We start from the raw sequence: 247,646 nt of genomic DNA on the forward strand, positions 1-247,646 counted from the left end.
GTCAACAAAGCTCAGGAGCTGCTGGGGACCAGGTTTCCCACTGGGTCGGCGCAAGCCCCGGGGCTGGAGGTTTCCCTGGAGAAAACCTCGGGGAACTGAGTCGTTGCTGCCCAGGAAAAGCACATACGATGTCAAAGTGCCCCTGGGACAGAAGAAGTGACGTCTCTCTTCTATACTGTTGGGTTTACAGAGAACAATTCCGGGGGGTGACTCCCAGGGCTTTGTTTATCTGCCCCACTCAGTGCAGTAAAGTCTCCCAACTCCGGGCTGGGGGTGCAGGTGAGATTTCACGGAGGTCTTATCGTTCTGCGGATCCTGCGGATGGGAAGGGTTTTCAGGTGGTGATCTTTTTTTAAGTTTATTTATCTTGAGAGAGACTGAGACGGCACAAGTGGGGGAGGAACAGAGAGACAGGGAGAGAGAGAATCCCAAGCAGGCTCCCTGCTGTCAGCACAGAGCCCAACGCCAGGCTCAAACCCGGGAACCATGAGATCATGACCTGAGCCGAAACCAAGAGTCGGCTACTTAAGCGACCAAGCCACCCAGGTGCCCCAGGTGCTGATTTTTTTTTTTTTTTTTTAACTAAAAGTAGTTCAATTTTTGGAGAACCAAAAAAGGTCTGAGTCCGAGATCCACGTGCAGAGCATCATTTTCTGTGTTTGGTGTTTTCCTCTGCCGAACTGAATCAAACATTCACTTAGTTAGCTTGAATCTTGTGTGGAAATTAATAAACTAGTAAACACTAGAAATTACAGGGGTCATGGACAGGCTTCTGGGGCCACTCGGTGCCTTTTACAGAAATAATTTTTGTAAGCGAATCTAACTCTTCCTTTTAATACTAGTGGAGGGGCACCTGGGTGGCTCAGTCGGTTGGTTAAGCATCGGACTCTTGGTTTCGGCTCAGTTCATGATCTCCCAGGTTCACGGGATCGAGCCCCAACGTGGGCTCAGCACCAATGGTGTGAAGACTGCTTGGGAGTCTCTCTCTCTGCCCGTCCGTTCACTTGCATGCTCTCTCTCTCTCTCTAGATAAATAAACGTTAAAAAAAAAAATGTAGGGCCACCTAGTGGCTCAGGGGGTTGAGCATCCAGCTTCAGCTCAGGTCATGATCTCACAGTTTGTGAGTTCGAGACCCGCATCAGGCTCGCTGCTGTCAGCCTGTCAGCACGGAGCCCACTTCTGATCCTCTGCTCACCTCTCTCTCTGCCCTTCCCCACTCACGCTCTCTCTCAAAATTTCTTTAAAAAAAAAAAAGAAATTTAATATTAGTGGAACTTTCCAGATTAATCCACGCCAATGCTACACATTAGCACAAATCCACATTGCGGGGCCCCAACTTGCAGACCCCCTGGGCCTGCTAGGTGTTCCGTCCCAGCAAGGAGATACGGGGTTTCCCCTTCTTAGCTTGCTGCACACCTGACACAGGAAGAAGACCGGGGTGGTTTTCTGAGGTTGACCTTACGGCAAAGTCTAGTACAGAGCGGCCGTCACTGTATTTTATGGTCCAGGCATTTTGTGACCTTGAGTCCTCCCCACAGCTGCTGAGGGGTTTGCTGAGCTGGGATTTCGTCTAAAGATTTAGTTTTCTTTTTGCCGAGACACTGACAATTTGCCATGAACTTGCAGCTTCCACACCCACTGTGGTCGGGCTTGAGGAACAGCCTTCTCTGTTTTGACTTTATAAATAGTAAAGAGGGGAAGCTGAATTAATATTTCATTTTTATGTGGCCCCTTCACTCAAACCGGCCAAACTGCCGACTGCATTCGCTGATGACTTGACAAAAAGGCTCATATAAATGTCCCCAGGTGACCCCTGGCACGATCGAGCAGTCTAGAAAGAGACCAAATTAGCAGGTCCCCTGTTCTGCCTTAATGCTGAGTAAGCAGTAGGCTTAAGTTGCATTTATTTATTTGTTTGTTTATTTATTTATACTTATTTTAGAAAGAGAGCAGGAGAGGAGCAGAGAGAGAGAGAGAGAGAGAGAGAGAGAGAATCCCAAGCAGGCTCCACACTCAGCACAGAGCCCGACGCAGGGTTCAATCCCACGACCCTGGAATCACGACCTGAGCCGAAATCAAGAGTCAGACGTTCAAACAGCTGAGCCACCCAAGTGCCGCAGGCTTATGTTGCTTCTAAACACATTTTGTCGGGGTGCCTGCGTGGCTCAGTCGGTTGGGCGACCGACTTCGGCTCAGGTCACGATCTCAAGGTTCGTGGGTTCGAGCCCCGCCTCGGGCTCTGTGCTGACAGCTCAGGGCCTGGAGCCTGCTTCCGATTCTGTGTCCCCCTCTCTCTGCCCCTCCCCTGCTTGCGCTCTCTCAAAATAAGTAAACCATTTAAAAACAATAACAACAAGACAAGCCCCCCCCCCCCCCGCCCCCCAGAGCTGCTGCCTGAGCTCAGCTCCCTGCCCCAAGTCAATCCCTGAGAGTGGACCACACTCTCCCCGCCTCCCCCCTGGACCGTCACCACCTCAGCAGCCCCTCCATTGCTGCTCCCAGCCCCCACCGAGGGCCCTCGGTCCTCTCTCGCCCTCCTCCTTCACATGCTCCTGGGCCAGAGACCCCAAGCAGCCCTGAGGCCTGACAGCCCCTCTCTCCCAGGGAGGGTGACTTCGGGGCTGGCCACCCCCCTCAGCTGAAGTTTGATGATGTGAAATCGGGCCTCTGTGCCAACTGGTTTCCTTTGTCCTCAATAAACATCAGGTTTTGTAATTAAAAAACAAAAACCCCCCAAAACCTTGGGGGCCCCGGGTGGCCCAGTCGGTTGGGCATCTGACTCTTGATTTCTGCTCAGGTCACGATCTTGCGGGTCATGGGTTCTAGCCCTGCGTTGGGCTCTGCACTTTCAGATTCTCTCCCTCTCTCTTCTCTGACCCTCCTTCACTGTCTCTCTCTCTCTCTCTCCCTCTCTCTCTCTCAAAATAAATAAACTTTAAAAAAGCCAAATATTAAAAAAATAAAATAAAAAAACAGATCAGTCGTCACATGAGACTGGTACTAAGAGGCCCACAGAATCTTTTCAGGAATGACGGGAATGTTCTTTATCCTGATAGAGGCCATGTTTCAGGTTGAGTACATTTGTCAAAACTCAGCCAATGCAGTTTACAGTTCTTAAGTTGTGACTCCAAAAGGTTTATTTTAGTATTAGTTTTTATTTGAGAGAGAGAGAGAGAGTGGGAGAGGGGCAGAGATAGAAGGAGAGAGAGAATCTCCAGCAGGCTCCTTGCTCAGCACAGAGCCCCACGTGGAGCTGTATCTCACGACCCTGGGATCATGACCTGAGCTGAAATCAAGAGTCGGAGGCTCGACTGTGCCACTCAGGTGCCCCCAAAAGGTTTATTTTTAAGTCTTTATTTTTTTTAATTTTTTTAATGTTTTATTTATTTTTGAGACAGAGAGAGACAGAGACAGAGTGCAAGCAGGGGAGGGGCAGAGAGAGAGCGAGACACAGAATCTGAAGCGGGCTCCAGGCTCTGAGCCGTCAGCACAGAGCCCAACGCGGGGCTCGAACCTATGAACCGTGAGACCATGACCTGAGCCAAAGTCGGATGTTTAAACCGACTGAGCCACCCAGGCACCGCCACACTCCTTTTCTGTTTTATTTGTTTGAGTCATCTCTACACCCGCCAAGGGGCTCACACTCACGACCCCAAGATCAGGAGTCACGTGTCCTCTGAAACAAGCACCCCCCCCTTTTGTTTTGTTTTGTTTTGTTTTGTTTTGTTTTCAACGTTTATTTATTTTTGGGACAGAGAGAGACAGAGCATGAACGGGGGAGGGGCAGAGAGAGAGGGAGACACAGAATCGGAAACAGGCTCCAGGCTCTGAGCCATCAGCCCAGAGCCTGACGCGGGGCTCGAACTCACGGACCGTGAGATCGTGACCTGGCTGAAGTCGGACGCTTAACCGACTGCGCCACCCAGACGCCCCAGCACCCCCCCTTTTTAAGTTTCTTTCTTTCTTTAAGTAATCTCTCCACCCAGTGGGGCTCGAATGGACCCTCCACACTCTCGTCCTCGGCCTGGCTGTTCCATGCCAAGTGTTTCCCCTGGCACGGCCCTCTCATTTTCCTGACGACCACACATTCAGGAGGTTCATGTACGAGTGAAGGCCTGCACGTATTTATGAGTGTATTTAAGACGCAAACCAGACGGCAGAGCTGGCTTCAGGGGCATGAGACCCACGCAGCGACACAGCCCCCTCCCCCCACCCCGTGTTCACAAAGGCCCCACGTGCCACTTAATGCTCTGCCTGCACCACCTTGAAACTCTTAATATTTTTTTTAAGTTTATTTACTTTGAGAGAGAGAGAGAGAGAGAGAGAGAGAGAGAGCAGGGGAGGCACCGGGAGAGAGGGAGAGAGAGAATCCCAAGGAGGCTCTGTGCTGACTCGAGGCTCAACCCCACGAACCGCGAGATCGTGACCTGAGCCGAAATCGAGAGTCTGACACTTAACCGACCGAGCCACCCAGGCGCCGCCCCGATTCTTAATAATTTTTGAACCTGGGGCCCCACATTTTCATCTTGCATCAGGCCCCCCAATTATGTGGCCCGTCCTGACTGGTGGCAACACCCAACCCTGGGGAAGAATGAGAGCAGGAAGATTCTCTCGTAACCTTCTGTCTGCAAGCCTTCGAACGTGGGTAACTTATGTGTGTATATCCAGCGCGTGAGGGGAGATGTTTAGGGAGAATCCAGGCACCCAGTGGAGAGGGTGTGGGCTGGGAACGGGCAGAGCTGGGTGGATTTCTTGTTTCTAGCAAGTGAGTTACCTCTCCACTCACCTTGGGTAAATTAATTACTCTGCCAAGAGTCTCTCCTCCTGGAAAAACAAATAAGCACACAAACTGGGAATTGTTTCCTACCTTCTAGAGCTGCCCGAATGGAACGAGTCCGCGGGGTGAAGGTGCTTGGTCGGGAACACGGGTAACAAACCGCTGCTTGTTACTGGGTGAGCATGAGGGGGGACAGGCGGGGCAGAAGTGCCCTGGAGGACCCACTAGTGACTAGAGACAAGAGGCTGGGGTCAGAAGTCTCGGCTGAAACATTCTGGGCGACAAAGTGGGAGAAACCAACTCCGATCAGCTTCAGCCGGCAGAGACCCTGGGCAGGGGGAGAGAGGATCCAGCTTGGTTGTGCCAGGATGGGAAGCCCCCCCCCCCCACCCCTGCAGGACCTCGCAGCAACACTTGTCTCTGTACTTAGCGCCCAGCGGGGAGGCCTCGGTTACCGCCTCTCTCCGCTGAGCCCAGACCCCTGTTGCTAGGGGACCGGTAACTGGGCTGGGTGCTCCTTGGGTGAGGGCAGGTGGGTGGGGGCAGCAGCCCAAGGCGGCAGCAAGAGGAGATGGAGGGGACAGGGCAGGTGCACACCCACTCGGACCAAAGACCAAAGTGAGGGGGAAGAGCTGCCAGGCGGTTGGCTCTCACTTTAGCTGCATGACCACAAAACCTCGAGGGGCCTTCTGCAGCCCCGAAGTCCCACCCCTGGGGGGTCCTGGGGGGCCCCTGGGGGGACTTTCCACACCCTCACTTCCCGCCCCTATTCTCAACATCTCCTCCCCTCTCCTCTGTCAGCCAACGAGCTCGCTTCCTACTTCACAGAACAAAAACCCACAAAACCCAGGAGAGAAGTCCACCCACTCGCGCGATGCAGCCACCAGCCTACGGACAGCTGCGCCTGCCCCTGCGCCCCCTGCCTGTCGCTGGACTGTCCAGACACCCGGGGCCCCGCCCCTCTGCGGGGCACCCGCTCCCGCTCCCTGCTGCTCCGCGACCCCATCCAGCGGTAGCGCCCCCTGCAGGCGCTGTTTTCTCTTCCCTCCCTTATTCCCACCAGGCTGCTCTTCTCCTACCGGAAAACACCTTTCTTCAGAGGGTATGGGGTTCGCTGAGCTACTCTTTCTGCTTTTTGGAGGGTTTGGATTTTTTTTTTTTAATATCCCGTTCAGGGGCCGCCCTCTCTGCCTGTTCCCCTTCTGTTCCTTGCCTTTCCCTCCTTTACAATTCAGTCCAAAGGGCACGAGGGGGGGGGGGGGTAGCGGGGCGGTGGAGGGGGGAGAGGCAGCTGTCCTGGGTGGCCGGGTGGGGTGTCCGACTCACAGTCTGGTGAGGGGGGAGTCCACACGGGAGGGTGGCCTGGTGGGAGGTATCAGAGCCTGGGGGAGGAATGGGGGGGGGGGAATCCTTGCATGGGGTCATCGCCCAGAGTGAGGAAGGCAATGTGTGTGGTGAGGGCAGCAGCTGCGTGATGTGGGGGGGGGGGGGGGGTGCAGCCCAAGCAGGGTGAGGAGGGCACCCCCCTGCTTCGTTCTCCAGAGCACCAACTGCCACGGGAGGTATTACAGATGCGTTTGTTTGTTTCTTGTTTATTTCCGAATCTGCCCCGCCCCCCACCTGAATGTCCCGCAGGCAGAGTCGTTGTCACCGCAGTATCCTCAGGGCACAGGACCGTGTCTGGTGACATTTGACAACGTGTGTTGAATGGATGAGTGAAACTTGGAGCCTCATCCCTTGGTGGTGGCACAGACCGCGAGGCTTGGTGACACCTGCAAGGGGCAGCGGGGGAGAGGGGAGAGGTGAACCGTGAGGCGGGTTTCTGCTTTGGCCAGGGTGTCAAGAGGGACCGCTCTCACGGCGGCAGGAAGGAAGGGAAGGACCGGGCTAGGTTGGGCAGGAAATTGGGCCGGGGTCAGATTCCGTTGAGGGGACTGCCAGCGTCCAGGTGGAGATGCAGGGCTGCTGGGGAGGAGCTGGGGAGCTGGGAGGGAAGCGCTGGAGGGCTCCCCTCTCTGGGCACAGGAGCTGCTGGGAGGGTTAGAAGCTAGAGGCCGGGCTGAGCGGCCCAGCACCGAGCTCAGCCAGAGAGCGGCTCTGGAACAATCTGCCTCTTGCGTGAAGGAATTGAGAAGGGAATAGGAAGTCTGAACGTACAATATATTCTCAGCAAAATGAGCTTCGCTGCTGCAGTACGTGCCCCCAAATCACCAGCAGCCCAAGCACGGCAACCCCGGGGTGGAGGCGCACGTCCCTACCCCCGGAGGACCCTGGGCAAGGAGGAAAGGGAATTGCCTGCGCGCGGGCTCATCGGCGCCTTCGCCCAACGCGCCGCCGGGAGCGCTTGCGGGACGTCGCTGAGCGCCGACGGGACGGTGGTGGCGTTGACCTCCTGCCGCCACCAGATGGCGCCCATGCCTTCCTGGAGCCCGAGCGGGAGGCCCCGAGCAGAGCGCCCCGCGGGAGGACTGGTGGGTGGCCCCGCTCCGGACCCACCTCTGCGTCTTTGTCGGGAGCAGCCTCGCATCCCACCCTGCGCTCCTTTGGGGGTGGGGGTGGGGGTGGGGTACACCCAAAGCTGGCTTCCGGACCAGAGGGCACTGGCAGCCCGAGCCCCCAGCAGACTTAGCCTTCTATCCATACTCAGCCACTTAATACTGCCTGAACGGAGGCATGTGGCTTCACGTCTGCCTTAGTTTCCTCGTCTGCAAATAGCAGCGTAATCCCCACCTCGCAGGGATGTTGCAGAGATTAAATCACGTGGTGATGGTGATATATATATATTGAGCTTTTTTTTTTTTTAAGTTTATTTATTTTGAGAGAGAGAGAGAGAGCATGGAGGGGCAGAGAGAGGGGGGGGAGAGAGAATCCCAAGCAGGCTCTGCATTGTCAATACGGAGCCCGGTGTGGGGCTCAAATCCACCAACGGTGAGATCATGAGCTGGGTGAAACCAAGAGCCGGATGCTTAACGGACTGAGCCCCCCAGGTGCCCTGTCTTGAGCTCTTACTAAGGGCCGGGCATTGTTCTAACCGCTTTACATAGAACACCTCACGTTATTTATTTAATTTATTTCTTAATTTATTTATTTTTTTTTTAATTTTTTTTTCAACGTTTATTTATTTTTGGGACAGAGAGAGACAGAGCATGAACGGGGGAGGGGCAGAGAGAGAGGGAGACACAGAATCGGAAACAGGCTCCAGGCTCTGAGCCATCAGCCCAGAGCCCGACGCGGGGCTCGAACTCACGGACCGCGAGATCGTGACCTGGCTGAAGTCGGACGCTTAACCGACTGCGCCACCCAGGCGCCCCTCTTAATTTATTTTAAGTGGGCTCCACACCCAATGTGGGGCTTGAGCTCACAGCCCTGAGGTCAAGAGTTGCAGGCTCCAGCCAGGTGCCCCCATAACACCTCATGTTAATAGTTCCCTTCTACGTGGAGCGGCTTGTGACCCGAGGCTGGGTCTCCTCTGCAAAGGGAAGGAGGCGTCCCGCTGGCCCCGGGGTGCTGCTCGGTACTGGGGGGGGGGCTGCCATCCAAAGAGGGCAGAAAGGGGTGGGCACGCCTTTGAGGCTAGAGGCCGGAGGGCCTCTCTCGTTTGCAGTCTGCAACCCAGCAGCCCGGCCTACGGGGAGCGGAGGCAGCGGTGGTGGGGGGGGGGGTGTGCAGAGCCCACCCACGGCCCAGAGAGCAGCAGAGGGACCGGTGACGCAGACGGTGCCTCCGGGCCTGTCCATACCTGGCTTCTGCTGTGGTCTGGCAGCCCCCAGAGGCTTCTGGGAAAGGGACCCCTGTCGTGACGGGTGAGTGAAGGCCACAGCACGACATTGTGGTTTCGACCTCAGAGATGGGGGGTGGGGGGCCGCGGTGCCTTCCGTACGGTGGCCAGGTTCCGTGGGCCTGGGGGGCTCCATCTGCGACTCTGTGGGATGACGGGGACCTGGGCGTCGTGTCCCGGGGCCGGGAGAGCTGGGGTCCAAGTGAGGGCTCCGGTGGGGGGGGCCTTCGGGGCGTTGTCTCCCCGCTCCTTGACCTCACCCCTGCCTGGGTACCTTTTCTCCTTGCTCTCATTCTGACGATGCCTGTCAGGTGTGAAGCTAGAGGACTGGGGCTACCCCGAGTCCCCGGCTTGAAAGGGAAAGAGGGTTCTGGACTCATCTGGAGTTCTGAGTCCTTTGGGCTGTCAGCCGGCTGAACCCCCTCCCTGGTACCACCACCCCCGTCTCTAACAAAGGAACCAGGGCACTTGGACCTTCCGCTCACACATTGCAGGAAACAGGCTCTCAAGGGATGAGCCGTCGGTCGGCAGCCTTTTCTTACCACCCATTCCGATGTGCTCAGACCAAGGAGCCAGAAACAGTGCTCCCCCTCCGCCCTCCCCCCGCCCCCCTGTCCGCTCACAGGCCCAGAACAAAAACACACCACAAATAGAAATCAAAGTCTGAGAAAGGATCAAGGAGCCATGACCCGGCCGTGGGAAAGGCTGTGTGGCCTTGGCCGAGTCGCTTAACTTCTCTGAGTCTGTTGGCCCGTCTGTAAACGGGGGTGGGCGTACTAACCTTGAGGAGCCGCTGTGAACAGGTGAGAGGAGATGTCAAGTGCAGGACACAGATGTGGCGTTTGCTCTACAAGACACAGCCCCTAAAAATACAGCGGAAGGGTCTTTCCTGGACTCTCCCACCAGCACCCTCACCCCACGCCCCCACAGCCCGGGCTGGGGCTGCCCCCTCGCCACTTTCCTGTAAGGCTGCGGGTGGAAGGGCGGCCAACGCCCGGGGAGCGTTTCTGCAGCCTTGCTCTCAGGCTCCACTTCCTGTTTTTCTCCCCAACGAATTTTGCACCATTGCCCTTTCATCAGCGCACGCTGGGGGGTGGAGAGGTGAAGGTGAAGGTGAAGGCCGAAGCCCGCTGGGGGAAGGAACCCTGGGGGGCGGAGGATCCCAGGGGTGGGGGCCTCAGGAAGCTGGGGAGAGCAGTGTATTCCATGCGTTGCGCCATCCAGCTGCCAGGCTCTGGGCTCTGTGGTCTCCAGCTCGGAGCACAGGCAGCAGCGGAGGTTGGGAGGCTGGTGGGGGAAGCCGGGGTGGGGGGGGGGTGTGGGGGGGTGCGGCTGCCAGATGGGAGGAGCAGAGGCGCCCTCCTTCCCATCCTCATTCTGGAAGCAGTGGTTTTTCCTAGACGTGGGAGCAGAACCTACAGATGGACCGATCCAGGCTGAACCCCCATGTCTGGCGACATGAGGGGTGGAGGGGCCGCTCTGGAAGGTGAGTCTGGACTCCCTGAGGCTGTCAAGCCTCTGAGCATCTGGCTCCCAGTCCCTGGGTGTTGGGCGCCTGCTGGAAGGAAAGGAAGGAGCTGTTCCCACGCTGGCAGGACCAGGACCTTTGTCCTTCCTCTCCCTTGGCTGCAGACCCCTGACCCTTCTGCTGGGCAAAGCCTGTCCAGCCATGACTGGGTCATTCATTCATTCATCCCACACTTCTACAGACTCTCTTGTAACACTCTGGGTGCCGACACCGAGCTCACGCCGGGATGCCAGCCCGATCCACGCGGAGGCCCCGCTCTGAGGAGCAGCCAGCACCCTGGCAGTCGGAACTGAGCAGACCGAGTGCTACAGTGGGGGATGCTGCAGCCTGGAACAAAGACCCTTCTAGACAGGGGCCACGTGGGCGATATCTGTGCCAACCGGCCAGGCAAGGAAAGAGGTGGAGAGGGCAAGAGGAACAGTTGGGAAGGGCAGTCCAGGCAAAGGGAACAGCATGAGCAAAGGCCCAGAGTCAGGGAGCTTGGGGTGGTCCGGAGCCACAAGTCGCAGCCCTTGGTGCAGCATGAAGGGCGGGGGGAGGTGGTGGGAGATAACCCCAGGGGGCTAGTCCAGTTGGCTCTCTTGATTATTAGATGTCTTAAGTTTGTTCTCCAGCTGCAGCTGAGCCCGTGCCCCAGGGTAGGTCGCTGTCCCAGCAAATGAGTGACCCCAAGAATCAGAAATCAGTCGCTGACCGCTCAAGCAGGAAAGGAGACTTTATAGCAAAGGCACAGGATGTTCTCATGGAGCCCGGACACGCAGCCCAGTTTGGAGCACGGGCACTCAGAGCTCTTGGATTCTTTCTCAGCACCGCTTGCTTGCCTGTCCCATTTGCCCGCCTGCGTCCCACCTGCCACGCTGATGTGGCCTGGATCCCTTCTCCCAGAGAGAACTATGTCCGGGTCCCAAACCCCGGGAAGCAGGAATCGGTTATGGCCAGTGGTCAAGTTTATATGCTACATTTCTGTCATGACAAAGCAAGGAAGGGCTATGAGAAGAGGGGGCCAGATGGACAGCCAAGAGCATCCACTCTCCATCACACACACACACACACACACACACTCACACGCTAATTCCTTCGGCTTTCCCCAGATATCTCCATTCTGATTGGTCTTGCTTAATCGTTATACCACAAAGTCCACCGCAAATATCTCGTCCCCCCTGCCAAATGGGAGGCGATCCAAGTCAGGTCCAACTATTGCGTCCAGGGCTCCGTTCTCAGAGCTGGGATCTTCAGCTGACACCCGGTCCTGCCTATTTCTACGGAGTCTCATCTAAGGTGGCTCCTTGGATCTGTCTCAATCTATAGGCTAAGCGATCAGTTTAACCTCTCCTTCCGTGCTTGATCTCTAGAGCAGAAAAGGGAAGGAAGATACAGAGAACACACCCTGGTCTTCTAGCCAGGAGGAGTAAATTAAACCTCAGGAACAAGATATTCACGGGGTTTGCTTTACTGGTTACCTTCCTCAGCTTCTTCGTCGGCAAACATGGCTGCCCCCGGTCCTGCCCACTGGGAAGGGATCCCTTCTCTGGGGTCTTGCAGACCTGCCCTTGAGAGATTCTTGGGACACCTTGTTCTAGGAGGGGACACAGCTACCCGGGAACCTGCTTCACATTGGTGCTGGGACGTGGGCTTAGGAATCACCCAGAGGGTAAGCCGACACAAGCCCCAGTTTGCCAGGCTTTAGGGTTTCCTGGAGTTTCAATTCCCACAGAAGCTTAGCTAGTTGGCTGTCAGTTTTGTTTTGGGTCATGTCATTGACCCAACAACCACTGCCATGAACTCCTGTCCAGTAGAATATTCAGCCACAGACTGGGCCATCCCCCAGGGCTGGGGTTTCTCAACAGCAAGCATGGTGGCTGGTTTTCTTCTTTCAGCCTAAAGGTGAGGAGAGGAAATCATCATCTAACCTGGGCGGAAAGCAGGCTTTTTATCTAATTTCTCTTCTTTTTTTTTTTTTTTTTAATTTTAATGCTTATTTATTTTTGAGAGACAGAGAGACACAGCGTGTGAGCAGGGAAAGGGCAGAGACAGAGAGAGAGACACACACACACACACAGAATCCAAAGCAGGCTCCAGGGTCCGAGCTGTCAGCACAGAGCCTGATGCAGGGCTCAAACCCATGAACTGTGAGATCATGGCCTGAGCCGAAGTGGGACGCTTAACCGACTGAGCCACCCAGGCGCCCCTAATTTCTCTTGAAATGCTACCCCTACCTGCCTTCATGACACTTGACAATGAGAGGCTAAAGGGCCAGAGGTTGAGAGTTATTCACTCCCGTGGCTCTTCCCAAATATCCCTGTTCCACTTGCTAAGCTCACAGACTTTTGTGTTTGGTGCGTTAACCTTAGGGTCACGCACAATGTGCCTCCTGCTATGTGGCAGGTTCATGACTATTTGATGCGTGGTTGTCACTGGCTATAGAAAAAAGGACTTCCCCCAACATAGTTAAATATTTGCCCCGCCCTTCCCCCCCCACCCTGATCTTGAGCAGAATTGAACAAAAGCTCATGTTGTGGCACCTTCTGAAGGCTGCTAGAAGGAATCCACATACTAATATGCCGGACAAGTTTCTTAAAGCGTCCCCCTTGGTTGGCACATGTTCTGAGTCCCGTGAGATCACTGAAGACAGATGAACTGATCTGTTACCACCGGCGAGAACTGCTGATGTTCGTCCAGGGAGTGGGAATCTGCATCACCCTTCTCTCTCAAGTCTCTCTCAAGTCACCCAAGTTTCAATACCTTCTTTAAAAAGCGGCTTCTTGGGGGCGCCTGGGTGGCTCGGTCCGTTAAGCGTCTGACTTCAGCTCAGGTCATGATCTTGCGGCTCGTGGGTTCGAGCCCCGTGTCAGGCTCTGTGCAGACAGCTGGGAGCCTGGAGCCTGCTTCGGATTCTGTGTCTCCCTCTCTCTCTCTCTGCCCCTCCCCCGTTCATGCTCTGTCTCTCTCTGTCTCAAAAATAAATAAACGTTAAAAAAATTTTTTAAATCAATAAATAAACATTTAAAAAAACGAGAAAAAATAAAAAGCTGTTTCTTTCCATTCCATTTCCGATACCCATTTCTGTATTAATTCTGGTTGTTGTTGTTGTTGTTTTGTTTTTTTTCCAAAAAACAGAAATCAGGGAGCGTGGCTGGCTCAGTCAGTAGAACACGTGACTCTTGATCTCAGGGTTGTGAGTTCGAGCCCCATGTTAGGTGTGGAGATTACTTGAAAAACGAAAACAGAAACCAACTCAAGAGGGTTTGTACTGGGTTGAATATTATCCGCCCCCCCCCCCAGATTCATGCTCACATGGAAACTCAGAATGTGACCTTAATTGAAAATAGAGTCTTTGCAGATGAAATAAGATGAGGTCATCCTGGATTAGGGTATCTTTATAAGAAGAGGGACATTTGAACACAAACACAGACACGTGGGGAGAATGCCAGTGAAGACGGAGGGAGAGATCAGAGTGTTGCATCAACAAGGCATTGAACGCCAAGAAGGCAGCACCAGAAGATAAGAGAGAGGCCTAGAACAGATTCTCCCTAGAGCCTCTGAAAGGAGCCAGCCCTGCCAACATCTCAATTTCAGACTTCTGGCCACTAGAACGATAAGAGAATAACTTCCCGTTGTTTTAAGCCACCCAGATTGTGCTAAGTTGACACAGCGGTCCTGGGAAATGGATACAGATTTTAAGCAAAATAAGGGAATAAAGCCTAAGGGTGTGAGTGACTTTCAGAAGAACCCAAGGGCAGGGGCACCTGGGTAGCTCAGTCGGTTGAGTGTCTGACTTTAGCTCAGGTCACGATCTCACGGTTCGTGAGTTCGAGCCCCGTGTCGGGCTCTGTGCTGACAGCTCAGAGCCTGGAGCCTGCTTCGGATTCTGTGTCGCCCTCTCTCTCTGCTCTTACTCTGTTCGTGCTCTCTTTCTGTCTCTCAAAAAAATAAATAAACGTTAAAAATTTTTTGAAAAGCTTATTTTATTTTTGAGAGAGAGAGACAGAGTGTGATCAGGGGAGGGGCAGAGAGAGAGGGGGACACGGAATCTGAGGCAGACTCCAGGCTCTGAGCTGTCAGCCCAGAGCCCGACACGGGGCTTGAACTCACGAACCGCGAGATCGTGACCTGAGCCCAAGTCGGATGCTTAACCAGCGGAGCCACCGGGGCACCCCTATGATCGGCCTTAAAAAAAAAAAAGAACCCAAGGGCAAGAATGCAGTGGAACCTCAGCAAGATACACGGAAAGGAGCTGAAAAGTTGCCTGAAATCGTATCTCTCACCTGTGACTGTCTCTTCCTCTCTGTACATCTGCTTTCCTGATTTTCTCTCAGTCTCTGTCTCTGCACAGCAGCTTCTCTGATGGCTTCAGTCTTTTTGAGCAGCATAAGCGACCCACAGCTCCCTCGCGTGAGTGCACAGCACCCAAGCTCCAGGCACCCGAGGAATCACTACTCTGTATTCCTGAGGGAACCGCTGGCTGGCGAACCTGGGGCCAGGTGACCAGCCCCGGGCCATCAACTTGGGCATGCTTAAAGGCAAGGACATCTGACCAGAGACGGTGTGGAGAGCCACGTGGCTCAAGAGTCCCCTCCTGCTACACCCATGTGCACATGTCACCCTGCCAGGGGGGGCGACCCTGCACAGAGGCAGTTCTGCAGGGACCGTTGTTCGCTTGGCGACGTCATCCTTTCCCATGATGCTACAGGCTTCAGAAGGCCGTCTTCGATGGATGCACACCATTCCGTCAGGTGGGCGTGCCATGGCTTCCTCTGGACAATTCTGGCCCAGGGGAGAAGGCGGGCCCTTCACAGGGTTAAGGTGACACGCTTTCGTCCTCCCGTTTTTGGTTCAGTGCCCAACCTCCTGCTGCTGCTCGGCCAATAGACCTCATGCTCTTCCCGTCACCTGACTTCGGGGGCCTAGGAAGGCTGCCACTTAGGGCACTCCCACCTGCCCGCCGGTGACCTTGGCGAGTTACCTACAGCATTGCCTTAGTTTGTTTGCCTGTGAAGTCAGGATAATAACAGCATGTGCTCCACAGGGGGCTCCAAGGGGAGGAAACAGGACAGCCTGAAAAGCATGATAATGCTGACCGCTCATCATCGTTCTGCTTCGGTTCAGTTGCCGTGTAGCCAGATTTACTGGTTCCGTGATAATCCCCCAAAGAAACGAGTGTGCATTAGTTTCCTGTGGCTGCTGTAACAAAGCACCACAAACCCTGTGGTTTAAAAAACAAAAACCACACAGAAATTTGGGGTGCCTGGCTGGCTCTGTCAGGAGAGCACGTGGCACTTTTTTTTGTTTTTTTTAATGTTTATTTTGAGAGAGAGAGAGAGAGCGCGCCTGCGTGCGAGCTCACGAGCGGGGGAAGGGCAGAGGGTGGGGGGGGACAGAGGCTCCAAAGTGGGCTCTGAGCTGACAGCACAGAGCCCGACGCAGGCCCCGAACTCGTGAACTGTGAGATCATGACCTGAGCCGAAGTTGGAGGCTCAACCGACTGAGCCACCCCGGCGCCCCAGGCATGTGACGCTCGACCTCAGGGTTGTGAGTTCAAGCCCCAAGTTGGGTGTAGAGATTATAAATAAATACACAAACAAATAAATAAATTAACTAACTAAAAAAAAAAAAAAAAAAAAAAAAAAGCCCACCAGATATTTATTCTCTCGCAGTTCAGGGAGAGTTCAGAAGTTCAAAACCAAGGGCCATTCCCTCCAGAGACTCTAGGGGGGAATTCTTCCTGGCCTCTTCCAACTTCTGGTGGCTCCCAATGTTCCTCGGTTGGTGGCCGCTTTGCCCCAGCCTCTGCCTCCAAGTGCACATGGCCTTCTCCTCTGTCTCCACTTTCCCTCTGTCTTCCTCTCGTACGGATGCTTGTCACCGGATTTAGGACCCACTCAGATAATCCGGGATGACCTCATCCCCAGATCCCTCACTTAATTACGTCTGCAGAGACCCTATTTCCAAATAAGGTCGCATTCCTAGGTCTCAGGGAGTGGGGTTTGGACATACCTTTTCGGAGGCCACCATTCAGCCCCGTCCAGGAAGAACATGGCTGTCCTCCTTCTAACTCCTCTCTCTCTCCTTCAGCATTTATGCTCTTTGCGTCTCATTCTCCTGTCTGGGGAAAAAAGTCACCAGACGTGTGCCTTCTCATTTGAGGTTTTTGGGGTTTCACCTGGGGGTGCTCCTCAGACACAATGCCTTTAATGATCGATACCTATCTAGAGGGATACTTATCTAGACAGAACAGGTCTAGATGCATAATGCAGGTGGCATTATGGCCGGGCTCAGCTCGCGAGCAAAACCCAGCTCCATCCAGCACCGCTCGTCTGCACCCTGTTTGCAAAGCTGCGTCTGTCTCCAAACCACTTTCACCGAAACATCTCTTGTCGGTCTTACGAACTCTCTGAAGCTGGGGTAATAAACCCCATCTTCAGGAGGAGGGGACAGGCTGGGGGTGGGGTGGGGCAGGGCTGGGTCTCAGGGTCCCCAGGGAAGGTTCAAAAATACTCTCTCCGCCCCAACAGGCTCCAGGGCCACGCCTTCTCACTTTCGGCAACCGCCCCCCCCCCGGGGACTCTGACCCCCGCCCCAAACCATCATATTCCACCCTGTAACACAACGCCTTCTCCTCCCACACCTCCCTGTTCCATTATTTTTTTCTTTAAATAAATGTTTAATTTGAGAAGAGTTTCAGATGTACAGGGAAGCTGCTCAGAGGATAGAGAGTTCTCACATACCCCACACCTAGTGTCTTCTCTTGCTACTATCTTATGTGACCACGGCACATTTGTCACAACTAATGAACCAACATCGAGACGTTATTATTAACTCAACCCGTCCTACCTTAGTTCTTACCTCCTGTCCTCTCTCTGTGCCAGGAGCCCAGCCAGGGCACCACGTGACATTGCCATGACACATGACTCCTTAGGTTCTTCTGGGCTCTGATAGCTGCATCAGTTTCCCTGGTCTTTGATGACCTTGACAGTCTCGAGGACTGGGCAGGTATCTTTGTAGACCCCGCCGTCTCTCCGGCACGCCTCTGGCCTGCAGGGCACCTCTCTCTCCCCTCCTCCCCTGCCTCCTATTTCTTCGCAGGGCTTTACTACTTTAAGACACTGTAGCTTAGTTTTATTCTTCATAGTTTCTCTTCCCGCGGAAGATAAGCCCGGGGAGGGCGGGTCTTTGGCTTGTACAATGCTCTATCCCAGGGCCCAGACTGTAGCAGGCATGCATGCGGGCCAAATGAGTCAGTGTTACAAAACCTGGGTCATCCCCAGTTTATGGAGGCAGGAGGTCGGATCCGGCCTCATGACCCCACACCCTGGTGCCCTTCTTTCCCCAATCCCTCCACAGCATCAGAAGATATGTTGAAAAGCCAACTGCTCTTTCTGGAACACTGACTTTGTACCAGGGGCAGGACCCTCCCCCAGCCCCAGGTCAGCAGGGCTGGAGTGGTCCTCCCAGCCTTTGCACAGCTGGTAGGTGGTTGAGCTGGGATTCGAACCCGAGGCATCCTGGGTTTAGAGTTGTTTGTGTTTTCCAAAAAGGATAACTCGATTTCTGTTTGGAGCCCGTATTTAGTTGGGCCCAGACACTCAACCTCCATCAGTTCAACCCGGGCCCCAGAAAAGCCTGGTTCACCTGGGCCACCTCTGAGCTAATCTGGGTCTTTCTGGATCATTCAGTCCAGCTGTGAGTCATCGTCCACAAGGCACAGCCCGGGGATGGGGGCTGCAAGGACCCCTGCCTTCTTTTCCTCAGGCTCCTCCAAGCCCGAGTCCTCAGAAGTCAGCCTTTCCAGGAATCAGTTCTGACCTTGACCTCGTTCTCTCACGGTCTGCAGGGCCCTTCCATCGCCACCACTGTGACCTTGTCCAAGGGGCCTGCGGTGAGAAATGCATTTCACATCTTGACGAATGCACACTCACACATACCTAAAATCTGACCGTTTCTATCCTGTTCCGTTTTTTTAACCTTGACCCACCGAACGGGTTTCCAGTACACGAATGTGTTAATAGGTCACAACCTGCGGCTGCTACGGGGAAATACTGTTGGAGAGCCAAGCACAGAGACTGTGTTCTAGGATAGCTCAGTAACGTTTTGGGGGGGGGGGGTGGGGCTGGCTCACTCTGCTCCGTACTGTTGGAAGCACTTTACATGTAGTACCTCGGGCGCTTCTCCGAACAGTTCTAAATGCTGAAAGCCAAGATCGGCATCCCTGTGTTTCAGATGAGGAACTGGAGGCACAGAAAAGGTAAATCACTTGCCTGAGGTCACACAGCTCCACGGCTGAGTTTGGCTCCAGGACAGGGACTCCGAGAAGCTTCCCCACACGTTTCTCCAAGGCAAAAGGGCAAGGGTTCGAGCTGGATAACGCCTGCCCTGCTTGGAAGGAAAGGCGCCGCAGCCAAGCGGGCAGGATGGGGCAGGGAGGCAGATGCCCGGAGCCCTTTGCAGAGGGGCTGAGGAAGTGGGCTCCCCATCCTTGCACCCCTGCACCCAGGGTTCTCAGCTTGGCTCTGGCTGCCCTGAGATAACCCTGCTTGTGGGCATGTGTGGGTGTCAGCGGTGAAGCCACTCGAGGTCGCACACCGATGCTTACTGCATCCGTGGGAGGCCGCGGAGGCTGGAAGGCTTTGGAGGGGGGAAGTTCTGCAGGAAAGGAGGTAGAAAGAAGCAGGCCCCAAGAGTTCCGTGTGTTCCTCTGGCCTGCAGGGCACCTCTGTCTGCCCGAGCCTGCTCCCCGCTGACCAGCACCCCTTTAATAACCGAGACCTCTTTTTCCTTCCATAAAACGAGGCCAAAGGACTTCCCCGTCAGGAGGTCACCTGAGGAGTAAGGCACGGACTTCGTTGCAGCTAAGAGGCTTCTTTTCTCCCAGGACTGTGATGAATCCCCCACTACGGCTGGGGCTCTTTTGTTTACGGTTCAAAGGGACCGTCAAGTAGCTTCCTCCAAATGCACCGGACAATAGTTAAAAATAAAATAAGAAAAGAGAGATCAGAAACCATAGAGAGGAAGGCGGGAGGCAAGTCTATCTAGCGATGACTGTGCTTGGGGTTACAGTCGGCCTGAATCTCCCGGCACTACAGGCACAGAAGGAGAGAAGTCCTACGGTGTGGTCTCTAAAGGGAAATGTGCCGGGTTTTCAGGAAAGCGAAGCTTCTTTTTTTTAATTCTTTTTTCTTTTTTTTTTTTAATTAAAACAAATTCATTTTTGAGAGAGAGAGAGAGAGCACGAGCAGGGGAGGGGACAGAGAGAGAAGGAGACCCCAAATCCACAGCAGGCCCCACGCGTCGGCTTCTTACACCGACCTCTGGAAAGCAGGGAGCAAAATTGTTTAATTTTTTTTTTTTCAACGTTTTATTTTATTTTTGGGACAGAGAGAGACAGAGCATGAACAGGGGAGGGGCAGAGAGAGAGGGAGACACAGAATCGGAAACAGGCTCCAGGCTCTGAGCCATCAGCCCGGAGCCCGACGCGGGGCTCGAACTCACGGACCGCGAGATCGTGACCTGGCTGAAGTCGGACGCTTAACCGACTGCGCCACCCAGGCGCCCCGGGAGCAAAATTGTTTAAATTGCCGACTGGTAAAAGCAGGGCTCGGACAGGTGTTTGGAAACCTCAGAAAACGGGAAGCCTTCAGTAACCTACGCTTGCCCTTTCTTGGCTGGAAACCGAGGGCTCTGCTCCTTCCTTTGCTGCAGCCAGAGCTGGGCCCGCGCTGGCGCTGGGAGGCCGGCGGATCGCTTGGGTAGAAACAGCCCCTCTCCAGGCCTCAGTTTCCGCATCTCTCCAAGGGGACCAAACAGGGGCTTTAGCTCCCAGACCAGAGTGGGGAGGGTCCTTTAAGTCATTGTTTGTGTAAGCAATTGACTTGACTCTTCCCCCACCGCGCCCTAGAAGGATTTCTAAGCCACTTTTGTAATCTGGCGACTCCCACCCCACCCCCCCTCCATGGTCTTGACTCCCCCAAGCGAGGAGACCACAGCTTTCCCCCCAGGGCCGAGCCCGTGGAACTCTGCGCTCCAGTCTCGTCTCCCAGGCCTCATGTACCCTCCCTGGCGCCCAGCTACTGCGCTCTCGGCGGGCGGCGGGGCGGGGTGGGATGGGGAGACTCCCCGGGCGCCCAGAGCTGCAGCCGCCGCCTCCGTCTCCCGCCCTCCAGCCTTCCTCTGGCCACCGGGGAAATTCTTTGGTGTGTGAATGTGAAGGCGTGGGCTTTAGGACCTTTATTTAGTTGTTTTCCTTTGTATAAAAAGAACGCTTGTTTTGAAGACGGGCAAGATGCAGCTTTACAGACACACCTGGGATGATGCCCCTCCAGCCGCAGACGGGGTGCGGATTTGGGGGAGGGGGGGGAGGGCGGGGTGTGCAGACAGGCGGCAGGAGGACCTGTTGTTTTTCCTGTTGCAAGTAAAAAGGAAACAAAGTGGGAAGTGGAGTGTGCGGGCTATCAGCAGGCGGGGCGCCCCCACCGCGCCCCGCCTCCCTCCCTCGAGGCTCACTCGCGCCCAGCGCGCTGGCTCCTAGCGGCCGCCGGGCCGAGCCGCCCAGCCCCTGCCGGCCGCGCCGGGACCGGTAAGCGCTCGCCTCCGGCTGCGTCTGGGGAGGTGGGGGAGAGGGCGCTGGCACCGGGGGGCTGCGGGGGCTTCGGGGACCCCGGGGACCTGCTCGCGGGCGTCTCCCGGCGCGCACCACCGGTGCGCCTCCCGCGTCCGGCGAGCCCGGCGAGGCGCGCCCCCCACCGGGGCCGGCCGCCGGGACCCGGGAGCGCACAGCTTCCCTGCGCCGCTGCTGCGCGCCCCGCGGAGCCCGACGGGGACTTCCCGGGAGCGGCGGGCGCTCAGCCGCGTGCGCCCTGCCCCGAGCGCTGGCCCGCCGGCCGAGGGGGCGTCCCGGCCGGCCGCGCTCCCACCGGCGGTGCGGCCCGGTGCCCCGGCCCGGGCGCGGGGAGAGGGGCGCGCACGCTCCGCGGCGCCCTGGCCCTGCGCGCCCTCCCCGGCGCGGACGAGCAAGGTCCCCGGGGAAGGGGGAGCAACCGGAGTCGAGTCCGCCGGGCGCCCCCCCCTCCGCTCCGGCCCCGCCCGTCGGGCCTGGGGGCCCCGGGCCTAGGGCGCCGCTTGCCTCGTGTTTACTGCAGTCGCCGGCGGAGACCAGCCCCCGGATCTGCGGCTGAGCCCGGGTTACGGCGGCAAAACCGCCTCCAGCTTTGCATTTCCGGACTCTTTTTTCCCCCCCGCTTCTTTTTAATACTCTTACCCGTAATTCAGCCAGAATGAGGCTTCTTCTTTTTTAAAATCGGGTTTCCTGTTTTTATTTAGGCTTCCTTCTCTGCACTTCCCTTGAAATCTAGGAGAGGGGAACAGGGAGAACTTTCGTGGCGACCAGGATGCGGGGTGGGGATGGGGGGGCACGTAGCCGGTGATGCTCTGCCCTGGTGGGGAGATGGGGTCCGGAGAGTAAGGACTGATGTGAGACCCCGCACTGTGCTCTCCCGGAGGGGGCGAGGGCGGGGATGCGATTTCCCGGGCTGGGGTGGGGGCGCCTGGGGCGGCCCAGGCTGGCGGTCCAGTATCAGGTCGTCCCGAGGCACCCTTGCACCTGCCCCGTTTGCGGATGGAGCGCTCTGGAGCTCTCGAATGACCGAGCGGCTTTCACTTGGATCAGGTCCCCCGGAAGGAGGGTCTCGAACCCCAACAGACTGTCGGGGGGGGGGGTGCTTCTGCACCTGGGCTCCCGCAGAAAGCCCCGTTGCGCGCCACCCTCAGAGATGTCCTACACCGTCGCGCGTGTATGTGGGGCAGGAGTGCCTTCCGGGGGCGGGGGTCCTCTTTCGGGGGCTTCGAGGAGACAGTTCCCTGCTCCAAAGGGACTTTGAAACCGATTCATCCCACTGCTGGCTTCCAGGACAGAGGACGCCGCTGGAGTGCCTGGCAGTACCTTGGTATTGCCCTCGAGTGAATGGTACCCTTGGGACTCTTTCCAGCCCTCCCAAAGAACCGATCGTTTTTCCAGATGTTTTCAGTTAAACAATCGTAGGACCTGAATGATGTCGTCTCCACTTTCCAGTGGAGGGAACTGAGGCCCAGAAAAGTTAAACTTGCCCACCCACGCAATTTCCAAGTAGCTGATCCAAACCCCCAGTCAGTACCTTCCACCACCGAAGTGTTTAGTCGCCTGTAGGTGCTGTGGCTTGCAGATTAACGAAAATATTCCCTAAATGTTCTCTTGATGTAGGGATGGGGACTCTTGGGGTGCCCTTTCAAAGACGCAGCCTCTAAGGTACCCACCCTGATAACCCCTGTAAAAGCTTCTGCTGCTGTCAGCCGCAGGGTTTGACTGGCCTAAGTGGGGGTAAGGAGTCTGCTAATTAAGGAGGCTGCCGCCAAACACGAGGAGATTGGACTAGAACTTTCTCTTCTGCTCTCTAGAGCAGAAATTGCCAACCCTTTAGCATTTACACGCCTTGCTGTGGATTGATTTCTTGACTTCAGGATTCCATCCATCCTGCCTCCTGAGAGCACTGTCTTGCACACGCAGAGATTGCTTCTTTCGGGGATTTGACGAGGTCTTACAAGTAATGGAGGACCCTCTGGGGTGCGGGGAACCGTGTTCTTGAAAACGAGTTCACGGCAGCCCGTTCTAAGCCATCCAAGCGTGCCTCTTTCTGAGCCCCACTCCCCCCACCTCCTCTGCCCACGTTTAGAAACAGTGCTGGCCACTCTGCAAATACCGATGCTTCTGGAATTGGGGCAAGTGCCCCAGAGACGCCCCTGGCCACGCAGATGGTCCCCTTCCAGCAGGACTTTTCTCTTTCTTTACTGTGTCTAATAGGTATTTCTTGAGATCCCCCCTCACAGGGGCTATGTTAAGAACAAGGCAGGCAGGGAGGGTACCAGCCCTGTGGGTGGGGGGCTTACAAGACACGAACGATCCACGCATACTTAGAGACCAACCTCAGGCCTGGTTAGCCAGTACTGCCAGTGCTGCTGTGTCCAGAGAGTTCAAGGGGATGTGAATGTGGGGTCAGTTCCTGCTTCACCTTGTTTTTTCTTCAACTGCACAGTTAAAGGGAGAAGTGAATGTGTAACTCATGAAGCAGTTCCCCTTTGGCTGGCTTATTTTTCAAAACCATTTTTGTTTAGAGAGCAGTTCCCTCCCTCCCAGAAGCCAGCTGCTTCTGTGGGTCTGGTGATGGGGCGTGGGGCCTCACCAAATGTTTCCTTACCGTGGGACCTTAGTAAAGCTCTTTCAGCCACTCCCCAGGGGACAGACACGTTTCCCGGCAGAGCTGTTGTCGGGCAGGTCCAGGGGGAAGCGCTCCAGGAGGATCAGGGAGTGCCCACCGGTCTGATGGTGGAGGGATGCAGTAATCGACCACCACCCTGTCTGATGGCAGAGGCGTGTGGTAATTGACCACCAGCTGCAGGATGGCAGGAGCCTGAATCGTTGGGAGGGAGGCAGACATTCTCTCTGTGCCACTGCCAGTATTTCATAAATGACAAAGGTTGCAAAACTCCTCTCTCCTTGCAGCTAATGCTAAAACTGAATTTTCTTTAATTTGGTTGGTGGAAATCCCCCGCAATCATATCAGAAATGCTGCCAGTTTCAAGATGGAAAAAAAAAAAAATTAAAAACCCGGGAACCTCCCTCCCCGCTCTTTCCTTGCAGACAAACACTGTGACTTTCTGTGGGTTGTACCAAAATATGGCCCACTCTCCGCTCCCTGGGGGCCAGCCCAGTCCCCGGGGCCTGAGGTCGGGCGCGGCAAAAGCTCCAGCTGCTGTGGCCTGTGTGTGTATGAGAACCCCCCCTCCCTCCCCAGGAGCGATAACCTAGCTTCCCCTCAGATAAGGGTCAGGGCTTCTCCTAGAAATGGGTGCTCCCCAAGGCCTCCTACTTCCTGGGCCAAGAGGGAGAGTGATCGTAGTAATGGGTGTGGCATTTCTAGAGTGGTATTTCAGTTAGCTTCTGTTTCACTTGCTTTGGGGGAAATGCTTTCCACTTAGAGAAAATGCCAGAAGAGTGGGGCACGGGTTGGGGGGGGAGGAACAGCGACAGAAAGGGAGCAAAGTTGGATTTATGTCCTGGAATGATGCTGTATTTGTTTCCTGTGGCCGCTGTAACAAATTACCCCACATTTTGTGCCTTAAAGCAGCAGGAATCTCTTTTCTCACAGTTCTGGAGCTCAGAAGTTCAGAGGCAAGGTGTCGCCAAGGCCTTACTCCCTCCAGGGGCCCAGGGAAGAATCCTTCCGGCCTCTCCCAGCTCCTGGTGGCTCCAGGCTGTCCTTGGCTGGTGGCAACCTCACTCCACTCTCTGTGCCCTCTTCACGTGGCCTTCTCCTCTGGGTCTGTGTCTTTCTGTTGTCTCTTAAAGGACGCTTGTCATTGGATTTGGGGCCCATCCTTAAGTTAATTACATCGGCAGAGACCCTTTCTCTGCATAATGATTTTCCCAAAGAATCCACAGGTTCCGAGCATTGAGACACGGACATATCTTTTTAGGGCCACCCTTCAGCCCACTGCAGATGGACAGGATCTTCTGGGAAGGTGCTGGACAGGGTTATTTTGTCCCTGCTTCCAGGCCCCCTGCGGCTGCTTCCCAGTCTCCCCTCTCCCTCGCCTGTCTCCAGCTTCCCTTTCCCCCAGCTTTGTGAACTGGCTCCCACCACAGCCCCCTCCCCAGGGACAAGAAAAGACAACTCCCAGGCTTGAAGGAGCTGACTAAGTTCTAAGTCCTCCTGTCTCCCTCCTGACCTTCCCTCTTTCTCTTCAAAAACAACTCCTTCTCTGCTCAGGGCCCCTCCCGGCCAGGGCTCCCCCCCACCCTCTGTCTGGGGCCACACAGCCCCAGACGTTTTGGAGTTTCCTCTGTTGAACAGCCCCCAGGAGAGGTGGGGGCAGGGCTCGGTTTTGCTGCTGGGTCTGCCGGTCCTGCTGAGGGGCCCGGGCTGTGGGATGGGGTGGTGGCCGAAAGGGATTGGGAGCCCCCCCCCCCACCCAATCCCGGTCAGTGAAGCTTGTAGGAGGTTAAGGATGAGGACCAGGGAGTGCTCCAGGACTTCCGGGTCTCTGGAGGGCAGGGCCACACTCCTGCCTCCCTCCCTGGGGCAGGAGGGGAGCACACGTGCATTGCGACTCTTTGCTTTGGTTGTGAAATCCCGGGAGAAGTATGTTCTTATCAACAGGGAGGCAAGATCATAGCCCTGTTATTGAAACTTTGAAAAGTCACTTAAGTATGGTGGGGTGGGGTGGGGTACAGACCGGGTGGAGGGATTGCCGCGGTGGAAGAAAAAATTCTATCTTTGGAGCCAGCCAGACTGGGTCTTAATCTCAACTTCTTTTTATCTGCTAAGTGACCTTCGGCAAATCACTTAACCCTTCTGAGCCTCAGAATCCCCAATGGTCACGCTAGTGTGACCCTCAGTCTGTAGGATTTCATGTGCCATCACGTGTGAAGGGCCAGGCGCACGGCCACACGGCAAAACACACAAATGCCTGTGAAGGAGACGGTGGGTGGATTCATAACGATCCTTATCCCACTAACCCCAACACAGACACTGCCGATCCGAGTTCCTTTACCCGCTTGGGGGGTGCATTTTTAATATCGTTGTCCCTAGTAAGCACGTGCTTTTTTATATATATATTTTTAAAGTTTATTTTTATTGATTTTGAGGGGGGGGGCACGTGCACAAGCAGGGGAGGGGCAGAGAGAGAGAATCCCAAGTAGGCTCCGCACCGTCAGCGCGTGGGCCCAAACCCACGAACTGCGAGATCATGACCTGAGCTGAAACGAGGAGTCGGATGCCCAACTGAGCCTCGGAGGCGCCCCTGTATATTAATTTTTATGCCTCAATTGTAAAACAGACACAAGAAAACTTACCCTTTGGACCATATACGGTTCCGCGGCATTTAGCACATTCATATCGTTGTGCAACCCGGATTGCCTTCTCCAAGTTTTCATCTTGCAAAATTGAAACCGTGTCCCCATTAAGCAATAACGCCCCATTCTTCCCTCTCCCCGCCACCCCCCTCCGCCACCCCCCACCCCCCCACCCCCCCACCGCATCTGGCAACCACCATTCTGCTTTCTGTCTCTATGAATGTGACTGCCTTCCGCACCTTCTGTGAGTGGAGTCACACAATGTTTGTCCTTTTGTGACTGGCTCATTTCACTTAGCAGAATGTCCTCGCGGCTCATCCCTGTTGCCGCGCGTGTTAGAACCTCCTCTTGAAGGCAGAATAACCCTCCGTCGTAAGTCGATGCCATTGTGTTTATCCACTCGTCCGTCCTTGGATACCTGGGTTGCTTCTGTCTTTTGACGCCTGTGAACGTGGATCTACAGATATCTGTTCAGATCCTTGCTTTGAATTCTTTTGGGTATGTGCCCAGAAGTGGAATTTGCTGGATCATATGGTTGGTAATCCTGTGCTTAAGGTTTTGAGGAGCTGGGCATGTGCTTTTGTGGTTTGCTTTTTTCACTTAATGTGGGCTCATTAGCATTTTTCCGCTTTGCTTCGTAACAAGCCATCCTTTTCAGTGGCGCGGTGAGCGTCCTGAGGGGCACCATCATTTTCTCAAGAATCCTCCGTTGGGGCACATTTATGTTGCTTCCAGACACACACACACGCGCGTGCACACACGCGCATGCCTCCACACACACACGCACACGAGACTCTCAAAATACCGTCATTGACATTTTCAGGTATATGACTTTTCCCACATGCAAGAATTATGTTATTAACGCCATTGAGTGTTTTTGTGGTTCTTCCTGCGAAATGGTTTTCCAAGAAAGACTGGAGCCATTTATCCTAGCGATACATACAGGTTTCACAACTCGCTCACTAGTGTTGAAGAATACTAGGCAGAAACGTTTTACTCCTAGGTAATGTGTTTCTCTTATTGCTAATGAGGTTAAATAGCTTCCTTTTTGGCTCTAGGTGTACGTATGACATGAAGTTTGCTGCAGCGTAATGCCGCGGTTAAATAAACCCTTGATCTCTGGAATTGGGTGGATTCCGATTCAAAACCTTAGCATCCCCACTTCCCGGCTGCGTGACCTTGAACAGATGACTTACCTTCTCTGATCCTCAGTTTCCTCCTCTGTGAAATGAAGCTAACACGGCCTATGTGTAAGGATGTCTCAAGGATTAAATGAGACAAATTAGATAACGAACGTTACGAATCACATAGTCGATACTCAGTAAATAGTAGCTGTTGCTGCCTTCAGCGTTATTCTCATTTAACAACTCTTCATTCACCCTCAAGATTCATCTTGTTTCAACAAGGGGAGACGGTTTACACTCACGCCAAAGGGATTTAGGTTAACCACAAGGATCAGTTTTTCGCTACAAACGTAGACAGTCCTAGAAGGAAGCTGAGCTGACCGCCGTCCTCTTGATCAAGTGGACGGTGTCCGTGGCTGTCTGCTTGGATTTGGGTGTGAGCCTCCCTAACGCAAGCAGATGAACCTGTGCCAGGTGGATACTTAACGTCCCTGGGCTGCAACCAGCTGCCCAGAATCAGGAGGCCCCCACAGGGCTGCTTCTCCAGGACCCCGTTCCCCTGGGGTCCTGCAGCCCCCGTGGCCCGCAGATGGCGCATAAAGCCTCGCTAATGGTTGAGTCCAGAGTTCACCTTGGTGGCTGTTCCCCTCTTGACATCCAGGTGCTTCTTCGAACAGTTTAGGAGACCGAGGCAGGCATTTCAAGGGCAGGACCCCTGGGTTTGGGCACCAGTATGGGCTGCTGCCCGTGAAGCCCGCTTTTGAAGCCCCCTGGGGGAAGGTGGGAGTCACTCTCCTCTCAGGTGGACCTCAGGTAGCCCCCGATGAGGGCGGATGTCGGTGGGCACCCAGAGTTTACGCATGCTTAAATGCACGCGTTTTCCTCTGCTGCTGACCTGGGTCTGAGGAGGAAGTTAATGAAACCGAGATCTGGGTCTCAACCTCTTCTCGACAAGTTTCTTTTAGGGGGAAAACACCCAGAACCCTCAACTTCCCCCTCCCCAGTCTCTGCTTCTGGGTCCAAGAGCCGGATCACTGGGTCCTGAATCTTTGTTCCCTTCCCCGTTGTGTGATGCCGCGAATATTTGAATAACACAGCCCATCTGCTGTCATTTGGAAACCAGTGATGAATTGTGGTCTTTTTTTTTTTTTTTTAATTAAATGCAGCAGCCCGTCAAATATGTGGGGGGGGGGGTTATGTTTATTCATTTATTTGGGGGGAGGACAGAGAGGGAGATTCCCAAGCAGATTTCACACCGTCAGCACAGACCCGATGCGGTGCTCGAACTCAGGAACTGTGAGATCATGACCTGAGCCGAAATCAAGAGTCGGACGCCCAACCGACTGAGCCCCCCGGGCACCCCTGCAGTAGTTTCTTGAGACATGTGTGGCTTCATATTCCCAGTGGGCAACACGGTGCAAGGGCACAGAGTTGCACGAATGAGTAGAAAGGAACTTAAGGTCAACAGTCAGAACTTGAGATGACAGTCAAGGTCCTGGCTTTGGGTGTGGACACACGGATGACCTGGCGAGGTACTTTCCCTCTCCGAGCCTCCAGGTTTTCTCCTGAAAATTGGGAACAAGTACCTCTTTTCCTGGGTTGTCATGAAGATTAGAAATGAGGAAAAACCTGTAACAAGTAACAGGCTCGCAAAAAAATTGCCGTTTTTGCCATCGGATGAATGAATCTTTGCAGCCTACGTTATGGGCAGGAGTGGATTTTAAAGGACTGGCGTCTCTGTCACAGATCATTAAGGTTTGCTTGTGGGGTAAAGTCAATCCACCCATTACCTTATTTGGCCCTCCCGGGACTGACCCATATGGAATGCCCAGAGCATGTGGCAATAAATGCCACCATTTTATTTATTTATTTTGAAGTGTATTTATTTTGAGAGAGAGAGAGAGAGAGAGAGAGAGTGCACCCAGAAGTCGGGGAGGGGCAAAGAGAGAGAGAGACAGAGACAGAGGGACAGAGAGAATCCCAAGCAGGCTCCGTGCCATCAGCACAGAACGCGATGCATGGCTCGATCCCACGAACTGTGAGTTCATGACCTGAAGTCATGACCTAAAGTCAAGAGTGGGACCCAACCCACTGAGCCACCCACCCAGGCGCCCCAATACCACCATTTTAGAGGTACAGGTTGGGATGGCTTTGTCCTTTGATAGCAGCCTGCTCCTCTGAGGTGGGTCAAAGCCCAAAGGTTTGTTTTTTCCAGCTTGTTCTAACCCTTTAGGGTCTAAAGGAGCTTGGGCAACAAGAGCAGGGATCTTTCCAGACCGTTTCTTGCTTCCCGCGGGGAGGGGAGTTGCAGGAGGGGTCCCTGGACTAGCCCACCTGACCTGGACTGAGAGCGGATGAGAGCGGCCTGCCATCCAATGCCCTTGGCTATGGCAGGGGACTCTGGCTGGCCCTGACATCTCTGAGCAGCAGCAGCGAGATGGGGGCTACAGAGTGGGTGAGGTCCTGGGGGCAGCCATCCCGGGAGCCCTGCTGCTGCAGGTTTGTGGGAAAGTGGTTGGGAGACAGTCTGGTGGCTGGCAATGACCTTGGCCCTCGTGGACCATGCTTCTCCAGCTAGAGGGATGCGATGTGCCTCCCTGGCCTTGTGCAGCCTACTGCAGCCATGACCTTGCTTTGAAGCTTCCAGTGTTATTTTTTTTTTTTAATTTTTTTTTTAACGTTTATTTATTTTTGAGACAGAGAGAGACAGAGCATGAACGGGGGAGGGGCAGAGAGATAGAGGGAGACACAGAATCCGAAACAGGCTCCAGGCTCTGAGCTGTCAGCACAGAGCCCAACGCAGGGCTCGAACTCACGGACCGCGAGATCGTGACCTGAGCCGAAGTCGGCCGCTTAACCGACTGAGCCACCCAGGCGCCCCATTCCAGTTTTATTTTTAACGCAAACGTTAATTTTACATTCTATTCCCTGATAAGCCCGTGTTTATTATACCATGAGGAATATTTCTCCCTAAACGTTGAGTCAGATGGACGCTCCGGGAAGACGCTTGTGTTTCTCCTGTGGCCTCCGTTACTCCCAGGACAGTGTCTCCCACTGTAGTTTAAAAGCGCGGGTTAGGGCAACACGACGCGAAGGATGGTTGGCCGCAATTGCGACAAGAAATGCACGGTTTAATAGGAGTCCTTTTCTCCTATGTGATTCGTTGGTTGAGTAGCTGAAACTCTGGCTCCTGTAGAGAGTCTTAAAATGCTACCCTTCAAGGGCGCCTGCGTGGCTCAGTCGGATAAGCATCCGACTTTGACTCAGGTCACGATCTCATGATCTCACGGTTTGTGAGTTCGAACCCCGCATCTGGGTCTCTGCTGTCAGCGCAGAGCCCGCCTTGGAACTTCTGTCCCCCTCGCTCTCTGCCCCTCCCCCACTCACACTCTCTGTCTCAACATAAGTAAGTAAATAACTTAAAAAAAAACGCTCCCTTTGGAATCTAGGCATTTTAATTTAACACATATACACGTACGTCGGTCCATGGATGTACTAATGCAAGGCCAAGGGCTTCATTCTGAGCAGGGACCCACTGCAGGGGATGGTCCCTGTAAACTTTGATCATTGATCAAACTTTTCTCTGCCTTGCGCATTCTAACGAGATGGAGAGTTTGTTTCAGTGGCTCCTCATGGGGTTTCTAAAACGTTCTGCTTCACTGTCATAGAAACAGCTCTATCTGTACACACCTGATTTCATCCGACTTCTTCTCTTCTAACCGCCAGCTCTGGCCATTGGCCGGCAAGCGTCAAAGAGGGACTGGAGAGCCCAATTCGCCCCTGATTCTGTTCGGTCGAGGTGGAGACTGACGGAGGAACGTAGGAATCCCAGAACAGGTGCCAGAGGCGGGTTAGAGCTCCCGTCCGAACCCCACCAGCCCCTCCCTCCGAGAACAGGCACCATGGGCTCTAGAAGGGAGGCACTGCAGACCAGTTTCTTTTTCTGTGGATCCAGGCAGCGAGCATTCGAACTTGCAAGTTTCCCCGTCAGCCAGCTCAGAATTGCCACCTGTTGTTTCTCCTGCCATTTCCTTGTCTCATAGTAACGGTGACACTTTTGTTGTACCTGCTCTGTGCTAGGTGGTTCGTGGGCACTTTGAAAGTACACATTTATTCTTTTTGTTTTTAAGTCTTTACATTTATTTTAAGAGGAAGAATGCGTGAGCAGGGGAGGGGCAAAGAGTGAGAATCCCAAGCAGGCTTCTGTCAGCACGGAGCCCCCCCCCCCCCCCCCAAATCCATGCGGGGACCCATCCCACAAACGCGAGATCATGACCTGAACCGAAATCTGGAGTCTGATGCTTAACCGACTGAGCTGCCCTGGTGCCCCTACGAATTTATTCTTATAAGTTCTATTGTGATCCCTGCTTTATCGATGGGGAAACTGAGTCACAGAAAGCCTTAGCAACTTACTTAGGTATCGCCCAGCGAGGAAGTGGCAGGGTGTGTTCCTAACGCCTGTGCTGTGTTGTCTCCGAATGTGGCTGCATTCGGGAGGGAGCATTTGGTTGGGGCCGGGGGATCTAGACCCCAGGCAGGAGTGGGGGGCGGGCAGGCCTCCGGGAGTCAGTGGCTCTGCAGAGGGGTTTCCCTGCCCATTCTCACCCTTCCCCTCCGCCCCCAGGACTTAGCTGGGCTCCAGGCAGCCTATTCTTGCTGGTCCTTCGTCTCTGGTGGAGTTGGCATCCTGGGCTCTGGTCCTCCGCAGGGACAGAGGCCAAGAGAATGCAGCTTCTGCACCCAGCCCCGCCCCCGTCTGCCCAGTGGTGCCCATTCTGCCCCTCGGTCCCGAAGAAGCCGGGCCTGGCGTCTGAAATCTCAATCCCTTCCTCGCCCAACTCTTGAACCTTTTGCGGGAAGTCCATGGGAGAGTCCTCAAGCTGGTGGGTGACATGGGGCAGCGGGACTCAGGTGTCTTTTCCTTGCGCTGATCCAGGTGGCGCATCACCTCGGTAAGAGAGGCCGCCCGAGTCGACCCGGATCCAGATCCGCCTCTCCCGTTCGTTAGCGGTGCAGCCGTAAGCTGCTTGAGCCCCGCTTTCCTCTTTTACAAAACACACGGCCTGCCTGAGGGGCTTGGCGGGGCGATGGAAGGAGAGAACAGACATAAGGCACCTACAGTTGCCGGCTGATGGCGGGGGCCCGGTGATGGATGCTGCTGCCTGATAAATGACGCTAGGCTGTTGTTCTGGAGAGTTCGGACTTACCCCAGAAGCTCCCAGGGGCAGAAGTGGCCCGGAGCCCTGCTCTGGGAGGGGGCACTTGCCAAGGAGAGACTGACCAGACGATGGGTAATGGAAGGAGGTGTTCAGGGGCACTGTGTATTGTCCTCAACACTCTGCAGGTTGGGGGTCTCGTGGGAACAGGAGAGGAGGCGGTCACATAAGCCCATGGCCAGCTGGGGAACCGGAGTATTGAGTGACCGGGCAGGCAGCCAGCTGCAGAGCAGATGCTAGGAGAATGGGGTAGGTTGCCACTTAGCTTGAGACCCTCAAGGAGGGAGCCCATCTCCACTGCCACCGTCTGTGTGTGTGTGTGTGTGTGTGTGTGTGTGTAGGCGACTAGTTTAGGGGTCAGGACAGAAAAGGAAAGTGGAATTTGCACTTTTAAAAGATTTATGTATGCATGCATTTATTTATTTTAATGTTTATTTCTTTTTGAGAGAGAGAGAGACAGACAGAGTGGGAGAGGGGAAGAGACAGAGGGAGGAGAACCCAAAGCAGGCTCCAGGCTCTGAGCTGTCAGCACAGAGCCCGACTCGGGGCTCAATCTCACGAGCCATGAGATCATGACCTGAGCTAAATTTGGACGCTTAACCGACTCAGCTACCCAGGTGCCCCAAAGATATATTTTTAATGTTCATTTATTTTTGAGAGAGGGAGGGAGGGAGCACGAGCAGGAGAGGGGTGGAGAGAGAGGGTGACAGAGGAGCCGAAGCAGGCTCTGGGCTGACAGCAGGCAGCTCAGTGTGGGGCTCGAACTCACAAGCTGTAAGATCATGACCCGAGCAGAAGTCGGATGCTTAACTGACTGAGCCACCCAGGCGCCCCAGTTTTAAAAGATATTAATTGGAATATTACACGGTGATCCAAAAAAATGAAGTCTTGCCATTTGCAACAATGTGGATGGAGCTACAGTCTATTATGCACGAAGTGAAATAAGTCAGAGAAAGATAAATATCATATGATTTCATTCATCTGTGGAATTTAAGAAACAAAACAAATGAACACAGGGGAAGGGAAGGAAAAATAAAATCAGGGAGGCAGGCAAACCATAAGAGACTCTTAAACACAGAGAACAAACTGAGGGTCGCTGGAGGGTGCTGGTGGGGGGATGGGCTAAAAGGAGGACACTTGGGATGCACACTGAGTGTCATATGTAAGTGATGAATCACTGAATTCTACTCCTGAAACCAGTATTGCACTATGTTAACTAACTCAGATTCAAATTAAAAAAGAAACAAAATCGAAAGAAAAATAAATAAAAGGTACTATTTGAGGGTCTTGATATTAGGGGAATCGAGATCTTCTGGGTGTTATAGGCTGGGATATTGCATGTGGGTGTTTGTTTGTTTTTTTAATATGTGCTATGTTTTAGAAATGTGTGTATATATGTATACTATACATACATATTTCCAACTTTTTTTTTTTCAACGTTTATTTATTTTTGGGACAGAGAGAGACAGAGCATGAACGGGGGAGGGGCAGAGAGAGAGGGAGACACAGAATCGGAAACAGGCTCCAGGCTCTGAGCCATCAGCCCAGAGCCTGATGCGGGGCTCGAACTCACGGACCGCGAGATCGTGACCTGGCTGAAGTCGGACGCTTAACCGACTGCGCCACCCAGGCGCCCCTTTTTTTTTAATTTTTTAATTTATTTATTTTTTATTTATTTATTTATTTTTTAATTTTTTTTCCAACTTTTTGGTGTTTATTCAATTTTGAGAGAGAGAGAGAGACAAAGCATGAGTGGAGGAGGGGCAGAGAGAGAGGCAGACACAGAATCCGAAGCAGGCTCCAGGCTCTGAGCCATCAGCACAGAGCCCAAGGTGGGGCTCGAACTCATGAACTGTGAGATGGTGACCTAAGCTGAAATCGGAAGCTTAACCGACTGAGCCACCCAGGCGACCCTATATATTGTTTAATCGTATAGAATCAATACAAGTTAGTTATGAAATGTTTGTAAAGTCCAGATTTGCCAAAGGAAGAGAAAAAAATCCACCATCTACCTATCCTAGAAGATCCCACCACCCGGGGGTTCCTAATCTTTCTCAGATTTTAAATCCTTTTGAAAATCTGCTGAAAGATCATGGACTTCTCCCCCAGAAAAAGGCTCCTACAGGATAAGGTCACGGGGCTCCTGGGTGTTCCCCAAGTTCATCCTAGATTCACTAGGGTGCACTAAAGGACGGTTTGGGTCCAACTGTTGGCTTCTCTGCAGTATGGGATGCTGATTTCAAAACCAACGTCAAAGGCCAGAGCGGGTCAGAAGATTCCAAGTACCCCTGAGGTCTCTGTGAGACGTGCTTGCCCGACAACTCGTTCCAAGTCTGCTTTGAAGCTGCTTCTGTTTTCGGCCTTGACCGCCTCCTAGGTACTGCGTGCAAGTCTACTCTGTGATCTTTAAATCCTTTCTTTTGTCTTAAATTCTCGGCTCCTTCGGGGTGGGGGTGGGGGTGGGGGCTTTCAGCAGGCATCGACTTCCCTGGATCATTTGGTGACTCTGTCCCGTAGGTTCAGCTCCTTAATGGGGCCAGCCGACCTTCGGGACAGTTGCAGCCTGCGGTGCTGTGGCCCTCCTTCTGCCTGAAGGGCCTTGGCTGGGGCAGGTAGAAGGGTCTCTGTGGTCTGGGTGCACACTATGGGCAGGTGGCATCATCTCTGGAGGACAGGAGTGCAGGGCCGTGTCCGGGCTCGGCACATCGGGCTCCAGGCAGCTTGAGACCAGGCACGGTCTCCCTGTGAGAGCAGCAGGGAAACGTCTTCTTGCCAAGTTGGGGGGAGGGGGGTGGTGGCCCTGAGCATCCCCCACCACGACACCGAGGCATCGGTCAGCTACCCTTAGACCTTAGCACCCTGGTCTCTGCCCCAGGCATGGGGAGACCCCTCGGATGCAAGTTTCTCCAGCCTTGCTGGTGGCCGGCCTCCCAGGGTGCCACTCCGTCCTCGGGACCGGTGACCTTGCCTGAGCTCCTTCCTCCTCCTCCTTTCTCCATAAAACAATCTCTATATTTCACTTAAGGTGCACGTCACGGTGGTCTTCACATATTCCCAGAGTCACGCGACTGTCACGCTAATCGATTCTAGAACATTTTCGTCACTCCGGAAAGAAGCCTCCTCACTCCCATTAGCAGCCACTCCCATTTCTCCACGGTCTCCCTGGCCCTCGGCGACCACGAATCTATTTTCTGTGTCTGTGGACTTGCCTGTTCTGGACATTTCATGTAAATGAAATCATACAGGATGTGGTCTTTCGTGGCCGGTTTCTTTCACTCAGCCTGTTGCCTCTTCTTCAGAAACATGTCTGACTCATACAGTTACAGTAGAGGGGTTGTTTGTACTGATCGTTTACTCAGTCGTGAGTGTTGAGGGAGCCTCTGTTGTACTAAGCCTGGAGCAGGTGCTGGGCCACACAGCAAGGAACACAGCCGCCACGGGTGGTATAGGAGTTATCTATTGCTGTGTGACAAATCACCCCCAATACTTAGCAGCGTAAACAACAAACACCAATTATCATCTCACAGTTTCCGTAGGGTCCAGAATCTGGAACCAGCTGGGGCTGAAGGTGTCTGAAGCTGGTCTGTTGGCAGGCCTCAGTGGCTCTCCTGCTGATGGCCAGGTATCTCCATCCCCACCCCCCATATGGGCTTCTTCGAGGAGCAGCTTGAGTATCCTTACAACATGGCGGCCGGCTTATCTCATAGACAAAGAGGGACAAAGAGCACAAGACTGAGGCCCCACAGTTTCTGTGAACGTAATCTTGAAGGTGACCCGCCTCACTCTGCCATATTCTTTTGGTCCCATAGACCAACGCTGCTGTAATATGGGGGACGGCTGCAGAGACGTGTGAATATCAGGAGGGGCAAATAAGTGGGTGTGGTTTCATATGGAGAATGGCCCTTTTGTGAATGGCTGGCACCCGGCCAGCTTGTTCATGCAGGGCCCACAGGGCTGCCTCTGGATGAGCCTTGGGTCGACTGTGAGTTGTCTGGTCTCCACGCTCCGTTTAGGCCTCTTCTGTCTTTCCCCACTCTGTATTTGTAACCGGGGAATTGAGCATGTAAGTCTATTCATCACACTTGGCCAGATTTACCCACTTCCCATAGAATCATTCTTACAGATGATCTCTCCAGGTGTTTGTGAATTCTATATGCATATCCATCAAATCGATGTGCCGGGTTTTGGATTTCCTTTCATTCTTGTCGAGAACGGTCCTCAAGACCCATCGCAGTGGGTCCGACACTTCCCGGCAAGGCACTGGGTCACGCCATCGAATGGAAGTCGCTAGAGACAACTTCTTTTCCCAGATGGCCCATGAGACCGTCCGGAGGGGCAGAATCAGGGCTTGTTTAACTGGGCATATATCATGCATTAAAAAACCAGGCCTCATCCCCTAACGAGTAGGATGAGCTGTCGTGAGGAGTTTTAGGTGGTGGTTAAAGGCGGGTCTGATCCATAGTTCTGTCACTTACTGTGTAGCTTTGGGGAAGTCTTAGACCTTAGTTTCTTCATGGAGATGATGAGAACTCTTTCATGGGGTTGTTTTGAGTATTTAAGGAGATAATCGAAGTTCTAGGTATCTGCTGCTGCCTAAGAAACCACACGAAACTTAGAGGTACAAAGCCGTAACTTTTGTTATGTTCACCTATTGCGTGGGTCAGAAGCTCAGAAAGGGCTCAGAAGGATGGCTTGGGTCAGCTCCAGGATGCCCAGGGTCAGCTGGGAAGACTCTCAGGAGGCTGCCAATAACTCGAACAGCTTGGGAGCTGGAATCCTCTGGAAGTTTCTTCCCTCATGTCTAGTTGCTTGGTTGGAGATGACTCAAAGCTTGGGCTCAGATGGGACTGTTACCCGAGTGCCTACACACGGCTACTCTTTCTGGCTTGGGCTTCATTGGGGGGCATGGCGACTTGGGGCAGCCACACTTCCTTCTTAATGCACAGAGCTCCAAGGGCAAGCGTTGGAGTTCGGTTCACGACCAAGGCGAATGCTGCGTGGCCTTTTACGACCTAACCTCTCAAGTCACTTAGCATCACTCATGCTCTGCTCTCTTGGTTAAAGGAAGTCACAAGCTCACCCAGATTTAAGGGCAGGGGACAGAGAAGCCACCTCTCAACGGGAGGAGTGCTCAAGAATTTGCCTCCTTAAATTTTCCACAATAAATGTAAGGTATTTAACACAATGAGTGCCATGGGGTATGAGCCAGAAAATGTTAGCTGCTGCTGTCCATATTGTTATTAGATTTTTTATGATTTTTTTAAATGTTTATTTATTTTTGAGAAACAGAGAGAGAGAGAGAGAGAGAGAGAGACAGTACGAGCAGGGAAGGGGTTGAGAGAGAGGGAGACACAGAATCCGAAGCAGGCTCCAGGCTCTGAGCTGTCAACACAGGGCCCGACCTGGGGCTTGAACCCATGAATAGTGAGATCATGACCTGAGCTGAAGTCAGACACTTAACCGACTGAGCCACCCGGGTGCCCCTATGATGTGTGTTATTTTTTTGTTTTAAAGGTTGTTTATTTATTTATTGTTTGAGAGAGACAGAGACAGTGCAAGTGGGGGAGGAACAGAGAGAGAGGGAGAGAGAGAGAGAAGCCCAAGCAGGTTCCGCACAGTCTCTTGAGGGGCTCCAACCCAGGAAGCCCTGAGATCATGACCTGAGCTGAAACCAAGAGTCGGACACTTAACAGACCGAGCCACCCAGGCGCCTCTTGTAGTTTTCGTGTGTTTGCTTTAATTTTATTTTAGGTGGAGTGAGAGAGAGCATGCAGTGGGGAGGGGCAGAGGAAGAGAGAGAATCTCTAGCAGACCCCACACCCAGCTCAGAGCTGGAGGCGGAGCTCGATCCCCTGACCCGGGGATCGTGACCTGAGCTGAAATCAAGAGTCGGATGCTCAGCCAACTGAGCCACCCAGGCGCCCTCACGTTGTTAGTAGCTTTGTATCTCAGGTTAGCACACGGGGACCTGACCGCGGTGGATCTAATCCAGTGACCCGGACAAGCCCCCGCCCTCTGTCTTAACTGAGCCATATATATTTTTTTTAACGTTTATTTATTTTTGAGACAGAGAGAGACAGAGCATGAACGGGGGAGGGACAGAGAGAGAGGGAGACACAGAATCGGAAGCAGCCTCCAGGCTCCGAGCCGGCAGCCAGAGCCTGTCGCGGGGCTCAAACTCACGGACCGCGAGATCGTGACCTGAGCTGAAGTCGGACGCTTAACCGACTGAGCCGCCCGGGCGCCCCGTTAACTGAGCCATCTTTACGGTGCATCTGTGATCAGGTTTATTTTCATGCTACCAGATTCGTGTTTCTACCTCCTTCAAATGGGGCCCAGCTTAAAAAAATTTCCTAGCCCTTCGTTTGATTTTCGTGCCCTCAGTGGCTTCTCAAACACATTTAGAAGCTTCACAAGGAGCGTCTAGATCAGTTTCGTGAGTCCCCAGGGTATGTCTTTCCTGAGCCTTGATGTGTGACTCACACAATGAACGCCCTGTTGTGCCCTTTATCCCCTGCCCCTAATTTCGCCCAATACGTATTCACACAGTTGATCTTCTCCACAAACAAGGAATAGCTTTTCTTCCATAAAAGATACAAAGAGGTCTCAGACACGGTGTCCTCCCATGAGGATCGCATTCAGGAACTGCAAACCTCAGACTCCAGGAAAGGGTGGTGGGAGGCGGCGGATTGCCGGATCTCCCGCTGCGAGGTCCTGGCCAGCGGCCCCCTCCGCGTGCTGTCCCACTGCTCCTCGCCTCCGCTGGCCGAGCTGGGCACTGTGTGCCGGCACCCGCTTTCACCGATGAGGAGACCGCTCTGGAGTGGTTAGGAAACTCCCCCAAATCCGGATCTAACGCCAGGGACTCCTGTTCCTACGTCTCGCAGGAGAGCCTCTGCAGCTACGAGTGCTTTTGGTGTATGCTTGCGTGAGCCCCGCGAACATGACCCCCCCGTTTCTCCCCTCTGCTTCCCGCCCCCTCCACCCAAGGTCACAAACTCAGAAAGTGCCCAGTAAGGCAGACTTTTGCTTTAAGCTTGGGGAATTGGCCACAGGAAAAAAGAAAGATGCTCCAGATGCTAATTAGCTTCGCTTTTTAACTACAAATGAGCCACTTTTTGAATTAACTGGTGGTGAGAGTCTCAGAGATGAATGGAAATATGTGAAGATGGCCGGGGAACCGGGGCCAGACGCTCCTGTAATTAGGCTCCCTGATCTGTGTGCCTGGAGAGTGAAACATCAGGGGAACAAAAAGCCACGGGGGGATTATGTGAATAACTGTGGAAACTGTCCTCCCTTTCCAGGAGGATTATTTTCCAGAGCCCTCCTGTTTTTCCTAAAAGAATTAAAACAAACACGTAGCTGGGTTTTGTTTTTTTTTTTCCTGTGAGTTGCATCGTATTGTTTCTGACTGTAACATTCCTATTCCCGTCTCCACTCAGCATCTTATCTGATCACACCTAAAAATGCTGTAGGGCAGGAAAAATAAATTCCCCTCTACCCTTCTAGATTCTTGACTGAGCACCCCCACCCTCACCCCATGATAAAAAGATTAACAGGAGAAAAACAAATGTAATCACTAAAGTGTAGGAGCCCCGCAAAGACAGGAGATTCAAAGAAGCCGCCAGAGCTGGAATCTCTTCTCCTTGGACAAGAAACAATAAGTGTATGAAGGATTGACAAGACAAAGGGGTCTGGGTGGGGATAGTAAACTAGTGAAGAAGTAACAAGGCTTGTTTATACGGACTTCTTGGCCCTAAATTCCCTGTCTCTGGTGATCAGGACGCCTTCTGCCCTTCTGGTGCGGGGAGGGATACCTTTCAAATGTGAGGTGTAGCTTCTGCTTTCCGTGGGACAAAGGAGGTTCACAGTGTCCTTCATTCATTCACGTCTGTTTCTTGAATCCCCTTAATTGAAAATAATCAGGGGGCTCCTGGGTGGCTCAGTCGGTTGGGCGACCGACTCCGGCTCAGGTCATGATCTCGCGGTTCGTGGGTTCGAGCCCCGCCTCGGGCTCTGTGCTGACAGCTCAGAGCCTGGAGCCTGCTTCGGATTCTGTGTCTCTTCCTCTCTCTGCTCCTCCCCTGCTCTCTCTCTCTCTCTCTCAAAAATAAATAAGTGTTAAAAAAAATGTTTGATTCAAAATAATCAGTATGCCAAAGTGGCATATTTGGGGACAACATAGGCTAAACCCCTACAATGCTGAGTGCCAAATTTGAGTAGGAAGAGCCCCCCGGAATCCCAGGGAGGTTGGTGGGTGGGATATCGGTGGGCAGCTGGGGGAAGGGGACATTTTATCACAGTGAGGTTACCTGGCAGCTGCAGGAGTGAAGAGTGGCTCAGGGAGCAAATAATCTTACGGAGCCTGTTGAGCCGAGCAAGGGTTCTCACGGGTGGGAACAGAAGTTCATCTGGTTTCCTGCCTTGGGAACTTACAAAGAGGGTCTCATCCTTTTCGCCTTAGCAAGCAGAAGGGCCAGCATCTAATCCCTCTGTTTACTCTGATTTCCTAAGAGTGGCGTGGTGAAACCAATTTATTTATTCACTAAACTAATTTCTTTATACCCTTGTCTGGATTCCAGAAAGGACCTAACATATCTGAGCCCTGAACGAGGAATCAGGACACGGTGTTTTTCCTTTCCTCTCTGCCACTGACTGTGTGACGTTGAGCAAGTCACTGCCTCTCTCTGCATGTTTCCCGTCCCGTCCACGAGAGCAAACACTGAGCAATTACTGCATGCACCGGGCACTGTGCTAGAGGCTTGTCTTGTATCTGTATTAATTCACTTCATTCTCTCCCAAACAAATCATTATGTTATGTATCTTTCTGGATTTGTTGGTGCGGTGCCGGTCCATCGTTGTAATATGGGCAGGATGAGTTTTTGTCGCTTTTGCTGTTTCAAAGAATGCTGGATTTTCCTCTGGCTCCTTAGGAACCAGTGCCTGATGCCCCCAATTTGAAACCCAAGCTATGCCATTGGGTTCCATTGCTGATAGGACCTTGTCTTTGCATGCTGGGAAGAAAGGGAAGTCTGCAGGACTGGGCCCCTAGGGAGAAGGGCACCTCCCTGAAGATGGGGGAGAGGAACTACGGAAGCCTGTCTGCCCTTGGAAAATCTCCAGGCCTTGGCCCCCTCGGGTCATTATCTTTTCCTGGTTGGGGGTTGTTGGGGATACTACCTATTCCCAGCCAGGATGGCTGTCAGAGAACTCAGAGCAGTCAGCCCATCCAAGGTCGGTCTGTGACTTCTGGCGGCTTCTCATTCTGGTACTCCAACCCTCCCCCCCATCCCACCGCACCCCACCCGCTTGCAGCTCCCCCCTCTCCCAGGAGTCAAGTGTGGCCCTGCAGGAGGCCGCCCTCCTCCACCCAGACCTCCTTCAGACTGCCTCCTGCTGCTCAGCCCCCCTTCCCAGGCTGGAGGTGGGAGGAGGGAAGGGCAAAGTGGAAGCAACCAGCGGGCACAGCCCTGGGGTGGACCCGGTGGCCGGCTGGGCGGTCCCCATCCAGTGGCCCAGGCTCCGCCTTCGCCAGACGTGATCTGCCAAGGGCACCACCAGCGCATGGGTGGCTGGGGGAGGTTCGGTGTGTGGACACGATGGGTGTGAGTGTGTCTGGTCACCGTGTCCACAGCGTGTGTCAGCTTACATTATTGAGTGTGTGGGCGTGTGTCTTTGTGAAAGTGCATCTGTGTGTGTCTTTGATCTCTGTGTCTGAGTGCGTGTGAGGGGGTATGTGACTTACTGTGTGTCAGTTTACATAATTGTGTCTGAGTGTGTAAGTGAATGATGTGTATGGGAGTGTTTGTGAGTGCAAGTCTGTGACATTCGGGGCTGGGTTGCCTCCTCTGGCCCTGAGATGCTAGGGACAGGGACACCAACGTCATCGAGGGTTCCGCCCCCCCCCCCCCCCCCCCCCCCCCCCGCAACTCGGCCGCCTGGCCCTCTCATCCCGGGTTTCTTCAAGATTCCCGGAGCTCAGGGCCCTTTTTCTCCTTTCTGTCCTAGCGTGCACTCGGCGAGCTGGGGCCCGAGGGAGGCTCAAGGGGCTCGGCTGAAACACTGGATGCAGTGGGAGACGACCACCAAAGAGTGGGCCTCAAGCCCCTTTCCTCCACCCCATGCCCTCCGCGTCCGCTGGGACACCCGTGGGTGATTCTGAGCCTCACACGCCCCTCCTAATGTTGAGCTCCGCGGTGGCAAAGCTTGAAGTCTCGTGTGGCCCCAAAAGCACATTCTGAGGGACGTGGAACATTGCAGGGCAAGAAGCGTAGCAGCCCGGCACCCAACCAAGCTGGTTCCGAAGCTCGCTCTGCCGCTGCGTGGGGACGTGTGTGCCCGTGAGGGCCTCCTTGCCCTCGGAGCTTCGTTTTTCTCCTTCACACCCCGAGGGGAAACAGCACCCCCCTCGCAGGGCGATGCGCGGATAAATCGGAGCGAAGTGCAGGGGGCGGTTACCGCGTTCCTGCACGAACGCCCTGCCAGCGCGCACACAGTTCATTGTAGTGAATGGATGTCCTAGGGAAGGTCCCTGGCAAACCCATGTAGCTCCCGAATCCGACACGTAAGGGGAACCCCGATGGAAAGGAAGGCCCAGCGGCCGGGGAACAGCCTGCACCCTGGATGGGAGCCCAGAGCCCGGGATGGCCGGCGAGGCGGGTGACCCCGGCTCCCGATCTGTGACGGAGGTGCGGTGCCCCGCCCGTTCTGGTGACTCCCGGGGAACCCCGGAGCGGAAAGCGGTCCGGCGGACCACCAGCCCTCTCTCTCCCTTTGCAAATGGCACTTTCTATCCTCTGGCTACCAGGCAGGAGCGGGGCCGGGGCCAGCGAGCGCACGCCGCCCGGGGTCCCGCCGGGGGGGGGGGGGGCTCCCGGCTCCAGGTGCACGCGCTACCCGCCCGGCCGGAGCAGCGGGGGGGTCCGGGGAGGATTTGCAGCGGCGTCCGCTCCGCTCCCCGTAGCCGCTGGCTCTCCGACACTCCGCCTGGCTGGGGCTGCCAGAATTTGCCGACGGTGCCCGCGGCGCGGCGGCCCCTGGCCCCGCCCCCGGCCGGCGCCCCGCCCCCGGCCCCGCCCACGCCGGCCCGCTGTCCGGGCCCCGCCCCGGGCCGCGCCCCTCCGCCGCTGCCCCGCTAGCCCGCTCCGCGCCGCGGGCCTGCCCTCAGGCCCCCGCGGGCTCGGCGCCGCCGCCGGGAGGCTCGAGTAGCTCCGGGACCCGCCCGCCGCGTCCCCTGGGCAACCGTCTCCCGGGAGCTCGGGCCCCGCCCCCGGCACCCACACCCGGTACGGAGCCCACCTGTGCGGGCGTCTGCGGGGTCCCAGTGCCCCCCTGCACACCCAGCCCCGCCCAGCGCTGGGCTTTGTCCGCCTGGGGCGATCGGGGTCCAGGGGCGTGGGGGCTGGGGGAGGCGCGCGCGTCCCGGGGCGGACCGGACCCCGCTGGGGAGGCCGAGGCAGGGGGCCGCGCTCGCGTTGTGATTCTCTGGTGCGGGCTGGTTCACGCTCTCCTGCTCTCCCGATCTCCACGCATCCCTTTTGTGCCTCCGGGGCGGGGGCGGGGATGCGGGGTATCCCGCTGCCGTCCTTGATGGGTTGAGCGGGGGCCCTGAGCCGGGCTCCGGACGCGGACGCGCCTGTTCTGGGCGAGCTGTTTACTTGTCAGGGGCCCAGCAGTGGCCGTGCGCATCTTCCCCTCCCCCTGTCCCCGATTCGGGACGGAGCATCCTGCGCCGTGTCGGTTCCTGGCGTTGCCTCGCAAGCTTTGCCCTTGAACCCAGAGGGCTGGAGGGCGGCGGACCCAGATCCCGAGGTCCTGGGCAGCGTTGAGGGCCAGAGCAGAAGACGCACCTTCCTCCGGGAAGAGCCTCCTCCTTGGCCGCCCTCTTGTGAATTCTGCCCCAGCTCCCTGTTTCCTGACCTGAATTCCTGAGGACTAATTCCTTCTTGCCTCCCCTAACTCTCCCTTCTCGCGGCTCCGTCATGCGTTCTGCTTTGTCTTTGCTCGTTTTGAAAGTGCTTTCTCTATAATCATGTTTCATTTCCCTGTGACGGAGCTGCTGAGTTTTTGTCCTCCTGTTAACTCCATTGGTCAGCAATGGAAGTTATTTCTTCCTTGGCTCTTGGCGCTGACTTCTCATTTCTCTTGGGAAGCCCTTGCCACCTTCCCCTGGATGCTGAGCGGAGAGACCATTCAAGTCCGCGTTCCAAGCAGGGTCCACGGGGTATCCTTCCAGGAATTAGGCTCTCAGCAGTGAGAATGCCAGCTTGGTCCTGGGAAATACGTTCCTGGAACAGACACCTTTTCCAGCGGCTTCTCAGCACTGGGCTTTTTGCCTGTGGAGAAGCAAGTGGTTTCAGTTTCCTGCTCCTTAAGAGTCGTCCCTAGCCGTGCCCGGTGGGCTGCAGGCAGGAGTCGCCCCGCCCCGTGGAGGTAGCTGTGCCCTGGGTTGGAGGAAGGGGCGTGTCCGACTCTTAAAATCCAGCCGGCTCGCTTCCGGAGCTCAGGTGTCTTCCAGTCTTTGGGGTTAGATTATTCCCGGGAGTGGCCCACGGAGGGAGGAGAGGGGAAGAAATACCGCAGATGCGGTGACTGGGCCGCCGTCTTCCCTGCACGCTCACTCTCTTCATCTCCAGGAAGCAGGGATGAGTCTTCCTGTATGATGCAATGTAGGACTTTATTGGGACCTCAAGTTCAGGAGTCTGCTTTTTGCAGCCATTGAGTGGAGCTTGAACCCAGGCTCGGCTCAGATCACTTACTTTGCTTTCAAAACCAAACAAAAGCAACAAATAACTCGGAAAACCGATCTGAGTCATCTGTGTGTGTGTGTGTGTATATATGTATTCCTGCCTCAGGCACTGGAGGTGCTCCTGTGGTTTGCTTCAGCAGCACCCAAAGGAAGGAGCTGGGGGAGGGGGGCGTCGGCACAGGTGGTTCTCAAGGCTCATCGAGCAGGATGTGATTGGTTTGCAAAACGGAAGCCTAGGTGAGACAGCTGAAGTCCTGTAAGGGAATGCAGAGGCTTGTGAGACTTCCTCTTTCAAAAATTTCATTCATTCATTCTTTCTCTCTCTCTCTCTCTCTCTCCTTTTTCTCCCCCCACCCCCACCCCAGACAGATAAAGGAACGGAGAGTCAGGTGGGGGCGGAATGGTGCTCAATGATTCCAAAGCATCTTTGATCTGCCAGACCGAGGGGCCTTTGCTGCTGGCCATTCTTGGACCATTCCAGAGAGGTAGGTTGGGTGATGAAGCCAAGTGTGTGGGCAAAAAGGAGATGCGATTTTGCCGAGAGCTTAGGAAGGTGAACAGAATCCTCCCTCCCTGACTATCCAGTCAAAAGGAGAACCTCTCGGCAGGACTAGAACGCCGAAAGGAACAGAACAACTCAGACGTGTGCTAGGAACCAACACGAGGAATCGGACTAGACCTTGGCCAGCTCCCCAAAAGAGGGATGTTGCTGCCTGCATAAGGAAGGGGGGGAGGGGGGCGCCTGTGCTCCGAGCCCATTATTAAGCTGCAGCATTTGGGATTTGACTTGCTTCAGTCGTGGTAGAGTTGGGCTGGCCTGTCCGGGGAGAGAAAAATGAAAACGCTTTTCCAAAGGAAGCGTGTGGAATTGTGAGAACTCAGCATTGCTTCTCAAGGCGTCTTTAAGGTAGGGGCACTTCTGTTGCTCCAGAGAGTTGACAGTCACTCTGTCAGTAAGACAGTAGTCCTTGGAGCCTCTCGGATGTTTGCTGGGATATGAATGTAATCCTTTCATCGTGCAAATGAAGATACTGAGGCCAGAGATGGACACTGGCTGAGTATTAGCTGAACACACACCCCCTGCTTTGGGACCTGGGGCTAGCTGGGTATGGTTAGCTCCCCGATCGGTAGTCACAGTCCCTTCTGCAAGCCCTGGGAGTGCATATGTACTCCCCGTCTGCAGAGCACATTCCTCCTTACCTGGTGCTTGCACAGCTACTGTCGTTTCTGATGGGAAGGTGCACAGGGTTACAGCATATGGTGTCATCCTTGGAAGATTCCCCCCGGCCCCACACCAACCTCATTTTCTCTCTATCTTCATCAGTACTCTCCAGGCTTCTTTGTTTAGTGTGGAGATCTTTAAAAAGATCAGAATACTGGGTCAGCTGGGAGGCTCAGTCGGCGAAGCGTCGGACCTCGGCTCAGGTCATGATCTCGCAGTTCGTGCGTTCGAGCCCCGCGTCAGGCTCTGTGCTGACGGCTCGGTGTCTCCCCGTCTCTCAGCCCATCCCCCGTTGGCACGCTTTCTCTCCTTCTCAAAAATAAATAAACCTTAAAAAAAAAGATCAAAATATAAGCAGAATTTTGACCTATAAAGTAGATAAAAACAGAGCGCCCTGTGGTACAAGTAGAGACTGGCCTAGGATGTCCACTCAGCCCCCTATCCCCCTTCTGACACCCTCTGAAGGTCTTGGGGTTGCCTCTGTGGAACTCGCTGGAACGTGGTCAAAAACCACGGACTGTGTAAACCTCCATTGGGGGATCCTCTTCTACACACCTGTTTACACCCCTGTTTTCAATAGCTTGATTCTTGTTTCAGAAGATGCCTTTTAATAATTGTTAACGCTCACGCTTTTTTATTAATTGAAAAATACCTGTTATCTGTTGAAAGTTTGCAAAAAAAAAAAAAAAAAAATTAGCATAACTCTTTTATAACCCTGCCCTCCCCATCCCCCGGAGAACCATTGTCTCCTGGATGGAGTATCCTCCCACAAACCCCCCAGAAAGCCTTCTATGTGCCTCTCTTTGGACACTTGATTTTTATGTATTGTTAAATATTATTGTGAACTTCCACGAAAACGTAGCTGACTGCGTGCGTATGTTTATCCTGGCCCTGTTTCAAAAGCCCACTAAAATGAGATTAAAGGAATAAAAAAGGAATAAATCCTTAAGGAAACAGAGCAGGAGATAGGATTGAGGAGGAGGATGTGAGTAAACACTTTCAGAGACAGAAAGCAGGCCAGTGAAAGAGGTGGAAGGCTTGGAATGTTGAATGTCCTGGGCTGTGGGGGGAGGAAGGCCCGTGGGTCCAAGGACCCACCAAAGGCCCAAGAGTGGGGCTACAGTGTTCCCGATGATGGGGTGCAGGGTGGGCTGGAAGAAGGAAGATTGACTGAAGGTGTCACAGCAACAGACCCCTCCCTCAGCCCACATGGCCAGGTGGCTCCCTCCTCCGCCCCAGCAGGAGACTCTCATTTTCCCCCAGGTCTGCTGAACTAGGGCAGCTCAGGCCTAGCCTGGGGTGGAAGGAGGCTGTGTGGAGAGCAGTTGGGGGCGGGGCGGGGGGGGGGGGGACAGGAGGAAGCACTGTACTGAGAACAGGAAAATTCGGTGAAAGTCTGTGTACTGAACAGTGAGACCGTCTCCTGGCGGGCTCCCAGGACATGTCAGCCTAGTTTCTACTCTTCTTCAGTCAGGGCCTTGAAGAACTTCTCTCCGAAGAAACTGACCTCACAAGACAAAAGGACCCTCAAATACTGACTCCGGGGGAAAGCTAGCTTGCTATTTTGTCATTTCACAGCAACGCCTGCCAGGCAGCTGGCCTTACCCGTGCACAAATAGCTTTTGGTGCCTCTCTCTTAAATTTGAGTGGGCAGCTCTGGATTATCCCACATAGGATAAAGCCTCTAGCATGAAAGACAGAGACCGAAACAAACAGAAAAAAGGGAGTCAGAAGTCATTAAACATGGTTGTTTAAAAATAGGAATGCTCCGGGGCGCCTGGGTGGCTCAGTCGGTTGAGCATCTGACTTCAGCTCGGGTCATGATCTCACAGTCCGTGAGTTCGAGCCCCACGTCGGGCTCCGTGCTGACAGCTCGGAGCCTGGAGCCTGCTGCAGATTCTGGGTCTCCCTCTCTCTCTCTGCCCCTCCCCTGCTCTCTCTCTGTTTCTCTCTCTCAAAAATAAACATTCAAATAAAATGTTAAAAAACTATGAGAGTAGAAGCAAAATTTTCAACAGAATAGAGTTGGAGATTGAAAGATAGAGTTCTAGAAAGTAGAACAAAAAGACTTGAGAGATGGGAAACAGGGAAGAAAATGAAAGAAAACCGGAGAATCCATTCAGAATGCCCAATATCCAACTCATAGGAGGTCAAGACAATGAAGGGAGAAAAATGAAGACGAGGAAGTTATCAAACTACAGGAAAAAGTTCTAGAACTGAAGAAGCTTCTACATGAAGAGTCTCTGAGTAGTACTCAACAATGAATAATAAAAGACATACAAATAAAAGCAAAGTACGTACTACTGGACATCATCATGAACTTTCGAAACTCCAGAGATAGAAATTACCAGAAGCCAACAAAAAGAGGCCACAGATAACAGAATGACACTGGACCTTGCAAAATCAACACCAGAAGCTACAAGACCATGGGGCAACTCTTTCAAATTTCTAGGGAAGTTAATTCCCTAGCAAGAATTATGTAATTGTCATTCAAGCAAAATAATGGAATAAGGGCATTTTTTAAGATGAGAATTTTCCATAAAAAAGCTCTCTGCGTGCACACGCACTTTTGTATCCCTATGCAAGGAGACTACTGGAGATTATGCTCTACGAAAATAGAGTAAACTGAAAAAGAGGAACAAGTGATACAATGTGTGATTATCTCTTGTTCTCATTTGGCTCAGCTTCCAAATGGCTCTCTGTGTTTCAGCTTTGAGTTTTGTGAGTACAGAGAAAAATACCTAACACCTATCACACCATGGGAACTGAAAAGGACTCATTTCCAAGCTTTCCCTGTAGCCAGCACCTGCGACCTAGACTTCACTGATAACCTGCACCTATGCGGTATTTTGAGAGAGGCGAGGGATGAATCATGAGCTGTATCCGTGGTTATGCTGGTGGCAGCAATGATGGGCTGCGAGGTCAAATTCTTGGCACAGAAGTGGCAGAGGTCCAAACTGGCATTCAGTACTCGGTAAATAGGCAATAGAGGCAGTTTTGCCATCAGACATGCATCATGGAATCCAGTGTACTAAGTTTTCTTTCTTTTTTTTTTTTTTGCTCGACCTTTTGGTTTTCCTGGAGTTGGTAAGCACCTCATGTTTTTATTTACTATGTTTTCCATGTACTAGTCACCAGTTGTTCCTCAAACTCTCCAACAGAACTATGAAAATTCCTCGTAATGAAGCAAATAAGTCAGGCAATCTGTCAGCTCCTTTCCTGCTTAATCAGTGGGAGTTAGCCTCTTTACTTGCAACCAAGAACTTTGACTGGTGGAGAGACTGGTGAAGAGAGTTCCCTAATAATGGTGAAGCAAAGTTCCAATGCTACCGCCGTGCAGCTCATCTAGAGAGCAGGCAGGCCAGTTTGGAGCAGGATGGCTGAGGACCGTAGGGGGACTGTCTCCAAGAAGAAAAAAAATGAAGATGATGGATTATCTGACATATTTACCATATTATGGAGTTTTATAGTTCTGTTGGAAAGTTTAGGGAAGAATTATGAATTTGGGTTTTTATAATGTTTATTTATTTTGAGAGAGAGTGTGTGCATGTGTGACTGGGAGAGAGGCAAAGAGAGAGAGAGAGAGAATCCCAAGCAGGCTGTGCACTGTCAGCACAGAGCCTGACTCAGGGCTCAATGTCATGAATGACAAGTTCATGACCTGACCCCAAACCAAGAGTTGGACACTTAACTGACTGAGCCACCCAGGCGCCCCTAGTTTTGTTTCGTTTTAAGAGAGAGAGAGAGAGAGAGAGAGACCTGGGGAGTGAGGCAAAGGGGGGTGGGGAGAGAGACAGAGAAAGAGAGAGAATCCTAAGCAGGCTCCAAGCTCAGCGTGGAGCCCGACGACGTGAGGCTGGATCCCATGACCCTGGGATCGTGACCAGAGCCAACGGGAGTCAGACGTTCAACCGACTGAGCCACCCTGTGGTTTAGTTTTGAACAGTGTTTATGTGGTCATAATAATGTAAGCACTGACGTTGATTAACAAAAAATTATCACACAGCTATGTTCAGAACATGGAGGAGAGGGGCGCCTGGGTGGCGCAGTCGGTTAAGCGTCCGACTTCAGCCAGGTCACGACTCGCAGTCTGTGAGTCCGAGCCCTGCGTCAGGCGCTGGGCTGATGGCTCAGAGCCTGGAGCCTGTTTCTGATTCTGTGTCTCCCTCTCTCTCAGCCCCTCCCCCATTCATGCTCTGTCTCTCTCTGTCCCCAAAATAAATAAACGTTGAAAAAAAAAATTAAAAAAGAACATGGAGGAGAGGACATGTGCGTGTGTGCAGGAAAGCACAAACTCATCTTCTAAGGAAGAAGTTAGAAGTTGAAAAGCCCATCGCTTCTCAGCCTTTTGGCTAAGATCAAGTGTAAAAGTTGAAAACGCATATAAATCTATTAATTGGAAACACAGAGATAAATACTCAAAGAAGCAACCACAATCAGGGGTGATAGGTTTGGATGCTCAGGGCTGGGGGCTGTTCCTTTTTTGCTGCAAACATTTTAGTTTTTGTTTTGTTTTTTTATTTTTTTAATGTTTATTTATTTTAGAGAGAGAGAGAGACAGAGCATGAGCGAGGGAAGGGCAGAAAGAGAGAGAGAGAGGGAGACACAGAATCCGAAGCAGGCTCCAGGCTCTGAGCTGTCAGCACAGAGCGCGAAGCGGGGCTCGAACCCACAAACCGCAAGATCATGACCAGAGCCAAAGTCAGACGCTTAATCGACCGAGCCACCCAGGCGCCCCACAAACGTTTTAGTTTTAATTAATTTTTAAAATCATGCTTGTATAACTTTCAGAGATAACGAGCTTCTGGAATAATTATTATGATGTTCAAACCCACTCATATTATAGCTGTTTTCATTTTCGGCGTGCTTTCTGAAATGTTTTGTCCACAAATAGGTGTTGCCATGGTAAATGGATGCGCATTTTTTGTTTCAGTGAACGTGGGGGATATTTGCAGTGCTGTGTAGCATACACAGGTGTCATCTTAGTGACTATATTTTCTCCTAGTAAGTTAATTATGATAGTTTCCCTATTAGTTTTGGTTTTCCACTTTCGCAAACAGTCCCACAAATGAATGTCTTTGTATATATCGCCTTGTTTGGCTCTTGACTTACTTCCTTAGGACGGTTCCCGAATTTCCCAAATTGCCAGATTTGAGACCGTGGATCTTTCATTTGATTTTGGCGTGTAGTGGCAGGGGATTCCATTTGGGTGCAGGCCCGTGGCCTTGATGGGTGGGCCGTGAGCTGAACGTGATAAGCGATGGTTGGGATAGAATTTTTTGTGTAGGATAGTTGGTTCATTTTTCTGATGACAGCAGAAGAAGTCAGGAGTCTGTCTCTTGCTTGTTTGTAAATTTTTTAAGTTAATTTATTTATTTTGTGTGCGAGAAAGAGCAAGAGCTGGGGAAGGACAGAGAGAGACGGAGAGAGAGAATCCCAAGCAGGCTCCGAGCTGTCAGTGCAGAGCCCTATACAGAGCTCGAACTCACGAGCCATGAGATCACGACCTGAGCTGAAATCAAGAGTTGGACACTTAACCACCTGAGCCACCCAAGCACCCCTCTCTACTTTTTTTTTAATTTTTTTTTTAATTTTTTAAAATTTACATCCAAATTAGTTAGCATATAGTGCAACAGTGATTTCAGGAGTAGATTCCTTATGCCCCTTACCCATTTAGCCCATCCCCCCCTCCCACACCCCCTCCAGTAACCCTCTGTTTGTTCTCTATATTTATGAGTTTCTTATGCTTTGTCCCCCTCCCTGTTTTTATATTATTTTTGTTTCCCTTCTCTTATGTTCATCCTTTTTGTCTCTTAAAGTCTTCATATGAGTGAAGTCATATGATATTTGTCTTTCTCTGACTGACTCATTTCACTTAGCATAATACCTTCCAGTTCCATCCACGTAGTTGCAAATGGCAGGATTTCATTCTTTTTGATTGCCGAGTAATACTCCGTTGTGTATATATACCAGGTCTTCTTTTTTTAATTTTTTTTTTAACATTTATTTATTTTTGAGACTGAGAGAGACAGAGCATGAACGGGGGAAGGGCAGAGAGAGAGGGAGACACAGAATCTGAAACAGGCTCCAGGCTCTGAGCCATCAGCCCAGAGCCCGACGCGGGGCTCAAACTCAAGACTGCGAGATCATGACCTGAGTTGAAGTCAGACACTTAACTGAGCCACCCAAGTGCCCCGATATACCAGGTCTTCTTTATCCATTCATCCATCGATGGACATTTGGGCTCTTTCCAACCTTTGGCTATTGTTGATAGTGCTGCTATAAACATGGGGGTGCATGTGTTCCTTCGAAACAGCACCCCCGTATCCCTTGGATAAATGCCTCATAGTGCAATGGCTGGGTCATAGGGTAGTTCTAGTTTTAGTTTTTTGAGGAACCTCCATACTGTTTTCCAGAGTGGCTGCACCAGCTTGCATTCCCATCACCCCTCTCTTTTTTTTAATAGAACAGAATTTCCAGAGGACTTTGCCTCTCATTCTTCAATGTCGGTTTGGTCTTCCTCCTTTGGGATTTTTTTTTTTCAGTTTTAAATATCAAAATTAAAAGTAACCGTTCTAATTTTTTAAAGTTTATTTATTTTGGTAGAAAGAGAGCATATGCAGGAGGGGCAGAGAGAGAGAGAGGATGCCAAGCAGGCTCCGCACTGTCAGCACACAGCCCAACGTGGGGCTTGGACTCACGAACTGTGAGATCATGAGCCAAAGTCAAGAGTCGGATGCTCAACCAACTGAGCCACTCAGGTGCCCCAAAAGTTACTGTTCTATTAAATCATATGGCTTCAAGGGAGACACATTTAAAATGGGAGAGAGTAAAAAGAAGAAGAAGAAAACAAAGAAGGAACTGAGGGAGGCAGAAGCGGATAGACAAGGAGGCAAGTTCCTGTCCTTGGCTTATCTGCCAAGCAGACGTGGGGAAGCCTTTTGCACGATTTCACGTAACTTGTCACATCCATCTCGGCCTTCACCCCTCCCATCCCGTTTTCTTCTGTGACAGGGACTCACGGTATCAGACAACCCTCCAGACAAGCCCTTCCTTCCTAGTCTTGGGCATGGTTCTGGGGATGTCTGACTTGGCTGGCCTCCGGCTTCTGGAGACTTCCCTCCCATCCCTTCTTTGGATACATGTTCCTCCTCCAACTGACCACCACTGGACAGTGGCTTCGCAATAGAGGGCAGAGGACAGCAGAGGCACCGCCCGCGTGGCAAAGGCCTCCCGTTTGCTGTGGCTGACGTCCCTTTCCTGGGGTGCGGAGACCCTTTCTGCCCTCAAGACCGTGGTGGCCTCTGGGGGTGGAGGATGTCTGCTGGTCTGGGGCCTCCCAGGGAGACGCATTGAAGTGGTTTTCCCGAAAGATTCTGTATTTTGGGAGATCTGCACATCTGTCCTAAAACTGCACCTGTTGGGGGACGCCGGGCTGCTCAGCTTTCCTTCTGGTCTATAGCTTCCGTTCTTTCTCAAGAAGATTCTTAAGGACAGGAAATTTCAAGGCTGGGTTTCTGGGATGCCTGTTCCTCGGTTGTTAAGGGCAGAGGATCGGGGTGTTTTGTGGCAGGTAGGGCCCAGGCTTTCCTTCGCGAGTCTAGCCCCGCCAGCTCTTGCCTGGGGCCCTGGCCTAATTGCTTTCCCACCTCCATTCTTGGCTCCCTCCCTTCCATTTTCCTCACGGCAGCCAAAGCAATTTTTGTAAAGCATCACGTCAGGCCATATCAGTCTCCTGCCTGAAACCCGCTGGTGGCTTCCCACTGCGGTGACAAGAAAACCTGGCTCCTCACGGTGGCCACAGGGCGCTGCAGGCCTCCCTGCCTCTCCAGTCATCTCCCCTCCTGGTCCTGGCCTCCAGTTGCCTGGCCTCCTGCCTCAGGGCCTTTGCACTTCCTGTTCCAGCTGCCTCAACCCTACGTCCTGGATCTCTGCCTGATCTCTCTCATCCTGTGGGCCTCAATTCTGACATGATCTCATTCGAGCACCCTTCCCTGACCCGCCATCCAGAGGAGACCCCCCCCCCCGACAAGCCCCTTTTATTACCTTCCACCTCTTCTCTGAAATCATCTTGGTATTCATTTTTCTTTTTATTTCCTCATTCATTTTTGTTTTCTCCTGTTAAACTAAAAACTCTAAGATCAGGGACGGTACCTGTCCCGTTCATTCCCTGATGGGCACAGTCCCTGATGCTCAAAGACATATTTGCTGAATGAATGAATGAATGAACAGGACCCGCAGCCTGCACGCCCCTGGGCCGAAAAGGTCCCCCCACGTTCTTCTTCCTCGAGGGTCCCCAGGAAGATGTGGTTATTGAATCATCTCTGGGCTTTCCCTGGCTGCCAGAGCAGCGGGTGGATTCTAGAAAGCTCTTTTAAGACAAACACCCAGGAGCTCCACTGGGAAGCGGGGCCTCTGGGTAAAGCCCCTTTGGCGTTTGCCTCTGAAGTGTCCTCTCTCCACATAAGTTAGGCAGCAGGAGAAACAGCCATTTCCTTCTCCACAGGAGAGAGTCTGGGAACCAGAACACTTATTAGAAGGACTATTTAGAGGCTGAAAAGTACCTGAAAATAAGCCCGGGTCAGGAGGCACAACCAGACTCTGCTCTGTTCAGCTTGATGCAGAAGGCCAGCCCCCGTGGCTCCCTGTCCCTTGTCAGGGTGACTGCTGGTCTCCTTACCTCCCAGCCGGGGTTGATGGTAGGCATCGGACAATGTGTGTAACCACCTTCTAGACGTTTCTGAGACGCCTCTTGAGCTCTTTGGCTTGTAACCTTCCTAGAGTTAAATGTTTTGTCCCAGAGTTAAAAGAAAGGAGCACCTCTCTCTCCGGACAGAATCCTAGCAATGACCCCGGGGGACTCGTAGACACTCACTCTAGCGCAGCATGCGAAGGAAAGGAAGGTACTCGGGGGCGGGTCTTGGCCCAGGCGGCCTCAGGGAGGAGGGCGTTTATTTCTCGGATAAAGCAGGATACAACTTCCCTTCTCCCTGCGGCTGGTCCCCTGCCCAGAGCCTGCTGAGAGTGACTCATGTGTTCCCTGGGGAAGCAGCTCCCGGGGGCATGTGACACGGGCACCAAAAAGCCTGGCTTTACGTTGACCAGGGCTGGGCAGCGCCACCTGCTCTGAGCGGCGGGCACATTTGCCACGACTGCCGGAAAGACGGAAAGACGCGGAGCCCTGCCACACCCGGGAGGCACAGGGCGGCTCACAGCCGTAACTAACATGCAATTTCAAACGTGCAACTCCAAAGGAAAGGAGCGGGAGTCCGGGGCTCGGCACGAGCCACCGGCCAGCAGGTCTGCCGGCCCAGGAGGGGGGGCTAGGAGGTGGGCCACCACCCCGTTCCCAGTCTGGAGGAAGCACCATGACCCTGGCACACTGCCTCCCCTGCTCGCCCTCCTCTCTTAGAAATAAGTGGGGGCCCTCGTAGCACGCCCTGCTGCGGGCTGGGAAGGACGGTGGCGCTTTTATGCAATCTTGGGGGAAACTCCCTTGGTGTCCGCTCAGGACGCAGAAGGTCAGACCCCTCAGACCTTTGCAGCGGGAGAGACGGCTTCAACCTTGGGCCGCGGAGGGTGCGTCTGTCTAGCTGGGCACGTCTCAGAACTGCCGGTGGGGGGGATGGTGCGCTGCTGTGGCTGAGACCCTCCGCCTTCCACAGCCGTTCTGGGCACTGTGCTGGCCGGAAGCGGGAAGGTGAAAGGGACTGAGCGCCCTGTTGGACGTTTTTCTTTGATCTTTTTTTAATGAGTCAGATGTGCACCGAGAAGTCGGCCACAAGAGTCTGGCTGACTGATTACTCACGGCTCATCTTTGGTGGAAGCCACTCTAGTGCCTTGAAGGCGGGCCCGGCCCTCGCCTACCCGCTGTCTCCCGGCCGTCTCATACGCCTCGGTGTGTAGCCCGCTGACCCCAAATTATGCCTTGAGAGCCCCAAAGACCTCTCCCCTAAGCTCCACACCGGGGCGTGCTCCTTGGCTGTCTCCTTGGGGGTTTTCACCGCCAAGAGTCCATATGTCTGAAATGGACATCTCACCGTTTCATTGCCCCCAAATCTGTTTCTCCCCCACGCTTGCCCATCCAGTGTATTTCCACCACCCCTCCAGTGTCCCAAGCCCGCACCTGGCTGTCATCCTTGCTCCTTCCCCCGCGACCCCATCTCATCGGCCCGAGCTCCTACATAGATCTTGAGGGGCACCCGGCGGGCTCAGTCAGTTGCGCGTCTGCCTCTTGATTTCAGCTCGGGTCATGATCTCATGGTTCGTGTGTTCGAGCCCCACACTGGGGTCTGTGCCGATAGTGTGGAGCCTGCTTGGGATTCTCTCTCTCCTTCTCTCTCTGCCCCTCCCCTGCTCATTTTCTCTCTCTCTCTCTCTCCAAATAAGTTAACTTTCAACAGTAGTTGAAAAAATAGATCTTGATGCCCTGCCTTTCTCATCACCGGGGTACGAACCTCCCTACCTCCCCATGCACACACTTGCTTCTTTCCAGTTCTTTCACCCTGGGGCTGAGGCATCATTTTGGATGCGAATTGGATCCCCTGGCTCCTTTGCTGAGACCGCCCATCACTCTTTGCGTGACACCCAGGCATCTCCCCTGTAAAGGCTCCACAGGACTTGGTCCCTCCTGACCTCTTCAACCTGTCTTATCCCGTGGCCTCCCCTCCCTGCCCCACTCATGTGCTCCAGCGGCAGTGGCCTGCCTCCCATCCTCCCTGGACGCAGTCTGGTTCTCTGCTCTGGGGTCCTCTCCTCGGAGGGGCTTTTCCTGGCCTCCCTACAGAGTTCTCCATCACATCGCCATTTGGAGCACTGCCTTCACTGTGTTGGTATAGCGTGTGGTCATTCTTCCTACCTACGATGTGCTTGGGTATTAATGTCTCCCCAGCTGGAGTGTAAGCTTCTCCACCACCATCTTCCAGCACCTCGCACGACTCCTGGAACTTAATAGATACTCCTTGAGACTCATAACATCTCAGACTGAGCCATATGTACAAAATAGCAAATCCAGTAATCCACGAGTGCCAATTATTTCCATGAGATGAAGTGACCAACGATAATTGAGAACTCCTGCATTCAGATCCAGGAAATTAGCTGGGAGAACCCGGCTTACTGTGGGAAGTATCTAGAACTTACTGTGGGAAGGATCATTGGCAGCCAATGAGCTCAGCGATACGACCGCTGAAGGACTTCCTTGGGGGGAAGGGCTGAGAGGCTCTTAGACTAAACAATGGGAGTCTGGTACCCAGAAAATTCTTCGGCAGTTGGCCCGTCAGGCCCCACCCGCAGCATCTTGTTTTCTCAGAGTACCAAAGTTTGGCAAGAGTCTAAAAACTGTGTCATAGGGAGAACAGTCAGAGGTCCTGAGGCCACCATCCAGCAGCAATAGCCATCAGATGACAACCCCGTGTGCCTCTAGATGGCACTACAAAGATCAGGGTTGGCTCTTAGAGGCAGGCCAGTTTCCAAGGAAAGAACTTGCTAAACACCAGACACTTCCTAAAATGGAACACGCAGCTGCAAGTGACAAAAAAAAAGAGAAAGAAACACAAAAACAAAAAAACTCAAACTGCTCTAAGTTAAAAACAAAAACAAAACCAAAAAAAGCAGGTAGGGGACAGGGGGAGTTTTTGGCTGAGAGAACTGAAAAGTCCAGGGATGGAGTCTGGCTTCAGGCATGTCTCCATGCAGGAACCCAAGGGCGCCTTCAGGACCTGTTTGTACTCTCTCTTCACGCCGAGCTCTGCTCTCCTCCACGGTCGTCTTTTCTCAGACCGCCCCCACCAAGGGCAGCGAGAGGTGGTCACCAGCAGCCCTAGATGGATATTCTTTCCTGCTACCCCAGGTGGAAATACCCAAAGAAGTCCAACGTCAAAACCCACTGGGCTGACTTGACATTCACATGCTCATCCTGGAATCACTGTAGACAGTGATTGGCTGGGCCTGAGCCCCCTTCCTGGTTCTAGTCCAACCCCTGTGGCCAGGTGGGTCTCAGGCCACGGGAGCGGCCAGGAATGAAGTCAAGCCATCTGAACCACTGGGACTGAGGGTGTGTGGGGTTTGTGAAAGTCCCCAGCTCCCAGGTGAAGAAACTGAAAACTGCCAGTACCCAGAAGCCCCTCGAACCCCTTTCTCCTGGGGCACCTGCCCTCCTTCTGGGGGTAACCCCTGTCTCTTCTTCTGCCAATGTAGATTAGTTCTGCCTGTGTTTGTTCTCCGTGGAGTTGGAACCATGAGCACATATTCTTTTGTGCCTGACTTCTTTTGTTCAGCTTTACGTTTATGAGATTCACTTATACTGTTGTATTTGTAGACCGTGCATTCTCATTGCTCTGGAACATGCCGTTGGGAGAAGATACCGTAATTGATTTTTCCATTATACTGCTGATACGCACTTGGGAACGTTCCAGTTTGGGGCCATTACAAAGAGCAATGCTGTAGACACTCTCGTTCGTGTCTCTTGGTGCGCGTGTACTCGTGTTTCTGGCGAGCGAACACCTACGGTGCAATTAATTGCTGGCCCACAAGGCACACGGGTGCTCAGCCTTAGTAGACACTGCCAAGAGTAGAGACTTCGCCAAAGTGGTTGTACCAACTTGCGTTCTTGGAGCAGCGCGAAAGCCCCTGGATTAGTCGGTATCTTTGTCGCGTCCGTTTGCAGAGAGAGGAGTCAGCTTCATAGAGAGTTCGGGCTTGTTAGCAGCTGCATGTGGGTCCTGGGCCCACAAAGGGAGGATTCCTGCTGCCTCCCGTCCCATCTCTGGCATTTGATTATGCCCCGCCCGCACCCTCCTGTTCTTCCTTTCTCAGGGATGAGCTTTTTAAGGGCGAGTTTTCCCTCGCATCCCGCACGGGTGCGGGTAGTCGAAGCCTTCATTTCCATAGTGCTAAGGGGCAGAGGAGCGGGGGCGCCTTGGTCTCCGAGCACCCTCCCTTTGGCTGGAGTCCCAAGGAGCTCAGGCCACATGTGCTCATCTTGACCTCAGGATCGAGTGGCCACGGGTTCCCCTGGCTTCCTGAGCGTGGCCACAGGACAGTTAGCATTGTTAAGTGGATTCTCCAGGATTTTTGACTGTCCCCCACATTTTGAATCAAAAAGAAAGCCTTTGGCCTGGTCATTCTCAGAAAGAGGAACCCAAGTAGGATGTGGTTTTACAATCAGAGGAAGTGGATCCCAGCAGTGGTTACAGGGTGATGTGCCCACGTGCTGCAGCTCTGAGCAGATTCAGCACCAGCCGTTCTGGGAGGGGGAGTCCTGGGCCCAAATGGCAGAGCCCAAAAGAATCTCTCTCTTAAACTAAATTCCTTTCAATTATTTTTTTGAATGTTTATTTATTTTTGAGCGAGAGCGACAGAGCACGAACGGGGAAGGGGCAGAGAGAGAGGGAGACACAGAATCCGAAGCAGGCTCCAGGCTCCGAGCTGTCTGCGTGGAGCCCGATGTGGGGCTCGAACCCACAAACCGCGAGATCATGACCCGAGCTGAAGTCGGACGCTTAACTGACTGAGCCACCCAGGAACCCCATTTTTCAATTATTTTTAAATTCATCGAAATCTAGGAGGATGTGACCTTCGGGTAGGGAAATATTTTTCTTTTTTTTTTTTTTTTCTTTTTTTTTTTTTTTTTTTCTTTTTTTTTTTCAACGTTTATTTATTTTTGGGACAGAGAGAGACAGAGCATGAACGGGGGAGGGGCAGAGAGAGAGGGAGACACAGAATCGGAAACAGGCTCCAGGCTCCGAGCCATCAGCCCAGAGCCTGACGCGGGGCTCGAACTCACGGACCGCGAGATCGTGACCTGGCTGAAGTCGGACGCTCAACCGACTGCGCCAGCCAGGCGCCCCGGGAAATATTTTTCTAAAGAATAAAAATCATAGGGGCGCCTGGGTGGCTCAGTCGGTTGAGCGGCCGACTTCGGCTCAGGTCATGATCTCGCGGACCATGAGTTCGAGCCCCGCGTCGGGCTCTGTGCAGATGGCTCAGAGCCTGGAGCCTGTTTCAGATTCTGTGTCTCCCTCTCTCTGACCCTCCCCCGTTCATGCTCTGTCTCTCTCTGTCTCAAAAATAAATAAACGTTAAAAAAAAATTAAAAAAAAAAAGTTAAAAAAAAAATAAAAATCATAAAACACAAAGGAAAATATTTGACCACGTCAACACTGCAAACTTTTGCTCACCAAAAAGACACTAAAAACGGAGTGAAAAGATGACCTGGACCAAAAGAAGACATTTTCCAACTCCTTTAATCAACAAAGGAACTGAATCCAGAGTATATAAAAGAAACCCTGTCAACCAATAAGAAAAAGACAACCCCACAGAAAAAACAGGCAAAAGTTAAAAGCAGGCTATTTGCAGAGGATACAGGGAAATGCAAATTAAAACAACCAAAGAGCATTCTGTGACCATCAGGTTGGCGGAAATCAGTAAATGTGATGACCCCAAGGGCTGATGAAGGAATGGAAGTAAGCAGCAGACCGTGGTGGTGGTGCCATTGCCAACGGGCCCCACGTTAGTAAAGTTCAAGGTGTTTGGCTCTCTAGGTTATTGTCATGATGTGACAGTTCCACTCTTAGGTGTATATATATATATATATATATATATGCACACATATCCTGGACCTGTGCTGTCCAGCGAGGCAGCCCCCAGCTGCATGTAGCCCTGGAGCACTTGAAATGTGAAGAGTGATGGGGCACCTGGGTGGCTCAGTCCGTTAAGCATCCGACTTCGGCTCAGGTCATGATCTCGCAGTTTGTGAGTTCGAGCCCCGCATCGGGCTCTGCACCGACAGCTCGGAGCCTGGAGCCTGCTTCGGATCCTGTGTCTCCCTCTCTGTCTGCCCCTTCCCCGCTTGTGCTCTCTCTCTCTCTCTCTCTCTCTCTCTCAAAAATAAATAAGCATTAAAAAAATGTGAAGGGTGATGGAGGAACGGAATTTCTAAACAATTCGTTTAATTTTAATTCATTCAGATCTAAGAAATGGATACTCCACTCATTTCTTGGAAAACTTTTAAGTATATCTGCAACAACTTGAGTCTCTGAACCTACTTTTTTAGCTGTAAATGGCATGAAATCTACATATAGATGAGGTATTTCTGATGGAAATCTAGTGCCCAAATTGCAATGTGCTGTAAGTGTAAAATATACCAGATTTCAAAGACTTAATACCAAAAAAAAAAAAAAAAAGTGTAAAATATCTCATTAGTAATTCTTTTTTTTGTGATGACGTCTTGAAGTGACTATACTTTGGATATATTGGGTTACATAAAACATATCACTAAGCTTAACTTTATCTTTTTACTTAAAAATTTTTTTTTAATTTTTAAAAAATATTTATTTATTTTTGAGAGAGAGAGAGAGAGAGTGAGCGAGCAAGCAGGAGACAGGCAGAGAGAGACACGGAATCCAAAGCAGGCTCCAGGCTCTGAGCCATCAGCACAGAGCCTGACACGGGGCTTGAACTCACAAACTGCAAGATCATGACCTGAGCTGAAGTCGGACGCTTAACCAACTGAGCCACCCAAGCACCCCTTTAATTTTTTAAATATGTATTTATTTTTGACACAGAGAGACAGAGCATGAGCAGGGGAGGGGCAGAGAGAGATTGAGAGAGAGACACAGAATCTGGAAGCAGGCTCCAGGCTCCGAGCTGTCTGCGTGGAGCCCGACGCGGGGCTCGAACCCACGAACCGCGAGATCATGACCCGAGCCGAAGTCGGACGCTTCACCGACTGAGCCACCCAGGCGCCCCTCTTTTTGCTTTTTTTAAATGTGGCTGCTGGCAACTTTGACATTGCCCGTGTGGTTCCCATTGTATTTCTCTTGGACAGCACTCACCCAGACTCTACATATACACAAAGTGAGGTGTATAACGATATGCATTGTAGCATTGTTTGTAATAACCAAAAAGACTAGAAACAAACCCTGAGGTTCATCAACAGGAGAAGGGGTAAATAAATTGTGGTTTATATACACAGTGAATACCACAGGGGTTCCGGTGAATGAACTTGAGCTACATGTATCAGTGTGGATAAACCTAACTAACAGAATGCTGACTGGCAGAGAGATTGCAGAAGACCCGCCATTCATAGAAAGTTCGAAAGCACGCACTGATATTAGCAATTTTTCATGGATACATACTAATGTAATAAGAGTATAAAAACATGCACGGAAATTATAACCAACCAGAATGCAGGTAGTGACAACCTGGAGCAGGGGAGATACAAGATCTTTAACTGTGTCTACAGCATTTTGTTACTGAAGAGTGGGTATGACTGGGGGCGTTTGGTATGACTGAGATATTTCAACAAATTGTTTGATGGCCAAAGCCATTTTTAAACCACTTGGTTTCTGGTTAGAAAGTCTCAAAGAACTGCAGCCCCTGGTCCTTCTTGAGTCCTGGGTTGTCTGACCAGGGACCCTGCCATCCCCCGTTTCTGCCAGCTGGTGGCTGTGGCCGGGTCTCCCACTTGTGCATGTGTTCCTGAGAAAAAATGATTTGGAACGGGTCTGTTGGTGTCTTGAGTTTGGGCCACTGCGGTGAGGGATGCAGACAGAGTGAGTGCCCACCTGTGATGATGGATGAGATGGGGTCTGGGGACAGTAGGAGCCACAAGCCACCCCAGGCAGGACGAAGTCCAGAGGGAGGCGAGCTTTGGGCACCCACGGGAGGGACTCCTTCCTGAACATCCCACTGCCAAAGGTCCTGACAATCTGTTTTCCAAAGGATCCCTTCAAAGGATTCATCCAGCACCCTTAGGGTGCCTCATTTTGCCTTCTCTTCCTTTTCAGGACAGCCGGTGTCTTTGGAGTGAAAGAACAGGATGCCCCCTGGGGTTGACTGCCCCATGGAATTCTGGACCAAGGAGGAGAATCAGAGTGTGGCAGTTGACTTCCTGCTGCCCACGGGGGTCTATCTGAACTTCCCTGTGTCCCGGAATGCCAACCTCAGCACCATCAAGAAGGTACGATCCTGGGCGCCTTGGGTGGCTCAGTTGGTTGAGCATCTGACTTCGGCTCAGGTCATGATCTCATGGTTTGGGAGTTCGAGCCCCGCATCAGGCTCTGTGCTGACAGCTCGGAGCCTGGAGCCTGCTTCAGATTCTGTGTCTCCCTCTCTCTCTGCCCCTCCCCCGCTCCCACTCTGTCTGTCTCTCTCATAAAATGAATAAACATTAAAAAATAATAATAAACGCTTACAGTTAGTGCCCAGCTAGCATTTTGAGTTCAGCTTCCCCCTTTATCAGTGCACGATTACACTCACCAGATTCCAGTGAGAGCTTCAGGGTGTGGTTCCCATGGTGGCCTTTCCTTCTGTCCATGACTGTGCCATCATTTTTCGGAACCACACCCCATCCAAGGCCACTTAAAAGAGTCTTATCTGTCTTCTCTCTTTAGAGCTGTCATCTCAGTAAACATCATCTTTGGAAATAGTTTTTAGTTTTTGTTGAATAATTGTCCGGGTGGATTACTGAGTCAAAGGGTTAGACATCTGGAAAGTATTTGGTAGATGTTGTCTTGTGATCTTTCAAAGGGCTTATCCCACTTACCAAGTGTGGGATTTAATGGGTCACGCCACAGAGCAAGACCTCAGCTCAGAATTTTAAAAGCTATACTTGGGAGTTGAACACACACAAAAAAGGGAGAGAAGCAAGGGACCATCTTGGAATTTTTGTTTGGTTTTTGTTTCTCAATCTCCCCTTCCTGGGAGGTTCCTTTAAAAATTTAAAAAAAAAAAAAATTTGTTTTCCATTTCAAAAGTAATATGGACGCATTGATTTAGGAAAACGGGAAAAAAACAGAAAAAGGAAAAAAGTCACCTGTGATCCAGCCCTTGTGAGACAACCACAGTTAACAGTTTGGCTGCTTACTGTTTTCTTTTCTGCGGAGTGTTGCTTTTTGTGATAATTCTGATTACGGACTTTGAGATCTCTTTTTTTTTCTCAGTTAACATTATAACATCTTTTTCATGTGAGTTAACTTTATGTAAATTTCACTTGAAGGGTAGTCTTATCTTTCTGAACCAGGCATGCGAGCTACTACAATTCCCACACTGCAGAAATGCAAAACACGTGGGGCGCTGCACACACCCCGATTTGACTTCAGTTCCTTCATACTTTTATTTATACCAGACGCCAGAGAGTAAATATTCTAGGCTTTGCTGGCCATCTGATATTTGTCGCAAGCACTCAACTCTGCCAACGGAGGCCCAGAGCAGCCCCAGGCAATATGTAAATGAGTGGGCGTGGCTGTCTTCTAATAACTTGGGAGCAGACCAGGTTTTGCCTGCAAACCAGTCACTTTTGTCGAATCCTGGCCTATACTAATTACTCTGTTTATTAGAGTTGTGGTTTTTGTTTTTTTTTTAAGAGAGGGAGGGAGAGAGAGAGAGAGAGCACAAGCTCAGGAGAGGGACAGAGGGAGAGAGAGAGAATCTTAAGTAGGCTCCATACCCAGCACAGAGCCCAACTTGGGACTCGAAATTACTACTGTGAGATCAAGACCTGAGCGGAAATCTGGAGCCGACGCTTAACTGACTGAGCCACCCAGGTGCCCCTATTAGAGTTGTTTTTATGGACATGGGCTTGAATTAGATCTGCTGCTCTATACCTTGGGGTTTTTTGTTTTTTGTTTTTTGTTTTTCCCACTCACCGTGTGTCTTGTGTCCCTAGATTCTGGGTCATGTCCCTGTACCAATCCCTTTGTGCTGATGGACCATAATTATCCGTCCCCCGTGGAAGAAAAATAGGGCTCCTTTCCCATCTTCTCTGTGACTCAGTGGTGAACAGTTTTGCAGTAAAGCTTGACTATTAGATGGCTCTCTCAGGGGACCCTGGGGACACCTTGCCCTGAGGCCACACACTGACCACCTTAGCTGAACACAGCCCATGGAGGGTTTTATGGCTCTCTCAGTTGTTTGCCTTTTCTGAATTAGTTGCCAACATTTAGAAATCAGGGTGATGAACCCCAGGACTATTAGCTGGAGGTCATGTCTGGCTGGCCGTCTCTCAAGGGTAACATACAGGGGGGACTGTGGACAGGACTTTAGCGAATACCAGGCACCTTCCACAGAAGGGCAGGGATGGTGACCCATGCGGTGCTCTAGGGGTCTGGGGAGGGCAGGGTCGTGCAGGGGAGGGACACCCAGACTGAGGTCAGCCTCCAGCCACCTCCCGGCTCCCCGTGGCCCCGCTCACTTTGGTCGGAGGGGCTGACCGGCCACTGTCCCCTCAGGTGTTGTGGCACCGCGCCCAGTATGAGCCACTCTTCCACATGCTCAGCGACCCTGAGGCCTACGTGTTCACCTGCGTCAACCAGACCGCGGAGCAGCAGGAGCTGGAGGACGAGCAGCGGCGACTGTGTGACATCCAGCCCTTCCTGCCGGTGCTGCGCCTGGTGGCCCGAGAGGGTGACAGGGTGAAGAAGCTTGTCAACTCACAGATCAGCCTCCTCATCGGCAAAGGTGCCCCGCGTGCGGGTGGGCCCTCCCCTCCCTGCCCGGCCCCGCCCCCCGTTTGCGTTGGGCCCTCCTGGCCCCGCCCCGCCCCCCGTGTGCGATGGGTCCTCCTGGTCCCGCCCCGCCCCACCGTGTCCCTGCCCCACCTCCTCTCCCGCCCACCTCGTGCACTGCTCCCTTCCCGCCCTGTCCCGCCCCGCCGTGTGCGACAGGCCCTCCTGGCCCCGCCCCTGCCCCGCCCCGCGACGGGCTCTCCCGGCCCTGCCCCTGCCCTGCCCCCGTGAGTGGTGGGCCCTTCCCGCCCCGCCCCCGTGTGCGGTGGGCCCTCTCGGCCCCGCCCCTCCCCGTCTCCTGGCTGACCCAGCCTCCCCACCTCTCAGGCCTCCACGAGTTCGACTCCTTGCGGGACCCCGAGGTGAATGACTTCCGCACCAAGATGCGCCAGTTCTGCGAGGAGGCGGCCGCCCGCCGGCAGCAGCTGGGCTGGGAGGCCTGGCTGCAGTACAGCTTCCCCCTGCAGCTGGAGCCCTCGGCCCGGAGCTGGGGGGCCGGCACCCTGCGGGTCCCCAACCGGGCCCTCCTCGTCAACGTCAAGTTTGAGGGCAGCGAGGTGAGCCCGCGGTTCCTGCCGGGGACGCCGGGGCCCGTTTGCTGCGTCCAGGCTGCTGTGTCCAAGTGGGGGGTGCTTCCCCGTGACACTTCCCAGTCCTCCGCCCACCGCCCCAAATCCACTCTCCTCCCAGTGGCGCCCGGTGGTACTTGTGGGCATCCATGCATGCGAGGATCTCGGCCAAATGTCCCACCCGGCAAGTCGGATGAGAGGCAGAATGACCAAATGGCCCTGGTCACTGGTCCACTCATTCGTTCAATAAGTATTTCTTGGGTGTCAGCCACGTGCCTGCATCAGACTCTGCCCTCGGAGCTCGCGCTGGGGGGAGGGGGCACCTAGTACAAATAGGCAACCACACCCTCTGTGTCCCAGAGTCCATGCGCCACCCCCTCTGCCCCCCCCCCAAGGGTGGAGGGCTGACCCTCCCTCCCCTCCCCCCCCAGGAGAGCTTCACCTTCCAGGTGTCCAGCAAGGATGTGCCCCTGGCACTGATGGCCTGTGCCCTCCGGAAGAAGGCCACGGTGTTCCGGCAGCCGCTGCTGGAGCGGCCTGAGGACTACACCCTGCAGGTGAACGGGAAGCAGGAGTACCTCTACGGCAGCTACCCCCTCTGCCAGTTCCAGGTGAGGGCGATGGCTGGGAAGGGCCCTGGGCCCCCCTTGAACATGAGGAGCCAGGCCTCTGGGGGTCCTGGCGAGAGCGTCCCCTTGCTGGGCTTGCCCGCCTCATGAGCACAAGGAGGGCTCTGTCTTCAGGAAGCGGGTGGGGGCAGGAGAGTCCTCAGGAGGGGCCTGGAAGGCCTGGGGTAGGCGGTGGTCAGCATCGGGGAGCCCCCCGGGTCGGGGAATGCTTGGGGCTGCCCCGTCGGCCGCTCACTCTGTGCCCCCGTCTCAGTACATCTGCAGCTGCTTGCACAGCGGGCTGACCCCCCACCTGACCATGGTGCACTCTTCTTCCATCCTCGCCATGCGGGATGAGCAGAGCAACCCTGCCCCCCAAGTCCAAAAACCACGCACCAAACCGCCCCCCATTCCCATGAAGAAGGTGAGCCGGTGCCTTCCGCTTCCCCTCCCCTCCATCCCTTCCTCCCACCTGTTGTCCGGCCCCGGAGCCTCGTGGCCACACCGCGGGCTGGCGGCCGGCCCAGGACGCCTCATCTCAGGCTCCTTGGTTGGTCAGTGGCGACAGCTGGGCCTTGAGCTTGGCCGGCCAAAACTACACCAGTGTGCTGGGTGGGGGCGGGGGGCCGCCCGAGCTTTCCTCTGGGGCAGGGCTCAGGGGTCCCGGCGCACCTGCACGGCAGGTTTTCTGGTAAAGAAAGGCAAGTGGGTACTTGAGCCTTGCCACAAACCGGCGACACTCTCAGCCCACCTCCGAGTGGCCACGGGCCTCGCCAGGGGTCAGGGGCGCTAGCCACCAGAGCCTCCCCTGGATTCCTCTGCTTTGACAGCCCTGCTTCTCCCCCCCACCCTCCACCCCGCCCCAGCCTTCTTCCTTGTCCCTGTGGTCCCTGGAGCAGCCTTTCTGCGTGGAGCTGATCCAGGGTAGCAAAGTGAATGCGGATGAGCGGATGAAGGTAGGGGGCTTCTGGGGGGAGGGGGGATGTTTTCTGCACAAACAAGGTGGCTGTGGTCTAGAGGGGTGGTGGAGGAAGAAGGCGGGGGGGGGGTCACATGAAAGCCACCTGACCACATTACCCAGCATCCCTGCCTAGGGTGGTTGTGAGCCGCTTCAAAACAGGAAGAGGGGAGGGGAGCAGGCCGGCCGGCCAGAGAGGCTAATTCGTAGAAACCAGGCCCAGTGAGTTCTGGGTATTTGACTCTGGTAGAAGTGGTGGGCCCAGGCCCGGCCCAGGGATGTGGGAAGCACAGAGTCTGGGAGGTGACAGGTGCCGAAGAGGAGCGGCTCCAGCTGGGCCCTGGGGCCTTGAGACTCCCTGGGGACACTTGGGAGGTGTGTGGAGCACGGGCGGGGACCCCTGGGGGCCACGCCCACTTCTGGGCCGTTCACACACCCCATCTCCCTCAGTCCTCAGGATAGGATAGCCTGCCAGGTGTCTGTTTTACTGTCCCATTTGCTGGACATTACAGCTGGGTCCGCAGAGGTCGAGTCTCTTTGTGGAACACTTTTTGTTGGGGTAATTTCGCAAACAGGGCAGGTCTGGGGTTCCCGGATGGAACCCTGGAGCATCGGAGGGAAGCAGCTTTCTGGCTGGGCCGGAGGGCTGTCAGGGTAGAGCTGGAGGAGCCAGGGTCGGCGTGTTCAGGTGGCATTAAACATTCCCCTCCTCCTGGGGCTCGCACAATTCTGAGCCGTGGAGGTAGGCTTGGGCATTAGAACTGGAAGGGCCCCTGGAGTTCCCAAGCCCCAGTGGGGAAACTGAGGCCCAGAGCAGGGCAGTGCCATGACTTGGGGTCCCACAGAGGCATGGGGAGCCCATCCCTTCACCCTGTGGCCCCTTGAACCTCTCAGGCATTCGGCCGCCCCTCTTCTGTGCCACTTTCTTCCACATGGAAAGTGGGATTCAGACCCATGTGAAATGTGGACATTTCGGGAGCCCTGAGCCTTAGGTGGTGGGGGGAGAACCTGGGAGTGGGGAGAGGCTGGGTCTCTGCCACCTGAAACCTGCACCTGCACCTTCCCCAGCTGGTGGTGCAGGCCGGGCTCTTCCATGGCAACGAGACGCTGTGCAAGACGGTGTCCAGCTCGGAGGTGAGCGTGTGCTCAGAGCCCGTGTGGAAGCAGCGGCTAGAGTTTGACATCAACGTCTGCGACCTGCCTCGCATGGCTCGTCTCTGCTTTGCACTTTACGCCGTGATCGAGAAGGCCAAGAAGGCTCGGTCCACCAAGAAGAAGTCCAAGAAGGCGGTGGGTGGGGCTGGCTGGGAGGCTGGGGCCAGGCCTCTGGGAGCCAGCCCACTGTGGGTCACTCCCCCTTATCCACTCAGAGCAGGAACGCACCTTGGGGATGGGGGGGTGGGGGGAGTCCCGGGAGGGCTGGCGGACCCAACCTCCCTGCCCCTCCCGCACTGGCCGCCACCCCTGCTACGTGAGGGCTCTGGGTTCCAGGGCTCATGAGCATGGTGACTCGGAATATCTGGGCCTAAGCCTTCGGTCCTGGTGGGAACCTGGAGGCGGCTCCCTGGGGTAGGAGGACGGACGCACTGTCCTCACCGGGAGCAAGAGTGGCCTGAGTCAGCAGCCAGCAGGGAAGGCACGGTGGTTGAGCACTGAGTCACCAGGGCCCGGGATGTGACTGGCCACTGAGCCATGCTGACTTACCCATAGCTGAGCTGTGCCAGCCTTCTGGGGCCGGTGTGGTTCGTTTGGGGGTTTCTCAAGAAGCCAGGAGCAGGGATGCGACTGGAAGTGGAAGGGAGCCAGGAGGTGGCTGACCTTGCTGGCTTCCTCACGGGGAGTCTGGGTGAGGGCGGGGAAGGCGGCCTGGAGGCTACACCCATCCTGCAGATGAACAAATGGCCCTGACCTGCCCGTGGTCTTTCCCAGGACTGCCCCATCGCCTGGGCCAACCTCATGCTGTTTGACTACAAGGACCAGCTCAAGACCGGTGAATGCTGCCTGTACATGTGGCCTTCCGCACCAGGTCTGCCCCGGCGGGAGGGAGGGGCCCGGGGGCGTGGGCTCCCGGCCGGTGGCGTTCCTCGTGCAACTCCCATCCACCCTGTGTCCAGACGAGAAAGGGGAGCTGCTGAACCCCGCGGGAACAGTGCGGAGTAACCCCAACACGGAGAGTGCTGCTGCCCTAGTCATCTGCCTCCCTGAGGTGTCCCCCTACCCTGTGTACTACCCAGCCCTGGACAAGGTCAGCCCCCTCGCCAACCTGGCCTGGCGGGACCCGCCCTCCCCAGAGGCTGTGGGGCTAAAGATGACCTTTCCTGACCCTGCCTCTGGGGATCCCCAGAGCATGGTGCCCCCCCCCGGCCCCCCCACCCCCCGCCATCCCCTAAGTGGCTCAGGGCCAGGGCTTGGTCACCACACACATTTGGGGACCTGCTTGACTCTCTAGAATCCTAACCCGCTAAAGCAGGTGGGGAGCAGTGGTTCTCAGTCAGGGCCGCTTTGTTCCCCAGGGGGGTTGGGGCCATGTCCAAAGACACGTTTGGTTGTCACAGCTACTGGGAGAGATGCTCGTGGCATCCGGGGGGCGGAGGCCGGGGGTGCTGTGCACAGGACAGGTCCCAGTGCCCAGGCGTTGACGCTCCCCTTCCCCAGAGCACCCCTCCCCGCCCAGGGCTGGCCCGGGCCCGGGGGCTCCGCTGAGACGGGACGCTCATTGCAGATTCTGGAGCTGGGGCGGCATGGGGAGCACGGGCGCTTCAGCGAGGAGGAGGTGAGCTGGGGGCCGCGGGCGGTGGGGCGCCTGGCCTGGGCCGCAGCTCACCCGGCCTGCACCCCTCAGCAGCTGCAGCTGCGGGAAATCCTGGAGCGGCGGGGGTCCGGGGAGCTGTATGAGCACGAGAAAGACCTGGTGTGGAAGATGCGGCACGAGGTCCAGGAGCGCTTCCCGGAGGCGCTGGCCCGCCTGCTGCTGGTCACCAAGTGGAACAAGCACGAGGATGTGGCCCAGGTGGGCGGGGGGGCGGGGCCGGGGGCGGGGCCTCCGCCGCGGGCCCCCCCCACTTGACCTCCTGCCCAGCCGCACCTTGACCACCCGCACCCCCAGATGCTCTACCTGCTGTGCTCCTGGCCGGACCTGCCCGTCCTGAGCGCCCTGGAGCTGCTGGACTTCAGCTTCCCCGACCGCCACGTGGGCTCCTTCGCCATCAAGTCTCTGCGGAAACTGACGTGAGTCCCGCGGGCTCCCCGCCCGCCCCTGGGAAGCGCGGTTTTGTCCCCGCCGCCTGGCGGCGGAGCCGGGGCCCCGAGGAGGACCGAGCCCTGCCTGGGGTCTGCTCAGGTGTGGCCGGCCTCCCTCCTCTGCAGGGACGACGAGCTTTTCCAGTACCTGCTGCAGCTGGTGCAGGTCCTCAAGTACGAGTCCTACCTGGACTGCGAGCTGACCAAGTTCCTGCTGGACCGGGCCCTGTCCAACCGCAAGATCGGCCACTTCCTTTTCTGGCACCTCCGGTACTGGACCCGCCGGGCCTGGGGAGGCGGGGCCCCTGGCCGTTCCCACCTTGCCCGCCCCGCGCGGCTCAGCCGTCCCCTCCTTCCTCCAGCTCCGAGATGCACGTGCCCTCCGTGGCGCTGCGCTTCGGCCTCATCATGGAAGCCTACTGCAGGGGCAGCACCCACCACATGAAGGTGCTGATGAGGCAGGTGAGGCTCCGCCGGGAGTCCCTGCCCTGGGTGGGGCCCTGTGTCTGGGCAGGCTCGGCCCCTTCAGAGCCCCCTGGGCCGGGCTGAGGCTCGGAGCCTGTCCCGCTGGCCTTCCCACGCTGCCCTCCTCTTGTGTCTCCCCGCCAGGGCGAGGCGCTGAGCAAACTGAAGGCCCTGAACGACTTTGTCAAGGTGAGCTCCCAGAAGACCACCCGGCCCCAGACCAAGGAGCTGATGCACCTGTGCATGCGCCAGGAGACCTACCTGGAGGCCCTCTCCAACCTGCAGTCCCCGCTGGACCCCAGCACCCTGCTGGCCGAAGTCTGGTGAGCCCCGAGCCCCTTCCACGGCCTCCTCCCCCTGCCCCGCCGGGCGCCCCGCGGAGGGGCCCGTGCCGACTGCTTTCTGGCCCGCAGCGTGGAACAGTGCACCTTCATGGACTCCAAGATGAAGCCCCTGTGGGTCATGTACAGCAACGAGGAGGCGGGCAGTGACAGCAGTGTGGGCATCATCTTTAAGAACGGGGACGGTGAGCGGGGCGGGCCCCGGACACGCGCTGCGCGGCCCTCACAGGGAAGGGGGGGGCGGGCTGAGGGGACGGGGGGGGGGGGCCTGGGGCTGGGCGCGGCTGGGAGTGGGGAGCCCACCAGAAGCTCGTGCTTTTCCTTCCGGGGACGGCCGCACAGACCTCCGCCAGGACATGCTGACTCTGCAGATGATCCAGCTCATGGACGTTCTGTGGAAGCAGGAGGGATTGGACCTGAGGTGAGAGGCCCTCCTGGCGTCCGTCTTCGGACTTGCCCCACGCCTAGGACCCTGTCCCTTTGGAGGAGTCCTCTGTCAAAGCCGACGCCGACACGGATGCGGGCAAAGGGGCCGTTCTCAGAGCAGAGACCAGTTTGAAGTCAGGGCCGAGGGAGGCGGGAGGCGATGAGGCCGCAGAGTGAGGGCGCAGAAGGCCCGGCCGGGCGCTCGGCGTCTGTCTTACTCCATTGTTTCCTTTGCTCCACGCTCCCTGGCTTCCTGCCCCGTCTTGGGAAGCAGTGACATCTTCTTCTAAACCATCTGGATTTCTCTCTGAGCAAACACGAGCTCAGCTGAGGCGCTGACTTTTCCTCTCTGCATCTTGAGGGCTGGCGTTGACCTCTCCAAGGAGCCCTCCCCTGGAGTTCCAGGCGTCAAGGACGCCTCCCTGCACCTTTCTCCTCCCTTTCAGCAACCCCGCTGGCGTCTCCTGTGGCGGTTTTTGCTGTCTTGAGCTCCTCGGGCTGGAGGGGGGCGGTTCACACTGCCCCAGGGACAGCCCTTGACCATGGCATTTCCCTGCCCCTCCTCCCTCCTGGCTAGGATGACCCCCTATGGCTGCCTCTCCACGGGGGACCGCACAGGCCTCATCGAGGTGGTGCTTCACTCAGACACCATCGCCAACATCCAGCTGAACAAAAGCAACATGGCAGCCACGGCTGCCTTCAACAAGGATGCCCTGCTCAACTGGCTCAAGTCCAAGAACCCTGGGTAGGTTCTGGGCCCTGGGGACAGACACCCTTTCCAAGAGGAGTTTGGGAGTCAAAGGTGAGGAGAAGGGCCCGTGACAGTCTCCATGACTTCTTGGCTCGGCCGAGGACCAGGTCTGCTCTGTGTCGGGGTGGGTCAGGTCTCTGTTCCCGCAAGGATCAGTTAACTATTGTCCTGTAACGACCACGCTCATCTTAGGCATGTAAAACCACCACGGGTTAGGGGCGCCTGGGTGGCGGTCGGTTAAGCATCCAACTTCAGCCAGGTCACGATCTCGCGGTCTGTGAGTTCAAGCCCCGCGTCGGGCTCTGGGCTGATGGCTCAGAGCCTGGAGCCTGTTTCCGATTCTGTGTCTCCCTCTCTCTCTGCCCCTCCCCCGTTCATGCTCTGTCTCTCTCTGTCCCAAATAAATAAATAAACGTTGAAAAAAAAAATTTTTTTTTAAAAAACCATCACGGGTTATTACGGGCCCACAAATTGCAGCTGGACCTGGCCGAGCTGAGTCGTTCTTGGGCCAGAATCATTCATGTAACCGTTACCCTCTGGTCGCTTGACCGGCCTGGATGGCCCCAGTCACGTACGTGTCTCCACGTGCTCTCCTCTCAGTGAGTAGACCAGCCTGGGCTTCCTTCCATGGCAATAGGTAGGTTCAAGCGCTACAAGGTGTCTGAAGGCCGAGGCTCTGGGACGAGTCCAACAGGGCCTCCTCCGTGTCCCATTGGTCCAAGCAAGTCGTAAGGCCAGATTCAAGGAGAGGGGACGCAGACCCGACCTCTTGGTAGAAGCTGTTGCAAAATGGCACGGCCATGGGTTTCAACACCCCTCCCCACCAACACATGCACAGGGAAGCCTTGGATCGAGCCATTGAGGAGTTTACCCTCTCCTGCGCGGGTTACTGTGTGGCCACTTACGTGTTGGGCATCGGTGATCGGCACAGTGACAACATCATGATCCGCGAGAATGGGCAGGTAGGGGCCACGTGGGCAGCACCTGTCACCCCCCCAGCCTACCCCTCAACCCCCTCCCCCCCCCCCCACCCCGACCCTGCAACCCGACACCAAGGCACTCTCCTCTCTGACGATGGCTTCTCCTTCCCTTTTCTTAGCTGTTCCACATTGATTTTGGCCACTTTCTGGGGAATTTCAAGACCAAGTTTGGAATCAACCGTGAGCGCGTCCCATTCATCCTCACGTACGACTTTGTGCACGTGATCCAGCAGGGGAAAACGAATAACAGTGAGAAATTTGAAAGGTAAGGGTGCTCGGGGTCCCAGGCCGGCCGGGTGCAGGGCCGGGTCCTGTAGGAAGAGGCCGGGGTGTCGGGCTCAGAGGGAGCGGGGGCTGTTTCCAGGGCGAGAGCAACGTGGGAACGGCCGTGAGGACCCAGAGCCCTGCCTCCCCCCTCCCTCTGCTCCCCCCCCCCCCCCCCAGGTTCCGTGGCTACTGTGAGCGAGCCTATACCATCCTGCGGCGCCACGGGCCTCTGTTCCTTCACCTCTTCGCCCTGATGCGGGCCGCCGGCCTGCCTGAGCTCAGCTGCTCCAAAGACATCCAGTATCTCAAGGTAAATGCCAGGGCAGGGCCCTGCCAGGCAGAGCGGGTGGCCCCCAACTCCCCAAGGCCTCTGCCTCTTCTGAGCATTGCGGCCTGGGGGGCCCTGAGCTCAGTGGACCCCGCAGGGCACTCCCGGTGTGGGTCCTTCACGCCACCCACGAGCCAGCAGCAGGGGGGCCGGTGGGGTCAGCCCCGTTCCGTTGCAGGAGCGTCGGGACCTCCCTGGGTCCACCGTCTGGTCCTTCACAGGCTGTAGTGGTTCCGCTTGTACCAGACGGCTGAAGTAGATTCCTTCCTTCCCTCGACGATGAAAAATGCCTTTCCTTCCCGCGTCTTTTCAGTTTGGGAGAAGCTGGGGGTCAGAGGGGGGCCGGCCTCAAGCGCCTCTTTGGTGCCTAGTTCATGCAGAATGAAGCTGCATGGGGCAAGTCCTCCTTTCCTCCTCCTGGGGTTAATTCCCACCGCAGAAGGCGAGCCTACCTGTCCACCCCAGAGGCTTTTGGGAGGGCGGGGGATGCGGCGGGTCACAGCTTCCTGGCTGCAGCTGGCATCCTACTTTGAGGGTGGGTCAGGAGGCCCGTCTCGGCTTGGGATCAGAACAGAGTCCTTCCCAAGGGGGACGTCGGCCTCTGTCTCGGATTCCCCTCCCGCAGGTCTTTCAGGAGGGAATTTACAACGTTCAGGGTGGCGGGGTCTGCCTGCCGTAACAGCCCCCCTAATGGCTGGAGCTCACTGCTCTGATGATCTTCCCTCAGGACTCTCTGGCCTTGGGAAAGACAGAGGAGGAGGCTCTAAAGCACTTCCGAGTGAAGTTCAACGAAGCCCTCCGGGAGAGCTGGAAGACCAAAGTGAACTGGCTGGCCCACAACGTGTCCAAAGACAACAGGCAGTAGTAGCAAGCTTCTGGAAGCCCCTGGGCCTGGAGGGAGCAGACTGCCAGCCTGGGGAACCAGGCACCCTCAGCCATCCTCTGGGGCCCCGAGAGCCTGAACTGCACCCCACAGGAAGGAACCTACATGATTGCCTTTTGTTTACACTGGTTATTTATTTATGACTTGAAACATTTCAGGAACTCGACAGCCATAAACGGAAATGCATCCTTCGTGCGGGGGAGGGGCGTCCTCAGCCAGAGGCCCCGGGCTTTGGTGAGAAGACCGAGTCGGGCACTTCAGAGGCCGCACCTCACTAAGGACTGTAACCCCGAGTCTTCCAGCTGGTGAATCGGGACCCGGCAGAGACTGCTCTCCCCTCCGGGAAGCCTGCCTTCCTCCCAGGCTCCCGCCGGGCTGCCCGGGGCTTGGCCCCTGGCAGTTACCTGGTGCCCACTTCTCCGTTCACCCCCTCCACCTTCGTGCTCTCCACGGGCTGAGCGCGGGGCAGCTCCCAGAGGAAGTCTGGGTACCCTCTAGAATCAGGGATGCTTGCTTTCCACTTTTAAAGTGACTCTTGGGTACGGGAAATCCTCTCCTCTGCTGTAAAGCGGTTTTGTTTGCGGGTAAGGAAAAAAAAAAACAAAAAACACCCCAACTACTTACGGACCCTCTGTGGCTCAGAACAGCCTCTGCCCCCATAAAGTATAATATATGCTGGTCCTCAAGACATTAAAAAGATCTAAGCTTGATTTAGCTCAACCTGTCATGGATCGAGGCAAAAGCAGGTCAGAGTACTTCGCCCTGACCTGCCTCGCAAAGCAGGTTTTAAGGCCGGACCTGATCTCTAGAACTCTCTGCTTTGGGAACCTGCTTTGAGGAATCAGGTACCAGAAACCTGAGGTCTTTGGTGGAATCTTTTTCTACTTAGCTCGAAGCAGTTCAGGCTTAGCCTTAGGGGGATCCGAGGAGCTCCTAGAAACACCAGGTTCCCGGGCCTCTCCCCAGCCGTCTGAAGACATCTCTGGAGAGGGGACTAGAAATCCGGGCTTCTAGAAGCCCACGGGTGAGCTTTATGTGTTGGGAGGCCTCGCGAGGCCAGGCAGAGTCAGGCGCAGCTGCCCTGTGGACAGGTACGGGAGCTTCAAGAAAAAGCCCACCGCTTTCTTCGGTCAGTTAGCAGAAGCCACGCGGTGTGGTCCATATGCAGAACACCACCGACCACACTCTCGTTCCCAACTAAGTGTGGAGGTCATCTGGTCCACCTTGCCAGTCCAGAAATAGGAACAGCCGAGTGTACGTCTATATGTTATTTATTGAAACGCGTCTGTGTGCTTCCTGGTGTTCTGGTTCCGGTACACAGCCTGGGTGCTTGGCGAGGAGAGTATTTTCTATTTTTGTTTTGTTTTGTGTGTGTGTGTGTTTTAGTCTTTTCATGTTTCTGTATGGGGAAGGGGAGTTCAACACAACTGATGGGGGGTGAAGACCACCGCTCTGTGAAGCCTTCACGTGAGAGGTAACAGCTTACGGAAAGAAATAAAAGCTTTTTTATGTTGTGTTCTCAGGTCAAAAACCAAGCCAGAGAATGCAGGGTTAGAACAAAACCAGGACGAGACCTGAACGCGCGCTCCTACTGGAGTTAGAACCAGCACTTTATTGTAGCGGGTACACTTTCTGACCTCATCAATATACACATCTACAAAGTGACACCACGCGGAGTCCGCATTAGCATCTACCATTGTCTACACACAGCAGCTACAGCGACAGGACGTGAGGGGCGGCCACACACGACGCAGGACGGCCGCAGTGTCCTTGCAACTAGCAGTTATAATCACAGAACAGTATTCAAAATTATTTTCCCCCAGGTTTAGAAATCTAAAATTTTACATGTAAATTAAAAACAAAGTGCTGTTGGGGTTTGAGCTCATGACTTGTCCTCTCCTTTTCCATCCCCCACGGGCCCCAGAAGCAGGGCCCCTCACTCCCGGGGAGCGGAGTTTGCCTCCGGAGCCGTCGGGGGGAAAGCTAGCGCTCGGCCTTCGGGCCAGAGTGCGTCTGTCCTTGGACGTTCTGAGTCCGGACCACTCAGGCCTGTTCTGTCTCCGCACCAAGTGGCCAGACGCTTTGTGCCATCGGCGTGCACACTCCCCGGCAGGGCAACAGACATCTAGTAGGCGTGAACCCAAGGCTGCACACGAGGAGTCCAGCTTCCTGTGCAAGGAGCTGCCGGTCCTCAGAGGAGTGTGTGAAAGAGGCCAGGGACCCCAGCTCCCCACCCCTCTGCCGGATCAGAAATGGGTAGAATCCCAAAGGAAAGACCTGGCCATTTCCAGCCTCCGGAGAGGGGTCTCCGATCCGGTCCCCTGCCGCTGAGCAGTGCTGGGAAGTCCGTGCCCCTTAACTGCCTGGCCGCCCGCCGAGGGTGTGCACTGAGCGGGGCCCGAGCGGGGCAGGCCCGCTCTCCTCCGGGGTGGGGATGGGGCCGGAGCCCACAGGGTCTCTCCCGTGTTTCAAGCTTCACTTTGCATGCCAGTCCTGGGTCATACTAGCACGGAGGACACGAGGAATCCCAATTTATTTACAAAATATTAAAAAGTCAGTTCATCATCTACATATTAACCCCCATTCTGCCATTTTATACATGCACTAGTTTGGAAAAAATAAAGACTTTAAAAAAAAAAAAAAGATTACGAGGTGGGAGGGGGCAATTTTAACCCTTTGTCAACGAGTCCAGCGATCGCAGCTTTTCTGGAGGCGCAAGGTGGGGGGGGCCGCACAGAGCGAGCCGCGGGGAGCCCAGAGCGATCTGGGCGGAGGGCGGGGCGACAGCGAGCACAGGCGGGTGGTCAGCGATGGAGAGGGTCTGCAGACCTACTGGCCGGAATGACTTTGTACACCGTGGACCCTTGGGGCTGGGGCAGCAGAGTCTCCTGAAGCGGAAGGAGGGGCGGCGGGGGCGGCCCAGGGCTCAGTAGCTCAGGGTGGAGTCGTCCCACTCCAGCTGCTGCTGCCGGTTCGCGCTCTGCTGGTCCCCGTGCTCCCCCTCCTCCTCCTCGCTGCTTTCTGACTCGGCGCTGGTGATGTCATCCTCCTCCTCCCCGGCTTCGCTCTCCTCCTCCTCTTCCTCCTCCTCCTCCTCCTCGCTGCTGTGCTGGTCCTCGTACGTCTGACAGAGAGACAGCACGTGAGCCCCTGCGCACGACCCCAGCGTCCAGTGCCGCTCACCCTCTGGGAGTCACGGACGAAGGGGACGCCCGACGGGTCACCTCACCCGAGACCAAAGGGGAAACACGGCTCTGGTCACCACCCACGGCTGTCACGGGCAGGGAGCGCGTTTCTACCCTCGCTGGGCGGCACGAGCTTGAATGAGGCCTCTCTGTACCTCAGTTTACCCACCTGCACCTCACTGAGTTGTCAGGTGGATCACGTGACATTCAAGCCACAGAAACGTGGAGATGCCACGGCCACGCTGCCTCTCTGGGGTGAGCCCAGCTTTGGCCCCGGCCGGTGGTGGTGTTCGGTTGCAGGGGCCACCGGCCCGCACCTACCTCCATGGGGTTCACGGTGATGGTCAGAGCGGAGTCATCCCAATCCATCTCGTTCTCCTTCCCGGTGTCCTGGTCCCGCATGGTTCGCTGATGAGCAGCCCGGATCCGGAAGACTCCCAGGATAATCATGAAAACCAAGAAGCTGACACACACCACAATGACAACAGTGGCCGTGCTGGGGACAACTGTGGAGGGAGGAGAGGGAACAGGGCTGTGGTGGTGTGACCCGCCCCAGAAGGCGGTAGTGCCCTTGGCCCTCATCCTCCGCAGACAGACGCACACACACACTGACGCAGCATCTGACCCGGAAGAACTCGAAGAAACATGAGGAGTCGCGGCACAGGTTTCAAGCCCAGGGCCGGCCACTTCCTGCCCTGTGGGGCTCCAGTCCCTCCCGGGCAGCGCAGAGTAAGAGAGGCAGGCCGGCCGTGGCTGTTCGGACCCAGGGCCGGGCTCTCGGCGGGAGGCGGGAGGGTGTCCCCCCGCCCCCCCGGACCTGACCCAGCCGGCCCTGCTTCTTGCCCACGGCCCTACCTGCGAACGGGTGGGGGCTGGCCAGGTTGTGACCCGAGAGATCGACGAAGGCATGGCGCTCCGGGTGGACGAACTGCGGCTGGGCGGCCATGTGGCTGGCATGCTCCATGGGGCCGGCCGTGTGAATGACGTTCACCTGCAGGGAGAAACACAGGCGACCTGAACGGGTCCGACAGGCGGAAACGCGGTTCAGAAGCTAACAGGAGCAGCGCTACGCGGAGGGGTCCCTGGACCAGCCCTGGTGGGCAGAGGAGAAAAGAACAGAAAAAAATCAAAAATCGAGGGTCGGCCCCTGGACGCCGTTGTAACTACCTGATATTTGTGCACATCCAAGAAACGTGGCACTGTTCTAATTCCTTTTTACTGTATTTCATAAAGGAATCTGTCCACAAAAGAACAGAAAAACCCCCACCACTGTCCCTCACCATAGGCCCATCTCCCTGCTTTTCCCCCAAACCACAGCGCATCAAAGAGCACAAATCCTAGCCATTTATTTCCCTTCAAATCCGCTACCCTTTGGCTCAAACAAAAGACTCATCGATTTCTCAGCACCGTGACTTCAGCGTTCTGCTGCTCTGAGGCCACCGTGCAGACACGCCAATTGCTGAGAATAACTTTGGGCCCATTTCTCCAGACCACAGAAGCCGTGAGGGACGACGGGGCTGCAGTCCGGGGCTGTGGAAGACTTCAGAGCAGGGGGAGCGCCCTGTGACCACCGTGCCCTGAGTCACCACTACCGGGCTCTGCAGACGGCACAGCAACCCCCCACCCCTGCCCCACGGCCAGCACTGCGTCTAGACCCCTCCCCCGGGGCCGGCAGTCTGCAAAGACTCTCTGGGTCCCTGGGAATTGCCCTTTGCAAAACTGCCAAATCTCAGCAAACAACCGTGCCCTACTCATGAGGTATTAACTGCCTCTAGCTCTTGACCACCTCCTTCCGAAGGCCCCTCAGGCCTCCGTGAAAGGGATGCACCGGACGCACCCTGGCCCACCCAAACCTGCGCGGGTCAGACCTGCAGCGGCCCCCAGGCCGGGAAAGGCTGGCGCACCTGGGTTGTGGCCGAGCAGCTACCCCACCACCCACCGCCGGCCCTTCTCAGCGTGGGCCCTGCACGCACCTCCACCTGAAACTCGTTGCTGATGTAGCGGCCATTGAGCTCTGAGCAGACGAGCCTGAACTTCCGGTCAAGCAGGGACCTGGTGTGCCAGTTCCGATAGCGGAGGAGGCGCAGAACCTCCTCGTAGCTGGCCATGGTGTCCACGCCTGAGGGGAGGAGGTGAGAACATTGCCTGGTGGCTGGGGTCAAGGCCAGGGTCAGAGCAGGCTGGGGTCAGGCACAGGGGCAGCTGGACCACACGTGTGTGCACTCCGGCTTTCCAGTTGTGGGGAGAAATGCAAGCGTGTGGGCACATCTGTCCCTCTCCGGGGTGTGTGCCATCGTGCGCCTGACTTCCGCCCCCCTGTAAGGACGGGAAGTAAGGCAGTGCCTGACTTCCCTTCCTGCCGGGACAGCATCGATCCTAGTGAGCCTCTTCTGTCCCGTGGCCTCCAGGACCCTCAGGGCCCGGAGATGACAGGAGGCGGGGCTGAGGCTCGCGCTCACCTGTGAAGACCATGCCCAGGTCGGAGGCGCTCACCGCGATGCCCTTCTGCTGCAGGCGGGCCATGTCTACCTCCAGGCTCTCCTGTGCTGGGTTCAGTTCCTCCCCGTCCACGGTGACCTCGCAGGTATCCAGGTCATGCACGATCTCCTCGGACACGAGCGACTCTTGAACTGCAAGAACAGAACCGCAAATAGCAGAGGCCACGGAGCCCAGGGGGGCTGGTCACGCCGGTGGGCTGCTGGCGCTCCTCAAGCTCACAGATCCCTTTGAAAAATCGATGACAGAGGCACAGGAGAGTCCCTTTCAAGAAACGGGGTGCTGGTCCCCAGACAGGCCCAGAACAGGGGGCCACCCAGCAGGAGTAGCAGGTGCCCTGCAATCACCTCAAATCTTCTCAGCCTCCCCTCAAGGGCATCTCAGATTCGGATGTCATGCCGGAGGAGGAGGAAAGTACTCTCCAGGTGGGTTTCCAAAGAGCATAATGAGCTCTAGCCCATGGGTGAGATTCCAGAAGCTGACCCAAGAATAGCATTAAAACATCCAAATCTCTCAAAATCCCAGAAAAAAAGAATTCAGTAAGAAAGCAGCAGCAGTGGGGTTTCAGCCGCGCCCCCCCCCCCCCCCCAACTGGGTTTGAGCCAAGGCGAGGGCGACCATCGCAGGCAGAAGTGCCGTTACCTGTGGGGTCCTCGTCCCCGTCCCCTTCGGGCTCCACTTCTCTCGTGATGGTGCTGATGATCCGAAGCTCAGGGAAAAGGAAAACCCCCTCTGGGCTTTCAAATTCAGAAGCCGCTCGAGCAAAATGGTGGACCCCACTCAGGCTGATCTTGGGCTCCTCTGGCTGCAACACCATCACGTAACCATCCACCGGGGGCACCGAGATGCAAGGAGCTTCATTAAAACACCTGCCGACAAGGGACGGAGAAGGCGAGGGTCAGAGCTTCGAGAAGCGGTTTTGTAAGCTACACGCAATGGCACGTGGAGGTTCCAACAGGCAGGAATCCACAGCCCCTGGGGGGACAGAGGCCGCGGCCGTCTGGGAACGGGCCTCCAACACACCGATAAACACCATTCAAACCCTCTGGTAACCAGCGATGGCTCACCGGTCTTTACAGATGGGAGGCTGGGTTGTCTTAAAAACCTAAACACACACATTTTCTTCTCAAGAGTCACGACCAAAGGCAGATTTATAGTTAAAAATCAGCACGTACTTGACTGTGCTGGTGAGTTTGAGTCTCCGGATCCCAGGTGTGGGGAACTGCCGTGAGTTCAGGTAGGCGATGTGCTGCATGGCTTTATCCAGCTCCCCAACATCATCTCCCTCCAAGGTCAACGCCAACTGACTGGGGTTGGTATGGATCTGAAATCATACCAGACAGGGGCGAGAAAAACGGCTCTAATTGCAAGAAGCTGAAACCACAAACACGCTGGCAAAGAGGGCTAGCTGGGGATCGATCTGACTCGGTGACCTGGAGGGGAAAGGCGCACAGAATTGGCAGCGATGAGATCTTCTTCGGGGGTAAATTCCCAAGGAGCAAATGTACCTGTGATGTAAGAGATACAGGGGCCTGGCTGGCTTGGTTGGTGAAACGTGCAACTCTTCACCTTGGGGTCCTGAGTTTGAACCCCACGAATGGGTATAGCGATACTTAAGAAACTTAAATCTTAGGGGCTCCTGGGTGGCTCAGTCGGTTGAGCGGTCTGACTCTTGATTTCAGCTCAGGTCATGATCTCACAGTTACTGAGTTTGAGCCCTGCACTGGGCTCTGCGCTGACAGTGTGGAGCCTGCTTGGGATTCTCTCTCTTTCTCTCTCTCTCTCTGCCCCTCTCCTGTTCATGCATGTGCTAAAACAAATAAACTTTAAATAAATAAATGAATAAATAAATAAATAAAATCTTAAAAAATATATATATATCTTTCGTCTCTGTCCCCAGTTTCTGGCACAGAGCCCCCTAAAATCCTGGAAATTTCCTGAGTGACAGAAGTATCTTTTCTCATGCGTAACAAGCCCTTTCCAAGCACACGAGCATCTATGTTATCCAACAGGCTCTGGGTGGCTGAGAGGGTTTCAGGATGGAGCCAGCTGCCACAGGAACCAGCTGTGTGACTACAGGGCTGGCACTTTCAGACCTGACCCTGACCCCTAGCCAATGACTTAACCAGCTGTGCCTAACGTAACAGAAGCTCCGGAAACACCCCTGAAGGACCCGGTGTGGGAGCTTCCAGTGTGGGGAGGGAGGCGCTCCTGGAGAGGATGGGGAAGCCCCATTCCCCCCTCCCCTGCCTTCTGCATCAACTCCATCTGGTTGTTCCGGAGCTGTATTTTTTAAAACAAACCAGCAGCGGTAAGTGAAGTGTTTTCTGGAGTTTTCCGAGTAGTTTAAGCAAATTACTGAAATCGAAAAGAGGGGGGATTATGGGGACCCCCGACTTCGTAGCCAAGTTGGACAGAAGCGTGCGTAACCCGAGAGCCTGACACCTCCAACTGGCCTCCGCAGCGGGGGCAGCCTCGCGGGCCTGAGCCTCACGCGTGGGGTCTGCGCGAAACTCCAGGCAGTCAGTGTCAGAAGCGAACTGAACTGTGGGACAACTGCAGGTGCCTGGAGAGCTGGGAGACCAGTGGGTGGAAAACCCCCACACATCCGCTGTCAGAGGTGTTGTGAGCAGAAGCAGGTCTGGACCGATCGCGGGTGGAGCCTCTGCCAACAGCCTGCACCCTTGTGCTCTAGGAGGCGGCGAGCGCCGCGCACGCGCACGCCCACGTTACCTTCACGCCTCTGCCGTCCTCGGGGGCCTGCAGGTCCAGCCCTTCTTTGCAGGTGTACAGACAGTCAATCACCTTCTTATCTGCGAGTTTCCCAGAACGGACAGTCAGGCCAGCCAGATTACCCCGGAAAAACTGGGTCATGTGCAGGTCGCCACCTTAGGAACACGGGGGGACAAAGCAGGCAGTTACGCGTGCACCCCAGGGCCTCCTGCTTCGCTTCTCAATGCAGTGTTACCGGTGGTGGCGGCTTGATGGAGGGACATGCGGGTTAGTTCGTACCGAATCCTGTTAGCCTTGCCATCTACATGGAAGCGCAATGGAGAAATTAAGTCGTTTATGATCATGCATATGGCCTGGAGAAAAGAGGTGTTGGGGGGGGTCCCTCACCCGAAGCCCAGAAGCAAGAGGTCCCACGAGTGTCCCCACACAACTGGCCGCTCCCTGGAAAGGGCGGCCTACGCTGCACCCATCAGCCTGGTGCACGGGTGACATTTTCCAGCAATGCCAGCCTTTTGGACCACTCCCTTCTCAATCAGCTGGGTCACGCTCTGGGTTGCCTTTTCTAACAGCACACTTGGGAATACACACAAACTTGGGACTGAGCCCACAAGAATAGGCCTAGAAAGATAAAAGGGGTGCTTACTACCCTAGCCTGCACCTAAGAGGCCTCACATGCTATCTGGTTGAGCTCCACGGTGCCTGCCCCCAGGATAGCTGGGAACTGATGGTGTTATAAGGAAAAGAGAAACCCAGAAAGTGGTCCTCGTCACACTGTGGCCAAGAGCCAAAAAGCATGTGAAAAGAAGCTTACTCTCAGGGCACCTGGGTGGCTCGGTCAGTTAAATGTCTGACTCTTGATTTTGTCTTGGGTCATGGTCTCAAGGTTGGTGCATGGGTTCAAGCCCCATGTTGGGCTCTGCGCTGGCAGCCTGGAGCCTGCTTGGGATTCTCTCCCCAACCCCCCCCCCCCTCCGCCTCCTCTCTGCCCTTCCTCGCTCACGCCTACCTCCCTCCCAAAATGGAGTTAAAAAAAAAAAAAAAAGCAGCAGCTTATTCTCGCAAAAGGACAGAGACCGATGCCCAGAGCATGTCTCATTCCTGATAAGGACGTCAGACACTGAGCCACCACCAGGGACTGCGATTTCTAAGAAACCTGCGTTTAAAATTTAGTATTGGTCAGGACAGAGTATCTAGAAACGAGCCTCTTCCTGTCTCATGGTTCAGCCACATGGGAACCAGGCGGTGGCCTCCCTGATGTGGCCTATGAGATTTTGGCAGGGAGCCTCATGCGGTGGGATCAGGGTAAAATTTGAGGCGGGCGGGGGGGGGGGTGTCCCCATCAGTGCAGAACATTAATGAGTCATCTGCCCTCACTTCAACTGGAGTCAGAATGGGCAGAAAAGGGTAAATCCTGTGAAGCAGTGGTGGGGGGAGGGAGGGGCGCATAATGCAAAGCAGCAGCTCAGAAGGTGTCTGGGACCAAAATGCAACTCGGGCATTTCATGCGAAATGTGGAATGAATTGATGTCTTGTCTTTAAATGAAACACAAGAGTGAACCGTAGGGAAAGATCCAGCAACCTGCAGGGGCCATAGGCACAGGCTCGGTTTCATTGTCATTTTCAAATGCTGGATACTCTGCAGGAAAGCAAGACAAAGACAATAGAAAAGGACCAAGAGGTTAGGCTCTTCACATTGGAATTTGAAAATTAGTCTTGAAAAGCTGCCAAATATAAAACACAAAGGGAAGAATTCCCACCTTGTCCCTCTCGGGGACATCTTCCCCCCAGAAGCAAGCTCGTACTGGATTACCTTTTCGGAAGCCCCCCCCGCCCCCCGCTTCTCTTCATTCCTCCCTTGTCCCATCTTCCACGTCCACCTTGCCAGGACACAGACCAAATTCAAAATAAGGTGAACAAAAGCTTGTCCGTCGAACTCATGATCTCGGGCTGGTGCTACTGGGTGGGGCAGCGACATGCCAGCCACCAATGATACCAAACCCCGGGCCCACGCACTTTTCTCCCAGAGAGGACATTTGTGCAGACGAACTGGGACAGCACAAGTATGCATCCAAAGCCTGGTATGGATACGGTATACACGTGAAAGTATGTAGTTTTTGAAAGCTCAAAATGAGTCCACTTTGGTCTAGATGTTAACCCCTAAGTAACAGAGATATAAAGGTGTTTTTATCCACTTTTTCTAAATAGGAAGGGAGAGTCAGAGGTTAAGAAACTCACCCAGATTGATAGATAATCGGCAGTGGGTCTGGGGCCTCTAACCACTGACCTTCTCACAGGCCCCCGGCTGGTGTCCTCACAGTAATGCCAGGTCAGGGAGGCACACAACCAGCGACTGAACACAGAATCTCTACTTTCTAGATCACATTGTGGGAGCACTACATAACCCACGGCACGTCCCATGCTACAGCAGCGTGGGGGCACTGGGGGCCGGCCGGGCACGTGTGGCTGCGCTCCCACGATGCCCCCAGTTGCCTCCAGAACACCGTTAGGAATGACATTCCAGGGGTGCCTGGGTGGCTCAGTCAGTTAAGCGTCCAACTTCTGCTCAGCTCATGATCTCAGGGTTCGTGAGTTCAAGCCCCACGTCGGGCTCTGGGCTGACAGTTCAGAGCCTGGAGACTGCTTCGGTTCTGTGTGTCTGTCTGTCTCTCTCTGCCCCTCCCCTGCTTGTTCTCAGTCTCTCAAAAATGAATACACATTGAAAAAAAAAAGGGAATGACATTTCAGCCAGTGGGGGTGAGGCTGCTGCCCACAGTACGGGCTCTCCACCGTGAATTTGTATGAACCGTGGTTCCTCATCTGCTGAAGGAAGGAAGGAGACCTTCTTCCAGGTTAACGATATTTTACAAACCCTGTGTCTGGTTTGGGAATTTAGGCATGTTTTTCTGGCCGAGGATCTTGAGAAGCTGAGGTAGAAAGACGCTGTGGCACCAATAGGAACTGGGAGTCAGTGCAGAACATGGGGCTTTAATTTAATTCAACAAGCAAAGCTCTCAGGTTTGCACTTGTAATTTTATTCTTATTTTTAAAACAACTCAAATTACTGTTTAATTTGGGAAGCAGCTCTGGACTAAAACATTAAGACTTCACAGCTAAAAAAATTCCTATTTCCCTGGTAATTTGCTCCTCATTCCTTGGTTTCAAGTTCCACTTTCTCATGGATGAACTGTCCCCAAAATTAAATCCGGGAATCAGCTGAAGAAATTCACTCTAAAATGCTACCTTAATCTTGTTAATTTACAAGGATCGGCAGAAAATTATGAAATTCAAATTCTCTAAAATTAAAGCAATGTTATTGTGGGCATTAGTCTATTTTGTATCTTTCTCACCTACCCCAAGATCAAATGTTTCCATTGGGAGAAAAAAATATTCAAAAGGTCTGTTTAGCAGCGATGGCGACCCAGCCAAGTGTGACGGTTCACGTGAGGGCAGACTGAGGGGTCCGTGATCTTGGACAGGAAAAATTATGTGCTTATTATTACTCCACTAACTTGTGAAGTTCAGCTTTTTCTTTGGGCCTAAACGTTGGCTCCAAAACACAGCGGCATCAGCCATCACGGCTATTTTCCCAGCATGCTGTGTTGCTGCAAATATCATAAAGCTCGTCACTATTTTCACATTATAGCAGTTACTGAGCTTGCTGCTAAAGCTTTCTCTCCATCCGTCAATAAAGCAGCACAGATATTACCATTTCAAAAGATTCACCTTTTAGTACTATGATAACTTTCTTCCAATTTAATTGGCTGCCTTTGAAATCCTATGCGTTGTATTTCACAGATTAAGAAGAATTATCCCGGGAAGGGGTCCACATCAGACCACAGGCCCTAAATGCACCAACTTTATGGTTTCAAATCCAGAGGCCATGATTAACCAGGCGGGGTGACCCTGGGCTCTGAGCCTCAGTTCCTTTGGCTATAAAAGGGGATAAAAACTGCTCCTTCCCCACAGACTTACTGTTAAGGAAAGTAATGGACACGTGGCCCACCACTTAGAAAGTACAAATAAATGGTACTGTTGCTTCAGTGGTTGTTGTCTACCCCATCCCACTTCCGAGGACTCCCGTGGAGTCCTTTCAAGCACGGCCCTGTGGAGGGTGCTCCTGCCGAGTTATCCAGCACTAAACATTCTGGAAGAGTCCTCCGGGTCAAAGAACATTCCCAGTTTCGTGCCTGATGGTCCGCTGCGGCCTCTTTGTCTTTATGAACTTTTCAGCGAACAGATTAATTTACAACAGTCCCTCAATGGCCCTCTCCCTCCAAGTAATGCTTCCTCCCAGGTTCCCCGGGAAGGTGCCGGCTGCTGCAGTCCTGTAACAAACCGTAAGTGAGCGTCCCAGAGCATGGCATCAGCAGATGCCCAGAACGGCCACACCCAGGAGAACGGAAAGACGAAGGCAACGAGGGTAAGGGGGTAAGACCCTGAGAGGAGCCTGCTTCCACCACCAAGGCCATGAGGCAGCAGGACTGAATTCCTGATGGCGAGCAGAGGGCGCCAATGGCCATTACCTTGCCAGCAAGCCCCAACCACGAGCTGGGTTTCAATCCTGGATGGATGAAGCGGGTAATCTTCGGTCACAGAGAAGGGCTCGTGAGAAACACCGTCCACATAGAGAGTCACGCTCGGGAGCTCCACGTTGAGGACGTAGTGATGCCACTCCTCATCACAGACCTGTGAGAGGCCAAGGGAAAAACCAGGGCATGAAAGGTCTACCTTCCCTCACATCCAGAGACAATGAAGGCAATGCGACTGGGGACAGAGACCAAGTCACCCATACGGAATAATGGCTTCTGAAAAAGGAAAGGAATTTCTTAAAACTCTGACGATAAAATACATCTCACTCAACCACATCCCACCCAAAAGGGCCAAGGCAACACTATCACCTCTAGGACGTTCCAGACCAGGGGGAGGTGCCCATTCCTCATGTGACAGGGCCCAGTTCTCTTCTGCCAATAGTCTGACACTGGGAGATTCTTGTATCCGCAGGCTGGACAGCCCCCCACTGAGCGGGCTTAGCCTGTCAAGATCACGCCTTTTCTGGATCAAAATGAAAATCACCTCCCATCTCAGAATAAGCCATGCCGTAACTCATGTATTTTCTTTTTCAATTCAAAGGTGATGATCTAAATATAGGTGAGCATACAGCTCGGAGGGCGTGATAACTCAAACTGTGTTCCTTCCCCATCATGAATGAGCACCCTCGACCTCCACCTCCCCCCCCCCCCCCCCCCCCACTGCCGAGGGAAAGTGCTGTTGGCAGCCTCCAAGGTCCGTTTGGTCTGGCACTCTCTGATCTTTGGCTTCAGAGGAAGAGGCAAGTACTTGAGAACAGAGACAGGCAGAGAAAGAGATGGAGTGGGATAATGTTTTTGTTTCTTAAAACATTTTTTTAAATGTTTATTCATTTTTGAGAGGAAGTGCGCAAGCACGCGCACACACACAAAACACGAATGAGAGAGGGGCAGAGAGAGAGAGAGAAAGAGAAAAGAACCCAAAACAGGCTCCAGGCTCTGAGCTGTCAGCACAGAGCCCAATGCAGGCTCGAACTCATGAACCGTGAGATCAATGACCTGAGCCAAAGTTGGGATGCTCAACTGACTGGGTCACCCAGGCTCCCCGTGTTTTTAAAACTGTATTTCTAAATAAGCTTAACCAATTTACACATTCTAAAAAACTGAACCCATTAAAGTTAAACAGACAGGAAACATCACAATAAATGAAGAAATTACCAAAGAATATCCGGCAGAGAAAAGCGGCTGCTCCTGAGTTTATTACAGAAAAAATCCAAACCTCTAACACTCAGCATACGCCTACTGCATATGCACGATATTTTTGTATGTATGTATATATTACATGAAACCTTTTTAAATGAAGGAATTGCATGGCAAATCACTTTTGAGGCTGGTAATATCTTAATTTTAGCTTCTCTATTTAAGACAAGTTCTATAATAAAAGCTCCTTCAGAAAGCAAATTATATTTCATATATTTCACCTAGCTCTCAAAGTATGGCAGGTTTCTGGGAGATTAGCAGAGTAACACCGTATTGAAAGTCCATTTGGACTTTAGTCAAAAGTCCCTGAGAATATTGAGAAGACAGTAGTAGAATTGGCATAATTTTCTAATTTCCCTGAAAACTGGGTGATCAGGAGAGCAAAGCCCAAAGCTGTAGACAACACCCACAACACTCCTCAGTTCGGTGCCCGTGTGCACCCTGAGATGCACGTAGTGGAGAAAAGCAATGGGGCTTCCGATCCAGAGGATATCATAGAGTGGTGAGGCCATACTTACCGGTTGAGATGCCTTACAACAGTAACAGAAGAGGGAGGCAGAGCCCTAAAACTAGAAAAAGGGTCATGCTATCCAACTCTCTCCTTTGAGAATGCAAAAAAAGTAACTGTATATAAAAATAAGGAGGAGGAAAAAGGATCACAGTTCAATCCCATATGAACTTTTCCAGAGAAAGAAAGCAAATGGACGGAATACTATCCCTTCAGACCCTGAAAGCATTACCTGAAAGATATTCCCGCAACAGACATGAAAAGGATCATGTATTATTTCAGAACACTCCAATGATGTCAGGAAAGTGACACAAAACACAAAGGCACATAGATCAGGACCAGAGCAACTCAGACAAGAGCTGACGAATCAGGAATGACTTGGGTAAAAAGTGACAGGTAGAGAATACAGATAAAGAATACGAAGGGTCCCCAGAAAAGAAAGAGCAAAGCAATGACGGGAGAGGGCTAAGAACTATAACACCAAAAACTTGCCTGAAGTACCAAACTGCTTTAAACTATATACTAACAAAGGGCATACCACATATCTGGGAAAACAGACCCAACAATCAAGACGTGCATAAAATTAATTAGCTTTAAAAAAGAAAAAAGACACATCCTTTGGTCACCCAAACAAAAGAACCAAGTATCTTATAAGGGAAAGAAGATCAGATTGCCATCAGACTTCAGTAGCAATATCTTATGTCTGAAGACAATGGACAGAGAAATTTTCTGTTCTTGTCAATCTTTTTTTTTTTTAATGTTTATTTTTGAGAGAGACAGAGAGAGAGAGAGGGAAAGGGCAAGCGGGGGAGAGTCAGAGAGAGAGAGGGAGACACAGAATCTGAAGCAGGATCAAGCCTCTGGGCTGTCAGCAGAGTATGATGTGGGGCTCAAACCCACGGATCGTGGATCATGACCTGAGCCAAAGTCGAAAGCTTAACCGAATGAGCCACCCAGGTGCCCCTGTTCTTATAAATCTTAAATATGAGCCAGAGATTTCATATCCAGCCAAACTGACTTCCACTATAAAAGCCACAGACAAACTATTAAACAAACATGAAAGAACTGAGGTTGTTCCCATGAATCTCTCCTCAGGACACATTCCCTACAACGCAGATGACAGAGACAGAGTGCCACAGAACTTAAACATACCAGGAACATCCAAACCCAAGTCCAATAAAGCCTTTAGACCACACTACCAATTTACAGGCTCTAAAGAAGACAGTGGCATGTATGTTAGATGGAGTACAACAATGCAATCAGCCAAATCTAAACTATGGGAAACTCTGGGACAAAAAGCCTGATTTCTGTCATCAAATAAATTTCAGGAGAGAAGAGAAAAATCTACAGATTATAAAATAAACTCAAAAGGTATAGCAACCAATCACAGTCCCTTATTTGGATCCTGATTCAAATACAGGCTGTAAACATAAAAATACAGGGGTACCCGGGTGGCTCAGTCCATTAAGTGTCTGACTCTTGACTTCAGCTCAGGAGGACACCAGAGAATCCCTCTCTGTAGAGATAAAAAAACCTAAAATCTAGGTAGGCCAAAATCAATAACGTTATAACTGAGATGTAATCTCGAATGGATGCTGTGACAGTGAGGATGGATGAAGCAGAGCAGTGAATCAGTGACATAGAAGATAAAATTACAAAAAATAATGAAGCTGAAAAGAAGAAGGATACAAAGTCCAAAGATCACAATACAAGACTTAGAGAACTCAGCAACTCAAAGAGGAATAACATTCATAACCTAGGAGTCACAGAAAATGAAGGGAGAGAAAAAGGGGCAGATGGTTTATGTGAGCAAATTATAGCTGAAAACTTCCCTAATTTGGGGAAGGACACAGACGTCCAGAAGCACAGAGAACTCCCATTAAATTCAACAAAAGCCAGCCATCACCAAAGCATATCATAGTCAGATTCACAAAATACACAGACAAGGAAAGAACCATGACAGCAGCAAGGGAAAAAAAGTCCTTAACCTACAAGGGAAGACAAATAAGGCTGGCAGCCAATCTGTCCACAAAAACTTGGCAGACCAGAAAGGAGTGGCAGAGTATATTCAACATGCTGAATGGAAAAAATATACAGCCAAGAATTCCTTATCCAGCAAGGCTGTCACTCAGAATAGAAGGAAAGATAAAGAGCTTCCCAGACCAAAAATAAATAAATAAAGGAGTTTGTGACCACTAAACCAGCCCTGCAAGAAATTTTAAGGGGGACTATTTGGAGAAAAAAACAAAACAAAAAAGACCAAAAGCAACAAAGACTAGAAAGGACCAGAGAACATCACCAGAAACCCCAACTCTACAGGCAACACAATGGTGCTAAATTCATATCTTTCAATAATCACTCTGAATGTAAATGGACTAAATGCCCCAATCAAAAGACACAGGGTATCAGAATGAATAAAAACACAAGATCCATCTATATGCCGCCTGTAAGAGACTCATTTTAGACCTAAAGACATCTGCAAATTGAAAATGAGGGGATGGAGAGGTGCCTGGGTGGCTCAGTTGGTTAAGCGTCCAACTTTGGCTTAGGTCATGATCTCAGTTTGTGAGTTTGAGCCCCGCATTGGGCTCTCTGCTGTCAGCACAGAGCCTACTTCAGATCCTCTGTCCCCCCTCTCTCTGCCCCTCCCTGCTTGTTCCCTCTCTCTCTCTCTCTCAAAATAAATAAACTTAAAAAAAAAAAATTATGAAAGTGAGGGGATGGAGAACCATCTATCATGCTAATGGATGTCAAAAGAAACCCGGAATAGCCATACTTATATCAGACAAATTAAACTTTATTTTATTTATTGAGAAAAAATTTTTAAATGTTTATTTTTAAGAGAGAGAGAGAGAGAGAGCGCGCACGCCTGCGTGAGTTGGGGAGAGGCAGGGAGAGAGGGAGACACAGAATCTGAAGCAGGCTCTACGCTCTGAGCTGTCAGCGGGGCTTGAACACATGGACTGTGAGATCACGACCTGAGTTGAAGCCGGGCACTTAACCAACTGAGCCACCTGAGCGCCCCCAGACAAATTAAACTTTAAAACAAAGACTGTAACGAGAGAAGGGCATTATATCATAATTAAGGGGCCTATCCACAAACAAGACCTAACAACTGTAAATATTTATGCCCTCCACTTGAGAACACCCAAATATATAAATCAATAACAAACATAAAGAACCACATTGATAATAATACAATAACAGTAGGGAACTTTAATACCCCACTTACAGCAGCAGACAGATCACCTAAGCAGAAAATCAAGGAAACAACAGCTTTGAATGACACACTGGACCAGATGGACTTAACTGATATTTTCAGAACATTTCATCCTAAAGCAGCAGAATGCACATTCTTCTCGAGTGCACATGGAACATTCTCCAGAACAGATCACATACTGGGTCACAAATCAATCCTCAACAAGTATAAAAAGATCGAGATCATACCATGCATATTTTCAGACCACAATGCTATGAGCCTTGAAATCAACCACAAGAAAAAATTTGGAAAGACCACAAATACTTGGAGGTTAAAGAACATCCTACTTAAGAATGAATGGGTTAACCAGGAAACTAAAGAACTTAAAAAGTATATGGAAGCCAATGAAAATGAAAATACAACAGTCTAAAACCCCTGGGATGCAGCAAAGGCAGTCCTAAGAGGGAAGTATGTTGCAATTCAGGTCTTTCTAAAGAAGGAAGAAATGTCTCAAATACACAGCCTAAACTTATACCTAAAGGAGCTGGAAAAAGAACTGCAAATAAAGACCAAAACCAGCAGAAGAAGGGAATAATAAAGATTAGAGCAGAAATCAATGATATTGAGGGGCGCCTGGGTGTCCCAGTCAGTTAAGCGTCCACCTTTGGCTCAGTTCATGATCTCACAGTTTGTAAGTTCAATCCCCACGTCGGGCTCTGTGTTAACAGCTCGGAGCCTGGAGCCTGCTTCTGATTCTGTGTCTCCCTCTCTCTCCCCCTCCCCAACTCAAATTCTGTTTGTCTCTCTCTCTCAAAAATAAACATTAAAAAAAAAAAAAAATCAGTGACATCGAAAAACAAAACAAAACAGGAGAACAGAGCAACAAAACCAGGAGCTGGTCCTTTGAGAGAATTAACAAAGTCAATAAATCCCTGGCAAGATTTATAAAAAAGAAAAAGGACCCAAATAAATAAAATCACAAATGAAAGAGGAGATATCACAACCAACACCACAGAAATACAAACAATAATAAGAGAATATTATGAGTAATTATATGTCAACAAACTGGGCAATTGAGAAGAAATGGATAAATTCCTAGAAACATATAAACTACCAAAACCGAAATGCGAAGAAATAAAAATTTTGAACAGACCCATAACCAGTAAGAGAATTGAATCACTAGTCAAAAATCTCTCAATGAACAAGAGTCCAGGGCTGGATGGCTTCCCAGGGAAATTCAAACATTTAAAGAAGAGTTAATACCTATTCTTTTGAAACTGTTCCAAAAAAGTAGAAATGGAAGAAAAACTTCCAAACTCATTCTAGGAGGCCAGTATTACATTGATTCCAAAACCAAAGACCCCACTAAAAAGGAGAATTATCAAACCAATTTCCCTCATGGATGCAAAAATTCTCAACAAGATACTAGCAAATCGAATCCAACAAAACATCAAAAGGATTATTCACCAAGATCAAGGGGGATTTATTCCTGGGCTGCAGGGGTGGTTCAATATCCCCAAATAAATCAACGTGATACACACATTAATGAAAGAAAGGATAAGAACCACATGGTCCTCTCAATAGATGCAGAAAATGCATTTGACAAAATACAGCATCCTTTCTTGATAAAAACCCTCAAGGAAGTAGGGATAGAAGTAACATACCTCAATATCATAAAGGCCATACACAGAAGACCCACAGCTAATATCCTCCTCAATGGGGAAAAACTGAGAGCTTTCCTCCTAAGGTCAGGAACAGGACAGGGATGGCCGCTGTCACCACTGTTGTTCAACACAATACTGGGAGTCCTGGCCTCAGCAATCAGACAACACAAAGAAATAAAAGGCATCCCAACTGGCAAGGAAGAAGTCAAACTTTCATTCTTCACAAACAACATGATACTCTACGTAGAAAACCCGAAAGATACCCCACCCTTGCAAAAAAACCCGGTAGAACCGATGCATGAATTTGGCAAAGTCGCAGGATATAAAATCAACATACAGAAATCTGTTGCATTTCTATACACCAATAAATGAAGCAGCAGAAAGAGAAATCAAGGAATCAAGCCCATTTACAACTGCACAAAAAACCGTAAGATACTTAGGAATAAACCTAACCAAAGAGATAAAAGATCTGTACTCTAAAAACTATAAAAGGCTGGGGTGCCTGGGTGGCTCAGTCGGTTAAATGTCCGACTTCGGCACGGGTCATGATCTCATGGTTTGTGAGTTTGAGCCCCACATCGGGCTCTGTGTTGACAGTTCAGAGATTGGAGCCTTCTTCGGATTCTGTGTGTGTGTGTGTGTGTGTGTGTGTGTGTGTGTGTGTGTCTAAAAAATAAATAGATAGATAGATAAAAGATTCTCTCTCTCCCTCTGCCCCTCTCCCCTGCTCACGCTCCCTCTCTAAAAGAAAAAAGCAAAAAACAACTACAGAATGCTTATGAAACAAACTGGCGAAGATACAAAGAAATGGGAAAACAATCCATGCTCATGGATTAGAAGAACAAATGTTCTTAAGATGTCTATACTACCCAAAGCAATCTATACATTCGGTACAATCCCTATCAAAATAATACCAGCATTCTTCACAGAGCTAGAACAAAGAATCCTAAAATTTGTATGGAACCAGAAAAGACCCTGAATAGCCCAAGTAATGTTGAAAAAAAAACCCGAAACTGGAGGCATCACAATTCCAGACTTTAAACTACATTACAAAGCTGTAATTAAGAGAGTATGGTACTGGCACAAAAACAGAGATCAGTGGAATAGACTAGAGAACCCAGACATGGATCCACAAATGTATGGCCAACTAATTTTCAATAAAGCAGGAGAGAATATCCAATGGAATAAAGACAGTCTCTTCAGCAAATGGTGTTGGGAAAACTGGACAGCGACATGCAGAAGAATGAACCTGGACCACTTCCTTACACCATACACAGAAATAAACTCAAAATGGATCAAAGACCTAAATGTAAGATAGGAAACCATCAAAATCCTAGAGGAGTAAACATTTAAAAAAAAAAAAAGTTAAAAAAATTTGGGAGGAGGGCTGGGTGGCTCGGTGGGTTAAGCATCTAACTCTTGGTTTTGCCTCAGGTCACGATCTCTAGATTCATGAGATTGAGCCCCATGTCAGGCTCTGTGCTGCTGGAACAGAGTCTGCTTGGGGTTCTCTTTCTCTTTCTCTCTCTCTCTCTCCCCTTCTGCCCCTCTCCCACCCACCTGTTTTCTCTGTCTCAAAATAAATAAATAAACACTTTTTTTTAAAGTTTAAAAAGAAATAGGCAGCAACCTCTTTGACCTAGGCCACAGCAACTTCTTACTAGACATGTCTCTAGAAGCAAGGGAAACAAAAGCAAAAATGAACTACTGGGACCTCATCAAGATAAAAAGCTGCACAGTGAAGGAAACAACAAACCTGAGTGACACAACCTACAGAATGAGGGAAGATCTTTGCAAATGACATATCAGATAAAGGGCTACTATCTAAAATCTATAAAGAACTTATCAAACTCAACACCCAAAAAACAAATAATCCATTGAAGAAATGGGCAGAAAACATGAAAAGACACTTTTCCAAAGAAGACACCCAAATAGTTAATACACACATGAAAAGATGCTCAACATCACTCATCACCAGGGAAATACAAATCAAAACCATAATGAGATACCACCTCACACCTGTAAGAATGGCTAAAATTAACAACTCAGGAAAGATGTTGACGAGGATGTGGAGAAAAGAGAACACTTTTGCACTGTTGGCGGGAACGCAAACTGGGGCCGCCACTCTGGAAAACAGTACGGAGGTTCCCCCAAAAATTAAAAATAGAATTACCCTACGACCCAGCAATTGCCACTACTGGGTATTTATCCAAAGGATACAAAAACACTGATTCAAAGGTACACATGCATCCCAATGTTTATAGCAGCACTATCAACAATAGGCAAATTATGGAGAGAGCCCAAATGTCCCTCAACCGATGAATGGATGAAGAAAGGTGGTTTATATACACAATGGAATATCACTCAGCAATCAAAAAGAAAGAAGTCAGAGAAAGTCAGTTATGTGAAAGAAGTCAGAGAAAGACAAGTATCATAGGATTTCACTCGTATTTGGAATTTAAAGAACAGGACAGATGAACATAGGGGAAAGGAAGGAAAAGTAAGATAAAAACAGAGAGGGAGTCAAACCATAAGAGACTTAAAGACAGAGAACAAACTGAGGGTTGCTGGAGGGGAGGAGGGTGGGGCGATGGGCATTACGGAGGGCACTTGTTGGGATGAGCACTGGTGTTCTATGTAAGTGACGGATCACTAAATCCTACTCCTGAAACCATTATTACATTATATGTTAACTAATGTGAATTAAAAAAAAAAAAAGATTCTCTCCCTCTCCCTCCGCCCCTTGTGCACCCGCTCTCTTGCTTTCTAATATAAAAAAAGAAAAGAAACGATCTGCTGTGATTTTAAAGGAAAGGTTTCCTCAGTTTACAGCGCCCCCTTGTTTCCTGAAATGCACCAATTGTTTTTCACGTGATACTTGCTTTTTATCACAGAAACTATTGGGAAAGCAGCTTTGCAAAAGATATGCTATCATCAAAAGGGATGTAACGTGACCTAATGGTGACACTGTAAATTCCCTCAAGCTAGTAGTTTGTGTGGTTTCTGAAAGATGTCAAGATTGCTGGCTCTCTGGCAGTCTAAAATATCCCACGGCACCCCTAAATCTGCTGAAGCAACCCGGGGGCTCCTTGGCACAATTTGGGAGGCAAGGCTTTAAATAATGAGTAAACAAATACAAGGGTCTCAATCCCAATTTTTCATCAAGTGCTGCAAATTTCAATAAACTACAACACAGTATTTTGAATTTAAAGCATATAATTTCTTTATATTAATACTGGATGTGTCAAATACGTATAAAATGAAAAACGTAGGCTTTCAGAGGAAAGGAGTTCGAAGGATTTATTTGCTATCCTATAACCCACAAGTAATATAATAAGGTTGTTTTTAAACGTCATCAGAAGAAACTAAATATGTACATTAAGACTATAGGTACTCGGGGTGCCTGGGTGGCTCAATCGGTTAAGCGTCCGACTTCGGCTCAGGTCATGATCTCGCGGTCCGTGAGTTCAAACCCCGTGTCAGGCTCTGTGCTGACAGCTCAGAGCCTGGAGCCTATTTCGGATTCTGTGTCTCCCTCTCACTGTGACCCTCCCCCGTTCATGCTCTGTCTCTCTCTGTCTCAAATATAAATGTTTAAAAAATAAAAAAAGAAAAAGAAAAAAGACTATAGTTACTGTAACAGAACTGTGCCCAAAGTGTCTACATACATTGCAAAAATTTTTTTATATTTTTATATTTATTCATAAATATAAATATACACTGCCCATAAATAATAGCTGGCCCTGTATGAAGCTGCAATACCTAGTTATACTCTCTGAAAGGTCATAAACCCGTGAGTTTTCCAGGCACTCACCTGATTCAATTTCCAGTGGAATTCTGCAGGTTTGTATTTCTTCTCTTCTGAAGGATCCTGACGGAGGAGGAAAGTGAGGCGGCAGCCGTGGACGTAGAGTGAATAATGGTGCCGGTTCATGTCTGCCGAGAGAAATCCTCCTGGTAAGCTGCCAACTTAATACCCAAAGGAGAAATAAAAGCTATTTCCTTAATGGATTTTGAAGACACGGTTCTATCATTTATCCGCATAAATGAACTCTCCAGTCGGGCCAAGGCAGGGTTTGGAAACAGATACACTTGGGTTTTACTGAGAAGTGGGGCCCAACTCACAGAGTAAAACTAACCACCAAACGGCAGTACAGTATCTTGAGGACGGAGAGCCCTAGCACAGAACACAGAAAAATGTGTGTCACCAGGAGCCTTTCGGGGAAGAATAAGGGGTCTTGCTTCCAGCGACCAACGCGGCAGCCACTCAAATACGACGCCCTGACTGCAAGATTAACCTACCTGTTTTGTCTGAACTACAGAGAATGGTCTCCTTCTTCCTGCCAAAAGGCCCATGCCTCATCCACACAGAAATCATAAAAGGTTCTTTCGGGTTGACAGAAACGACACCATCTGGGATCCTCACTGCTTGGGTGCCGTTGAACTCGAAGACCTGGTCACTGTCGTGGCCGTTGTCAGTGGGGAGGCCGACAGTCCAGTTCAAGGACCCACTTGGGGACGGGAGCAGCTCGGTGGTGCCAGACGCAGCGCCTAAGCCGACACGGTAACACTTAATACGCACAACGTGAAGGACTCGGAAGGTAGAAGAGTCTCGAGGCCACACTAAGGGCAACATCCTATCTTCCGGTGATACAATTTGCTAGCTACTGCTTATGTTCCGTAAAAATAAGGGTTTTTATATTTTTTTAATCATAAATAATAACTGTGGATATTTTTGCTTAAAGGAAAAAAGGGCATGCCTGCGTGGCTCAGTTGGTTGAGCATCCAGCTCTTGATTTCAGTTCAGGTCATGATCCCATGGTTCATGAGATCGAGCCCTGCACTGGGCTCTGCACGGAGAGCATTGGCCTGCTTGGAATTCTCTCTCTCCCTCTCTCTGCCCTTCCCCCTCTTGTTCTCTCTGCCTCGAAAAAAAAAAAAAAAAACTTTAAAGAAAGGATAAAAGGAAGAAAGCATTACTTGTAATCCCACCCAAATATATCCACTATTTAAAAAAAAATTTTTTTTAAGTTGGCTTTGTACCCAGCGTGGAGCCCAACATGGGGCTTGAACTCACAACCCTGAGATCGAGACCTGAACAGACATCAAGAGTAGGATGCTCAACCAACTGAGGCATCCAGGCACCTCCCAAATATATCCACTATTAACATCTGGGTGCAAACACTTCCAGTCTTTTCTCTACGAATATACACATTATAAAAAATAGAGTCCTACGATGTATAAAGGTACACACATTCCCATTAATATTTTTCTATAGCATATTTTTAAATGTCTGAGCATTTCACTGCACCGATATACTGTGACTTATTTAACTGATCTCCTTGGCAAACACTGAGACTGTCCCCACTCTTTTCTGTGACAAACCCTGCCTTCACGAGGACCTCCGTGTGATCCACGATTATTCCCTTAGCATCAATTCCTAGAAATGGAATCAGTGAACCAAAGAATATGAAAAAAATCTCCAGCTGTCGTTACACACTGCCAAGCTCATTTTTCTTTTAAATGTGTCCAAGGAAGATGACTTTGGGAGCTCTCCCCGTCACCTGGTCCTCTGTTCCTAGGAGCAGCATGACCTCACATACGACCTCGGTCAAATGCCAGTGCCTGCCCCTTTCTTCCTAAAAGTGTGAACTTCTCCCCCTCCTCTCCCAACTGAATTCCTCAGTAAAAATGAGGTCAACACCACCTCCTTGGTGGGCCTGATGGGCACACTGAATGAAGGAAACATACAGAAATGTAGAATGTGCAGGAAGCACTCATGGGGGAAATTCTTTCCATTCTTCCTTCCTAACTGTAAACTGTTCTGCTGATAAAATGTTCACTTAATGCCATAAAAAATCATGGCACTGGAGAGAGAAAATAAATTTTAAACATTACACTTAAATGTACATAGTTGAAAATATGTCCCAGACCTCCTTCCATGTAGATTTCAGTACGTGACTATTTGGACCCAGAGTCAGGCAACACGGAGAATATTAACCATTAAGATAAGCCAGCAGAGGATAAACTCTTTCGTTTTGCATATTCCAGTTATGTAAGAAATCTAGGTGCTCAATCCTACAGGCTGTCTCAGGCCGGTGGAAAGACGGGGACATGGGAAAACGCCGCCTGCAGAGCTGACACCAAGTAGCTCCTGAGGCACAAAATACCCTCTGAGCACGGACAGCTCATTTCAGTTACGGGGGTTTCGTTGCTGGCCAAGCGGCACACTCTTCCTCGGCATTTTCCACGACAGGCATCCATACCTCACCTCTACCTCATTCAGATAAACCAGAAAAATACCCACAACTATGTGAAGACGGAGGGCAAGGCTTTGATGGGATTCGTAACCACGGGGTCTCTGGATCTCACCTAATGTTTGTGGTAAACAATCTGCTGAGACTCAGAATTAGACGTGAGTGTCCGTAGTTTCGGCTTTCTACTTCACATTTGCCGAAAGCTATTGCTTTATCTGTATTTTTTTCTTCAGTTCTTAGGCGCAAGGACATCCACTGAGCATTTCGCTCATTTCAAACTCACTCCACTTACACAATCCCTCTCTTTTGATTATCCTCAACGTATGTTAGAGAAACACTTTCCTCGCATCACCGGCTCCTAAAATGCACACGCATGTAACACTCTGAACAGGCTGTAAGGGGTTTATGTACCTCCTGAAGCCCATCCAGCATGACAATTAGCCAAGGCAGTAACAGCCGTGTCAGAAAGTCAGGGTCTGTTCCGGTTTAGGGTTATAAACAACCCCCCCCCACCCCCGCCAACACACGCACTCTCTTCCATCTGAAAGGGTGTCTCTCGCCCTCACCGAAGACCACCAGGCCCCCTTACCACACAGCCGGTGAAGAGACTGCTCAGAGTAGGTGTCACGGTCACAGCCTTTCCCGATGTGGCCGGTCTCCAGCTCTACCGTTGCCTGCACTGAGGCCACGGGTTCGTCGCACGTCTCCAGGTGGACATTTGGGAAGAGGGCCAAAGAGCCCGTGCCAGGCTCATATTCGATCCTCTTGTTCCATCCTGTGTGGGTCCACAAATCCGGGAAGGAGGGAAGGAGGGAAGGAGGGAAGGAGGGACGGAAGGAGGGAAGGAAGGAGGAAGACTCACACTTTAGGGCCCTCTGGTATGTGACGTGTCAGAACAGGTGTGAGAGCAAAAAGGAGAATGAAGCTCACCTTGCCACCCGGGGGTGCAGGTGGGCTTGACGCTGACCTTCACCAAGACGTCTTCCGCTGCCCTTCTCTTCCCGCAATCGTAGGCGGTGATGGTCAGCTTGTACTGGTGTTCTTTCCCATAGTTTAGCTTCTCTGTGTTTTTTATGTAACCTTCCAGAGGGGAAACAAACAACAGTGAGAAGGCGAAGTTGTCCGGAAACACAAAGCACACCTGCTCAGGGGCACCTGGGTGGCTCAGTCAGTTAAGCATCCGACTTTGGCTCAGGTCATGATCTCATGGTTCATGAGTTCGAGCCCCGCATCGGGCTCTGTGCTGAAAGCTCAGAGCCTGGAGCCTGCTTGCGATTCTGTGTCTCCCTCTCTCTCTGCCCCTTCCCCAGTCACAGTCTGTCTCTCTCTCTCTCTCAAAAATAAATAAACATTAAAATATTTTTTTTAAATAAAAACACAAAAAACAAAGTACATGTGTTCTAAGTGTTATAAACACGGACACGGAAATCAAAGTGATGCTCGAGATAATTAATGCTCGGTCTTGCTTTCCTGCACTTGAACGCACACTAAATCCATCTTTAAGGGCTGTTGAAACAGAAGGAATGAATCTATACAATTCAACCTCCATTTATTCTTACAGTTTTTCTTCTTTGGTTTTATATGTGCTTTAAGATTAAGTAGTTAACATATGAGAGAATAAAGAAAAGTAATTCCAGTACTTCAAATACTAAATACTAGATGAAGCTTCATTAAATATTTCTTGCTCAAAGATTTACTGTGTGTGTGTGTGTGTGTGTGTGTGTGTGTGTGTGTGTGTGTGTCACAGAGACAGGAAGAGACAGAGATTCCCTACCCCCACCTACTAGAACAGAAGCCTGCTTCTGAATATGGGTACAGACGTCTGCAAAGTGTTTGCAATGTCCGTAATTTCATCAAAGATTCTGGACTGTGCATTAACAACAGAGACACTGCATCACCATCAAGAGGCCATAACCTAATAAAAAAAAGCTGAGCTCCAGCATGAGTTCATTCTGCTCAATTACAAAGGACTGGAGCACCTGGCAGTAAGGCAGAAACCTTTGTCTTCAAGATGAGACAGAAGATCCAAATCTAATGGAGAGCAGAAGACAGACCAACTAAAGGTCAGTCTTTTCAGATGCACTTTGATAGAGAAGTGAGAAGGTACAGATTAAAAACATGTTAGGTGGGGGGTTTTTTATTAGACCTTGGTGGAAGAAGCAAAAATAGGGCACCCAAAAAAAGAACCCATGACTTCAGGTGCCAACAAAAAGGCTTTCAGGGGACAGAGTGAAAAAATATTTATCTGAAACTCATACACCATTAGGTCTCTGCTATGAAATGAATACTTGTCCCCTCCAAATCTGAATGCTGAAGTCCTAACCCCCAATGTGATATCAGGAGGTGGTGCCTAGGGGAGGAACTGAGGGTTAGATGAAGTCGTGAGTGTGGGGCCCCCATACCGGGATCGCAGAGGGCTCTCTCCCCGCTATGTGAGGACGCAGAGAGAAGATGGCCACCTGGGAACCGGGACTCGGGTCCTCATCAGACACTGAATCTGCCAGCACCTTGATCCCGGTCTCCCAGCCTCTGGAACAGCGCAAACTGTTTACTGTTTGAGCCCCCAGCTCATGGTACTTTGTTACAGCATCCTAAAGGGATGGATGAAGCCGGTCTCCAATCTGAGTTTCGCCGACGTGCAGAACTGCCAATGGACCGTCACCTTGGTGAGGAAGGCCTGTTCCTCTGACTCACCATCTTTGTCGATAGCAAACGGCACATCTGGAGTGACGACTTCATAGCTGCATATCTGGCTGAACTGGGGGGAGCAGTCAGCGTCCACGGCCTCCACCCTCAGGATGCTGTCATACTGCTTCCCCTCGATGACGGTCGCTTTGTAGGACTTCTCCTTGAACACAGGTGCATATTCGTTCACATCGTTCACCTGAATATGGACAGTTGCTCTGGAAGAAGAAGAAAAAAAGCTGTGTGTTCGGTTTGTTTTTTTTAACCCAAAGTACACCAGTTCTGCCCCGCTTTTATGTTTCCTTTTGCTAATATCTTATTTCATGAAGTTTGTATGATGGAGAAAAAAATTACACTAGTCACTGTTGTTATTTTAGCATGGAGAGGACTTCAGAAAGCTAAAATAGGAATTTAAGTTGATTCTTCCAGGTCCTAGGAGTAAGACGGCTGGTAAAAAAAAAAAAAAAAAAAAAAAAAAAAAAAAAAAAAAAGGCAGTAAAATAAGAGACTTGGAGACTTGGGGTTTTCTTGACAATACGGGACAGGGCATGCAGAAGGGAGATAAACTAGATCAGACAAAATTAGACCCAAAGGAGGAAGGAGTAAGACACAGAAGATGGGAAACGTGGATGGGGAGTCTGATCAGGAGCATGGAAACCAATCCCGTCCTGCTTCTAGGGAATGGAGACGGCTCGCAGCCCACTGTTGCCCATGACCCACTAACTGATCCAACAAACGAAGGTCCTCCAAGCGACCTCAGTGCTCCCTCCCTGGCTGACCCCGTGCTGCCCTTCCACCTCCCCGTCTTGGGCATGAGAAAACTGAGGCACCACAGACTTGGCTACAAAGAGAGGAAAGGGTCAGTCTCAGGGCTATTGATCCGGGCGTGTTTCTGACTCAGACAGGATCTCTGACCCACAGAAGGCTTTTTCAAGGACAACAGTAATATTGCACGGTGTGAAAAGGATGAGGAGTAGTTCTCTGGCACTCAGCACCCCCAGTGTGCACCAAGACCCTCCACACCCAACGCCGCGCATCCTCCTGACCCTCACGATGGGTCTCGTGGCAGCGTGCCCCTCTCTCCCTAGCCCAGGAGCCAAGTAGAAACCGAGACTCAACAAGACGAAACTTGCCCCATGCCGAAGGGACAGAAAGTGGCGGAGAAAAGACTGGAATTCTAAATCCAGGTCTAGTTCAGAGTCCTGTCTGTTCCACGAGCAGTTCTCAAAGGATATGGATATGAACACGTCCAGGATGGGGCGCCAAAGTCAGCCCGCTCCCACCAGCGTGAACGAATGCCCTGCCCTTTGAATTTGCAGGAAAAAGAAACCTAACAACAAAATATCCTCCTGGAAGAAAAAATGGGCTTTCCCAATTTTCAGTGTAGAGCTCTAGTTTCTGTCATTAGAGTGCTGGGTGGGATAAAACTGCCCATTCATTTGCTTATTCGACAACTAATGCTGCAGGGTAATAAACAGACAGGATTCCTATCCTCAAGGAGCTTACAATTTCAGTGGAGAGCCAGAAATACCTTCTGCCTCATCTCTAAGAACACAGAAAGTCTCGGGGACACAGAAAGAAAGCAAGGGTCAGTACTGCTTTCTTCGCACGCGCTCTCTCTGATCAGCTTACTTACTTATGAGACTTTTTCGCGTTGGCGCCATCCGGCCCCTGGCCGCAGTCATAGGCCTGGATGGTGAATGTGTAGTCTTTCTGTAGTTCACAGTCCAGTTTCTCTTTTGAGCGAATTATTCCCTCGCCAGTGGACTTATCCACTACCACTGCATCAAAGGGGACATTCTGCCCATGAATTTTAAATCCACAAATCTCACCTAGGGAGTCAAAGCAGCGCAGGTTAGAATTTCTGCCGCCCGGAGTCTGCGTGCTCCCCTCCCCCTTCCCGTACCCCCCCCCCCCCAGAAAAGAAATGACAACAGTTCGGCAGCCAGGGGTTTAGAGGGTCTGTGGACAAAGCAAGGGCACTGTGCTTGGACAGGGATAAGTTCTGGGGCTTTAGTAAAAAGAAGCATGTTCTCGCTTTCCAAGCAACTTGCTTAACTTTGCATCCATTCATGCAGGAATACAAAAGAGAAAAAGAGAAAACATAGACAGGCATTTCACAGGAGTACTTAGGATGGCTCCAGGGTAAAAGTGGTCTCGTTAGCAAACAGCCATGGCCTGGTAACGCAGAGAAACTGTCCCCAGCTACTGGGGACAGCCGGGCAGCGATTTTGGTTTGGACCAGAGAGAAGGCTAAAATGCAGTTAAGTGTTGAGAGAGGAAGGAGGGTAACATAAAAGGTTCAGCACCGTAATTACAGAAAGTCTGTCAAAAAAAAAAAAAAAAAGTCAAAAGAAACAAGTCTTCCTGTGCAATGAGCCTGGCTAAAATTAGGGAATCAAAACAAACTACTAAATGAGAAAGGTAGAAATACCAACTTTTCAGGCATCCATTTCAACAGCTATGGTTTACTATGAAGATCGGTTCCATCACAGGGAGGGATTTGCCAGACTTGCCTTGGTTTCCAAAGCTAGCCTATCAGACCTGCGAAACAAGCCTGCCTGGGGACGTCAGGACATCAGCACCTGGAAGTTGGCTCACAAGCTTAATGAGGGGTGAAATCTAGGTTTCCATTCTTGTCGGTGGGAGAACATTAAGTCTTTTGATGTATACGTAGATGTTAAAAAAAAAAATGTATTTCATGTAAAAATAAGGCTGCACTCTTCCAAAATTACAACTCTTAGAAAATGGTTACAAAGTGAATCTCTCAAGTTCAATTAAGAAACAAATGTACAGTATTATCCGTACAGTTCAAATGGATGTCTGATTTCTAGATATTTCTAACCAAGGGTTTGGTTACATACAATTTCCATCAATATATTTAAAAATAGAAACAAAGTAGGAGAATAAATCAGGGTAAAATAGCATGACAGTTTCTTCTGTTTAAGGGCTGATTCCCAATTTTATAAACAAAGTTAGTGGGTTAATATTCATAGGAGGGATAGAAAGAACCCTTTATCACCTTCTTTGGTGACTGTCACCTCAAAACTCTCTAAAGGGAGAAAAGATAAACCCATGTCAGTAATGCAGGAAAGAATAAAGACGGAACAATAAGGAAAAAAGTCAAAGATGCACATATTACACAGAAAAGCTTGACATAAATTCAACCATCAGCTCCGGGCCACTCGTAGACTCCCAACAGCAAAACCGGACCCTCGGCAGCAGAATGTCTCTGAACGCAACTTACCACAAACCGCTATGTAATTTTGAAATTACCCCGACCTATAGATGAAATCTGCTACAAAGATTGATTCGTAACGCCCTCAAGTGTCGTTTGGACTTTTCTTCTAACCAACACTTTCACGATAATGGTTCATAAGTAAACATATTTGTTATTTTACAATTTTCAGATTTTTCATTTTCAAACTAAGTTCTTGCGGCTCGATTCTGGTAACACTCAACTCAGCATGAGACAAGAGGAAACAAAAAACAAACATTTGGAGCAAAGGGTTTGGCTAAATAACAAGGGCTTAAGGAACCCGACCAAGGCAACTAACGTAAGCCACCCCCTCCTGTAACCAAACACGTGCTTCACCGCGAACTGAAACCAGATTCATTGCTAGCTTTGGTGACACCACAATGATCACGGCTTCTAGTGAAAACGCTGTCCTAACAAGTCCACACAAGTGGTGCCTGCTCACCCCAGGGCGGCTGCAGACGAGTTGTGACAATGTGCAGAGGCCAGGAGGTCAGGAGGGGACAGAGTCGGCTCATTGGGGCATCTTCTCTCCACAAAAAGCATCGTAGCCTGAATTCTCTTGCCTTTTAATGGCTTTACCATGTATCTGTATACCCACGAACAGTGTTTCATTTTGCTTGTTTTTAAGGTTTGAAAAATGCTATCACATGGTAGGCAACTTTTGTGACTTGCTTTTCCCCTCAGCCTTGTGCTTCTAGGATTCATTCACCCCTGTTGGCGGAAGGCTATGGCGTATTTCTTTCCACTACTATGTTCAGCAAGAATCCAAGGAGTTCTGGCAGGTCAAGTGCTTGAGACACCGCCTGGCTTAAAGAAAGCACCCAACAAATAAATGTTTGCTCATACTGTAATTATTTTCCATCCTGTGACTATACAGTAATTCCAGTTTCCTGCTACTGAACTTTCTGTGGTAGAGATTTCTAACCACGCTTCCTGCTGTCGCGGTGGGTCTTGTGCTGCCCAAAACAGGAGCCACTAGGCACGTGGGTTAAAATTAAATTTAAATCCATATTAAAATTGAATAATATTAAAAAAAAATCAGTTTCTCGGGGCACGTGGGTGGCTCAGTCGGTTAGGCATCCGACTCCTGATTTCGTTCAGCTCACGTCACGGCCTCATGGTTTGTGGGTTTGAGCCCTGCATCGGGCTCCATGCTAACAGCAAAGAGCCTGCTTGGGATTCTCTCTCTCTGTGCCCCTCTTCCACTCACTCTCACTTGTATGCATGCGCTCTCTCAAAATAAACAAACATTAAGAGAGAGAGAGAGAGAGAAACTGGTGATCCAGATCCACATAATCTGAGTTGGCATAACTGACTGACTTGAGGGTGCCTTCCCGACAAAGGCCGCTGCACAGGTTAGTGCAGATTTAAGACCCCAGGATGAGGTATCTGACTTGGAAAAGGCTACCTACATAGTGCGTTGCTTAATAAAAGTATAAAGACACTCATTCAAGCAATGTCCTTGGGACTGTTTCTGATCATGAGATTATCATGAGAAGTGGAACTGTTTGCCAAAAGATGTACACTCCCTAAATCTCTCCTTCGAGATACGAGGCTGGGAGGAGGGAGGAGAACTCAGAGAGTAGGAAGGCGATGGGGTGTTTTAATTTTTTTCTTAATTTTTTTTTTTTACATTAATTTATTTCTGAGAGACAGAGAGAGACAGAGCACTCCTTGGGGAGGGATAGAGAGAGAGGGAGACACAGAATCCGAAGCAGGATCCAGGCTCCGAGCTGTCAGCACAGAGCTTGACGTGGGGCTCAAACCCACGAACTGTGAGATCATGACCTGAGCTTAACCCACTGAGCCACCCAGGAGCCCCTGGGGTGTTTTATACTTCAGTTGTCCGGGGGAGGTTTTGCTGATAATGTCTGAGTAGAAACCAGAGGGAGCTAAGGAAGCAAGCCACATGCTTATCTAGGGAAGAATTTCAAACAAAGGGGACAGCAAGTGCAAAGGCCCTGAGGCAGGCCTGGGCCTGGCCTGGCTTAGGCACTACTGCAGGGGAGAGAAGGTGAAGCCAGACAAAGATGAGTAATGTGAAGCCATGGCGGCTGCTACAAGAAGTGAAGTTTGTCCTCCAAGTGAGAAGGAATGACTGGAAAGTTTTATGCAGAGAAAAAAATCAATACGGTTTATATTTTAAAGAACCCAACTGGCTGCCATGGTGAAAATAAATCAAATATAAGCAGGCAAAGGGGCTGTGCTGGCTGGCTCGGTTAGTAGAGCATGGGCTTTTGATCTCGGCGTTGCAAGTTCAAGCCCCATGTTGGGTGTAGAGATTAGTTAAAAATACAATCTTTAAGAAAAAGATATGTGTTATCTATATGGCAAAAATGGTTACTGGAGTAACACAGGCACGAGAAGCTGAAAGCCAGAACCAGAGGTGTGCAGGGTGGTGAGAAACAGTCAGATGCAGGGTGTGTTTTGAAAGTACGGACAATACTGTGGGATTATGAGCGAGAAACCCAAGGATTAATAAATTGCCTTCGGCCAACATGGAAGAGAAGGTCCGGATGGGGGAATGGGAATCCAAGATTCCGTTGTGAACATGCACGGGTATTACAATTTGTTACAGAACCACATCTCAAAGGTAGGAATATCCAATAAAAGAATATACATTGTTTCGAAACTCACATGTGTCTGGGCTGCTTTCTGAAAGACTGGATCTATTAATAATGAGCACAAGAGTGTGTACTTGTCCTTTCTACAAATCCGTGCCTGTCTGCAGTATTAACGGAGCTACTTGAATAACGGGCTATACCAAAAGTACGTGGCGCCTCAAGTCCACGGGTGCTTATTAAATTGCTGGCAGGCCGGATCCTTCTGCCTAGAATGACTTGAAAAACCATCTGGCCAGAGGGCAGCATGGGCCTCACACTCGGGCGGACATGGGCTTTCTCTACCGTGTGACGCTGCACATTGTAAGCCTGCCACGCTGTCACCTGCAGACCTGGCGGTATACCCACTTGGCGGGCCCACCTCTTTCTTCCACCCACAACCTCGGTTTCAATGAGGGAGACAGGCCCGAGGGCAGCAAGGTGAGGGGCAAGTAAACAAAGGGAAAATACGGCAGTCTTTCAGACGAGATGTGGTAAGGGCCAAACACAGGCAGTCTCAGGAGGAAACGTGGGGGATTTTCAGGACAGGCAGGGCTTGGAAACCAGCTGGACAGAGAGAGGGGTCTGGGGTCACTCCCTGGGTTTTGGCTGATGGTACCAGTTAAGGAACTAAGGCCCAGAGGTCTGCTCCACTTATTCTCACCAACTCCCTGCTTGTTTCTTTGCTTAAGTGTTTAAAAACATTTTTTTAATGTTTATTTATTTTCGAGACAGAGCACGAGCCGGGGAGGGGCAGAGAGAGAGGGGGGAGACACAGCATCCGAAGCGGGCTCCAGGCTCCGAGCTGTCGGCACAGAGCCCGACACGGGGTTTGAACCCGTGAACCGTGAGATCATGACCTGAGCTGAAGTCAGATGCTTAACTGACTGAGCCACCCAGGCGCCCTTTGCTGGAATATTTTAAGGCCAGACTTTAATGCATACGATATTCATTAGACAGACTTTCGTTAACAGAACTACAGCAACGTGGCTCAGCCAACAAAATTAACAATTCCTGACATATTTTCACAGTATCCAACTACACTCAGTTTACGATCTTCCTCTCCCCAGCCAGGGACCAGGTTGTTACGTTCTGTCCCCATTCTTTTAGGAGCTGATGTTTCAAGTTGTCATAACCCATTCGTCCCTCTTTCCTTGTGCCTACAGCTCTATTAGTTACATACACATGACAGCTACCTACGTGTATTACACATGTCCCATGGCATCACACCCCGGGGACTCTGCCCCTCTGTGTTCCCAGGGCTTCTCCCCTGGACTCAGCCTTCCTCAGCCTTTGCAAGGAAGGACCTCTCAAAGCCACGTCTCCCACTCTATTCTTCCTGCCCTGCCCCTTCCCACCCAATTCAGACCACCTACTACCAATGCTCTGCCAGGTAAGCCCGCAGAAGCCCTGCTCTCTTCTTGTGCGCAGGGCCCCACCAGCATTCCCGATGACGTCTTCAGGTGTGCTGGCCTCTGAATACACAGACCTCTCTTCCCTGTCATTCCCCAAGAGCATTCGAAATAGTCAAAAGAAGTTTACTGAAGCACTTTTTTTTTTTTTTTAAAGCAAACCATAAAAACAGAATGACAGATAAACCCAAGAAAGTATACATTTGACTTCTCCATGTCCAAAGTCATGTCCAGGGTTCCTGGCTCACAGTGGTAGCCCTCCCTTTCCCATTGAGAAACCTCGGTTTCAGGCTGGCCCTGCCTTCTCTCCACATCTTCTTCCAAACTGGAGTATGGCCCCGCGCTACGCGCGACACTGGAAGGGTGTCTCTAGCCCATCCCACGGTCTCCCAGATCCCAGGGAACTCTGCCCTCATATACACTCCTTATGTAAGTCACTAGTGCCGGCTCGGACAGTTAGGGTTCCAAGAGAAAGGGGACTCCGATGAAAAGCCATCAGCAGCAGCTCGTGGAATTGACTGCACGCCAGGGAAAAGGACTTGGAAACAGCCAGAAGCCAAGGCGGGGACAGAGACAGGACTCCCAGAGCAAAACAGCCTGGGTGGCTGGGATACGACAGCAAACGGCGTTAGTGTCTTGGACCCTCTGCTCAGTGTTCTCGTCCAAGAGGGAAGCATCTGGTCGGCCCAGCCTGGGCTTGTATGCGCTTGGCTGGAAAAGTCGGGGTCATGGACTGTGGGTCCACCAACCTGGACTCGGTGGGAAAGAGGTCAGGGGCCGTTAAGAAGTTGAAAATGGACATGTGCTGAGCAGCAAGTGTCCACCACGATGTCCCTGCTAATCCCACTCTTGTCCCTAACCCACTTCTCTCTATGCGGCCCTGGTACCCATGCTCCCAGCTGGAAGTCCAGGCTGACCCTGATTTTCAGTGACTACTGACTTCTTTGCTTACTGGTCCAGGCTAATTTCTGGCACAAGCTCACATGTTGCTCAGATCAGAGCAGTTTTCCAAGACGCCTTAAACGTGCCGCTTAGCAACAACCACCACACCCCCAAGGGTCACCCTGCACAACCCGAGGACACCGCCCTGGTGGCTCCTCACTGGCTACAGTAAGGCTCTCAAACGTCAGCGTGCCAAGAACAGCCTGAGGAGCTTGTTAAAAATGTGGTTTGTCAAGCTCCGGCCCCAGAAACTCTGACTCAGTAGCAGCTCTGGGGTGGAGCCCAATAATCTGCATTTTTAACGAGTGCCATCTGATGGTTCCAATGCAGGCAGGCCGTAGTCTACACTTGAGAGATGGGCCTGTCCGTGGCTTCCGAACCTCGCTGTCTGGTTACAGATTTCTCAGGCTCTCCTGGAGGCACAGACTCAGCCACGAGGACACCTGCACTGGACGCACGGCCTGGGCGATCCGGACATGGTGTAAACCCACATGCGCAGCACGTCCCGTCTACTCAGCCTGGCAGCAGAGATCTCGTGGCCCCGAGCGGACTTCAATCCTCCGCTCCTGTGCAGGGCGCTCACCCCGCCCACTGACTACTCATCCCTCCCTTTGGAAGCCCCTCTGGTTCCCAGCCTTGCTCCTATTTTCCCCCTACCTGCCCCGTGTTCATAAGCTCCGCCCACCCTAACGCCCACTTACTCCTGTACCCTCTTTAACCAACCTCCTGTTGCCTTTTGAGGACGCCAGTCCAGACTGGGTGTTGCCTCTCTCACTGGGTATCTCCACTTAACTCTTTGTCAGTGCTGGTTCTGCTTTCTCATCAAGATTACCGGCTGCTTTGGGAACAAGAACGCACTTTTATGCTTTTTTATATTCTCTAGGAGATCTGGCACGGCTACCTAATATTTACCGATTACTATTCCAGACCTCTCCTGGAGGCATCCAGAATGAATTCACTCTAGTCCATAACTTAACATGGAGTTTCTGTCCTAATGTCCAGATACTTAAAACCATTAACTCAACGGGGGCACCTGGGTGGCTCAGTCGGTTGAGCGTCCAGCTTCGGCTCAGGTCACGATCTCACGGTTCGTGAGTTCAATCCCCACGTCAAGCTAGCTGCTGTCAGCACAGAGCCTGCTTCGGATCCTCTGCCCCCCTCTCTCTGCCCCTCCCCCACTTGCACTCTTTCAAAAATAAATAAGACACTAAACAAAAACCGCTAACTCCATGGAGTACTGCCTTATTTTGGGCTGAACCACATGAGATTTCTGGCACTCCATTTTTTCAAATATTTGCTATTTTCAATATACAAAAATGGTGATTTCATTTGGCTTAACTGAATACATCCAACTGACTGCAGCAAAAACGTCTGCCTAGTTGCACATGTTAAAAAAGCTAAAGTGGGTGGTCATGTGCCACAGTCAACCCCACAGGCCTCATCAGGACACATGAGTCACACGAACTGCACAGAATACAGAGAAAAGAATCACAGATCTGTGTTGGTTCTAATTAAATATCAACAAAGATAAAGTTCCCATTCTTGCCCTGAAACTTCTTTCGGATTCTCTTCGTATCATGATTGTTTCATCTTATAGGTTACCCGAACTCCGTCTGGGAAGACAGGAAAAGAATGCTGAGATGGAACCGGCTTGTACAGGGAAGAGCCTGAAAACAAGGGGCAGGGGCGGAGAGGGAAGCCTGGGCTTGTCATACAGGCAGTGAGGCGGGAGGATGGTCAAAACAGCAGCAGCAGGGCCTACACGGTATGGGCTCTTAACTCAAATATATCAAATATACAATGTATGTATATCTGTGTGTATATATACAACAAATGTATCAACTACACAATATATTTTCATACCCACGTCTACTCAGGATATTAGCAGATTAAGGAAAAGGGGTGAGTAAGGACCTGACTCATCTTAATTTCCTAAAATAGCTGCCAAGTACCGAGACTTTAGCCTCTTGATTTCCCCCATGAAAACAATCTGGCTAGACAGACCCCGTCATCGTTCAACACGAATGCCTGATTGGCGACAGTTTACAACGCACTCTAGAGACTAAGCTTCCGATGTTACACATGTATTTATTTGGGGGCTTTGACGAGTTACTTCTGGTGGTTATGTTACTCACACTCACATCCCGTGATGGGACACGACTGTGAACCGGGACGTCTCCAGAGTTTTCAAGGTAACGTCAGGGAAGTGCACAGGGTGAATGTGTGAACCCACACTGGAGTCAGACCGTCTGGCTGGAAGGCAGCCCTGTCGCTTACGAGCTGTGCCATCGTGGGCAAAGCCGTTCGTGCCTCCTACGGATTCTGTGGGGCACAACCACCCCACCCCCCATGCTGGCCCGGGGGGATGGGGATTAAATGAAGAACAAGGCTGCCATGCCGCTGACGGACACGCTCCGTCCTCCCCTGCCTCATCAGGGAAGCCGGGAGTAGCCAGAGTGCCTCCTGTAGGGGACTGTTGAGAAGAATCCGAAGAAGTAACCCACGTAAAGCCCTTAAAACAGGCTCCGCCACACTGTTAAGAGCTCAGCAAGTGTTGGATGCCACCGCCACCCCCCGCCCAGCACCCCACGGGGATAAATCAAATTCAATGTCATTACCAAAATCAATCTAAGATCAAAATAAGCCTCCAGATCTGGCCTCTGCCTTACCCAAAAGACTACCTAAGAAAGTTAGTGAGAAAATAGAACACTATGAAGACTATCACAGAAAAACGCAAACATATCTCTCACAGAATGTTAAACACAAATGTATTTTTTTAAGATTCTATTACTAATAACAATAGCAGCAAACACTGTATGTATGGAGCACTTATTATGTATCAGGCATTGTTTCAAGCTTTTCACATTCATCAATAAATAAGCTAATAATCCCAGCATCCCATGAGGTACGTGACATTGCTATCCTTGTTTTTTTTACAAACGATCAAACTGAGACACAGAGACGGTGAGCAATTTGCCCAAGGCCATCCAGCCAGGAGTGGCAAAGGCAGGACTCAAGTCTGGGCCAGCAGGGTCTGTTCCTGATGCATCTGTCGGCTCCGGCCTCATGGGGGCAGTGTTGTGTGCTGCAGCTGGACAGGTACCAGGGCAACAGAGGAGGCACACAGCTGCTCACCCTGGGGCAGAGGGACAAGGGCTACGCTTTAGTGGGAGTACAGACTCCACGCCCAGGTGCACACCCAAGCGCAAGGAAGACCTACGTCCACGCAAAAACTGGTGTGCTAATGCTCAGAGCAGCAAGATTCGTGATGTCCAGAAAGTGGGAACCGTCCTAATGTGTGTCGGCTGATGAACGTATAAGTGGGAAATGTGGTCTGTCCATACGATGGAATATTATTTGGCAATAAAAAGGAACAAAGGCCGGATGCGTGCTATTCCTGAAGCACGGGTGAAGCTTCAGACTACCATGCTAAGTGAAAGACACTAGGCACAAAAAAATCCAGAATAGGCAAATCCACAGACACAAACTAGATTAGTGGTTGCCAAGGGGATGGGGAGATGGGGAGCAGCTGCCACTAGGTGCAAGGGTTTCTTTTCGGGGTGAGGAAAATGTTCTGGAATTAAATAGTGGTCGGGGTGCCTGGGTGGCTTAGTCAGTTAATCATCCAACTTCGGCTCAGATCATGATCTCATGGTTCGTGGGTTCAAGCCCCATGTTGGGCTCTGTGCTGACAGTTCGGAGCCTGGAGCCTGCTTCAGATTCTGTGTCTCCCTCTCTCTCTGCCCCTCCCTTGCTCGAGCTCTGTCTCTCTCTCTTTCTCAAAAATAAATAAACAGTAAAAAAATTATCTTAAATAGTGGCTGATGGTCGCACACTCCTGTGAATATACTAAACCCCTGGGAACTGTATACTTTAAAAGGGCTGCTTTTTAATATGTGGACTATATTTTTTAAAAAGAATATAAGAATAACTGCTTCCCCATAAAAATCTCCAGAAGGAAAGAACTGATTTACCTAACTATGGCAAATGCAATCCAATTAGCACTATGACTTGACTCTACGTTGCTTCTCTTTATAGTTTTTTAAAATCTCAATATGTAACTTTTGCACATCAATAAAAAACAGCTGGGAATCTCGTAAAAACATAAAACTTTGTAAGTATTATTTCATTCATGATAATACATTAGGTTTTGATAAATGATACAACAGCATTAAATCAAATGAGAAAGAAAAAAATAAACGGCATTTTATTAACAGGACTTTTTCCTTCAAAGTTAGTACTCAAGGTCTATTTCACTTCCTGCATCCCTTGCAGCATCCTGCGGTGCCTCCCAGGGCCTCCTTGCAGCAAAGAGCCACTTGCCGGGCTCAGAATCCTGCCTCTCACACGCGCTGACAGATAAGGTCACCGCTCTGTGTCCCAGCTTCCTCTCCTGAAAACAAGGATGGCAGTCAGCCCCTGCGTTCGCTTTTGTTCTGTTTGTTGACAACGACTTGTGCAAGAGCACAAATAAGTCCTCTCTTGCAAGCCAGAACTCACTGTGCAGTTGCTACAGGGGAGAAGGAACAAGGTACCGAAAACAGGTACAGTGATGGTGGGGGTGCCCGACGAACGCGAAGGGTGGGTCCGGGACTGCAGAATCACTAAAGGCAGGGGATAAAGGGAAATCTCAGCTACACTGAATTAGTATTCTAATTTTAATGTTGGCATGAAACAAAGATGCCTTCTTTTCTCAGGTTTTTCACCGGAGAATACAATGTCTGCACTTAAATGTACCGGAACATCCCCAAAATCTGTACAAGTCTAGGGGGTGAGAGTCCAGGAGTGAACATGGTTTGAATGTCTTCGTGTTAAGAGGGTGTCTGAAACTGAGAACAAGGCAAGATCCATCTACTCTGACCCAAAATGTGGGGGGATGTTTGAAGGATCCCCATCTTCAAGCGGAGATCAAAGGAGCCCGACCGGACAAACCGTGGGCAGACGGTGACAACAGTGGACCGAGCAAAAGTTCTTTTTAAAAGGGCTATTTTGAAGATTATGATTCTGACTTCAGAGGAACTAAGCTGATCGGCAGTGGAAGGAATCACATGTAAAATTCCTTAAATATAAAAACGTATTGACTTTAAGAATAAATCAATAAATAAAACAGGGATGGCAGGAAGCATTCTTACGTCCTAAGATTGTTGCAGATTAAACAGAAATTTGTAGAGCACTTAGAACAGTGCCTGGAACATCGCAAAGGCTTTATTTATTTATTTATTTATTTATTTATTTATTTTTATGTTTATTTTTGAGAGAGACACACACACACACACACACACACACACACACACACACACACACACACACAGCACTAGCTGGGGAGGGGCAGAGAGAGCGGGAGACACAGAATCTGAAGCAGCTCCAGGCTCCGAGCTGTCAGCACAGAGCCCGACGCGGGGCTCGAACTCACAAACCGTGAGACCGTGACCTGAGCCAAAGTCGGGCACTTACCCGACCGAGCCACCGGGGCGCCCCTGCAAAGGCTTTAGAAACGTCCCCTATTCTCAGTAACACGGCAGGAGGGAGCTCTGGACACAGCGGGTGAACGGCTGGTACTTCACTGCGAGGCCTCAGGGAGTGAATCTAGCACCCCGGGCTGCAGTCCTCTCAGCATTTATGAAATGTCAGGAACGGGTAAGTCCACTCAAAAGCGTAAGCCAGGGCATCCGATAAGGTTATTCACACAGCGCTAAACGTCACACCCCCAAGGAGGCACCGTGCATACTAACTTCGTAGCTCACATGGGTCGCCCGTGTGTACGTGTATACACACAGACACCCCGAAACCCAGGCAGTTCCGGGGAAAGCGACAGGCGATGCTAACATGGTCTTAAATCTAGGAGCAAACAAAACCAACCACCTCCGTGGACAAACACTGCGCGTGCTCACAGCACAGAGCGCTTCCTCGGAGTCCTGTCCGTCTCACTGGGTTTCTCTGGAAAAACCAATAAACAAGTAAAACTAACCGGCCTCAGGTTACGTCCCTGAAAATGGGACACGGCACTCGAACAGAATGAAGAACAAATTCATTTTTAAAATAGCTCTTCAGAGGGCACCTGGATGGCTCAGTCGGTAGAGCATCCGACTCTTGATCCCAGGGTCGTGAGTTCAAGCTCCATGTTGGGTGTGGAGCCCGTGTAAAAAAAAAAAAAAAAAAGCTCTTCAGAAATGACCTCACATTCATTTCCCTCAATTTACCACAGAAAAATTAACGTATGATAGAATGTGTGCGAGTTAATTGAATTTTCCTTATCTGTCCGTAGGCAAAGAGAACAAACACCCTCTTTCGTGTGAGAAACTGTGCTCTGGAGAAGTATCAGGCAAACACTAGTCTTTAAAAATTAACATCACAACGTCAGTTTTGATCCTGAGACAGAGGGTGAAGTAACCCTTTTTCCCCACCAGCTAAGGAAGCTACTAAGGTCACTGCGTAAAAGCAAGAGCATTCTGACTTGGAAAGTGCTATTTAATGTCACAAAGCAGACAACCTCCAAAGCAATCCTAGAGATCTCTTATGAACACCCAGGTTACAATCTTACGAGGCGACTCAAATTAAAAATTTACTGAAAGTAAAACCTGAGCCAGAAAGATTCTTCTATGAACACGGCTCCAACTTTTCAGCTTAGCCTCTTCCGGTACCCAAAATCCAAGCAATGCAAGGACAGTCCAGGGCGTAGTTTATCTAGGTCCTTGCCGCTCACGACCCAGCAGCACTAGCGGCCCCAGGTCAGAAAGGCAGATTCTCAGGTCCCCCCCCAGACCCACTGTAGCCAAATCCGCATTTTTGTGTGTGTGATGCCAGGAATTACGGGGCTTTTAGGAAGTAAAGAGGACACTCAACGTTACAGAGATTCAGGCGGACCCGAATCCGCATTTTTAACACAATCCTCAGGTGCTCTGTGCGCACACTAGTCTGAGGTGCACTGGCCTAAGTGTTCCCGTTTCCGGTCACACCCAGGAATTATACAAGGATGCAATGAACGTTTTGCCTTCCAAGAAGTACAGGCTTTTTTTTCAGCTGCGCCAACTATTAGAATTAAAAGGGGAAAATGCAGCACGCAGGAGCCACAAACACCTCTTAGCTATCAAGACATTTTCAGGGAGGCTCAGAAACGGTCCGAGTGGGGTGTGTGAAATGCTTCGCATCCAGTCGGGACTTTCGGGGAGAGAAAAGCCACGTTCGTACCTGCGAACCGCAGAGGTGCATCTTTATCCAGGGCGATCAGCGGAGGGTCGAGGAGCACCGCGTTGTCGTTTTCTGTGACGATGCCATGATAGGTGGGCTCGAGCCACGGCTTGTGCTTGTTAACTGGGTTTAGAAAGAGAAGAAGAAGAAAGGAAATAGACCAGGTCAGAATTATTACTTTAAACTCAACTGCTTTTATTTTATTTTTTTTTTTCAACGTTTATTTATTTTTGGGACAGAGAGAGACAGAGCATGAACGGGGGAGGGGCAGAGAGAGAGGGAGACACAGAATCGGAAACAGGCTCCAGGCTCCGAGCCATCAGCCCAGAGCCTGACGCGGGGCTCGAACTCACGGACCGCAAGATCGTGACCTGGCTGAAGTCGGACGCTTAACCGACTGCGCCACCCAGGCGCCCCTCAACTGCTTTTAAAGACATACGTCTATTACTAAAATAATTAAACCTCTCACTAGCCTGGAAGGCAACACTTGTATCTGTTGTTGCAAAGTTTCGTATCAAGACGCTGAAGGGGTCAAACTGTGAATTCCAGAGTCAGTGACGTAGAAACTGAGTCTATGGAGCAACCAGAAGTAAGAAATAAATTGCTCTAGGGGCACCTGGGTGGCTCAGTCGGTTGAGTGTCCGACTTCAGCTGTGGTCATGATCTCATGGTTCGTGGTTCGAGCCCCGCGTCGGGCTCTGTGCTGACAGCTCCGAGCCTGGAGCCTGCTTTGGATTCTGTGTCGCCCTCTCTCTCCGCCCCTCCCCCACTCGTGCTCTGTGTGTGTCTCTCTCTCTTTCTGTCAAAATAAATAAACTTAAAAAAAAAAATAAATTGCTCTAGAAATAAAAAGAAAAAAGACTAATAACTATTACACACAATCTACTTCTGTTATCAGCCTGTCACAGGAAAGTTACAAAGAAAGATATACTATCATTTCTTTATAGCAATAGTAATATAAGATTATTTATTTAAAATTAACATTACAAACAAAAACATAAAAGATTTATGAAAATAAAATTACAGAGCATAAATAAAACTAAATGCAAAACCTCTGAAAAACTTGACTGGAAACAGTGTTTACAAATATGTCACTTTTTTTTTTTTAATGTTTTAATTTTTGAGAGAGACAGAGTGGGAGTGGGGGAGGGGCATAGAGAGAGGGAGACACAGAACTGGAAGCAGGTTCCAGGCTCTGAGCTGTCAGCACAGAGCCCAACGTGGGGTTCAAACTCAGGGACCGTGAGATCGTGACCTGAGCTGAAGTCGGATGCTTAACCGACTGAGCCACCCAGGCGCCCCCTACAAGTAAGCCACTTTGAGGTCAGGCTGACTTGGGGTCAGAGTCCAGCTCCCCTCTATCATTTGCTGCATGACCTTGAGCACCAAACTGACCTCTTACTGTCAATTTCCTCATCTGTACACCAGGGACATCCTCACAATCCACAAAGACAGGCAGATCACCGGAGAAGTGACCTCTTTGCTCCTTGGTTGGGCACTAGAGCGGCTACTTTCGTTCTAAGGGTTAAGAACTGCCATCCTGGCCGTCAGCTCCCCGGACAAATCGGAGTGTAATTCCCATCCATCTGTTCTGCCTGGGGCGGGGCTCCCAGGGGGCCCGTGTGAGACCTTCTCCCTGTAGGGCCTGGTCCCTCTCTGAATCCGTTTCCCCCAGCACGTTCTGGGCATTTCTTTTTACTTCCCCCTCACGCGTGCCCACATTCTAAACCTGCGGCGTGGTTCTCCACCTCTGCTCTCAGAGCCCACTGACACCAAATGTTACTGAGGACCCTAAGCAGCTTTTGTTTACGTGGGATCTATCCTCTCGATCCCTACCGGCATTTACTGCACTGGAAATTAAAATCAAGAAAAATTTGATTACTGGGGCATCTGGGTGGCTGAGTCAGTTAAGGGTCCGACTTCGGCTCAGGTCACGATCCCAGAGTTTGTCGGTTCGAGCCCCGTATCAGGCTCTGTGCTGACAGTGCAGAGCCTACCTGGGGTTCTCTCTCTCTCTGCCCCTCCCCCACTCACACTTTCTCAAAAATAAGCTCTCAAAAAAAGAAAAATTTTATCGATTCATTTTTTTTTTTTAATTTTTTTTTCAACGTTTATTTATTTTTGGGACAGAGAGAGACAGAGCATGAACGGGGGAGGGGCAGAGAGAGAGGGAGACACAGAATCGGAAACAGGCTCCAGGCTCTGAGCCATCAGCCCAGAGCCCGACGCGGGGCTCGAACTCACGGACCGCGAGATCGTGACCTGGCTGAAGTCGGACGCCCAACCGACTGCGCCACCCAGGCGCCCTATCGATTCATTTTTAAAAACAAACCTATTTTATGTTAACATAAATAACATTTTTATGAAAATAACTATTTTTGAAAACAGAGTTAAAAGAGTGGTAACATTTTACAGTTTTGCAAATCTTTCTACCGTCTGGCTTCAGACCTAGACGGCTGGGTCCTCACTTCTACCGCGGCCAGTATGCCACGCTGTCACATGTCACCCAGCCCCTAGAGAGCACCCACCGTGCAAGTGTGAGAGGAGGAGGAGGAAGGGAGGTAACATCGGGATGTTATTAAAACCGCTCTGACCTCCAGGGGCGCCTGGGTGGCTCAGTCGGTTAAGCGTCCGACTTCGGCTCAGGTCACGATCTCATGGTTCATGGGTTCGAGCCCCACATCAGGCTCTGTGCTGACAGCTCAGAGCCTGGAGCCTGTTTCTGATTCTGTGTCTCCCTCTCTCTGACCCTCCCCCGTTCATACTCTGTCTCTCTCTGTCTCTCTCTGTCTCAAAAATAAATAAACGTCAGAAAAAAAAAAATTAAAAAAAAAAAAAAAAACCGCTCTGACCTCTGAAGTCCCCTGGCAGGGTCTCAGGGGACTCATCCCCTCGGGTCTCTGCTAAACGTTCCCTCCTCCAGCAACTCTGCCCCCACTTGCCCTCGTCCTTTTCTTCTGCTACTCATGGCCACACTGCTGGACAGAGGGCAGGGCGGGGGGTGCAGCCTGGGACGTTGGGGCAGGTTACCCGGCTTCCCCCACGGGTCTCAGTTTCCTCATCTGTACTAGTGGGTACAGCACTGGTACCCACCTGATAGGCTGCTGTGTGATCAAACCAGTCACGTGTGAAACGCTCAGGACAGAGCCTGGCGCCCGGTAGAATGCCACTGAGGTGTTGCTGTTACTTCTCCTAAACACGTATGTGAACAAAAACACGGATTCTGGGAGAGTGAGACCCCTTGTTCCCTGTTAATCCCCAGCACCCAGCACTGCACCTTTACTTGGGAACTATTTGGTAAATGGATGCGTATATAAACAATTTCACGTACAGTACAAATAAACCCAGTGTTTGGTTTGTAAATTCTTAGAGAAGATAGTTTTGGTGTTGAGAACAGAAAACCAGGTATGGCTTGGCGTTTTAACACTGGGAAGGTGCTTTTCGTGTTTTGTTTCTGGCAGGTGGGTGTTACAATTCCAGGAGGCTAGAGAATCTGGAGGAACAGAACACGCTGAAATACTGCGGGATCTGTCTGGAGAGGTAGGCTGGGATTCGGTTACGGGGAGACGTGACGTGAGATCAAACCCAGATCATGAAGACCCAACATTTAAAGGGCTTTCGGAAAGGATCTCCTCCACTCACAAAAGCTGCTGCCGGGACAGGAGATTTGGCAAAGAAGAGAATTAGATGGGTAGGCTGCACCTGCCCTTCTTCAGAAATACCCTCTAGGACAGTGGCGAGTACCTGGGGGCGTGCCTGGCACGGGCCCCAGTTTGCTGCGGCCTCTGGTCTGAGAGGGTCCCACTGGGCACACGAAATAACCTTGCTCTGCCGTCAGGCTGAGTGTTTACCTGTGGCTGAGACTCCCGTCCTCCCCAGGTGCCTTGTTAACCTGTCCTGGGACACAGGTGGACGGGTGCCTGGAGTCACAGGCCTAGTACCGAGAAACGGCGGGTCTTGAAGGAAGCGGAGCAAAGCCTCCACTGTCTGTCACTGATCTCATTTTAAAACACAGAAGATGTGAGTTCAACTTACTATTGACAACGGACCTTTCACAGCAGTATTTGACTCCCACCTGTTTTCATATTAAGGTGGTATTAATGAAGTTATAAGCACAGCGAATAAAGCTGCAGACTATTCCCACGGGTGAGTCCATGAAAGTGCTGACACTTAAGCCGAGTGAGCGTATTCAGTCCAGAAGGAATGTGGAAATGCCAGGTGGAGCAAACTGCATAAAACCGGCGATGGTCACAAGAACGACGCACGTACTTCTGCCCTGGCGGAAAGGCCCGCGGCTGAAAATGGCTGACGGTTCGAGGCAAAAAGAATTGTACAGCTCCGCTCCCAGGATCCTCGTTTTGTAATTCACAATTTATAAACCGCTCCTTTCAGCGGGCTGCAGAATGGAGAGATTCGGCCGGTTCCAAGAACTGAACTTTTAAATATTTAATAAATGGTATTTTTAATATTTCATCACATTCAATTGGCCTTATCAAATATTTATAGAAACAAGTGAGTGATATTTCTGTAATCTTCCCCAAAAAATCACAGATAAAGGAACACGTCACCCATGTTGACAGCCTTTACCTGATTCACTTTACCACATTCTAGATCATTAAAAAGCCCACTAAATTTTGAGTGGCACAGTCTTAACGGAAGTCCTGGCACAGTAAGGCTGGCAGCTGACCTTCCGTACGTAGGTCACATCTGGGGGACACGCCTATGATCTGGGGACACGGCTGGTTTTTGAGGCTGCGGCAGATCTTAATCACCAGAACTTGCCACCGATTTAAAAAACCAAGATGAAAACAACACAACGGCCAACTCCAGGGCTAAGTTTAAATATAAAACGTACGCCTCCGTAGGACAGCCCAGCTCTGTGGGCCAAGGAGGGCTGACTCCTTGTCCAGGGCACACCAGTCACCCCCCCCCCCCCCCCGGTGAGGTGGTTTCCAAGCCTGAGTGCTGTGGCCCTGACACCCACCCAGCACCAAACAGCTCCCTTCTGATTGCTTTCTTCATCTATAAAGAGAATTACACTGCTTTCAAAAAGATCACTTGATGTGTGCCCCTTCTCATTCCAGAAACCTGGGCTGGTCGTACTAGGCCAATAAGGACATAATAAGTAACAGCTGAATGTCCTGAGAGATTGCCAGCACGTCAGCAGCAAATCCTAGACGATGTTATGTTTTGTTTGCAGATTCAATTTTGAAGCTTGGGCCATCAAAAGAGTCTGCAATTAAGGAATGCTGCCACTAGGTGGCGTCTGGTCCCTGGGATTACAGGGTGCAAACCACCAGACTTGGATGAAAAAAATCCAGCCCTTTCCTCCCTGAAGGAGCGGAATGTGATCTGTTAGCGGGCCCTTTGTTAAAGATGGTCTGCACAGAAAAGTGGCCTAAACTATGTAAGTATAAAATCTCCAGCTGATCCTTCTTTTCCTCAAAGACATTCAGAATAAGCAAAATATTCATATAGTTCCAAAATCAAAATACAAAAAGGCACAGGTTCTCGCAGACTCTCCGAAGCCCTGCCCTCAGTCATAAATTCTCATTTAAATCAGACTATCCCTGGTCTTTCGAACCAGCCTAATGTCAAAGGTCCTTTCAGCTTCACAGCCCACTGACTTTGAGTTTGTTCCAAGAAATCTTTCCTGAATGTCTACTATATGTTAAGCACACTGCTTACGCATGCTTGGGCACTGGGCTCTGGGGAATCAAGTCCCATTCTCTCGGAGAACACAAACATATCAACGACCATCTACATTCCAAAATGGTGTGGCTATAATTAAAGGGTTATACAATGTGGTAAAAACAAAAACAAAACTATAAAAGGGGACTCACTCAGTCTTGGGAACTTTATGAGTCAGCAGAGACCAATGTGGCCAAGTAGCCACCATCTCAAATGTGGCCATGCCCTGTGCCAGAGGGCAAGGGTGGGCACGTGGAAGGGTCTTCTTGTGGGACCTAACCTTCCACGAAGAGGGGAGACATGGCTCCTAACTCACTGAAACAGAACTAGTCACCTGGCCCCACCCAAACCCTCCAGGGTGGAGGGTGGCCACCCCACCACGTGTCTGGAAGAGGGGCTGGAAATGCTAGATCGGCTCTAGGATCCATCGGAGAACAAGCGGAGACCTCCCAAGGACATCTTTGAAGAGATCAGCGAGGGCTCTTGGATGGGAGGGAGTATTGTGAGCAGTGTGTGTGTATCAGGTACAAAGGAAGTAGGCACAGGGCACATCCTGGAACTCGCAAGACTGGCAAATGCACGGCTCTGAGACTGGAAGGAGGTGCAGCTGGAGAGGGGCCTGAGTTACCATTTACGGTGAGCATCTCCCTTCAGTGCCACACCGAGGAGCGCTCTCGATTCCCTAAGGCGGCAAGATGCTGCTAAAAGTTGTAAATGGTGCAGTCTGGTCGAAAAGGCAGGAACCTTGGGACCGGACAGAACTTAGTAAATTAATGAACTCTGTTTCTGACCTACTCTGTAACTAGGTACAGATTAGTTCACCACCCCCTGCCTATTTCCGCATCGTCAGATCAGGAATGGGGACAACCTTCCACAACCTCGCTTTGAGGATTAGAAACAACATCAGCGAAGGGCCCACGCTGTGCCTCCCACACAGACTCTCAACAAATATTTATTGATAGACTAATTACAAGCAGGAGCTGTCAGCGCAGAGCCCGACGCGAGGCTCGATCCCACAAACAGTGAGACCATGACCTGAGCCAAAATCGAGACGTGGTTGCTTAAGCGACTGAGCCACCCGGGTGCCCTGAAGAGGAAACTTTTTACTTAACCAAAGGAACACTGCATGGGATTTATGAACAGTAGCTCCCCTTTTCGGCTGACGGTGTTCCTAGTGATGCTTTTGGCTAATACCGCATCAGTTTTTCTCTGACTTTGTAAAATACATTTTGTAATCACTCTTAACTTTTTTTCTAAAATGAGACACTTCCGGAGCATCTCTAGACAAAATATGTTAAGTGGAGGTTTAAGGGCGTCCTCACAATTCCAAATAAATTTAATAAGAAGGTGTTTGGAAAATCTCTGTATATTAGATACCATTTAGCTCAGGGATGCCCAACCTCAGCGGGACTGCCGTTCTGCGCCAGAAGATTCTTTGCTGTGGGGCCGTCCTGAGTGTTGTGAGACGTTCAGCCGCATCCCTGGCCTCCGTCCACTAGGTGCCAGTAGCACCCTCCCCAGTGGTGACAACCCAAACCGTCTCCAGACATTACCAGGTGTCCCCTGGGGGCAAACGTCCTCCCGGAAACCCTGGAGAACCACTGACATCTCCGTTTCCTTAAGGAAAACCATGGACTTCCACTTTAAAACCATTTGCAGACTTCAAAATAGCCAACTTCATAATTTATGTGCATTACATTACGGTGAAGCTCATTTTTAAAATAAAACCACGTTTCCGTGTGAAATGAAGCCTGAAATTAACCAAACAAGCCATTAATCTCGGCGCGGTTTGTTCACTCGTCACGTGACAAGCGTCCCGCGCACTGTGCACTGACACCCGGAACGCGCGCGGGGAGCACGGTCATCTTACAGCAGGTGGGGATGGTGACCTGCCAGGAGACACCGGCCGGTCCCTCAAGTCTGCCCCGGGTGAGGGCGGGCACTGCGGGTCTGCGCTGGGCGCGGGCTCCCCATCAGCCACACTGGAAGACCAAAGGGCTCCCCGCGGTTCCACGTGGCCAGGAACACGGCCCGCAGGAGATGCCACGAGGTAAGACAGAGAGGAAGCGGGAGCGGAACGGGAGGAGCCTCGATGTGGTTTCCCAAGTTCAGATCTCACAGGATGCGCAAAGTGGGGAGGCACCGAAGGAGGCAGCGGGGTGAGACCTGACGCCGCCCCCGAGGAAGGCCGTCTGCCTCAGAGTGGAAGTGACAGGAGGGGCAAGCGTGGAATCACGGAGTCAGACGTCAGCTACAGGGGCAAGACGAGAAACGGTAAGGGGCCGAACCCAGGCTGTGGTTTAGTGTCTAGACATCTGCGACACATGATGATGGGGCGGCTGGTCCCATCTGGGGATGAAAGGTTAAGAGGGACAACAGGACTGGGGAGAATCCAGGGAAAGGGCTTCTTTTTCCTTTCTTTTATCCAGCGGTCCATCCATCCGTCCGTCCTTCCTTCCTTCCATCCATCCACCCATCCACCCACCCACCTGCCCGCCCATCCATCCGTCTGTCTATCTGTCCACCCACTCATCCATCCCTTCACCCACCCATCTTTACCAAGCCCCAAGTTGTCTCCTAAGTGCTGAGGAGACAATGGTGAATTAATGGGTCCCTGCCCTTATAGCTTAGGTTATGGTTAATTAAAATAGTAATTTTAACCATATTCTGGAAAAGAATTCTTAGGGAGCAAAATCACACTTTCTATAAAACCAACTTTTCAGGGATTAAAGGGGACTTCTAATCATTCTTTCAAAATCCAAACAAAAATTTTTTTAATTGTGGAGTAAAATACAACATAAAACTTACCATCTTAACAATTTTTATTTTTTTAATGTTTATTTATTTATTTTTGAAACAGAGAGAGAGAGGAAGGGGCAGAGAGAGGGAGACAGAGAATCCCAAGCAGGCTCCCTACTGTCAGCACAGAGCCTGATGCGGGGCTCAAACCCACGAATCATGAGATCACGACCTGAGCCAAAACCAAGAGACGCTTAACCAACTGAACCACCCAGGGGTCCCCATCACCTTAACCATTTTTAGGTGCGCCTTTCAATGGTACAAGGTACATTCACACCGTCGTGTAGCCATTACCACCTTCCATCTTCAGAACTCTTTTCCCGCAAAACTGAAACTCTGTCCCCATTAAACAATAATTCTCCATTCCCCTTTCCCACAGCCCCTGGCCATTATTCTCCTTTCTGTCTCCATGAATTTGACTCTGCTAGGTGTCTCAAATAAGTAGGTATTTGTCTTATGACTGATTTATTTCAGTTAGCGTAATATCCTCAAGGTTCGTTCATACTAGAGCACGTATCAGAATCTCCTTCTCAAGGCTGAATCATTCCACTGTGTGGAAAGGCCACACCTTGTCTATCCTCATCCATCAATGGACACTTGGGTTACTGCTCCCTTTGGCTACTGTGAGAAATGCTGTCATGAATAGGACAGGTCTTCTTAAGACCCTCCTTTCAACACTTTTGGGTACGTACCCACAAGTGGAACTGCTGAACCATACAGTACTTCTATTCTTAATTTTTTGAAGAGCGGCCATACCATTTTCCATAGCGGCCACACCATTTTACATTCCCACCATCAGCGCACAATTTCCTCACCAACACCTGTTATTTTCTGGTTTTTGATAGTAGCCATTATATGGGCGTAAAACCAAACAAGTTTTATGTCAAGTAATTTTATCTTTGTATATTACCTAATATACAAAAGTAGACAGAACAGAGTAACGAACCCAGTGTGCCCATGACTCACCCACTACAATTATCAACACAGGGCCAATCTCGTTTGATTTAAACACCATGCCCACCACCAATTTCAAATAGTTTGAAACAAATCCCAAACTTCCTATCACTTCACCCCTCAATATTTCAACATACATTTCTAAAAGATGACGACTCTTTTTAAAACCATAATGACATTATTATCTTAAAAGTTCACAAAATAACATCAAATTTAATAGTATCAAATATCCAGTCAGGACTCATACTTATCTGATTATATCGCTAGAGCAAATGATTTAACTCAATACATTTCTCTGCAACATTTCATCATAAAGTCTACTTGCTATGAAAGAAAAAACTTTAAATAATAATGCGTTCATGGTTTCCACAACTTCCCTAACTTTTTTCACCATTAAGTATGTCTACTAATTAGGTTTTTGGTTTTTTTTTTTTAATCACAAATGGGTATTAGATTTTGTCAAATGTTATTTCTGCTTTAATCGACATGATCAGGTGATTTTTCTTCTTTAACCTGTTGATATGGCAAATTACTGGTTTTTTAAACACTGGAACAGCCTTGTGTTCTTGCAACAGATCCCACTGCAAGAACACCATTGTCTTGGTGTATAATTCTTTTCATACACTGTTGGACTTGCTCTGCTAATGTTTTACTGAGGATTTTTTTTTTCTAACAGCTTTCTTGAGACTGTCATTTTTAAACGTCTTTCAGTAATATGTTTCAATTCATTTCTATGTTGACCTGAAAATTCTACTAGCTTGAGGAGCACCTGGCTGTCTTGGTCAGTGGGGCGTGTGACTCTTGATCTAAGGGGTTCTAAGTTCAACCCCCAGGTTGGGTGTAAAGATTTAATAAAATCTTAAAAAAAACAAAAACAAAAACCTACTGGCTTGAATATATCCAGTTTTGTATGTTCAACACCAAATACAACATGTATTCATGGATCATCAACTATGTTCCAGGCACTCTGTTTGCTCAATCTTGCTTACCATTAAGGCTAATTTTCTAAAAAAGATCCAGCTACACAATTAGGCAAGAGACAGCAACAGTCACGACGCTATTTTTGAGAAATCAGAGTGTGATGACTTCAAATGTGCTTTTAAAAATCAGGATACAAAGAAAAGCCAAGCGGAATGAATGTTTCTGATATTAAGTCTGGCTTAAATAGAGCACCCCCAAGCTCAAAGGCAAATAACTGGAGAACTGTTAGGGAAGTAGCCTGACCTCCTAAAGCCAAGTTCTAACTTTTTCAGACCACAGACTTTTCTGAGAACCTACCGAAAGCCACAAAACCCCTCCCAAGGAAAAAATGCAAACATACAAAACACTTGGCAGAAGGTTTTCGGGGCTTCAGACTCTGGCTGAAACCAGTCCAGGTTAAGAATCACTATTGTAGGGGCGCCTGGGTGGCGCAGTCGGTTAAGCCTCCGACTTCAGCCAGGTCACGATCTTGCGGTCTGTGAGTTCGAGCCCCGCGTCAGGCTCTGAGCTGATGGCCCAGAGCCTGGAGCCTGTTTCCGATTCTGTGTCTCCCTCTCTCTCTGCCCCTCCCCCATTCATGCTCTGTCTCTCTCTGTCCCAAAAATAAATAAACGTTGAAAAAAAAAAAAAATTTAAAAAAAAAAAAAATAAATAAAAAAAAAAAGAATCACTATTGTAGGGGAGCCTGGGTGGGTCAGTCAGTTGAGCATCTGACTTCGGCTCAGGTCATCATCATCTCATGGTCTGTGTGTTTGAGCCCTGCATTGGGCTCTCTGCTGTCTGCTCTCAGCACGGAGCCAGCTTTGGATCCTGTGTTTCCGTCCCCTCCCCCCCCCCCCCCCCCCCCCCCGGCTGCCACCACCACTGCCCCTCCCCTGCTCAGGCATGCTCTTTCTCTCAAAAATAAATAAATAAACATTTTTTAAAAATCACTATTCTAAGACATAGTGAAATCTCTTAATGATCTTCAGAAATCGAGCGTCTTCATCTAGCGCCTCACTGTAACTAGAGATCAAATTGTAACACTAGGTCTCTTATGCCCGTGGTTCTCAAGTTGCACTTGTCTTGTCGTCAGCAGCATTATCTTAACAGTTCGAGGGCGACTTCCCCAAGTGCTACCCGGAGGAAACAGACCAGGGAGGAAATACAAATCAAGTGTTGACACTGGTGTCGTATTTCTAGAGGACTTAAAGGCTAGTGACACAGAAGGGTAGAAAGCAACAAAGAAGTTAATTTGCAGCTGAAATGACAGTCTACCTTGAATAATGGTGAGAAGGAATAAAGACAGAAACACGGGGCACCTGGCTGGCTCAGTCAGTTAAGCATCCAACTCTTGATCTCAGCTCAGGAGTTGGGCTGGATATCGGGGTCGGGAGTTCAAGCCTCATGTTGGGCTCCACACTGGGCCTAAAGCCTACTTAAAAATAAATAAATAGGTGGGGTGCCTGGGTGGTTCAGTCGGTTAAGCGTCCGACTTCAGCTCAGATCATGATCTCAGTCTGTGCGTACGAACCCCGCATTGGGCTCTGTGCTGACAGCTCGGGGCCTGGAGCCTGCTTCGGATTCTGTGTCTCCCTCTCTCTCTGCCCCTCCCCCGCTCATGCTCTGTCTCTCTCACTCTGAAAAATGAATAAAGGTTAAAAAAAAATTTTTTAATAAATAAATAAATAGGGACGCCGGGGTCGCTCAGTCAGTTGAGCATCCGACTCTTGATATCGGCTGCGGTCACCTCATGGTTCCTGGGATTGAGCCCTGCATCGGGCTCTGCACTGACATCGCGGAGCCTGCTTGGGATTCTCTCCCTCTCCCTCTCTCTCCGCCCCTCCCCTGCTTGTGAGTGCACTCTCTCTCAAAGTAAATATACATTTTAAAAAATAAATAAAAATACAGAAACACTGTGCTTTTATTGAGAATAACAAAACAAAACAAAACAGTAACTTCCAAGAGGGTTGATTCCCTTCTTGTTCCCTAATTAACTGCAGAGATGCACATCTTTGGGACACTAGTCAGCAGGTTACCTAATCAAACACTCTCCCTCCACTGTGATGAGAAAGATGAAACATAAACTAGACAGATGGGTGGGTAAATGGATGGACGGAGAGATGGACAGACAGACGATACAAGGATTTCTTTCTTTAAAACAAGTTCTCTGGGTGATGGCTATTGAGAAGGGCACCTTTTGGGATGAACACGGGGTGTTGTGTGGAAACCATTTTGACAATAAATTTCATATTAAAAAAAAAAAAGTTCTGTATGTTCCACAGAGGGGTCTGTGAAGCTCTACTCTGTGGATGCAGAGAATAAGTGGTCCTAAGGCATCAAGGATACTTGGTATATTTTACTCACTGTCATCAGCAAAACGCATAGACTTTAAAAAAGTCTTTAACAGATTTTTTTTTTTGAAGATTTTATCTTTAAGTAATCTCTACACCCAATGTGGGGCTTGGACCTACAACCCCGAGATCGAGTCACATGTTTCACCGACTGAGCCAGCCAGGTGCCCCTTCAATGATCTTTTGTTAGTGTTTACATTCAAAGAGGCTACACCTCAGTTACTCATCCTCTCATTTTTCTATCACCCAGACTTTCATAAAAAGTTGCATTTCAGGGGCGCCTGGGTGGCGCAGTCGGTTAAGCGTCCGACTTCAGCCAGGTCGCGATCTCGCGGTCCGTGAGTTCGAGCCCCGCGTCGGGCTCTGGGCTGATGGCTCGGAGCCTGGAGCCTGTTTCCGATTCTGTGTCTCCCTCTCTCTCTCTGCCCCTCCCCCGTTCATGCTCTGTCTCTCTCTGTCCCAAAAATAAATAAACGTTGAAAAAAAAAAATTAAAAAAAAAAAGTTGCATTTCATTTTCCAAAGCAACTCAGTGTCATATTCACAAACTTTTCTGGCAATCGAATCAAAACACTTCACTGGCACCAAGTGCAGAAGTCAATTACTTTTCTCATCAAGTGTTGTTTTACTCAACATGAAGATTTACCACGTAAAATTAACAGGCCAGGCACCAACCCAAAACAAAACCAGCAAGTCGAACAGTAATTTGACGTGTGTGTTCCACTCTTAGTCTCCCGAGCTTCAAGAACAACTATCTCTCGTATTAACGGAGAGCCTCCCTTTAATGTCACAAACGTCACGTGGCAGGCAGCCACTCCACTATGGGAACCTTGTGTCCAGCTATACGGCAAGATTTCCAAAGGCAAAAACTCTTGCATAACCCTTCCAGAAGCTCCAAAGATGACGGGCAATGCGGACAGGGAAGATAATCCTTGGACTTTTAGGAAAGAAGGGGTCTCCCTCGGGCTGTGGCTATAAGGGCAGGAGGGCACCTTCGTCGCAGGATCCCGCTCAGGCCCCAGTAATTAACACCCTGCGGCCATCCTTGCTGCCCTGGAGCCAGAGGCCCTGCCCTTAGCTACAGTATCCCTGGCAACAGAGGAGGCACTTGGCCTGACTCCCACAATACCCCAGAAGTGACGCATAAAGATGGGTGCCTGAAAGAAAAGCACTGTTTGGCTGGTCTACATCCCCAGGGAACTTGGGGATCTTCTTTGATCAACATGGGAGGGGGCTGGGTTAGGTCCAGAGGGTCCTGTGAGTTTTTCTCAAGCTCTGTTATCTCAGGTGGTGGATGTTCATGGAGGAATACTGAGTGGTTGAATTTCAGAACTAAGTTTTCTGAGCAGGAGTGAAAAGGGAGGAAGAGCCAGAGGTGGAGAATGTGTCTTCCTCCCCCAGATGTTTCTCTCTGCAGCAAGTAGAGGTAGGAAACTGGAGACACTATATTGATTAACATGAGGACCCTAACGGAGGAAGGGAGTCCAAACCAGAGAGTAAGGAATGGGCCTCAGTTTATCGGCCACAGCAGTGCTCCCTGGCCGGGTGGGAGGCCGAATCCCCTAGACTTCTTCCATCAACTATACCTCCTGGGCCCCCACCCTGGAGTCTGAGTCAGTCAGGCTGACCTGGGGCCAGGCAGGTTTGTAATAGAACATTCTCTAGGAGATTCTGACGCACTCCCCAACAAAGAACAAACGTATCACAGAAGGCTCATGAATAGAGGCATTCAGAGAGTTTCCTCGTTAGAGAAACTGGGTAATTTTCACTTTTGCTCTCTTAAATGCCTGCTCGCCCTGTGTACTCCCCCCCACACCTCCCCCACTTCCGAACTATTTCGGTACAGACCTGTCTTTGGCTTCGCTTTTCTAGGACACTTACTCATAACTGGTTCCAACTATGGCCACTGGCCCCTTGCTTATTTTAGTGCAAGAGCCCCCCCCCCCCACCGCCTGAAGCAAAATCATCTCATGCATGACTGTTAATTCTCACAAATGTAATGTAGAGCATTTCTCAAAGCAAAGCAACGCAAAATCGTGAAGTTTCTCTCCAGTATCAATCCACTGCCTTCCTACATGTGCTACTAACAGGTTCCCAGAACTTCCCCTCGCAGGCCAGTTTCCAATGTGTACAGACGCCCCCACCCCCATCAGTATATGCCTCCAGATTTTCCTAACTGCTGCATTTTTTTCGTTTTAATTTTTTTAAGTTGGGGCACCTGAGTGGCTCAGTCAGTTAAGCGTCTGACTTTGGCTCAGATCATGATCTCACGGTTCGTGAGTTCGAGTCCTACGTCAGGCTCTTTGCTGACAGCTCGGAGCCTGGAGCTGCTTCGGATTCTGTGTCTCCCTCAAAAAATAAAACATTAAAAAAAAAAAACAATTAAAAATAAATAAAGTAAGTAAGTGAATAAAATAAGGGGCACCAGGGTGACTCAGTTGGTTAAACGTCTTACTTCAGCTCAGGTCATGACCTCACAGTTCAAGGGTTTGAGCTCCGCGTCGGGCTCTGTGCTGACAGCTCAGAGCCTAGAGCCTGGAGCTGCTTTGCATTCAATGTCTCTCTCTCTCTCTCTCTCTATCTGCCCCTCCCCTCCCCTGCTTGCTCTCTCTTTCTCGAAAATAAACATTCTTTTAAAAAACCACTTGATTAAATAAATAAAACTTTTAAAAGTTTATATATTTTGAGACAGCATGAGTGGGGGAGGGGCAAAGAGAGAGGGAGAGAGAATCTCAAACAGGCTCTCCACGCTGTCAGTGTAGAGCCTGACTCGGAGCTCGATCTCACGAACCGTGAGATCATGACCTGAACTGAAATCAACAGTTGGACGCTCAATCAACTGAGCCACCCAGGCGCCCCCAGATATTCCTGACCTCCTCATCTGCGCCAAATCAAAACTTACCCGCTGCAACTTTCCACGTCTCACAGTCCTGCTAAGACTGGGTGGCCGGTCTGAGAACTGAATAGTTGGGTGCTAATCAATGACAATGACTTAAGGTGCCCACACTTGCGTTTTGCAAAGATCTTCAATGCCTTCATACAAAAGCGGAAATGGAGGCAAACTGCAAGCCGCTGGAGGACGGTATTTTTGGAACAGAGCCCTTTCACGCCTCTCAGTTCATAGCTTATGTGCATGAAGATGATTCAGAGCACATATATTTTTATGCAGTTTTCGACAGAATTAAATATATAACATGACAGCAACAAATTCACTGCCCAGACACGATCAGAACATTTCAAGTTGTTGGTTTGTACTCATCCATTTATCAATTAACCCTCAGACTGCCAGTCAATCAGAAATCTAGTTACACAACCCAGGGGAGGCCACGAGTTCCTTAAATTTCCTATTTTGCAATGTTATCAGAAAACACAGGCCAAGTCTGCCCTCTGCTTTCTTCTTTATCATTCTCACATTTGTCTCGAATTCAAATAGGACAGGGCGCTGTCCCGAATCGGAACATAATAGTCTGGTGGTAATTTCCAAGTTCTGTGTGGTTTTTTCAGTCTCCTGACCTTCATCTACAATGGAAAACTTTATCATATATAGTTCAGAAAATGCCACCTAGTATTAAAGACCTGCTGACATTTGTTACCAATGCGGAGTTAATGGGCGGTTACCCAGCCCCAAAATACCATCGAGAGTTGACTAGAATCGCCTAATAAATCCAGGACAACTGGTCAGAAAAGTGAAGATTCTGTCCTTGCCCCCTTTTTTTTTGCTCATTGCTTACGTTCTTACACTACTCACAGCAAGATAAATGTTTTTGCACAAAGTTCTTACGTTACATAAAAACCAATGTAACATTTTTATGATGATAAACACAGAAAATAAAACCGCTCGATCTTATCCTGCCACCGTGTTTCTCAAGAAGCACGTTTAGAGTAGAAAGAGCAGAGTCGATACAACCATGAGAGAACTCAAGGCCAAGACTGGGGAGGACACACAGACAAAGAACAGCACATGCTTCTCCTAAGCTACATGGGGGGTTAAGGGACGCTGAGAAAACTCATGAACAGAACTGCTAACCTACAGTACAGTTTAAGAAATGTGCAAAGTACATCATATCTGAATTTTCAGAATGGGACGAAGCTGGACAGTTTAAAACTCTTTCAGCGAGTTGGTGATCATGAACAAAATTCTAGATCGGTCTGGTAATATTATTCACAAGTACGAGTGACCCACACCTTTTCTCTTGTGAGAAGGTTATTGGGAAAGCCATGGGGATGCTGGAAAGAGTAACATCAGGCACAATTTATGAAGTCCCAAGCACCTCCATACAAACTCTGCTTACCACCACTCAATGGAAACTCTAGAAAAAGTGAATTAAACTGGGACAAGGCATCTGGCGAAGACTTTCATTTCTTTGTGACTAAGAACAAGACAGCAAAATGGAAAATGGATGGACATAAAGATGGGCGGACTTACAATGGGTTTAATCACACCCCAAAAGGACTGCGTAATGAACCTGAGAAAACCTAGAACGGTCTCTCATAGCCTTTCAAAGGTTCATCCTTAGTTGGCTCTTTCCAGCCTTTACATCAAATTTGAGAATGAACAGATGGAATGTGGAGTCAAGATTAAAAAATCACTTGACAGAATGGGGTGGTGAGTCACACACAGCAAAATGAAATGTAATGGAAAGGAATGGAAAGATGTGCACTAAAACAAAGCCTCAAGCTAGAAGATGAGAAGCATGGTTCAACACCAACATGGGGGAAGAACTCGGTTAAATAAAGTCGGTGTGACAAGGTACGTGACAAGCACAGACAAGGGGAGCTAACCCCACGCCACCCCAACTCTGATCCTATGCGCAGAACTCTATTAAACCCTCTGCCTCCTCTGAAAGGTAGTATCTATGCCATGGAGCACTCAAGGAGAAAGAAACCAGACAGACTGGCAGAGATTTTAGAAATAAAGTCACAGGTCCTACAAAGAACAGCTGAAGGACTAAAGGATGCTTCACTTTCAAATGTAAACAGTCGATGTATGGCGGGGGGGGGGGGGGGGGGGGGGGGGGGGGAGGGAGGGGGGAGGGGCCGTAACTCTCTGCAGACAAGAACGTAAAATAGTTCAGGCATGTTTGGTGATTCCTCAATAAATCAAAGAATTACCCTATGATCCAATAATTCCACTCCTCAGTATATGCCCCCAAAACTGTTCCAGGTACTCAAATACTCATACATTAATATTCAGGGGGCGCCTGGGTGGCTGGGTGGTTTAAATGTCTGACTTGAGCTCAGGTCATGATCTCACCGTTCGTAAGTTCAAGCCCCACGTCGGGCTCTGTGCTAACAGCTCAGAGCCTGGTGCCTGCTTTGGATTCTGTGTCTCCCTCTCTCTCTCTCTGCCCCTCCCAAAAATAAATAAACTTTTAAAAAATGTGGTGGAATATTATTTAGCCATTAAAAAGAGATGGGGTACTAACACATGCTACAATGTGGACGAAGCCTGATGTAATAAAAGGTCACATATGGTACAGTTCTATTTACATGAAATATTCAGAAAAGCTAAATCCAGAGATGGAAAGTAACTTAGTGGTTACCAAGGACTCAGGGGAGAAGGGAATAGGAAGAAACCATCTAATGGGTATAAATTTTCCTCTGGGGTAATGAAAACATTTTGGAAGTAGACAGAAGCGGTGGTTACACCACACTGCAAATGTACTAAATGCCACTGGACTGTATACTTTAAATTGTGACACTGAGAACTTCTGGCTTCTGGTCCAGCATGTAATGAGTTTACAAGTCACCATTTTGTCCTAACAAGTAAAAACCTGAGCAAACTGAAGTATCAGCAACTATTCTTACACCATCAGAGATGTGATGTCCCAGGGCAGACCACTGCCCCCTGAACTGCAGTGACCAGATAGATACAGAGAGAATTAACAACCCATCTGAGCAGAACCCTAGGCAGGAGCCAGCGCCCAGGGAGGAGAACCTGAACTGCTACCTGATGAAGAGCTGGGGGCTCAGCGTGGGTGAGTCTAAAAGGTAAAAACTCCAGGAGGGCCCCATCACCGGGGGGTCCCCACGCTTGTGAGTTCTATCTCCAGGAGCCCTAGGAGATACTACACAGTGAATATCAGAGAAAAATCCCCCCATGCTCCCAAGGGAGGATAAGGAGAATAACCATTATGAAATATACCAGGGCATTCTTTACAAGGTCTGCCCACAGGAGGAACTATTTTATCAGACCCTGACCTACCTGGAGGAAAGGAGATACCCAACTCCAACCCACCCTCGCCATCCAGTCCCACTGAAGTGGGGAGAGGGATGACTGAGAGGCACTGGTGAGGCTCACGGTCCCAGGGCGCAGGTTACTAAAAGACTGAGACCTAACAGAGCACTGGGAGGCACCCTTATACACCTCACCACCACCTCACTGAAGGTCTGCTCACTGCAGTTCCTTTCACCCAGCATATCCTGTCCACTCTTCAACAAAAAACTACAAGACATAAACGACAACACAGTTTGAAGAGACTGCACAAACATCAGAAGCGCTCACATACGGCAGGAGTGTTGGGATTATGAGACCAGGAGTTTTTTTTAAACTATGATTAATATGCTAAGAGCTTTAATGGAAAAAGTAGACAACATGCAAGAACAGATGGGAACATAAGGAGAGAGATGAAAATTCTATGCAAGAATAAAAAAGAAATGCCAGAGATCAAAACCTACAGTGTAATGGAAATGAAGAATATCCCTCAAGGTTTCAATCAGACCAGACTGGACACAGCCAACGAAATGCTCTTGAACTTGAGGATATAACAACAGAAACTTCTGAAACTGACAGGCAAAGAGAAAAAGACTGAAATAACAAAAGAACAGAATATCCAAGAACTGCAAGATAACCACAAAAGGTGCAGTATGTGCATAATGGAAACACCTGAAGGAGACAGGTTGGAAGTAATACTTGAAACAATGACAGAATCTTCCCCAAAGACAGCAAACCACAGCAGCTCAGAGAACACCAATCAGGATAAATGAAAACAAAACAAAACTATACCTAGGCATATCATAATCAAACTGCAGATAATCAAAGATAAAGAAAAAACCTTGAAAGAAGTCAGAGGAGAAAACATTTTTCCTATATGAAAGCAAAAAATAACCTTCAATTTTGCAGAATTCATGCAAACAAGAAGAGAGTAGAGTGAAATATTTACTGCTAAGAGAAAAAAGCCCACCAACCTAGAATCTGAATTATCCTTCAGAAATGAAGGGAAAATGAAGACTTTCTCAGACAAAAATTGAGAGGATTTGTTGCCAGCAGACCTGCCTTGTAAAAAATGCTAAAAGTTCTTCAGAGATAAGGAAAATTATGTAAATCAGAAACTCATATATAAAAGAAAGGAAGAGCAATGGAATATGAATAAATGGAGATAAAATAAAAACTTTTATTTTGGGGGGTGCCTGAGTGGCTCAGTCGGTTAAGCATCGACTTCGGCTCAGGTCATGATCTCGAGGTTTGTGAGTTCGAGCCCCGCGTCGGGCTCTGTGCTGACAGCTCAGAGCCTGGAGCCTGCTTCGGATTCTGTGTCTCCCTCGCTCGGCCCCTTTCCTGTTTGTGTTCTCCTTCTCTCTCTCTCTCAAAAATGAATAAACATTTTTATTAAAAAAAAAAAACAACTTATTTTTCTTACTCTTATTTGATCTATTAACAGTCTTTCAAAATAATAGCAACAATGTATTTAATAGTGTGTGGTGTGTGTGTGTGTGTGTGTGTGTGTGTGTGTGTGTGAGCTTTTATATGCTTACGTGTAAAGTGAATGACTATAATAATGCAAGTGACAGGAGGGAAGAATCAGGAATACGTTGTTTTTATAAGTACATGCACTATCTACGGAGTGGTATAGTGATATCTGAAAGTGGACTTGGGTTTTACCTGTAAGAGTACAGTGGAAACTCTAGGACAATCACTTCAAAAAGTGAAAGAGGGAGGCACCTGGCTGGCTTAGTCAGTTAAGCATCTGACTCTTCACATCGGCTCAGGTCATGACCTCACGGTTCAGGAGTCGGGCTCTGCATTCACACCACGGAGCCTGCTTGGGATTCTCTCTCTCCCTCTCTTTCTGCTCCTCCCCTGCTTGCGTGCACACACGCGCACGCTCTCTCTCTCTGTCTCAAAATAAATAAACTTTAAAAAACCAAAAACCTGGTCTGTCATTTAAAAATAAATAAAATAAAAATTAAAAAGTTAAAATAAAAAGTAAAAGAGGAAGTATAATTGGTGTGCTAACAAAAGGAAGAAAATGGAATCATATAAAATGTTCAATTAGAAGCACAAAGGCAGAAAAAGTATGGAAGACAAAAAGAGGAACAAAGAACAAGACAACAAAAAACAGCAATGAATACAACAGATATTAAACCAACTAAATCAAACAGTCACTGTAAACATTATCGGTTTAAATCCACCAATTAAGAGACAGAGATTGTCAGAATGGATCAAAAATGAGACCTAACTATGTGTTACCTACAGGAAAGCCACTTCGAATGTAAAGAAAATACAGATTAAACGGGGGTCGCCTGATGGCTCAGTTGGTTAAGAGTCTGACTTCAGGTCTGGTCATGATCTCGCGATTCATGACTTCGAGTCCCGTGTTGGGCTCACTGCTGTCAGAGTGGAGCCGCTTCAGATCCTCTGCCCCCCCCCCCTTTCTGCCCCTCCCTGACTCACACGGGCTTGTGCTCTCTCTCCCATTAAAAAATAATAATAATAGATTAAAAGGGAAGGGATGGAGAAAGATATACCATATTAACACTATCAAAAGAAAGCAAGTGTAATTTTATTTAATTAATTTCAAGGCCAAGTTCAGAGCAAGGATAATTATTGGGAATAAAGAGGAATTGATGACAAACAAGTCAATTCTGCAGGAAGACTAAACAATCCTTAAATATTCAATGTTAGGCACCTCGGACCCACACCTGAGCCAACAGCACATGCCATTTCTCAGGTGCAGATGTTGGGTCGGGAGGGACATCTAGACTAATTCTGCCCAGAGACACATAATGTATCCTTTCGTACCGGGGCCTCTACGAAAGCTTCTCACTCTTCTGGAAGAGCCACCAAAAGGACACTCTCCCCTCTATGGGCAGGAAAGCTGGGTTTGTGGATTCTTTTTGCCCCTGAGAGAAGTCAGGTTTGAAACAATGCTGACAAGGCTGAAGGCAGGAGCAGCGAAGCAATAGGGGGTCTTCAACGAGGAGGCAGAACCGCATCAAACCACCCGGAAGCCTATCTTACCCTGGACTTTCTAGTTCTAACAGCCAGTAAGTCACTTGCATTGCTTAAAAAAAAAAAAAAAAAAAAAAAATGTCAGGCAGGGAGGGATGCCTGGGTGGCTCAGCTTGTTAAGCATCTGACTTCAGCTCAGGTCATGGTCTCAGGGTTTGTGGGTTCAAGCCCCGCACTGGCTCTGTGCTGACATCTGGAGCCTGGAGCCTGCTTTGGATTCTGTCTTCCTCTCTGCTCCGCCCCCAGTCACGCTCTGTCTCTCTCTCAAAATTAACATTAAAAAATTTGAAAAAAAAATAATATTAACCGAATCAATAATGAATAACCTTTCAAAACAAAGTACCAGGCCCATATGGGTTCACCAGTAAATTCTACCAAACACTTAAAAAAATTCTCAGTCCTCCATAATCCCTTCCAGACAACAGGCAAGCAGAAGGAATACTTCCTAATTTCATTCCATGAGGCCAGCATTACTCTAATACCAAAACCAAACAAAGTTATTGTGAGAAAACTACAGACCAATATCTCTCATAGAAAAATCCTCAATAGGGGCGCCTGGGTGGCTCAGTCGGTTAAGTGTCTGACTCTTGATTTCGGGTCAGGTCATGATCTCACAGTTTCGTGAGTTCGAGCCCCACGTCGGGCTCTGTGCTGACAGTGAGGAGCCTGCTTGAGATTCTGTGTCTCCCTCTCTCTCTGCCCCTTCCCCACGTGTGCTGTCTCTATCTCTCTCAAAATAAATAAACTTAAAAAAATTAAAAAAAAAAAAAAAAGAAAAATCCTCAACAAAAAACATTAGCAAATCAAAACCAATAAGGTACAAAAAGAATTATACAACATGACTGATTCAGATTTATCCTAAGTATGTAAGCAAGCCTGGCTCAACATTTAAAAATCAATTAATGTAAACAAGCCATCACATCAACATGCAAAAGAAAAAACTGCATGATCCTATCAAAAACTGCAGAGAAAGCATTTGACAAAATACAAGACTCGATTAAAAAAAACAAAAACAGAAACAAGCACCCGGGTGGCTCATTCAGTTAAGCAGTTAAGCATCCAACTCTTGGTTGCAGCTCAAGTCATGATTTCATGGTTTGTGGGATTGAGCCCTGCGTCCAGCTCTGTGCTGACAGCGCAGAGCTTGCTTGGGATTCTCTCTCACCCTCTCTCAGCCCCTCCTCCACTTATGTGCACACCACACACTTTCCCTCTCAAAATAAATAAATATTTAAAAAAAACAAACAAAACAAACAAAAAAACACCTCACAGCAAGCTAGGAACAGAAAGGAACTTCCTGGAGCACCCGGCCAGCTCGGTCAGCAGAGCATGTGATTCTTCAGCTCAGGGTCATGAGTTCAAGCCCCATGTTGGGCACAGAGCTTACTTAAAAAATATCATTAAAAATTAAAATTAAAAAAAAAAAAGGAATTTCCTCAACTTGGTAAAGCACACCTACAAAAACCCTACAGCTAATGTCATACTGATGTTAGAGAAACCTGAAACTTAAAATACATCCCTTATCACCACAGCTCAAGATTGTGCTGGAAATTCTAGCTAATGAAGTAAGAAAAAAAACAAAAGGAAATACAAAGGTCTACAGCTTGGGATGGGAGAAATAAAACTGTCTTCTGTTCTCAGATGATATATGACCATCTATGTGGAAAATCTGAAAGAATTAACCAAAGAAAACAAAAACTTCTGGAAATAATAAGTGATTATAGGAAGGCTACAGGAATAGAAGGTTTCTATGCAAAAATCAAAGCACTTTCCTACATACTAGCAGTAAACAAATAGGACAAAATTTTAAACACATTACCATTTACATTAGCACCCCAAAAATTGAAATGCTTGAGTATAAAGCTAACAAATTTATGCACAAGATCTATGTGAGGAAAACTCCGGTCAAAGATATTAAGAACAACCAAAACACAAAGACAGTCCATGTTCATGGATACGAAGACTCAATATTGTCAAGATGGCAGTTCTTCCCAACATAATTCCAATCTAAATCCCAGCAGGTTGTTTTGTAGATGTCAATAAACTGATTGTAAAATTCACAGAGAGAGGGAAAAGACCCAAAATAGCCAATTCAGTATTGAAGAAGAACGAAGCTTTATCTAAAGCTACAGTAATCAACACAGCCTGGTAATGGTGAAAAGAACAAATAGATCAATGAACAGAATGGAGAGCTTAGAAACAGACCCATATAAATATAGCAACTGATTTTTGACAAAGGGGCAAAAGCGATACAACGGAACCCAATCTCTTCAACAGATGGTGCAGAAGTAGCTGGACATCCACAAGCAAAAAGACGAATCTAAACACAGACCTTACACCCGTCATAAATAAAATCCAAATGGATGTAGACCCGAAGGTGAAATGCAAAACTATAAAACTCCTGGAAGATAATGTAAGAGAAAAGAGACAACCTCAGGCATGGTCATGACATAATCCATGAAATGACAAACTGGACTACATTAAAATTAAAAACCTCTGCTCTGTAAAAAGTAATGTCAAGAGAATGAGAAGACAAGCCACAAACTGGAGAAGATATCTGCAAATGACACGTCTGATAGAGGACTACTGTCCAAAATATACAAAGAACAATAAGAAAACAATATGATTTTTTTTAATGGGCAAAAGACCTGAACAGACACCAAACAGACAGACAACGTATCATCAAAGACACACAGATGGAAAGTAAGCATATAAAAAACATGTTCAAGGGGCGCCTGGGTGACTGACTCAGTTGAGCGTCTGACTCATGATTTCGGCTTAGGTCATGATCTCGGGTTCGTGGGATCGAGAACCAGCTGGGCTCTGTGCTGACAGGGCAGAGCCTGCCTGGAATTCTCTCTCTCCCTCTGCTGCTCCCCCCACATGCAGCATGCATGCACGTGCCCTCTCTTGCTCTCTCAAAATAAACATAAAACAAAAAAAAATTAAGAAATAAAAATACGTTCAACATCAAATGTCATTAGGGAATTGCAAATGAAAACAACACACCTATTAGAATGGCCAAAGTACAAAATACTGAGAACACCAAATGCTGGAGAGAGTGTGGAGCATAAGGAACTCTCATTCACTGCTGCCGGAAATACAAAATGGTGCAGCCACTTTGAAAGACAGTTTGGCAAGTTTCTTACAAAACTAATCATACTCTTAACATATGATCCAGCAATCACACCCCTTGGTATTTACCCAAACAAGTAGAAAACGTATGTCCACACAAAAACCTGCACATGGATGTTGATAGCAGTTTTATTCGTAATTGGACGCAACCAAGCTGTCCTTCAGTAGGTGAATGGATAAACTGTAGTCCGTCCAGACAAGGGTTATTTAGCACTAAAAAGAAATGAGCTATCGGGGCGCCTGGGTGGCTCACTCGACTGAGTATCTGACTCTGGAGTCCGGCTCAGGTCATGATCTCACGGTTCGTGGATTCAAGCCCCATGTTGGACTCCACGCTGTGACAGTGTGGAGGCTGCTTGGGATTCTCCCTCTCTCTCTCTGCCCCACATGTGCTCTCTCTCTCCCAAAATAAACTTTAAAAAAAAAAAAAAAAAAAAGAGGAGCGCCTGGGTGGCTCAGTTAGTCCGACTCCGGCTCAGGTCATGATCTCTTGGGCTCTGTGCTGACAGCTCAGAGCCTGCTTTGGATTCTGTGTCTCCCTCTCCCTCTGCCCCTTCCCCACTCATGCTCTGTCTCTCAAAACTGAATAAACATTAAAAAAAAAAAAAAAAAAAAGGAAAGAAATGAGCTATCAAGCTATGAAAAAGCATGGAGGAACCTTAAATGCATCTAATTGAGAAAAGCCAATCTGAAAAGGCTACATGCTGTAGGATTTCAACTGTATGACATTCTAGAAAATATAACACTATGGAGATAGTAAAAAAAATCAGTGGCTGGCAGGCTGGGGAGGGAGGGATGAACAGGTGGGGCACAGAGGATTGGTTAGGGCAGTAAAACTATGCTCTATGATTCTACGGTGGTAGAGATGTGTCATCATATGTTTGCCAAAACCTACAGAACGTACAACACCAGGAGTGAACCTTAATGTAAACTATGGACTCTGGGTGACAATGACATGTCAACGTAGGTTCTTTGATTGTAACACATGTGACACTATGGTGCAGGGTGTCAATAGTGAGGGAAGCTGTACATGTGTGGGGAACGGGGTATATAAAAACTCTGTATTTTCCAGGGGCGCCTGGGTAGCTGAGTCGGTTAAACATCTGACTTTGGTTCAGGATAAGATCTCACGGTTCGTGAGTTCGAGTTGTGTGTCTGGCTCTGTGCTGACAGCTCACAGCCTGCAGCCTGCTTCGGATTCTGTCTCCCTCTTTCTCTGCCCCTCCCCTGCTCATACTCTGTCCCTCTCTGTCTCTCAAAAATGAATAAACGTTAAAAAAAAAAAAAAGTTCATGGGGGCACGTGAGTGGCTGAGTTTATGAGATCAAACCTTGCATCGGGCTCTGCACTGACAGCACAGAGCCTGCTTGGGATTGTCTCTTCCTCTCCCTCTCTCTGTGCCTCCCCTGCTCTAGTTCTCTCTCTCCCTCTGTTCTCTGTCATTTTTTTGTTATGTGAATTTCACCTCAATTTTTTTAGGGAAGGAGAGTTCTCTGGAATTGAACTAATAAAACAGCAAACACATGCTTACTCAGTAGAATAAATATGCCTGAAATTTATATAGTCATCTTAACAACCCTGTGATAGGCTATATCCCTTTTATAGATGAAGAAACTGAGGTACAGAGAGATTACGTAGTCTGCTCAAGGGCACAAAGCAAGTTAACAGCAAAGCTGGATTCGAACCCCAACAGGTGAGCTCCAGAGTCCATGTCCTTAACCATACAACCACACTCCTGCAGTGCCCACATGTGCTCTGCCAGGGTCCAGACGTGGAACTAAGACCAAGGACTTTCTGCCAGTGAAGGTTGCCTCCCAACATGAGAGGAGCTCCTTGATAGATGAATTCGAGCAGAGATTAGCTGACTGATGCCAGTCCTTACTGTAGACAAGAATCCCACGTAAACAGTCGCTGTCAACTCTGACGCCGATTTGGGCATAGTGTGCAAACTTCTGGGATGTATGCATCAGCCAAGTGCACAACGTTAACTTTATTAATGTAACTTTAACACAACGTACTCTTCCTCCAGAATTTTTTTCTTAATGTTTTTTAATGTTTATTTATTTTTGAGAAAGGGAGACAGAGCATGAGCTAGGAGGGGCAGAGAGAGACACAGAATCCGAAGCAGGCTCCAGGCTCCGAGCTGTCAGTACAGAGCCTGACGTGGGGCTCAAACTCACGGACCTCGAGATCATGACCTGAGCTGAAGTCGCTCAACTGAGCCACCCAGGCACTCCCCGCCAGAATTTTTTTTTTTTTTTTACTTTTGATAGTTTATTTTTATTTTTTTAAATTTACATCGAAGTTAGTCAGCATATAGTGTGCAACAATGATTTCAGGAGTAGATTCCTTAGTGCCCCTTACCCATTTAGCCCATCCCCCCCTCCCACACCCCCTCCAGTAACCCTGTTTGTTCTCCATATTTGAGTCTCTTCTGTTTTGTCCCCCTCCCTGTTTTTATATTTTTTGCTTCCCTTCCCTTGTGTTCATCTGTTCGGTGTCTTAAAGTCCTTATATGAGTGAACTCATGATATCTGTCCATCTCTAATTTCACTTAGCATAATACCCTCCAGTTCCATCCACATAGCTGCAAATGGCAAGATTTCATTCTTTTTGATTGCCGAGTAATACTCCATTACACACACACACACACACACACACACACACACACACACATACATACACACACACACACACACACACACACACACACACACACACACACCCCACATCTTCTTTATCCATTCATCCGTCAATGGACATTTGGGCTCTTTCCATACTTTGGCTATTGTCGACAGCACTGCTATAAACATGGGGGTGCATGTGTCCCTTCGAAAGAGCACACCTGTATCCCTTGGATAAATACTTAGTGTGATTGCTGGGTCGTAGGGTAGTTCTATTTTTAATTTTTTGAGCAACCTCCATACTGTTTCCCAGAATGGCTGCACCAGTTTGCATTCCCACCAACAGTGCAAAAGAGATCCTCTCTCTCTGCATCCTCGCCAACATCTGTTGTTGCCTGAGTTGTTAACGTTAGCCATTCTGACAGGGGTGAGGTGGTATCTCACTGTGGCTTTGATTTGTCTTTCCCTGATGATGAGTGATGTTGAACATTTTTTCATGTGTCGGTTGGCCATCTGGATATCTTCTTTGGAGAAGTGTCTATTCACATCTGTTGCCCATTTCTTCACTGGATTATTTGGTTTTCCGGTGTTGAGTTTGATAAGTTCTTTATAGATTTTGGATACTAACCCTTTATCTGATATGTCATTTGCAAGTATCTTCTCCCATTCCGTCGGCTGCCTTTTAGTTTTGCTGACTGCTTCCTTCGCTGTGCAGAAGGTTTTTATTTTTTTTTTTTAATTTTTTTTTTCAACGTTTATTTATTTTTGGGACAGAGAGAGACAGAGCATGAACGGGGGAGGGGCAGAGAGAGAGGGAGACACAGAATCGGAAACAGGCTCCAGGCTCTGAGCCGTCAGCCCAGAGCCTGACGCGGGGCTCGAACTCACGGACCGCGAGATCGTGACCTGAGCTGAAGTCGGACGCTTAACCGACTGCGCCACCCAGGCGCCCCGAGAAGGTTTTTATTTTGATGAGGTCCCAGTAGTTCATTTTTGCTTTTGTTTCCCTTGCCTCTGGAGACATGTTGAGTAAGAAGTTGCTGCGGCCAAGAGGTTTTTGCCTGCTTTCTCCTCGAGGATTTTGATGGCCTCCTGTCTTACATTTAGGTGTTTCATCCATTTTGAGTTTATTTTGTGTATGGTGTAAGAAAGTGGTCCAGGTTCATTCTTCTGCATGTCGCTGTCCAGTTTTCCCAGCACCACTTGCTGAAGAGACTGTCCTTATTCCATTGGATATTCTTTCCTGCTTTGTCAGAGATTAGATAGCTATACATTTGTGGGTCCATTTCTGGGCTCTCTATTCTGTTCCGTTGATCTGAGTGTCTGTTTTTGTGCCAGTACCATACATTTTTTTTTTTATGTTTTTTTTATTTATTTTTGAGACAGAGACAGAGCATGAGCAGGAGAGGGACAGAGAGAGACAGGGAGACACAGAATCCGAAGCAGGCTCCAGGCTCTGAGTTGTCAGCACAGAGCCCAACATGGGGCCTGAACTCACAGACTGTGAGATCATGACCTGAGCTGAAGTTGGACGCTTAACTGACTGAGCCACCCAGGCGCCCCAGTACCATACTGTCTTGATGATTACAGCTTTGTAATGCAGCTTGAAGTCTGTCCCCTCCAGAATTTTTAAAACTTACTTCAATTGGGGCACCTGGGTGGCTCAGTCGGTTGAACAGCTGACTCTGGCTCAGGTCATGATCTCACAGTTCAGGAGTTCCAGCCCAACATCAGGCTCTGCACTGTCAGCACAGGTCCTGCTTCAGATCCTCTGTCCTTCTCTCTCTGCCCCTCCCCTGCTCACACTCTCTCAAAAATAAATAAACTTTAAAAAAAAAAAAAACAAAAAAACCCACTCCAGGGCACCTGGGTGGCTCAGTAGGCTTGGGCATCTGACTTCAGCTCAGGTCAAGATCTCACTGTTCACGAGTTCAAGCCCCCCCATCGGGCTCTGTGCTGACAGCTCAGAGGCTGGAGTCTGCTTCAGATTCTGCGCCTCCTTCTCTCTCTGCCCCTCCCCCACTCATGCTCTATCTCTCTCTCTCAAAAATAAACATTAAAAATTTTTTTTAAATCCACTCCAATTTCATAATCACTCCTGACTCAACTGCACATGAAAGGTTCCTACCAAGCCACTCAAGTTTATGCTTTCTGAATATTCTTTATTACAGAGAGAAAGGGGGTTAAAGACACTCTAGAAGGGGCTCCACATATTCCTGCTTTTCATATTCTGAGCTATAAAAATACACTGACAACAATAACCACTTCAGTTGTTTCCTCTTTGGTAAAATGGACTGAATGGGTCAAGTTAATTCTAAAATCCTTTCCATTTCTAGAATTCTAGCCATGTAATCCAGAACCTGTTTCCTTTTTTTCAAATTAGCATATTTTTAGGTTTCCAGGTTTAAAAAAGTACCTAATGTCCTAGTGCAATAATATACAAGTGTAACCAGAGATTATTTAAGAGGGAAGATAAGTTGTCAGGTTTTAAAAATAAGAGGACTGGGCCGCCTGGCTGGCTCTAGTCGGTGGAGCGTGCGACTCTTGATCTCGGGGTTGTGAGTTTGAGCCCTGAGTTGGGTGCAGAGATTACTTACACATAGTATCTTTTAGAAAAACAAAAAATAAACTAGAAGTAAAGGACTTACCGTAAAGGGGGAAAAGGAATTAGATGACCTTTCAAGAGGAAGGTGGATTTATGGAACGTAGTCCAAGCAAGAACGAGATCAAAAGTATCGCCAACCCAACTAACCAGCCATTCCCATGAAGACAAACCGGACAGGCACTTATGCATAACTTACTCCAGATTCGGAGAGAACTCCAAAACGACTTCCTTTATTTATTGTGATAGTTATAAAAATCACTTTTACAATGAAATCAGCCATTTAAAGATCTCAAAAGGGCCATCTCATGAGGAAACACAAAGATGGTCATCTTTCCTTTTTTTTAGTACTGAATTTAAAAAAAAAAAAAAAAGCTTGATTTTTTTTTTCCAGATCTCATTCTAGAAATACTAATCAACTGAGTAAGTGCACACCCCCCAAGAAACAGCCCCAAAAATCTGACTGTAACATCTTCTTCTACTTTTTCATGTATTCTGGCCTTTTCCCTCATTAAAAACATGTCCTCTGGTAAAATTTAAACAAAAACCACAGTAATAAACCACAGGCACACAGATCCTGATTCCTCACACGCAGGATACCGACTGCCTACCGAGCTGTAAAGGCCCCTCATCGGGCGGCAGCAAAATGTGACGTTACAGGCAAGTCCAGCCGGGGCCAGACTACACTCGTGTCTCCTACGCTCAAGAAAGCAAGTGACAACGTAACTAGAGAGAGACAGGATTATAGGAATCGGTTGAATCAACTCTAGTTTCTCTCTCTCTCTCTTTAAATAAATCCTTTGCGAGCTGTGCCTTCTACTTCGTCTATGATTTAGAAGCAAATTACAGGCAACATATCCCTCAACTGGATTGTGACCATCAACCACTGTCCTAAAGCAGCAGTTATCAGAATGTGGGCTGAGAACTCCTGGGGGCCCCCAAGACCCTTTTAGGAAGTCCTTCGCAGAGCCCTCCCTTCAGCTACGTATTTGTGTGAGGCTAAACGTTCTTCATCTGCTTCAACCAAACGACAGATAGCAAGGGGTTGAATACAGAATCCGGCGGACTTCTCTTACCCTCACGTTAGAGAGATTAGCAATAATGGAAAACAATGCCAGTCTTCTTACTGAGAAGACCTACTTCTACCGGTTTTTGTTTTGGAAAATACAGTTATGTTTCATTAAAAATATGTTACCCAACTACATTTCAATTTCAATATATGTATATCATGTTATCATTTAATGGGTTTATTGTTGCTCTTTTAAATAAATTCAGAAATATTTTAATAGGTTCTCAGTTTAATTTCTAAGAGTAAATATGGATAGATAAAATCCACATAAACACAACCTCTTCAAAGTCTTCAATAATTTGAGAGCACGGGGTTCCTGTGACCACACAGTCTGGGAGCCCTACAGGATTAAACAGGTCCTACTACATCCTTCTAATGAACATACCCACCACACCCAGGACAAATGTGTAACGAACGACACCGAGAGAGTTACAAAACAACTTGTATAAAATTTTATTTTGTTTCAAACTTTGACTATGATTATAAATTTTTACAAGGCAAAAGAATCTAGAGATATACACAAAAGGATTAAGACTACTGATCCCACAGACGCAGTATTTTTAGGTCATGTTAACCTATTCTTTTTTGTACTCAATCGTATTTTTCTTTTTCTACCACATGGAGGTAACAGCATTTCCCAAACTGCTCTATGGCACAGTGGGGTCATGAAAAGAGCCCACGGTAAAGTGACTTGGATGAATGTGGGTTATTATCCCCCACCACACGCCCCGGCAACTCTTCAACACAGTCTGCTAAAGGTTCTGGGAAGTCCTACAGCAAGGAAACCCGCCTGACAGCATTTCCCAAACGGAGGCAACTGATAGACCCCTCTTAGCAAGCGACACCTACCCATGTAACATCCTTAGGCAAACACCGCGTGAGAGATCATCCGATACAACAATGTGAAGAGGGGCCTGCAGCCATCCTTTACCGTGACGGTTAGAAGTCACCACGTCACTGGGGTGCCTGGGTGGCTCAGTTGGTTAAGCGTCCGACTGCGGCTCGGGTTGTGGTCTCGCGGTTCGCGGGTTCGAGCCCCACATCGGGTTCTGTGCTGACAGCTTGGGAGCCTGCTTTGGATTCTGTGTCTCCCTCTCTCACGAGCGCATGCTCTCTCTCTGCCCCTCCCCTGCTCACACACTGTCTCTCTCTCTCTCAAAAATAAAGGTAACAAAAAAAAAGTCACATCACCATTATTTAGAATGGATGACCTCTAGGACACAAGACGTACAAATCCAATCAAGAATATTTGAGGGCCGGGGTGCCTGGGTGGCGCAGTCGGTTAAGCGTCCGACTTCAGCCAGGTCACGATCTCGCGGTCCGTGAGTTCGAGCCCCGCGTCGGGCTCTGGGCTGATGGCTCAGAGCCTGGAGCCTGTTTCCGATTCTGTGTCTCCCTCTCTCTCTGCCCCTCCCCCATTCATGCTCTGTCTCTCTCTCTGTCCCAAAAATAAATAAATGTTGAAAAAAAAAATTAAAAAAAAAAAAAAAAAAAAAAAGAATATTTGAGGGCCATTAAAAAAAAATTTTTTTTTAAAACCCAGGGGCTCCTGGGTGCCTCAGTCGGTTGAGCGTCGGACCTCGGCTCAGGTCATGACCTCACAGTCTTGGGAGTTCGAGCCCTGAGTCAGGCTCTGCACTGGCTGCTTGGGATTCTCTCCCTCTCTCTCTCCCCACCCCCACTCACATTCTGTCTCTGTCAAAATAAATATATAAACTTAAAAAAAAAAAAGAATATCTGGGGTTATGGAAACCACCTTTTTTACATTTGCTTCAGCAAAATACCTCTACAAGGAGTAAATTTAATTTGTATACATTTTAGAACCTGGACAATTCAAGGAATGGTTTTATTTTATTTTTTTAAGTTTATTTATTTATTTTGAGAGAGAGACAGAGCAAGCATGAGCGGCGGAGGGATAGAGGGAAGCCCAAGCATGTTCTGCCCCATCCGCACGGAGCCCGACACAGGCTCAAAATCATGGACCGTTGAGATCATAACCCGGGACAAAATCAAGAGTTGGACACTCAACCCACTGAGCCGCCCAGACGCCCCCCCTAAATGGCAATTCTTAAGTACAATTTTCTTTGATGAAAAACATAAAGCGTTATTTGAACACAAGTCATTCCTTTAAATGATGCACGTTATCAGTTAGTTTCTCTGAACGGGGTGACCGGCACACACGGGCAGTTCTTGGTGTGGCGGACACACAGCTGCTGGCAGAAGGCTCACCGCGCGGGTCGTGCCTCTCTGCCCCCCCCCCCCCCGCAACCCCCTCCGCCCCCCCAACTCCCGCCCCCGCCCCCCCTGCAGTGCTGACACCCGGCCACCAGGGGGCCTTGCTGGCCCACGTCTCCGCTCTTCTGCTCCCTTCCTTTCCAAGATCACAATGAACAGGCCGCATTCCCTCTTGTCCCTCTCACACAGGTCAGATCACTTCCAAGTCAAGTCACCCTCTTCAGTCCAGCTGCGAACCAGGAGTGACTGATCACAGCTGATACTCCCCACAAAATCGTCTCAAGTTACTGTACTACTTCAAGACCTACTCACCACCACATCTTAAGTAGCACTTCATCAGCGGTTTATAAAATTATTAACACTGTAATGGTGTGTGTGCTGTGTTTTACTCTAAATTTGCCTGGTTTTCACGTGGGTTATGGGTTAGACAGGTTTCTGGCGATCACTTTCAGAGCTTAAACAGTTTAAAACAAAGTTTCTGGGGGAAATGCAATGTGAGTTCTAACTTCAATTCCTAACAGACGGATATGAATTGCCTTTTCAAGTCATCTGGGCATCAGAAATGGGTCCCAGGAAACAATGTGTCAAGTCAAAGCTAGGACAGGGCGCCTGGGCAGCTCGGTCGGTTAAGCATCTTGACTTCGGCTCAAGTCACGATCTCGCAGTTCGTGAGTTCGAGCCCCGCGTCGGGCTCTGTGCTGACAGCTCCGAGCCTGGGGCCTGCTTCGAATTCTGTGTCTCCCTCTCTGCCCCTCCCCTGCTCATGCTCTTTCTCCCTCTCACTCTCAAAAATAAACATTTTTAAAAAAAAATTTTTTTTAAGTCAAAGCTAGGTTAATGCAGTTGACAAACGGTCACTAGAAGTCAGTACAGAGCTGAGGTGGTCAAGAAGCTTCAGCTCAGAGGGACTTCACTGTACCCAGGCAATTGAACATGAGAATAAAGAAATAAAATGTGCCTGAACATTCAGGAGATAAGATCTCCATCTGACTGGATCTGAACATGGACTAACTTTTGTTAGCCACTGCTGAGGGCTTCTCTGTTGCTGGGGCTCCATCGCTGCCCAGTGCACCAGCCTGCCTCAATTTGCCTGCCTATACTTGGATTTCCAAAAGATAAGAAGGTACAGGCAGGACTGGGGCGCCTGGGTGGCTCCATCAGTTAAGCGTCCAACTTCGGCTCACAGTTCATGAGTTCGAGCCCTGCATCAGACTCCGTGCTGACAGCTCAGAGCCTGGAGCCTGCTTTGGATTCTATGTCTCCCTCTCTCTGCCCCTCCCCCACTCGCTCTCTGTCTCTCAAAAAAAAAGGTACAGTCAGGACTGCTCTGTTCCAAGTCAAGGATTTTACCCCAAATCCCTATCTGCTCTCCTATACCAATGAGCTGAGTTACCAGATAAAAAAAAGAAACTTCAGGAAACCCTTCTAGCCTTCATCCTTCAGTCCTAAATCACCAAAGCCTGGCCAAAGTGGCCCATATTTGCTTTCTCACTGCCCCTGGCTTCATTCTGTCCATCAGCACTGAAAACCATGTAAACACACACTTAATAGGAAAAGAAAAAAATGCAACAAAGACATACTTGCCTTATGCATTACTTTTTCAGAGTAAATATATGCTAATAATCACCTATCTAAAACATGTCCTCAAACAAATATTAATGTTGTGGTTGTTACTAATTAAAGTCACCATCAAGGGGAAAGGGAAGAGGTTGTGATATTATCCACTGGTACATGTTCCTCCAGTGAGAAAAGGTTTAAAAATGACCAAGTTCATATAAAAAAAAAAGCATTTGAATCACTTTCTATTCTGGGTTTTGTATGTTTAGATGCTTATTAGTTGCACCTCTTAATTAAACAAGAAAATGTTTCTTACGCTTGGGCATGGGCTTTTTAAAACTCCTGTCAAATGCAAATGCTTCATTCAAGAACCTTGAGCAGGCATTAAAGGATATCTTACAAACAACTCAGAAGCAAGATCAAAAACGTTGCCAATTCAGGGCTTTATAACACACACTGGGGATTATCGAGGTACCCTGCCATTATCACAGCGCTAGTGACTGAGGTGTTCCTGTACCAGAATGGCTGCTGCCCACCTTTTAATCCCGCCCTGTCCCTTTAATAACTGCAGCCCCAGTGAGTCCAGCCTAGGAAAGAAAATTCAATTCAGGCTAGTGCATTTTGTTACTTATTAGCCACTCTGATAAACGTTTGGAAAGCGTAGCAAAAAAAAAAAAAAAAAAAAAAAGATTAGGGATTATCCAAGAATTTTAATTATTTCTGTAGTCCTCATTACTGATTCCCTAAGTAATAGGAAACTGGCATGAATTAGTCAAGGCGTTTTAAAAGTAAACGTAATCTGCTGACGCCAAGGCTTTAATCCCCCAAAACAAAATTGACCCGATTCCTCAATTAGCTTCTACCTCTGATCTGTGGACACTATTGTAATTCAAGTATACTCGGCTTCTACCAGGTGATCAGGAGAGAAGAGGGTAACCCCCCACGCTGAGGCCACCAGAGAACACAAGTCTTGCCTTGAGGAGGTGGGGGGTGGCGGTGCTGGGAAGGACAGGGGTTGGGAGTGGGGGGGAGGGGGAGTGCTGCTGAGGAGAGCAGGGCATCAGCTGGTTCATCTGAGAATGTCCAGAGGACCAAGGGCTCTGGTGAAAACCTCAGGGCCAGGCCCACGTTCTGAATATTAATACCCTGCCCTGTAAGTCTATCAATATTCAAGACAGTGTCCTGGGTTTGCTGGGCCCCATGTTGGTTTAATGCTCTTTGTCATCTTGAAATTATTAGTAAGTTTTGAGCAAAGGGACCCACACTTTGATTTTGCACTTGGCCCCACGTATCACGCAGCTGGTCCTCTCCGTATTCATCACTAACTACATCCGAAAATATGCAACATCAAATGTGACAGAATTCTGCATTTCAGAGGGAATAAATTATGTCCTTTAAAAGTCACTTAACAGACAACTTCACACAAATCATTCTCGAGTTTTACATATCTTCAATTTAAGTTTATGACACTCAATTTTTTTCTTGGTGATCCTTAACATCAAACTACTGTATAATCTGAGAAGAAAAAATTCCAGGATTATGAAGAGCTCAGAACAAATGTGTGTTACACTCTGGTCTTCAACAGAGATGCCAATCTTATTTACTAAGTTTTAAAATTCACTTTGAATCTAAAGACAGAGATTTCTAAGTGCTTCATACCATTAAAGACTGGATAAATAACAAAAAGTTACTTAAATAAAACCAAAGGACCAGACAAAGTAATTTACTTCAACAAAGCCTTTTTTTTTTTTTCTTCAACGTTTATTTATTTTGGGGACAGAGAGAGACAGAGCATGAACGGGGGAGGGGCCGAGAGAGAGGGAGACACAGAATCAGAAACAGGCTCCAGGCTCTGAGCCATCAGCCCAGAGCCCGACGCGGGGCTCGAACTCACGGACCGCGAGATCGTGACCTGGCTGAAGTCGGACGCTTAACCGACTGCGCCACCCAGGCGCCCCCAACAAAGCCTATTTTTAAGCCAATGAGAAGAACAAAAATGTAATGAATGAAGAAACATCATATTCTTTTTAAGTTTTTTTTTTTTTTTTTTTTTGAGAGTGAGAGAGAGAAAGAGACAGAGAGAGAGAGAGCAAGCGCGCACCAGTGGGGTAGGTAGGGGCAGAGAGAGAGAATCCCAAGCAGGCTCCATGCTGTCAGCACACAGCCCGATGCGGGGCTCGAACTCACAAACCGTGAGATCGGGACCTGAGCCAAAAAAACAAGAGTTGGATGCCTAACCGACTGAGCCACCGGGCGCCCCAAGAAGCATCACATCCTAAACTAGTTGGTTAAGAATTCTAGCGTTTCGTCCAGTTGCTTTCAGAGAGTGCAACCCTGCTCCTGGAACCTGGGGGCTCCCCCTGCTTGTCCCCCAGCCGTGGGGTCTGTACCGTAGGAGCTCATTCCTCAGATCACAGCCAGAAATCAGGGCCTGGGGTGGGATGCAGGCTGCAGAAGGGCTCAGCCTTTCTTAAAGTGAGCGGTGGTGAAAACGAAGCTGCAGGGCCGGACGTGACAGAAACCTGAAGGGTCGGTAAACTCCAGACCTAAGGAAAGCCGACTCAAGTAAGGAAAGCATTGCTTTTGTGCTAGCAGGTGCCCACGCTGAGTGATCAAATGTCAGGGAAGTGCGGGAAACATCTGTGTTTACAGGGAAGGCTGGTGTAGGGGGCACCTTTCAACGCTGGAAATGATATGGGAGACGATGGTGGAGGAAGAACTGGTTGGATGAAATGCCAGTTATCACTAGAGCAGAAAACATCAGCAACTTAAAACTCTGCTAAGAAAACTCAGACAACTGTGAAATATGTATTTGAATTAGGAAAAAAAAGCTCCCAGGAGTGATTACCGAGGTCAAGAGTGAGTGTAAGACGGTGTGGCCACTTTGGGAACCGTTCTGCGGCTCCCCAAAACGTTGAACGGGGTCACCACACAACCCGGCAATTCCACTCTTCGGAGTACACCCAGGAGAACGGAAAACGTACGTCCACACAAAGCCTGTGCACAAAGGTTCACAGCAGCATTACTCACTGTAGCCACAAAATGGAAAAACCACCCAAATGTCCATCAACTCATGAACAGACAGACAAAACGTGGTATCCATACAAAGAAATATCGTCTTAGTCTGTTTCAGCTGCCAAAACAAAATGCCATAGACGGGGTGGCTTAGAAACCACAGAAACGTTTCTCACAGATCTGGAGGCTGGGAAGTCCGAGGTCCGGGTGCCAGCATGTAAGTTCCGGTGAGATCCCTCTTCCGGTTTGCAGATGGCCATCTTCTCACGGTGTCCTCACTCGGTGGGAGCGGCAAGGGGAGCCCTCTGGCTTCTCTGAGGAACTCGTCCCACTCACGAGGGCCCTACCCTCGTGCCCTAATCACCTCTCGAAAGCCCCATCTCCAAGTACCATGATACCGGGGATCAGGTTTCAACATATGGATCTCAGAGGGACACAAACCTAGGGCAAACGTGATTCAGCCATAAAAAGGAATGAAGTTCCGGTACCTGCTACAACACGGGTGAACCTCGAAAACACCAAGTGAAAGGAGCTCTTTACAAATAGGCCACGCGGTGTATGATTCCAGTGATATGACATGTCCAGAAGAGGCCGATCCACAGGAGACAGAAAGTAGATTAGTGGTTACCAGGAGCTGGGGGGAAGGGGAACTCAGAGTGACAGCTGACGACCGTGGGGTTCCTCTTCGGGATGACAAAAATGTCTGAAAATAGGGTGCGTGGCTGGCTCAGTCTGTAAACATGCAACTTCTGATCTCAGGGTCATGAGTTCGAGCTGCAAGTTGGGTATAGAGATTACTTTTAAAAAAGAAAAAAAAAAATGGGGCGCCTGGGTGGCTCAGTCGGTTGGGCGGCTGACTTCGGCTCAGGTCATGATCTCGCGGTCCGTGAGTTCGAGCCCGGCGTCGGGCTCTGTGCTGACAGCTCGGAGCCTGGAGCCTGTTTCGGATTCTGTGTCTCCCTCTCTCTGACCCTCCCCCATTCACGCTCTGTCTCTCTCTGTCTCAAAAATAAATGAACGTTAAAATAAATAAATAAATAAATAAATAAATAAATAGGTTCCAAAATTAGTGGTGATGGTTACACGGTTTTGTGAATATACCAAAATCACTGAAATGTGTACTTTAAAAGGGTGAATCTTGGGGTGTCTGGGTGGCTTAGTCAGCTAAACACCAGACTCTTGATTTTGGCTCAGGTCACGATCTCATGGTTGGTGAGTTCGAGCTCCACGTTGGCTCCACACTGACAGCACAGAGCCTGCTTGGGATTCTCTGTCTCCCTCTCTCTCTCTCTCTCTCCCAAAATAAATATACTTTTTTTATTTTTATATATTTTTTATTATTTTTTAATGTTTATTTATTTTTGAGACAGAGAGAGACAGAGCACGAACAGGGGAGGGTCAGAGAGAGAGGGAGACACAGAATCCGGAGCAGGCTCCAGGCTCCGAGCTGTCAGCACAGAGCCCGACGCGGGGCTCGAACTCACGGACTGCGAGATCATGACCTGAGCCGAAGTCAGACGCTTAACCTACTGAGCCACCCAGGCGCCCCATAAATATACTTTTTTTAAAAAAAAAAGGGTGAATTTTATGGAATGTGAACTGCTTTTCAATAAAACCATTTAAAAATTTAAAAAAGAAGGATGCCTGGCTGGCTCAGCTGGTAGAGGGTCCAACTCCTGGTCTCAGCATTGTGAGTTTGAGTCCCACGTTGAGTGCAGATAGGACTTAAAAATAAAAATCTTAAGGGGCACCTGGGGTGGCTCAGTTAGTTAAGCATCCAACTTTGGCTCAGGGCATGATCTCTCAGTTCATGAGTTCGAGCTGTGCATCAGGCTCTCTGCTGTCAGGGAGGAGCCTGCTTCAGATCCTCTGTCCCCCTTTCTCTCTGCTCCTCCCCTGCTTGTGTGCCCATGCTCACACACACAAACACACACACAAACACACACATGCTCTCTCTCTCTCTCTCTCGCAAATAAATAAATATCTTTTTAAAAAAAAAGATTCTTTAAAAAAAAATTTTTTTTTAAGGGATGAAGGAAAGAAAAGAAAGTCTTCTACTGTACTAAACGGTGATTTTAAGAAAATACAGATCAAGGCAGACTTGAAAAGTAGCAGACTCTGAAGCTGTTGTCACAAGAGACTCAGACGAGTCCAAAAGAGACTAGAAGAGAATTCTCACGTCTGACCTCAGGTAAAAGAGGCAAATACGATTCATCCTTTACCAGCTATTTACTGGGGTTCTGGAACAGGAGATGCGTTTCATAGGGTTTTGTTCTAAGTTCAGTTATTGTGAAGTAAATGATTTTGCACCTAAAACTTTAAATATGAAAAATCCTTAGCAACACATCTTATGAGAAACTTGAATCTAAAATAATATCATTCTACAGCTAAACAAGAAAATGAGCAAAAAATATGCCTAAAACACAGAGGAGAGAGGACCTACCAAATCAGGGACAAACAGGAGGAACTGTTTGGATGACTCAGTCGGTTAAGTGTCCAACTTCGGCTCATCAGGTCATGATCTAGGGGTTCAGGAGTTCAAGCCCCACGTCTGGCTCTATGCTGACAGCTCAGAGCCTGGAGCCTGCTTACGATTCTGTCTCCCTCACTCTCTGCCCCTCCCCCACTCGTGCTCTGCCTCTGCCTCTCTCTCTCTCTCTCTCTCTCTCTCACAAAAGTAAATAAACATTAAAAAACAAAAATTAGGGATAAACAAATGCAGTATCCCAATTCCTAGGTGGTGGTGGCTCCACGAAAAAACAGGCAAGGTACATCAGCCTGACAGCAAGCAGGTGAAGGTCTCCGTCTCCGGCCTTTGCAAAGTCTCTGCCGGTTATCAAAATACCACTTTTGCTTTGTTTTTCTTGGTCAGTCAGATTCCCACCCGTTCTGAACCCGTATTTCTGAAGCTCTACCACAATATGTATTTTGTAACGAAATCGATCACCTTGAATCCTACTTAGAAAAGACGGAACATACCTTCAAATATCTCTATCTAACCAAATGAAGACCACAGAAAAAACAAGGCGTATTTTTTTAAAAAGCGTAATGACGGGGCGCCTGGGTGGTGCAGTCGGTTAAGCGTCCAACTTCAGCCAGGTCACGATCTCGCGGTCCATGAGTTCAAGCCCCGCGTCAGGCTCTGGGCTGATGGCTCGGAGCCTGGAGCCTGGAGCCTGTTTCTGATTCTGTGTCTCCCTCTCTCTCTGACCCTCCCCCGTTCATGCTCTGTCTCTCTCTGTCCCAAAAATAAATAAACGTTGAAAAAAAAAAAAAAATTAAAAAAAAAAAAAAAAAAAGCATAATGATCCCAAACCTCAATTACCGGAATATGTGAAAAATAGACTCTCAGTGATTTTCAGGATATTCAGACCTATTTTGTTTCAACTTTTAAACAAAAACTTTACCACCACCTCCCCCCACCAGCCGAAATGATATTTTCCTGCCTCAGAAAGCAATAATAAAAATAATTCAATCTTTTTTAAAAAAATGTCTTAAAACTTTAACATCCTCACTTGAAACACTAAGAGTTGGTCTAAAAGCATTTTGCAGTCAGAAGAGGGACTCTAGTTAACTGACGGTTCCAGTTAACTGAGTTAAAGCTCTTAAACTGGCATCCTTCCAGAATTATTAATTTTATCATTTCTTTAGCAATTATAGGTCTCCTGTGTGAAACAAATGACCTTTACTCCCACAAATACAAACGTGATATTAAGCATAATATTGAAGTCTATACTCAAATGACTTTTCCTCAAAGTTGGTTCTGAAAAACAAGGTAATAAAAGAAGAAACCATTTTCCAAAAAAAGCAGAGAATTACAGTATTTTTAAGAAGCAGGCTCAAAGTGGTAGCCACAAAGCTACAGCCTTCAAGAGCTGCTAGATTTTTACGATCTAATATCTCCAACACTGCAATCAACAGGTCATTGAAAAAATTACCTATTAATCCATTTCTATGCCCACATTGCAGAATTTAAGTTTGTTTTATACTCTGTAATGCCTCTTTCAGTATGTAACATTTATCTGTCGGATGAAAAAAGACAGGACATAAAAGTCCTATGCTGTTGGGGCGCCTGGGTGGCTCAGTCGGTTAAGCGTCCGACTTCAACTCAGGTCACGATCTCGCAGTCTGTGAGTTCGAGCCCCGCATCGGGCTCTGGGCTGATGGCTCGGAGCCTGGAGCCTGCTTCCGATTCTGTGTCTCCCTCTCTCTCTGCCCCTCCCCCGTTCATGCTCTGTCTCTATCTCAAAAATAAAAAAAATAAACGTTAAAAAAAAAAAGTCCTATGCTGTCAAAACGGACAGGTGTCCGTCCATTCAATCACTCAACAAATACTGAGTACCTACGGGTACTGTGTGGGGGTGACAGGATTCACACACACACAAAACACACCAAACACCTGTCCACCTTGGAAGGGCCAATGTCCTAGTGAGGGGAGCTAGACAATAAACAAAATAGAGGGGTAGAATGGGGTTAAGTGCTACGGAAAGAGAAAAAAAAAAAAAATGAGGCAGGGAAGGGAGGATTCAGGGGTTCACAGAGAGATGTCATTTCACACATGAAGGTGGGGAGAGGCCTCACTGAGAAGTCTGTGTACAAACTGGAAAATAACAATAAATATTATTTCTTTAGCTTTGAAATGCAGTCCACAATAGCATTTTTTATTTTTTTATTTTATTTTTTTTTTATTTTTTTTTATTTTTTTTAACGTTTATTTATTTTTGAGACAGGGAGAGACAGAACATGAACAGGGGAGGGTCAGAGAGAGGGAGACACAGAATCTGAAGCAGGCTCCAGGCTCTGAGCTGTCAGCACAGAGCCCGACACGGGGCTAGAACTCACGGACTGCGAGATCATGACCTGAGCCGAAGTCGGCCGCCCAACCGACTGAGCCACCCAGGCACCCCAACAATAGCATTTTTTAAAAATACTCCTGGGGCGCCTGGGTGGCTCAGTTGGTCAAGCATCTGACTTCAGCTCAGGTCACGATCTCATGGTTCAATGGGTTCGAGCCCCGCATCTGGCTCTGTGCTGACAACTCTGAGCCGAGAACCTGCTTGGGATTCTGTGTCTCCCTCTCTCTGCCCCTCCCCTGCTCATGCTCTGTCTCTCTCTCTCTCTCTCTCTCTCTCTGTCTCAAAAATAAATAAACATTATAAAAAAAAATTATCCTAAGCTTTCTATAGTCTCTATTTCAACTTATTTCCTGATCATTGACTGACTGCCCGGAGAGAAAGCAAGCAGCCTAGGGCATGCCAAGGATATGCCTGATATTTTGATTTACTCGATGTTTTTTAAGAACTACACCTACAAATACCTACAAATCAAAATCTGGACTATTAGAGTACGACTGGAAGCTCATATCAGCTCTCTTACAGCAATAAAAAAAGTCAGCTATTTGGGGCGCCTGCGTGGCTCAGTTGGTTGAGCATCTGACTTCAGCTCAGGTCATGATCTCCAAGGTTCGTGGGTTTGAGCCCTGCGCTGGGCTCTCTGCGGTCAGCATGGAGAGGTCAGCTTGGGATCCTCTGTCCCCCTCTCTCTCTCTGCCCCTCCATACTCTCTCTCTCAAAAATAAACCTTTAAAAAAACTACAGAAATTGTTTACAAAGTCAGGTATTAGTTGAAATGATCACCTTTAAAATGAACCCACAGAAAGTGTCTCCACAAACATATGTAACCCCTCAAAATGAGATCATTTTATTAGCATTTCTTGTAGCATTCACATTTTTTACCTAGCAGGCTGGGGGGGGGGGGGGGTGGAGGCGGGGAGGGAAGCAACAAAATAACTGATGTTCAAAATGTGTTTTTATTTTGAAGACTATTCTTAAGTACTATAAATGCACCAGAAAAGCTTAGAAAGTTAGCAATTTACAAAGGACTCAGCCCTCAACACATCTTTCACGTAAGATTTCCACCATCATGAATATCTGATAGTTGAAATTTCTATTTGTTAAGTATCCAAGTAATTCAATAATGAACAGCAAATGGAGATGAATGGACAAACGGGAAAATACGGATTTTAACAAGAAATGTTATCACCGACTAAACTAAATACATTTGAACGGTTCCCAAAATACCCAATCCAAGCACATATTTTTGAAATGTGTGGGTTTTCCCCAAGAGAAGCAGAACTCTGACATTTTCTCTTGGATATATTAGACTTTCAGATCTCCATTCCACATCTGGAAAGAACACTTCAAACTCAGCTTGATACAACTTTTAAAAATCAAACTGAGAGCCATCAGATAGTGACTAAGACTTGACTATGTCCGTCAACACAATGTTAGAAATGAACTGAAAGAAGTATTCAAAGTTCATTATCATCCTCGATGTGAAGAAAGGAACATGGGAAAAAAGATGCATTTGCCTCTTCTGCCCTTTAATTTGTGAACACCATACTTCTCTCCATATGTCATGCCAAGAAAGAGAAAATGAGGATTTTTTTTTTTAAAGACTGCTAGTATGAAATACGACCGTTTCATCTAGCCTATCAGCCCTCTCCTCCCCCCCAGAAGATTTTTTATTAAAAATTAAAAAATCGAAAGAATAGATCCAAGGACTCTATAGACGACACCTAGATTACTTTGCTCCAAGGCCACGGAAAATGTTTACGATTCCGAGATCCATTCGGAAGCACGTATCTGCAATGCGTAAGCTTTTCGCTGGCAAGATCAGTCAACATCAGAGAGCGCGTACTGTTTAAAAGGTTAAGTGGATGAAGGTTAAAACAACAACGATCAATTCACTAAAAAATACATATATATTTATATATATATTTATATATTTTTTTTCTTTTTCTTTTTTTTTTTTTTTTTTGCCAAGTAACCATCACATAATTTCGGCCCTGAGGAATCCGACAGAGGTTTCCGTTGAGGACATGTAAGCCCTCGCACGATCTAAATTACCGTCAGGAAACCTGCACCCAGGTGTCGGGAGCGGAGGAGACGCGGGTTTCTGACGCCGGGTGCGACGGCAATCGTACACCTCAATCACAATTGCACCTTTGGGCAAAACGTGGGAGGGAAGCGAGAAGTTTCAGCCTCTGCTCGTCTGAAAACAGACAAGGTTTAAAGGACCCCGGGGAGGGGGGAGGCGGAAAGGGGCGAGGATGCGGCGTCCGCGATGCAGCGGCCGGGAAGCGGGATCCGGGAAAGGGATGCGGAGGAGTGGGCTCTTATGTAAGCGCACACCGAAACCTGTGCGTGCGCCCCCAGCCCGGTGCACGTCCGAGCACACGACACACGTACGCGGCCTCTCGCCGGGCTGCACCCCCGCCTGCGGGCGCCGCGGGGGAAGGTGGGGACCGACCCTCGGGCCCGCCGGCACGTCCCCCCCACCCCCAGACCCGCGCGGCCGCCGCCCGGGGCCCGAGCCCGGCTTCCCCGCCCCGGGCCCGCCGCTTACCTCGCGTGGCCCAGACCCCGCCGCCGCTCAGCAGCCCGGCCAGCAGCAGCCAGGCGGCCGGGGCCGGCGCGAGCGCAGGGCGGCGCAGCATCGCTCGGGCTCCCGGCGCCGCGGCCGGCTCGAGGCGGGAGCGGCAGGCAGGCGTGCGGGGCGCCGAGCGGGGCTCTCGCGGCCCGGGGCCGGCTGCTTCGCGCGGCGGAGAGCTCCGGGATCCGACGAGCCGCCGCCGCGACGCTGGGCCGCGCGCTCGGGCCGCGGGCGCCCTCCCCTCCGCCGAGGCAGCGCTTGGCTGGAGGCGGCGGCAGCAACTAAGATGGCGGCGGCGCGCTCTCACGGGTCCGGCGAGGGTACCGGCGGGGGCGGGGTGGCGGCGGGAGGGGAGCGCGCGCGCGCGCGCGGGAGGGGCGGGGTGGCGGCGGGAGGGGCGCGCGCGCGGGAGAGGCGGGGGCGGGGCGCGCACCTCGAACCGCCGACGGAGCCCGGAGCGCGCGCCTGCGGGGCCGCGCCCGGGGAAGGGGTGGCGGCGGGGGGTGGGGGGGGGTTGTCTCCCGGGCGGCTCCGGAAAGTCAGGGGGGGAGGGCTGCGCCCCCTGCCCCCGCTGCGGCCGAGAGCATCAACCCCTCGCCCCCCCCCCCCACCCGCCACGAGTTCCCCCCCGCCGGCTCCGGAGCCAAGCGAGCCGGCCTTTCAACCCTCCGCACCCGCAGCCCCAGGGAGTGCAGACCCCTCGGGGGGGGGGGGGTGCAGCCCGCCGCCCCTGAGCGCCAACACGTTGAGTCACTTTGGGCAAAGCGCGTCGCCTCCCAGAGTCCCGGTGTCCTCCTCTTCTGCCCCGTGGAGGTGGTGAGAGGGAGCCTGCGGGGTCGGGAAAGGTTTTCAAGGAGACCGAGGTCAGCGAACCGCACTTTGGAAACAGCCCAAGACTGCGCAGCACGTGCTGCGAAGGTTCAGCCCTAGGAGGGGGCATTCACTGCCCCCAGGGAGTCCGCCCTGAATTTGTAACTCAAGATTCCTTTATTTGCCGAAGAAATCTGTGATGCTGGATGATCTTCATGTGACGCCAATGGTCCCTTAGAAATGCAGATCCAAAGGCATTAAGAAGGATTCCTCCCAGGGGCTTGAGTCGTCCCCTTTTCCTTCTGCCCTGGCGCCCCCACCTTCCCTCGGCCCCTGCGACCACCCCACACTAGAGGAAAGGACTGGAACGGCCATGGATGGGCTCCTGTGCCAGGCACTGTGCCCATTACTGGCACCATTTTGCAGGTGAGGACACTGACTGAAAGGCAAAATGACATCCGCGATTGCAGGGCAACTACGGTAAGAAGAACAACCAGCCCTCAAGGACAAGGTGGTGACTCTAGGGAGACTCCAAGAGCAAAAAGTTAAATAACAATGAAATGTGAATTAGTCGAGACTGTGCTGGAAGGAGCTTTCAAAGGTGATTCAAACACTGTGATTGCCACAGCCTTGATAGCTGAGAGCGTCTGGCGGGCTGGTGGGCTTTGTGGAGGCCAGCGTGGGGTGGGGTACAGGAGGTGGGCCCCTTGGGGGCTAGGAGAAGTAGGAGGAGAGTGGAGGACTTACTTAGGAGAGTAGTGGGTCAAGTAGATTCTGGCCAAACCGGGAGGCGCCTTAAGTGACGGGAATACCCTGAACAACAGTGAACAGAGGCACGATGGGACCTGAGGGCAGTTGCAAAGCAATCTGTAATGGGCTACGCTCTTCCCTGTCCTTTGTCCCTCAAAAGCATCCCTCCACCAAGGCCTGCAAATTCCATCTCTCCTTCCGCTGTCACCCCCTTCCCTGGGTCCAAGAAGACCAGACTCCCCTTGGGTGGACCCCTCCCGTGGTACGTGCCCGGCCCCTACCATCTCCAGCCCTCACCTCTCCAACTCCTTCCAGCCAGCACTGCAGAATCATCCTCTCCGGGCACTGCTTTCAGGGATTCTGTTCCTGCTGGCTCCTTGTTGCCACCTTATCTGGTCCAGACAGCTCTGCCAGGCTTCCCACGCCTCCATCTCAGGCCCCACCCTGCCGACCTCAGGGCCTGCAGACTGTCTCAACACTGTCTGTGCTCAAGTTCATTCCTGCCCGGGACCAGCTGTGTGTAGCACGTCCTCCCCCACCTTTGCCCTAAGTCACACGTGGGCTATCTCCTGTAGGAAGTCCTCTTGACCATCAGGCCATCCCTCCCCCATCCGCACCTGCTCTGAACCAGGCAGTCCCGGGTTGACAATCTGCTACTTCGTGTGCCATTGACTAACCCACGCGTATCCTTTTCTTCTCCCCGCTGTGTTCTAGTGGAAAGGACCCAGATGGTACCATCAGACAGCACTGGACAGGAACTCTGGCTGCTTCTACTACGGATGATCTTGACAAGACGCAGAACTTTGAGTCTCTTTCCTCACCTGTGAAATGGGATAGTAATACTCATTTCCTGGAGTTGTCGGAATCAAATAACGACGCGATTAAAGGGCGTCACAGAGCCTTGCACACAGTAGGTCTAAACGCACAGGAACCTCTTTTGCCCTCAGGCAACTTCTGAGCTGCTTGTACACAGCTGAACATACGGGAGGCACTCCATAAATACTCGGCGATGAACCAAGTGAATTGCTGCGTTCATTTTTCTATTGTGGAGATCACACCTCGGAGGATAAAAAACATACCCGGTAGGTTTCCAGGGACCTTTGAGATTTACAAAACATAAAATCAGAAAGGTATAAATCTCAGAACTATGCCTTGAGTCAATAGACTGATGCCAAGAGGGAGAACGTAACGTATTCAGTTCTATTAGAAACACAAACAAAAGCTCTTTGGTGTCTGGAATCCTGATCCCTTTATCTTCTTACCCTCACTGTCCCTTAAAGAAACAAAGAGGTAGATCAAAAGGGTCCAGCGGCAGGTGGGCAGACAGACAGCCGGTGAGCTCAGTGCAACCTGCACATGCTGAGATTTTGCCCACGGGAGAGTTAGTCCAGCCGCAAAGCTCAGCTTGAGTGTCTTGGAAGCCAGGGAAACCGGTGAACTCAGTTTCCGGGTGGCCTGACAATAGCCTCGGCCACATTGGCACTCGTCAAAGGTCTCCGCGCGACAGATCAGTTAATCCTCAAAACGGCCCCGAGATGGGGATCGATCCAGGCTTAACAGTTAGCAGAGAGGGTCCTCTCCTGAGCTGAGCCAGCGGCCGAGTGGGCCCAGAGCCGTGGGAAACGAGGCACCACCCGGGCTTGTCCTTAGTCGGGGTCAGACATGGCAGGATAAGGAGGTGACTTTGAGGGGCGCCTGGGTGGCTCAGTCGGTTGAGCGTCCGGCTTCGGCTCACGGTCTGTGAGTTCGAGCCCTGCGTCGGGCTCTGTGCTGACGGCTCGGAGCCTGGAGCCTGCTTCCGATTCTGTGTCTCCCTCTCTCTCTGCCCCTCCCCCACTCCTGCTCTGTCTCTCTCTGTCTCAGAAATAAATAAACATTAAAAAAAAAATTTTTAAAAAGGAGGTGACTTTGATAACTAAGCAAGGAAGACTAGAGCTTTTGAGCATGTAGTCGACCTATCTGTGCATTAGGTAAGAAGGACACAGAATTTCCAGGGAGCTGCATCTTTTGAAATGATTCTTGCTAACGACAACAGGTCTCTACTAAGCCCTTTACTGGTGACATCTCATTTATGCCTCCCACAACCTTTCCAGAAGGTGCGTTTATTGTTCTAGATGAGAAAAAAATGTGAAATTTGATGAAGAGCCTATTGCTCGAAAGAAGGACACCCGGGTTTTACTTTTATGTCTGCCTGAGCCCAAAACGATGCCTCAGCCCCTATATGAAAGGATACCTCACCTCAGATGCAAAAAAAGAGAGAGAGAGAGAGAGAGAGAGAGTGAGTGAGAGAGAGAGAGAGAGAGAGAGAGAGAGAGCGTGCGCGCGCAAGCCCTGTACAGGATCCTGCAGCTTGGAGTTGACCTGGTCCACCACAGAAGTGGGGCTGGGCCACCTTGCAGCTGTTATCAGGCCATGGGAGGCACCCTCAGCTAGACTCTGTTCCTCACCAAGACCGTCATTCCCCGGTCCAGAGTTGCTGAGAGGAGGAAACGTGGTCACGTGCGGGAAAACTCTTTGCCAGGAAGCTGAACCGCTCTCGGGTGGCGTGTTAAGCCATCTGTAAGCACAGTGCGCTCGAGGCCAGTGTTGGTGAGGTTGAGCTGGAGGCAGGTAAGCGGTCATTGTGGCCACTCCGTGGATGATGTGCTTGGGAGCCAGCCCACTTGGGGGCTGCAGAAGACAGATGTGGGAATCTTAGAGCCACCGATTACAAAGGCCCCCAGATACTAAAATCACAGCCCCCAGCACCACCACAGGCGTCCCCCTGGGGCCCTGGAAGGTTCCAGGTCTGGCCCCACCTCTGTCTTCTGCTGGCCTGGCCACGCCTCTCCATTGCTGTAAGAAGGGATAGTTAATGGGGGACAAAAGCAGCAGAGACTCCAGTTGGACCCCTGGACTCAAACCCATCTCTATCTGTTTCCTTTCCTTTTGCAAAATTTCAATTCATTTTGTTTTAGGGCTGTATTAAATAGTTACACGGTTCCAAAGTCAAATCCAGAAAACAAGGTGCTCAGAAAAGTCTAGTTCCATTCCTGTCTCCTCCTCCCTGTCCCTTCCTGCCCATAAAATTACCATTTTGTCTATTTTTGGCTTATCCTTCCACTGTGGGTTTTTAAAATACAAGCAAGGATTTGAATATATTTCTCTCCCCTTTCTTAGATCAAAAGAGGCATATCACATCCGCATCTTGCTTTCTTTTCGCCTAATAAAATATCCTGGAGATGTCTCCATCTCGGTATCCCTTTCATAGCTGCATTGTACTCTTGTATGGTGTGATATTCTGATATAATAAGAAACAGATAGGGGTGCCTGGGTGCCTCAGTCGGTTAAGCGTCTGACTTCAGCTCAGGTCATGATCTCACAGCTCGTGAGTTCGAGCCCCGTGTTGGGCTCTGTGCTGACAGCTCAGAGCCTGGAGCCTGCTTTGCATTCTGTGTCTCCCTCTCTCTCTGACTCTCCCCCACTTGTGCTATAACTCCCTCTCTCTCTCTCTCAAAAATAAATAAACATTAAAAAAAAAAAGAAATAGATAATCGTTCATCATCTTCAATTCCTAGCACAGGGCTGCTAAATCCCTTGGAATTTCCTGGGTGAGAGAAGCATATTTTACTGTCACGAGGCAACTCTAGGTGGGCTCCTGGATGGCTTCTGAATATGGGCCGGTCACCAGAATAACCAAGCCAAGATGAGAAGCTTGGAACTTTCAGCCCCACCCCCACCAATTTGGGGGAAGGCAGGAGGGCTGGAGATCAAGGTAATGATCAATCACGCCGATGTGATGAAACCTCCACAAAAATGCCCAGACTACAGAGAGCTTCTGTGTTAGTGAACACGTCCACATGCCCTTAACTCTTCAGGGACAGTAGCTCCTGTGCTGGGGACCCTTCCACACCTTGCCCAATGTACTTCTCATCGGGCTGTTCACTTGTATCCTTTATAATAGCCTTGACAATAAACTGGCAAATGTAAATAAAGCATCTCCCCGAGTTTTGTGAGCCCTTATGGCAAAAAACTGAACCTAAGGAGAGGGTCATGGGAACCCCTGGAATTGCAGCCAAGTTGAACAGAAGTGGGGGTCACCTGGGAACCCACTACTTGAAATTGGCATCTGAAGTGGGGGCAGTGTGAGACTGAGCCCTTAACCTGTGGGGTCTGTGCTGACTCTAGGCAGTTCGTGTCAGAACTGAATTGAATCGTAGGACACCTAGGTGCTGTCTGCCGAGAATCAGAGAATTGCCTGGTGTGGAAAACCCACACATTTGGTGTCAGAAGTGTGACATACGGATAAAGTTTCTATGTCTGACCTATAAACACGTAGTGTTTTCCTTCGTGTGGATATACTGGAATTCACTTAATCGGTCCTCTATTAATGACTACTTCTCCCCCACTGATGGGTTGTTCCTAGTCTTTTGTTTTACAAAGAGAGTTGCAGTGAGCCTTTTTGTGTCCTGCTAACTGTGTGGATTGCTACCTCTTAGGTAAGGCCCTGCGTCTCTCCAATGTCAGTATCTCATCTGTAAAACAGCGATAAGTCAGTGCCTACCTCAGTGGGGGTTGTGAGGAATAGATGAGCCAACACACAACATTAGCTGTCATTATTGTTCATTAGCGTCCATGGCCCAGAGCTTCAAGTCTCTCTCTGGCAGTGGCAGGAGCCCTGACTTAGGAAGGGACGTTCCTGTGGTCTCCAGGGAGTCAGAATGAGGCCTGAGGGTTTGTTTCAGCCTCTCCCTAGTGCTTTCTGTGGCTCTCTATTTGCAAAGGAAGCAGGAATTCCCATGCATGCAGCATCAGCTATCACTGCCTACTGAGAATTTCCAAAGAAGGAAAACCTCACTTTCCGTGGAGGCTGAGCAGCTTGCTTTTGCACCCCCAAAAGGCAGGACAAGGTTGGGGTTTCCTACTTATGCTTCCTCCTAAAGGTAACACACAGCATATTCTCCTTCTCTCTTTGAAGGGGCAGCTGGGGAAGACACAGGACCTACTCATTTCTCTGGGTGATGGAGGGGAGGAGGGTGGCTATTTCATTCCGCAGCATGAATCATACACCCGATGCATCATGCACACACACAATATATGAACAAACATGATCCCTCTGTGGATGCACAAGTCAGACGTGATGTGCCCTGTCTGTACATAACCTCTCAACAGACAGGACTGGACCAGGTTTCCTGGGAAGAGCAAGGGAGGAGGGAAAAAACAGAACAGCTTCCCCAGCTGAACAGCACCTCAGAGGAAGTACGCCAGTGCTCGGGCATAGTGGAGGCAGCACCAGACCCGGGTTCCATCCGTAGCTCCATCATGGTTCCTGGAATTGAGAGAGGGGGTAGGATAAAGGGGCTTCAAAAAACAGGAGGAACAGGGGTGCCTGGGTGGCTCAGTCGGTTGGGCGTCCCACTTCAGCTCAGGTCATGATCTCACCGTTTGTGGGTTCGAGCCCCGCGTCGGGCTCTGTGCTGACGGCTCGGAGCCTGGAGCCTGCTTCCGATTCTGTGTCTCTGCCTCTCTCTGCCCCCCCCCCAGCTCACGCTCTGTCTCTGTCTCTCTCTCTCTCTCCAAAATAAATAAACATTTAAAAAAGCGTTTTAATAGGAGGAATGTCTTACTCACATGGTCTGGATGCAGAAAGACCTGGGTTCCAGTTATTAGCAGAAAAGACCAGAAACTGTGAGCTTCTGCTTCCTTATCTGCAAAGTGGGCATAATAATAATAATGATGCCCCCTTTGGATTGTTGGGAAGATTGAACGAAAGGCTGCATAGAAAGGGTTTAGCTCGTAGTAGAGCTCAATTAGCGGTAACTGCTCTCGCGGCGATGATATACGGGAATCCGCTTTGAACCATCTGAGGAGATGACAATGGATATAACTGCTTTCACACAGCCCTTTACAGTTTGCCCTTGCTTAGCATACTCCTTTTTTCAAATGGCGTCGATAAACTTTGGGGCCTCACAGCAACCTTCCTGATAGAGGTTTTCATTCTTCCTTATTTAATTGATGGGAAGCAGGAGTTCACAGGGGTTAGTCAGTGTAGAATTAGTAGACCTGGACTCAGGTGAGGCTCCCCCGTGTTTTTGTGCTTCTTCCTTCCCCCAAGGCTCCCTGGGCCAGCAAGCACCAACAAAAATCGAGAGCCAGACTTCAGAAGTTCTGACTCTTTCAAGCCTCCAGCTCATTTACTTGCTCAGAATTACTTCTCTTTTTCTCCTTTCTCATCTGTGTGGCAGGGATTAACCATCCAGAGATCAGAATAGTGTTTGCTGTGTGCCAGCCTGCACGAAGCATTCTTTTTTTTTTTTTTAATGTTTATTTTTGAGAGAGAGAGAGAGAGAGAGAGATGCAGAGTGCAAGCAGGGAAGGGGGCAGAGAGAGAAGGAGACACAGCATCCGAAGCAGGCTCCAGGCTCTGAGCTGTCAGCACAGAGCCCGACGTGGGGCTCGAACTCACGAACCGCGAGATCGTGACCTGAGCTGAAGTTGAACGCCTAACCGACTGAGCCACCCAGGCGCCCCTGCAGGAAGCATTCTGTGTGCATTTTCTGATTTCGTGCTAGCAGTGATCATGAGCAACGAACACAGTTTTATCCTTCTTTTATAGAGGACAACACAGGGGCTGAAAGAGGTGAAGTAATCTGCCCCAGGCCACACGGCTAAGTGGTTGAGTCAGGATTTGAACCTAGATCTTTCTGGCTCCAAAGCAGAAACTCTTACCCATGACACTATTATCTCCCAGAAGCCGCCTGATGGCGAAAGTTTCTGCAAGGCCCTGGAAAGTCAGAGGACATAAGATGGAGAACTGCTCGGCTGATCCCCGTCTGGCGCGTGATGTGGCGGGTGGTCAGGACTGAGCCAAGAAGTTCGGCGGAGCATGAGGGAAGCAGGTGACCTGACCAGGGACCCCCTGCTCCGTCCCAAAGGGCAGCCAAGAAGCCCCCTCTATGTAAGGACAGACTTGTCCTGATCACCCCAGGCTGGCTCCCACCCTCACACACACGTGCAGACATGGCCTTCTCACCTGCACGCAAACCTCTTCAGGTTACCCGCTCTTTCTGGGACCTTCTCACGTGACCCAGAGTCTGCCACTTCCTAGCTCTGTGGCCTCTCCCCTGTTTTGTCATCTATAAAATGGGGATCATAATTGACACTTGCCTTATAGGGATGCTGTGTGTTTTAAATGTGGTAACGCACGGAAAGCACTCAGCACTGGTCTGGCACACTGTGAGTGCTCGTACATGTGGGTATCATTCCAGTGAGGACACTATCGGTCACAGGTGGACAGGGAGGGGTATGGGGTGGGGGGGAGATTAACCCTCTCCTCTTCGCACCACCCCCCCCCCCCCCCAGTCCTGCTGCTTTAAGACCCCTGAGGCCTGAGGCCTTGTTTGTCTGACCAGGAAGGCTGAGCGAGGTCGCTTCCTCCCAGAACCTCCGTTCCCTCTGGTCCTGACCCAGGGCCCCAGCCGTCTTCAGGGCCTGGAACATCAAAGCAGGCCTTGCTGACACAGGCCTGACACTGTCCCACTGTCCTTTCAGCCTATAGGAAAAGCAGGGGAAGGTAATGCTTACCTACAGAGGGACTTCTGCCCCAGCCCCTTTCTGCACAGCTCAGGCCTCCTGTTTCCAGGGCCCCTTGGGCCTCAAGGGGCAGCAGAAAAGTGGGGGGAGTCCTGCCTCTTCCCTCTTCCCCAGCCAACCTCACTGAGTTGCAGCGCTCGGCTTTGATCATCTGAGGACACTGATTTAGAGGATGCAAATGAGGAGCATGTCTGTTGGAGGAAGATTGTCTTCTCGGGAACAGCAGATAGTTCTTCGAGAATTCTCAATGAGCCTTGCGTTGACTGGCTTGGCAGGAGCCACAGGGAGGGGGGCAAATTGCAGGAAAGTGCTGAGCAGGTAGGACCTCTCGCTCTCTTTCCCGGGCCAGGGAGGCAGGGGAAACCTAGCGGCTGGAGGGGCGGGGAAGGAACCAGCCGAGGAGTCTGTTAATCCTACTGCCACCTCACCTCCGCCCCTGTCTTCACAGGCCCCGCTAGGTGCAGTGATAGGCGACAAGGGAAGGGGACTTGACCTGCAGGCTGACTCCCTCTCTGCGTCCGTCCGCTGCAGCCAGCTGGAAGCTGGAAGAAGAGGGGAGAGGCAGATGGGGAGGCCAAGGCCAAGGAGCCTCGAACACGCGACGAGGGGCGGGGTGGCTCTGCCTGACGTTAGCTGGGCAGGCAAGGCTGCGAGTTGGGACTAAAGCTCACGCCAGCCGCCTCCAGGCCTGAGCAGGGCGCCTTCCTGCCGAAGGAGGCAAGCACCTGCGTCGGGGGGAGACAGCCTGTCCCTGGAGTCACAGAGGCACAAGGCACTCAGGCCTGCGTGCTGAGAGGGCAGAAGGAAGAGAGGCCAAAGAGCACACTTATCCGCCCTTCTGAGGGGGGTTTGCCCCTGTCGCTGGCCTTGACCACCACCCCAGGCATGGAGGAGGAGAGGTTGCCCCATTTAGCCTTAAGCCTCCAAATTGACTCCAACCTGCCCCAGGGCCCCAGATAATGGCAGTGCTATATGAGTCACCCCCCACGCCCCAATCACAAGAATTCCTGCCACCCCGGGGTGGGCATCTGCCAAGGTGGAAAGGTCTGGATTCCTCTCCCCTTCGACGCCCTCACTTGCCTATGGCTCCAAAGATCAGGCCTGGGTGCTTGACTCTGGAAAGGATCCGACCAGGGCTCCCCGCCATCCATCCCCATCCCCAAGGCTCCCCCCATAACTCCCCTCTGAGCAGGGCGAAGGAGAAACATGTTAATTTGCTCATCTTTGCTAATTTGAAAAGGAGCATAAACAGTAGAGCTCAGTTGCACTGCACTGCCGAGGGTGTAGTTTAAGTCCAATTATGTGCTATTAGTGTATTTGCTCTTTGTTCCCGTGGCATATTAATTGCAGGTCTAGTATTGTGGCAATTAACACAATTATGGGCCCTCTCTTCCGGCAGGCCACAATCCACATGCTTTCGGCCAAGGAACTGGGCCGGTAAGATGGAGGGAGGGGCCCGCCGGGGGAAATGCCCACCGTTATGGGTTGGATCGCGTCCCTCCGAAAACCAGACGCTGAAGTCTTAACCCCTAGAACCTCCGAATGCGCCCTTGTCCGCAGACAGGATCTCTACAGAAGTGATCTGAGTTAAAATGAGGTCACCGGGGCGGACCTAATCCAATAGGACAGGGGTCCTCGCGAAAAGGGACCGTGTAGCCACACAGAAGAGACCAGGGAGAAGCCCAGGGGAGAGGCCTGGAGCACGTCCTCCCGCACCGCCCTCAGAAGGAGCCGACCCTCCTCGCGCCTTGATTTTGGATTTCTGGCCTCCGGAGCTGTGAGACAGTCTGTTTCTGTTGTTTCAGCCGCCTCCAGTGTTTCAAAAGGTAGCCCGAGCGAACTCGCAGACCCAGCTCTGTCCCAGGCAGAGTCTCCCCCACCCCAGGGGCAGGGGGACAAGGAAGGCCGGTGAGAGAGAACACCAGCATTGCTCTCTGCTTGGAAGTCTCAAGGGCATCAGCAGGGATAGTCAGCGCCTCCCTCCCACAAGACACCTCTTCCCAGGGCTTGTCTATCAATGTCACCTCTGTTCTCCTGGCCCCTGGGCCTTCATTCTTCATGGAACTGCCACTGGGGCTCCTTCTCCTCTCTGTGCCCATCTCTAATTAGTCACCTGGCTTGGCCAATCCCGGGTGAATCACTTCCTTTGCCTTTGGCGTCCCTTTACCCTGGAAGGTAAACAGTGTATGTATTTTCCTGGTCAGGGCAGTTATAATGATCAGGTATCTGCACAGAGCTTTACAGCTTAAAAGGTACTTAGCAAAGACCCGTTCTCTTTCCCCACGTACAACAATCCCGTGGGGGTTGATATTACTTCTTATTTTACAGATGGGGAAACTGAGGCTTGGAGAAGTCACATGCAACCCTTAAGTGACAAGTAACAGGACTCGGAACCTGAGCTCTGATCTTATACCTCGCGCTCTTCCTCCACAGCAGCAGTTCTTATGGAATGTTCTATGGAACATTTAAGAAACTTAAGAGTTCTGGGGTGCCTGGGCGGCTCGGTCGGTTGAGCGTCCGACTTCAGCTCAGCTCAGCTCATGATCTCACGGTTCATGGGTTTGAAGCCCCTCATCAGGCTCACTGCTGTCAGCGCAGAACTCGCTTTGGACCCTTTGTCCCCCCCCCCCCCCCCCCGCTCTCTGGCCCTCCCCCACTCTCATCTTCTCTCTCTCCCCCCCACCAAAATAAATAAACATTCAAAAAATAAATAAATAACAACAACAACAAAAAAAACCCTTAAGAGTTCTGTGGTCAAATAGATGAGGGAGAAGCGAAATGAAATGAAATGGATCATCGCAGGACTTTTCAGAACCTTCAGACCGTCCAAAAGAGCGGGTACAGCATGCAACGTTTTCGAGCTTTCTTTGGCTTTTGTGGGACACCTGCTGTTCCAGATGGGGCTTCGTGACATCGCGGGAGTGCTCTGGGATGGCAAAACCAGGTCGAAACGGGGGAGAAGAAAACTCTGGTCTCCAGCTCAGTGGGAGGGTCCCCTTCCTACCCCTGTTCCTCCTCCCCACCCAGGGCAGGCTGGCTGAGCACCAGGGCTGGAGTCACTGTGGGATTTCCTCACTCAGAGGTTCAGCCGGCACCAGAGGCTAGTCGTGGACAGTTGGTCCCTGCCCACACGGCATTCTCCCCTTTAGGTACCACCACTGCCCCCTGCATGTGGTTCTGGTGGTGATCTCGATACTCCACTCCAGCCACAGCAGCTGTGGGTTGGCCCAGTGGGTTGGCACACTACCCAAGGAGGGCCAACCAAAGACTGCCCTGGGTTGGGGGCACTGAGAGAAAGCATCTTTCCTCTCACTGAAGCTGCCAGGAGCTGGGTTCTGCTATCAGGGGAGCTCAGTCCGAAAGGAGATGACGGGGCCAAAATGCAGTAAAGGAGAAACCAGCAGACGTGGATTTAGAGGGAGAGAAGGTTCTGGAAGCATCGAGTCCCCAGTTCCCATCCCTGAGGCCCTGGTTCCCACAGCAATTGCCTTAATCCTATGAACTACCTCCCCCACCAAAGTGAGCCAGTTGGAGCTGGGTTTTGGTTGCTTGCAAACCAAAAAGTCCTGACCACGGCCGGCCGCCCTGCCCCATGAGTAGCCCAGAATTGTGGGTGCCGGGGCCCAGCCCCGCCGAAAGGTGCCCTGAGGCCTCAGCCAGAGAAACAGGTCCTTTCGGACAGTTGTCGGGACAACTTTCGCTCAGAAAATGGCGTCACTGTCCCTGTGGGTCACAGAAGGCTCGGCAGAGGAGCCATCTCAAGGTCAAGATTATTCATTCATTTAAAAATCAAACGTTCATTGAGAGCCCACGATATATCAGGTACATGTCACTGGGGACACAGCAGAAATTGTTGGACAAGGGCCCCGCTCCCACGAGCTTCCCTTCTAGCGGAGCAGATATTTCAGACAAAGAAAAGAGAGCACGTCAGAGACTAGAAAGCAAAACAAGGTGGTCAGTTGAGAACCTCTGAGGGAGTGGGGCACCTGGACGGGTCAGCCGGCTAAGCATCTGACTCTTGATTTCGGCTCAGGTCACGACCTCCTGGTTCATGGGATCAAGCCCCGAGTCAGGCTCTGCACTGACAGTGGGGAGCCTGCTTGGGATTTTCTCTCTCCTCTCTCTATGTCTCCCTCCCTGCTGGTGCTCTCTTTCTCTCTCTCTCTCTCAAAATAAACAAATAAATAAACATTAAAAAAAAAAAAAAAAGAACAGGGCACCTGGGTGGCTCAGTCGGTTAAGCGGCCGACTTCGGCTCAGGTCATGATCTTGCAGTTTGTGAGTTCGAGACCCGCATCGGGCTCTGGGCTGACGGCTCGGAGCCTGGAGCCTGCTTCGGATTCTGTGTCTCCCTCTCTCTGCCCCTCCCCAGCTCATGCTCTGTCTCCCTCTCTCAAAAATAAATAAACATTAAAAAAAAAAAAAAAAAAAAAAAAGACCCTCTGAGGGGGTGTTACGATCTGAACGTTTGCGCTCCCCCCAGAATTGCATGTTGACATCCTAACACCCGATGTGGTGATGTTAGGAGGTGGGGTCGTGGGGAGGGGATTAGGTCATGAGGACAGAGCTGTCATGAATGGGGTTAGTGCCCTCTAAAAGACAGCCCACAGAGCTCCCTCGGCCTCCCCATCATGGGAGGACACAGAAGGCAGAAGCGGGAAAGAGGCCCTCACCAGAACCTGACCACGCTGGCCCCCTAACCTTGGGCTGCGAGAAATGAATTTCTGTTGTTTGCAAGCCACCCAGCGTGTGGGATTTTGTTACAGCAGCCGGAGGAGACTGAGACGGGGGGGGGGGGGGGTGACATTTAAGCCGACAACTGAAAGGTGAGGATTCAGTCGTGTGGGAAAAACGCGACAGGAGGAAGCAACAGGGCGGGCTTGGCATGGCTGGGGGACTGGAGGCTGGGCTTCAAGAGCGGGGGACAGCGCAGGGAGATGAGATCAGAGATCACCCGGGGCCGGGTCCCTGCCCGGAGTGCCCGCAACAGGGAGGGGAGATTTTTATCCTGAGTGCAAAGGGCAGCCACTGCCCTGTAGAGTCCGGGGTGGGGACCCGGGCGGTCACCGGTGTTTTCTCAGGCCCCAGAGAAACGAGCAGCTCCCAGACACGACCTTTCAGCGGAGCCCTCGAGCTGGGAGTGGGACAGAGTGTTCTCAGCTACGGCAGGAGTCAGAAGCCACACAGCTCCGAAGGCTCAAGATCACTGAGGCAACGCAGTGGTCCGGGGAGGCCGGCCGACGGTGGAGAAACAAACAGACTCAAGAGCCCCAGGGCAGCAAACCGCGCACTTCCTTCCTCGCGTGTGGACTGGCTGGGGCCTTGCCAGGACACAGGCTGACGGGGCAGCCACCTCCAGAACGTTCCCGGGAGGCCCTCAAAGCCTCCACCTGCAGGGGCGCCTGGGAGGCTCAGTCAGTTAAGCCTCTGACTCTTGATTTCCGCCCAGGTGGCGATCTCACGGTTCGCGAGATCAAGTCCCGCCTGAGGCTCTGCTCTGGGCGTGGAGCCTGCTTAAGATCCTCTCTCTCCTCATGCCCCCCACTCGCACGCTCTCTCTTTTCTTTGAAGATAAACAAAGGGCTTCGGCCTGCAGGGACCCGTCACTTCTACCCATACTTCACGGGCTAAAGCAAGCCAGGGCCACCATTACTGAAAAGGAGGAGAGGAGGACACAACGCTCCCACCCGCCTGGAGGGTAGAGGCCAAGAGGGTCTGAGGATCAGCGCTGGCTCCCACAACCCTGTTTTACAGATGGGAAACTGAGGCTCAGACACACGGAATAGAATCAGCCAGGGTTAGTGGACTGGTGGTGGTCGTCCGGTGCTCTCTCCGCGGTGCCCTGTCCTCCCCTCACCCTCCCGGCCTCCTCTCCTGCCTAATGCCCTTTAAGAGCTTAATCCCCTAAACCTGAGCTTGTCCTGGCTCTCGGAGGGCGGGACAGGGTACTGGGACACCCCCTTTCCTCTTTCCTCTCCCTCTGGGGAGAGGGCCCTGAGTGGGTCACACAGCCTGGGGAGCGGGTGGCAAGAACAGGGCCATCCAGCGCCAGCAGGAACCCACTAGGCCGGGTAGGTAATGGGGGCCTCCTGGGTTTCCAGCCCGAACCCCGGGGCTTGCCCTGACACATCTCTCCATATGTTTCCTCCTTCTGAAGCAGCTTCCTGGGCTTCTCGGCTGCCCTCTCTTGGTCTGGTTACTGGGGAGGAACCAGGGACCGGCCAGGGCACCCACGGGCCTCTGCTATCACCTTGGCCTCACCCCAGCATGAGCTGCACGGCATGGCAGCGAGAAGGACGGCCCCCAGGCAGGTGCAGGAGCTCTGGGGACCCTCCTGACCGCCTCAGCTCCCTGAGGACAAGCCTGGGCATGCCAGCCGTGTTCTGCCTCCTCAGTGACCGGGGAGAGGCGGAGGCGGGGGGCTTCCTTTGCTGCCGGACGCTGCTCGGTTGCAGCCTATTTCCAGGTCGGTCTGCCCCAGCAGCCTCGGAGACCACAGGGCAAGGCTCCGTCTCTCATCTCTGCCTCCTCGGCTCGCGCACAGCAGGTCCTGGGTCAGCAGATCCTGACTGGCTAGATGCCCGGCAGGGGCTCAGTGGTGCAGCTGGGCTGGGTTAACTCTCCGGGAGTCTGGAGAAGTCTGGGGGTCATCCAGGTGGCTCAGGGTTCACCCCCCTCTGGAGCAAGCTGTGAGAGCTATGAAGGAAGGTTCTGGATAAAAACCTTGAGGGACCAGAGTCCAGGCTGCCCACTGCCACCCGCCCCCCCCCCCCCCCCCCGCCAGGGTTTGGCTTTTCTGAAGTCTAGGCAGTTCCACGTGGAGTGTGGGGATGATTCAGCCAGAGAAACGTTCCCGGACCACCTTCTCTTGGGAGGCTGGACCATCCCCCCCAGACAGATTTCCAAGGGGAGGGCCAGCAGGAGCAGGGCTGAGCAGGGTGGGTGGGTCAGGCTATTTCTGAGGGAGCACGGAGCCAGCTGCGCCAGGAGTCGCCCACTGAGGCCAGCGAGGCTGCTTCGGGCACTATGGCGGTGGGTAGGGGTGTAGGAGCGGCCGAGGGGGAGGCAGGCCCCACCTGGGGCTGTCCCCCCTATCCCCTCAGCCGGGCCCCCCTTCTCCACTCACAGCTGAGCCCCCAGCACGCCCGGGGCCGGGCTGTGCTGAGTCTGGCTCCCCAGGGTGGTCGGTGTTTTGCTTTCACACAAGGGCTCATGAGGATGTGCGGTGGAGGGTAAACAAAGAGCTATTTTTATCGCCTCATTGTTTCCTCTCTCAGCATCCTAGCTCCCAGGCCAAGGGACACCTCAGTCCTCCCTCCTCACACCCGCCCGCCCGCCCGCCACAGGCTCTGGCCTGCCAGGTGCCCCCAACCAGGCCACCGCGCTCTCCCTCAGGGGCGGCCTCAGAGCCAGTCCACAGATGGTGGCCGAGAGTCTGGGAAGGGACACAGAGGGCGCCAGAGCCAGGCCTGGGAGCCCCATGGCCGCCCCGGGTGTCCCAGCCTGTCTCCCCCCACCCCCCGACACCTGGCTGTATCGACCCATGGCCTGTTCAGAAGAAACCCCTAGAGCTGCCCCAGCCCCTGCCTCAGGTGAGGTCGAAGTTGGGGGCACCTACCGCCTGACCAGGGGGGACCTACCGCTTGACCGGGGGGACCCCGCTGCTGCAGCTCACATAGTCACTCCAGGCAGCAACCCTGAGATAGAGCCATTACTACTTCCGTGTTCCACATTGGGAAGCAGGCTTGACAACGTCACGTGACTTGTCCCCATCAAACAGCTTGTAACGGGGCAGAGCCTGGACTGGAACCCAGGTCTGTGCAGCTGAGCCCAGAGCCCAGGAGGGCCTCCCCGACAGCAGCTACTGCCTGAGGCCTACAGGGGCATCATCCCACTGCTCGGGCTTCAGTGCCGGGAGGGAACCCTGGGGGCCCCGGGGAGGCTGAGGTCTGTGACCCGATCTGAGATCTGGGAGGGCCCAAAGGAGGGCAGGGAGGGAGGGGTGCCGGGGGCTCGGGGCTCGGGGCTCCGTAGCTCCCCGTCCTCCTCCTCCTGTTTGCTCCGAAGCAGAGCCCGTCTGCAGTGGGAAGGAGCCTCTGGCTGTGATGGGTTTTTTTTAACCACTTGATCATGATCAAGGATTTAATTTTATCCCCTTCTCTGGCTGGCTCTGATTCTATTTGGAGTTCAAGCACGAGCTAGTGAGCAGGAGGGCTCCCTGGAAGACAGGACGCCTGCCCCCAGACTCGGCGAGGCCCCTCCTTGCCTGTCCAGCCTCCACAAGGTCCCTCCGGGGGTCCCCCTCGGCTCTGCAGTTTCCGGAAGGCTGAGGGACGTTCCAATTAACGCCCTTCTCCCCGCCTCCTCCCCCTGCCCTGCAAAGCTGCTTAGCGGAGGAAGAGGCCTGGGGTGGGTCAGGGAGCAGGAGGCAGCTCTGTCCCTATGAAGGGATCGTCTTAGCCTTTTCCTCCTCATCAAAAAAGCATTTAACAAGCACTGATTGGACCTGGGGCCACACTGCTCCCCTCCAGGAGCTGCACACAGGCCTCGTGCCGAATGACTTCTAAGCAGAGGCGATGGGGGTGTGAGCCAGTGACCACCCACTGTGGGCAGGTCTCTGCTAAACTAGTCATTTGCATCAGCTCATAATTCTCAGCAACAGCCTCATCCCCATGAGGGATAGACGCTCTTGTTTTTTGGTGGGTTTTTTTTTCCATTTTTTGGCAGATCTCGTTCTCAATCCCACCAGCCGGCCTCCAGGGCCCTCACTGTCTTCCCAGCTCCCGGCTACGGGGACATAAAGGTTTATACTGTGGCGGTAAACAGTACAAACCCGGGTCAAAAGAGGATTCTGTCTGGCAGGGGTTGGGTTCAAAGCATTCTTGCGTAGAATCTGTCGAAGGTGCAATTGTTTTTATTATTATTCCCATTTTACCGATGAGCAAGTGAAGGCCGAGGCCGGTGCCAGAGCACAGAGGTCACGGTAGGGAGGCAGGGCTCCCATGCGAGCCTGCAGTCCCTCATCTCTGAGCTCTGTCGCTGACCTCACGTGGGGACAGGCGTCTTCGAGGCTAGGCTGCCAGACGCTGGCCAGGGGCTGCGGAGAAGGGAGGAGCGCTGACCTTGAAGCAAATTATGTTATTTCCTCATCTGTAAAATGGGGACAATACCATCCTTGCCTCACACACGACTGAAGATGGCAGAAATACAGGGCTGTGCACCCGCACACGGGCAGCACCCGACACACGTTCCCTGCGTTGTTGAGACCAGGACGAGGGAGTTACCTGCATAAAAGATGGGTGTGGAAAACCTCCCTCCCTCAAGGGCCGAGGCCAAAGGCCAAGAGGGGGAAAGTCTCACAAGTTCTGGGTCTGAAGTCGCCTCCTGGGACTGTGTACGTGGGGCCAGCCTCCCCCACAGGTGTGCAAACAAGGCAGCCCAGGCAGGGCAGGATGGGGCTCAGGCCCTGTCAGCGGCTCTCCCGACCTCCTTGCCGGGCAGGACCGCCCGGTCCCTCTGGGAAACCGGTCTCCAACGTCAAGGAGAGAAGTGAAGGCCGGGCACCTGCTGATATTCAAAAAGCATCTCACTGCCTTTATCCTTTAAGGAGGCCTTTGTTTAAATTAGGGCTAGCAGTTGTCGTCCCCACAAGCCTCCCAAATCTCCTCAACACCCAGTTATTGCCCAAGGAAAGGGAGTTCCTTCAGTAGAGAGAGAGAGAAGCGTGTTTTCTAAACGCGGCCTCGGGTCAGTCTATTTCCGGGAAAGGGGTGGGTGCGGAGGGCAACAGGGACGTTGAGAGAGTGATGACTGGCCCGTGTGGGTGTGGCAGGTGGGTAGTGGTAGGGCTCCCGGCTCCGGGAGCTGGCTCCTGCCCCCACCACTGAACCAGGTGCCCCAGAGGGATCGGTTTCCCTGCTACAAAGGGCCCTGTTCAAAGGCTGGAACAGCCTGGATTCTCGAAGCTGCCAGTCACCTGCAGGGACAGGGAAAAGCACTTCATAACTCAACCGCCCTCTCCCCCAGGGCTGGGAAACACCAACAAAAGGCAGGGTACTCTGCCCCCCCCTCTTCTCAGCTCACCCGGCCTCCCCCAGACTCAGCCTGGCCTCCGGCTGCCTCAGGCCTCAGCAGACCCGATCCCAGTGGTTGTCGTCATTTCTGGCTGCATGCACCTGTACCCAGGAAGGTGAACCCAGAAGGCCGCCTGCTGTGTGGGCCGAGGGACCCTGAAAGATGCCACGCGGCCCCCAGTGTGTTTCCTGGGCCTGCTGTGGTGTCCCAACTCCTCTTTCTTGCTGGCCTAATTCCCACAAGAGACACAACCGAGTTAGACAACTCTGGGAGGGCGCCTCCCTCCCGGGTCCGCTCCCAGGGTCTCTGCTGGGGGCTGGGCAGTGGCACCAGGGCCAGTCAGCGCCTCCCCCTGCTCAACTGCTCAGTGTAGAAGAGCAGATTAATGCCAAGGTTAACTCCCGACAGTGCAAATCAGAACACAAGTAATTTACCTAACGTGAGCCCTTGGAGATTGTGTCTCTGTAATGTCTGGCTAACACAGCTGTCTTTTTAAAAATTTTTTCCTCGGGGCACCTGGGTGGCTCAGTCGGTTAAGCGTCTGACTTCGGCTCGGGTCATGATCTTGCGGTTCGTGAGTTTGAGCCCCGCGTCGGGCTCTGTGCTGACAGCTCGGAGCCTGGAGCCTGCTTCGGATTCTGTGTCGCCCTCTCTCTCTGCCCCTCCCCCCTCATCCTCTGTCTCTCTCTCTCGCTCTCTCTCAAAAATAAATAAACATTCAAATAAATAAGAACCTACAGAGAAAGGCAGGCCAACTCCAAGTAAAATACCCTGGAGGGTATCCAAGCAAAGCCTAGACAAGCCCTTTTTAGAGATCTTTCAGAGGTGACGCACATCTGGTCACCGTGTGGCCTGTTAGGCGGCCTTCAACATCTCTCCCAACGCTAAGAGTGAATGATGTCGATTGGGCTGTCCGTCCTCAGAGTCTATAAACCCCACAGCGTTTAGCTCCCAGTGAAACTCTTTGAAAAGGAAATAGAAGGAGGGAGTCCATGTAAGTGGGAAAAAAAAAAAAAAAAAAAAAAAAAAAAAGAAGACCTAAAATGGGATGATGAAGGGTGGAAATGAAACATTCTAGAAAATGCTTCCAAAGCAAAAATTCCCAAAGCAGAAATGATTTCAGCTTCTAAACTTGAATATACAGCTGAACAGCAATAAATCTCCCATTTCTGGGATGACGGAGGGGCCGGATATTCTGTTTGGACTTTTGTTACAAGTAGCCCAAGACCACTGCCATCACACAGGGGGCTGGGGTGTCTAGGATGGAAGGGCCCCCGCACTCTTGCAGGTGCCCAGTGTCTGCTCGAGAGCACAGAGGGGCAAGGTCACCTCTGAAGGCTGACCTCAGTCCAATAGAAGACGGTATCAGAATCTCCAGGTCAAAAGGGGGGGCTCAGCCTTCCAGGGACTTGTCAGCTGGGCAGATCTCAGAATTCTTCCAAGCCCCGAGTCACCCTCCAGGTCACAGACAATCAAACTAGCAAACATGGTGTTTTCGACCCTCCCTGTGGTGCCTCCTTGGGGAGAGAGGGCCCAGCAGCGGAGCCCATGCGACATGGGGCAATCAGCGAACGCACCCAACTCCGAGGGAGGTAACTCAGCTCACACACCAAGCTATTAAAAATCTTTATTGTTAATTTTTTTTTCTCCAACAGATATATTTTCAGTTGAAATATGGAGCCACAGAAACACCTTCACTTTTCGTGTTCAGATGGCAAGACAGACCGGGGCCATTGCTGTTACAAGAGGGAGGCCCTGTGACCTTGACAAGGACAGGCTGGGGCACAGACACACCACTGGCCTGGACACAGACCCTTTATGGGAGCTGCAGGTACACAGAGAGGGGGAAAATGGCAACCTGGTACTGGCACCTGGTGACAGATGTCATAACCTGGGGGGAGGGGGCTCGCAAAAGCTGACCTTTCCCCAGGGGCTCAGCTGGAGGCAGGACACTGAGAGTGAAAGTGTGTGTGTGCTCACACATGCGCCAACTGCCTCTCCTGGAGGAGGATGCTCTCGGGCCCCTGTTGGTGCCTCCATAGTCCCCGCTCCCTGGGGATCGACACTCTTTGAAGGTTAACCTAACCAGGTCAGCTAACCAGGCCCACGTGCGGAGGAGGTCAGGGCCATCTAAGCTGTGACACGCGAGTCCTTCTGGGGCAAGGCTCACACACAGCACAGCACAAGACATCCACATGGCCCCAGGGCAGCTCCTGTGATCCGTACAGCCCCAGCCCTGAGAAGGGGGAGTCTGGCTCTGAGAATCTTCTCTTGGCTCTGGGTACCTGGGGCAAAACGGGGGCCTCAGCCATTTACCGTCTCGGGGGAGGGTCCAGGCTCCCGGTCCCTGAGGTCCCCATCTTCCTCCACCTCCCCACCCAGACTCCACTCTGGTGAGAGGCACAGGGAGAAGGCCAGGCTCCCCCCGAGGGAAGGAGGAGGGCAGGTGGGAAGACCTGGGGCTCTCACCGCCCCTCAAATCCGGCTGCTCTGCCTCTGTGTCTCTGGGGACCCGGGCCGAGGGCCGGCCTGGTGGAACCTGCTCAGCGAAGGCCCGGCCAGCTGTCTCAGTCGGCACTTCAGAAGCAAACAATGTCTGTTGCAGGCTGACATGGAGAGGGACCCTTCCGTCGGATATGAGGACTCCAAGCCCGGGCCAGGGCCTACTGCCCAGCGGCAGGTACCCTGGGAGCCTGGCTGGCAGAGGTCAGGGCCGGGTGTGGAGACCTAAAGGCCTCCCGGGCCTTGTGAGCCAAGCTGGGGCCTTTGTGGGGGTTCCGGGCTCCCGGGCAGAGACCTCTGCTCCACTGTGGGGTCTCACAGCCAGGAGCAGCTCCTGCCCTTTACCGGAGGAGCCCCAGATGAGGCTTCAGGAAGTAGATATGGAGGGATCGGCTGAAAGGTCAGAGCCACCCGCTGCTCTACTCAGCAGGGACAGGCCAGAGAGGCCCAGCCCCACGCGGAGGGGAGCCCCACAGCTCCCCCAGGAAGGGGGCCTGGCCGGGTGCCAACGCATGGAAGTGATGAACATAAATCCTGGCTAATGGTCACCTCTAAGCTCTGGTCTGCTCCTACAGGACAGCACAAACCTCCTCGGGGGCCCTCTTTTCCAGCTGTAGACCCTGCATGGGGCCTCGGAGGTCCCCTTGCCAGTGGAGCCCGGTGTGGGCATTAGAGCAAATGCACTCTCCAGGTGGACCCCCGGACTGGAGAGACACCGCCCGTGCGGCCGAGCCGGGGGCGCCCCTGGAAACGGGAGTCGCAGATGAGCCAATGAGAAACCAAACACAAACACACATATCAAAATCAAATCAAATGCAAACACAAACAAAACACGTGAAAGCAGCAGCAAGCTCTTTGTGTAATAAATATTGCAAAGCGCACTTGGTTTCTTTTTTTTTTTTCTTTTCAAGTCAAATATAACAACCAATGTCCCAAACCCTGTTTTCAGCATTGAAAAGAGAGAAGCTGTTGCTATCAGCAGAACACCTGCAGCCAATCAAAGAAAAAAAAAAAAAACAACACCGTTTCCCACTAGCTGGCCAATCAGAATCCTTTTCCAGTTTAAGCAGCCAATCGGGCCTCTTCACATTCCTAAAAAGTGACCTAAATAAAGCACCAGATCTCGGAGAGCTTCCTGGGAAGCCATATACCGAGGAGCAAATTAAAAAAAAAAAAAAAAAAAAAAAAAAAGTCAGAAATAAAAATAAAAGGTTTCTGTTGGTCAAGATTTAAAAATAAAAGGGTTTCTTCCTGCAGCCAATCATGAGTCCGTCCCTTTAAGCCAATTGTAACTGCACCACCGGTGCCTCCTTCGGTGCCAGCCCTGCTGAGTGACCCTGGAGTGGGGTAGGGTAGGGTGTAGGGGCAGGGGGAATCGGGAAGGTGATCTGCTGCCACTCGGCTGGCCGAGGTCCACACAGATCTCTTGGCCCTTGCCAGCTTCCAGGGTGTTCCAAGGGGTTCACAGCTACTGCCTCCGGTCCTCCGTCTCCGACCTGGAAAATGCCATCACCACGTCCTCCGCACCTGCACACCAGGAGGAAAGAGCTGTTGGTTGGGCCTCGGGTGTCAGGCTGCAATGGGGGCGGGGCAAGGTGGCTCGGGCGCCCGTGACAGCGTTAGTCCAGCACAGTGCCAACTGCTTCCAAAGCAGCCAACCGCCTCCTCTCTGGGCCTTTCCTACGGCCTGGCCAGGGGACACGCCACCATAGGGTGGCAGGGCTGCGGGGGCGAGCCTCAGAGGCTTGCTCAAGGCTATGCCACTGAGAAGCCCGTCTGACACGCACCCAGGGCTGCAGGTCCCAGAGTAGGGCTCTGCTCACATCGCTTCCTCCCAGGTCACCAAAACCAGAGGCCTTCGGGAACCTTCCTTTTTCTTCTGCAGACTCGCGTCTTGATCCTTTGGAGGTTCATTAGGATTTCTAATAGCCATCCCTCTTTGCCCACACCTAGCACCTGCTCAAAAGAGCACAGCCAGGCCCATTTCTGGCCTGCAGCCAGCCTGGCTCCTACAGAGATAGATAATAGCCATAATCTTTATTATTGTTATTTTTAAACATGGATTTGAGATTCTGGTCCAGGAACCCATGAAATCACTTCCTTTGTCTTGTTTTCCATAAGACAGGCTCTGACATGCAGCCAGAAAAGGCAAGAGGGAGGAGGGAAAGAGTTCAAAACACTGACCTGCCGTGGCTACCCAGAGCTGCTCAGGCAGAAGGAGGCCGAAGGCAAGTGAGCTGACCAGCAGGTCCCGACCCCTGCTGGACCTGGCCCTCCCTGGGGCCTACGGCTTTCTCCCCTTTTTTTTTTTCCTTCCTTCCTTCCTTCCTTCCTTCCTTCCTTCCTTCCTTCCTCGTATCTGTTTTTAGTTTTATTAAAGCTTATTTATTTATTTTTGGGGGCGGGGAGGCAGAGAGAGGGGGGAGAGAGAGAGAATCCCAAGCAGGCTCTGTGCAGAGCCTGACGTGGGGTTCGAACCCACGAACCTCGAGATCATGACCTGAGCCAAAGTTGGACGCTTAGCCGACTGAGCCACCCAGGCGCCCCTTAAGATTAAAAAAAAAAAAAAATCTCTACACTCAACTTGGGGCTCGAACTTACGACCCCAAGATCAGGAGTCAGTACGTTTACCGACTGAACCAGCCAGGCCCCCCTCCCCTTTTTCTAAAGGGCAATTCGTGGTCAGGCCCTGAACAATAATCAGCTGCCGTGGCCTTTCTGACAGACTTCTCTTCTGTCCTGCCGGAGGGGATGTCCCCAGGAGGGGAGGATGAGAAGAACAGACACAGGCAAGGCCACGGAAGAGGGGGCGGGTGCGGGTAGTTCGTGGCTGAGCTTCCGGCCTGTGAAACGGGGTCCGCCTTGCCCCCCACCCCCCGCATGGCGCTGGCCGTCTTCCTCCACGCCGCCTCCTCCTTCTTGCTGCCCCTGGAAACCGAGGGGTGGGGGAGCCCCCCAGCTGTGGTGCTGCAGGAGGAGGGTCCTCACACAAGGAGGCAACGTCGCGGACGTGTGCCTTTGGCCGTCAGGTCGCCACGGTGCTGTCAGGGGAGCCAACCCTGCCGCTCGCACCCCAACCTGCCTTGACGCGTTTCTGCCGTGACCCGCACAACTTCTATTCCTGAGAAGGGGAACAAGCTCCCGGGAAGAAGCTCAAATCCTCTGACTTCTTGGGATGGGGGGCTCCTTTGCTTGGGAAGCCCTACGAATCCTTCCCCTGTCTTCTCGGGAACATTCTGTCCTCGCCTCAGTCCTAGGACCACGAAATATCCCTGCAGGCAGAATTTTCCTAGCAACCACAGAATCCAAGATGACATCACACCCTGCATGGCAGCTGAGCTGGTCACCTAGCAGATGCCGGCTCTTCCCCGGGCGATGGGGGGGGGGGCAGGTGGGGGCGGAGAGGCAGCCACTTGCTCCTTTCCTTGCCTGCCTCGTGGGCTTTCTCACGGGGACCTTAAGCCTCTGGACTGAGCCGCAGGCACAAAAGTAGCCCTGGCCACCCCGGGAGGGAACGGTGAGTCTGCGGAGGGAACGACCACGGGCTCCCGACCCCGCAGGCTGCCTGGTGTGCACACCTGGGCTAGGCTCTGAGTTGGGGAAGGAAGTGACCTCCTCAAGGTCACACAGGGACCCCAGTGACTATTTAGCATGACACCTGAAGGTGGAAGAGGATCTGCCAGGGTCCCGCTGGTGCCACAGTGCCAGCTGGTCGCCCGTCCCTGGCTGGGGTGGGGACATCAGCAGCCTGCATTTTTAGAGCCTCCCACTCTGCTGCGGGAGCTGGGTGTGGAGAGGGCCCGCGGAGCTGCCGCCCAGCCCGTGCCCTGTTCTGTTCCCAAAGGACCGGCTGTCTTCCGGGCCTCGCCAAGCGGGGCAGGCCCTTCCAGAGCGTCGTCTGATCTCTCCTTATCAGTGGCTGGCCTGCACTACGAGGGCCTGGCCAGGAAGCACACAGGCCTCCGGGCAAGGATGCTGCTCCCCTCCCTCCTCTTCTCCGGGAAATCTGGGCCAGCCACCTACCAGGGAGGGCGCGCTGCTCGCTTAGCTGGCAGAATGGAGCTCTTAGAGCTTCAGAGCCAGGAAGGGCCTCAGGTTGGTCCCTGCTGTCCTTCCTCCTTTAAGGTTCAGTATGCGGCAGCTCCCTTGGGTGCAATGTTGCCGGCAATCACAAGGCTCAGAACAGGAAGGCCCATCCTGCCGCCTCCAGGCTGTCCGCTAGGTTTCCTATACCATTTTACAGATGAGGCTGTGTCCACCCCATTGTTACCTCTGCTGACACTGTCTGGACTCGGGCCCGAGCTTTTGTGCACCCCTTTCTGCTGGATGCAGGTGAGCACAGGAGGGGAGAAGCTGGCGAGCCTCCTGCTCACACTCTCGGACACACTGAAAGATAAAGATGGCCAAAACCAAGGGTGTCTGGGCGGCTCAGTCGGTTAAGCGTCTGACTCTTGATTTCGGCTCGGGTCACAATCTCACGGTTCATGGGATCGAGCCCTGCACTGGGCTCTGTGCTGACAGGGTGGAGCCTGCTTGGGACACTCTCTCTCTCTCTCTCTCTCTCTCTCTCTCTCTCTCTCTCTCTCTCCCCCTCCCCGGCTCACACTCTCTCTCTCTCAAAATAAATAAATAAACATTAAAAAAAAAAAAAAAAGATGGCCAAAACCAGGTGAAAGCATCATGGGAAAAGAGAACCACACCAGTATCTCTTATGAATATAGATATTCATTATACCTGTGTTATGCAAAAACATTCAACAAAGTACTAGCAAACCATACAGCAATATATAAAAAGGATTATATACTCTGAACAAGTGAGATTTATCCCAAGATATGCAAGGGTGTTCTAACCCCTGAAAATCAACTCGTGTATTACAGCCTACCAATACAAAAACAGGGACGAAAACCATACAATGGTCTGAATAACACAGAAAATACATCTGACAAAATTCAACACCCCTTCATGGGAAGACCCTCCCTCAACACATCTGGTATAGAAGGGAGCTTTCTCAATCTGATAAAGGGCATTTATTAAAATCCCACAGCTGTGATCACCCTTAATGGTGAAAAACTGGAAGCTTCCCCCCATTTCAAGGATGTTTGCTCCTGTCGCTTTTTTTTAAAATTTTTTTTAAATGTTCATTTACTTTTGAGAGAGAGGGAGAGAGAGAGAGAGATGTAGAGTGTGAGCGGGGCAGGGGCAGAGAGAGAGGGAGACATAGAATCCGAAGCAGGCTCCAGGCTGTTAGCACAGAGCCCGATGCGGGGCTCAAACTCACAAACCGCGAGATCATGACCAGAGCTGAAGTCGGACGCTTAACCGACTGAGCCACCCAGGCGCCCCAAAATCCTATCACTTCTATTCAGTGTTGAGTTGAAGGTTCTATCCAGGGCAACTAGGCAAGGAAACAAAAGATATCCAAATTGGAAAGGAAGAAGTAAAACCATATTTGTAGATGACATGGTTCTTGTATATAGAAAATCCTAAGGAATTCACTGAAAACTATTAGGACTAATAAATAGTTTGAAGTTGCAGGATACAAAATCAATATATAAACACTGTTTGTATTTCTTCTTTTTTATTTTAATGTTTATTAATTTTTTGAGAGAGAGAGAGAGAGACAGAGAGCGAGTGGGGGAGGGGCAGAGAGCGAGGGGGACACAGAATTCAAAGCAGGCTCCAGGCTCTGAGCTGTCAGCACAGACCCTGACGCAGGACTTGAACTCACAAACTACGAGATCATGACCTGAGTCAAGTCGGACGCTTAACCGACCGAGCCACCCAGGCGCCCCTCATTGTTTGTATTTCTATACACTAGCAATGAAGAATCTGAAGATGAAATTAAGAAAATTTCATTTATGGGGTACCTGGGTCACTCAGTTGGTTAAGCATCTGACTTCGGTTCAGGTCATGATCTCATGGTTGGTAAGTTCGAGCCCCACGTCGGGCTCTGTGTGGACAGCTCAGAGCCTGGAGCCTGTTTCAAATTCTGTGTCTCCTCTCTACCCTCCCTTGCTCATGTTCTGTCTCTTTCTCTCTCTCAAAAATAAACATTAAAAATTTTTTTAAAAAAGAAAATTTCATTTACAATAGCATCAAAAATAATAAAATACTTAGGAATAAATTGGACAAATGGACTGTAGAACTTGTACTGAGAAAAGTACAAAACATCACTGTTGACAACATCCTGGAAAGGCAGTCAACACAACTCCTATCAAAATCCCAGCTGGCCTTTTTTGCAGAAATTGACAAGCTGCTCCTAAAATTCACATGGAAAATGCAGAGGATCCAGAACGGCCAAAATTGTCTTGAGAAAGAAGAACAAAGTTGGACTCACGCTTTGGGATTGTATCATTTACTCCAAGGCCACAATAGACAAGACAGGGTGGTACTGGTGTTAAGGGTAGACAGGCTGATCAATAGAACCGACCTGAAAGTTCAAAAATAAATCCCCCCACTTAGGGTCAGTTAGGTTTCGACAAGGGTGTCAAGACAACTCAGTTGGAGAGAAGGCAACTGGATGTTCATATGCCAGGGATGAACTTGGACCCTTACCCTGCACCATGTACAGAAATTAACCCAAAATGGACCAACGACCTAAATATAACTGCCAAAATTATAAAATTATAAGACTATAAAACTCTTAGAAGAAAACACCGGAGTAAATCTTCATGGCCTTGGGTTAGGAACTGATTTCTTAGATAGGATAACCAAAGCACACCCAAAGAAAAGAAAAGATAGATAAATTGGGCTTTATTGAACTTAAAAATGTTTATGTTTCAAAGGATGCTACTGCTGGGGCGCCTGGCTGGCTCAGTTGGGAGAGCATGTGACCCTTGATTTTCAAGTCGTGAGTTCAAGCCCCGTGTTTGGTGTAAAGATTACTTAAAAGAAAAGAAAAGGAAAGGAAAGGAAAGAAAAACTTTAAAAAAGAGAGAGAGAGAAGCTTTAAAGAAAATGACAATGAGAAGACTTACATTAAAAAAAAAAGTGGAGGGGGGTGCCTGGGTGGCTCAGTCGGTTAAGCGTCTGACTTCAGCTCAGGTCATGATCTCACGGTTCATGGGTTCAAGCCCCACGACGGGCTCTGCGCTGACAGCTCAGAGCCTGGAGCCTGCTTCAGATTCTGTGTCTCCCTCTCTCTCTGCCCCTCCCTGGCTCACACTCTGTCTCTCTCTCTCTCTCAAAAATAAACATTAACAAAAAAATTAAAAAAAAAAAGTGGAGGGGCATCTGGGTGGCTCAGTCAGTTAAGTGTCCAGCTCTTGGTTTCAATTCAGGTCATGATCTCATGGGTGGGATCGAGCCCCACGTTGGGCTCTGCGCTGACAGCAGGGAGCCTGCTTGGAATTCTCTCTCTCTCTGCCCCTCCCTCCACCCCCACCCACACTCATGCATGTGTGCACTCTGTCTCGCTCTCTCAAAATACATAAATAAACATTAAAAAAAAAAAAACCGAATGGGAGAGCATATTTGCGAGTCATATATCTGGTAAGGGACCGGTACCTGGAATATATACATAAACACAATTCGATAATAATTAAAAGTCCACTCAATTTTTAAAATGGGCAAAGATTTCGAATAGAGATTTAGAGATTTTTCCCAAAGAAGATAGAAGAATGGTCAACAACCACGTCAAAAGATGCTCAATTCAACATCATTAGTCACCATGGAAACGCAAATCAAAGATACAATGAGACACCACTTCACAGCCACTAGGAGGGCCAGAATCAAAAAGTGACCATAGGAGCTAGCAAGGAGGTGGAGACATTGGAACCCTCACAGCTGGCGGAACGTCAAACGGGCTCTCCGGCCCACTCCACCCTCAGCCACCCCCCTTAGCAAGGGCCCGGCCATCCTCTGGTCGCTCAAAAATCCTGCAAGGGATCCTCCCGATCCCCCCACTCCCATCCCATGCAAGCGCGCGCTCACACACACACACACACACACACACACACACACACACTCCATGTCCAGCGCACCAGCAAATCTGATTGGCTCTACTTTTATTATCCTTTAGTTTGGTTTTTTTTTTAATTTAATTTTATTTATTTAACGTTTATTCATTTTTGAGAGACAGAGAGAGACAGAGAATGAACGGGGAAGGGGCAGACAGAGGGAGACACAGAATCCAAAGCAGGCTCCAGGCTCCGAGCTGTCGGCGCAGGGCCCGACGCGGGCCTCGAACTCACGAACTGCAAGATCATGACCTGAGCCGAAGTCGGACACTCGACTGACTGAGCCCCCCAGGTGCCCCGGTTTTTGGTTTTTTTTAAAGGAGCCTCTACACCTGACGTGGGGCTCAAACTCACAACCCCAAGATGAAGAGTCACAGGCTGGGGGCACCTGGGTGGCTTAGTTGGTTGAGCATCATCTGACTTCAGCTCAGGTCACGATCTCATGGTTTGTGAGTTCAAGCCCCGCACCAGGCTCTGGACTGGCAGTGAGGAGCCTGCTTGGGATTCTCTCTCTCTCTCCCCTTCTCTCTGCCCCTCCTCCTGCTCTCTCTCTCTCTCTCTCTCTCTCTTAAAAATGAATAAACATTTATTTAAAAAAAGAAAAAAGAGTCACACGCTCTTCCAACTAAGCCAGCGAGGTGCCTCATGTCGGCTTTACTTTTAAACTACATCCTGGCTACGTCACTGTTTCCCCAACCACCACCCAGTCCAGGCTACCACTGCCCATCAAGCCTCCTGGGCCCGTTTTCCTGGATCTCGGCACTCTGGCCCCCAAATTGCCCATTGTCACACAGCAGCGAGGAGGAAGTTCTTAAAAACGTAAGTCAGACCCTGCCACCCCTTTGCTCAAAACTCTCCAAAGGCTTCTTATTGCAAGATTTCTCATCGTACTCAAAAGTAAACTCCAAATTCCACACGGCCTGCAAGAGCCAACACGTCTGGCCTCTGGCTGTCTCTTCACCTCCTTTTATACACACACATCTCCTCACTCCACTCCAGCCCTGTGGGCCTTCTGGGCTGTCCTTCAAGAACGAGTAACTTGTACCTCAGGACCTTTGCACTTGCTGTTTCCTTTGCCTCAGTGCTCTTGCTCAGTGTTCATGTCACACACCGCTCTTGCACTTCATGCCAGTGTCTGGGCAAAATCGTCTCCCCAGACCCTCCCTGACCACAGCTTCTAAAACAGTGCCCTGTGAGGGGTGCCTGGGTGGCTCAGTGGGCTGAGCGTCCGACTTCGGCTCGGGTCGCGATCTCACGGCTCGTGAGTTCGAGCCCCACGTCGGGCTCTGTGCTGACGGCCCAGAGCCTGGAGCCTGCTTCCAATTCTGTGTCTCCCTCTCTCTCTGCCCCTAACCCACTCGCATTCTGTCTCTGTCTCTCTCAAAAATAAATAAACATTAAAAAATAAAAAATAAAATAGTGCCCTGTGTCAGTCCCTCAGGGTGGCACAGCCCGCTTCAGGACCCTCAGCACCAACCACAGCGTTATATATTCATGTGATCTTTGATTCCCCAGTGGGAGGCACATTCCATGTAATCAGGGACTTTATCTTGTTCACTCACAGATGCACAGCACCTGGGAGAGCTCGTGGGACAGGATGAATCCTTATTGTACAGATGAGGAGAGAACCCCTATAGCAACTCAGGGAATCAGAAGCACAGGGATGACCCAGACCTAGACCCTGAAGTCCATGCTTCCCCACCAGGACACACTGCCATTGCCTCTCTGGGGAAAGGAATAACTGACTCGCTCTAGTCACCCAGAGCACTGTGACTGTCCAGGCTTCCCGGCAGAGACTGGGCCCGTCCATCAGAATGGAACCAAGACCCGGGATTTAAAAAACACCACCGAAAGAACTCTGGCACAGTGGGACAGGATTCAACATGGAACCAAAAACGCCAACTCCGGAGGAGGCCCGAGCCCAGACCCGTGCCTCCCGACCCCCAATGCCCCACCCTGGTCTACGGCTTGGCCCTGATGTCTCCCTGGTCCCATGGCTCGCCTGCTAAGGAAAGCAGGGCCAAGGCGCTGGTGAGAACACAGCTCCCTGAACCAGGGCAGGGCACCCAACCCACGTCCAATGCCAGCTTTGCCCCTTTAACAGAGTCTAGTCAAGTGACTGGGCAGAGAAAAATGACAACTATGCAGGAGCTTAGAAAAGGGAAGCTGGCCCCTCGCTGGGGGCGGGAGACAGACAATGGGCTCACTAGTCTGTTTGCAAACTCAGGATGAATTCGCACCAGCAGAGTCAAAAGCCCAAAACAGGCTCCACACCAGCACCAGCACCGGCCTCAGCCACGTGCCGGCTCACTGAAGGCATCTGCACCTTGCCATCAAGACAGGGGACAGGAGGCAGGGGGCAGGGTGTATGGAGAAAGCCCCAGGGGCACACAGACAACCCCCAGTGGCTGGAGAATCATTCTTGCTAATTGAGGCTCTCGCATCGAGTCTCTCGAAAGGTCTTTTCAGCAATACCTAAGCGCCTCCGCCTGCTTCCTGAATTGCCGGCACACACTCCCATCAGCCGTGTATTTCCAGCCTGGTGGGTGATAACGGGTGACAAAGAACAGGAAACAGGCGGCCACGGCCCTGAGGTGCAGAGTGGATGTGGACTGTTCCACAAACACGCCTGGGGTTCTCCTGCTCGTGCCCCTCACTCTTTTCCAGGGAAGGGGGAGCTCAGTCTTGGAAAGGCACGGACCCTGGGGCTCAAGCTTTGGGACGGACGAGGACTGCTCTGGAAACCACCCGCCCTCTCCAGGAGGGACCTTGCCCAGAGAGACAGGCACTGGGGAAGGAAGGGACGGGCCTCGGCCGCTGCGATGCGCCGACCGTGTAGTCCCTGCCTGGATTCCGCCAGAGCACCGGGCTGCAGGGGGCCAGAGCTCTCCTAGCTCTGGATCCTGCAAAGTCCACCTCAGAACCAGCACTCAAAGGTGGACGGGGAGGAAAAACCGCTCTTAGGGCAGACCCGGCCTAGAAACCGGCACATGGCGTGAAGAGCCTCGCCCAGCTCCCAAAGGCGGCCGGCCCTGGGCCCTACAGTGCAGGCACAGCCCTGCACAGACGCCACCGGATAAAACGGGGGACTCCCAGAAGCAGCATCAGTCCCTGGCAGGGGCATCCGCATCGCCCAACTCAGAGCCATGAGCTCTCGCAAGCCCAGCCTCCCCCTGTCATGGGGCGGGGCTCCCCTGCACCCCTCTCTGGGCAGAGCTTCCTAGGACTACTCGGGTTCAGATGTTCTGGGGTCAGGGTGCTCCTGACCTCCTGAGGGGCCCTAACACCTTCCTAATAAGACTGAACAACTAGGGACTGGAAAACTCAGAAACGCAACCCTGAAACCCCGGAGGCTCCCGACTGCCGCGGCTCCCAGAAGCGAGAGACAGCGCAGGAAACTCACTTGGGCTGAGGGCTTCACGACAGTCCGGGGAGTCCGACCTGCCAAGCCCCGGCCACACGGCTGACGGGCTAGAGAGGAAACACGAGCGCACGCTCCGGAGTGTCGGGGCAACTCCCACCTCCCCGGTCTGCCTCTGGGGTTGGGGCCCCGGTACTTCCTCCTTAGCCCGTGAGCCTGCCATCAGCACTAACTACCTGCTAACTAGCTAGCTAACTAACTAGCTAACTAGCTGCTACCGAGCTACCCGAAACTGCAGCGGCTCAGCTACCAGCTGCGAGCCAGGCAGCAAAGCTCCTGGGGAAACAGGTCCCAGAGCCGCCTCCAAGAGGGAGCGTTTCCACACGATGAGGCTCCCACACGGCCTCCTCTCCTCCCAGACAAACCCGCTGGGTGGCAGGCGCTGTTTTTAGCAGCGGCAGCCTAGGAACCCCGGGGGTTCTATACATCTCAGCTCTGATGCCTCAAGTTCCCAGGGGATGGCTTTTACCTAGAGGCAGCATGATACTGGTTGCCATGGGGACAGCGGCCACAGATCCACGAAGGTCTCAGCAGCCAAAGCAGGCTCCGGGCTTGGTGGCACCTACTGGGCTCCCGGCTGACAACCACCAGGCATCCAGGCTGCCAGAAGGTGAGCACACGGCACCAGACGTGGAACTGGCTCCTAGCAGAGGCGCTGGGCCTCCCGCCCAGCCAGGGAGGGCCTCTCGGGGCTTGGGCTCCCTCAGTGGACCCCAGCACCCCGGGACCTGGGCCTGGGTCTGACCCTGCCCACCTGGGCAACGTATCTGCACATCTACCTTGGTTTTCTCATCTGCGAATTGTGATAAACTGCACCCATCCACCCATCTGCCCGGCCAGGATAATGTCTGCGTCAGATAGCATCATAAACAGCATCTTGTGGGGTCACTACTTGGAGTTCTAGCTCCCTCAAACCCACCTCTGCCCCTCCCGCCCTTCCACACCCCCTGCTGAGCCCAACACACACACACACACACACACACACGCCCTACCTCTGGGGCTGTTTTCCAGGTGAGGTACTTGTTGGTCAAATTCTTTGGTCTCCCAGAATGTAAGCTCTCCCGGACCGGAGAGCTTGGCTATGCGCAGAAGGGACAAAATCTGGGATGAGCGGGTGCGAGGGGTCAGGACCGACCAGGTCTTCGTCCAAAGCCCTGGTATATTCTCAAATCCTAGCAGGCATCACAATCACCTTGGGGGCTTATTTCAAATGCAGACTCCCAGGCTCCCCTGGCAGGCATTCTGATTCAGGAGGGCTTGGGTGGGGCCCAGGAGCCTGAATTTTTAATAAGCACCCTCGGCGCTCCAGGTGTGGTGGTCCCCGGCCGGCACTCCAAGAACTCATTGCTACAGACTGTCCCTGGAGCCCCACCCAACCCCAAGCTGACATCCCTGCTCCGCCAGCATCTGAAAGAGACCGCTGTGCCCCCACTTCCGTTTCCTCACGGAGCCCAGGCCTGCGGCAGTCTAGCTTCCAGCCAGGGCTCCACGGAAACTGTTCAGGGGAAAGTCGCACTGACTTCTCAAATATAAGCCCCAGGGACCCTGACAGTGACCCTGCTGACAGCCCCCTCCTTTCAGAGCTGGCCGGTATCCCCCTCCCGCTGTCCTCAGTGCTGTGCTCACCGGGCTCCCTCCTCCCCTCACTCTGCCTGCCCTCCCTGCGCAACCTCCCCTGATCCCACGCCTCACCCTGGTCCACTCTCAGTCCTGTACCTGATCTCACCTTGCACCTGAGCTCAGACCTGGCTCCCACCCTTCCGGGACCCCCACCCCCCAGGCACCTCCTACTCAGAGCTCTCCCAGCAGCTGTGTGTCCCGAACTTGGCCCTGGGGCTCAAACCCCATCCCCACCTGTTCAGCCTGCCTGCAGGTTCTCGGTCCTCAATGTTCCGCCTCTGAAAAACATCTGCATCTCACAGGTGGGTGTCACTGTGACCTTCCAGCCATCTCCCTGCCTTACCCTTTGTCCTGTGACGTCTCCCCAGGGCTCACCGTAAGTGGCTCACCAGTCTCTTAGGGGGACACGAAGTCACCCAATACTCACGCTGGGCAGGCTCCAGAGGCTTCCTCCAATTTCCACGCCCTACACACTTTCCCACACATCCATCAAGGCCCAGGCAAATAGCACCTTTTCTCTGTGGCTTTCTGGGTGGGTTTCCCTTCCCTTGGGATTAGTCATACTTATTTATTTTTGAGAGAGACACAGAGAGAGAGAGAGACAGCGTACGCGTGCACAAGTGGGGAAGGGGCAGGGAGAGAGAGGGAGACAGAGGATCCAAAATGGGCTCTGCATGAACCGTGAGATCATGACCTGAGCTCGAGTCGGATGCTCAACCAACTGAGCCACCCAGGAGCCCCCCTGTCCTGGTTCTAAACAATAGAACCCGTTAGGCTGGTTAAAGAAGGGTCAAAGCAGCCCTTCACAGGCCAGGACTAGAACACTGAATGGAGCAGCTGGTCCTGCACTTCAGCACATTCCTAACCCTTTCTTGGGATGCTTTTTTCTTTTTTCTGCGACACGGATTATCACATGCAAAATCCTTCTGATTGATTTTTCAGTTTGATTCTATGCATATGGGATCTTCTTTGTTCAATTTCATTATTACCAGGTTACAGACAATTCTCATGTAAGTGTTGATTAAAGTTAAAAAAAAAAAAAAAAAAGAATTAGCTTCCCATCCCATAGGCTGGAATTCTCCCGGGACCTGACTATCATTTCAGTCCACACCTTGTTATCACCGAGAGCCTCTGGGAGAAGCCTTGGAGCCCCACGTGGGAAAGGAAAGAACACAGAACCCCCCGCAGACAGTCCACACTCTTGCAGGAGTCACCTCCCAGAGGCTCGGTCTACATAAGGATCCAGCAGACCCCAGCTCTGTGCCAGAAGCTGGACCAGGGGCTGAACGTGTGACTGGGAACATAGCGCAGATCCCGGTCCCAAAGGGCTCCTGCCAATGTGACAGCAGCTACACAGTAGGAAAGGTCACAGGGAGCTCCGGAGGGAGAAGAGGGGCTCAGACGGCCTGGAAGGAGTCAGAGAGGGCTGTCTGTATGGGGGAAGCGAAAGAGCAGAAGCCGGAGGCGGTGGGAGAGGACTCCAGGAAGAGGGCTGGCTGTAGAATGGGGCCGAGCGTGCTGGCACCTTGCCGGGGCGTGGAGAGTGCCAAGTAGGGGGAATGAGCGGAGGGAGGGCACTCGCTTGGTCCACCGTGAGGCCCTTGTGAGGGGTGGGCCCTCCCCTGGGGCCACTGGCTCCCTGATGGTCTGCCTGTGACCACAACTATTTTAACAAGGTTCCCAGTGCAACCCTTAGACCAAATGACCTATTTTAGGCTCTCTGGCAGTGTGCCCTGAGCAGCAGCCTTGGCTTCCAAGGGGGAAAGTCAGAAGAGCCCTGGGACAGCCCAGCTGGCTGCAGGCTAGGAACCTTCCCTGGAAAGTCTCTTGGAGAAACAGTGCCATCAGACGGAGGCTGGAACGGGCCTGAGCAGTGACTGTGCCAGCCCTGTAGCTCCCAGGGCCAACAAGAGGGGCAGTGGCAGACCAGGGGATGTCCTGGCAGGCCCCTGGGAGGAGAAGGGACAAAAGCTTCCTTAACAAAGTGGGCCATTTCCAGATAGTGCCCCGGGACTCCCGGATGAGAGCCTGTCCAAGGCACCACGTGAGGATGAGAGTTCTGACAGTCAGCTTATCACAAGCAGGCTTTGCAAAGTGCCAGTGGGGGCCTGGGATTGGCGCTCGCTGGGTGCCCCATCCCCTAGGCAGCGCCGAGGCAGGAAGAGACCAGGAGCTCTCAGAGAACCAGCACATTCATGGGCACCTTCGGGCCAAGGGCCCAGAATAAAGAGGCAGCAGAAAAGTCCAATGCTCCCCCCACACCCCGCACCTTCCTGAAATATGTTGATTGCCTAAATCACACCCATTCCTCAGATAAGATGCAGTCCTGCTGAAGAATGCACATGGCCTTAAAGCCACTCCTAGAATTTATCTTAAAGTCACTGATGAAGATGAAGATTTACAGGCAAGGATGGACGTTTGACACCTGCCACGCCCACACTGGTGGCTCCCTAAGGCCTTGAGCAGCTTACTAAACCTCTCCAGGCCGGTTTCTCCTCTCAAAAGCGAAAGCACCGAACACCTGCCTTGCAGGACTGTGGCGGGGATTCACCGGGATAACCCCTTGTGTGCTTCTTGACGCAGAAGCTGGCATACAGGAAGGGCTCAATAAATGTTTGCTGCTATTGTAATTAATAGCAAAAATGAGAAACAGATGTCCCACGGGGAAGGTCTGGGCAGTGAATTCTGGGCCGCCACGTGGCTGCTTATTATGCAATCACTAAAATCTTTTCTTGCAAATTGTTGGAAAATACTTTAAAATTACCATAAGTCGGGGTGCCTTGGTGGCCCAGGTCAAGATCTCACGGTCTGTGGGTTTAAGCCCCACGTCAGGCTCTGCGCTGACATCCCAGAGCCTGCTTGGGATTCTCTCTCTCTCTCCCTCTCTCTGTGCCCCTCCCCCACTTGCACAAACGCGCGAATGCGCTCTCACTCTCTTTCAAAATAAATAAACTTTAAAAAATTACCATAAAACATGGATGTTAAAATGGATATTAAGATGTTTATATATACCATTCAGTCCCCAATTTGTGATTGTGAATACAAGTACATTTTAATTTTTTTTAATGTTTATTTATTTGAGAGAGAGAGAGAGAGAGAGACGGAGTGGGGGCAGGGCAGAGATAGAAGGAGAGAGAGAATCCCAAGCAGGCTCCCTGTAGTCAGCGCAGAGCCCGATGCAGGGCTTGAACTTATGAACCATGAGATCATGACCTGAGCCGAAATCAAGAGTCGAATGCTTAACTGACTGAGCCACCCAGGCAACCCGACAAACATAGTTTTAAAAGGTTGACGGGGAACTGAGCAGAAGGTAACTGATCGTAGCTTGCGGTAGGATTCAATTGTTCAGGTTTCTCTGCTGCTCCTGCCTTTCCCCAGTTTTCCTCAATGACTATGCATTATTCCATAACCAGGAAAAGGGATCGGTACGTGTTATGGAGACAGTAGCACCGGTGATAAAAAGGGAATGAGCTCAGCATTCTGTCCAGCCCGCTCTTCGGAAGCTACAGCTCTCAACCCCCACACCTACAGCTGGGCTTCCTCAGCAAGGTGACCTTTCCCGAGGGGTATTGATCTCTGGCTCAAAGTCAGTCCTGCCTGGCTGTAGGGTCTGCTCAGTCACCCTCGGGGAGCAGGAGACAACACTCAGATTGGCTCCACGTTCTTGCCTTTCTGGGGGATGGTGGGCTCTCCGACCCAAAGAGAGCCTGGCCCATTCATTTGTCCAAGCGTGCACTGGGCCTCGGTTGGGGGGGGGACGCAGCCCCAGAAATACAAGGTGGGAAGCCATAGTCCCAAGCTCAAGGGTCTCGGGATTGCTCAAGAGACGACCAGGAGACCGTGGGAGTAGCTCAGCCAGGGTGCACGTGCAGGATGGGAATGACAAGAGGGCCTGGCCCGGCTGGCAACAGGCAGAGGAAGGCTGGGGGTCAGCGCTGGGCTCCTGGAAGCCTGGAGGCAAATGCGGAGGCGCCAAGGCCAGCCTGAGACAGAAGTTGAAAGCCACTGGCTCTGGCTGTTTCCGGTGCGTGAGGTCAAGTGTCAGGGAGTCCCGCTCATCATGCTAGCGGGCTGGACGTCATCCACAAGGCAGCATTTTAAGTCGGGACAAGACCTGCTGAGCCAGGGGTGGGAAGTGCACTGGAGGGACAAGGTGAGGAGTCAAGATGCCAGGAACTGTTTGCAGCGATCAAGACAAAAATGAATATGTGCTCTGAACAAAACGAGGGTTCAAACCAAGACGGAGAAGACAGAGCAGATTTGAGGAGCCTTAAGGCAAGAGAATCACAAGGACTTGATAACTTGCTAGATACTTGGGTCTTCGAAGAGGAGTCCCCAGGGCCATGGAGTTTTGGTGATACATCCATCACGACCGAGAATACAGGTAGAAGAATAGATTCGGTGGGTCGAGTGTGAATCTGGATCTGAGCGTGGGTTGTCTGTGGCCAGACGATCAGTAGGGAGTTGCACGTAAAGTTCTGGGGGGTCAGGAGAGGGTCTGGGCTGAGGGTGTGTGTTTGGAGGGCGTTGACCAGAGCATGTGAGACCCCCAGGGGGAGGTGTGACAGAGAGGAGGGCAGAATGTCGAGGGCACCAGGGTGGTGTGAGAAAAGAAGCGCTCAGGGGCGGTGAGCAGAGGGGGCAGAAGTAGGGCCTGGGGGGACGGAGAGACAGAAAGACAGACAGGTGTATCACAGAGGACGGGGGAAGGGAAGGAGGGCTTCCAGGAGGAGGCTGTCGTGAGTGGTCTCAGACCAGCAGAGGCCAGCCAGGCCCACACAGCACGGTCTCTGGCACCAGCGAGGTCCCGGCAGATCCTGCACACATGTTCACCAGGGGAAGACCAGGGAGGTGGGAGGCCCGGGCGTGGGGCTAGGGATGCCCAGCCCACTCTTGTCTCTGGGGCCAGGGAGGGCAAGCAGTGCCCCCAGTACCAGACCCCTCCAGCCCCAGAGGGGAAGCGTGTGCGAGTCTAAAGACAGTAGACCAATGCAGAGCTCTGTCCCTTTGGTCCGAGGCCCCCAGAGGGGAGCTGAAGGAGACTTTGCTCTCTGCGGAGGAGAGCTCTGGGCATTTGCTGAGACACAGCGCCACCTCGTGGCAGGAGGAGCTCACACCAGATTTCTGTCCGACTGTCTCCCCCACCACCCTGACTGCTCCCAGGCCTTTGAGGGGTCTTTTATGCTGGGATCCCAGGCACTGGAAGCAGTGATCCAGGGCTTTTACCACTTGGACAGCACCTGGGCCCGACAGCGGCATTCCTGCGGCACCAGCTGAGGTCGGCCCTGCCAACAGATGAGGTGGGCAGGCTAGAATTTTAGCCAAGACTGTTTGGCCCCACGGTGTGGGCAGACATGCAGGGTCCTGCTCTCAGGGTTGTGCCCCCACAGTGGGAGAGACTGTGCCGAGAACTGTTTTGTTGTGCATTTGTGTGCGGGGTCCTTAGGGGCACAAAATACATGATGCTCTTCCGGCACTGCTGCCCACCCTCCTCTTACACAGGCCACGGGAATCCTCAGGACTTTCTGCAGCGTGTGTTTTCCTGTTTGGTTCAGCTCAGAGGTAACCGCGGGGACCCGGGGCAGTATGCAGGGAACTCCAACAGCAGAGAGCCACCCCAGCCACCAGCATCCCCAGAGACCCTCCTCTGGGTCCCGTTGCAGCTTCAGCAGCCTGTTCCCTGGGAGATGTATCTGAGGCCTGCCTGGCTGTCCCGTGGACACCCCTCACCGAGGAGGGCCCAGATTCTGGGGTCACCCTCACAGGCCACAGTTCGCTCCTGATGGCCCAGATGCTTTAGGGCATGTGAGGTCACCATGGGCTTAACTCCACAGAGTTCATTTTTATTCTCAACTGCTGGCTTAGCTAGGCAAGATGGAGGGTTCTCTTAATGCTTTTTAGAAACTTCCCCGTTTTGGGGCACCTGGGTGGCTCAGTCGGTGAAACGTCCGACTTCGGCTCAGGTCATGATCTCACAGTTCATGAGTTCAAGCCCCATGTTGGGCTCTGTGCTGACAGCTTACAGCCTGGAGCCTGCTTCGAATTCTCTGTCTCCCCCTCTCTCTGCTCCTCCCCCACTCATGCTCTGTCTCTCTCTCCTTCAAAAATAAAAATAAAAACATTAAAAAAAAAACAAAAACTTCCCCATTTTACAGAAGAAACGTATATGCAATGTTAAAAAATTAGTCTTACGAAAATGTGTGACTTGGAAAGTTAAAGTCCTTTATATAGACAGTTCTACCCACATCAAAATTCTCTATTAACAGCCTGGTATATGTTCTTTCAGCTTTTTTTCCTACACATGTACATGTGTGAGTGTATGTGTGTGGGGGGGTTGTTTTCTACATTGACATACAGTTCTATAACTTATTATGATTTTTTCCATTAACAGCATTTTACTAGAGGCATTCTTATCACCAGCCCAAATTCTGGTTGATTCAGTGACCTAAAACTGGGGTGGGAGAAAATGTGACGTCCTAGGAACCCAGAAGCCTGAGGGTTTCAGGGAGATATGGTTCAAGAGCCTGGGGGCGAAGGAGGAACCGTGCTAGAAACCCAGATCAGCTGTGGATAACAAAGGATGTCTCCCTTCTGTCCTAGTCGGAAGAGCGTGTGACTCTCGACCCCGGTGTCATGAGTTTGAGCCCCATGATGGGTGTAGAGATTACAGATTACTTAAATTATATATATATAAATATATATATATTTGTATATTTATATGATAAAAGAAAAGAAAAAAAAGAAAGGATCCCTCCCAGAAGCCAAACCCCCGAAGGGCAGACCCCGCCCCTAACCGTCGGTATACAGCAGGCTGTGGCACGAATGTGGCCCAGGCAGGTTGTGCTCAGCGAGTGGCTGTCCCAATTTGCTGCCCGAGCTACTGGGACACCCTGTACGTTTCTGCTGAGTTGGGTGCACAGGCCAGGTGACACCCGCGTCAGAGCTGGAGAACTGGGCCCTGCGCCAGAGCTGAGGCCTATGATATCCAGGAGAGCAGGGACTGCTTCGAGACAGGCGGTCTTGCGTGCTACACCTGCTCTCCTCCTCGGCCCCACGGGTCAGCACACGCCCCTCGTCGCCCTGCTGCCGGGAGCCAGGTCACATCTGACACCCCACAGGCCACACAATTTTATGGCAAATATTTCCAACTAAGCGAAAAAATAAAAGGAAAGGACGAGATGGAAGTGCTGGTCAGGACGCCGTGGGCTACGGGGTCAGGCAAGCCTTTCAGATGACAGAGCCCACAAGCACTCAGCAGCCCCCTGCCGCTCCAGGACGGGCAGTGACAAGTTTGCATCCTGAGCCCTCTGGCGACTGGCTGTAAGACCAGGGCGACCACTTATGGGCTTCCGAACCCATTTCCTTGCCCGTTAAGTGCAAGTAATACAACCAGTAGCTGCCCACGATAAAATGAAACTATGTGTATCCAGCATTCACCATGTGCCTGCTGGACAATAAATACTTAAATGTTTCCCGCTCCCATTATTACGACCGGGTGAGGGCACCCAGAAAAGAAAGAGCTCCCTCAGGCAGATGGACACCTCGGGCACTCAGAGCCATCGGGGCCTCCCACCTGGGTGCAGCCAGGAACATACCAGCTCCCCGCATAACCGGTGCCTAGGGCGGGTCCTAGCAGGTGAGGCTGGTTTCACGCTCTCCCTGGACAGGGTGCTGGGTGGGCAGGGGTCAAGCCAAAGGCTGAGGAAATGCAAAAACCAGAGGCCCCGGACATCTCCATTTCTTGCCTCCCCTGGGCCTAGAAAGGGCTCCCATCATTACCTGATTGGGTCCTCGGCTCCCACCCCGGGAAAGAGATGGGCCCAGGCCTGGGCCTCGGCTCTGGGGACGGGAGGCAGCCGCCCTCCCTTATCTGCCCCAGGAGCTACGTTTTCTCCAGAAAACCCAACTAGGCGCCTCTGGGAAGGGCATGCGGGGCGCCCTGGCCGGGACTCACCCTGGTCGATGGAGTGCTGGGGCAGCTGGCTGAGCTGGCTGTTGACCACCCCCGCGTAGGTGCGCAGAAACTCCTCCTCGCTGGCCGTCAGCTGCAAGGGTGAGACAGCCACTGTGAGGGGCAGTGCACACCGGCTCCCAGAAGGTACCTGCTCCTGTAATCCCCGGGCCCCTGTTCCTGACTCTTGACCCTTCAGTTCCAGAGCGAGCACCCTCTGACCCCACCCCAAACTTGGTCCATGGGCCCACAGGCCTTGCCGCTCGGATCAGATCTGAGACTGGGTTCCAGTGCAGCACGGGGCCAGGAGGAAGCCCAGGCCCTGCCCGGGGAGCCCATCCCTTTCTTTCTGAACAGTGCTGCCCTCTCAGTGCCCGTCCTGCCCAGCGCCCCTTGGACACCTCCCAGGGAGACGGGAGGGCGGGAAGGTCAGGGCCTTTAGGGCTCACACCCACCTGGCCCAGGCTCAGCACGGGGATGGGAAGACTGTCCCAGCGGTACCCCTGGAGCTGGACAGGAAGGGCTCTCAGTGGCATGAATCAGCCACAGAGCCAAACCACAAGCCCAGCATCCCCCTCCGCAGACCACAGCTGCCACAGGACATGGCTGTAGGCCCTCTGCTCTGCCCACGGCAGCACCCTCCCTGCAGGACCCGTTGCTTGGCACCCCAAAGGCACTCACATTTGATCCCATCTTCCTCAGCATGAGCAGCACTCGGACCTTCTGCTGAATGTACACGTCCTCCGGACTCTTCCCGGGAGCCCCCTCGCGGTTCATTCCCTGGCCAGCCCTGGGGACTCCTGCGGAGCGAGGAGAGGCACTGAAGCGGGCTTCGGGACGAGACCCACCAGACACAGACTGGGTGCTGGGCAGGAGTGGTCAGGCAGCCCACAGTGCTGCAGGGTCTCGCTTCTGAGAGCCCAGAGCAGGTGGCGAGTTGCCTGTTCCTCCCTCACCCCCACCGGCCCCAGGCAGCCAGACTGAGCAGCTAGATCCCGGAGCAGGCGCTGGCGGCCAGCACCCTCTGCGAGGAGCTGTCAGGCCCAGGGAGTCTAAGCTGACCCAGACTTCTGGCCAGCTCGACCTTCCAGCCACCCTCCCCCCCCCCCCCCCAGCAAGAGCCCTGCTATCAGCCACAGGGGATGTGCTGAATGAAGCCCTAAGTGTCCCAGGTTTTCCAAGCATGCAACTTCCAGAAGGAGCAAAAGTGACATGACCAGAAGCAGCCAGCTGGCGCCTCTGGCTGGAGAAACCATGAGATCAGTACTGAGCCCCAAGGCCTGGGCAGCCCCCTCAGCAGAAGCCCCTGACGGATTCAAGAGGCCAGCTCCTGGGCCGGGCTCCAAGGAGTCCCTCGATGGGGACAGGCAGGCCCGGGCTGTGGGGCACAGACGCCCACCTGAGCTCACTGCCGTCACGCGCGCATGCCCACCCCACCTGTCAGAGGGCAGCTCCTGAGGGCAGCAGCTGTGTCTGGGTACAGCAGGGACCCAACCTGCAGAGAGGTCCCAGGAGAGCCGTCCCAGGGTCTCCTCACTCTAGGAGGAGCCGGCAGAGAGGAAGCCGGGCGTGGAGGGGTTTGGGTTACAGGCTTGTAACTCCTGGATGAGTCAGAAATAACGCAGCAGCTGGTGGGGGTGGAGCCTCAGCAGCCCCGCTGCCAAGGAGCTGCTCTCGGGGGACCCAGGGAGCCTGGCTCACGAGCCAAGGACACTCCTCACGCCGCCCATCCTCGGGGGCCAGCAAGCCCTGGACCAGCAGGCTCTCCCAGGCAGTCCTGCTCTCCGGGCAAAGGGCAGACTCAGAAATGTGCCAGAGTCCTGGGCAGCAGCCTCCCTGGAGGTCCCTGTCAAGTGTCCAGTCCCCATAAGCTACCAGGGGCTCTGGTCCTAAAAGTCCACACAACAGGCTCAAAAGCTGGCAGGCTGGGGCTAAAGGGGTGGCTGTATACTTGAGGTAGCAGGTCTCCTTCTGGGGCCTTCCTCTCCCCACTGAAGCCCCAGACAACCCATTGTACTGTCTACCCACCTGCCGCCCCCTCTGGGCTCAGAAAAGAGCCCAGTGAGCGCTGGTAACCAGGAAAGAGGGGTAAGCCATGTCAAGTGGGTCTCTGATGGGAGCCCGGGTCTGGGACATCACTGCTTCTCACACTGACCCCTTTTCACTTCCTCCCACTGCACTACCCCAGAGTGCTCATGAGGCCTGCTTCTCCTCATGCCTCCCCTCACGCTCTGCCTTCCTGACCCCAGGCTATTTCTAGAACATGCCAAGAAGCTCTTTCCCCCAGCAGGCTTTGCACTGGGTGTCCCCTGAGCCTGGACTGGCTTATTTTCACCCTTCAACTTGCTTAAAGACGCCTTCCCCGGGAACCTTCCCTGACAGCATAGCTGAAGCAGGTTCTGTGTCCCACACCCCCTACACCCACTCGGTCACATAGCCCGGGCTCGTTCCCATTTTCTGGAAGTGTCCTGCTGGAGTACTTGCTTATTGTCTCTCCCCTGCCAGACTTGAAGGCCAGGGCCCGCCTAGCTCACCCCGTCCTCCACAGCTCAGCACCGTGCCTAGCATGCACTTAATAGACACCACCCAGTTGGCTGAATGGAAAAATCGAGACAGCCCGTGGTGTGCAAGTTTCCCTCTCTAATACCCACACTGATTTAGGGCCAAATGTCACCGTGTTGAAACAGACCAAAGTACCCAATCCAGTCTGCACAACCAAACTGAGCCTTGACAAAGGACTTCCATTCGAGCAAGTGGAGTGCCTTGGGCCACGGTGCTCCCCAGAGGACTTCTGAAACACTCCACAGAGCTTTCAAACGGGGAGTCAGGGCTTCGGGGAGTGAAAGTCTCCCACCTCCGTCCTGTGTCCAAGGACTAGTGGTCAGTTTGCTCTCTCCTTGTGAAAGACAGCATTGAAGTACAGGGACCAGCCACTAGGTGTCACCGTGTACAAAAGAACCAGAATTCCAGTGAGTTTCCGTGCCTACCCCCTCCCCGACTCCCCAACAGGCCCATTTGGTTCCAGCTCTTACCGTGATCCTAGGTCACAAACCACACCCCAGTCCCAGGTCCCAGAGCAAGATCTATCCATCACTCCGGGGCCAGCTCTGCCGAGGCAAGGATATGTATCTGGTTTTGCTGAGCATCCCAGGACGTAGGGGTCCTGGCTGCCCAGTGACTGGGAACCCCTTCCTCACTGTCCTTTCCTGACAGGCCAAGCTTCCACCAACAGAGATGCAGCCTCAGAACCCACAGGAGCGGATCAGTGTGAGCGTGACCATGAGCTTGAGTGAATCAATTTACACCGTCTGTTTTTACAGAATTTTGCTCTGTCCAACAATCCTACCCCTTGCATCTTGTACAGATCAATCCCATTCCGCGGTCTTCTGCCGTGGTAGCCCCGCTGTCTGGGGGACCTCCCACATTCATATTATGATTACTGGGGGGGGGGGCGGGGTACACCACCCAGTCGTGGGCCCGGGGTGTCGGTGGGGCCTGAATGGGTCTCTGGGGCCAGGCTACTCCCAATTCAGCACGCTTCCCTGGCAAAGCCTCTTCTTGCTTTGGGGAAGACCGTTGTCATTTCCCCAAATTCTGGTTTTCTGGTATTCTTTGAGCTCTACTATTGAGCTGATTCTGCCGGGCCGCTGCACAAGCGGAATGCGCCCAGGGCTGGATCTAGGGCGGAATGTAGCCACGAGCACCCTGCAATCCTAACAGACTAGAACATCACGACTGGTTTACGTGGTTCCGTCCTAAACAGAAACTGCATCAGAGGTGGCAATGTGAAGAAAATTAATAATTGAAGAGAGAAAATCAGGGGCGCCTGGGGGGCTCAGTCGGTTAAGCGTCCGGCTTCGGCTCAGGCCGTGATCTCACGGTCTGTGAGTTCGAGCCCCGCGTCGGGCTCTGTGCTGACAGCTCGGAGCCTGGAGCCTGCTTCGGATTCTGTGTCTCCCTCTCACTCTGCCCCTCCCCCACTCATGCTCTGTCTCTCTCTCTCTCTCTCTCTCTCTCTCTCAAAAATAAACATTTTTAAAAAATTAAAAAAAAAAAAAAGAAGAGAGTAAATCATAATCAGTCCCAAAACACATCCATTTCAGTCACTGATATGCTACAAGTATATTAAAGGGCGTTTGGGTCTGGTGCCTATCCAAGCAAACACGCTCTTAAATTTTCATCACAGATCTGACAAGTATCAGATTAATTTCATTTGAAAATTCTTACGCTCCCCTGTAGGGATGAAGAACTGGTCTCCATTAAAATGTGTTTGAATCACGTGAGTCTAAACCGCAACTAATTTAGACACAGTAGTTATTCAGTCCTCAGCGGTGAGAGGCAAAAGTAATGATGCTTCTCACTAATGGCCACCCAGCTAGCTCTGTAGGCGTCCCATCGTCTACAGTGCTGATACTTCCATTCTAAATCCTCAGAAAATGTCTCAGTGTCAACCGCCCAAGTCAGAGACAGACCTGCTCCCTCCCCTAAGACACTACCATTATGGAAGCTGACTAGGGAGAAGCATAGAGGGGCCAGAAAATGGAAAATGGAAAGACACAGGAAACCATCAACTCCCCAAATGAATGGTGAGGGTGCAGGTCTGTGGCCATAGATCATGCTGCAGGTATCCACGGTTATGTAAAAAGTGGGTACGATTCCAGAAAATCACAGCTGGTGGGCACAAATGCAGTTCAGACACCAAGGTACGTACGTTCAATGCAGACGCACAGACACATTCCCCACCACACCCTGCACGTTCCTGTTGGTGCGGAGCCCGCATCTCGGTTGAAAGGAGTCTGACAGGGAGAGGACAGTGGGGCAGGGGCTCCCAGCCACTGGGAGGGATCCGCACGAAGTGACAAATGTGGCCCGTGGCTTAGGCAACACTGCGTTCCGTGGGAGACATGGAGGGCTCACGTTAAGACAGCACACTCCTGCCCTGCTCTGCAAGGACCTGACCTCTGGCTGCACACGGTCTCCAGCTGTGAAGCGGCTGCCGGCACTTGAGATGGGTCGTGGTGCAGGAGGAGTCCCAGAGCAGGAGGGCTGAGGGTTCTGTGCAGCAGTCAGACCCGTTCTGATACACAGCTTTGAGAGCGGGCCTCCCTTTGACAGGCATGTGTGGCCCTCGATACAAACACGGCCACCTGCACTCATTTTTATTTATAAACTTGCAGCTCATGCTGTTTGAACACCCACATTTATAAAACTGGCATATACATTTATACCTGGGGTGGTCTTACACCTGCCTGGACAATAGTGGGTAACCTCAGGCTGGGCCAGCCAGCAAGAGTGTCCCCGACCCACACAAGCCACCTCTGCTCCATGGGTTCCAGCACTTGCCTTCCGTTCAACCCATCTTTTTTTTTTTTTTAGGTTGTGGTACATTTTGGGGCGCCTGGGTGGCTCAGTCGGTTAAGCATCCGACTCTTGGTTTCAGCTCAGGTCACGATCTCACCATATCGTGAGTTCGAGCCCCGCATCGGCTCCGCGCCGACAGGGCGGCACCTGCTTGAGAGTCTCTGTCTCCCTCTCTCCGCCCCTCCCCGACTCGTGCTCCCTCTGTCTCTCTCAAAATAAATAAACTTTTAAAAAAAGTTGCGATATATTTTAAGTGCTTGCATTTAAAAAATGTACATTTACATTTATACAATGTTCACGTTGCATAAAATTACAATGTATCATTGCGTGATTCCCAGAACTTAACACACGATATTAATTCAGAGACTGTACACATCTTAGCCTAAGCGACAGAGCGACAGAGCGGTAGCACAGCCCTGACGGGAAGAACCCACACGGGCTGCAGAAATGAGCCAGGATCAGGCACTGCGGGGAAGGAAGCGAGATGAGCTCCCAAGCCCGGCCCCGAGACCTGCTCCCCAGCCAGCACTGCTCTAGGGCCCGTTACCAGAAGCCCCTCCCCTGGGGTCCTTACCTGCCTCTGGAAATTAACTTCAGGCAAACAGCTGCTCAACTGCGCAGGGCGGGCTGAGGCCGGGGAGAAATAGGCAGGTGCGGCCCTGTGGAAACACAGAACACGGGTCACGGGAGGAGCCGGGAGGGCCCGAAGCGGGCGCCCACGCCCCACGCTGATGGGGACCCGGCACTGGCAGGAAGCACATGGCAACGGGTTCTGTCGCAGTCCAGAAATACCTGTGTGTCTGGCCGGCCCAGGGAACCCGCACCAACGGCTCTGGGATAAGGTGCTGAGCGCAGCTAATGCCCGCCTGTCATTTCCGGCTGAAGCAGGTCACCACGCACCCTCCTTCCTTGGGTTAGTCACCAAGTCCAACTGAGAGCTGTGCTCAGAGACGTTGTCACCGGGGTGAGTCACTCCAGGGCAGCTGATGGGCAAGTCCTGAACCTGCACGAGAAGGCGTCCCACCCACCAAACAGCCCGGGCTCCACCTGCTCTGTGCTCGGACACGCATTTACGTCTGTCCTGTGCTCGGCGAGCACCTGTAGCTGCATGTGTGAACATAAACTCACCCCCCACACAACATAAAACACAGTTGCGGGTCATTTACAACCTAGCGCCTGGCTACAGGTCTACTGGCCCCAAACACACCTCTTGCAGGAATCAAAGAACGCTGCCTTCTCCTTCTCCTCTTTTGCCCGCTGACACACAACCTCACCGTTCGGGCCCTTTGCAGGTTCCCCTGGCAGGAGCACGGCCAGAGGCAGGCGGGGGCACTGGGGAGTGGTGCCCGGCCGCTCCGGCCCGGTCACCTCCTGTGCTGTGCGCACTGACCTCGGAGTCCCTGGTTACAGGCGGACCCCCAGCTTTCAGCCTCGCTGTGAGGACAGAGATCTGAGGCCAACTCTTGGAGCAACCTGTTGTAAGGGAGGTGCGGGACCTCGGGGAGCAGCGAGACCCCTCTTCCACTGTCTTTCAGCAAAGAGAGATGCTCACTAGCCCAAGGGGCTGAAGAAAACGTGTTTTCCAGAGAAAGTGAGATTTCCAAAGCCTCCCCTACAGGTAGATGCTGCTCAAACCTCTGGCCTCTAGTCTGGGTCTCTCTTCAACCAGCAATGGCCCTCGGATGGAGGACCCGTCACCCACTCCTGCCACTCCCTCCACCCTCAGACTACCCCTGTGGGAACGGGCACCTATAGCGATTAATTCTCTTTCGTTCCTCTGGATATCAAAGCATCGAAATACCAAGGCTCCCTGGGGAAACTTCCACCCAAGTGCCCACATTCCTTCAAAAAGAGATGAGAAGACAGCCTTCTTCCACTCCTGAGGGCTTTAATTTCTTCAACTACCACAAAAGCCAATTAGCCTCCTACTGTCTGTAGGACTCGGGCCCTTCCCAGAAGCAGAGAAGAGCTTTGCATCTGTGACTTTAGGGGGAAGGCATCCACAAGCTGAGGTGATGTTCCCGATGGGACCATCCAGGGATTCACCTCCAGCTGTTCTAGCTGCCATTTTAGGATCAGGTCGAAGCCCCCATTTTACAGAGGAGGAAACCGAGGCTCAAAGTTGCGGGGGCCCCTGAGCCAGGATAAGACAGTCAGCGTGCTCCAGGAGCAGAACTGTTTCCGATCAGCTGCACAGCTGAGGTTGGTCACTGCCCTTTGGGCCCTTCATTTTGCCATCTGTAAAAAGGAAATCATGGGCTCTATCTACCGTATCTTCCCTCGTCGGGTACAATGAGATCAGGGCCGGCTTCATGAGCTGAGGCCTAGAAGCCCCACCCTTGGTCTAAACCTCTGCTATCACAGTCTTGAAATGCTCACCACTTTTTGAACAAGGGGCCCTGCACTGGGTCCCACAAATTATAAAGATGTTCCAGAATGAGAAAAAAGATGTCAAGGTGCCTCCCAAAACTGCCAAGGCCCCTACAAACTTAAGTAGACATGACATTTAAAAATAATAGTAAATAAATAAATGTAGATATGACATAGACTCTAGAAGGATTCACTGGGGTGCCTGGGTAGCTCAGTCTGTCGAGAGTCCAACTCTTGAGTTTGGTTCAGGTCGCAATCCCAGGGTCGTGGGATTGAGCCCCGTGTCAGGTGGGCTCCATGCTCTGCCTAAGATTCTCTCTCCCTCTCCCTCTGCCCCCTCCCCTGCTTTCTCTCTCTAAAATAAAAAATAAGGGGCACCTGGGTGGCTCAGTCGGTTAAGCTTCCGACTTCGGCTCAGGTCATGATCTCGCGGTTCGTGGGTTCGAGCCCCACGTCAGGGTCTGTGCTGACAGCTCAGAGCCTGGAGCCTGTTTTGGATTCTGTGTCTCCCTCCCTCTCTCCCCGGCTCGCACTCTGTCTCTCTCTCTTTCTCAAAACTAAATATTAAAAAAATTTTTCAATAAATAAGGTAATTAAATTAAATAAAAAGGAGGGTTTACTAAAACCCTTCTAGGTGTGCACAGCCCCGTGTCAGGCTCCTGGAATAGGAGACGCAAAAAGTGGGGCCGTGACACTGAGCCTGCCTTCCAGAAGTGACTGAGTGGCTGAGGAACTCACACTACACAAAGCAGACGGAAAACGACACAAACAGTAAGCAACAACGAGCCAAAGAGGTGCGTCAGGCCGAGACCCAAACACGTCCAGAGTGCCAACTGCTGGTGATAGACCGTGCCCAGCACTGCCCCCCGCGCAGCTCAGGAGCGCCAGGAAAAGACCCGGGGCTCTGACCCGGGGTAGTAAGTGCAGAGTAAGGGAGGTGCAAAGCTCTGCGACAACACACAGGAGGGGTGACCGGCTGCCAAGAGCACCAGGGAGAGGATGAACAGGAGTTTGCTGGTGGAGAGGAAGGAGAAGGGCACTGAAGGCACCGGGATGGTCTCTGAGCAATTATTGAGCATCTACTATATGCCAGGCCCTGTGCTAGGCGCTGAAGACACACAGGTGAGCACAAGAGCTGTGATCTGCTTGTGGCAAGTGAGTGAGGAGGAGGCGGATCTTAAGCCACACCCAGGTAAACGGCAAGGTGCCTCGAGGACGTGCATCTGGGAGCCTGACCGAGGCGGGAGGGGAGGCAGCCGAGGAAGTGACCCCTGAGCTGGCACCTGAACGGCGAGGAGGTGGGTGGGGGGCCACGCACACGTAAAGGTCCCGAAGCAGGAAAAGATTTGGTCTTTAAAAAACCCGGAGAGAGAAGGTGTCGGGTGAGAGGTGTCAAGGTGGCTGGGACTGGACCACGTGGGTGTGTCCCGCGAGGGGTGAGGAGAGGCGGTCAAGCAGGGGGGGCTCAGGTAAGAGTCTGAGCTTCATGAGACGGTGCGGCTGCCGCGGGAAGAGAGGCCGGGGCCGAGCTGGACCAGGAGAGAGCGGGGGCTTGGGCCGGGGGGTGACAGAAGGGACAGCGAGGATGGGCGGCGTGGGCACAGGCGGAACTGCAGGATGGGAGCCGTGCGAGAGCGCGGATGCCCCTGTGGCTGCAGGAAGGGGTGTGGGAGGCGAGCCGGCCAAGGCCCGAGGCCTGGCCTCCAGGGGCCGGGCCGCGGAGAAGCCCCCGGGTGCTGCGGAGTAGAGCAGGCCATCCTGTAGATAAAGCTGCTACCAAAGTGACCTCTGCAGCGTTCTGGAGAAACGGCCACAACGTGGTGACCGACTGCTCTGGGAGACACTGTGCCCTGGACGGAGGGGCATCGTGCCCGAAGGTGAAGAATTAGCATCCTGCCGACTGAGCTTCCTGCCGAGTGGCCGGGGGGGGGGGGGGGGGGGGGGGGGGGGGGAGTCATTCAATCAACAAGTGTATGGAGCACCTAGTATGCATTGGGATAGATCAGTGAAAATACAGTCAAAAATCCCTACGTAGTCTGGTGAGAGAGGAGAGCAGGCAAAACAAAATAAAAATCAAATCAATGGGAAATAATACAGTGCGAACGGAAGAAGGTGACCGACAGGTGCTAAAATAGATTAAAAAAAAACAAAACGGAGCTGGGGGAGGGGACCAGGAGCGTGGGGTGGCCAGGTGGGCCTTCCTGAGCAGAGCCTGGACAAGGTGATGGAGTGAGCCATGGGAGCCCAGAGCAGAGCTGGACGGAGGCCCCGGGGTAGGGTGTGCTGCAGGAACAGCAAGGAGGGCCACGGGAAAGGAACGCACGCAAGGGGCGCAGCGCAGCAGACTATTAGGACAGAGGAGGCCTCTGGAAAACCTGCCCTTGACCTGTAAGTAAAGGCAGTGAGTTAGAGGCATGGCCCCATCTGACTTGGGTCCGACTCAGACACGCAGAAGAGGCTGTGAGGGTGGAAGCAGGGCGAGGCCGTGGCGGGGATCCAGGCAACAGGAGTGGGCAGGACATCAGGAGGGCCGGCAGGTGAGGCACGCAGTGGGGGCAGGCACCGGGTGGGGACTCCCAGGCCTGGGGGCCCCTGTCCAGTAAGATGGGAAGACACAGGTGGAGGAGTTTTGGGAAAGGACCAGGGGCTGAATTTCAGACAGTTTAGAGCCTTCCCATCAATAAGCCTCAGTTTCTTTATCTGTAGAATGGGGATGATAATGGCACCTGCCTCACAGGCTGGCTGTGAAAATGAGAGGACACATAGAGCGCAAGGCACCATACCCGGTGCACGGCAGGTACTCAATAAACACGTAAGGTGAAATACACGATGTAAGTGATTTTTGTTAAGCTTATTTATTTATTTTGAGAGACAGAGAAAAAGAGCGAGCGAGGGAGCGGCGGAGAGGGAGAGAGAGAGAAGGGGCTCAATCCCCTGACCCGTGAGATCATGACCTGAGCCAAAATCCAGAGTCACACCCTCAACCAACTGAGCCACTGGGCATCCTAGTGAGTGATATCTTTGTTAGAGGACAGGGGGTGGGAAGAAGACTAAACAGCAAGAATTCAAAAGTTTAAAATACCCGGCTTCCTTTCCTCCCCCTTCCCTCCCAGTTCACCCATCGGCCTCCAGAGGGCTCAAAGGAATGACGGGACAAAGAGCTATGGGGTGGGGGGGTGGTGGTGCAAGACCCCACCTCCATGTCCCACATGCTGCCCTGAATCACCAGGGATGCTTTAGAGCAGAGCCTCCCAACCTTGGCGCTATCGAGATTCTGGAATTCTTTGTTGTGAGGGCTGTCCGGTGCATCGTGGGATACCTAGCAGCATCCCTGGGCCCTATCCACCAGATGCCGGCCGCACCTCCCCCTTGGCTGTGACAACCAAAAATGTGTCCAGACACTGCCATGTGTTCCTTGGGAGGCAAAACACACCCCTGGTTGAGAGTTCCTTTAAAGAAATAGTTGACGCACATTTCAGCTATGGGCCAAGTGCTGTGTTCACCCCATCCTCTACACGAGACCTTCAGTCTTCACAACAGACATCCCTATGAGGTTTTACAAATGAGGACACGGGGCTGCAGGGATCACCCCAGTGATCACTCAGCCAGTCCTGCTCGGTACTGGGACGGGATTCGAACCCAGATCGCCCGACTCTGAACCACTATGCTCCGTTGCTATGCAGGAGACAAGTGAGTGGGTAAAAAGCACTCAGGGCCAAGGAGAGGGAGGGAGCACTGAGCCTGGTCTCCACACCGGGCGGCGGCTCAGACCCTCAGCGACATCAAAACTGGGGCACCAGAGAGGATTTCCACAAGCTCTGCTCTCAGTAATTAAACTGCAACCTCCCGGACTCTGGGGCCTCATTAGCAACTGCCTTAATTAATAAATTCCACATTTCAGCTTCCTCCATCCAGAGCCAGCCTCGGTGTTCTTGAACCCTGTTCCACCAGCCGGAGCAAAACAAGTCTAATGGCAGCTCTGGCGAGTCAGGGAGTCTGTGGGACGCGGCATCCTTCTTAGGGGATGATCTTGGGATGAGGAATTCGTCCTGAGGTCGCCAACCCAAGTTCAAACCTGACCCAAAGCTCCTTCCTGCTCTGTGAAGCCAGGCTATGTGGCAGAACAATAATGGTACCTATTGCTGTGGCTGGAACATTCTCTAAGGGCCAGGCACAATGTCAGTCACATTCATCACATTGTCTTGTTCAATGTTAGTCCTTGCAACAAGCCTGTGAGGTAAGAATTATTCCCATTTCATAGATAAGACAACTGTGACTCAGGGATGTTAAGTACCCTGCTCAAGGACACCAAGCTAGTAAGTGACAGGGCCTGGATTTGAATGCATGAGTTCCTTCCATCCTATCAGCCCCTTCTGGCTCAGGAGTTGGGAGAAACATCAGCCATTTTAACTGAAATGAAAATGAAAATCCACTTTGCAGAGAAGAAGAAAGCCAGTCACCACCCCTCCCCCAACTCCTGCTGATCGGAAAATAAGATAATGCAGCATAACAACTAAACACAGTGAATAGTCCTCGATGGGATCCTGGAGAGAGGGGGGAATGGATTCATCAAGGCCATTATTGAGCAATTAGGGAAAATTTACTAGGGGCTATTGATTAGATAATGGTATTGCATCAATGGTGTGTGTGTTGAATGTGATTTTATCTCGGTTACGCTGGAAAATATCCTGGTCCTTAAGCGATACAGGCTGAGGTGTTTAAGGATGAGATGTCTCAATGCTTGCCGCTTACTCCGAAATGGTTCAGGAGAAAGATGTGTGTGTGTGCGTGTGAGTGAGTGTGCACAGAGACAGTGTGTGAGCAAATATGGCAAAAAGTTAACACTGGTGAAACTAGGTAAAGGGCATAGTTCACTACTATTTCAACTTCTCTGCAGATTGGAAATCAAGATTACAAGGTTGGGAAAACGCTGGAAAGCCACGAGGAAACGGTAAGGCAAGGCAGTCGGAGGGCCCCCCCCCCCCAGAGCCCAGGGAAGGCCCCCTGAGAGCTGCGTGTGGCCCCACCCGCTGCTGTGGGGAACGGCTCTGAGGCCCCAGTACAGATGAGCCTGCTCCTATCTGGCCGCAGGCCCGTGGGCACAGGAGTGATTCTGAATTCTTGAAGTTCACCCTCCAAACACCTCCAAACACCCGCCCTTCAGCCAATGTGGCTGCCGCATCCTGTTCCAGGTGCAGACCGCTCTGATGAAGGCCCTTCGGTGAAGGTTCCTGCGGCATTAAAATCGAATCCACATAACTCGATTCAAAACAACCCAACAACAAACAGAGCGCAGACACCCCGCCCAGCTGTCCTGAGGACCATGGTGAAGGCATCAAACTGCATCAAAGCACAGTTAGGCTGGGAAGGCAGCCCAGGAGGGCCTCGGAAGCACCAGGAGGGCCTCGGGGGTGTGGGGGTGCTTCCTCCCTCCATGATGACTCCCCCTCAGAGCTCGGCCTGCGGGGCACTCACACGTGGCACCTGTGGGCATGTCGTATAAACCAAAAGGACTTTGGGACAGGCCCAGACCTGTCCCAAGAGAGCTCCCCGGAGACCTGCATGCTGGACAGGAGGTGAGAAGCAAGGGCCCCCTCCACTCCGCCCTTGGGCCGAGGCAGGTGGTTGACTGGTGGGGAGGGGGGGCCAGCGGGGGTCCTCGGTTGGGGGCATCTGGCCATGTCTGGAGATGGTTCTGATCGTCATGTCATAACTGGGAGGATCCTGGTGGGTAGGGGCCAGGGATGATGCCGAACACCCTAGGATGCCCGTGGCAGCCCCCCACAAGGCACTCTCGAGCCCCCACGTCCACTCAGGGCCACCCAGGAGTTATCAGCCTCACCGGGCCCCTTCGACACCTCTGGGCCTCAGCAGCCGCCGGTCCCTTGGCCCGGAATGCCCTTTCCGGAAGAGTGCTGTTCTCTGCTCTGGGCTGCCCTGAGGCCTGTGTTTGCACACCCGCCCAGGTTTCTCAGCTCACAGCGCCTGTCGCCGCCCCCAGCACAGCCCCCCCGCTGTCCCCACCTCCAGACTGGAAGCGGCCTTCTACAGAGACATTAAAATGAAGCCACACGTCTCACCACACATAATTCTTCTGCAACTCACAGAAGGGGCTGACGCTTTTTCTTCAGTCTCCAGTATTTCCGTGGGCCCTCGAAGAGCCTGCAGGCTGAGGGCTGTGTGCTGAAGAGTCTGGACGGATTCAATGGTGCCGCCCGGGATTCACTTGGGAACCGCAAAGGAGCCCCCAGCCTCAAGGCCCTCACCTCGGGGAATCTGAGACATGGAGGGATGGAAGGGGCCTGTGTGTATATGCCATAGAATGTTGGTGCGACTGCACTGATATAAGGCATCTGTTTAGAAATTCTGGCTTAAAAATGTCTCCTATATTTCGGCCTGATTGATTAAAAAAAAAAAAGTTACTCAGAGACTGCGGTCTCTTCAAGTCCTGCGCCGAGTGAAACCCCCCTTTTTATGGCTAAGAAAGAGTACCTGGCAGGCCTGCTCTGACAGCCTCTTGAGGTTCAGCTGAGAACAATGCAAACAGGAAGGGAATGCGGGGCCACAACCCCAGGAAGTTTCTGCAGCTGCAGGGGGGACACTCCTCAGTCACTAGGCTGTGGTTCTGACCCAGGGATATGCAGGTGGTGGTGGTGGTTTTCTCTTCGCACAATAGGGGAATGAGGACAGAAGGGAAAAGGCATCTTTTGACCTAATTTTAAAAGATTCTTTTTTCTTCCCAGAGAACAGCTGGAGCCCTGAAACCTGGCCAAGCCGGAGCCGGAGACCTGAAGTCAGGAACCAGAGCGCCTACAAAACCTCGCTCCGGATCTTCCTCTGATTCAGTCAGATTCGTGACCCTCGGCCTCTGGCAGGTTCCAGGGGGTGGGTAATGTCTATTTATAAGTGAACGTAGGAGCTGGAAGCTTCAGTTCTCACACGGGTGCGGGCACACTCGCCCCGCTCCTGGGCACCAGGTCTCCCAGGCCAGATGACCCTCACTGCGGGCCGAGCACCTGGCAGTGTTGGAAGCCGCCCCCTGCAAGCTGCCGACGGAAGGCAGGACCCTTCTTCTCTCCTGTGACCTTGATCAACATCTCAGGTGCCCCCCGCCCCCGCTTGCTGACCACGCTGCCCCCCTTCACCCGGGGAAAGCTCACTTTGATGGCCGGTCAGTCTTCTGAGGGACAGAGCTGGGGCCTGGCAGGGAGGCTTCACGGCCCTCGTGTCAACCGCCAGAGAAGGAGGCCAGGATTTCAACCCATGGAAGCCCCGTCAACCTCACGGCCCACAGCTATGTCGATTTTTGCAGAGTCACCATTTTAAATATTTAATTAAGTTGGGAAATTTTCAACTTTAAAATTAAAAAAAAAAAATTTTTTTTTAAGTTTATTTTTGACACAGAGAGAGAGAGAGAGAGAGACAGAGACAGAGCATGAGCGGGGGAGGGGCAGAGAGAGAGGGAGACACAGAATCCAAAGCAGGCTCCAGGCTCCGAGCTGCCAGCACAGAGCCCGGCGCGGGGCTCGAACTCACAGACCGTGAGATCATGACCTGAGCGGAAGTCGGACGCTCAACCGACTGAGCCACCCAGGCGCCCCACCCCCCCAAATTTTTTTAAATAGAAAGGGAAAAACTGACAGTGCTGTTTATTTATCAAGAGCTGCACGGGGTCCCCTCGCGCAGAAATGTATGGACACGTTTATGCCCCCCTCGTTAGGGTAGGGACAAGCCTTGTTCTAAGAGGCAGGCCCGAGCATGGCCCCGGCTGCCCTCTCCCTGCCCGGGGCGCCGCCCTCTCCCACTCTGCTCCCTTTGCCTCCGCTCTCCATCCCTTCCCTCCATTAAAGTCTCTTATGATTGGTTCAAATAAATCAGCTTCCTGAATGAGTTCACTGCATCCCCTCAGAATCCCAGGGCCAGGAAGGCCTCCAACTTCCTGTTGGGAGAATTAGCTCATTAAATCAATGGGGTTGGCCTGCAGGGCGGGGGCTCAGTCCCCCTAGCTGTGCCCCCAGAGGCGGCAGGCTGGCAGCCTCCTGGCTTCCAGAGCCGGCCCCCTCCTCACCACCCAGCTCTGCAGATGACTATCCTCGGGATCTAGCTGGCAGGCTCCAGGCATGGCCTCCTGGGTGGAAATTCTTCCTATAAACTCTCCAGAAAATAAGGTTGAGGATCACTGCCTCCTCTTTCCTGTAAGTTTTCCACATAGGTGTGTGCTCATTTGCATAAAGTGTAAGTATGTTTGTTTGCCTCAAAACCATGCACATACCATTGCTACAAATTGCAAGGGTTCATGATACCCACACATCCCGGGAGCCACTCTGTTTGTCTGGATGACTGCTGCTCTATTCCGCAGGCGCTGACCTTCCCTCTCCTTTCCCCCCCTGGCTACCTCTGAACAATAAAATAATCCAAGGAAGGAGGAAGCCTCCCCACAAGAGGCTGCTGAGACTCAGTTTCCTCCCTCTCTAAATGTTGGACAAGCTGATACTAAAAAAAACAAAAATATTTTAAACAAAGACAACTCCAGAATCCACATGCGTTTATTCTATCAACTCGCCGGGGAGTGTGTGTGGGGGGGGTGCAATATGAAGATAAGGACTTCAAGTGGGCCACAAAACTCCAGCCTGAGGGCAACCACGGAGAGGCAAGGCATTTCCAGGGAAAATACACGCGCTCCCAGGAGGTGGGAAGACAAACCACCTAACGCAACAGGAATCCACCCACAGTCACCTAGAGGGTTTGCTCAGGGCCAAGGCCACCATGGAGAAGCTCAGAAGAGTGGACCGAAATGGATCGGAGGCTGCTGGGGTCCATGTTTCTGAAAAAGAAACTGTCCCCATTCCCAACGGGTGTAGGCATCAACGCCCAGACCAGGCACACCCAGATAATCCGGTTTAGCAGCCAAATCCCCATCATCCGTTTGTAATGACACCCTTCGTTCCCAAAGCCACAAAACCATTAGTCACCAAGCCACGGACGAGGAGCAGAAGCTCCCAGCAAAACTGGCTCGTTACCACTCCCCTGGCAAAAAGGCTCCTGGTTTTACAGGCCAGCTTACTCACCTAAGACCGTCACGTTTCGTAAAATGAAACACAAGACTCTTTTACAAGCCCACAGCCACATAACGCAAGCAGAAGCTGACCTCTTGAAAAACTCTCGGCTGAGAAGAAAAAGCTTCTCTCAAGTTTCGCTGAGAGAAAGGTTAATGATGCTACGTACTCATTTGATGGTATCCCCGAGGATTAAGGCTTTCAGTCTCAGAGAACTAAACTTCCTTGCAAATTTACTTGGAGCAATGTAGAAACGAAACAAGAATACAGGCACCCGTGCACGCTGCTGCCCACCTGCTTCTAGAATCACGTAAGCCTGCCAGAAAGATCCTAGGTCATAAAAATTTCCAAGTCCAGAAGAGAATAACTCACCTAAAAGGGAGGATCCTAAGAGAAAGAGAAGCAGACAACTGTGCATCCTGGAAAAGAAGGGCAAAGAAGCCAGAAATCCAGGACGATAACCCAGGAGAGCCAGGCAAAGCCAAGGGAACCGAACCGAAATAGATTCCAGATGGAACAAAGTTGGGGGTTTTTTCTCCTCACCTTTTTCTGGTGAAAAGTTTCAAAAAAGCTGAAAGAAATAGTACAGGGAACATCCCAAAACCTGCCCCGAGAGACACCACTTGTTACCATTCGCCACGTTTGTTTCATGCTTCGTGTTGTGGGTATACAGGGATGGTCTTCTTCCTGAGCCATTTGAAAGTCAGTTGCAGATATCACGACGCTTTGCTAAATGTCTCATGGCTGTCTCCTAAGGCCATCCTCCTACATATAACCAGGACCCAGGAACCCCCAAGGAACATCATTTGCACCCCCAAGGAACATAATATCGACCCAGTAGTATTTTCTCATGCACACCCAGTTCCAGTTTCCTCAGCTCCCCTGACCCTCACTTTGGCCATCACTGTTTTTCTTCCTTCCTTCCCGCTTTCTTTCCTTCCAAGATTTTATTATTTATTTATTTTAAATAAATTTATTTATTTTGAGAAAGAGAGAGAGAGAACATGAGCAAGGGAGGGACAGAGAGAGACAGAGAGAGAGGGAGGGAGAGAGAGAATCCCAGGCAGGCTCCTCGCTGCCAGTGCAGAGCCCAATGAGGGGCTCGAACTCACGAACCGCAAGATCATGACCTGAGCTGAAATCAAGAATCAGACGCTCAACCGACTGAGACACCCAGCCACGCCCTCAAGATTTTATTTTTAAGTCATCTCTACACCCAGTGTGGGGATCAAACTCACAACTTCAAGATCAAGAGCTGTGCGCTCCACCAACTGAGCCGGCCAGGTGCCCTGGCTGGCACTGGTTTTTCCATCCAGGATCCAATGGAGGAATCACAGGTGCATCTGATGCCCTGCTCTTTCAACTCCCTTCGCCTGGAATGGTTCACCAGCTTCTCCTTGTCTGTCGTGCCATGAACATTGTTTAGAGTCCAGGAAATGTTGTCTTTAGGACATCCCACAATCTGGATTTGCCCAACTGTTCCCTAGAATTAGAATAAGGCTAACCGTTTGGCAAGAAGCTATCAGAGCCGATGTTGCCAGTGCTCTACTGGAGGCACACAATGCCGGCTTGCCCCGTTTCTGGTGCCTCTGGGTTTGATCCACTGGTCATGGAGCAAAGCTTTAAATATCTAAAATAGAGAGTAGGCATATTGTGTGAAAACACGGGAAAAGAAAACGGTGAGAGAAGAAAATAATATTAAATGAAACCTAAACATTATAAAAGATTTGAAAATTCGATCATACAAAAATCAAAACTCTGCATAGAAAGATATAATCAAGAGAATAATGACAAATTGTTGAAATATGTGTAATTATTCTTTTGATTATTTAGTCCAGCCATAGGACAAACTTTTTTAATATATAAAGAACACCTGTAGATCAGTAATAAAAGACTGCCAACTCAAGAAAGAAAAGGGCAAACAATATAACACGTTGTTCATAAATGGCTCTTAAAGCTATGAAATGAAAAAGTCCCTTCTTTCCTCATAAGGAAAACGCAAATTAAAATTATAATGATATACCACCTCTTGGGGCGCCTGGGTGGCTCAGTTGGTTAAGCATCCGACTTCGGCTCAGGTCATGATCTCACGGTTCGTGAGTTCGAGCCCCGCGTTGGGCTCTGTGCTGACAGCTCAGAGCCTGGAGCCTGCTTCGGATTCTGTGTCTCCTCTCTCTCTGCCCCTCCCCTGCTCATGCTCTGTCTTTCTCTGTTTCTCAATAATAAATAAATGTTAAAGAAAAAAAAATTTTTTAATGATATACCACCTCTAACTTATCAGGTTAGGAACAATCAAAAAAGTTTGACAACTTCTGCCATGGGATGGGGGAAATAGGTATTCTTGTACAATTTTAATGGGCATATAAAATGTTACCGTCTCCATGGAGGGCATCTGTCAATACTGAAAATCTGATCAGATGCACCCTTTGCTCTACTCTAGCAACTCAGCTAGAACTTGTCCTCTGGACACCCTTAGACAAACCCATAAAAATATGTGTATAAGAATATTCCCTGGGGCGCCTGGGGGGCTCAGTCAGTTAAGCATTGACTTCAGCTCAGGTCATAAACTTGTGGTTCATGGGTTCGAGCACCGCATCAGGCTCTGTGCTGATAGCTCAGAGCCTGGAGCCTGCTTCAGATTCTGTGTCTCCCTCGCTCTCTGCCCCTCCACTGCTAGTGCGTGCTCTCTCTCTCAAAAATAAACAAAGATTAAAAACAACTTAAAAAAAAAAAAGAATATTCCTTGTTGGGGCGCCTGGCTGGCTCAGTTGGTAGAGCATGAGACTCTTGATCTTAGGGTTGGGCAGATAGATAGAGCAATATTCAGCACACAGGTAGTGCTTGAGAGGTAGTAGCTTGATGTAACGATGATGGTGTTGGTATAGAATGAGTTCCAGTATTTTTTTTTTTGAAGTTTTTATTTATTTATTCCTTTAAGTAATCTCTACACCCAGTGTGGGGCTCGAACTCACGACCGAGAGATCAAGACTTGCACGCTCTTCCGACTGAGCCGGCCAGGTGCCCCAGTTGCAGGATTTAGTGTGGAGTAAGGTGCAGAATGCTGTGTATCACAGTGGGAAAAACCAGGGCCTGTCAGGCATGTGTGTGATCACACGTGTGCATGGTACGTTTGTACACGTGTAGAGTGTCTCTGGTTAAGATGCACAGGACACTGGCTGACACTGGTCTCTTCTGGGGCTGGGACTCCAGGCGGGAAGGCGGACTAGGCTTTCACCACAGAGGCTTCTGAATTCTGTACTCCATCTAGATTACCCAGTCCAAAAGAAGTGAGTGATATTCTGTTAAAGGAAGTGAAATGGGGTCGAAAGAGGACAATAAAAGACAGCTCTTCCTCTGGGTGGTCCGGCTGGCCCGGGAAGTACCTGGTGTTGAGCATCCGAGCTCCCCTGTCCCAGCTGTCAGGCCTCACAAGCCTCTTCTCTCCCTCGGAGACCGAAGGTGGGGGCCACCACCTCCGCGAACGTGAGGCGAGGGGCACGAGGGATAAAGGACTTCTGCCAGGCTCTGCTCTACCGTAAGCTCCAGAAGGCTGCCCCGTGCAGGAGAGCAGAGCCAGGCCCCTGGAGAGACACCCCACAGCCAGCCTCCGGGCTTAGAGGCCCCACCGTGTCCTCCTAAAAACCACTGCTCCCCATCTTCCTGCAACTCCAGTGGTCGGCCAGAGGAATGCCACGTGCCTGAAGAGGCCACCGGGCAGTGCCCACAGCGGGGACGGACGGGGGGGGGGGGGGGCGCGGGAGGGGGTGACACACCCTCTGCCTCAGTCAGGAAGCTGAACGCACGCTCAGCGATGGCACTCACATGGGTCTGAGACCACTGCCTCCCCGAGCTGACCTTGGCAGTTTCCCTTCCACCTTTTGCTCCGACCTTTGTAAATAAGATTGTAGGGGCGCCTGGGGGGGCTCAGTCGATTAAGCATCCAACTTGGGCTCAGGTCATGATCTCACGATGTGTGAGTTCAAGCCTCACATTGGGCTCTCTGCGGTCGGTGCAGAGCCTGCTTTGGATCCTCTGTCCCCCTCTCTCTGCCCCTCCCCTGCTCTCTCTCTCTCTCTCTCAAAATAAATAAATAAACTAAAAAAAAAAAAAAAAAGATTGGATCATTCAGGGGCTCGGAACTACCACTTTACCGACTTAAAATCCCCCAGTCATCTTGGTAGTATTCACATCTTCATGGCTATAAATCAGCCTTCTTCCACTCCCCATCCCTACCCCCACCTGAGAAACAAAATTACAAAGCGAAAATCATTCAAATGTTTTCTACCTGAAGAAAAGAGAAGAAACCTAGAAGGTCCAAAACATGTTTCAGTTCGTATTCCCGCAGCAGAAGAACATTCTGTGAGGGATGATGGCGGGGAGGAGTCTGTGGGAAGCCGGGGCAGCCCAGGGCAGGGGGCCGTGGGGCCCTGGTCTGGGCAGGGGCTGGGGGTGGGGGGTGTCAGGGCTAACCCATGTCCTCGGAAATGGGGTCTCTGGTTTGCCTGATGATTTAGCAGGAAGAACCAGGGTGGGGCCCCCGTCACGAAAGGTGTCTGAACCCACGGGGATCCTGATCCCCACAGGAAGCCCTGCCTGCAGAATCCAGGACTGCGGGATGACGAGGCGGTGACTTCATCTGTCTTGGAGCTGTTATTCAGCTCAGGGGCATGGACCACAGGGTTCCAGCAGCAGGAAACATGTGGGTGGGACACTCAGGAGATACTCAGGCCTGAAAAAACCTTAATTGGAGCTGGTCTCCAAAAGCCTCCCACCCAGCTCTCCACGTGGGAGGGGACATGGAAGTAGGTCACATTCCCCAGCTGAACCAGTGTCACTGGGCTCCAAGCACGCTTAAAGAGGTCGGGGAGGGGAGGGGGGCAGGGGGTGGTTTGAGGGACCAGGCCTCCCTGCCGGCCATTTCCTCCTGATCCGACAGCGAGTGATTAGGAGCCCCGGACTGAACGGGCAGCTGATTAGCTCCAGGAAGGCAGGGACAGGTCAGGGTCTGGGTGAAAGTAACATCACCCGGGAGTATGCTGTCCTGGGTCCTCCTCCCACTCTGGATATGGGCAGATGCCTCTGTCAGCCCTTTGCCCTCTCCACCCCAGCCCTGCCGGAGGGACAGAGGAAGAACACTGTGTGCTTTCCCATGACCTGCGGGGCCTCCCTGACCTCGTTCTTTGAAGGGATCCTGAGGCCTGAAGCTGGCAAGACTTAGGGAAGAAATAAGCCTCCGGCCCCACTCTGTATATACTGACCCCACACAGGTGACCGCAGGTATCAGTTCCCTCAGGAGCCCTGCAGGCCTGCTGGAGAGCTCCAAACCCCTGGCCCCGTAGCCCACCGGCCGTCAGAAGCCTGCTTTCCAAAGTTGGCAGGACACCTACAGGCAGGGAGAGAATTCTGGAGAGACAAGGTCTGGTGGTCTTTCTTAAGAAACGCACCAGATTGGTGGCATAAATTCAAAACCTTTGGGAGGAACCTACGATCCTTCCTCCCTGACTTGAACTCAAGTAACAAAGGGTTATGGCTTTAAGTGGAAATGAGTTCATACTGCCACATCAAGTGCAGCTTTTGGGAAGTATGACACAGAAGGGCTCTCTTCTATTAATTCTTTTTTTTTTTTTTTTCCTGTTAATTCTTCTCTTGCTCTTCTGGGAAGACAAACACAGTCCTCTGTCTTAATGCCCACTAGGGCAGGTGCCTATGGGAGCTAACACGTACACCCGGAAATTATATCCTGACTCTTCCCCCGAGCGTTCAAAACACTCACCAACACGTTCTTCTTCTTCTTCTTTTTAAGTGTTTATTTATATTTGAAAAAGAGAGAGACAGAGCATGAGCAGGGGAGGGGCTGAGAGAGGGAGACACAGAATCCAAAGCAGGCTCCAGGCTCTGAGCTGGCAGCACAGAGCCAGACGCGAGGCTCAAACCCATGAGCTGTGGGATCATGACCTGAGCTGAAGTCAGACACTCAACCGACTGAGCTACCCAGGCGCCCCCAACACGTTCTTTCTTGATTCACAGGACTCCAACTAGATAATAAGCCTCTTGGCTTTACACTATAAGCTTTGATGCAGAAGAACTATTTTTACCCTGCCCACCACAGTATTCCCAGTGCCTACCATGGGACCCAGATCATAATAAAAGCTCAATAAATATTTATTAATTGAATCAGTGAATCATCAGAAGGAAAGAGGGTAGGAAGGAAAGACGAATGGAAGACAGCCATCACTTCTTGGTATCTCTGTGTTCTTGGCTCATCTCATAAAGACATCATAGCCAGGATTAGAAACCAAGCCCTTTAACCCCCTTCTCTGCCTTGCCATCAGCAGCCCTCGATTGTGCCGCGATGCACCGTGCACAGACCTGCTTACAGAAGCTTATACGATACAACACAACCAGGAAAAATGTAGAAACATTCATGACCCTCAGTCCCTAAGAAACCAGGACTGATGCTTTGGTCCGGCCGGGCCCACCATTGGAAGGACACCTCTCCCTCTGTGGACTGTTGTCTTCCCCTTTTAACGAGGCTTCCTGGAGGATCAGGAACTAATAGGTCTTTAATAACCAAGTGTAACAGCAATTGGTGCTCGGTGCCCTTTCATAAAAGAAGTTCAAAAGCACTTTGGCTCAAACATCACAATGCCCCTGGGAGCTATGAAGGTGTAAGTATCATTATCCCCATTTACAGTTGGGGAAAGTAAGGCAAAGGGAGGTTAATTAGCTTGCCCAAGGTCAGATGAGACAGGGAAAGGGCGTAGGATTCAAACTCTTTGCAGCAGCCAGTGAGCTAACTCTGGCCACCCTAACAGTCACCCACGCTGGGCTGAAGAGATTTTTTTTTTCCTTCTCTGTTGTTTCTGCTGAGAAGCAGTATCTCACATGGGGCTCTGAGCTTGTGCTCAGAAGACACACTGCCTGGGTTTGAATCCCGACTCTGTTCCTGATTAGCTTGATCTCCAGCACGTTACTTAACCCTTCCGGGCCTCAGCTCCTGAGTATGTCAAATGGTACTAAGCGCGTTATCTCAGAAAGTAGGCCGAGGGTTAAGTGAGACAGTGGACGTAGGACGGCACTTCCATCCATTTCCTAAATGAGCACGTGTCACTCTCGTTGAAAAAAAAAAAAAAAAAGTGACTTGGGAAAAGGGTTGTACCCACTCTGGGTTTAGTTTTTACAAGGCTACAGATGACGTATGACTAACAGGCATTTTGGATTCCGCCAATAAAATGTCCCAGGAGCCTGAAAGTGACTTGCAACACCAAGTTTGGATTCCCCCTACTAACTCGTGTTGACCTCTCAAGGTTAGCGGAGCAAGTGGCTCTGTGAACACCACCTGACAAGGGGGGATGCCCGAGTGAGGGTCTGAAAAGCTGCCACAGCACCCAGGCTAAAGAGGCCAGCTCCAGATTCCTGGCGAGCTGGACCCCTGGGTTTTAAATGCCATTTCTGAGTGCTCTGCTAAGCTTCCCAACTCCACTCAGCCCAGACTAAAGACGGCCAAGGCTTTCTAGGTACTACCGCGTTCCCGATCAAGTGACCAAACAGGAGGCGTCAGAGGTGACAGAGTGGCCTGACCCTCTACAGAGGGCCTGGTGATCCTCAGCGGGGACTGGAAGAGAAGGGTGGAGGGGTGGGGGGCGGGGGAGGAAAGCTACCCGGTCAATCCCCGTATACCCCCAACAAAGACGCTGTGACACATATGTGTGTGGCAAAGCTCCAATGTTACTTTAGTGACACTACCAACATAAGAAGCTCTAACTCATGCAGACAGGAGCAGAGGACACAGGCCATGCCGCTATACAGGGCAAGATGCTAAGGGCTGGCGACGCTCATTCATTCAATTCAAGAAACTGAGAACCCTCAATCTCAGGGGGAAAAGAAGGCTCACCGGAATGTGCAGGACACATAGACACGCATCTGGGCCTTTGTTAATCTAGGCGATGGCTCCCACGTCCCCTGGGGACCTAGGCCAGAGACATGAGGAACCTGATGGGAATAAACTCAACACTACGAGCCTGCTGGCCTCCAAAAGCCTTCCCAGGACGAGGAGAGCCGATTCACTGGTCTCCTAGCATCCTGCTCTTTCTCCTAGCACGGATGGATTCCCACTGTGCAGAATCGAGGAGTAAAATCCAAACTCCTCACCGTGGCCGCAGATCCGGCCCCTATCAACTCCTCACTCACCACATTCCAGTCCCACTGGGCTTGTGGCTCCTGCTGTCCTCTCTGCCCGTCATCTGGGTCCCCATTCAAAGTCACCTCCTGAGAGCTAGCTAGAGCCCCTGACCCTTATCCCGGTTATCTCCATCTTAGTGCCCTGTTTCATTCGCCCTGTATCTCTTTTCACCATCCTGCGTTATCTGGTCCACCTCTGCCCATCTCTCCCGCCAGAATACAAACTCCGTTGGACCATGCATCTTGGCCGTCTTGTTCTTGGCTGTATCCCCAGCACCCACGACAGTGCCTGGCACATAATAGCTGTTCGATAAGTCATTCAGTTTAACAAATGTTTACTGAGTGCCTACAGAGTTTAGGCACTGGACTACAACAGTAAACCAAAAAAAAAAAAAAAGGGCAAAATCTCTACCCGAAAAGAGCTTAAATTCTGGTGGCAGATAAGAAACAGATAAATAAATAACAGTGAACTAGTAACCACTACTTCAAGCGCATACAAGTGCTCAGTGCTGTTCTAAGCATCTTACAGGTATTACACCCTGGGGCGTCTGGGTGGCTCAGTTTATTAAGTGTCTGACTCTTGACTTCAGCTCAGGTCATAATCTCATGGTTCGTGGGTTCGAGTCCCACATCTGGCCCTGCACTAACGGTGTGGAGCCTGCTTGGGATCCTCTCTCTCTGCCTCTCCCCCACTCGTGCTCTCTCTCTCAAAAAATAAATAAATAAACTCTAAAAAAACCCACAGCGTGGGGGGGGGGGGCGGAGGGGCACTTGGGTGGCTCAGTCGGTTAAGCGTCTGACTTCAGCTCAGGTCATGATCTCACAGTTTGTGAGTTCAAACCCGACCTTGGGCCCTGCACTGACAGCTCAGAGCGTGGAGCCTGCTTCAGATTCGGTGTCTCCCTCTCTCTCTGCCCCTCGCCGCTCACACTCTGTCTCTCTCTCTCTAAAAAATAAACATTAAAAGAAAGTTTTTAATAAAATTAAATTAAAAATTAAAAAAAAAACCCACAATAGGTATTACCTGATTTAATGCTCTGATTTAATGCTCCCAACAACTCCCTGAAGTATTATTATTTTACAGATGGGGAAACTGAGGCACAGAGAGGTTACATTACTTGCTGAAGATCGCGCAGCTCATGATGAAAGAAACCAAGATCCAAACCCAGATAGTCTCGGTACAAAGTCCATGGTCTAATTAAGAGCTACACTTCATATTTGCTGGGTGGCAAATAACTACTCAGTCAGCACCCTCCACAGCTGTTCTCTGTAGGCAGGGCTGGAGAGAGAGCGGATCCATCAGGGAAGGGCTGCCCTGTTCTGTGAGCTCAGTGACATGGACACTGCTGGCCATACCCCTTTCCTGCACCCTGGAAGAGGAGGGATCTGCAAGGAAGTGTGGTCTGATGTCAAGACAGGGACAGGGTTCCCGAGTCCCGGTTTTAGGTGCTGGGACACCCAGGCAAGTCAACCGATACTGCATGAGTTTACTTTTTGTGCAGGACACTGATCTTGACGTGGTGAGGGATGCAAAGATGAATCCCCCGGAGATCCTGGCCTCAGAAAGCCTAGAGTCACACAGGTACCCTTGGAACCGAAACAGGTAGGAAGTGACGGGTACCATTAAAAAATGTACTAACTGCTATGGGATATAGCCTCTAGGGGCCATAGATACCCAACCAGGAAAGGCGGGGGGGGGGGGGGGGGGGGGGGAGGGGCGGGGGGGGCGCTGGCCTACACAATTCCCAAGGTCCTCTAGCTCGGACATGTTCTGACAGCACAGATTTGGATGGGAAAAGAGATCAAGTTTTATTCTGGTTAACAGTTCAAGTGCATGGCCACTGAGTTGTTCTCACAACTGAGACTGAGAACAGTCCCAGTCTCCCTGAGAAACATTTCACAGCACCGGCAAGGTAATAATAATGCTCCCATTTAAATAGGGCAGCCTGAGACGGGAACGAAACCCACTGGTAGAGCCCCCTCCACCTCTGTTGTTTTATTTTTTAATTAAAAAAATTTTTCTTTTCATGCTTATTTATTTTTGAGAGAGAGAGAGACAGAGTGTGAGCAGGGGAGGGGCAGAGAAAGAGGGAGACACAGAATCCAAAGCAGGCTCCAGGCTCTGAGCTGTCGGCACAGGGCCCGAAGCGGGGCTCGAACTCACGGACCGCGAGATCACGACCTGAGCCGATGTCAGACGCTCAACCGACTGAGCCCCCCAGGCGCCCCTCTAACTGGTTTTTAAACCCACAAATCCTCTTCCGTCAAGAAGGGGGTGATCCCTCTGTGAGCATGTCGCTGTAATGTGGAGAACACTCCCTCTCCACCCAGTTCACGTCTGTATCCCTGGAGTCTTAGCGCAGTACCTGGCTCACGACAGGTGCTGAGTAAGGTTTGCTGAGCCAGACCTGAGTATAATCCAAAACTTATCTGCTAGGCATGGGAATCTGAATCGGCGTTGCCTGAAGTTTTGCTTTATAGCTCTCAGCTCTCCTGCGGGAGGGGGAGGGAGGAGACTGATTTCACCCCTTCACTTTTACTGCTACCATCCTGGTCCTCCAAGCCCCCATCATCTCTCGCCCGGAAGCTGCAGGAGTCTACCTCCTGACCAGTATCCCTGCTTCTGCCTTTGCACCTCACAATCAGATCTCTACACAGCAGCCAGAGCAATCTTGGAAAACTTAGATCTTATCAGCTCTCTGCTGAAAATCCTCTAATAGCTTCTAACTGCGCTTGGAATAAAATCCAAACTGGTTCTTCATAGCACTCAGCACCACTGAAATGATTTTGTCTGCTTATTTGTTTACTCCTCCCTCTTTAGAACGCCAGCTATGGGAGGGCGGGGGCTATGTCTACGTGCACCCCTGTAGCCCCACCGTTTGTCATGGTGCCTGTCACATAGGGAGCACTCACTGCTAAACAGACGAATCTCCATCCTACAGAGGCAACTTGCATTTACAAGGCCCACTAACTCCATCAGGAAACCATGAAACTCACACTGACATTCAACAGCTTGCACCTTTTTTTTTTTTTTTTTTTTTTAATGATTCAAAGTGCTGCTTGAAGTCAGAGAAAACACTTCAATGGCCCCAAAGATGAGTATCACTCAGGGTCTAAAGTCAGGAACAAGAAAGAGCTCAGTACTTGTCCCAGGGAGCTAAGACGCAAGGCACTTGGGAACAAAACCTCAGGACAAACTCTGACTTGCCTCCAGGTCCCTTCCTGACACACCCTGTGCCTCAATTTACCCAGCAGTCGGCCAGGCACACTTCCCTAAGTTGGGTGAGTGACAGGAGACAAAATAATTAACAGCCAGAGCATGCTTAGATTCTCAGATAGGAGGTGCTGCAAGCCACAGATCTCATTATTCATAAAACTCTTGATTTGCTGCCAGCACAAGCCTCCTCGGCCTTCCCAGGGGCTAACTGCACAGCAGGTACCTGCTCAGACAAGGTCAGCACACAAGAGAGAGGGAGGCGTGTGGGGCCTCACCGAGGTTGGGTGTCCAGACCTATCTACGTGCCTTGGTTACCAGGTCCAAGAATAAGGAAGGTGGCTGGGTGGGGGTGGTGAAAAGGAGGTGACAAGTGCAGTTTGGGGCTCTCAGTGGTTCATTTTGCAGGCTCACGTATGTATAGACACCCGCCAGACAGGTGAAACGTGTGCCTATACTGTGCACCGTCCAGGAACACTCCCCAGGAGAGGTGGAACGAGGAAACAGCCCAGTCACACGCGCGCGAGAGAGACAGAGACAGAGAGAGGAAGGGCGGTCCAGGGGCCAGACCTCAGCAGCATTTAGTTTGGGGAAATATGGAGGGGCTCTGTACAGGGGGTCGGGATGCTGAGCGTGGGGAGCAGGTGAGGGGAGGGTCAGGAGGGCGCGGGACCCGAGTGCTGACAGCCGGTGACAAGCACGCCGACGCGGTGGGGTGAACAACAGAGTGGGTGGCTCGGACACCTGTGGAGGCGACCCCTGGGCGGAGGTGAGGACGGCTGGAGGGTGGTCTGCGGCGGGGTCGCGGGCGGCGAGCGGCGGGGAGGCAGCGGCGACCCGGCGGGACGAGGAGGCCCGGCCCAGACCAGGGCGCCGCGCCGGGGGCCAGCCGGGGGGTCCGAGAGGGGTCGGGGGCGCCCTCCGCGGCCCCTCCCCGGGAGACAAAGGGCCGGAGGCTCCCCCGAGCCCCGGCGCGGCGCGGGCCCGGGCGCTGCGGGCGCGGGCCGGCCTCGGCGCTTACCTGGGCCGCCCGACCCGGCCGGGCCGGCGGGGGCTGCGGGTCCGTGCACGGCGCGCGGCGGCCTGTTCCGGGGCGCGCTCAGCCGGAGCAGCCGCGGCGGCAGCAGCAGCAGCAGCAGCGGCAGCGGCGGCGGCAGCAGCAGCAGCAGCGGGAGCGGCCGCCAGAGCCTCCGCCTCCCGCTCCGTGAGTCACCGCGGCGGGGAGGGAGGGAGGCGCCAGGCCGCCGGGGGAGGGACCGGCGGAGGGGGCGGCATCTGGCTCCTCACGGGCGGCGGAGGCGCGGCCACCGCAAGGCCTCGGGGGTGGGGGGGAGGGGAGGAGGGCCGGCGCCGGGGGCGGGGCCTGGGGGCGGGGCGGGGCCCCGGCGTGTGCGGGCACGCTCAGTGGTTAAACCGGCCCGTGGGGCGGGACCTCCCGCGTACGGGGATGGTGCTGGGGCGCGCGCGGGGACGCTCATTGGGCTGCTCGGGAGAAGGGTGGGGCCAGGGATTCTGGGGCGGGGCCACGAAATGGGCGGGTGGAACTGGGTCGTGAGTGGTGGCCCAGCCCCGCTCAGAGCAAAGGGGTGGAGCGGAGCGGGGGCGGGGAGGGTGGGTAAGGATAGGGGGGCGGGGGCTCCGAGGAGGAGGTGGTCTGAGGGCGGAGCCCGGGTTAAGGATGGAGCTGGCTCTGCGGTAAAGCCACAGTGTCTGTCCCTGGCTGCTCCGGGAGCATAGTGATCCCGTAAAAATAATGGCCTCTCCCACACACGAGGCTGTGTTTAAAAATGGGAGCGGTCGGACGGGGCGGAATCCTCGGGGAGGCTGGTTTCCCCAGGACCCCTGAAAAATCTGAAACGGACGAGGTTGCAAAACATTCAGAGGCGTGGTCTTCCGGCGCGGTGGAACTGGGAACGTTGCTACCTTTGAAGAAACTAGGCCCACTCTCGAATTGGAGGCCTGTCTAACCTGGGATCCACGGAGCCTAGAAGGCCCAGGAATGGACCTCCGTGGGTCCGTTAAACTTAAAATATCATGTGTCTTGGTAGGGAGTACATTTTTCTGGGGAGAAAGGGTCCATGATTAAAATGTTTCTGTTAGAAAGTCTGACTCTAGCTGCTAGATGGCTCTGTCTGGAGAAGAGTACAGGGAAAAACAGCCCATTTTAGGCAAAATGCAAATCGCTTTGAACACCCACTTTCCTTTTAAAGGGACGTGTGTCTTTAAGAGTGTTCTAATTTTCAACAGTTTCAATTTTTTTTTATGGTTTACTTTATTTGCGGGGGGGGGGGGGGGGGGGCAGAGAGAGAGGAGGACACAGAATCGGAAGCAGGCTCCTGGCTCTGAGCTGTGCCGTCAGCACAGAGCCCGAGGCAGGGCTCCAACTCACAAACCCTGAGATTAATTCCTGAGCCCAAGTCAGGTGCTTAACCAACTGAGCCACCGAGGCGCCCCTCATTTTCAACATTTTAACGGTTACATAGTGTGGCACTAACCGCACTTTAGAAGCCCTCTTGCCTTGCTTTCCCTGCCTTTCCTTTAGCCTGTTAGAAAACAGAATCCCATCTTCTTCCACACCCCATACATTTCTTTCCCCTCCCTGTGCAAGAGGGATATAAGATGATATTTTGTTTACTTTGTTGTGTTCATATTCTGTAATGTCCATATTACTCTTTTGATTTAATAACTATTTTAGTTGCAGTTGAGGAATATTTTGATTTTATCAAAAGTCATGAGGGGCGCCTGGGTGGCGCAGTCAGTTAAGCGTCCGACTTCAGCCAGGTCACGATCTCGCGGTCCGGGAGTTCGAGCCCCGCGTCAGGCTCTGGGCTGATGGCTCAGAGCCTGGAGCCTGTTTCCGATTCTGTGTCTCCCTCTCTCTCTGCCCCTCCCCCGTTCATGCTCTGTCTCTCTCTGTCCCAAAAATAAATAAACGTTGAAAAAAAAAATTAAAAAAAAAAAAGTCATGAGATTATGAACTCAAAGGCCAGAAATAGGTCTTAGTCATGTCTGTCTCCTCATTAGTGTCCCAGCTACCATGCTGTTGCAAGGGCTCAACCAATATTTGCCAATACGATGTACTAGCTGATCCTTCGTTTCCCAGAGCACACCAATGCAGAAAAATGTGCACATTCAAATTATTTTTATTGTAAATATTGATGTTTCAACAAATGAATTAAAACTGAACAAATTGCTTGGTATTCAAGACACAATGTATAAACGTTACATTTTTTAAGAGACATGCTTAAGGGGGCACCTGGGTGGCTCAGTTGGTTAAGCATCTGACTCCTGATTTTGGGTCAGGTCGTGATCTCACAACTCATGAGTTCGAGCCCCGCATCAGGCTTCAAGCTGACAGAGCAGAGCCTGCTTGGGATTCTCTGTCCTCTCTCTGCCCCTCCCTCTCTCTCTCAAGATAAATTAAAAAACTTAAAAAAAAAAAAAAAAGAAAGAAAGACATGCTTAAGGATGAAGGTGGAAAGGAATGCATAAAACGAAAATGTATCCCTGTGAAATAATGGACGCTTTTTCCCTTTTTTCAAATTTTTCATAAATCTATTGTGTTTTTGGGGTTTTGTTTGTTTATTTGTTTTTAAGTAGGTTTCCTGCCCAGTGCCGAGCCCACTGCAGGGCTTGAACTCACGACTCCATGATCAAGACCTGAGCTGAGATCGAGAGCCAGACTCCTAACCGACTGAGCTGCCTAGGCACCCCAAACCTATTGTTTTTATAGTTCAAAATTACAATAAGTTCATCAGCACAGTCCCTCAACTACTCTGTCAGCGGAGAGTTAGAAAATCCTGCCTTTCTAGATAAGAGTATTACTTCAGGATTAACTCGGGCAGGCTTCACCCATCTGTAGTGTCTTAGAATGAAACATTGGAAGTTTAGGATGTAGGGGAACATCTATTGGTTCTGACAGCCCGGGAGTATCTCTTCCCCTTGGGGTACTGCTCTTCCCTTGCATGTACCCCCTTGAGGTGCTGATGAGGCTATCAATTATAGTATTCTACCCTCTCCTCTCCACAAAAACCAAAAACAAACAAAACAAAACAGGGGAATCCAAGCTGGAACAGTCAAGTGCTACATTCTCTTGACTACTGGCTAAGAAGCGGGATGTGTCCCAAGCTGAGCCAATTGGAGTCCTTCCCCGAAATTTTCTGAATTGGTAATGAAGGGAAGCTCTTTCCTATTGGATCAAGAGCTATAAGGATATGGCCTCAACAATGTTAGTAGCATCTTTCACACACCACATGGAACATTCTGAAAGAATGAGGCAGTGTTACAAGAGAGAGAGGGACCAATATTTGGAAGGAGGGAAGGGGAACGGGGAAGAGAAGAAGGGAGATCTCTAACACAGTGTTCCACGATTTCAGTGGACCTTGCACGAGCTCTGCACACAGCATCTCACACTCAGTCGGTCCCCAAATCGGCCTCTCCTCCAGTGCCCCCCACCTTGAGTAATGGCCACTAATTGGCCATTTCACCCAGTTGCTTGTGTCAGAAGCTCCAAAGTATCCTTGCCACCTCTCTCCTTTGTCCCTCAGATCCAGTCCGTGTTGTTCGCACCCCCAAACCATATCTTGAATCTCCCCACTTGCCAGCGTCTCTACTCCCTTGGCCCAGGTTCACCCACCATCAGCTCTCAACCTGACTCCAACGATAGCTTCCAAGTGCTCTCACATCCAGGCTTTCCCTACCAACCCCAATCCGCTGTCCTTCTTAAAATGTACCCTTCTTGTCAGTCAGTTCTCTGCCATTCAAGGACTTCCCTTCATCTTCATGACGAAATTCAGAATCTTTCGCGTGGCTACAAGGCCCAGCATGATCTGGCTCCAGCCTGATCTTGAACCGCTTTTGCGGAAGGGGCTCCTGTCACCCACAGGCCTCCTCCCTGTTCCTTGATCATAGGGTGCTCCTTCGTGCTTCAGGACTTCTAAATGTGCAGTTCTTTTTGACTCAGTGGCTCTTTCTCCGCTTCTCCCTCCTTCACCTGACTGAACATTTGGTCTTCCTTAAAGAGACTTTGCTTAACCTATGCCAGCCCCAGTTATGGGGCCATAATTTATGGCATGGCTGTAAATTCCAAGAGGGTAAGAAGTCTCGGCAGACCACCCCCCCCCCCAGCCCCCAGCACAGTACCTGGCGCATGCAGATGTTAGCACATGAACACATAACTAAAACGTGTGTAGATACCCCACCCAGGACTGTCCTTTTTGTCCGGCCCCCTTGCCCATCTCCACCCCTGACTTCCAATGCCGTCAACCCCCTCCTCACTATTCACTCCTTACGTTTACGATTCTATATTTTATCCTTTCAGCTTTGGGGAGGGCCCCTCTGTGCTCCCAGACATGTGTGTCTCTTTAAATACTTGTTTCTGGGGGCGCCTGGGTAGCGCAGTCGGTTAAGCGTCCGACTTTAGCCAGGTCACGATCTCGCGGTCCGTGAGTTCGAGCCCCGCATCAGGCTCTGGGCTGATGGCTCGGAGCCTGGAGCCTGTTTCCGATTCTGTGTCTCCCTCTCTCTCTGCCCCTCCCCCGTTCATGCTCTGTCTCTCTCTGTCCCAAAAATAAATAAAAAAAACGTTGAAAAAAAATTTTTTTAAATAAATAAATAAATAAATACTTGTTTCTGGAGAAAAAAAAATCCCTATCCTCTCTATCCCGAAGGGATAACTGTGACAGTAAAAATCGTAGGCCAAGGATGAAACAACAGGGGAGCCCCAGCAGGCTGCAGGGGAAGAGAGCTTTTGCGAAGTAGTTATGACAAGAGTGGTCCTCAAGTTTTTTTTTTTTTTTAATGGTTATTCATTTTTTGAGAGAGGAAGAGTGAGACAGTGCAAGCAGGGGAGGAGCAGAAAGAGAGGGGGACAGAAGATCTGAGGCAAGCTCCATGCTGTCAGCAGAGAGCCCGATGTGGGGCTCGAACCCATGAACCATGAGATCATGACCTGAACCAAAGTTGGACAATTAACTGACTGAGCCACCCAGGCGCCCCAGGTAGTCCTCAAGTTTTAACCCCTAAGAGGGCCTTCCTGACTATGAGGTTAGCAGGTACAGAATGACAATGCGAGAGAAAGAAGGAGACCTTGCGCTAAGGAAAGATGAGGTTTGGTAGTAAAGAAAAATGAGAACCAATTCTTTTTGTGTTTTGAGAACCAAAATTTAAATATACCTTTAAATTTTATTAAGTTTATTTATTTTGAGAGCGCGAGTGTGAGCAGAGAAGGGGCAGAGAGAGAGAGGAAGAGAGAGAGAGAGAGAGAGAGAGAGAGAGAGAGAGAGAGAGAAAGAATCGCAAGCAGGTTCCACACTATCAGCACAGAGCCCGATGCAGGGCTCAAACTCACAGACCCTGAGATCTTGACCTGAGCCGAAACTAAGAGTCAGACGCTTAACTGACTGAGCCATGCAGATGCCCCTCCCCCCAAAGTTAAATATTAATTAATAATTTCCAATAAGATAGAAGGTAAAATAATTTGTCTTAAAAAAATTTTTTTAACGTTTATTTATTTTTGAGTGAGAGGGAGACAGAGACAGAGTGTGAGCTGAGAAGGGACAGAGAAAAGGGGAGACCCAGAATCTGAAAGCAGGCTCCAGGCTCTGAGCTGTCAGCCCGGAGCCCGACGCAGGGCTTGAACCCACGAACCACGAGATCATGACCTGAGCCGGAGTCCGGTGCGTAACTGACTGAGCCACCCAGGCACCCCAAAATAATTTGTCTTTTGCTTTGGTCCCAGCATTTGTCATCCCGTTTACATTTGGTACAGCTCGGACTTTTCTGAGCACAGCAAGTGGTAAGGGCGCTAACTGCACAGCAGACAAAGAGGGCCACAGTCACGCACCGTTCCTCCTGTGTCTCACATTGGCAAATAACTTGTCATCTGATTTTACTTTAGAGATAATAAGGAATTATTAAACACAATGATGAAAGCGTTTTGTAGATCAGTGAATATACATTTTTTGTGTCGCGAGTGGGCTATGTGCAGCTATGAACATCTGGCTGTCTGCCAGCCTGTCCCCAGAGTGTTGCTTTCTGCACGGGTAGACCCTCCGATCACAGAACCCCGTTTGTATTGCGCTTGGGAACAACAGAAAGAAATCATTACTCATTTCTTTGGCTGAGGGTTTCGGTAGACCAACGTGTCTTGTAAGTGTACTTTGTCGGTGCAGAAACGTTCTGATCACCTAGGAGAGACAAAACAACGTGAAACTTCAGTTCGGGATCCAAATACTCAGCTTATTAGCCTCTAAGCATATGTCTGTTTATCACCTTTTTTCCTGCTGGTTATCATCCAGTTACGTATAAAAAAAAAATTACCATTCCGAAAAGCAAATAACTTCTACCGTCTGGGAATGAACAATAAAACAGCACGTCCCCCCCCCCCGCCCCCCCCCCCCCCCCCCCCGGGCACGTACCAACACGTTCCCTGTCTGTAGATGATGCAATGTTACCAGTGTGTCAGGGGGAGAATGGAGACCATTCCTGACAGGCACTTCCTTCCTCGCCCTCCTGAGGTCTAGACTGCCCAGGAGTTTTGCTTATGTCAACAAGTAGACGGGCCTGTCACTGTGAAATATCTGTGGCTTTGCCCCTGCCCTTCGCGGTTGGTTTGAAGAGTGGACAATTTCAAACCCATCCGAGCCTAGAAACCCTCCTGCTTTCCAGCTCGGGGGTCTCCTTAAATCCTTGGCTATTTGTGACACGGAAGTCTGGCTGGGCGGTAACGTGACCGACACTTAGCCGGTGCATTTCACTCTGGCAGAGACTTGCTGAATCTAAATGAACTTTGTGGTTTACGTTTTCTCCACACACCCCCGCCCCCCACTCCTCTTCATTACTGTTCTTCCGGGAAGTTACTTCCCATCCACAGTGTTTGCCCCCAGCTGGTGAATCAGATGGGGCTCTTTTTTATAGTTAATAAACACCGAAGGCCGAGGGCGGCAAATGTACCCCCTGGTGCCGGCTAATGAAGAGCCTCAGATGAAAGCTTCTGCAGAGGGGACAGGCATGATGCAAATGTCCTGGGATCCAAGATTACTCGCTCTTCTCCCACATGCTGCATAACGGATAGTAATGATTATTAATTATTTAAGCAAAGAACATGAGAGCCAACACAAGTAGGAAAAAAAAAAAAAAAGAAAGAAAACAAAAAGGAAGCTGCACTCTAGGATCCTCTGTTGAGACCACTTTAATTAGCACGAGTTATAGAGCCAAGGGAAATTGAACGAGAGACTTAATATAGCTGAAGAATTTTTGAAAATTCTTTACCACTTGTTTCCCTTAAGAGAAAAAAAGACAAGACAGCTTATATTTGTGTGTATTTGCGGATAAACCGGAACATGAAAGTGCAATGGCTTCCAGAGGCTTCCCCCAGAGATGGCACGGGGAGGGGGTGGGGGGGTGGCACGGGGCTGACGAGAAGCTCAGTGGGGTCCTTGCAGGCTCTACTGAATCCCAAGGCTGTGAGTCCCAAGGCTCCCCCAGAGACGTGGCTTTCGTGTTCAGTCGTGGTAAGGACATTGGGACTCGAAAGCTGAAGCTCCATCCGCCCTGATTTTCTCTCCTTTGTACGCTGGACTGAAGCCTTCATGAGATTTTCCTGTCAAATTTCAAAGCTCGTGTCATTTCTGGTACGTTCTACTGTTTCTCTATCTATATCATGATACCTAGAACAGTGTCTCTCTATTAGATAAACTGTGACACTATTTCTAAAGCCAAGAACCCAAAAGGGCATAGGTGTGATTTTATTTTCAAATTCTTGGACAATCCTCACTTGTTCGAAACTCAACAGTAATTGTACTACTGTCCAACCTTCCCACATTGTCAATCCCTCTGCTAATGACATCTCCTCTAATAATCAGAATTTTCTTTCTTCTTTCTTTCTCTTTCTTTCTTTCTTTCTTTCTTTCTTTCTTTCTTTCTTTTAGAGAGAGGGAGAGAGAGAGAGAGAGAGAGACAGAGAGAGACAGAGAGAACGTGCAAGTCAGGGAGAGGGGCTGAGGGGAGGAAAGAGAGAATCCAAAGCAAGTTCCATGCTCAGCACAGAGCCTGATGCGGGGCTCGATCCCGTGACTCTAGGATCAGGACCTGAGCTGAAATTGAGGGTCAGATGCTCAACCGACTGATCCACCCAGGTACCCCCAGAGTTTTTATTTCTAATTCAGTCACATTTAGAAATCCAGTTTGGCTCTGTGACTAACAAGAGACTGTGTTTTCTTTGAAGGAGTCTTTTTTTTTTTTTTTTTTTTTTACTTTGTACCAATAGTCACACTCTCTTACACTAAGTTCTCAAAGGACTTTTCTTTCTTTTTATGTTTTTATTTTGGGAGAGAGAGAGTGCATGCACATGCATGCAAGTGGGGGAGAGGCATGCAAGGGAAGAGAGAGAGAGACAGAGACAGAGACAGAGACAGAGAAGGAGGGAATCTCAAGCAGGCTCAAGCGTGGAGCCCGATGCTGGGCTCAATTCCGGGACCCTGGGACCACGACCGGAGCCAAAATCAAGAGTTGGGTGTTCAAACGACTGAGACACCCAGGCGTCCTGAAGTCCTTTCAATCAAACTGATTCAGATATTCAACATCACATGTGATCTGTTCTGCATCCCCTGATTTTTATTCAAGCCTAGTCTCTTCACTCAACGGCTCGTTCAAGGAATGTTTATTAAGTGCTTCCCAGGTGCACATCATCGCCTTCAGCAGGGGCTAGAGCAGCAACTCAGACAAATATTTTCCTTGCCCTCATGATGGGTAGGACACTAATGAGTTACACCATTGAATAATTCACTGCAAGTCTAGTTAAGTGCTGAGAGCGAAATCCAACAGGCTTGAGGCCATATTATTGAGAATCGAACCTTGCATTGGGGTCAAGGAGAACTTCCTTGGGAATGTAACATTTAAGCTTCTACTTAACTAGGAGTTAACTAAGCAAAGAGTGGGGAGGAGAGGTTAGCCCCCAGGGGGACCAGTTCATTAAAAAGCCCATGAGGAGAGGGGCACCTGGGTGGCTCAGGCGGGTAGGTGTCAGACTCCGATTTTGTCTCAGGTCACGATCTCACAGATTGTGGGTTCGAGCCCTATATTGGGCTCTGTGCTGACAGTGTGGAGCCTGCTTGGGTTTCTCTATCTCTCCTTCTCTCTGCTCCTCCCCTGCTCATTCTTTCACATGCGCACACGCGCGTGCTCTCTCTCTCTCTCTCTCTCTCTCAAAATAAATAAATTTTAAAATAAAAGAGAATTGGGGCACCTGGGTGGTGCAGTCGGTTAAGCGTCCAACTTCAGCCAGGTCACGATCTCGCGGTCCGGGAGTTCGAGCCCCGCGTTGGGCTCTGGGCTGATGGCTCAGAGCCTGGAGCCTGCTTCCGATTCTGTGTCTCCCTCTCTCTCTGCCCCTCCCCCATTCATGCTCTGTCTCTCTCAGTCCCAAAAATAAAAAAAAATAAAAAAAAATAAATTAAAAAAAATAAAATAAAAGGGAATCATTTAAAAAAGGGGGGGGGGTCACCTGGATGGCCCAGTTGGTTAAGTGACTGACCTTGGCTCAGGTCATGATCTCGAAGTTCATGCGTTCGAGCCCCACATCAGGCTCTGTACTATTCGTGCAGAGTCCACTTGGGATTCTCTCTCTCTCTCCCTCTCTTTGCCCCTCCCCCACTTGTGCATGCTCTCTCTCTCTTTCTCTCTCTCTCAACATAAATAAACTTAAAAAAAAAAGTTAAAAAAAAAGAAAAGAAAGAAAAAGGCCATGAGGAGAAAAGCAAGCATGGTGAGATCAAACAGCTGAGAGAAGGCTGAGTGCAGAGTGATCGGGAAAGAGGCCAGGCACAGATGATACAGGACTTTATAGATCATGCTAACCATTTGGTCTTTATTCCAAAATAAAAACTACTGAGAGGGGCACCTGGATGGCTCAGTGGGTTGAGCGACCGACTCTTGATTTCTTTTCAGATCATGATCTCATGGTTCGTGAGTGAGAGCCCCACATCTGGCTTCATATCACACTAATGGTGCAGAGCGCGCTCTCTCTCTCTCTCTCTCTCTCTCTCTCTCTCTCCTCTCCTGCTCTCTCTCTCTCAAAATGGATAAACTTAGAAAAAAAAAAAAAGAACTACTGAGAGGTTTAAGCAAAGATGGGATATGGTGGGTTTGTATTTAAAAGGAGAACTATGGGGCACCTGGATGGCTCAATCAGTTAAGCGTCCTGATCTCAACTCAGATCTTGATCTCAGGGTTGTGAGTTCAAGCCCTGTGTTGGGCTCTGTGCTGGACGTGAAGCCTGCTTAAAAAAAAAAAAAAAAAAAAATTCTATCATGGGGCGCCTGGGTGGCTCAATCGGTTGAGTGTCCAACTTTGGCTCAGGTCATGTTCTCACGGTTCATGGGTTCGAGCCCCGTGACGGGCTCTGTGCTGACAGCTCGGAGCCTGTAGCCTACTTCTGATTCTGTGTCTCCCTCTCTCTCTGCCCCTCCCCTGCTCATGCTGTCTCTCTCTGTCTCTCAAAAATAAATAGATGTAAAAGAGAACCATGGCTTTAACAAAGAGAATGGATTAAAATGGAAAAACAACGATGTATCAGTCAACTGTGGCTGCATAACAAACCATCTGAAAACTCAGTAGCTGAAACAAGCACTTCTATTTTTT

General features: G+C 51.2%; 3 protein-coding genes and 3 long non-coding RNA genes across 12 annotated transcripts; 1 reads left to right on the top strand and 5 right to left on the bottom strand.

Annotated features, from left to right (window-relative positions):
- Positions 1–7,611: 7,611 nt before the first annotated feature.
- Positions 7,612–15,415, bottom strand: LOC147577767 (uncharacterized). Of its 2 annotated transcripts, XR_015254459.1 has the most exons (6): positions 14,350–15,415; positions 11,545–11,962; positions 9,976–11,432; positions 9,338–9,642; positions 8,518–8,700; positions 7,612–7,719 (listed from the first exon to the last, which is right to left on the bottom strand). It is a non-coding gene; the product is annotated as an uncharacterized LOC147577767 (long non-coding RNA). The 2 variants fall into 2 exon arrangements; XR_015254458.1 differs by having other exon boundaries at positions 9,976–11,962.
- A 291-nt stretch (positions 15,416–15,706) lies between these two features.
- LOC147577768 (uncharacterized) lies at positions 15,707–19,414 on the bottom strand. The gene is made up of 2 exons (XR_015254460.1): positions 16,928–19,414; positions 15,707–16,187 (listed from the first exon to the last, which is right to left on the bottom strand). It is a non-coding gene; the product is annotated as an uncharacterized LOC147577768 (long non-coding RNA).
- An 876-nt stretch (positions 19,415–20,290) lies between these two features.
- On the bottom strand, positions 20,291–23,673 carry LOC147577769 (uncharacterized). 2 transcript variants are annotated; one of them, XR_015254463.1, is made up of 3 exons: positions 23,033–23,673; positions 21,336–21,425; positions 20,291–20,480 (listed from the first exon to the last, which is right to left on the bottom strand). It is a non-coding gene; the product is annotated as an uncharacterized LOC147577769 (long non-coding RNA). The 2 variants fall into 2 exon arrangements; XR_015254462.1 differs by having other exon boundaries at positions 21,336–23,673.
- On the top strand, positions 20,518–75,723 carry PIK3CD (phosphatidylinositol-4,5-bisphosphate 3-kinase catalytic subunit delta). 4 transcript variants are annotated; one of them, XM_086715605.1, is made up of 24 exons: positions 20,518–20,654; positions 45,415–45,534; positions 63,059–63,231; positions 65,501–65,729; positions 66,104–66,333; positions 66,777–66,956; positions 67,228–67,377; positions 67,820–67,909; positions 68,980–69,201; positions 69,841–69,937; positions 70,026–70,156; positions 70,634–70,684; positions 70,754–70,921; positions 71,018–71,139; positions 71,278–71,421; positions 71,514–71,613; positions 71,761–71,939; positions 72,030–72,142; positions 72,300–72,378; positions 72,961–73,128; positions 73,973–74,096; positions 74,234–74,379; positions 74,559–74,691; positions 75,437–75,723. In XM_086715605.1, exons 3-24 carry the CDS (start codon positions 63,091–63,093, stop codon positions 75,572–75,574), a joined length of 3,135 nt encoding a protein of 1,044 aa, XP_086571731.1. In that variant the 5' UTR covers positions 20,518–20,654; positions 45,415–45,534; positions 63,059–63,090; the 3' UTR covers positions 75,575–75,723. The 4 variants fall into 4 exon arrangements, with proteins under 4 accessions (XP_086571731.1, XP_086571734.1, XP_086571733.1 ...); XM_086715608.1 differs by having other exon boundaries at positions 70,757–70,921; XM_086715607.1 differs by having other exon boundaries at positions 20,571–20,654; positions 45,419–45,534.
- A 1,450-nt stretch (positions 75,724–77,173) lies between these two features.
- Positions 77,174–165,497, bottom strand: CLSTN1 (calsyntenin 1). Its single transcript, XM_086715609.1, has 19 exons — positions 165,140–165,497; positions 119,507–119,629; positions 107,128–107,157; positions 105,742–105,937; positions 104,115–104,323; positions 102,351–102,500; positions 102,010–102,195; positions 99,466–99,714; positions 98,978–99,099; positions 88,530–88,692; positions 85,586–85,642; positions 84,007–84,161; positions 82,449–82,597; positions 81,916–82,142; positions 81,237–81,407; positions 80,751–80,896; positions 79,633–79,768; positions 79,099–79,283; positions 77,174–78,716 (listed from the first exon to the last, which is right to left on the bottom strand). The coding sequence occupies exons 1-19, from the start codon at positions 165,228–165,230 to the stop codon at positions 78,519–78,521; spliced, it is 2,943 nt and encodes a 980-aa protein (XP_086571735.1). The 5' UTR covers positions 165,231–165,497; the 3' UTR covers positions 77,174–78,518.
- Positions 165,498–185,985: 20,488 nt separating this feature from the next.
- On the bottom strand, positions 185,986–237,206 carry CTNNBIP1 (catenin beta interacting protein 1). 2 transcript variants are annotated; one of them, XM_086715615.1, is made up of 5 exons: positions 237,028–237,206; positions 213,760–213,844; positions 208,506–208,624; positions 207,828–207,918; positions 185,986–188,401 (listed from the first exon to the last, which is right to left on the bottom strand). In XM_086715615.1, the coding sequence occupies exons 3-5, from the start codon at positions 208,599–208,601 to the stop codon at positions 188,343–188,345; spliced, it is 246 nt and encodes an 81-aa protein (XP_086571741.1). In that variant the 5' UTR covers positions 208,602–208,624; positions 213,760–213,844; positions 237,028–237,206; the 3' UTR covers positions 185,986–188,342. The 2 variants fall into 2 exon arrangements, with proteins under 2 accessions (XP_086571741.1, XP_086571740.1); XM_086715614.1 differs by lacking the exon at positions 237,028–237,206 and adding an exon at positions 213,978–214,188.
- Between the last annotated feature and the right edge of the window lie 10,440 nt (positions 237,207–247,646).

The sequence above is a fragment of the Puma concolor genome, chromosome C1, assembly GCF_028749965.1.
Source record: "Puma concolor isolate L17-30 chromosome C1, mPumCon1.1.hap2, whole genome shotgun sequence".
Taxonomy (NCBI): domain Eukaryota; kingdom Metazoa; phylum Chordata; class Mammalia; order Carnivora; family Felidae; genus Puma; species Puma concolor.

Coding starts and splice junctions, on each gene's coding strand:
- PIK3CD (XM_086715605.1), top strand. CDS start 63,091: ATGCCCCCTGGGGTTGACTGCCCCATGGAATTCTGGACCAAGGAGGAG. Junction 65,730..66,103: donor CAGCCTCCTCATCGGCAAAG/GTGCCCCGCGTG, acceptor CCCACCTCTCAG/GCCTCCACGAGTTCGACTCC. Junction 70,157..70,633: donor ACTACCCAGCCCTGGACAAG/GTCAGCCCCCTC, acceptor CGCTCATTGCAG/ATTCTGGAGCTGGGGCGGCA.
- CLSTN1 (XM_086715609.1), bottom strand. CDS start 165,230: ATGCTGCGCCGCCCTGCGCTCGCGCCGGCCCCGGCCGCCTGGCTGCTG. Junction 82,598..84,006: donor AGGACGGCAGAGGCGTGAAG/GTAACGTGGGCG, acceptor GTATGATTTCAG/ATCCATACCAACCCCAGTCA. Junction 81,408..81,915: donor CGGGGACGAGGACCCCACAG/GTAACGGCACTT, acceptor CTGTTCTTGCAG/TTCAAGAGTCGCTCGTGTCC.
- CTNNBIP1 (XM_086715615.1), bottom strand. CDS start 208,601: ATGAACCGCGAGGGGGCTCCCGGGAAGAGTCCGGAGGACGTGTACATT. Junction 207,919..208,505: donor TGAGGAAGATGGGATCAAAT/GTGAGTGCCTTT, acceptor TCACCCTTGCAG/CTGACGGCCAGCGAGGAGGA. Junction 188,402..207,827: donor CCAGCACTCCATCGACCAGG/GTGAGTCCCGGC, acceptor CCTGGTGTGCAG/GTGCGGAGGACGTGGTGATG.